This window comes from Sprattus sprattus, assembly GCF_963457725.1.
Source record: "Sprattus sprattus genome assembly, chromosome: 4".
Lineage (NCBI taxonomy): Eukaryota > Metazoa > Chordata > Actinopteri > Clupeiformes > Clupeidae > Sprattus > Sprattus sprattus.
In genome coordinates, this window is record NC_137923.1 from 29,603,345 (window position 1) to 29,878,750 (window position 275,406).

General features: G+C 42.3%; 12 protein-coding genes across 14 annotated transcripts; 6 read left to right on the forward strand and 6 right to left on the reverse strand.

Annotated features, from left to right (window-relative positions):
* Window positions 1–552: 552 nt before the first annotated feature.
* On the reverse strand, window positions 553–19,740 carry dtna (dystrobrevin, alpha; the record flags this gene model as incomplete). Its single annotated transcript, XM_080836259.1, has 19 exons — window positions 553–570; window positions 1,289–1,397; window positions 2,095–2,212; window positions 3,188–3,277; window positions 4,244–4,406; window positions 6,628–6,724; window positions 7,817–7,930; window positions 8,183–8,274; window positions 8,633–8,723; window positions 10,984–11,076; window positions 11,841–11,924; window positions 12,649–12,773; window positions 15,306–15,472; window positions 16,145–16,250; window positions 17,308–17,462; window positions 17,938–18,023; window positions 18,541–18,754; window positions 18,957–19,037; window positions 19,674–19,740. 19 exons carry the CDS (start codon window positions 19,738–19,740, stop codon window positions 553–555), a joined length of 2,070 nt encoding a protein of 689 aa, XP_080692385.1.
* Window positions 19,741–27,090: 7,350 nt separating this feature from the next.
* ccdc178 (coiled-coil domain containing 178) lies at window positions 27,091–61,987 on the forward strand (the record flags this gene model as incomplete). The annotated part of the gene is made up of 19 exons (XM_080837571.1): window positions 27,091–27,148; window positions 27,451–27,587; window positions 27,718–27,770; window positions 30,170–30,264; window positions 30,435–30,644; window positions 30,974–31,194; window positions 33,837–33,979; window positions 36,304–36,457; window positions 36,595–36,690; window positions 37,279–37,415; window positions 37,671–37,854; window positions 43,197–43,259; window positions 43,418–43,579; window positions 43,952–44,065; window positions 44,324–44,469; window positions 45,143–45,302; window positions 51,413–51,562; window positions 55,463–55,597; window positions 61,835–61,987. 19 exons carry the CDS (start codon window positions 27,091–27,093, stop codon window positions 61,985–61,987), a joined length of 2,571 nt encoding a protein of 856 aa, XP_080693697.1.
* Window positions 61,988–81,102: 19,115 nt separating this feature from the next.
* Window positions 81,103–92,653, forward strand: klhl14 (kelch-like family member 14; the record flags this gene model as incomplete). Its single annotated transcript, XM_080837515.1, has 8 exons — window positions 81,103–81,977; window positions 85,249–85,370; window positions 90,512–90,601; window positions 90,919–90,997; window positions 91,191–91,381; window positions 91,614–91,772; window positions 92,002–92,159; window positions 92,513–92,653. The coding sequence occupies 8 exons, from the start codon at window positions 81,103–81,105 to the stop codon at window positions 92,651–92,653; spliced, it is 1,815 nt and encodes a 604-aa protein (XP_080693641.1).
* Window positions 92,654–96,167: 3,514 nt separating this feature from the next.
* Window positions 96,168–104,860, reverse strand: pak1ip1 (PAK1 interacting protein 1). 2 transcript variants are annotated; one of them, XM_080836596.1, is made up of 10 exons: window positions 104,611–104,860; window positions 104,201–104,363; window positions 102,289–102,409; window positions 102,097–102,171; window positions 101,878–101,930; window positions 101,579–101,724; window positions 100,975–101,072; window positions 100,433–100,532; window positions 97,624–97,744; window positions 96,168–97,111 (listed from the first exon to the last, which is right to left on the reverse strand). In XM_080836596.1, the coding sequence occupies exons 1-10, from the start codon at window positions 104,686–104,688 to the stop codon at window positions 96,990–96,992; spliced, it is 1,077 nt and encodes a 358-aa protein (XP_080692722.1). In that variant the 5' UTR covers window positions 104,689–104,860; the 3' UTR covers window positions 96,168–96,989. The 2 variants fall into 2 exon arrangements, with proteins under 2 accessions (XP_080692722.1, XP_080692721.1); XM_080836595.1 differs by having other exon boundaries at window positions 96,168–97,117.
* Window positions 104,861–105,398: 538 nt separating this feature from the next.
* On the forward strand, window positions 105,399–117,085 carry abcd4 (ATP-binding cassette, sub-family D (ALD), member 4; the record flags this gene model as incomplete). Of its 2 annotated transcripts, XM_080836481.1 has the most annotated exons (19): window positions 105,399–105,550; window positions 105,850–105,968; window positions 108,944–109,071; window positions 109,270–109,409; window positions 109,936–110,052; window positions 110,294–110,419; window positions 111,011–111,061; window positions 111,231–111,325; window positions 111,808–111,929; window positions 112,202–112,293; window positions 112,385–112,474; window positions 112,723–112,928; window positions 114,082–114,173; window positions 114,255–114,291; window positions 114,553–114,602; window positions 114,825–114,877; window positions 115,202–115,278; window positions 115,437–115,552; window positions 117,017–117,085. In XM_080836481.1, 19 exons carry the CDS (start codon window positions 105,510–105,512, stop codon window positions 117,083–117,085), a joined length of 1,821 nt encoding a protein of 606 aa, XP_080692607.1. The 2 variants fall into 2 exon arrangements, with proteins under 2 accessions (XP_080692607.1, XP_080692606.1); XM_080836480.1 differs by lacking the exon at window positions 105,399–105,550 and having other exon boundaries at window positions 105,803–105,968; window positions 112,720–112,928.
* Window positions 117,086–128,579: 11,494 nt separating this feature from the next.
* cacna1eb (calcium channel, voltage-dependent, R type, alpha 1E subunit b) lies at window positions 128,580–196,063 on the forward strand (the record flags this gene model as incomplete). Its single annotated transcript, XM_080836260.1, has 48 exons — window positions 128,580–128,875; window positions 143,024–143,278; window positions 146,391–146,496; window positions 146,987–147,126; window positions 156,270–156,373; window positions 157,964–158,122; window positions 159,545–159,735; window positions 160,691–160,794; window positions 161,141–161,256; window positions 163,081–163,134; window positions 164,355–164,423; window positions 165,665–165,874; window positions 166,663–166,775; window positions 167,021–167,133; window positions 168,065–168,196; window positions 168,787–168,856; window positions 169,713–169,830; window positions 170,189–170,256; window positions 170,414–170,478; window positions 173,433–174,152; window positions 174,440–174,678; window positions 176,559–176,676; window positions 177,631–177,760; window positions 177,868–177,927; window positions 178,152–178,258; window positions 178,912–178,923; window positions 179,429–179,525; window positions 181,753–181,913; window positions 182,590–182,727; window positions 183,747–183,948; window positions 184,223–184,387; window positions 184,856–184,966; window positions 185,127–185,207; window positions 185,406–185,525; window positions 185,614–185,679; window positions 185,883–185,974; window positions 187,057–187,231; window positions 187,637–187,764; window positions 188,235–188,331; window positions 188,597–188,702; window positions 189,485–189,592; window positions 189,914–190,014; window positions 190,347–190,396; window positions 190,767–190,860; window positions 192,693–192,794; window positions 193,686–193,818; window positions 194,577–194,761; window positions 195,488–196,063. Exons 1-48 carry the CDS (start codon window positions 128,775–128,777, stop codon window positions 196,061–196,063), a joined length of 6,762 nt encoding a protein of 2,253 aa, XP_080692386.1. The 5' UTR covers window positions 128,580–128,774.
* Window positions 196,064–202,071: 6,008 nt separating this feature from the next.
* Window positions 202,072–207,278, forward strand: pter (phosphotriesterase related). Its single transcript, XM_080837213.1, has 5 exons — window positions 202,072–202,140; window positions 202,731–203,167; window positions 203,381–203,646; window positions 204,313–204,453; window positions 206,381–207,278. The coding sequence occupies exons 2-5, from the start codon at window positions 202,736–202,738 to the stop codon at window positions 206,589–206,591; spliced, it is 1,050 nt and encodes a 349-aa protein (XP_080693339.1). The 5' UTR covers window positions 202,072–202,140; window positions 202,731–202,735; the 3' UTR covers window positions 206,592–207,278.
* A 1,274-nt stretch (window positions 207,279–208,552) lies between these two features.
* On the reverse strand, window positions 208,553–209,562 carry c1ql3b (complement component 1, q subcomponent-like 3b; the record flags this gene model as incomplete). The annotated part of the gene is made up of 2 exons (XM_080837214.1): window positions 208,553–208,732; window positions 208,963–209,562. The coding sequence occupies 2 exons, from the start codon at window positions 209,560–209,562 to the stop codon at window positions 208,553–208,555; spliced, it is 780 nt and encodes a 259-aa protein (XP_080693340.1).
* A 30,162-nt stretch (window positions 209,563–239,724) lies between these two features.
* gpt (glutamic--pyruvic transaminase) lies at window positions 239,725–248,852 on the reverse strand. The gene is made up of 11 exons (XM_080837717.1): window positions 248,282–248,852; window positions 245,029–245,118; window positions 244,488–244,596; window positions 244,154–244,287; window positions 243,106–243,349; window positions 242,768–242,847; window positions 242,500–242,636; window positions 242,154–242,328; window positions 241,155–241,310; window positions 240,708–240,820; window positions 239,725–240,539 (listed from the first exon to the last, which is right to left on the reverse strand). Exons 1-11 carry the CDS (start codon window positions 248,618–248,620, stop codon window positions 240,449–240,451), a joined length of 1,668 nt encoding a protein of 555 aa, XP_080693843.1. The 5' UTR covers window positions 248,621–248,852; the 3' UTR covers window positions 239,725–240,448.
* Window positions 248,853–259,646: 10,794 nt separating this feature from the next.
* On the reverse strand, window positions 259,647–260,918 carry fuz (fuzzy planar cell polarity protein; the record flags this gene model as incomplete). The annotated part of the gene is made up of 1 exon (XM_080836766.1): window positions 259,647–260,918. The coding sequence occupies one exon, from the start codon at window positions 260,916–260,918 to the stop codon at window positions 259,647–259,649; it is 1,272 nt and encodes a 423-aa protein (XP_080692892.1).
* Window positions 260,919–261,979: 1,061 nt separating this feature from the next.
* Window positions 261,980–263,998, forward strand: LOC308363554 (sterile alpha motif domain-containing protein 13-like). The gene is made up of 5 exons (XM_080836358.1): window positions 261,980–262,093; window positions 262,508–262,641; window positions 262,765–262,807; window positions 263,059–263,170; window positions 263,570–263,998. Exons 2-5 carry the CDS (start codon window positions 262,554–262,556, stop codon window positions 263,711–263,713), a joined length of 387 nt encoding a protein of 128 aa, XP_080692484.1. The 5' UTR covers window positions 261,980–262,093; window positions 262,508–262,553; the 3' UTR covers window positions 263,714–263,998.
* A 1,506-nt stretch (window positions 263,999–265,504) lies between these two features.
* On the reverse strand, window positions 265,505–267,000 carry gng5 (guanine nucleotide binding protein (G protein), gamma 5). The gene is made up of 3 exons (XM_080838173.1): window positions 266,839–267,000; window positions 265,976–266,126; window positions 265,505–265,881 (listed from the first exon to the last, which is right to left on the reverse strand). The coding sequence occupies exons 1-2, from the start codon at window positions 266,917–266,919 to the stop codon at window positions 266,001–266,003; spliced, it is 207 nt and encodes a 68-aa protein (XP_080694299.1). The 5' UTR covers window positions 266,920–267,000; the 3' UTR covers window positions 265,505–265,881; window positions 265,976–266,000.
* Between the last annotated feature and the right edge of the window lie 8,406 nt (window positions 267,001–275,406).

Below are 275,406 nucleotides of genomic sequence, written 5' to 3' on the forward strand. Positions count from 1 at the left end.
ACATCTCTTAACAAGTATGTGTGGGGAAAAAACATACCAGGCATACAAAGACATACAGAAACAGTGACAAGAACAACATCAACAACAAGTAATCTCCATGTCATTTGATTGTATGGCACCGGCGGTGTTGTAGACAGCTCCAATGTTAAAATCTCCTGTTCTGTTCACAGTATTTACTTAAATATTTGTCTGTTTTTAAAAAATATATATATTCATCATACATCAGATATATATATATTCATACACAGAGATACTGTATATATTTGTATAACTCTATGGTTGTACTCAGCAGTGTTAGAACTCATTGCTCTGTGTCACTCCTTTGAGGCAGTCCTAGTCAACTTCATGGGTTTGTTTTTGTGCCTACAAGAAGAAACACACATTCTGTTATAAAAAACTAAAAAACATTTGAAACTACTATGAGGCAAATATACATTGAAATGCACTCACAGCATATGCATTTAACTCAACATTGCATTATTGCGTTATAAAACAGATAAATAAAATATTGTACACAGAGTAGAGTAGCTTACTAGTTTCGGTTCAGTGTGCTCACTCTTGTGATGTTACCTAGAATGAGAGAAAAATAATATCCGTGAGAAATGAAAACCACAGGCACTGAGATAGTTGTAAATTACATTAGCCTTTCTTCCACCAGACATTCCTAACGTAGAAGTCCACTTCCTGTTAATATGCAAAATACTGATCAGAAAAAAATGTCCCTCTTTCTGTAAGGTTAGAGCTTCAGATGTATTTTCTTCTCCAAGTGTCTATTTTCTCATTAGATTGTCAGATAAAACAGGCCGCGGAGCAAGAAGGATCTGATGTGGAGCAGACAGGACCAAATGTAGATATGGTATGAAATATCACATGCTACCTTTAAAAAACATCAGCTATTAGTAATACGTAGTTCATTATGTATGTGAAAATATACATATCCAAGGGCTAATTCTGGGTTTAATAAGCATTGACGGGAAAGGTGATGAATGCCTCTCAGTGGTATTGACAGGTTTTTGAACTGAGCTGCTGAATGTTTCCCTCAGTATGCACACCTTCACTAAAAACAACAATTTTTTTTTTTTCATTCCCTTTCTTTCATCAAAGCTGGTGACTGCCATAACGTCTTCTTTCCTTTTTTGTCCAGAAGGGGGTGCAGTCCGGCAACAAGGCGACACAGGCGAGCATTGTGAACTCTCTTGGGCAAGCAATTCAGTACCTGTCATTATGAACTCTCTTGGGCAAGCACTTCAGTCCCTTTCATGCATTTTACAGGCACATTATTGTTTACCATGTATGCCTTCTCCGGATTTGGTCTCTGTTTCAGGAACTCCTCCATCTTCAACTCCGTCTCCAGCTCCTGGACCAGGTCATTCTCATAGGTCTCTTCATCCATGTACCTACACCAAGAGAGGGACTCATGTGACCTTTCACAGCAGTTTACATTGTCACGGACTGCAGACTGAACAATTCTTTCTATCTCCCAATTTCAGCATGACAAAAATATTTGGTAACACTTTATTTGGATAGTCCGCCTACAAATACTTTATAGATGGTTTGTTTCAATTTAAGTTCAGTCTTTCCAATAGTTCCCTGAATAGTTACCTTAACCAAATCCAACCCCTAACCCTAACCTTAACCATCAATGGTAGTTAACTGAGTTTCAACAGATATTCTGTATATAATCTAAGCATCTGTAACTACTAGAGATTGCCATTCAAATAAAGTGTGACCAAATATGTTTACCATTTTAAGTATTTTGAGTGTTTGGCAGAGGACGTATGGAATAGTCAAGGACTCCTGCCAGTAGATTAAATCAAGGTTCTCTTCCTCAGCCTACTGTGGGCTGTTTCAGCAACAATCCAATACATTTTAACAATCAACAAAACAAACAACAAATAGAAACAATCAGCAAAGTGCAAATGGTTAAAGCGTCATTCATTGAGCCGGAATGTACCACTTAGCCTAGTCTGTGGAGGGAAAATGTGTTTAGAGGCTGAATTCATAAAGCCTTTTGCCGTGAAAGTCAGCAGTAAAGATGACCATTTTGAGATACTGGGTGGATAAATACTACAGAATTTCAGTGTAAAAGGTTACCTTGGTTTTCTGGTGTTGAGCTGTGTGAGGTAGACCTCTGACGATGGGGAGGTGACTGGGTCCTCAAACTGTAGGTGCCCCTCTGAGTCTATGGTACTCTCCGTCTCACTCCCAGCCTCTGTGGAATAGGGGGGGGAAAACAAGAAAAAATAAGTTATTTCCCCCTTCAGTGGCAACATTATACATCAAGTACATGACTGACCTATGACCCTACCCTGATTCTGATGACACCTTACATGCCGATCCCTGCCACCAGTACAACGCTTGACTGTCAATACAGTCTTTTTATATTCCCTAACATACTAACATAGCATTCTAGCTCAGGCAGTAGAAATGTGTTTGTTCATTATGTACGACTTCAGGTTCTAATGCAACTTTAACTCAGAGCTGTACGTAGGTCTAAGAGCAGGCCCAAGTGTTTGTTGTTCTTTTTAAAAGAAATGTATTGTGTTTGTTGTTCTAAAGCAACTGTAACTCAGAGCTGTACATAGGTCTGAGATCAGCACCAAGCCTGTTGGTCCATTGACAGGCAGACAGGTGTCTAAAATATAAATATCCCAAATATTCGCTGTAATATTAGATCGATTGACACATATGCCACCTAAATAAAAATGTATTTTCACCCAGAGAGTGTACTTTGCAGACATTCAGGTAAAGGTGGCCAAAGCTTCTAAACTTCTAAATACTGGCAAATACTGCAAGTATGCTTAACTTACTTGCGCATTATTCTAAAACAGAAAATAATCAGGATAAACAATCCTTTCAGACCATGCACTATTATCAGACTGATTCAAACAGGCAGACACAAAATACCAAATACGACACTACCAATCAGTAATAGTAACCTTTCTCATTCAAGGGCACTCACGAGGGCCATGCTCTACTAACAACAATGTAGTGCATCTGACATTTAATCCCCATAGCTGGACCTTGCAGGAAAAGATAACATTTTCTTAGAAAAACACATTGTGAATCCAAAAGCATGTCTCCTGAAACAACCACGGATTTGTATTCTCTATCTATGACTAACTTGAGTTCAGCTCTTCGACCAGCGATGACATGGATTTGCATTCTCTATATATCTATTGCTGACCTGAGTTCAGCTCTTTGACCAGCGATGACATGGTATTGGTGATGGAGTCAGCAGCAATGAGGAGATCATTTCTCAGATTCCTTCTCGAGCCTAGGGACCCAGAACAGTAGTGAGAAACAAAGCAAGTACTTTAATGAGGCATTTCAACTTCAGGCAAGCTTATACAGATTACTCTCATTCTCTGGATTCCTCGTTTGACAAACATAAAGCTGGCACACAGCTCCTAATGAAAAAGAATTACTTTCATACACTGATTATAGACACACCCGTATTGTCACACGTTTAATTTCATACCATCCTTACCGGCCCCTATGCAGCCATCACTGAAGTTAAATGTGTCAACTGAGTTTACAGCACAGACAAACTGATTTGACCCATTTGTTTATGATAAGTACAGTGAAGACTTGCATCGTTCTTTTCTAGGAGTACTTGAAACCACATGATAGCAACTGTATCTGTCATTCACGGTGCCCTTAGCTGCCATAACTCTGCTAAATGTCACATTCTGCATTGGAATAATGGTATCATGGAAAAGCTACAGTGTCTTCTGCCTCAGCCTGGGAACTGCCTCTGTTGTTACTCACAATGGCCTCCTGATGGTTTGAATAAACATCAATTATAATGAAGAATGTGGTTTAATGGATCCAAAATCTCTGAGTGAGTCACCTGTCAACTTTGCACGTCGGAACTCTTTCTCAACCAGTGTCATTATTTCCATATTGATAGCAAACTGCTGTGGATAATTACATGAATCATGTGTGTATTTCACATCCTAACCAGCAAGATCATCCCCCCCCCCCCCCATTTGTTTTTTGTTTTCCAAATCAATTAAATTCCATTCCGCTCCATTCCATTCCACTGAAACGTTGTCTACTGACAACACTTGGTGTGGCATTCTGGGGACATCTGCTCCGTGTGACATGAAAGTGAAAGCTGCCCTTTTGTCTCCGGGCCTTCTCCCTTTCTCTCTCTCTCTCCTCCCTTTCTCTCTCCCTCCGTCCGGAACACTGCTCCGGCCCACACAGATCTAACCACGGGACAAAAGGCGAGGCTTACCCTGAGCAAAGGCCTCCTGCACGTCCCCTCCCACCCCCATGAGCGAGTCCTGAGGGGTCTGGGTGGGTGTGGTGCCTGCCGAGCTGGACTGCGTTGGCATGGGGATGGGCCGGCTGGCTGTGTGACTGGGGGAGGAGCGGGGGGATGGGCCAGGACCCTGCGTCTGAAACAAAGGAGAAAACGGGTGGGAGTAAGAGTGTGTGTGAGAGAGTGTGTGTGTGTGTGTGTGTGTGTGTGTGTTTGTGTGAGAGTGTGTGGGTGTGTGTGTGTGGGGGGGGGGGTTAAAGGGTCCCGCCTGGGCGACTCACAGACCGCCACCACAGCTTCACAGACCAATGAGTGGGAACCGCTTCCATCCGAGGGTACTTTATCCCCTGGGTCCTGGTGCTTGCTCTCTCAATGATTTGCAGACAAACAAAGACGAATCTGTGGTTCAGTCTAGTTTTGTTTGTGTAGAGAACCCCTAACATGTCTCCCAGTAGGGGACACCCCTCCATTATACGTCTTCTACCTGTCCATGTGCCTGAAACGCAATAATATTAAAAGACGTGCGCAGCATTCAGCATCTTTGTCGATGGAAATAGGAGATGCTCATTATGAACTCTGTGTTGATGGTCAACTGATACTGTGGTTCACCAGGCATCAGCTATTGTCTGAATCGACCTGGCAACAAAAGGCTGAGCTGAGTGGTGAGATGGCAATGCAGTCATCCTGGTCAAAGAAAGAAAACAAGAAAAAAGAAACATAACAAAACCTCTCACGCCTGTTGAGTGCGTGTGGTTTGGAGAAGATGGTGTAGCTGTAGACTGACTCTGGTTGTCAGCCAGGTTGAATGTTTAAGCCAGTAAGTCTGTTGTTGTGTAATCAAATGTGGTGCCAAAGACACTATGGGGAGTGCGGTAGTTCACACATTCAGTGCTTCCTTCAGTGCCTGTGTTGTTATTTTATATTTTTACTTTTTGGTCAATTTCCCAACATCATTCACAACATTGTCACTGTATTGGGATTTGTAGAGAATATTGTGAATCAATAATGCCATTTTTAACATTTTTATAATGCATTATAATGAGTGTACCATGACAATATTTTGGAAGGTAGTTTCAGAAATTGTTTATCCAATAGTGTCATGCTTTGGGAAGCTCCGCATTAGCCAAAATGCATTTTTGGCCTCATTACATAAACATTGTTCTCCAGCTATGTTAATACATACAACCATTTTAACAGGCTGATAGTTTTGTGGTTTAATGCATCTCTAATTCTCATGAGACTTTATCAAATATTCTCTTCAATTAAATGAATAAAAAGGCAAAATACAAATGTAGACATCATCAGCTACCAAACCACATGCTCAATCAATATCTTACTAAATGCTGTTGGCTCATGTTGTTGAATACAAACTGGCATAAGGCTAGCGGTGCCATTAGAATCAGCATCAAAAAGGGAAGCTGTTGGGGGAAGCTATAGAACAGCTTTAGCGCTGGTGTTTGGCTAAGGTGATGCCACTCCCCATCCCTCTCATGTCCCATCACATCTTCACTTTCCTGTCCAACAAAGGCTAGCAAAGCCACAAAATAATCTTAAAAAGGTCTGGTGTGCCAAGCAGAGCTATGTGGGGTTGATGGAATGATCTAGGAACAGAACCTCCTCTGAAAAGCCCAGATGTGAAATGGGCTCTGGCACAAACACTAGTGACAGGAAGAACAATCTGACACCTGTATCCAAACATACGCAGGAGCCATTCATATTAAGATAAGTGGATCCAGCAGATGTCTAGTCAGGAGCAGATGCTGCAGGTGCACTGGAGATGGATGGGTACTGCTGGCTCTGATTTTAGTTATTAGATAATAGGATTTTAATGTGCGGAGTGCCGCGGTATGATATGAGATTAGATGAGGCTCAGCTGAACCAAGCTCCCCTCCCATATGGAATTACTCACTGCCCATGTTGAGTTTTCTCCTGCTGATTTTGAACATAGTTTTACTGGCAGAGAGCTCCTGACAGACTGGTTGGCTATGACACGATATGAAATAGTGAGTGAATGAATCACCCTGGGGAAAAGGTCAGGTCAGGTGAATATTCTCACTGATATTCTGCTATGATATATGACATGACAGAGCGTTTTTGTCTGTGTACAAATGTCACCAGTATACTGTCATCCATATATAGTATAGTGAGAGAGTCAGGAAGCCAGCAATCAGCTCAGCCAGCTCAAACAGGCTCACAGCTATTAGCAGCCAATTCTGCAGGTGTGGCACGGTCAGGTGGATAATTATGTGTGTTTCTGTGTGTGTGTGTGTGTTTGTGTGTGTGTGTGTGTGTGTGTGTGTGTGTGTGTGTGTGTGTTTCTGTGTGTGTGTTTGTCAGAAAGAGAGGAGGCTTGTCACCTTCAGCAGCATCATGAGCTGTTCCAGCTGCACCATGAGCTCCCTGCGACTCTCCTGCAGAGCAGACATCCTCTGCTCCAGCTCATCTTTCCGCTGCCTATCACAGGAGATAAGTCAACAGAGAGAGAAGGATAGAGACAGAGGGAGAAAGAGAGGGAGAGAGAGAAAGCGAGATGAGATGAGAGAGGGAAAGAGGGAGAGGGGAGAGAGAGAGAGGGAGTCAGAGAGAGAGAGAGAGGATGAGAGGATGAGAGGAGAGAGGGAGAGAGGAGGAAGAGAGGGAGTCAGAGAGAGAGAGAGAGACAGAGGAAAGGAAGAGAGAGAGGGAGAGAGTGGCAGTCAGAGAGATGGAGGAGAGGGGGGAAGAGAGAGAGTCAGAGAGAAAGTGGAGGGGGGAGGAGTCAGAGAGAGACAGGAGAGAGAGAGGGGAGTAAGATCCAGGCAGGAACCCACATTAATCTATTACTGGAGCCTCAGGCATAGTGAGAGGTCAGACAAGTACAGATGTTACTTCATGATTATCTGAGACGGTGTACAAACAAATATCGATAGTGTTGCAGAGGGATGGAGTCACTAGCCCTGAGTTGGATTCTAGGGGGGAAGTTAGCTACTTATAAACACATAAAGGTTGTTAGTATTTCAGCTCAACAACCAATCACATTAGACCCCTTCCTTCCATGTTTCTGAAGCAACTCATTGACTGGCTTGAATTGTTTATGGCTCTGTGTCTGAGCCAGGCTGTTTGTTTTCCATTTACAGAGCCAATGCTGTGAACGAAAACCAGATTTTCTACGAGCACTGAACTTACAGCTAGGGGACTGTGAGGAGACATTTTATGAATTTGACAAAAACTGAGTCGGATTAGAATCACAGACTCGACCTAATTACATGTTTTGGCAGTTTGACAGTTATTTCACATTTAAATAAAAAAGCACCTTCCATGGGTTCTGCAGGTCTAGTCAGCCATGAACTCCCATGGTCAGTAGACTGTTTCTAAGTCTGTGTGTGTGCGTGTGAGTGTGTTTTGAGATATTACACATGAAGCTATTAGCTATATATTCAGATGAATTAAATGTGGTGGGAGATATCCAGTGTCTGGAATGGCCAGTGTCCATAAAGTAGTGTCTGGAATGGCTAAACACCAACATGCTCGTGTCTCCGCCCAGTGTTTAATATCCAGGACTCGTACCGTAGCAGTCGGAGCTCAGCCAGCAGGGTGGGGTTGTGCTGGGTTCTGTCTGGGGGCAGCATGGACGCCTGTTCATGCTGCTGTCTGAGGCGCTGGATCTCCTGAAGGATCTCTCTGCAGAGGGCAGGACGTACACATCACGTCATGCTGGCCATTACTGTTCACCATACTCATGGAAGCCTTGTACCACCGCACGTGTATGGAACTCACGCAGTATATACATATATATACAGTACGCACAGAGAGGCATGCACACACACTCAACATGCAAAAATACACATGCAAGCATGGCGCTGGCCTTGATTTTAGATGATTTGTGTTAAGTGAGGACAGAGCGCTGATGTTATGAAACGCTCAAATGCTCACCTGTTTTTGTTCTCCAGCTCAGCAATGAGCTGCCTCTGCTGCATAGTGGCATCCAAAGAGAAGGAGATGTCTGAGGGAGTCCTAAACTGTGGCTGATTTTCACATGAAAAAAGGATGCGTTCAGGAGGTGTCTGCACTAAGCTTTCAAGGAATGAGTATTTACTCCCTTCGTGTCCCGTCATAAACAATAACATCTCCAGAGGTGAGAACAAAGGAGTGAAACATGACTCCTCCAAACGTTTGCCTAAATATACAAGACAATGGCACCTTCCTTGAGTTTTGTTTGTGTATTAGCTTGTGATGTACATTCACACATATATATTTGCATCAGCATTGGATTTATCTTATTTGTCCTACATTATATCTCCGATGAGTATTTCCTTCCTTCTTGTCCCTGCAAGATAAACACTTGATTCTTAACTTGTGTGGCTACAGGGTGTGATGTCATACCATTGGCGTTCCATTGGTGGCTAGTCGTGATGCGTAGCGTGCGATGAGATTGTGCTCCTCGTCCTGGTTATTGCTGCTGTTCTCCAGGAGACTGCCAGTCAGCACAGGGCGGTAGAGATAGCGTGTGCACATTACAGAGAGACACAGATAGACAGAGAGAGAGAGAGAGAGAGACAGAGAGACAGAGAGACAGAGAGAGAGAGGAACACCATCAGCACAAACACAATCACATCAGGAAGCTCTGCGACAGGCAGTCTCGTAATGCAATTAGAGGCTTCTAGAAGACAGAGTGGTCTGAGACAGCCCATGCAGGGAGCGGGCTGCCAGCGCTCTAAATACCCTTTCAGTCCACACAGCTCACGAGGAACCTTTCAGTCCACACAGCACACGAGGAACCTTTCAGTCCACACAGCACACGAGGAACCTTTCAGTCCCCACAGCGCACGAGGAACCTTTCAGTCCACACAGTGCACGAGGAACCTTTCAGTCCACACAGCGCACGAGGAAACGTTCTTAGTCTACACAGCGCACGAGGAACCTTTCAGTCCACACAGGGCACGAGGAAGCTTTCTCAGTCCACACAGCGCACAAGGTACCTTTCAGTCCACACAGGGCACGAGGAACCTTTCTCAGTCAACACAGCGCATGTGGAACCTTTCAGTCCACACAGCGGACAAGAAAGCGGATTGCAGTGCTACTTGCTCTGAAAATCCAAAGCCGTCCTCATGGCAGACGCATAAAGAGCCGGGGCAGACAGTGGAATAAATAGGGGTATTTGGAGCCTTGGTTGCTCATATCGGGGATGAGTACGAGTCCTGGATATTAAAGACTGGGTGGAGACATGAGCATGTTAGTGTTTAGCCATTCCAGATATCTCCTACCACATCTAAGCCACATTTCTATACTACCGATAGCTTTATGTGTAATAACTCACAAGACACTCTCTCAGTCACTCACTCTCTCACACTAACACACACACACATATACAAAGAGAAATTGGGAAAACAGTAATTTTGTCATCACTGCAGAGATTTGTTTGAAAACGAGTTTTAGACAATGCGACTAATGGATATGCCATACAATTTCATGAGATTGATTAAATGAAGACCTTATCCATGCAAAGCAGACTCTCATGGTAAAGCCAAATCAGTTCCTGACACCATATTAATAGTCCCAAGTACTCTTCATCTGACAGCTGAGACTAATCTAATAATCCTTGCAGATCGTTCAGATTCTCTAAACAATACTGCAATGACTTAGCCTGACGATGTCATACTCATGATTCTAGTCAGAATATGAGTCTGATACCGAACCTTTGGGCTGTGATTATGGGGCGTGTTTCAACGAACCAGGAAAGAAAATGCCTATTCGCTGAATTGGATACCTAGAACCAATCAGAGCAACGTAGTATTACCATCTAATAGATTAAACTTTTACCTGATCCGTAGGAAGGACGGCAAAAACATCTTTTCAATCGACAAATGCCTTGATCGCGTTTCTCTGTTCCTCTTTCAAAATGAATGCGCTGTCAATGTCTGTTGAGATATGCCTGCTCACGTTAATTAATTAGCATTAAGGCTACAAGCTACAGTTTGTTTCAATGGGTTTTTTGTGTACGCGTTAGCAATAATCTAACAATAATGGTCTAGAGAGCTTTAGTTAAGACAAACAATACTCTGCAACATTCGTGTTGCACATGCACAACTAACCGAGTCAATGTAGACATTAAAAAGTCGTGTAGATAGCTTAATTCACATAAAATATTCCCCACTAAGCACCCGAGACGCGGACATCTTGGTCGGAGTTCGAATCTACCGGTTAATTCAACTCAAGCGTTGGTATCTGTCCATCAACGTATAAAGCCCGCCCTGACAATTTGATTGGTCCGGTTTTATCCGACCGATGAAACTCTCTCCCAATTAGCCCAGAGCCAGACCAAATCTCCCTGACCAAAAATGTTGTGGGCGGGGTTTGGGCTGGTATCCAGGCTAGCAATGACTCATTTCAAATATCAAGATTCCTGGCCTAGCTGAACCATGTGTATTGAATGTTTAAGTACTGGTGGGTTTGGTGCAAAAGCAGGATGCACATATCAATGCAGGCAAACACCCTTAATATCTACATGGTCACAGAATTTTAAAAGTATTTCAGAAACTACTGACCAAGCCTCAGTTACGGCAGAGTGTGGAAAAAGAGAGACGTGAGAGTCCAAATACTGTCTTTATAATTACAACCCTTGCTTTTGCTCCATAAATAAATAATGCAGACCCTTTATGTTTTTTTGCCAAGTTAAAAAGCAGAGTTTAGGAGATAAGCTGAATGAATAACTGCCACTAGTGAACACCACTAACCATGTTGGGTTGTCTTTCAGTAGACTGACAAACAGCCCAATGTGTATGTGCTCATCTGTGAGTTTATCTGCAAAGGGAGGGCTGTAGCTTAACCTGAAACAACGTAGGTTTCCGAGACATATACATCATAAATAAATATAACGTAGGTATTCGAGACATGTACGTCATAAATATAACGTAGGTTTCCGAGACATATACATTGTAAACATAACGTAGGTTTCCGAGACATGTACATTGTTAATATAACTTAGGTTTCCGAGACATATTCCGTACATTGGAAATGTAAGTGAAATCAGGGGTGAAATTTACAGTTTAACAGTATTAACAGGGCCTTACAGTACAACTGCAGGATTCTGACATTTTCCGCTATGGTAGAGTCATCCATGCAATTAAACTACTTCCACCAAATCACCAAATTATTGGTTACATCGCTTCCCCTTTACCTTGTAAAACGATTGGGGTCTTAGCCATAATGTTAATATATTCAACTCCTTTATTCTTGTTATAAGGAGCTTTAGTTATTTCAAACCTAAATGAGAATACAACAAGAAGATGAATACTGGCATAAATTGACATGGACACACACACACACACACACACACACAAGCAGAAAAACACACACACTTTATATTTATAGATTGTTCATCTGCTTCAAGGTCACCTACAGTATATGTAAGATCATCACCTGATAACCCAACAACCCATTTGAGTGTTTTTCATTCCCATGGTGCCCTCACATGTGAGATGGTAGATTTAGATGCAGTGTAGGAACAAAGGAATTTCAGTTAGAGAATTTTAGACTTCAGCTAATTTGACATAGTCTGACAATAAAATCATCCCTACATGTGATTACTCACATTTTATTGGAGAAAGGGACTCCTGTCGGGGGCATCGAATGAGACAACATTAAGTCACTCATGCTGTTCATTGGTCTGGGAGGCCTATGGAGAAGCCATTAAGAACATATAAATCAAAACAACACAGTTATGATTCACATATGATTCAGTCCAACTGTTACTTGAAAGTGACACTGTAAAACACGTCAGGATCATATAATAAATAATTAACTTACCAAGTGTCACTATTGGCAGCATAAAAATAAATATTATGAATATTAAATACACACAGAATAAGTGTCTGTCTCCACCCAAAGAACCTACAGCTGCTAATATGTATTCATTCATTTGACAGTTATGTCTGCTCACGGTTTTGGATTCCTTAATAATCAGCTTGGTTTTAACAGAGCCTTTTGAGGGACTGTTGTTCTGAGACGGCTGGATTCATGTATATGTCCTTAGTATACAGACATGCAAAGAATAGTGAGGTATACTGCTTTAAACAGGACCACTGGAACACAATCTCAGTCACTTCTATCAGATTCAATACCAGTGAAAACATAAAAACAAAGAATACAAATTATACTGCATACAACTGCTTAAGTTCCATATTTCACTGCAAGCTTGGAATTTTCATGAATTTCTAAACATACAAAACCAGACCTCCCAAAGTCATTCAGAAACCATGGACACTGTACACACTCTGAGGGACGGTCTTAACCATAGACATATATAGATGTATATATACAGTACATGTATATGTCTATGGTAAAAACGGTCAGGCGGGCCATTAGAAGAGGGAGACTGGGCCTGGGGGGGCCACACTCACACTATGTGGGCGAGGTTGAGCGTCTTCTCAGGCATGTCCGGGAACAGAGGGTGCAGAGGCTCCCGGGTAGAAGCGCAGCTCAAGGACTTACTGAGGGCACTGGAAAACTTCTTGGCAGGAGATTTCTGAGAGGAAGCACAATCCAAATAGATGGTGATGCAAATGTTTTCACCGTCAGAAATCGTACTAATTTCAACATGCGGAATAATAGGGTGTTACACAGTTACGACAAAATGAGTTACACAAATCTTCCCATTTCCTGTTGTATTGCAGAGACAGCATTTAACTGACAAAGCATGATACTTCAATTTCAGAAATGATTAATAATTCAAACTAATTTGCGTAATTCCAATTGATCATGTCACTACAGGCTAATACAGGCCGATAAAACATTATTATATTATATATTAAATTAGACGTAACGCAAAGCGTTACAAAATATGACCGCCGAACTGTTCAGTATAGGTTTTGGCACAGAATGAGTCATGGTTGTCAGTGTGTTTGTGTGTTTTTATGTGTTTTTTGTGTGTAAATTGGTTTGTGTTTCATTTTTATGTATTAAAGGAATTATTTGTGATAGATTTTGATGATTTGGTTATGTAATGTTTTGTGTACTTCTTTTTTTGTGGATTGTTTTGGTATATTTTTCTTTTGCAATGTAGTTTGTTAAAACAGGTCACATAAAGAGGTGTGGAAACAAAGTGAAGTTTCCAACCACCAACAGGTGGCGCTATAGGTGATATCAGTCAGGCATATGTACGCGTTCGGGCCGGATCCAGCGTCCACCCTAAGACATTTTCTCTGGATCAAACAATGTACGCAAGAGTTATAAGAGACTTTGTGTTTTGTGGCAAGCACTGGCAAGTTGGCAAAGTTTGAGGGTCTGCCACGCCCACAAATTCCGACTAATGAGAAAATCTTATATAACTTTTAGTCACCCATGGCTGAAGAGTAACCTGACCACATTTCAAGGCGTTACCATTAAATTTGTCGGAGGAGTTCGAGCAGATGCAAGGTGTGCAAACGCCGTCAAAACGCATCTTCCACTCAAAATGGCCGACTTCCTGTGGACCTGCCACCATGGCGTCAAGAGACTTTTTAGTGCGTCCAAGCATGATGAAGACGTGTACCAAATTCCGTCAAGCTACGCCAAAATAACCCCAATGCGCAGGGTTTTTTGCAATGTTCTAGGGGGCGCTACAGAGCCATTTTGCTCCATCCATGGACAAAAACTCTACCGAAGATGGACGGTTACAGGCTTGATGTCCCTAGAAAATTTGGTAATATTTCGAGCACTTTGACATACATGCAATTGAGTTATAAGACACTTTGTGTTTTGTGGCAAGCACTTACAAGTTGACAAAGTTTGAGGGTCTGCCACGCCCACACCTTCCGACTAATGTGAAAATCCAATATAACTTTTAGTCGCCCATGGCTGAAGAGTAACCTGACCACATTTCAAGGCGTTACCATTAAATCTGTCGGAGGAGTTCGATCAGATGCGAGGTGTGCAAACGCCGTCAAAACGCATCTTCCACTCAAAATGGCCGACTTCCTGTGGACCTGCCACCATGGCGTCAAGAGACTTTTTGGTGCGTCCATGCATGATGAAGACGTGTACCGAATTCCGTCAAGCTACGCCAAAATAACCCCAACGCGCAGGGGTTTTTGCAATGTTCTAGGGGGCCCTACAGAGCCATTTTGCTCCATCCATGGACCAAAACTCTACTGAAGATGGATGGTTACAGGCTTGATGTCCCTGGCAAATTTGGTAATTTTTCGAGCACTTTGACATATATTCGATTAAAACACCTCTTTTTAATTTTTAACTAGGTGGCGCTATACATTTAATGACTGGTTATGGTATGGGTTGACATGGCCCCTTAACACAAACATACAAGAACAATTTGGCCCTCCAAGGCCGTACGGTTCTCGGGATATTCAAAGGAAACTGTGTTGCGCCACCTATAGGCCAGTTGGATGCATGCCCCCCCGTGAACGGAATTCCACAAAACTTAACGTGCAGTCAGAAGGTGTCATAATGATCCCATACCTCCGATTTCGTGCAGTTCTGACCTTGTCAACTTACAATTAAAATGTTTAACAACACTTTTGCTTTTTCATTTGTAACTAGATGGCGCTATACATGAAATAAGTGGTAGTGGAATGGTTGACGTGGCCTCTTAAGACCAACATATAAAAAAAATGTGGTCCTCCTAAGCCCTACGGTTTTCGACTTATTCACAGAAAACTGAATCGCCCCACCCTCTTTAAAACGGGTGCAGTCCGACGGTGGTGCAACGGATCAAAACGAAAATCAATGGTTCCAAGCTCATCTAGTGGGGCTACATGCCCACGAAATTTCGTGCACCGCAGTGTTTCAGTGTCCCGGGAATCGTTGACAGAAAATCGGCAAACAGAAAAAAAAAAACAGAAAAAAACTCAGACTAAACCTATTTGACCTATCACACGGCGGTCATAATTACACAACATCAAACAAATCAAACTCTCATAGATTTTTTGTCTGTCAATTAAAACAAAGTATTAGGGCATTTCCTAAAATGCGTCATGCATCCATGCACGCATCAATGCACGCACCCACACGCATGCACACTTCACACACAAGTCCACACCCCCTCTACAACAGTCCCTGTTACCCATGACGTGTATTCCTTCATTTGGTGCTGGTTGCTATGGGAACCGCTAGCATGTCCCCTCCAGAAGCAGTCCTGACAGAGCTGATAATTATGACATCGCTGGCAGCGGTAGCGGAAGCCCATCATGCTCTCGCTGTGGCAGTAGGAACACTCGACCGGGTGAAATACTGCAGAGAGGAGAGAAAGAAAGAGAGAGAGAGAGAGGGAGAGGGATAGGGAGAGGGAGAGGGAGAGGGAGCAGGGGTACAGATAACAACACTGCTTTAAAGACCATGGGAGAGAGAAAGAGGAAAACAGGAAATGGGTTCTCCTGCGTTGTTCACCCATTTCCAAGCCAGCTCGAGCGTAGTGCGTGGAGAAGCCCAGCGTCACTGACTGCTACCCTGCTGCTTGCCCCTTGCTGAGGAGATGATTGGGTTTGTCTGCAGGCTATAGTGGTGCACAGCACCTTGGCTTTGTTTGCTCTCTACTATGTTTCACCCAGTCACCAATGAAAGAGTTGTCCAACACAGGGACAGGGATTGTATCTTCCTATGAGCTAGGGCAAATAAAAAATGAGCATGGAAGTTGAGGAGTGGACCCTCAAGACAGTGTTTTCCATTTTCATTTTCCATTAATCTGCTGAATAATTAAATAATAATATAAAATCATTTCAATGGAATATTACTGTAATTTGTCAATTAACACAGCAGATGTGTAAGTTGATAGTGATCTCCGTTTGATGATTATTAGTTACCTATAATGGTAAGCTTTCCCAATAGTGAGTGTTCCATGCAAAAACTGCAGTGCCCAATTAGAGCAAGTGTAGCATGTAGCATGTAGCATCTTAAGTGCCTCACCGTTCTCAACGTTAGCCAGGCGGTGCATGAGAGGCATCCAGACCAGACACTGAGGAGGTGGGTCTGACATAAATGTGTCCAGGAATGTGTTCAGAGACACCTGCTTCTGAAGAATGGGAACAAAAAGAGTCGGAAGTTAAAAAGGCTTTCTAAGCTTAACTGCAGAATAAGCAGCATATTTTTGGTACAGATTACCTCTTAAAGGAAAACTTTTAAGCTGGGCCCTACTTTCCCATCCTTTTAGATCCACATTTTTACAAGGGACAAAACGTTGTAAGAAATCAGTCGAGTGTTGAATTAGAATGCTATAACCGATAACCACAAGACGTCTATACAATGTAATCTCATGGGTCAAGCGTCTTCCTCAGAATAGACCACTCGCTTTCAACACTGACAAGTTCATAATGTTATTATAAGTGTCTGACAAAATGGAAAGTGAAAAGGATTGTTTCCACAGTTTCTGTGGTTAAAGTTTCTATTATTTCCTACAGTTATTAAGGTAGACAGACACAGGTCTATCTCTTTTGCAAAAGCGAAAAAAAACTACGTTTCCCCTTAGAAGTCTTTGCTCCCCCGTGGGGAGTATTGAGGTTTTTGTAAGGGTATGTTTAGATTTGATTTAAATTGACTACATTATTGCTGAGGTCTTTTAGAATATAATCATACATGCCACTTTCGCCTCAATGTTTTTAGTTAGGGGAAATATTCAAAAACATCAAGTCATGCCAGACTACCTAAAAGAGTACAAGACTCCCAAGTGTTAAGTAATAGGGGCTGCTAAGCCACTATTTATTTCTTAGCGTCATCACATCTGTAATGAATCTTGCATTAACACAAGTCATGACAGGCTAGATCATGCCTCCACATCATCTGCATAACTTTATGACTTCATGCGATCCTGTGAATCACTGAATGTTTTCTATCTAATCTGTGCAAACTATTGCTACATACACACATTATTTATCTAATCTGTGCAAACAACTGTTATGTTCACACGTTATTTGAGGCAGAGAAGATTTGCAGCTCCTGTGAGTACTGTGATAATTGTATATTTCCCCCCATGCTGTCAGGCAGTATTTACATGTTCAACGCAGAACCTGCCGTTTTCATATCATAGCAAATAGCGGTGATAATTTGGCTTGCAATCATGCCGCTGACAGCACCTGTTGTGGAAAGCAGGTTCGTGTGGTTTGCTCCGTGTAGCCAAAGGAGGGTCCTTCAAAAACAGTCACAGGCAATTTGAGCACCTCCCTTAAGAACAGGTCAAACTGGGAGTAAATCATGATGCCGGCAGGATCGGACACCTGTGAAAAGATATCTAGACAAAAACGGAGATTTGTTAATGCTTGGGTGGGAATATCTCATGTCCATGTTTCTATTGATTCAACAGTGCACATGCAAATACTAATGTATGGGTTATTATAGGGAGTTAAAGGAGGCCAGTCGGTACTGACTCAAAACAATGCTTTAGGCTGCTATCTCAATGCTTTAGGCTGCTATCTCAATGCTTTAGGATGCTATCTCAATCCTTTAGGCTGCCATCTCAATGCTTTAGGCTGCCATCTCTGCACTGTGGTACATTGTGTAATGATGCAGTGGCTTGGTTGCCAGTCAGTGAATTACTTACTTATTTATGAACACAATTCATTCTTAAGTCTGTAGATACATTTTTGCTACACATAGCAAAGTAGCAAAAGTATTTGCTTAGATAGTTTGTCTTAACAGTTATATTTGGCTAGTTAGCCTCTTTTAAATAGTTTCAATTTCATAGAGGAAATTACTTTGGCACTTACATCTTAATTTGTCCAGAATTTTCCCCCCACATATCGTTGCAACAGCCATCTTCACAACAAAGACAGAGATCTTTCCAAGGCCTTCCCTGAGAGAGAACATTAATTTAGGCCCAGACATTTTCAAAACCTTATCACAATGATTCGTTCACATAACTTAAAAAATGACCGGTATCAAAAATACGTGTTTTTAGCAGGGGTCATATTGAAATAACCTTAATAGGAGACTTCAGGATTTTTCAACCCGGGCCCAATTTTGAGATAGATCCTTTCGGGTCCAAACTTTTACTAAGGACAATTTATGATCGAAACCGGTCCATTATTGAGTGAGAATGCTAAAACTGGCAACGCAATTCGGCTTTACAATGGAATCCTATAAGGCAAGCCAGCAAAACAAATCCAAACGTTTCCTTTTAAGATAACGTATTCTTGAAAAGACTAAATTAGGTGTATAGGAGAAAAAGAAAAGTCCAGCTTCGTTTCAGAGTACATTATGTAAAACTTTGCAGTGAAAATTAAGCTCAGAATACTTTTCTTACAGGGATTTCAAATCTAGATTTCACTGTTAAGCAGTAGCGATAGCAATCATAGTATCTATTGACTTACGGGTCATAAGCAGCCAGTAGGAAGTTCAGCAGCAGGTTAATGGACTGCTCCACATTGATCTGGTGGGTGGAGGGCATTCGCTTGTTAAGCTGGTAGAAGATGGTGGACAGTATTGCTTCTAAACGAGCCACAGTGAATTCTGTGTTGAGGTCCATGGTGTTGAGACTGTTCTCCCTAAATGCCTCGATGACATTCCAGATGTCAACCAAGTGTACTACACAGAGGGAGACAAAACAAGGGCGCAGTGCACCAAATCAACAATTCAATTTGCAAGTCAAATAGGACATTTTTAGAAATATACATCTATCTATGTATTAAGTAGTTCACATTCACAATCTGCTATTTAAGAGTGTATAATTTATCCATACATCGAGTTCATAGGACAGTTTCTCTTTTAAGGGTGGAAAAGTACTTACAATTGCATTTCTTCTGGATAAATCTGAGCTTGCAAGCTGTTCTGTAGGTTGATAACCTAATGGAGTCGAACTCTTGCGCCCCTGAGAAAAAAATAAATAGCATTATACTACCACGTACAGCATATGACTAAGCTCATTCATTCCATTGTGATACTGTATAAGTAAGCATCACAACAAGGAGCGCTTCTGCTCATGAGCACGAGCTGGAGGTGAGATCTGTGATACTGTACAACCTAGTGTTCTGTTGCTTTCATACATTTGCACAATGTAAAACAATAAGCAAAAAGCAAAACAATGTCATTTCCACCACTTGAAGCCTACTGTAACACAAAAAATGACAGCGTCCAAAAAGACACAGAATCTGTAAGCATGTAAGCTATGCAGCTGGTGGAATGAAAAAGACACTTGATTTAAGGAGTCATACAGAATGGCAAGAACTAACTGAAGAACAATAAATTAGCAAAAGTGAGGTACCCACTGATTGTCATCATTTTTATTGAGGTCAAGCATTGCCACACTTTAAGGTGAGGGCAAGGGTTACTTAAATTAGCCACGGCACATGACGCACAATTAAGCACAACCAGAAAGTTGAAATACACTGTATACGCCTGTATGAATTCTTCATTAACTCCCGTCTAATGACCCCACCAGTAATAGCACTTATCCAGTTGTTCAATGTGTGCTCTTTTCAACTACAAATATGGTTTTGTTACTCACGCATCTCTGCAAACAGCTGTCTTCTGTCTGCCATGTTCTCACTCCTCACTCCACGCTCCTCAGTCATTCTGCACAGACAGAAGAACACAATTAAGCTTAAATACAGTTATGGTTATGTGAAATGACATGGCATTCAGCAACTAAATCTCTTGATTAAACCTTCTTTTGGTTATAGGGGTTAATAGTACTAAAAGTGATAACACTGAGGAATAAAAAGCAGACCTGGAAGCCGGAAAAGGTATGCAGAGGATTGGGGCAGGTACAGAGGGAGAGTGACAATGAAGGCTGCCTCAGTGTTCAAACTTTGGGTGTCAAAAAACATCAACAAAGTCGTTTCTGACTACTAGAAACACAAAGGCTAATTGTGCCTAACCACAGCCTCACAGTGCTCCACCGTCACCACTGAACTATTGCTTTCCCCTAGCTGTGCTAATTGGGATTCACATCAATGGGGGCATGGACTCATTGTGCTGTAATTCAAAAATTAACCGTGGTCCTTCAAGGGACCTTCTCCCTAAAACTACACTTGGATGAGTGTAAAACCAAGCAAGGGAAAGCACACAGAGGGAGCTCTCTGACAACATTGTATCAGCTTTTGTTTCTCCCACGTTTACAGTGATGACACATCCTGGCAGCCTGCCTTACCTGACAAAAGCCTGAAAGTGTGGGGCACACAAACAGAAGTCAAAAGGCCTTTCCCTGTGGGTCACTGTGAAGCTGGAGAGTGAGTGGAGCTGAGTTTTCACATGGCAGAATGGCCAACTATGCCTCACTGCATTCTGTCCAAGGCAATCCAATACACCTCATCATGTGGTGTGTTACCATGGCAGCAGAGAACCCAGCCGTTCCATTCCTAACTGGAGGGTGCACGTTTCTCTGGTCTTTCTTTCAAGAAGTTGACAATGGTGTATGTTTTCCTTGACTTACTGCTTTGCTTTGTAAATTGTTAACTAATGACCAATTTATTGTGAGCAGTGGCAATTTGCATTTGGCATTTAGATGACTGATTTTTAAAAGATAAGAAGAAAATGGGATATAGGCTATGTGGTGCAGTATTTATGGTTATGGAATTCAAAAGTTCCTACAGTGAAGATTTTACAGTTTGCCATTAATGTAGAGTGTAACATAGTATGTTAGTTAAAAGACTAGCACTATAATAAATTAACTAATGAACCTATATATTAATCTATTTATGAATTAGTTACTAAGCCAGTTACCACCTAGTCTTTTCTGGCATCAGAGGCTTATTTGACCCAGTAATCTCTGCCAGTTGAAAGTGTTTTACTATACAATATCAAATGCTGTGAAATGTTTTTGTTCAAATGTCACTGACAGCATCTGAACAAACTACTGACACTGTCCCTGTATCATTACACGAGAGAAAGAAGCCCCCCTGTCTCACCCAGTTGAGGGAATAGCCAATGCATACCTAGCTAAACCCATTAATATAGGGGACAGTCCAACTGGGAAGGACATCTACGGTATATACATTACTACAACTATGTGACTTCACGAAATAATGGTGATTTTCACAAGAATGTTATCCCTATTTAGTTTATGGAGCGTTGTGTTTGGTTGATATTGCCAGCCTTAGTAGACCCAGTTTTTTTTTTATTATTATTTATTTATTGAAGGAATTGCACAATACAGGTTATCTCAAGCAGTATCTCAAGCATTTTTCCTCCATGTTTTCATTCATTTTTTTTTAAAACACGAACAAGATTACCCTCACCCTCTGTGACCTTGTGAACTCTTTGCATCCTTTTTGCGATATTTAAAAAGAGGAGTCAAACAGATTTACGAATGCTGTACCCAAACATGTAAGTAGCAAACATATGTCTTTTATCTGTAGGTCATTAAATCAATCATCTCGACAGTTATTGCAAACAATCGTGCTGTTTTGAATGATTACTTAAATCACAAAACAGCATTCGTACCATCAGTAGGGTGTCATCCATCCTAAGTGCACAGAGAACGTCAAATGTAAACAGTCACATGAAATGATTCATAGTTACAAAATCAATGCATGTGATCCCTTTTGAATATTATGGATCAGCTGAGTAAGGAACTATCCCTGTGATCCTTGTTCCACAACATTTAGTTAATGCAAGCGAATATGCTGTGTGTGGTTTTTCATCATGAGTAATACGTGTGCAACTGCAAGATAACTGTAGTGCCAAGCCAAAGCTTGTCACTCTTTGACGATATTACACATTCCACATAATACAATAAAACCTTTAAATCTTAAGTGCACCATGTTATGCACACAGTGAGAGACATATTTTAGTGTGCACTGTTTTTCACACATGCCATAACAAACTCTAAAATGCTGGTGACATAGAGCAACATCTGTAGAGTAAGCAGAGCCCAGAGAGACAACACATTCTAACAAGATGGCGTACATACCAGCACTATGGCCTTGTGTTCCCTTTCAGCTGATGGTACAGTGTAAGTCCCTGCCAAAAGTATCACTCTGCATGTGACAACCGCCAGCTACATTAACACTCTAAGGTCCAAGGCCTTTTAGACTTTTCTAAGTTGTCTGACATGCCTTGATGTTTTTGTAAATTTTGCTTAACTTAAAACATTGATGCACAAATGGAATATATGATTCTATTCTAGACGACCTCAGCAATAATATCATGTAAGTAAAAGGAGTGTAGTAAAAAAAAGTTTAATTTAAATCAAATGTAAACATACCCTTGGAAAAACCTTGTTTCAGAGGTGCTCAGACTTTGTACATAAACACATTGTAAAGATTTATTCACAAGACTTTTTATTTCTGAGCCTTGTAAACATAGGTGTTGGCTAAACACATGTTAGTTTAGCATTCAGAAAGTATGTCTTGTTTCACTACCACATATTTATAATTTCAGAGTGTCCTGTACCATTCCTAAATCTGTGCCCCTACAAATGCATATTGATGAGTTGGTGTGAACAAACCTGTGACACCTCTCGCAAAGACAAAGGCCATATCCTAATGGCCCTAGAATGTCTTTGTGGCCCAAACCCCCCGGAGTGAATCTTGCCCCATCATGACCCAATGGAGATCACTGAATCACCATCTCCTTATCATATGAATAGCTGTCATTTGCTAATGGGTGGGTCCTTAGCAGCAGAAACCCCACTCAGATACTAGAAAGTGCAACACATCAGTTCTATTCCCCTGACAAAGTGCTTATTTATTTTAAAATTTTGAACTGTATATATTATAAAAGAAAAGGGTTCAATGTTTCCGTGGTTGTTCTTTTTATGTCTCTAAGACGAAAACTCGCGGAGCTTTACATTTTTTTTTGACAAAAAAATAAAAATATCCCGTACCAGGGATATAGACCTTAGACAGTTAAGCCCTCTAAACAGTGTGATTAGAGCAACAAATGCCAGTTTTGCAAAGGCTAGTTGCCGTCTAGATATGGCCAGCGTCAAGATGTCACTTGCTCAGCCTTTATCTTTAGCCAGGCTGAGTACACAAGGGGGTGCATTCTTCTGAGTTTTACTGGCACCCCAAGCTCCAGTTGCAGCCCCTCATACCTGTCAGTTGGCGCCTTGCCGCTGCATATCCACAGTTCTTCCTTGAAGCACCCCTCAAGAAGACTTTACTGCCCTGTTTGGGACATTCAGTGGTCCCAGCTGCCTTCACTTCTCCCTTTGTTGTCACAAGCAACACGCCTCATCTCAGGCAATGCCCCAAGTATGTGGAATGATTTCTCTATTTTGACATAAAAAGCCATTTCTGCTGCTATAAATATCCCCTGGGTAACACAATGGCTGACAATGCTGATCCATGACTCCTTTGTCATTTGTTTGCATTATGAATCGTTTCTGTTGACAGCTTTAAAATGATGCTTCTTGATTGATATGGCCTAACTATGTGGAGCAGGTTGTCATGCAATATTTACAGGCAGGAACAGTTGCAAGAGTTATGTATGACATGTCCTGGCAGACTCATGCTGCAAGTATAGCAGCTGCTGGGTGTATTTACAACCGTTAACAGCCTATATCTTGTACTGTGGTTCCTAAAGTGTGAGGCATGACCCCCCAGGGGGGGGGGGGGGGGGGGGGGGGCGTGACGATGGGGGTGTGGGTTGACCCAAAAAAAAAAAACAGATTGAAAACCCTGAACAACTACTAGCCAAGTACAGCAGTGCTCTAACAGTGTAGCCTAAAACTGACATAGCCTATTTGGTGATGAGTTTATAGCCTACTCTGCGCCTTACATGAACCGATCCAAAGAATGGAAAAACACATAGACCTCATAAAAACATATTTGATTAAATGTTTAACTGTTTGAATGTAGAAACAGTGTTCCTTCGCTTTGGATAAAAGCGCCTGCTAAATGACTAAATGTAAATGTGAATGTAAATATAAAAGCTGTACGACAGCTGATGGGATTCAGTTTTTTTATTGAGAACAGGTAATAGGCTGTATAAGCATTTTTTGCACTGCGGTGGGACGTGGAGGGGTGCAATTTTTTCTCATTGTCAAAAAGGCGCCTGTCATGAAAAGTCTGGGAACCGCTGGTCTTGTACAATACAATATTCCAAACAGTGAGAGCCTACAACTGTCTGTTTAAACATCATAGTATTCAAGGCTTTTACAAATTCACTGACATTTTAATATGTGAATCCCAACTGTAATTATACTCAACTCCTATCGTCGTAATGCAACAAACACATTTTGCCTTCTCCAAAAACTGTCAGAGAAACAATGAAGCATGGCTAGAAAAAGGAGGAGAGCAGGTTAAAAGAGAGAGAGAGAGAGAGAGAGAGAGAGAGAGAGAGAGAGAGAGAGAGAGAGAGAGAATGTGTCACCTGACAAAAGTTTTTCCATTTCTTGCAAACTCTGTATCATCCCTTATTTTTTGAACATATTTATCTGACTCAGCCTCCCCTACGTAACCAAGACCTTCACAGGCAAGGGTACAACCATTTCATTTGTGACATGTTTATGGTTGTTTTTCGGGCAAGGCAACTGTTCTTCCCATGCATAGTGGACTACAACTGCCTGACTTGACTGTGCAATAATGCACTGTTTTATTTGTTTGTGCACAGATAGCTTACAGTAGAAATGACAGTCTACATACTAGGCTGATGGCTGCTGACTGGTTTCCCTCTACAGACATATCTGTTCTTTAATCAGGCAAGGTGGAGCCACTAAAACTGGCAATTCACAGAATTACCCCTTCAAAATGGATAGAACAAAGACAAAAAAGTGCACCGAGTAGTGTCCTTACATGATCTGTAAAGTTCTAGTTTGATTTGTTTCATTTACATTATCTGAGCAAGTTGTCCAAAGTGACCAACTCGTACTCGTCGCAGTCTTATTACCAGTTCAAATTGATTATGAATGAGTTAGCACGCTTGAAAACAAATTGATGACGACTTGACACCATCTTCTAAAAGTGACTGTTATGGCCTGATTCGTGGAGCTTATTGCCGATAAATACATACATTGTAATGTTTACATGTAAAGACAAGCTTTGATAATCAAATAATGCAAACGCGAAGCGTAATAACGCCCTAGCCTATATTTCCCCCTTAAGCAGTAGGCTACGCTATAAGACTGTAATCAACAATCACATTTAAGATTAAAACAAATGTTAATATAAGTTGCAGTTTCACATCACTCGTGACACAATTGCTGTTCGAAAACATAAAAACATAAGCATACAATCGCTATTGCATTGCTCGACCGCAAAGTCCATCTTCTGTCACGACAGAATCTTCCAACGATGATAGCTAATAAATGACAATGTAATAGCTTCTGCCACCTACCTAACGAGTTCTTCACGACTTGATTGATCACACAGAATCTTCTTCGCAGTGGACCTCAACTTGATATATCCTTAATCTGTAGGTTACCAGTTTGGACTTGCATTTACAAACTAGAGAAACCTAATGTAATGATTCTAAGGTCGCGCCACCACAAAGGATGCAGTGCACTTGTGCTACTCACCAAGCTTTCGAAGCATGTCAGGGAAATTTGTTTACACCCAGAAATCGTGTTGTCAGCATCCATGTATGCAATTTAGTTCGACAATTCAACTGTTCCAAGGCATGGCCTTTTCCAGAAATAAAATAAGTGATTTGTTGGTGGCTGCCGTTAGACGGTAATTCAGCTTGCGCGAGTCTCTCTCATTTGCCTCGAATGTGTGGCCTCCATCAATGACGTAATGCGGAATCTCTCCTGCGCTAGTTGCCTCAACTCTGCGAAAATGCAAAGGTGTCATTGCCAGACGAAATTCCCCCATAATAACACCACAGCATCGCAAAACAAATAAAATGTCTATCCGCATACAGTAAATGGAGTTAAGTTATTGCAGATACACCACTTAATTGTTCACATATGCACTTTCGTTTATTTTTCATAGATTACTGACTGTATTGATTATTACAGGATATCTAACAACGGTGTGACTGTAAGTTAATTAATTGTTTTTGTAGACTAGACTATCCTAGATAGAGTAGCCTGTACTGTCCACAAAGGAAAGGAAAGTAATAACATTCTGAACAGTTACAAAATGTCTTATCATTGAACACTGCACAGCTTGTTGCTTGGTTACCATGTTAGAGGGACTATAATGTCGCTGCGCCAGCACAATACGTTGTTGGAAAACAACAATTAGCTTGAAAGTCTGCAAGTTAAAACGATGCTTTTTATTTTAAAAAAAAAACTAGTCTAAAAAAAGCTAGTCCTTCACCCATGAACCAGCGAACATTGAAACTTCGACTCAAAAGGAAAAATGCTCTTAGATATGGGACCCTTGTAAGTAATGCCTTCGAAGTCACTAACAATACATTCGCCAGGTTTAAAAAGTTTTGAAAGAATGACGTATTTTACCCAGAGGTTTACCGACTTAGTTAACGTAATCAGTTAACCTAGAGCACTGAGTGAGATTCATCAGTAACGTATCGCTAGCTAACATGCATTGTAGTCAAGTTTAGCCGTTAACGTTAGCTAACGTTAGATATTTGTCAACTTATACACCTGCTCAGGAAAACAGTGCGATAGCTGGCTATTTAGTGAAGCAGTAGGCAGCTGTAACGTTAGCGTTATTGGAAGTCGTATGTAACGCTAATTTGTGAAGTAATGTTAGCTGGCTAAGTAACCACACTTAAGGTAGTTATGTTAAGTTTTTTCATGATTTAATTCTGCCGGGTATTTAGTCGGGCAGAACTGAGACTGAAAACAATCAGCTTGATTTCAGGAACAAACCAGCTTACAGTTACATGAACTATAACCTCAACATAGTCAAAGTCCTTGCTATAATGTTAGTAGGCCAAATTAAGCTTCCATTCAGAAGTGTCTCTGGTGAATTGCCTGACCTGAACCCACTGAATCCGAAAACTGGTCTGATCGATATTCGAATTATTTTTTTCACTAGGTGAATTAATTGATCCGACACATTTGAAACACCATGCCTGACGTGGAACTGCTGAAGTACTCCTCAAGGGAAGGAGCGTCTAATTTACAAGGTCAGGAAATGCAGTTTAAGTTTCATGGACTATATAAAAGTGGGCATCAAAAGTTTTGACTGCTTAAGTAGGCCTAGGCCAAAAGCTTAATATTTATTATGATGCACTTTGGTACCTTTCACCTACGGATATGGCTGAGGGGTAGCTTTGCCGAGTCCCTAATACACCACCCTAAGGCTTAGGCCTATCGCACAGACTTCAACAATAGCAAAAAGTACAATTTGCATTAAGCTCTTTTGTGTAAGAGCGCCGTGTGTGCACTAGTTAGGTTGCGCTTTGATATAACTGATATTTTTCCTTAGATCAGGAGGACCGTCAGACGGTCTGCCCCAGTAGGCGTCGCAGTTGCGCCTTAGTTAACACTCCATCACCATGTGTGAACAAAGCCGTCTGCCATATTCAAGAGCTGAAGAGGAAGCTGGAGAGCTGGTGGCAGCTGGTAAAGCATGTCTTGAATAGCCATTTCACAGCAGTTGTCCTAACTTTAGCTATTTAAACGTCATAGTTGATTATGGATATTTTTAAATAAAATTAAATTGAAAGTTAAGTATATTGTATTCCTTTTGAAGACTGGACAGCATCTTAGGTCAGATGGTAAAAATCTCAACAGCAACATGCTTGGGTAAGTGTCGTCATGATCTATTATGCACTTGAATCATATGAACAATAATTGTACGGCCTTTTCAGTTGTACCACTGCAACTAGATCTTTGGAGAAAGGAACATTGGCACATCTAGATCCATCCTGTTGCCTATGTATTTTCCCACAGATGCTCCCCAACATAGGCTCCTTAAAAGTTTGTAAAAACCTAATTGTAGACTCATAGTTGCAAGGACTGAGTCATCACTACAACATGGGTCACAATTTGTGGATCACTTTGTCAAATAAAAAGAGTTTCCTAATGTCATTAATAATGTTATAGTAATATCACAAACAGAGGTGGTCGTAAGGAGTCTCACTAAGCGTTTTGATTTGTGAGGTGACATCTGATGTCTTATTTCGTTCCATTAGACTATGTCAGTTTTCTCAGAGGTTTGGAAAAACATTCATCACAGTTTCATGTGTTGAAGATGCCTTTAGCATCTAGTGGCTTCTATGTAGAAATGACAGAATGAAATAGTTTTGTATGCTATGGCTCCCAAATATTTGAAACACTTTGTGATAAGGGAAACTTTGATATTTTTTTTATATCTAGGAGTAAAGTGCTTAATGTTAACTTGCAGACTGGGCAATAGCTTATATTACAATTACAATCAATTCCCTTTGCCATTCTATGCACGGATCCCTTATTTTTCTAATGTGAAGCAAGTACAGTCGTATGCAAAAGTTTAGGCACCCCTGATAATCTTTATTACTTTCATTTATAAATTGTTGGGCGTTTGGATCAGGAACTTCTTTGTCACATATATAATACTACATGGACACAGTGATATTTTAGAAGTGAAATAAGGTTAATTAGATAAACAGAGAATATGCCAAATTTATAATAACAGAATTAGACAGGTGCATAAATTTGGGCACCCCAACTGAAAAATCACAATAATATTTACTAGAGCCTCCTTTTGCCAAAATAACAGCCTCTAGACGCTTCTTATAGCCTCTGATGAGTGTCTGGATTCTGGATGAAGGTATTTTGGACCATTCTTCCTTACAATACAGCTCCAGCTCTGTAAGGTTTGATGGGTGCCTAGCGTGGACAGCCTGCTTCAAGACATCCCACGTATTTTCAATTTTATTCAAGTCTGGGGACTGGGATGGCCATTCTAGAACATTGTAGTTGTCCCTCTGCATAAATGGCTTAGTGGATTTGGAGCAATGTTTCGTGTTATTGTCCTGCTGGAACACCCAACTCCGCCGTAACTTCAGCCTTGTTACAGATTCTTGAACATTATTGTCAAGAATTTGCTGGTACTGAGTTGAATCCATGCGACCATCAACTTTAAATAGATTTCCAGTTCCTGTACTAGCCACACAGTCCCACAGCATGATGGACCCCCCACCTAATTTTACTGTGGGCAGCATGTGTTTTTCTAGGAATGCTGCATTAATTTGCCTCCATGCGTAACGCCTCTTGTTGTGACCAAATATCTCTATCTTTGTCTCATCATTCCACAGCACTTTGTTCCAAAATGAGCCTGGCTTGTTCAAATGTAGTTTGGCAAACCTCAAGCGAGCTTGTTTGTGGCGTGTGTCCGGAAAAGGCTTCTTCTGCATCACTCTCCCATACAGCTGTTTTCGGTGCAATGTGCGCTGAATGGTTGAGCAATGCACAGTGACACCATCTGAAGCAAGATGACCTTGCAGATCTTTGGAGGTGGTCTGAGGGTTATTCTTGACCATTCTGACCATAATTCGCCTTCGCCTCTTTGTTATTTTTCTTGGCCTGCCACTTCTAGCCTTAGCAAGAACTGTGCCTGTTGCCTTCCACTTCATAATTAAATTCATTGCAGTAGAAACTGATAGCTGAAACCTCCAGGATAACTTTTTGTAGCCTTCCCCTAAACAAAACTGCTGAACAATCTTTGTTTTCAGATAATTTGATAACTGTTTTGATGCCCCCATGTTGCCACTGTTCAGAGGAGAATCAAAGAGAAGCACAACTTGCAATTGGCTACCTTAAATACCTTTTCTAATGGTTGGATGCACCTTTCTATGGAATTGAAGGCTTGACGAGCTAACCAGACTAATTCTGTGTTGCATTTTATCAGCATTGAGTAGGTACAGGTATTCAAATCAACAAAATTATGAGGGTGCCCAAACTTTTGCACAGCCTATTTTTCACATTTGATTTCATTTCACACCAATAAATACTGCTACACTAAATATCTTTGTCTGGAAAACACCCCAGCACTCAGTGATAACTACAAAATAAATATTTGACCACTGTGATCTTTTTTTGGTGAAGACAGAGTAAATTATCATGCAGCCTTAGAGGGGTGCCTAAACTATTGCATACGACTGTACATAGAAACAACTGGTTGTCCAAAGTAAAATGTGTCATCATTTATTGGTGTGTTTTAGGTTGACATCTGCAGATGGAAAAGATGATGGCCTTCCAAAAGAACTATGTATAGAAGGCATAGGACTTTTTCTTGGAGGTGGCTTCACTTTATTTGGTATAAATTAAATTAATTCAAAGCTGCTTGTGTGCATGCATGGTCTAACACACAGTACCCAATATCTGAAGTTCCCCTTGTTGGATTGTTCACAGTAACCATTATTTTAAAATAGAGGCTTGCTGTGTGTATTTTAAGTAAGAATGTATTTGTAATGCAAATTCTGTCAGCAGATCCTTCAAATGGTATGAACATATTGAGAAAAGAGACCATGGATGTCCTTATGGAGGTGGCATACCTGATCGACAGACTTGAAGCTGATCGCCAAGATGCCAAGGAGTCTCTTCGTAAAGAAAAGCTGACACGTGAAATACTACTGAAGAAGATCAGCAGCCTTGCTCTCTGGAAGCAGCAAGAGTTTCCTGTGGTGGTTCAGAATGGTAAGTGGCCTGTGATAGTCTATACTGACAGTGCCTTTCAATACTGCCACTTCAGACAATATACAGTAATATATACTAATATTTGATTATGATTTAATTGTAAAAGCACTTTGGTCAACGTCAGTTGTTTTTAAATTAGCTTTATAAATACATTTGACTTGACTTGGCTTGACAACAAAACAATTCTGGGCTTCTACATACAGTAGCCCTTAGCCTCCTTTACCCCCCCATTTAACCACTGAGCTCTAAATATGATGCTAACATCTCCATTAGTTGTTGTTGAGTGGCTATGACTGAGCAAAGTTTTTTCTTTATGTGTTCCCACTTAGAGCATGAGGCCTGCATCCGTGACATTAGTGAACTAAAGTGGCACTTAAGGCAAAAGAAGGGAAAACTGGAACAGGTGAAAGACAAGGTTACCCACACCCAGGTGTTGCACCACAGACTAAAAGAAGACATTGATTTTGTGAAGAAGCACGGCCCTCTTGTCAAAGAGAAGCTTGAGTTGGAGGATGACATCATGACCAAGATCAAAGCTGCACAAGTTGAGGTACTGTATTTGATCGTGTCAACAGTGAGATATTATCAAATAAACGTGCCCCATAAGTCAAATATGACCCACTAGAAGAGAGTACCATCTCAAACCTAGTGGTTATGAGTGAGACTGTTGTATGAAGCTAGGAGCTATGGTTGGGTGGAGCCAGGCTATATAAACCCATTGTAACAGTATAGAGTTAGATTGTATAAAATAATTGATCACTAAATATATCGAACTTACCAAAAACCATATTATTATTATGAATGTTCAAAAGACCAAATGCTTTTGGTCCTCTTTTCAGAATTGTGAATGAATGAAACATTTTATCAGTGAATACAAGCAAAGACATGAAAGGAGAGAAAGAGAAGAATGAACATTGGTGGATGGATGGATGGATGAAACATCTGCGAGGCGTGTTGCAATAGTCTAGTTTTTCCATGTTCTAGTTAGTCGTGTTGTGCTAGAGAGAAACAATTTAAATCAAGCTCCTTGGAAGTCAAAAAAGTGGTTCAGTGTGTATTCAGCCTTAGACCCCGATCAGGCAGAGAGCACCACACTGACTCTTTTGCTGAAGCCTACTATATATAAAGAGAGCAGTTTGCTGCTTTTTTGTTTTTTGTTTTGTTATTGTTGCTTGGCAACCACGTGATTGTGCTGTTAAGTAAACTCACAGTCTGTGCCTTTGTTGGCTAAAAACATCTTTATTGATCTGATTAAGGATGGATTTCGATTGGACCATAAGAAATAAACCCAATTGACGGCAGGCGCTTTTCTGCTCCGAGTTAAAGTTTTTTCAACTTGAGGCATTCAGAGTACTCCGTGAGGCGCAGCCTGTGTCTACAACGAGTGGTGGCCTGGGTCTATAAGCAGTACATAAAACACTAACTGCTTATATAAAACAACTGGAAACGCCCCTCACTGCAAAAATCGCCTCCTGTCCAATCAGGGCTGGCGTAACTGAAGTAGTACTTGAAAACGCATGTAGCTTTATGTGTTCTCTGGAGCAGTCGCAGGCGGCTAAGAGCTTCTTCAGCAGGACTTTACAACTAAGAATACATGTATCAATTTTATTGCAATGGTTCATTTCTGTCACATTTTAGCTTTTAAAAAACAAATACAATTAAGATATTTTTTAAGCTCATAGAAATATTATTCAACTATGGACACATAATTGGCAAAGTTCCTGATTCTATTTGTCACTGTTCCCTTTCAACAACAATCTCTTTTATAGCATGACCTTAGCTCGTAAATGCTTATGGCTGTTGAAACATGGTTGTCACCATATCCATTAAGTACATATGTATTGGCAGCCAAACCCTATCCACTCACTTTGTCTCTTTCTTACCCTCCTAGTCTAGACTATCATCGCTGTGGGATGCTGAAGTCTCTCCACCTGATCTACTTGTAGAAACCCTTGGCCTACACCTACCCACCCCCATCACACTGTCATGCACTTATTCTAACCCATACTTTTTGCTAGCATTAACCTTCAATTTGTGGGGCCAACCTGTGAATAAGCCACTCAAAAATTATTTCTTGGCCGATGCTACACCATAAATGGAAATCGAGCCAGTAGTTTTTGCGTAATCCTGCTTACAGACAGACAAACTAACAAACAAACTGCACCGAAAAACTTGGCGGCGGTTATAACGAAAGCAGCGGGAGATTTTCAACCCTATTCTGTGGTTACTGAACAACTCAGACACCTTATCTAGCTCTCTCCACTGATAGTCGGACCTCCAGAGCAAGTGAAAACTACCTCACTGTAGTAGAGAGAGAAAACAGGCTTAGCCAGTCGTGCTGCCAGTTTTTTGAATAGAACGTTTTATAGAGGAAAAATAAATAGTTTATAGGGTGATTCAATTATTTTCTAAAAAATAAAGATACCGAAACCGTGCCGTTATTATCACCCAAAAACCATGATACACCTACTTAACTGTGAGCCCACTGTGCCGTTGCAACCCTAATTTTTTTACTGTCTTCCTCAACTTCTTCCACATCCTTAAACTGCTTCTTCAAGGTTACCCAAAAGTGCTCTTGTACGGTCCCTCACTGTAGGCTTTACTGGCAAACACCAGGCTTATGTTGGACACCTTGAGCAGACCTAATGTGCTGAAACATCACGCGACCAACAAATCAGAATATGGTGTAATAATATGATTTATTAGTCATTACCATTATTTGTGTGTGTGTGTGTGTCACAGGCCTATTCGGAGAGGGTTTATTCTTAAGTTATGCAGATGTTAGAGTTTAGTCTTTAAGTCAATAAGCATGTAGGTCCTTCAAAAGGCAGCTGTGACATCATCCTATATCACCAAATTAAGTGATATTTCAGCACTGTTTACATGGACAGTGTCCATGAAGTACTAATTAAGAGCAGGGCATGCTAAATCCACATTATGTGCTTGTTTGGGAAATGCATGAATGAAAAAATGAACGAATCATGCAGTCACTCATAGAAAACACACGTAACTGCTAAGATTCATTGTTGGGAAACATGGCCAGGCATACTCCTTTAATCAGCAAATAAAACGTCTAGATGATCCAATTGTATCAACTGTTTAAAATGGATTGCCATTATTTATATGTCTTGACCAAACAATAAAAAATGCATTAATTGATGATGTGTTGAAATTGTTTCTCACCATGCCTAGGCTGATGACACATTTGCAAAGAAAACCCAAAACCTGAAGAAGATGGAGTGTGAGTTAAAAGAAGAAGACGAATCCATGCATTGCGAAAAGAAGGAGTTAGCAAGGGACCTTGGCAGATTCCAGCATCGTCTAAAGGAACGAGAGTGAGTCGTGATAGTGATTGGATTCAGACACGGCCTAAATCACCAGCTTTGTAGTGATAGGTGCACCTCTGCTCCATTAAGGAAGGTGGTGGATGTGTTTACTCCAGTCTTAAGATCAAACCCAGCTGTGCCAAATATCAAGTCTGTTTCATCTTAAAGTACTTGAAACATATTAATCAGTCCCGCTGGTTGTGGCAGAAAGTGACTGAATCTACAGCAGGAATTCTCAAAAGCTCAGGTTAGAATTGTGCTGATCATTATCATGGGAGCAAACGGTAAAGTCTAATAATGAACATTAATGACTTTAGTAGTAACATCAGAAGTAACATTAATGACTTTAGTCGTTACATCAGAAGTAACATTAATGACTTCAGAAGTAACATTTATGACTTTAGTAGTAACATCAGAAGTAACATTAATGACTTTAGTCGTTACATCAGAAGTAACATTAATGACTTCAGAAGTAACATTTATGACTTTAGTAGTAACATCAGAAGTAACATTAATGATTTTAGTAGTAACATCAGAAGTAACATTAATGACTTAAGTCATTACATCAGAAGTAACATTAATGACTTTAGAAGTAACATTAATGACTTTAGTAGTAACATCAGAAGTAACATTAATGATTTTAGTAGTAACATCATAAGTAACATTAATGACTTTAGTCGTTACATCAGAAGTAACATTAATGACTTTAGAAGTAACATTAATGACTTTAGAAGTAACATTAATGACTTTAGTAGTAACATCAGAAGTAACATTAATGACTTTAGTTGTTACATCAGAAGTAACATTAATGACTAGTTGTTACATCAGAAGTAACATTAATGACTTTAGAAGTAACATTAATGACTTTAGTAGTAACATCAGAAGTAACATTAATGACTTTAGTTGTTACATCAGAAGTAACATTATTGACTTTAGAAGTAACATTAATGACTTTAGTAGTAACATCAGAAGTAACATTAATGAGTTTAGTTGTTACATCAGAAGTAACATTAATGACTTTAGAAGTAACATTAATGACTTTAGTAGTAACATCAGAAGTAACATTAATGACTTTAGTAGATACATCAGGAGTACCATTAATGACTTTAGTAGTAACATCAGAAGTAACATTAATGACATTAGAAGTAACATTAACAGTCATCTTCTGACATGGCTCCAGTGTGAACAGCGAAGGATTCCTGTTTCCCAATGATGTTTTACTATTTCTCTCGGGATTTTGTAATGTCAAATTTTTGAGCTGTAAATGAAGTTATATAACTGTACTGTGATGAAACATATAAATAGTGGATTTTATATTTACGTAATTAACATTTTGTAACAAACACACTATCTACTGTTTTAAATAATCCTCAACTTTGCAAGGCCAATGCTGACGTAGAGTTGCCCATTTTGGGACTTCTCTACACCCCAGCTCCCGCCCATGAGTGTTAGTCTCATTGTCGAGACTCAGGAGGAGTTTTTCCAGAGCAATTGAAAGATACCTCACTGCCCCCCAATTTCTTCTTATAAAAATTGTGATCCCACCAGGATGTTGCCAGGGCTTGTTGTGATTAGTGCGGCCTAAAGTGGCTACATTTGGTTTGGGACTCTGGGAATCGAGGTTAAAATTGCAGTTTCAAATAATGCAAAAATTACTAGATTGTTTTTGGCAGAAATATTACGTTAATAAGACAAAATTGTGACCCGCAATTGCAGTTGTGGGAAATCCAATGCCGCAAATACGTTTGAGTGAATGATGAGCGCGATACGGCGAAATGAATGATAAAAAGCTTCTGAATAGACAGTTTACCTTTAAAAGTTGTGTTGTGCAAAAAAAGCGAGCTTCACTGTTGTCTGAAAATGTCAACAGGCAGCTGGCTGAAAGCACAGAAGTAGTAGGCTTACCTTTTATAACCTAACTGTTACGGTTCATTGTTTTTGAAATAAGAGGCCTGACTTCTATGTTCACAACAAACTTGAAAAAAAGAAAATATTAAGCCATGGTTTAACTGCACTATAGGCTGAGTCCTTGTTTGTCTGAAATGTGCATTTTATAATTTTATTTTGTACCGCCTAGTTTGGCAATGTTGTTTTTCAATAAAATAAACATTGCATAAAGCAAGCCAATCCACTTTTCCAAGTTGATAAGAGCATTAAAAAAAAAAAAATGATTGAAGGGACATTAAGAATAGATACAAATTTGCGATTAATACAATTACAATGAATCGCGATTCATTTTGAGTTAACTATGACAAAAATGCGATTAATCGCGATAAAATATTTTAATCGTTTGACAGCACTACAATAAATACAAACATTTGGTTTTGTTTCAGGGAGGAGTATGCAGAGCTTCAGTGTTTCTGGGTTGATCTCAGCAACAAAGTCAAACAAAGTGAGGAAGCCGTTTCAGAAATGGTCGACTTGTGCAACAGATTGTATCAGCACATTCCAAAATTGGACGAGCAGGAAGTCAATCTCCAAAACGAAGTACAGTATTTACAGTACACTGCCGTTTAGTGTTTATTTTCATTGTCAATTTGGGGCCTGCCATGAAAAGTTTGGGAACCACTGTCCTAAATTAACACGATCCCTGTTAATGTTATTTCCTATTGGTTTGCTCCTAGGTTGAGGAGCTGAAAATAGAAATAGAGAAGGAACGTGCCAAAATGTATCACATCAAGAAAAACACAGCTGACCTGCAAAACGAAATTAGTGAAACCGTAAGTCATGTGGACTAAGGTTGGTGATTACAATCAGGATTTTGAAAAAGCGATCAGAGGAGATTGGCAGTTTGCGTGGTAACGTGTGGGCACACAATGGGAATGGGCAGTGTGCTTGGTAATATGTGGGCACACAATGGTACTGCATGTGTCCTCTGGAGGGCAGGAAAACCACATTCTTTTGTGTGGCTATTCCCAGCTCCTACGGTCTCAGAGCCATCAATGTATCCTACAGTAAAATACATCAGCCTTCTCCTCTCTATATCCTCTCTATATCCTAGCATTCATGGCAAATCTTTTATGTGCTTATTTTGTATCACATAATGTAAGTTGTTGGTGTGATATGCTGCTATCCAGTTGTTGTGTACTGCTGATTTATGTACTAATGTTTTTTATTCTGTGAGGCCAGGTGGCCTATGTCTGTCCAATCATGACAATCATTAGTTTGTCAGTATTGAAATAATTTAGTATGACTGCAAAGTCCTCTGTTCAGATTTGACACTGTATACCCAACCTCCATTTGGTAGAACCAGTAGCATTGAATAATGTGGTGGTAATGACTGTTCTACTCATCTGGGAATGTTTCAGAGGCAAGCAGGTGATACCAAAGTGGCTGAGTTAGAGGCCCATCTTAGTAAAAGGCTTAGGGAACTGATGGCTCTTCAGGAGGAAACAAAGGAACAAGAGCTAGAGATTGAAGACTACACCAAAAAAATCAACCAAAGGTTTGAAGCCTCTCTAGTTGTTGTATTTTTCTTCAAAAAGGGAATTATTGTGTTTATGACTGTTAGGGCTCAGGGTCCCCAGAGATCAGCATTCATATAATGACATATCCAACATATTAATAACATGAGGAACACTACTTCATAATGCAAGATCACATCACTGTGTGACACGTGTATATGTCTCTCTGTGGTATGCCATTCAAGATCACAGCACTGTGTGACACACGTATACGTCTCTCTATGGTATGCCTACAGTGAAATTGCCATGAAGCAGCTGCAGGTGGACATGAGGCGCATCCTGCTGAAGATCGGCCAGAATGAGGAGGCGAGGGACAAGGCCCAGGAAGACCTGGTCCCAGTCATGGCACTCCACTGCTCCACCAAGGCCCAGCTGAAGGACCTGGAGCAGCAGACCTTCACAGAGGAGCAGAGGAACAGGGTCAGGAGAGAGAGCACGACCTCAGGGGGGGAATTCATGACATAGTGTGTTGGTTTTGTAGTTAGTGACCCTAAGGGTTGGTTAACCCACCCTAGCTACAGCATCAGAGAAGTTACAAAGCCACTCTTGGAATGTAGCATAAGCATGCTATGGGGATACTTACAGCAAATGATACCACTGGCTAAATGAATAACTCATCACGTTTATAAGGCTGTATCCCATTACACCCCTTAGCCCTTCGCCTTTCCCCTTCCCCTCCGTTTTGCGCGTTCACGTGTAGGGGTAGGGCTATCCCAATTCACGTTAAGACAGAAAGGTAGGGCTGGGGGAAGGGCTTTCCACCCCTCCAAACGGAGATTTTCCGAGGGCACACTTCAAATGGAGGGGTGAGAACGATTTCCCCCAATGCATTACGAACCCGTGATCATTAAAGAAGAAACATCGCGTGAGTCCCTTCAAAAATGTCGGAAACAGCAGGAAAAGCATCACACAAATATTTTCTTTGTAATTCATGGTTTTAAAAGTTGTTTGATGAAATGTTGCATTTTCCCCAGTGCGGCCACAACAGCTGCAGGCGCCATGTTTGTTTATGTCTGGTGAGTGACAGCTGTCGCTCTCCGGTTATGTAACAGCTGACGCAGCGTACTGATGACGTACGTAATTGTTGAAGGGATATCCCAATTCGTAGGGCTGGCGTTTCAACCCCTACGCCTACACCTACGTTATTGCTCCGTTTGAAAAGGCGAGGGCCAAGGGGTAGGGGTAAGGGTAGGGGTGGAGATTAGAAATGGGATTGGGCCTAAATATACAATTATTAAGAGCAATAAATATTAATATTAATATATATATTGACCCTTGTGTCAAATCGTGACCACTGCAATGCCACAGATTTGTCCTTCATTTTTGAAACAAGAGTGTCAAGACATACCGTTTTTCAAATTTGGCCGTAAAAACAATCCTCATTCTATAATCTATCTGTCACCAAAATATTATACTGTGAAATTACCTATAAATATGCCTTTGTAGGCCAATAAATGTGTATGGGCCATTCTACCGAATTCGTGTAATATGCAGTCCCTCAACAATAAAAACTATTTACAAAACAATTAGGTATTTAGGCATAGATATTTACTAAGAAAATGTTATGGTCTATATAAACCCAATGCATTAAATGAGATAGTGATAAGCTAAATATATACAAAATCATCATTTATAGGGTACTTTCTATTGGGAAGTAGCTGTCCCAAACCCTGACATCAAAATTTCAATGCCTGTAAATAACACTTTTCAATTTTTTTAGATTTTTTTCAATGATTTAATTTCAAAGATCTTTATGATTGGGTTGAAACAGAACTTGGAATATTTAGATTTATTGTGTGTTTAATTTTTAAATCAATTAACTATACTCAAAAAATCATGTCCCTAGTTTTCATGTCACTACCGAAACACAAGAGTTTTAGTCCATTGGCTGAGCCTGTGTTTTAGCCACGACCCTGCATTTTTGACCATGCAGTGATACTGCATCCCTGTCCTTCATGGTTGAATGGTAAGTAGCTAAATCCCATAGTTTTTGTATAAATGTGTTCCAAAGTCTGAAAATCGACGTGTAACCTTAAGAATTGTCACTACCGAAACGCATGTTTTCTTCAATTAAGTAAACCTTTTGGAGTTTTATGCAAAATCTTATGTTTGTATGTGTGTGTACACCTCTTCAAAGATTTGTTTACAAGCCGTGTGCTTGCTAGAATTCTTTATTTATGCTTAAAGTTAGCTAGAATTGTCACTACCGAAACAGTCACTACCGAAACATATGGTAGTGACCTGATGATTTCGGTAGTGACAAAATGAAATGGTAAGTAGTTCAATCCCATCATTTTTAAATAAATGTGTTGTGTGGACTAAAGGGCGGCCCAGAGCACCTTTTGGAAGATTTTGGGAGAGAAATGAATATCCATCCAACAGTGTGGTCACTACCGAAACACTGGATGTCACTACCGAAACAGTGCAGCACTACCGAAACACAGGATGTTTTGTAAAAAAATTAAGTATATTGAGTAATCAACTAAGATGTTATGATACTGATTGGATTAATGTATGTTCAATTTCATCAATCAACAACTCTGGAATCAATATGATCAGTATTTTGCATTTTACAAAGAAATATTGCGCTTAGATTTTGATGAATTGTATAAATTGAACTTGAAAATTTGGTAAAAATTTAATTTTTACGGATTTCATTGTGAAAACCTACTTTTTTACTATAGTAAATGTGATGTTTCGGTAGTGACAATTTTTGGAAGAGGAAAAACATTCCAACACATTCTGAAAATACAATATAAAAATGGACTGTTCTTTTACTAGATATGTGTACTTTAGATATTTAAGCAATATAGCACGAGTGGGAGTGGGGTAGGTAAGGGATAATCCCACGGGTGGTGTTCGGCCGTAGCCACCGAGGCCGCCAGGCCGAGTGGCGTAGGCAACAACACCCGTGGGATTATCCCTTACCTACCCCACTCCCACGAGTGCTATATTGCTTTTATAAAACAATTCTACAGTCAACAAATTAACATTTCAACACGAAGTTATTGATTCAAAATGGTTTATTTCGCCATTGTTTCTCCGCAACAAAAAATAGTTCCATTGTCAACGTCTTGGTTTGGAATTTTAAAAACTTTGAATTAACGGTTAATGCGAATGTTTCATCGCGGAGTGATTTATTTTTAGCTGTGAAAAGTCCCGTAACTGTAGGTATGTTGACGAATAACCTATAGCATGGAACGTCTCTCGTCCAATCAGAAACAGCTAAATTACACGCTAGAACCCAATTGTTTTATAAGGTACAATATACATACGGACAAAGTTTTGGGAATAAAACATAAAAAAATTCAAAATATTTCTGACCTGACTTTGCACCAATTCGGTAGAATGGCCCGTATACATGTATGTTTTGTCAAGGGAATATGTATATGTATCCGGTTTGGCAGAGGAAAAGTTTCGGTGTTCCTAAAGCCTGATCGCCTAATGTTTGGTAAAGCGATTTACCTCTGCAAGGACTCCTCATGAATGAGTCTGAATTATGAGAGAATACGATTTGGGAAAGCTTTACAAATTACACATCAAGGACCTAAATTATTCCCAGGATTGGAAAAAATGTTGAATCACCGGGTAAAAACGGAGCTTCTTGATTGGCCAAAGATTTTGTTCCTGTTTCAGGAAATCAACACAATGTACAATTTGAAAAGTATCGATAACCAGTCGATCCAGGATCTTGCAAAGGTTTGTTTTGATTGTTTCAGCTAGAAGTGACTGGATTTTCTGCAGGAATCCTCAAAAATTGCGGTTAAAATGGCATTGTTTTCAAGTTAAATAAAATCAGTCACATGTATTACAGAAATTCCATGTATTTTTGTGAAAATATTGTGGGAAATCCTAGCCTGGATACCAGCCCAAACCCCGCCCACAAAAAATTTTGTCAGGGAGATTTGGTCTGGCTCTGGGTTAATTGGGAGAGAGTTTCATCGGTAGGATCAAACCGGACCAATCAAATTGGCAGGGCGGGCTTTATACGTTGATGGACAGATACCAACGCTTGAGTTGAATTAACCGGTAGATTCGAACTCCGACCAAGATGGCCGCGTCTCGGGTGCTTAGTGGGGAATATTTTATGTGAATTAAGCTATCTACACGACTTTTTAATGTCTACATTGACTCGGTTAGTTGTGCATGTGCAACACGAATGTTACAGAGTATTGTTTGTCTTAACTAAAGTTCTCTAGACCATTATTGTTATATCATTGCTAACGTGTACACAAAAAACCCATCGAAATAAACTGTAGCTTGTAGCCTTAATGCTAATTAATTAACGTGAGCAGGCATATCTCAACAGACATTGACAGCGCATTCATTTTGAAAGAGGAACAGAGAAACGCGATTAAGGCATTTGTCATTGAAAAGATGTTTTTGCCGTCCTTCCTAGGGATCAGGTAAAAGTTTAATCTATCAGATGGTAATAGGCTACTACGTTGCTCTGATTGGTTCTAGGTATCCAATTCAGCGAATAGGCATTTTCTTTCCTGGTTCGTTGAAACACGCCCCATAATCACAGCCCAAAGGTCCGGTATCAGACTCATATTCTGACTAGAATCATGAGTATGACATCGTCAGGCTAGGGAAATCCTTGAATTTGCGTGAAAATGTGGAAACAAAACTGCTGACCTTGGGCTAAAAGCTCTGAAGGCAAGATATCTAAAAAAGCTATATCTTTCACAATTACATAGAGGAGGACTCCTGTACGTGTCATATTTCAGTTCATGTCATTCAGTATCCATAAGCACAATTTTAATCTTTTATCTAACAAATGTATTGGTTGCGATGCATTCATTTCAGTCTACATATCAGAAAGTTCATGGTTGATTTTCTGTGAAGTTGATGATGCCTTTTGCTAATTTCTCTGGATTGGCTGGACCAAATTTAACAAATTACAGGAGTTCCAATTAGTATTTGTGTGATTGGGTCAGCATGACCTGTTTGTTTGTATCAAAACATCTGCTTAGGGGTGTAGGTTAGGGCCAACTTTATTATTTGAGTTAGTGGAAAATGTTTCCAGTGGACCGATTAGACTTTCATCACCAGCTGCAGCTCGGTTGACTTAAATGTCCTGCTGTCTGGCATACCTGTCAAATCTCATCAGGTTTTATCCGGGACCCTCACAGATTTTCAACATTTCTTACGTCTCACATACATGATACTAAATCTCACTGATTTTCACACCCAATAGCATTACAAGTCCAGACAAACTGCTGCGCATACATGAGGCATTTTTGCATAGGTGGAAGCGTTCACATCCATGTGGCTTGCATAGAGCAAGAATAATCACAGTCCTCTCGTATTGTGATGAAATCACACTCGCATTTTCTCACTGAAATGCATGTCTAGTTGCCTACGATTTACAACAGCCAAGTTTGTTAACAGCAATTCGGCAGATGTTGTCTGGTCTAATCTAATCTAATCATGTCCTGACTTTGATGCTTAAGCAAAAAAGAGTGAATTTGTATGTATTTTATTTATCATTAATGTTTTTCTAATGACAACAATATTATATTTTTTTATCACATTCTGAAATGCAAAGCAAATTGTTATATCATGCTTTGGGCAGGACTGCTTTAGTTGCCAAATATGAAATGTTTTGTGTGTGTGTGCCCTCTTCTGTGACATATTTTTATATTTTTGAGCACAGTTCTTAACTTTAGCTTTAGCACTGCATGTTGAGCATACACATGTTGACAAATTGTACTGTCTGTTTCAGATTTTTTATGTAATTGTTATTTTTTATACCTTAGAATGTAACTGAGAACCTGAAAAAGAAGATCATGGTTGAAATGAAAGCTGTTGCCATCCTCAAGGTAAACCAAGGACAACAGACTTGCACAGTCTGCAGCTTCAGGCTTGCATTGTAACCCCAGTCGTCTTTTTCTGTTAAGCACTTGTTCTAGTCGTAACACCACTGGAGTGGTGACTAACTAAACCACCGTGATTTCTGCCATTTCAAATTCACTGTCAGAATAGTATGTTCACGGCCAAAGTGGAGTTCAATGAGGAAAAGATGAAGACAGACACGGAAATGGAGGACTTCCAGAGTGAGTTTGAGAAAGTCTCCTCTGCAACAGCTACTCTGGAGATGGAAGTCAAGGAGCTGAGAAAGATTTACAGTGACAAAACAGAGGTGAGGGCTATAGTAATGTACTGGTGAAGGCTATAGCACTGTACTGTTTGAATCAGAGGCACCTCCGCTGTCATTGATGAGCGTGGAACAGATGGTCATAATTTTTGTGCCACCTCAGAGGTGTCATGGCGAGGCAAGGAGGTGCACAGCACAAACAGCTCTGTGAGTGGAATAGAGCACTGACCAATGGCATTACGTGACAGTTTGCTATTCTTGCAATACTACATTTGTATTGATTATATTATTATCAGTGTTGAGTTACTTACAAATGTGAATAGAATGTTAAGTTTGGGGTTTTATGTCGGAAAAGAATTTCAAACCCTCAAATTTGTGTTTGTCATAAACCTGAAAGTCTGTAGCTCTTGATTTTAGCAAACGGAGACCCTGAAGAGTGAAGTGGCAAACATCCAGACGGCACAGCAGAACTGCTCTAATGAACTACTAGAGAAGCGCACTGCTAAACTCCAAAGTCTGAATGAAGTGAAGGTAAAAGGATGTAATGGTCGAAGAGACCTTTTTGGTTTTCCAATAGTACTCACCATGTTCATGATCACAGAGACCAAGGTACTGAAACTCATGGACAGCTTTTCTAATTAAATATGGTGACACATATTGTCTGGCAACCCAAAAGTTTTCTTAGAAGTCAAAATGATGGAATCTTTCTTTCAGTAGTCTACAATGTACTGTAAATGTGATCAGACTCACTCCTGATTGAAATATCACACTGGTGGTGTGTATTGACAGGAATTGCACAATAATGTCTCTGGAAGATATGAGGATGTTAAGTCTAGGATTGGAGAGCTTCGATCAGTATCTGTACAATACAGAGACGAATCAGTCATGATGGAGGAGACCGCCAAAGTTCTGCCCACCATTATTGAGGAGTTACAGTAAGATGCTCTCTTTACTTTTTAAATCAAAATATTTTTCTGCAATATATGAAGCCAAGATGTTTTTACAACAACTTGTGAGTGGCACTATTGCTCCGGGCTTTATTTAAGGTGATATCAATGAATACTCTCTGGTGAAGCCACTCCGCGTTGGATTCCAGTGATACACTCCCAGCATCATCAACAATGCGTTAAGATCTTTTACTGATCAGTGACATAGCTTTAAATTGGAGTTCATTGTGCTGCTGGAAAAAATATTTGGGGTGACCCGATAGTTTTAAGTGGATAAATTGATGTTTAATTGTTGCCATCTGTGCACTCCTATCAGAAGGGTCTCTGTCTGTGTCCCTGCTCACGTAGGGCCTTGGTTATCTGGTGATATTACCTCACCAGACTCTTAATCCAAGAAGTCCAATTATGAGAGCTACTCACATTTGGGAGAGATAGTCATGCATCCTCTCACATCATTTGCCTTGAAAGATTCTGGCACCTTCTTCTTCTTTTCTTTTTTTTTTTTGTCAAGCTTGTCGGCACCATATCTTTGGTTTTGAATCAAGATTAGTTTAGGTTGCAGGAGGCAATGGGAACAGGCAGAGGGGGGGATGAATTCATAGTTTCACTTTTGATCTCCTGTGTTGTGTTCATCTGTGCTCATGACCCCTGACCCCTTTAGGAGTATATGTGAAGGCGTTCAGTACAAGCACGAGAGGGCCCTCACGATCATGACCAGCATACAGCAGGACATCACCAGCTGCGAGGAGAGGACCATAGACAACACTGAGGGACATGAAATCCTGTTTAGGAACAGACATACCGCCATGCTGGAAATTAAGGTCAGTTTGTGTTTTTTATATGACCTGCCAATATACAACTTTTCTCATTGTTATGTGTATATATTTAAGGATTCAGTTGGGGAGTTAATTCATGTTAATGTATTTAAGTATTGAAATTACCTGTTTGAAGCACCTAGTGACCGCTGTGGGCTAGCAACCTGTAGCAACAGCAAATACAGCCAGGTAGATTCACCCAACTTAGCCACAGAAGGCTATGGCTGGTTCGAGGGATATGGGAAAAGCTCTTCAGGTTTGTAAATGTGGATTGAGGAAGGAAACGGAAGGTTTGAGGATCCACGAGGGAAGGGAAAAGGCCTGGATGAAAGGGGCTCTTCTACTGTTAGGAAGTAGCTCAAGTCATTCGGTGGAGGTCGACAGGTTGGATCCGTTGAAGTTTGTGAAGTGTGTGGCATCGGGCAGGTGGTATTTTCATTCCGAAGGAGAAGAACACTGTGACCATGGTCCAATTTTGACTTATCAGTCTTCTTAATGTGGAAGGAAATATCTTGTTTAGTGTGGTAGCAATGAGGTTGGTATCCTGTTTGAAGGCAAATTGCTTGATAGATATTTCTGTGCAGAAAGCAGAAATCCCAGGTTATTCTGGATGTTTAAAACAGAGTAGCATGATTTAGCATCAAATTCAGGCAGCAAGGACAGCAGGCAGAGACCTGCGTGTATTATTTTTGGACCTTGCTACAGCCTTTGGATCGGTTCCACAGTCTGTGGAAGGGTCTTTCAGATCTCTGAAGATTTCACCGTTAGTTAAAGCATATTTTGAGGATATTCCATTGTGCTTCAACACAAGTAACTACACCACATCCAGGCAGCATTTGGAGATTGGCGTCATGGCTGGATGCACCATTTCACTGTTGGCTTTCACTATGGCAATGGGGGTAAATATAAGGGCATCTAAATGGCTGTCACCATGGCAATGGAGGTAATTATAAGGGCATCTAAAAGGGTTGTTGGTGGTGAGTCTGCAGGATGGAACCCGGTTACCTCCCTTTCTGACTTATATGGACGAAATAATGATACTTACAACACTGCTCCATGTACCAAGATGTTAGCCAAATTTAATGACAATCTGAAATGGGCAAGGATGAAAGTGAAACCTAGCATATAGAAGTGCACCTATTAGTAAGTTTAGGCAGCTGGTACAATTGTATGTTGAGTGACAGAGGACAGGTTGAAGAGCTCAGAGAATTCATTGTTAAAGCTATCAATACCTGATAACTGATAAGGCCGTCTTGCCTGGTAAATTGAATTTGTGATGCTTGCAGTTTGTGAGCCTGTGGTTACGACTCAAGGTGCTCGCAGACTACTTAGGGACATGTGAATGAACCTGTATCGTGTGAAGAAGACTATTGTTGCTAGATGTTTGGGTGACCCTTACCCTAATCCCGGTTCGTAACCTTGGGGGGATCTCCCACCCCTAACCCCTTCCCTCACCCTCTGGGTCCGTACTTAATTCCTACCCATACCCTACCCCGGGTTCATACTCCCATGTGGGTTACCCCACTAACCCTACCGCCCCTTACCCTGGATAGCGTGTGGCATCCCATAGTATAATGACAGTGATGTTAAGATAATTAGACAGTCCACTTGACAACCCTAGTGAAATGTTCATGAAGGCATCTTTAGTAGTTGTAGTTGTTGTTGTTAAGTATTGTTAAGTATCAGTACGATGGTTGTAGTGCATACTGTTGTTATAATACTTCAGATAGGTTGTTGGGTATGAGTACTTGCATTTGGCCTTGAGAGGTTTGGCTGCTGTGGGAGGTACCTAATCATAAATTTAATATATTTTTCGGTGTATAACTACAAAAAAGTTTAGACTCATAAGTAAAGAGAGTAATATGCTTTTTAACACTGATATGCTTTTTAAAGCTGGACTCAGGCCAGTTTATTGCCCAATTTGCTGTTGATGATGATAATCTAAACAACTCCATGTCTCAGTACATTTGAACCCACAAACAGATATTTACTCTCACAGTGCCCTTTGCCCATCCCTATATGACAAATAATAATATGTAGTAAATGCATGAAATGCACATTAGAAATTATCGCCGTCCAATTTTAATGGGAAAGGCATTTTATTGTGAGGTTCAGTGGCAGGATTGCCACCCCAGCCTGAGCCCACTGCCTGATGAGAGTCTCACATGGCTTATCTAATGTGAAATCGCCATGTGGTATATAGTTTCATTAAACGGTGATCAAGAATGCATTAGTTCAAAACAAGAAAAGGCAATGGAGCCTAATCCGCCATGCACTCGGGTGCAGCAATTCTAAAAAAGTTGTTGGCGCGAGACAATTTGAGAATTAAAAGTCTTCCTCATAGACTCTGACTGCCATTAGCCAGATAAAAGTCAGCAATGCGGAGAGCCTTTTGGAAGCTTCTCCTGCAGGAAACAACAACCGCAATGACAAAAAGCAGCTTAATCAAGAAAGGAAAACAACAGGACTGGCGGTGTTTGGGAAACCGACTGTGTTGTGTGTGAGCTTCTTGCTGGAAAGTGTGCAGCCACTCTGTATCAACCCACTGTAATGGTTGGTCATTGAATTCTGGAGTCAGTGTGCATGAAGTAGGATATAGCAAGCAGCATAATGTCAAGACATTAGGTGAGACATTGACCTAATTTATTGTGTTGCGACCACCAGGGTAGATCACCTTTTTTCCAAATTGACTTGTGTTGTTGCCAAGTAACACTTCACTTGAAATACCCGCATTCAGGAATATGATTGAACTTGATGAACTTTGTTTTTTTGATGAGATATTAGATCATTTGAACATTCACTGAAATCATGTGAGAAGTTCAGAGGCAGAATTCTCTATTTTGTAAAGCTGTTTACTAATAGACATCTGAAACGTGACCACCGCTACACACTGCTTTTTTACGATGTCAGAAGCCAAAAAGGTTGAATCTTTAACATTGTGTTGTAATTGAAAAGCTTTTTATATTATCCATTGTGTCTTTAGAGTTACTAGTAGCCAAGCTGTCAAATAAATGTAGCAGAGTAGAACAATATTTCCCTCTGAAATGTAACGGAGTGGAAGTACAGTATTTGAGTAGATTAACTTTCCACCACTGGTGCACAGCAGTATATCACTGTCCTGAAACTATTTATTCTGTAACCAGGTTAACCATCTCTTTAACCTCTAAGCTTTAGTAAGCTTCAGTGTTTTCCTTAGGGTGCCTTAGCTCCAGTGTCCCCAGGTATTAGCATTTTAATCGCTAGCAAATGGGCCTCTCCCTCCAGTACTTGTGCATATTCCAACCCCCTGTGAATGTGTAGCCTGTGTAGAGACACACACCTGAGTGGTCTCCTCCTCATAGATCCCGTCACATGAATAGACAAAGCTGTCTCTCTGCTTGGATATATATAGTGAATGAAAACAGATTGTATGTTCAGAGACAAAGACCTTGAAGCAGGGGTGATCATCTAAGAATGGGCACACTCACACTTAGTCTGGGAACCAAACCTGACTCAAATCAACTTCCACTCACATGTTCTACCAATACGTTCTGTCAAGTTCTGTCTGGCCTTTGTTAATTTGATTAATTTAAATTAATTCAGCTTGAAAATAAGGTAAAGACATGGAAGAGCAAAGATTATTTTAAAAGGAATATTATTTAAAAGATAGATAAGGTCTGATAAAGCTTATTAGAAGACGTCCGCCCGCCTTTACTCACTAATTTTTTTACTGTGTATGGTAGATGGAACTAACAGTAGTGCAGGAATTGCACACACTCGAGCAGGCATATTAGATACGTCTGTATTGACAGGTGCTGGCTTTATTATGGTAGTCTGACAGGATTCTTAATGATGGCAAAGCACTGTCAACAGAACTGTCAGAGATACCTCATTATTGCACCTGACGCATCAATGATTCCCCTCTTTTTGTGAATGATTTTTTTTAGGCATCTTATTATTTTCATATCGGTTTGCTCTAGCAGACTGTTTTCGACGTAACAATGTACAGGTACGTTATTTACTGTTACAGGATCACACCCAGGACCATGGTGCTGCTCCCTTCATGTGATTCAGAGCCACTGTCTAACCGTATCTCAGGAGGATAGCAGTATAGCTCAAATGACTCTCTGTAGTCATTGCTCTTCCATGGTAACAACTGATCGCTAATAATTCACCAGGGTCACTTGGTTGACACCATTCACCAAATTCACCATCTCTGGGTGACCACCATCTTGACGCCAGGCGTGTCCCCCAGAGTCTTGATTTAACCTTCATCGCCCGGCATGTCTCCTCACGAATAGTGTCCCCTAATGCGATCAGGGCCAGTGTGTTCGGAGCGAAGAAAGTAAACAATGCAAACTGCCGACACCATCAGTTTCTTATGGGCAATGAAGTGTAATTTGTTCCATTTCCACTTCACAACCACGTCAGATGGGGTTTGTCAGTGCTGCGTGGAGTAATTAAAGCTGAAATCAATAGCAGGCATTTGTCATGTTTACAGCCGTTCTTTCAGCTGGGTTAAACTCATCAGTTTAGTGCTGTTCTGTTTTACTGCAGAGATACACTTCATTATTTCTACAGGTACAGTTCAGATATTCAGTCACAGCGCCGATGGCTTGGAGACGGTCTGCAGATGAGAAGGGGCAGGCAGGAAAACAGACAGTTATTTATTATAATGTATTTGCATGCTCTCCTGAATAATATATTATTATTAATGTCTGGCTGTGTCCTGTGCCCTAGTTCATGCTGAGAGTGTATGAGCGCACACTTACACACATTTGTACTTAACAAACACAGACACACACAAAAACACATAAACAGACACATAAACAGACACAGATACAGACACACAAAAACAGGCACAGCCACAGACACTAAAACAGACACTCAGTTACTTACTTTCTTTGTCAGTCATGCCCATCATGCACACCACCTCCTTCCCTCAGTCGAAGGTTTAAGCTAAAAGGTACACATGCCAGCAGATGTATGAATAACAGTTCTCTATATCCCCTCTCAAAGACGAACCATTTACATAAACCATGCATTCAAATATTTGCTGTTTTTACATCTTGACAATGCTAACAACACACACACACCTACACCAATTTCAATTTGAATCACTCACAGCATGAGGGGATTTTTGTATTTTATTCTTTTTTTAAGATGCATCCCTGCCATCCAGCTGAACACAGACCTTAAGCCAATGTGTTCCAAACATGTCCAAACCTCCCCACTCTTCCAGATACTCCACCAGTGTTTCAGCACTCAATCACATAACCCTCTTACCTCTCACCGGAACACTGGGCCATATCCTGCTCACAGTCTCCAGCTCCCGTACCCCACCCGGGTCTCTCTCAACACATCCCTAATATCTATACACACTCCAGCCTCTCCACCACAGCATATTCTCAATATATGCAGTGCATACAGTTCTATACCTGGACTTCAGTGGGATTTAACCAGAACCCATATACATACATATCACATACTATATACTGGGTTGATTTACACAGGAGTGCATGTAATAAATTGGACATTTAAATAGTTTGGCGTGCAGTGATTAGCTACATTCTACTGGACTGTACATGAATATTCATGAGCCAAATACTGTCATTATGCACACCGCAATTTGTAAAATGGGGGAGACTAATGCTGACTGCACCAGCCTTTGAAGTGGCTCAAGGCAGGGTTCCCTCTTCCACAGGTCGCACTGTCCAGCTCGAATACACTTTATCTCACTAATTAGACCTTCTGATTGGTTCATAAGCCAGATCAGGTAGACAGGTGCAGGACTACAGCACAAATCCATAGGGCGTTGGGGATGAGGAAATCAGCATTAGAAATTTCTCCCATAAGGGGTCATGTATGTGTGAACTACGTTAAGACTACTTTGTCTTTTTGTTTTGACACAGCGACACCCCAATGCAAGGTTACCTTTCGAAAGCAAATTAGTGTCCCACATTGTAGTCTATTGGGCTTTAAGTGTGTGGTTGAGGAAGACTAGCGTTTCATCTGGTCCACAGAGCTAATGGTAGTCTGAAGCACACTAATGCCACAGTCTTGGGGGTTCAGCTTGGTGTCTACAGCTGTGTCTTTGATAAAACTTGTTCTCACAGTCCCTGCTTGTCTGTTTGTAGGCAGATCTAAGGGAGGCCCTACAGGAGAATGTGAGGATAGCGCACGAGTACCGCGACTTGCAGAAAGGCCTGATGATCGCCAAGCGAGAGGCTGTGTGGGTTTTTGACCAGAAGAACCGAGCCGAAGTGTCATTCCAGGAACGTAAACAGGTAAACTCACACCCGTTCATGTGAAACTAAATTAATTTATGACTGCATGATGGAATATGAATGACGATGTTGTGTAGAATTTACATGTAGTATGTAGTTTATACATACATACAGTATATGTATGGTCACACCCACCCTCAGCCGCATATCGGGACAAATGAATAAAATCTGGTGCAATCTGTGGGTCATTCGGGGTGGTTTACAGGGTCAGATCTGAGATTTAAGCATACCACTTTATGCATGCACTTTATTTACCTCTGCTGATGGGGGTCTTTGCACTTAAACTGGTCTGTGTGTGTGTATGTGTGTGTGTTTTTGTGTTTACACACCAACCAATTGTGTAATTATTCACAAATCAGTATTCCGTCTCAGAAGAAAGGGGCTGCTGAGCAGATAGGGAGCAGATGTCACCGGGATGTGACGCCTGAGAGGTAGAGGTATATGCATGATGACACGAACTGCTGCGCTCGGCACGGACTGTAATTTGTGACTGGTTTTAGTTGGGCAGCCAGCATGCAGGGCGCCGCAGTAATCTAATCTTGATGAGATAAGTTTAGTGGAGGAGTGCGAGCGACAGCCACGCTCTAATGTAGGGCTATATAGGGTGGATCTTTATTTTTTTCACCAGGGGGAGTATGAGGGAGAAGAGAGCTGCAGATGGCCGCACAGAGTCAGCATGTCCATCACTTTGGAACACTATAAAATGTGGAAGTTAGGGGATTTTTTATTTATTTTGCGCAAAAGGTGGAAAAAAGATTGATTGCTAAGCTGAGCAAGATTTATGTGGAACATTTTCATGCAGTGGGCGTATCAGAAAATGAATACCAGAACTACACGTTTTTGCTATTAGATGGCAATCTTTTATTTGTACTCGCTGCCTTTGCAAGGAGTAAAACACATTGTTTGCTTCCTCAGAAAAAAGACTAATACTTCTGTGAGTCCTCATCTAACTACATGAATGTTATCAAGTGAGAAATGCATGCAAAACTGAAATCCTGTGGACGGGATTTGCCACGCTCATGATCAAAGCCTGATTTTCTTTTACTCAGTATTCAGCTCCAAGAGTTTGTTGTTTATTTTTCACTGACTTGGTGTTCTTTCTTTTCTTCTTTGGAAAAAAAATGTGCATACTAGGGAATGTTGGTATTATAAAATTTGACAGTCTATACAGATCTATAGCTGTTTTTTTTTTTTCTGGTAGACTCTTGCTGGTGTTTGGTTTGGTTTGGTTGGTTTTCTGTCCATATCCTATATCCTTGGGTTTAGATATCTGTATGGTTATTGTTTTGAAATAACTATGTATATTGTTGGGTTGTTATTGTTTTAAAACCTGGAGTGTTTGTTTTGGAGGCTGTACAGCACCTGGTTCTCCTTGTGAATGCAGAGCTCTGAAGTGACCCTGAGCACAGACTTCAGGCGGACTCTTTAGGGTAAATATAAGGGTGCTCTTCAGGTTGCCTCTTTAGGGTAAATATAAGCGTGCTCTTAAGCGAGGGCAGATTCTCTGGAGGTCAAGAGACCGGTGAGAGGTGTGGATGAATCCATCCATCCATCAAACTACATCAGTGCTCCATTAATGTGGAAACACAAGCGGTGCCTCCTCAGCAAAGGCGTGTTTGTCGCAGATCGTCCCACGCAGCAGTAGGCCACAGCACAAACTGTGTGCAGATGCCAGCAATGGAATTCACAGCCTGTTGTTGTGTATGCGTCTGAGTAGATGCTGTTGTTGTGTGTGTGTCTGAGAAGATGCTGTTGTTGTGTGTGTGTCTGAGGAGATGCTGTTGTAGTGTGTGTCTGAGGAGATGCTGTTGTTGTGTGTGTCTGAGGAGATGCTGTTGCTGTGTGTGTGTCTGAGGAGATGTTGCTGTTGTGTGTGTCTGAGGAGATGCTGTTGCCGTGGGTGTGACTAAGGAGATGCTGTTGTCGTGTGTGTCTGAGGAGATGCTGTTGTCGTGTCTGAGAAGATGCTGTTGTTGTGTGAGTGTCTGAGGAGATGCTGTTGTCGTGTGTGTCTGATGAGATGCTGTTGTTGGGTGTGTGTCTGAGGAGATGCTGTTGTTGTGTGTGTGTCTGAGGAGATGCTGTTGTCGTGTGTGTCTGAGGAGATGCTGTTGTTTTGTGTGTGTCTGAGGAGATGCTGTTGTTGTGTATGTGTCTGAAGAGATGCTGTTGTTGTGTCTGAGGAGATGCTGTTGTTGGGTGTGTGTCTGAGGAGATGCTGTTGTCGTGTCTGAGGAGATGCTGTTGTTGGGTGTGTGTCTGAGGAGATGCTGTTGTCGTGTGTGTGTCTGATGAGATGCTGTTGTTGGGTGTGTGTCTGAGGAGATGCTGTTGTTGTGTATGTGTCTGAAGAGATGCTGTTGTTGTGTCTGAGGAGATGCTATTGTTGGGTGTGTGTCTGAGGAGATGCTGTTGTCGTGTGTGTCTGAGGAGATGCTGCTGTTGTGTGTGTCTGAGTAGATGCGGGTGACTGGTTGTCCATAACAGCCACCGTATCCATAGGAGGCTGAAGGTCACAAAGACACAGTGAAAAATGATCCACCAAAACATGCTTTAAATGAGACCTGTTGCCAAACATAGCTGCTGCATAGATTCCTTTTAAAGCAAAGTAAGTTTTCCTTTATATGATTACATTGTACACATTTCAAGAAATCCACAGGAAGTATCAAGTTAACCTTGGCAGTCTGTTGTGTGGTGAACTTTTCGGCCCTTGCTGGCAGTAATCCTCAGTGTCCTCTCCCCACGGCACCCTACAGCCCGCATCCCGCGGCTGACACCAGTGCATCCAATTTGGGCGCTCAACCAAAGAATATGTCCCCCTAATCAAACATTTTAGGACATCTAATCTATCTGCTGTGGTAAAAGGGCTACACAAGTGGACTGGTTTGGCTGAAAGTTGCACTATCTAGTTTTTTATGCTGTTGTTTAGTGCTAGTATTAATGTAAGATGGGTGTCATGTTGGCTTTCATATTGTTTTTGTATCAGCTATACTACATTATACTCTGTGGCTTTTTTTTGTTGTTGTAATGTTTACAGCAGAATCAATATGGAAAAAAGGCTGTTTTAGGTTCCATATTACCTTACATTTTTTCCAAAATGTTAATCTTTTCAGCATCACAATCAACATCAAATAAAAACAGGAAGCTTTTCAGACACTGGAACACTTTGTTCTATAAGCGAAATTCCTGTCTTTTCTCCTCCCTTCAGCAGATGATGGCTGAGCTAATTCTCTTTAGTTTTCTCATGCTCGGGAGAGCACATTGCTAAGCAATGATAAGCTTAAAAGAAGAGAGAGAGAGAGGGAGAGATGGGGTTGACACAGCAATGGCATCCCTCAGTATAGCAGCTCCCCTTTATTCGCTCAAAAAACTGCTCAAATAATAAAGAAGAGCAGCAGCATGTCTCTCCAATGGACTCGGTATAATTTCTGCGTTCGGTGGGGGGTTCATGACTTCTTTGTGTATGTGTAAAATATGTCTTGAGGGGATTGGTATAAAGTTAAACTGGGTGAAGTAGAAATATTTTACTCATCAGCTTTGCAGTCACAGAGTTTGCCTCGGCTAGAACAAAACCGCTGAAGCATTTAGAGAAAATTAACCCCCCATCCTGGCAGCCAGATGTGACTGGTTTCTGATGAATGCACATGGGTGGGCAGAGAAACCAAGAGACTGTGAAATTCCTGTCAGGCCCGTGTACTGCAGAATGGGCTATTGACTGCTTTCTCTATTTCCCTCCATCATTCTTCTTGAACACTGCCATTAATTTCCTCTCCTGCCTTACCAATTCCTCCTCTCTCTCTCCCCCTCTCTCTCTCTCTCCTCTCTTTCTCTCTCACTCCCTTCCTCCTTTCTCTCTCTCTCTCGCTCTCTCTCACACTCTCTCTCTTACCTCCCCCCCAGCTTTCTTTGTTGCAGAAGAGGATGCACAAAGCCATGGTGAAATACTTCAACCACCGCAGCCTCCACAGTCAAGCTGAACTGGCCTATTTCCAGAGCCTCTCTAATGCCAACAACCAGAAAATAACAACCGTGCAGGTAGTGTATCTGTGGAATAGTGCTGCACTGATACTTTTATTTGTGTGTTTTTTGGTTTCTTGGAGGGAACACTAACAATCACACACAGGTACACCCACACAGGCAATGCAGTGCAGTGTCATGGGTTTGCATGATTTACATTACACCACCACATAAACACTAAACTACTAGATGTAATGGACACGCTTTATAAAGGCCCGATGTTATAGGTATTGGCAAATGACATGGGTTGCTTTGTTGCTACCACCCCGCCGTTATAGACACCTTCCTTAGCTGTTCACAGCGGTGAATGAGGAAATTAATGATGTGTGTGGTGGGAGTTCACTAATAAACTGGTCTCTTCGCCAGCAGACGTATATGAGGGCTGCATATCAGTATGTGAAACCTAACATTTCTTTCCCCAGTGCACGGAGCGAGAGCACCCTTTGTGTGAGGGAGATTTGCAGTGGGGCATGGGAGAGGTACTGGATGGCCTGCTGAATCTTGCATTAGTCTTTACTTTAGATCTCTGTAAGGTCATCTTTGAGTGGTGATCAGATTAGTGGGTAACTCATCATTTATCATCACCCTAGAGTGCACAATGGAGCAGAAATCTCCTAGAATTTGCACATATATCATGTTTAAGACATGACTCTGAGAATGTCCTGTTTCGTGTTTATTGATGGTGACTTTGTTACAAATGCACAGGTATGACCTTACAGCACATGCAGACATATGCCTACACTGACTGCAGCTCCACAAGAGCTGGGAGTCCTCTCCTCCTGAGTTAGGAGCTGGTAGGAACAGAGACTTGAGATAAGGTCGAAGCGGACGCACTGATAGTGATGAATCTTTATGATGAGAGCTGTCCGCCGGAACCGACTCAGCAGGTGGCTAGCGTAGCATATGTAGCCTAGCGTCAGGGGCTACACTCACGCGTTCATGTTCGCACAGCACGTCCTGTGGCACCGCAGCCACTCAACAGGAGAGCACAAAGAACTCCAGCCTGTTGTTATCCACCATGCCAGCTCCATTTCAGAAAGTGGGTAGCACACACTTCATTTTATATTCTTAATATGATATGTGTTACAGTCCAAGAGAGCAGTTTTCACACAGGGTCATTTCACACTGTTTTCTTAATTCTGAACTGAAATGTATTAGAATATGAATTGATATCAGGACACCTCATGCTAATCCTGACACAGGACATTTACCTTATCATAGGAACACAAAGTACAACCACTGTTACCAGTGTAATAGTACCTGGACTTTCAGTGATTAGTGAGCGACTTAGATCCAGTGGTTAACATTGGCCCCATCCACTCTTGCATTTAAACTTGACAGAATGAAGTGTATGGCAGAGGTAGGTCCTTCGTACAGTTCTCTACTCTGGCTACTAAACTATTAAACATGTCATCCACCTCTACTTCAGAAGGGAAGTGTGTGTTTTTTTAGAATTCTGTCTTACTCGTCAGTCAGGATGAGCATCCTAGATTATAATTGTTTTATTATAATATTTTTTTTTTTTTTTGCTTTAATGTCAATCATGTTCTCTCTTTAATTTTAAAGTGAGTACAGCCAAACCAGAACCGTGTTTTAACAGAAGCCATTTTGCTGTGTGGCATTAGACATTAGTGTAGCATTAGAGCAGTGGAGTAATTGGCCGCCGCACCCTGAGCCGTTGCAGAGTGGGCGCTCTTGTTTTGGTGCTGTAGTCAGAGCAAGCTTGTGCCGGAGTCAGGCGGGCGAATGGAGCACGGAGTCAGGCGGGCGAGTGGAGCATGAAGGCGAGGAGTTCTCAGAGATCCGCCGAGTGTGAAGGACATGCAGGCAGCAGTGCCGTCAGAGATCCTCTCAGGGCAGCACACACACACACACTCACACACTCACTTACTGACACACACACACACACTTACTGACACACACACACAAGCACACACACACACACTCACTTACTGACACACACACACACACACACTCACTTACTGACACACACACAGCTACAGTACATACAGTCACACACACACACACACACACACACATACACATGGCAATGGGCATACACACACATACGTACACTCATACTCAGATACTCCACAGACACACACACACAAAGACATTTGGGAATACAGACCAACACACATCTGCACTCATCACACACACACACACACAAACGTGCTTATACACATCAATAGTGTAGAGACATTAGTAGACACATACACACTCAAACACACACTACACACTCACACATAATGCCATTTATGTGAAAAATACTATCAGGGCTGTTGATGGAGAAACAGCCTCACAGCATTGTTGATCCTCCACTATATTTAACACTTGGTGTTAAGGGCTATTCTCTGTAGCCATCTTTATTTCTATGCCAAACCCACACACACACACACAGCCATCTTTATTTTTATGCCAAGCCCACCTGGAGCATTTGGAGTCACAGCACCCTGTCCCAGTTAAACTTCCAATCCAAGCGCCTGTGATGAAAAGATAGGAAAAGCTTCTTTCTGGCCGACCTTCCAGACATTTGTTAGCATGGAGGTGACGTCTCATGGAGGATTTGGAGACACAGTGACCCCATGATGCTACCAAACTCTGAAACTGTGGTCTTTGGAGATTTTTTACTTCTCTGACCATCCTCTTCACTGTGATAGCAGACCAAATAACCTTGCATCCTCTTCCATGCTGTTTTATGATAGCTTTAAAAAAATAAAAATAACTTAGTGGTTAATGGTTGCCCTAACTGTCCATATGGGCATTTAAAGTTGAGCGGATATCTTCTTGTTTTCATTCCCTGACTTGTGCAAGTCAACACACTTTTGCCTAACAGCAGTGCAATGATCTTCTTGCATCTTTACCATGATGGATGACCAAGGGATTTGGGCCCTGTGTCACCTCATTTGTATACCCTAGTCTAACAGAAAATCATTGATTACTGTTTAAAACGTCTTAAACACTTAAAAATGTAACATTAATTAAAAATGCATGAGCTCATACTGAGACGAGATCATATTATTTTTCACTAATGGTTGCTTTATTCTCAGACTAAACTCCTCAAATAAAGTTAAGATTAGTTTTCTATTTTAAATATAATATTAAGATTAATAAGTGATGAAGTGATTTTTTTATAAGCCCTTTCAATCATCTTCAGCAAAGTGGCCAATCATTTTGGAGCAGCACCAGGACAACTTCAAGACTGCTTACAACAGATTCCATATAGAATTAAAAAAAAATTGGGATATATTGTTCCCCATATTGATTACAACAGTACAACAGTCTTTTACTGTGTTACAAAAACAGCTTTTATTTTGTGTCTAATGACACTAATTTTGAGTGCTAGCTTGTCTACAGTAATGTCATAGATGACATCATTATTGACTGAATGTATGAAAGTCTTGCAACATACAGCCGCGGAAAAAATTAAGAGACCACTTCAAAATTATCAGTTTCTCTGGTTTTACTATTTATTGGTATGTGTTAAAGTAAAATGTACATTTTAGTTTTATTCTATAACCTACTGGCAACATTCCTACCAAATTTCAAATAAAAATATTGTCATCTAGATCATTTATTTGCAGAAAAATGACAATTGGTCAAAATAGCAAAAAAGATGCAGTGTCTTCAGATCTCGAATAATGCAAAGAAAACAAGCTCATATTCATTTTTAAACTACACAATACTAATGCTTTAACTTAGGAAGAGTTCAGAAATCAATATTTGGTGGAATAACCTTGATTTAAAATCACAACTTTCATGTGTCTTGGCATGCTCTCCACCAGTCTTTCACATTGCCGTTGGGTGACTTTATGCTACTCCTGGCGCAAGAATTCAAGCAGCTCGGCTTCTTTTCATGGCTTGTGACCATCCATCTTCCTCTTGATCACATTTCAGAGGTTTTTTCCAATTTCACAGTAGGTGCAAGACTCTGTGGCTTGTAGGCCTCTCCAGGTCTCCGTCTAACCATCAGACGACCATGTGTTGGGCAAAGCTGAAAATTGGACTCATCAGAGAAGACGAACTAGGAGACCCTCCAGTCCGCTTTGGTTCAATCCTTATGGTCTTTTACAAACCTCAGCCAGGCAAAGTACAACGTTGTCCCGGAAAAAAAACTTGCTTCCTTTTGCTCTGACAATGTTCCCCAACTCTGAGAAGTGTTTTTTCCAGCAGGGCAATGCTCCATGCCACACAGCCAGGCCAGTAAAGGTGTGGATGGAGTATCACCAGATCAGGACCCTGTCATGGCCAGCCCAATTTCGAGACCTGAATCCCATAAAAAAAACCTCTGAAATGTGATCAAGAGGAAGATGGATGGTCACAAGCCATGAAAAGAAGCCGAGCTGCTTGAATTCTTGCGCCAGGAGTAGCATAAAGTCACCCAACGGCAATGTGAAAGACTGGTGGAGAGCATGCCAAGACACATGAAAGTTGTGATTTTAAATCAAGGTTATTCCACCAAATATTGATTTCTGAACTCTTCCTAAGTTAAAGCATTAGTATTGTGTAGTTTAAAAATGAATATGAGCTTGTTTTCTTTGCATTATTCGAGAACTGAAGACATTTTGACCAATTGTCATTTTTCTGCAAATAAATGATCTAAATGACAATATTTTTATTTGAAATTTGGTAGGAATGTTGCCAGTAGGTTATAGAATAAAACTAAAATTTACATTTTACTTTAACACATACCAATAAATAGTAAAACCAGAGAAACTGATAATTTTGAAGTGATCTCTTAATTTTTTCCGCGGCTGTATATTAATAAGTATGAGATCTGAGATTGACATACAGAATGTTGAAAGTTTCTGAACATATTTCAACCCTGTGCTGTGTTGTATTTGTCACCACTAGATCCCTTTTCTATGTAGTGCCTTTCACCTGCGGTTATAGTGGCAGGTAGCCACACACACAGTGCTATCAGTCACATGGTCAACACATGGCAAGATAAAAATGTAAGAGATTAAAACGCTTTTGTGAGACGTCAATCACTCTTTTCACAGCCTTAAAAGCGAGTCATAATCCACGGTATCAGTTACTGCAGGGAGTGGCATTTAGCCTGCGCCTCCTCCATCAGTAAACGGAGTGTTGAGCCTGCACCTCCTCCATCAGTAAGCGTGTTGAGCCTGCACCTCCTCCATCAGTAAACGTATTGGCGTTGAGCCTGCACCTCCTCCGTCAGTAAACGTATTGGCGTTGAGCCTGCGTCTCCTCCATCAGTAAAGGGAGTGGTGTTGAGCCTGCGCCTCCTCCATCAGTAAACGTGTTGAGTCTGTGCCTCCTCCATCAGTAAACGTGTTGAGCCTGCACCTCCTCGATCAGTAAAGGCATCCTATGAGTTTTGTTTGCCAAAGCGCTGGCGTTCCTTTCTCAAAAGGCCTTCCTAGGAAAGCATGATGAGCACTCAGCCCCTATCAGCATTTCTCCTCCCCCCAGTGAGATGCACCATTATGACACACTCACACACACCACACATTAGAACTCTCCTCCACAGGATCTGCTTCCTGTGCTCCGGAAGAAAATCATGTGTGGGGAGGAGGCTGTTGAGATGAAGTTAACTCTGGAGAACAGCTGAGGGTGTTGAGTTGAGGGTGCCTCGTGCCACGCCACGCCACACCACGGCACGGCTGCCAAATCTGGCACTTCACTTTTTTCCTGCCTGTTATGCAAGTGTACACCAGGGAGACCAATATTTGACACTCACTAACAACAGAGCGCAGAGTGGAGAGTTGTGAATGGCCGGTAATAATTGGAAGAGACGCCCACTGCGCTGGTCCCGTGGGGCCGTAATCCAAGATCTTGTTTCTGATATAATTGTTAGTCAGAGAATTTCTGCATGGCTGAGCTGGTCAGATCCCCAAGCTGGTTGACAGTGCAAGGCAGTTTAATAGAAAAACTGGTTGCTGAGGTTTTTAAAAAACAAGAGTGGGCACTGAACCTGCACACACAGTTCACCAGGAGCGTTTTTGTGTCCTTTCTGTTGTTCATTCTCTTGCTCTTCCTCCCTTTCTCACTCTCTCTCTCTCTTGCTGTCTCCTCACACAATAAAAAAGCTGCAGACTACACCTCACTGCACCATCTGAGTGGGTTTGTCATGAAAGCAGAATATCAGTGTCGCTCTTTGTGTGTCTGTGCCGCAGCTTGCTCTCTCTCTCTCTCTCTCTCTCTCTCTCTCCCTCAACAGCAACACCAGCTCTGCTTTTCTTAATTAGCCTTCTCCCATTGATTCCATTTGCCCCCCTTTTATTTGAACAGGAGGAGTTGTCAAAGGCAATTCAACGCCTCTCGGCTTTCCTGCACTCACTGACAGATGACTCAACTACCACCGGCGACGGCGCAAACAAACAGTCCAACCCGGACGCCAACGGATTGAGCGGCAAGATGCCTGCAGTTCAGATAGCGTTGTAATTGGAACCTCACCTGTGCCAGACAACTCACTCCAGCACGACTCACTCCACACACACACACCCTGCCCCCCCCCACCTCACCCCACCCCCAACCGTACCTTCCCCCTCTTCCCCACCTCTCTAACCAGCAGCAAATCCATAACAATGAAACAGGTGACTTTCATGCTGCTGTCAGGAATGATCTAATTTTAGCTGGGTGAATGATTGCAATTGGCTTTGCCTCATCAGATAATTAATCTATGTCACCATTAATTGGAAAAGAGAATAATTACAGGCCATGTTGACAGAAATTCTACGCTCCTCCACATCTCGAGATCTAATTACACCTGCTAAAGCTTGGTGACCTCAACTAGCAGTTAGTGTACCTCGTAACCCTAAATGTAGTACTAGCTCCCTGTCTGGCCAGCATCCTGGAGTACACCACTCTCCTCTTGCCGCTTTTGTTTATGCCCGGCTCTCTCGTCTCCTCCGAGAGCTGTCTCCCTCAATCACTTTTCAATATTCAATCTTAATTTTGTGGAAGTTTAGCATTTTCAATGAGCTGGAGATGAATGATTAATGAATAAATTTAAATGCTTCATTTTGTCCATGGATCATTAGTCAAGTCCTTTGTGGGAAGGACCTGAGAAAAAGGAGTGAAAATTATTGAGACATTAGCCTGAAGCAATCCAGGGGTAAATAGTGTGCATGGAAGGATGTTGTGTTCACAGTATCCACTGGCTTTCTAAAGAGCCCCCTTAGGAAATACACAAACTTTCAATTTGCAAGGTATCACACAAATATGAAGAAAAAAAAATTAAGGAATGAGTGTCTCGCGTTTGATTTCAATGCAGAGGCAGTTAAGCCCTTTGTGAGTTCAGCTTTGGCAACCTGAGCCAAAGTTTCCAGTCCTATGTTTCCTTGGTAGGAGCCCTGTTGTGACAGTATCCATAACATGAGATGTCAATCATAATAAAGTTTGTATTCCACCCGATATGCCTCTCCCTATGTAATAAGAACATGAGAGAGATGCTGTGTCACATATGCTGATAGACTGAGCACAGGTCTTCTAAAATTGTTACTCATAGCATCTACAGTATACTATTGAAGTGAGTACCTTACAGTAATTGCATCACCTCTAAGTTGGACAGTAAGGCATTTGCTCTTATGTAAAATAAAATAAAACAGTTCAGATTGTATGTATTACAACTAGCGGTCCCTCAGTGGAAACTCAGTGCAACAAAAGATAGCAGATCTTTTACTACTAAGAATGTAGTATTTTATTCAGTACTTAGGATGTCCACCTTTATTTTTGATGACACTCAATCTTCCTAGGCAGGGAGGATACTAGTATTGCAACCATTTCCGGAGACAATTTTTCAGCTGCTCTTTGCCGGAGGGGTTGTGCTGCTCTACCCTTCTCTTCAAAATACCCCAAGATGTTCTGTTGGATTCAAGTCATGCGACATATTTGGCCAGGTCATAGTTTTCACTTTTCTTCTTTTGGCAGTGTGCTTTGGATCATTTTCATGCTGGAATATTCCTCTTTTGACAAGCTTCTGGAGACGGAGCCATCTTGTCAGCCAGTATTTTGGTATACCCACAGGCATTCATGGGGCCATCTATAAATGCACACCAACACCTTTTGCACTCATGCAGCCCCATATCATCACACTCCCACCTCTGTTTCACTGTAAGGACTATACATTCACTGTGGTTGTTCTGGTCAGGTACATGTCAAACATGCTGGACCCCATCTGAGACAAACACAATAATCTTGGTCTCATCTGACCAAAGAATGTGTTCGTAATATTGATCCATGTCCATGGCGTCATTTAAAGGAAGACAGCCACTGCAGCTCTGATTAGTGGTGCTATGGCTTATTCTATACCTCCTGATTACTGCTGCAACTGGGTTTCAACTCATTTTTAGTTTTGGTCACTAATCCAGTATCCTTTTTCATCCATTTCAAAGCTCACAATCAGTTTCTTACAAGTCCTCAGGTATTTCAACGTTTTCTATCTCTTGTGTCAGTGATCACAGGTGTGTTCACTTTTGGTGCACTGAGTTTCGACTTTGAGTCCTTTCTTCTCAATATAGTCTTTCTAAAGTATTTGTTTTTGATTGTTCGAGAGGAAATACTCTACTTGTCAACTCGTTAATATGTGGATTAATGACCCAAAATAGTCTTCCTGCAATCCAGACAGACCATTTAAAGGAGCAATGGTAACCTTCACTCAATCCAGACAGACCATTTAAAGGAGCAATGGTAAGCTTCACTCATGAAGCAGTTAGCACTGAGTGACAACAATCAATTACAGTAATTAAGGAACTCCTCCCTTAAACCAGTGATCTCACCCTGAATCAGACTAGCATGTAGGCGCATGCTGAGATGTAAAGACTCTTAACTTAGTGTTGTTTGGTATGAAGTATATATATGATTACATTTAAGAACACCATTCATATAATATATACTATATATATATAGTATATATATACCCTGTCTCTCCTTCAGACTAAGCCCTCATGGTTCTCTGGCAGGCCTCACCACACTCAGCAGCAGCCTGTGCAATGAGAGCAGTCAGTCAGTCAGTCAGAGAGTAGTACTGCATGGCTGCCACTCAGCCTGTCAGGAGAATCCTTCTGCATCTGCCCCCGCTGGCTTCTTATGGTGGCCAGGGCTGCATCTGACCTCCAGGTGGACCACTAAGGCCCAGAGAACTGGTCAATGAGATTGTTGCTATGCTCTGTTCATTAAGAGAGAGTTTTTACCTCTCTGTTCTCATCATCTCCTTGTGATTGTGGTGTATGTCTGCCAGGTTATGTGTATCCAGATTCACCTGCAGTGTGTAATTAGGAGACTGTGCAAGCCCCTGCCAGACAGGAGAGCTAATAATACTGATAGCACTAATGGCAACTTTGCCATCTGCACTGTGACTGTTAAGGGGGAAAATAGGAAGAAATAATGACATGGGCTTTTAAGGTAAAACACTTGTAATTACTTCTTTGAGTACCGCATATGAAAATATAAGATGTTACAGTATACTGATTAGGAAATGGTATTTTGTGACAAAGTCGATTTGAACAAGCACTTTTGACCAAATACATTGATGTTAATAGATTACCAGCAACATATAATGTTAGGAATGTGTATAGCTTGATCTACGTGTCTACAGTAAAACATTATGTTTTGTTGTTGTTGTTGATGATGTTAAATTAACGGGGAGTGATTCATAGGTTTTACATCATACCTGTAGTCTTTCAAGAATATGCAATCAACTAACCGAATACTACTGGATGCCTAAAATATTTTAGTCATTTAAATCATTATTAATAATTTAAATAAGTATTACAAGGTTCTACTATATGTTACAGTATGCATTAAGTACAATATATTGCATTATCCTATAGTATGCCTAAATGTTTCAGCAATATATTAAGAGATAAAGATAGTGTATACTGCAGTACACCTGAGTGGTACCACAAAATGTCATAATGTTAAATCTATTGTATAGGACAATAGTGGCAGTGGTTTGGGGCTTATTGTCTTGATGGTTGTTTCATGAATGGTGTTCTTGAGTGTAACCATAATGGTGGTATCAGACACCTAGTATTGAATGAATAAACGTTTAAATGATTTTCATAACCCAGAGATTGCTGGCTATAATATTAATAAAACACCTGCTATTGATTAAATCATGTTCTTTTGCCCGATTACTATAAATCTTGTGTTCAATTGGCAACAGGTTGATGAGGTAAAGCCAGTCCTAAATAAATGCTGACCATAGTCCCTCGAGCCTGAACAGACTAAGCTAGGGACCTTTTTCAGCTTCGTCTTTCATCTGGGAGCAAAGGTCAGAATACACACAGATATGTAAATGATGACCTTCTATTTTCAGCTACTTTTTCTTAGGAAAAACTATGACACAGTCATTTTATAAGTGACCAACCAGTTACCACAGCACATCTCTCTAAACATACCTCTTACTGTGAACTCCAACTGGGGCATTACTACAGAGACACTGTTAGAATCAGGGTATAGAGGATCTCCAGACAAGAGTTCCTCGCCTCTGTGTGCTTGTGTAAACGTCTCTAGTGACAACAGAAGACAGACGAGAAATCCCACAGAGGTCCTTGAAGAAGCAACAAAAAAAAGCTACATCTTGAATTTGCAGGGTCCATGAGTTTGAGAAGGACTCTTTGAACATCATAGAGGCACAGCCATAGAGTCCCTGAAAAAATAAGATCCTACAGAAACCTGTCCTGTCTGTTGTTAGTCTGGGTAATTTTACATTGTGTACTCTGAAAATACTACCATGTCAGACCAGGTTTTCAAGGTTAAATTGCATGTTCTTAATTGAGAGTGGACATAGTAGTCCACTTGAAACAAATTGAAATGTTTCATGATGTAAGATGAGAACTCTGTTTGGTGTTAATGTTACAAGATTTAGGATGTCTCACCGAAAAAGAATTTGCATCAAAAGAAGTGAATTACAAGTTGCTACAACGGTTTTCCAATAAAGTGTGGTTATCATCTCCCTTCTGCGTTGCTGCATGCATCATTACTGTGTTATTTTTCAGTGGGGGGATAATGGTGTCTCTCTTCTGCCCTCCCTGTATCTGGCCATAGAAGGCTTTTTGAAGGATGGAATGTCTGACTGCTATCTTTTACAGGTTGTGCAGCAATATTTTAAATTAAAACACTTCCCAATCTCATTCATCTGCCTCTCCTGCCTCCAATCAATCCTCAGAATAAATGATACCAAACCGGTGACTTGGCTGTCATTAAATCTCACAGGAAACATGCATCAAACCCCACACTATGAAAAAGATACAGGGGAAGCTGCTCCAGGTTTGCCGGGTCTACTCTGTGCAGTGGAGCTGGCTAATCATGCTCATGTTTTAGAGAGGATTCATGGTAAGAGTGGATATTTGTTGGAGTTTTTAAAAAGGTACAGTCAAACAAGTTGTGGCTGTGGCTGTGGCAAAACCAGCAGACACTATATGTGGGCATTCCCGTGCGTTCATATCTCGTCCTGTCCTGTCTTTCTGTCTCTCTACCACTCACTGGCTCTGGATAATAATGTCTCTGAAAACAGTTGTCCCTCATGAAATTCAAATATGCTTTTGCTGCAACATGGGTTTTTTTTTCTTGGTCATAAAGCCTAAAATTTATATTGAGATATTAAGAAATTAAATGGTTTTGTTGCTGTGTTAACACTGCAGATTAACTTTAAAGGTGTGAATTATTTGGAATGTAGCCTGAATGCCAGTCTGTCACACAGCTCCTGCCAATTCCATCATCGCAGCTTAATTACTTTGAAGTGACAAGGAGAGTAGCCAAGCAAAATTCAAGGTTTGGTCGCAATTAAACTGTGTATGTGTGTATATATGTATGTGTGTGTGTGTATATATATACAGCCGCGGAAAAAATTAAGAGACCACTTCAAAATTATCAGTTTATCTGGTTTTACTATTTATTGGTATGTGTTAAAGTAAAATGTACATTTCTGTTTTATTCTATAACCTACTGGCAACATTCCTACCAAATTTCAAATAAAAATATTGTCATTTAGATCATTTATTTGCAGAAAAATGACAATTGGTCAAAATAGCAAAAAAGATGCAGTGTCTTCAGATCTCGAATAATGCAAAGAAAACAAGCTCATATTAATTTTTAAACTACACAATACTAATGCTTTAACTTAGGAAGAGTTCAGAAATCAATATTTGGTGGAATAACCTTGATTTAAAATCACAACTTTCATGTGTCTTGGCATGCTCTCCACCAGTCATTCACATTGCCGTCGGGTGACTTTATGCTACTCCTGGCGCAAGAATTCAAGCAGCTCGGCTTCTTTTCATGGCTTGTGACCATCCATCTTCCTCTTGATCACATTTCAGAGTTTTTTTAATGGGATTCAGGTCTCGAAATTGGGCTGGCAATAACAGGGTCCTGATCTGGTGGTACTCCATCCACACCTTTACTGGCCTGGCTGTGTGGCATGGAGTATTGCCCTGCTGGAAAAAACACTTCTCAGAGTTGGGGAACATTGTCAGAGCAAAAGGAAGCAAGTTTTTCTTCCGGGACAACGTTGTACTTTGCCTGGCTGAGGTTTGTAAAAGACCATAAGGATTGAACCAAAGCTGACTGGAGGTCCCTAAGTTCGTCTTCTCTGATGAGTCCAATTTTCAGCTTTGCCCAACACATGGTCGTCTGATGGTAAGACTGAGACCTGGAGAGGCCTACAAGCCACAGAGTCTTGCACCTACTGTGAAATTGGACTCATCAGAGAAGACGAACTTAGGGACCTCCAGTCAGCTTTGGTTCAATCCTTATGGTCTTTTACAAACCTCAGCCAGGCAAAGTACAACGTTGTCCCGGAAGAAAAACTTGCTTCCTTTTGCTCTGACAATGTTCCCCAACTCTGAGAAGTGTTTTTTCCAGCAGGGTAATGCTCCATGCCACACAGCCAGGCCAGTAAAGGTGTGGATGGAGTACCACCAGATCAGGACCCTGTCATTGCCAGCCCAATTTCGAGACCTGAATCCCATTAAAAAAACTCTGAAATGTGATCAAGAGGAAGATGGATGGTCACAAGCCATGAAAAGAAGCCGAGCTGCTTGAATTCTTGCGCCAGGAGTAGCATAAAGTCACCCGACGGCAATGTGAAAGACTGGTGGAGAGCATGCCAAGACACATGAAAGTTGTGATTTTAAATCAAGGTTATTCCACCAAATATTGATTTCTGAACTCTTCCTAAGTTAAAGCATTAGTATTGTGTAGTTTAAAAATTAATATGAGCTTGTTTTCTTTGCATTATTCGAGATCTGAAGACACTGCATCTTTTTTGCTATTTTGACCAATTGTCATTTTTCTGCAAATAAATGATCTAAATGACAATATTTGTATTTGAAATTTGGTAGGAATGTTGCCAGTAGGTTATAGAATAAAACAGAAATGTACATTTTACTTTAACACATACCAATAAATAGTAAAACCAGAGAAACTGATAATTTTGAAGTGGTCTCTTATTTTTTTCCGCGGCTGTATATGGGCCATTCTACCGAATTGGTGCAAAGTCAGGTCGGAAATATTTGGATTTTTTTTATGTTTTATTCCCAAAACTTTGTCCGTACGTATATTGTACCATATCTAAAGGACACTTATCTAGTAAAAGAACAGTCAATTTTTATATTGTATTTTCAGAATGTGTTGGAATGTTTTTCCTCTTCCAAAAATTGTCACTACCGAAACATCACATTTACTATAGTAAAAAAGTATTATTATTGACCTGTTCAGATTGTGTTTCCTTCCCTTCTCTGAAGAGTATTTTTACAAATATTTCTTGAAGGTTTTCACAATGAAATCCATAAAAATGAATTTTTTACCAAATTTTCAAGTTCAATTTATACAATTCATCAAAATCTAAGTGCAATATTTCTTTGTAAAATGCTAAATACTGATCATATTGATTCCAGAGTTGTTCATTGATGAAATTGAACATACATTAATCCAATCAGTATCATAACATTTTAGTTGATTACTCAATATACTTAATTTTTTACAAAACATCCTGTGTTTCGGTAGTGCTGCACTGTTTCGGTAGTGACATCCAGTGTTTCGGTAGTGACTGCACTGTTGGATGGATGTTCATTTCTCTCCCAAAATCTTCCAAAAGGTGCTCTGGGCCGCCCTTTAGTCCACACAACACATTTATTTAAAAATGATGGGATTGAACTACTTACCAATTCATTTTGTCACTACTGAAATCATCAGGTCACTACCATATGTTTCGGTAGTGACTGTTTCGGTAGTGACAATTCTAGCTAACTTTAAGCATAAATAAAGAATTCTAACAAGTACACGGCATGCAAACACATCTTTGAAGAGGTGAACACACATACAAACATAAGATTTTCCATGAAACCCCAAAAGGTTTACTTAATTGAAGAAAACATGCGTTTCGGTAGTGACAATTCTTAAGGTTACACGTCGATTTTCAGACTTTGGAACACATTTATATAAAAACTATGGGATTTAGCTACTTACCATTCAACCATGAGGGTCAGAGATGCAGTGTCACTGCATGGTCAAAAATGCAGAGTCGTGGCTAAAACACAGGCTCAGCCAATGGACTAAAACTCTTGTGTTTCGGTAGTGACATGAAAACTAGGGACATGATTTTTTGAGTATAGAAAATTGATTTAAAAATTAAACCCACAATAAATCTAAATATTCCAAGTTCTGTTTCAACCCAATCATAAAGATCTTTGAAATTAAATCATTGAAAAAAATCTAAAAAAATTGAAAAGTGTTATTTAAAGGCATTGAAATTTAGATGTCAGGGTTGGGGACAGCTACTTCCCAATAGAAAGTATCCTATAAATGATGATTTTGTATATATTTAGCTTATCACTATCTCATGTAATGCATTGGGTTTATATAGACCATAACATTTTCTAATTAAATATCTATGCCTAAATACCTAATTGTTTTGTAAATAGTTTTTATTGTTGAGGGACTGCATATTACACGAATTCGGTAGAATGGCCCATATATCTATATATATATATAGATATATATATATAAACTGCCGGCTTCAGATAGTACTCAGAGTGTGTGAGTACTGAAAATAGTGAAAAAGTGTATAGTGAACTCTTAACTTGAGACAAGGTATTGCAGTCTTTTTTTTTTTCTTCTTTTTTTTTTCTTTTATCAAATGCAGTCGTACAGTATATAACAACCAATATTTTTTAACATGTAATTATGAGCCACGGGTACAGGTCTTAGGGTGGGGTTAACAGTCGAAAGATGTCTTTGGCCCTAGCCATCAGGAGCCAGGCAAATCAGCATTGATCAACGCACAAAACATTGTCCATAAGCACAATATGTCACACATGATATTACATTAAGACAGTATTCTGAAAGAAAAACAAAATGGCTTGCAAATGTTCATTTCTTAAAACGAAAATCAAGGAGAAAAGTAAAAAAATAAATAAATAAAGCATTCTGCATATCATATCAAATGGAAATGTAAAGCGATGGGGGTTCAGATGTTTATGAATACCTCTGTTTACAGTTGTCATAGTGCAGTCAAGTATTCCATTTTGTACAGAACTTGAATTCTATCCCTCCATTGGGTTGTTGTGGGGGGGCTGTGGCTTCAGCCAGGAGGCTGTTATCACTTTATTTGCTATTAGAAGGAAGGCTCTCAGAAATGTAGTTTGGCTATTTTCTGTCAGGCTGTTATCGGACAATATCCCTAAAATATCTATAGATAAACATGTTTTTATTTCCCTTTGTATGTTTTGCCAGTATTCTGATAACTTTGAACAGGCCCTAAATATATGTGGTTTGATGTCTTGCAGTCTTAACATTCATTTCCTTTTTACAGTCCTGTTGAGTTGAGCTATACCGTACTGCTAAACATTGAGGTGAATTCTACCATAGTGCACATGTCAGACAGGCTTTGTTCCTTGTTCACGCTCATGTAAACATATTAAAACAAAGTGTCCAATATGCCACAAAAGGCAGCAGGTAACAAATTCATCATAAAATAATACATGTTCCCCGTGTTTCCACACTCTTTTGATTTCAAAGACATTTATCTTAGCAGGATAATAATTTGTGAAAGTCTTTGACATTTGTGTCTAGCTAGCCTGATAATAAATCCATGGCTTGGAACAATTTTTAGTTAATTAGAGTCAATCAATCCAAACTTTGCTCACTTACCGGTGTGAATCTAGAGTATAATGAGCAGAAATCAACTTGGTGATTGGAAAACACAAATTGCAGCTGTTAAAAAGACACTACGGTATGTGCCACCGTTACATGATATCTGGTGAACGCCGAAGTCTACCAAGCATACTATTCTGTTTAACATGTATATTCTGTTGTCCTTTAGTGGTTTGTGCATTTAAAAAGTATGAAGGACTAAAACAAAGATGAAACTGTCTTTTTTGCTTTAAGTGTCTTTAATGCTTTAGGAATAATTCTATTCATACTTATGGGCAAACAAGTGAGTTTAGGTTCAAATTGGAAAATGCATTCATTCACTTCATCTATCAATAACGAAATGGACAATATTTAGCCTCTATCAAGATACAAGTGGAGTGTGGTGGTGTGTCCTGTGTTTGATTTGACTCTTAAAAGCAAGAAGGAGCACTCACAACATATTTGATGCAACACATTGTGAGGTTTTTCTCATTTTTCTTGTGTAAAATGTAACGACACAGAACATCCATTCCTCTGTACATTCAATAATTGTAAACCTAGTCAAATCTTCATCCATCTGCCTTCATGTTCTAAACGCTTGTGGAGTTTTCTGTCAGTGTCCAGTGTATCGCTCGTCACGCCCTCCCCATATGCCCCATGTGGCTGATTCAACTCATTGTGTGTCTGGAGATGCCATGTCAGAAGCCCTCGATGCGAAGTCAGAAAGGCAGCATCCAGTCTCTAGAGTTGTTAAAATGGAAGGGCAGGGTTGGGTGGGGAGCCCATGCTTGCTGCTGTGTTAATTATTGTCAGAGTATCCAAGGGGGGAAGATAATGCAAAATGCACTGGTTGGTTCCCCATTTGTTTCCCTTGTCACTGGACTGAATAATTGGGAGTGCTGACCATATTAGACACAGAGAAATGTAAAAAATGGGGGGTGCAGGCATCAGAACAAAAGAAGGGAGAGAAATTAAAGGCTTAATGGCTGTGAATTTCAAATTGACATGGGGTCAACATGATTTGCCTATTTCTGCCCAGTGAATGTTCTTGAGCAGTTTAATACCCACACCAAAATGTGTTCCCCGTGTCTCGGAGGCCACTGACTAATACTAATTTCGCTGTGTTTTAATAGTGCAAGGGAGGAACTTGTTAATTGACCATGGTGAGAGTGCGAGTAAATAACTTTTTTTTGCATTGAGGTGGGAACATATTGGGTAGGTTTTTGTCATTACTTTGACTAACACAGTCAGGTGTTTATTTGGCACACATAAAGCGATCCTTTATTTCCAGGCCATATTGAGCTTACCATTTGGGTGGTGGTAGTTTGACTAATAAATTCTCACAATTCTCTCAAGAAATAACCATCAGTCCTGCAACAACAGCTTTACCTTCCCCAGGTGATCGCGCCACTGCGCCTCTGGCCGCTCCACTGCACCACCCGCTCCACGGCTGCTGCCAACCCTGAGGGTAGCTTGTGCTCGCACGGCTTGGGAGTGGTGCACACACACACACACACACACACACACACACACACACACGGGGACACAAGCATGGATAGACACACACCTAAAGGCACACAGACCCACATGGCCATATAGACACACACACACTAGCACACCCATGGACAGGAAAAGGGACACACACTCACTAGTGTAAGGACACACACACACACACACACATACGGACTCCTCCATTCCGCCATCATGCCTCGGTGCTACCCTGCTGCTCCCTCAGGTGTGTGTCACTCCACCATCTCCTTCATCTTCCTCAACCGAACACACATACACACACACAGACATAAACGCACGTGTTCACTCCAGAGGATAGGCCGCCTGTTCCCTTTTCCACTCTCATTTTCTCTCTCTCTCTCTCTCTATGTCTCTCCCTCTCACTCTCTATCTCCATCTCTCTGTTTCCTTTTGTCACGAGTGATAATCTGGTCTCAGAACAGCCGGGCCCACCTGATCTTAGGGACTCAAACTCCAGAAGCACATGAGTGGGAGCTGAGCGCAGAACGTTTAGCAGACTTCCATCCCTCAGTGACCCCCTTGTAGCCCCCTCTTAGAGTCTCCTTCTGCCTCACCCCCTCCTCCAACTTTGCTCCATCCAATGGCGTGAGTCTTCAACATCACATTTGAATGAAATTAGTTGCTTCATGCTAACAGACGACAAGAACCCCAGTGCCAATCTTTAGGGTATCAACAAAGTTATGTTCATTAGTTTGCAAAACATACGTACATTAAAACTGAAATGGTGCATCAGAAAAGTATTGGGTTTGATTCGGCAATTACATCGAAAACCATTTAATATCACTTACCGCTACACAGTGGTACAACATAACTTGCTATTGTCTTGTCACAACTTACAGTATCTGAAAGCCTGATTATCATTAGTGAATGTATTTAACATACTGAGTTAGGAGAATTCTGTGAACATAGAAATAGTTGATTATTAATCCTCAATTCTACTCATTTGTCATTGTCATCTCTTCAACATACTTTGCCATGTAGACTTACTCCTTCGAAACCTAAATTTTTTTTTTTTTAAACTACCAAAGATATTTAAAAAGAAATATCCTGATTAAAATTGAATTGTCTTTAAAGGAACACATTTTAATGCAAACATATCATCAGGAATTTAAACAAGCCATCCTCCTCACTCTAGAACAGACATACTGTAGCTAAGATAAGATCATGACATGTGGCTCTGCTCCTAAAGGGGATTGTGCTCCTATTTCATAATACATTCAGTATTGGCTCTACTTGTATTTTGTTCTCCGATGTCTTTGTGAAGCCTGTATTTATAGGCTGCCTTATCTCACCTTAAGCCTGTACCATACTAAGCACAATACATGCTTGTGCATGTACATCAGCATATGTATACATGGATTAAATATAGTGTCCTTCATATTTATATTGTTATTTTGGAGTAGAATGAATCTTACACCTTCCTGACTGACAAAATTAAAACTTTAACTTTGAAGGCTGCTGTACCACCACACTTAGTTAATATATATATATATATATTATAAACAAGATCATATCACACACTCCATGATATTAATATGATATGTCCTCTGATCTGTAAACAGCTGGTTATCTTGCTTTGCCATGATAAGAGAAAGTGCTGAGGATTTCCAGTTTGTGAGCACATTTGGGCTGAATCTTTCACACGTCACAAATTGCAGATGGGAAGCAGTGATCTTGAACAGCCGATCACACTTCCGTGACCATCTGACACCTTCCATTTAGGAAAATAATACTTTCTATCTTAGCATACTCCCTACTGCAGCCGGCAGGAAAGGAATTATGCTTGGGATTTTGCTGTGCTCAACTTCCAGGCTATCCTTGTTCTTGTTATTTTGTAAAAGATTTGAACAACCTGTCTGTTTCTTTTGCATGGCTTTGAATATATAATATCTGTATTGTATGCATGGCTCTTGGAAGAATGAAGAATTTTATAAACTGCAGGTACCTGAAGATCTCCCAGTGTCATTATATGAGTTTTATTTGATGGTACAACCTTCCCAATACCACATTATGTAGCAGACATATACAGCAAACAGGGCAGATGCCTTCCAGCAGTTATCTCTCTCTGAGAGAGACAGAGCAGAGCACAGAAGCTTACTGGATGGTTTCTTTACCCATTGATTGGTTGGTTGATTAAAATTGATGACGCCAGTGACAAGGCACCTGTCACATGGACATCAAGCCCTGATATCATAAAGGCTCTACATATGCTGGGGTGGATCCAGTCAATCCTCTGGTGTGTATGTGCAGCCAGAAATATGGCTTTTACCGCACAAGGACACAGTATATGTGTAATAAGACAGATAAATATGAGGTGGTAGAATAGTTATAGAGAGAGCTGTAAATCACTGTAGTGTGATTCTCTGTCTCAAAGGGTTTAATTAGTCTGGAGATTCTTCTCTTATCTGATGAACCTTCCTCTGCTCCTCCCCGTACCACAGAACAACCAGAGTGCCCTACAATTTGAAGTCCATTGGCCTCAGGAGACACAGTTGCTACACAGAGCTTAAAGAGTTGGAGACGGCCACTTCAAATAACAAGTCCACTGTATTTCAACAGACTCTTCCATCGTTCCATTAATTTGGAATTGCAGCTTCCCTTTAAAAATGAAATTTGATAATAACATAAAATGAATGGATATAAATGGAAGTGAAATATTACAGATATAATGCTTCCGTTGTTCTTGAAAGACAAATACTAGTGTTGTAATTAGGGAACTGTTTTAGGGGCACCTCGTTATTTAGTGAAACCAAAATTGTTGCATGTAGACTAGCAGTTCAATTAAACTTTACCCTGGTAGGTGAAGTTAAGTATCTTGAATAAAAGCACTGTAGACAAAAACTGGCAAAGATACCTTATTGCTACAAATTGCATGTGTATTGATTAAACTCTGGTGTAATTTGGACCCCTCATTGCACAACTGTCTGTAGTGGATCAAAGCTGAAGACGGCTTAAAGGCACTCTCTGTATAAAGGTTTTTAATCCCTTTATTTTAATGTTATGGTCAGCCTTGGAGTCATCTTCAGTTTGATGTTTCATATCTCTACCAAATAGTATCTCCAAAAACTCAATGTTAGTCCAAGAAGTGCTCCCACACATGCTGTATTCGTCTCTTGTTGATGTTGTGAGTCATGAAATGGGCCTTTATGACCTTGTGACTTTTGTATAACTCAACCACGGAAGACCCCCACATGCTTTAGAAAACGACCTGCATTCACTGGGATATAACAGAAGGATGATAAAACATTCACATTGGTTTCAGAATAACCTAAAAGTAGACCATCTCTTTAAAGCGCCGTCGTTCAGAAGGCTCATGTTTGGCAATACTATCAACATAACAGAAAACTAATGAGAATGAATCTGTGCCTACACCCATCTTGATATGCATTGTAATTGTATTATCTTTGTCCCAATGTTGTCATATGATGTTAGCATATCTGGACCTCTCATAGCAAAGTAACATTTTAGAGTTTATTTGCACAACATATTTCCTTATGACACTTTCAATGTCACAATTTCTTAAAGGACCATTACTCAACAGTGTTTAAAATAAAATGTTACTGTATTTATTTGCCACGCACCTCAGGGGAGTACTTGTACTCTCTATACAACCGCACTTTGTTGAATCTTTTTTTAGCTATTTGTTTTATTGTTGTGTTATATGTTTTCCTCGTGGCACCAACAGGAGCAGCGCTCCACATGTTGTTGTATGCAAGTATGACAATAAAGTATTTTCTATTCTATTATATTCTGTTTCACTATTTAATGCTGCATTGAGTATTATTGAAAGCCTGGAGTGTATGAGCGATTGGAGAACAATGCAACTGCATGAGTTAAATCTGCAATGGATTGGATAAGCATCTTCTAAATTCATCATAAACAGATCACAAGGAATGATCTGATGAGGAATTATCTGATGAGGAATGCTCTGATGAGGAATGCTCTGATGTAAGGGAATGATAGATTTGGTTGAGGAAGATCCGTTCTGTGTGGTGCTGTGGAGTTCTGTGCCACTGCCTAGGGTCATTACTTCTGTATATCAGGCCATCTCAGTGGACAGTGGGCCTTGCAAAGCTGCATGTATGTGAGTTCAATCACAGACAACTCAGCAGAAAGATGCATTGGCCTTTGATGAGATTAGGAGATGGTGGTCTACTCCTTTCTAAGGTTCAGGATGTTCAATTCATCACCCGGGTCTATGCAGCAGAGGCGGTTCTAGCTGGTATGGTGCCCTGGCTGAACCCCTTTCAGCTCCCATTCAAGCACCATTCTGCACTAACTTGTTGATGCGCAGGCTGATTTTGTAGTATTCTTAACGATTTCGCACAATTTCCCCCCAAAAAAATGCAACATTATGTCTGTGAAACTATATATTCACTGTATTATGAATGCATTGTGGTTTATTTGGTACAATTTCATAGTGTGACTGATTTTACTCATTGCATTAGTACTGTACAAAGTAGGAGGTGTGCCAGTGGGGAGACCCCCCACCCCACCACGCGCACGCTCCTCATCTTGTACTTCTGAGTGGGAGACCTTCGCAGGCTGTAGTCTGACATTGTATCACTGAAGTGACGTGCAAATGAGCGATAGATAACCACTAGCCCAACTGTCACCATTCCGGATGTTTTTGTGTGGGCGCCCCATGATGCAACCCACCCCCCCCCCCCACCCCCCCCCCATCCCCCCGCCCTGTGCACTTTCAAATGTCATTTGGATACACATTCATGACCTTTGCCCAGTCGACAATGAAGACAGTGAACGTGTGTTTGACAGAGCTAGGCTACTGTTAGCAAGAGAAAATGGGACCAGTAATGCCCTGCCTCATGTTGGTCAATTCTTACAAATCATTCATTATGTAATATTTTATATGTAATATGTTTATATAACGACATTATTGGACACATATCTTAAAATTGTTCAGAAACAAACTAAACATCTCCTGCTCAATTTATAGTTATCTGTATTAGTTTGACATCATATAATCTCATTTCTAGCGGACTGTATTGCTTAGGTGTTCAACATACAATAATATGACCATGTGGTCACATGTAAGTGGACTTACAGACTAACCCAGTGCAGAAATCAACACTAAATGACAAACAAGACACAGTAGACTGCCAACATACAAAAGTGAAAAATACCATGGAAAAGTTATGTACCTGTGGAAACAGGGAAGGCTCTCGTTATGAATGGTGCACTAAAATACAACCAATCAGTCAATCAATCAATCCACTCAGAGTCCACAGCATTTAATAGATTGTTATCAATACTCTTGGCACAGTGACCCCACTGAATGATTGAATGGAACTTTACTATGCCAGAATACTCAAGTAGTGTGTCATGACCTTTACCAGTAGAGATACAGATGTAACCAGGCTGAATCATTCATACCAGTCACACATGCAGTGCTCACAGAGTTCTACATATTATCCATTATCACATAGCTCATAATGCCATTACATTTTCCATTATAGCAGTATCCAAATGTATGTGTCACAATAAGGTGTTGGTGTCACTGACAAAAGAGGTATATCTTCCTTGCCTTGGTGAAACCTAATCCTCTGGAAAGTATTCAATTGTAAAAGTACTTACTTGAACTAAATGCTGGGTCAGAACCCTGGCACTGCATGCTGGGTCAGAACCCTTGCACCGAATGCTGGGTCAGAACCCTTGCACTGCACGCTGTGTCACAACCCTTGCACTGAAATGCTGGGTCAGAACCCTTGCACTGAAATGCTGGGTCAGAACCCTTGCACTGAATGCTGGGTCAGAACCCTTGCACTGAAATGCTGGGTCAGAACCCTTGCACTGAAATGCTGGGTCAGAACCCTTGCGATGAATGCTGGGTCCGTACCCTTGCACTGCAATGTAACCCAGAGACAAAAAAAAGTTGTGTAGGCTCTGCACCCAGCTGCTCCATGTCTAATTTTGAGAGAATACAATAGAGTTGATGCTTTGAATGGGGCAGCAAGAAGATTCTGTGTAATATCTTATTTCATATCTATCTATCATATCTATCTAAATACTGGAAAACATTGTAGCTTTTTTTTTTATCCCATCACCAAATAAGGATTTTATTTCAGTGTAACTTAAAAAGGTCGTCACCTATATTTATAAACATGCATAAAAATCACAACACTATATAAAATAAACATTGAAGCATACAACATTTTATTTTTGACAAGATATGGTGTGTTGATGCGAGTCGAAAGTTTGCTGGGAGCACCTTTTTTGAAGGACTAGCAAAAGGAGAATGAGATGAGGGGTTATTTTGGCGATGGAGATTAAGGCAGGGGCTTTTTGTCATTTGTGCGAGACAAGCCATTCATCCATCCAGTTCACAGCCAAAAAAAGGCTGGTCCCAGAAATTAGCAGTTTCAGCTCAGCAGCAAAGTCGTCGGGCTGTGAAGGCAGAGAGAAATTGACTAATTAGCAATGCGCACTAAAACTTGACGGTTCTCTCTATAACAGCGAGGGAAAGACTCGCTTTTCTCCCCCTTTCTCTTTTCTTTCTTCCATAGATGTTTGAAATCGCAGTCATTTACGCTCGACAGTTTTTACAATAGCCTTGAGCCATAATTTTGCGAGTCTCTCCAGCATCCATACCCCTGCATGGTCTCTCTCCACCGGCCATGCACGACCGTTTCTCTCCCCAACCGTGGATTTCCTATTACTCTCGTTACGACTCACTGAGCCCCAGGCCCAAGGATAATGATGTGTTGTTTCTTGGTAGCATAATTTGTCACACGTATATTTCTTCTTCTTCTTCTCTTGCAGAAAGCACAGCTCCCTCTCACACTCACACACTTCTTGTTAATTCAGGAGAACAAATGATCAACGTCAACAAATAACGTGAAATAGTGTCTTTAAGAGTTGGAATCGATGTTTATTTTGAGGCATCGACCATAGTCTTTAAACAAAAAAGGAAATATTTTAGAAAGGAGAACAAAGGAAAGTCAAGTGAGAATATTGGAGACCTGAAGCTTACTTTCTTTTTGTCAAGCTCGTAAGTCAGGTAAGTTTGGCTTGTGTTCTGAGGCTAGCAGCTCACATCATTTAGTTGTGACAGGCGCTTTGAGAGAATGTGGCGACAGCGAAACTACATTGTAGCATGCTCGTATCAAGTTTACCATATCAACGATAATACGAACGTATCTGTATCCTTATTTTCTCGTGTCGATATGATGGTAGTTATTTTGCATTTGTTTTATAATAGCACCGAATTGAATTTGTAAGTCGGGCATCCGACAATAGACACGGATGCACATCTAGCCTACTGTATGACGGTACTGAGAGAAACTAATTGCTTTTGTATCACCATGCGTATACGTGCAATATATTTATCTCCACGGACAAAATATCGAGCAAGATTAAAGCAAAGCGTGTCATGAAGCAAAATATTCTCGAATACGGCATATTCAGTATTGCCTACCGTATCCTTCGTTTTCCTCTCGCCAACTTAAGTTGCGTTGTCGTAGCCGCTGCAGTATCTCCTATCATACTTTGTTTTGACAGTAGCCTTTAAACCGCAGCGTCTATTTCGAATAGTCTTGTCTTGACAGAGTGAAATAGCATCTAAAGGTCATACAAAAGAGAATCCCGTTCGTAAATTCACGACAGCGGCATACAAGTTAAATTAACGTGAAACCGTGAAAACATTTACACATTTCGCAAAGCGTTCAGTACCTCTTGGTGGTCCCCTTCTCTAAAAGCCTATGCACATTTATTTTATGGTTTGCGTCGTTGAAACTTTGTAAAGGAAGAGACCGACCTAGAGTAGACTTAATTGTATCAACAATCACGTGTGGTTCTGTGTGTATGACCTACTTATTAGGATAACTGACACACATTGTTTATTTTTAGGTGGCGTAAGCAGTCCGGAAGTCATGTCCAGATCGGGTGATAGAACATCCACCTTTGACCCAACTCACAGTGACACCCTGCTGCACGGGCTCAATCTCCTGTGGAGAAAACAGCTTTTCTGTGATGTGACACTCACTGCCCAGGGACAGCAGTTCCACTGCCACAAAGCAGTGTTGGCGTCCTCTTCACAGTATTTCAGGTCTCTGTTCTCCTCTCATATGATCAACAATGAGGGGCTTGCCAGCAAAGATCAAGGTAGCAGTGGAACCCCCTCCTCTTCCCCTGACGACAAGCCATTGCCGAGTGCTCGACCCATCAACAACTTGGTGCTACAGGGCTGCTCCTCCATTGGACTACGGCTTGTGCTGGAGTACCTTTACACTGCCAACGTTACTCTTTCCCTGGACACCGTGGAAGAGGTGCTCTCCGTCAGCAAGATCCTCAACATCCCACAAATCACCAAGCTCAGCGTGCAGTTCCTCAACGACCAGATATCCGTGCAGAACTACAAGCAGATCTGCAAGATAGCCGCCCTGCACGGGCTGGACGAGACGAAGAAGCTCGCTAACAAGTACCTGGTGGAGGATGTGCTCCTGCTGAACTTTGAGGAGATGTGCGCCATGCTGGACGCCCTGCCTCCCCCGGTGGAGTCCGAGCTGGCTCTCTTCCAGATGTCTGTGCTGTGGCTGGAGCACGAGAGGGAGAGCCGCATGCACTATGCCCCTGACCTCATGAAGAGGCTTCGCTTCGCCCTCATCCCCGCCCCAGAGCTGGTGGAGAGGGTGCAGTCGGTGGACTTCATGAGGACCGACCCCGTGTGCCAGAAGTTGCTGATGGACGCCATGAACTACCACCTGATGCCCTTTCGGCAGCACTGCCGGCAGACGGTGGCAAGCAGGTGAGGCTGTGCTTTCACTGCTGTGGGGTTGTGTCAAAGCAGATGAAATCAATTCTGATCGTGGATCAGTTCTGTGTTGTTGTTTGAAGTTTAATAGTGTCATGGTTTTTGTGGATGCTGTTTTAATTATGCTGATGCGTATGCTGACCTGTTCGGATAACTAAAAAAGGTTCAAGCACATTTCAGTATGTCAGTACCGTGCCAATTTGAACTCTGATGATAAGAGAGTCATCAAAGCTTTCGTAAAGGGCTGTCTGAGCAGGGGCCATCTGTTGCTGGATCAAACTTAATTTGGAGAGAATGTCGATACTATTTTGGGCTAATTATATACAAAACATAAACATTCCATCACTGACCACACATGGGTATAAGGATGAATGGACTCTCAAGGCTACAGTTAAGTACACAGGGTAAAAGCTGTGGAAATACAAAGTAAATGTCATGACTTGAATGAATTACCCTTGTGTCTGAATTCACATTTATCCTCTACTGCTTGATAATTATACTGCTGTCAAATTACTAGTTACTACACTGTCAAGCCTTGGCATTCAAAAAAACATATGGCATTCAACAAAACAAACAATCATTATTGATTAAGAGTGGGGAACAATACTGCAGTTTTTCAACACGGCTGACAGATTATGTATATAGGTGGGCTACACGTGTTCATGCTCAATGCTGGAATTTGACACTCCAACATGTGCATCTTAGGATCTCAGTAGCTGTGCTCATGTTAACTTTTGCTGCTGTAGCTGATGTGGGCTCAGTATGTCTCAACAGAGAGCAGCGCTATATTGACATGTTGATATTATAATCTTTCTCCTGCTCAGTCGTATCTTGCTGCTTCGGACAGGCTTGGCTCACTCCATCACAGCTCAGGTTCCGGGAGCCTATAACTTGTCAGACATGCATTATTCCTATCATTTATTCTTCTGCTTCAGAATTTTGGTTCAGCTTGACCTCAAACCTCTGGAAAACAACTGTGAGAATGTTACGTATGAGTAAAGGCTCTCGCGCACCATTTTTTGGGATGTAACTTGTAAGGCAGTTTTTTTGTCTTGCGAGTTAAGGGGTCAGACAACTTGTTTGAGGCTATGTGGTTGTGCACCCATTCCCTGGCAGTCATGGTGTGTGTGGCGGGGGTTAGGCTTCAGGCAGTCATGGTGTGTGTGTGTGGTGGGGGTTAGGCTTCAGGAAGTCATGGTGTGTGTGTGTGGCGGGGGTTAGGCTTCAGGCAGTCATGGTGTGTGTGTGTGGCGGGGGTTAGGCTTCAGGCAGTCATGGTGTGTGTGGCGGGGTTAGGCTTCAGGCAGTCATGGTGTGTGTGGCGGGGTTAGGCTTCAGGCAGTCATGGTGTGTGTGTGTGTGGCGGGGGTTAGGCTTCAGGCAGTCATGGTGTGTGTGGCGGGGTTAGGCTTCAGGCAGTCATGGTGTGTGTAGCGGGGTTAGGCTTCAGGCTGTCATGGTGTGTGTGTGTGGCGGGGGTTAGGCTTAAGGCAGGCAGGACAGGGGGCAGGATAAGCTCTGCGTGAGTTTAACATGCCCCAGTGGCACCATGAATAAATTAAAATATTTCCCTAATATACGTGGTGTTTTACATCGCATGTTTTTGGGTGCTGTTGTATTGCATCCAATTAGCTACAACGCTAACTGGGTAATATGCATTTTACAGAGCAGACCTTAAGTGTAAGGAGCAGCACTGGTAATGGTTTTAGAGGACCGATTTCTAAAAGACTTTAATTCTCAATATTCAAAATATCCAATTTAAGGCTGAACAGACATGGCGAGCAGTGCTGAGGGTCCCTGTATGCCTGTGTGCAACAGCGTCTAAAGTATTTGCTTTGTTAATGTGGAATTTCACTGTGGAACTACCTAAATCAGCATGGGAGAACATGTTGTAAGGGACAGCATTGGTAGGGGTGGTAGTTTAGTATGCATAAAAGATGTAGACTGATGTAGGGTTGAGCTTGCTTATGACATTCAAATGGAGTATTGACAAGTCTGATGGTGTAAGGGCTTGATAACAAGTAAAGTACGTTTGAGAATTAAAACCAGTTCGTCTCTCATGAGGATCAAAAGCATGTTTCAAACATGGTGTTATTGTCTATGAATAGGTGTTGACTGTCTAACAGATCTGAGGCGCAGAGCTGAGCACACATGGAGTGTCTGTTCATTAAGATGCACCACTTATGATCGTTTCTTAGACTCTTCATGGCTAATTGAATTAATATGTTTCAAGAACAGACCCGCCCTTCCCCCGAAGACTGAGATACTTAGAGGAGGATATGGAAAGTGGATGGAGAGGGGCACATTTAGGAGAATGGGATGGCAGGTTTTTAATCCCAATCAATGAATAAATAGGGTATTGTGGTGGAGAGGCATGGTTTCATGTAATAAGGTTTCGGCTGGAAGACCAAAGGGTTGTCCTCGCTTTCTAAAAGACTTTAATTCTCAATATTCAAAATATCCAATTTAAGGCTGAACAGACATGGCGAGCAGTGCTGAGGGTCCCTGTATGCCTGTGTGCAACAGCGTCCATGCTGAAACACACACTTCACTATAGTGCACAGTGGCCTTAGGGCTGTTTCACGACATTCTTGTGAGAGATGTGTTATGCTAACTTTGTCAAATGTTAACTTTGATCATTGATGGATCCGCGAAGGACCCATATTAAACCTAGAATAGTAGATGCTAATGTTTTACCTAAAATATCTGGAAATCTTATTTTAGATATTTTATTTAAGATATTTCCCTCCTCAATGCCCTGCCTAACCCCCCCCCTAAAATGTTGGTGGTGATGTGTGAATATTTTATCGGTCCCCTGCAGAATTAATAGACCTCTCATCCTACTTGTATTAATATTTAGATGAAAGTACCAAGGCTGTTGATTGAAGTGTTGAAAGGGCATTATAACAATGAAGAAGCACTGCCATCAAAAGGCCTGCTAGGTCACACGAAGAGAAACACGTCTGCATCAGTCTCTGTGCCTGCTAGTCCTGCTTGTCCAGTGACAAATCATACACCTATGTTTAGATCAGCATCATATGATAGCTTATATTCTGTTTGAACATAGCAATATTGTTGTGATGTGCAATGCAACATCCTTGGAAAAGATTATAAAACGAATGAATACTACATGGCGGTACGCTGTGTGAACTCAGTGCAATGAAGAAGTGATGCGTACTTGGCTTTATGATACCCAAGGGAGCCTGAGAAATGAAAGGAAAAAAGAAAGTAAGCATTTCTCTTTTTGTTGTTTGCCTGTCAACAGAATCCGTTCGAACAGGAGGATGCTCCTGCTAGTCGGAGGCCTGCCGCCGGGGCCCGACCGCCTGCCCAGTAATCTGGTCCAGTACTACGACGACGAGAAGAAAACATGGAAGATCCTCACAAGTAAGTGGAGCTGCCCCCTCACATCAGTGACATAAAAAAAAAGCTTTCAGGAGGAAAGTGCTGCTGTTGAAGTTTTGTCTAGACTCATGGTCACCCACAGAATCCATCCACATCCTGGAGGTAATGATGTAGAACTATAACTTTTAATATAAGTTTTTAATCAGAGCGTGACTTTACACCATGGTGGAGCTCTATGCCTGGATTCCCTTGTTTTTGCTGATATCTCCCAGCAAGATCCATTTCAATCTAATGATATGATGTGGGGATATATCATCAGAGGATGACATACATAATCTTGTTGAACTGCTCTATTAAAAAGAATGAACACTTGCTCATGAACATTTGGGGTGGCATCCTTTCCTCAGCCAGAAACTAATTATGGATGCTTGTGTCAAGCCAATTGATTTCCTTCTAAATATTTTGGCTGCATTTAAAAAAAATCTGGCTTTTGGGAAAGTGACTTAAACTGCAGTTATAAATGGACGTGGTTAATTCATTAAGGAGAAACAAGACGTTGTCAAAATAAGGAACAGTATCCCCAACAAATGAAATCACTCAAGCTAAATGCCTCATGTTTGGTGATATATTGACGTGTACCAGTTGTGTAATTCACCATGCTGGAGTCTCAACTAGTATTGACACATATAAGCCAGGTTGCAGTATGGTATTCATACTCGACATCTTGCCGGCTTGTCCTTTGATGCAGAATCATGTTCAACATAATGCATATGTATAGCTCAGGTGTGTAGGTATTAATGACTGGACATCTCATAGATTATTGCATTGGATGAAATACAATCCTTCTCCTGTCTTTCTTGACCTTTCACAGGGCCATTTGTCTGGAAATAGTAAAGGTCAGAAAAATTATGTCTTTTTCCAGCATATTCTCAGCTTGAATCGATCCATTGTCATTTGAACAAAGGGAAAAACATTGTAACAAGTGTTTCACTGTATCAAGCCACGCACTGTTCTTGTGCATACGTGCCTCAGTATCTAAGCACAATTCAGGTGCTCTATTGGCATTCACACAGGACATCCGAAGGAGTGGAGCGCTGGATAGTTAATAGAATATTACGGGCATGTTGAGCAATCATGTGTATCCAGATTAGCCACTCGTATATTCCCTGACAGCATATAATATCATCAGTAAGCATGCCGTATTACTGTATGAGGCAGTATAATATACATGTATTCCTTCCCAAAAGTCAGTCAAGTGTAGCCTGTTATCGGGAGATGAAACACCCAAAAGACAGTTGTCCATCTATGCTATCCCCATGGCCATTAGTGCAGACAGCAGTGTTAGCATTATCTAACCGTTTGTCCATACGTGCATGTGGTGAATAGGGTGCCAAGCTAACTCTACAGACGGGAAGTAAAAAAAAAAGCTGCTTAATGAGACAATAATGATATCTCAAAATGGTGATTGCCATTGACCTTGCCTTATAAGGGGGCCCCTGGATGGGACTGTGCCAGGATACATGCACTCTTGTCTGATTATAGAGCCACCCGGAGTCCTGGTCACTGGAGCCGGGCGTCCAGGCATGCAGGCCTCATTAGGTGTGCGATACATGGGCATCCGTTTGTCTTTTGGGAACATGATGAAAAATGATTCATCTGACCATATCACATTCTTCCTCTCCTCAGTGGTCCATCCCCCCCCCCCCCCCCCCCCCCACTGTGATAGCAAGTGTGTATATTATAGTTTAACAATGGCATCTCTCTTTTAAACGTCCTTGAAGAGAATTTGATTTGTAAATTACACATAAGCTATTAACATCATTTCACTTTCATGACATTATTATTTTTTTCTTTGCCCTTCAACACATACGTATATACAGATTTGTAGAACTACAAACCTCTGATCGCATCTCTCCTTTAGAAGTGGATGCCAGCAACATTGTACAAGGTTCCTCATTAGATGCTGGCAAGCACATTTGGCCTTGCTAAACGTGCCTTAACAATCACCCCTTTTTGAGGTCATGAAGGTCTTGTTCGCTCTCCATGCCAGTTGAAACTGATAGGTGTACCACCTTCCTGTCTCTGGAGTTGCACACATGTACCCGGTTTCTCTCCATTATAAAGCATAAAGATACACACACACACACACACACCTTTGTTAAAGCCCCTGCCTCAAAATTAAGATTCATTTAATTTGAATGGTTGTAACATGAAGGTATTTCTAGAAATTAATAAATAACCAAGATTATTATTAATAAGAGGTCTGATAGGAAGCTTGTATGGTAAATCACCACCAAATATGAATAACAAAATAGCAATATGACTCACTCAATATTAGAGAGGCATTGGACTCAGGATGCCACGTGCTCACACGCCTGTTTGAGTGTTGGACATCATGTTGTATTAATACATAGATGGAATAAGTACCCTACCCACACATCAGAACAACATATGAGTCTGACAAACAAACTGACAGATAATTACATGAACTCTCACTCACAACTGATGCCTGTTGTTTCTGTCACGGTGTAAGGACACCAGGGTATGAGCTGTATGAGACCCTATTGAAGAAATACTTTCATTCAATACGATCGCACTGGATTCATGATTAGAAGGTTGAATATGATCTCTGTTTACCTTAAACCATAAAGGGGATCTTATTTGACCTATTATGTCCCCCGACAGCTAACTAGTGGATACTCCATATGGTTGTTATGGTAGAGCATCACTGCCATTGTGAAATACACAATGGAATAACATTTTAACTGTACCTAAGCAACACATTTGTTAGACTTGGCACACTTTGTCAGAGGAGTCTGTTTATTAGTCCATTTAGTCAACCATAAGATTGTTGTAATGGACTTGAGCAATATTCTTAGGAAGTAGGTCTCACAGTTAGGAGTGTGAGCATTGATACACAGCCATCTGTGGGATTGCAGAAATGGAAAGACAAATCCATTTGCATTCTTTTGAGGACAGTCTGAAGCTCTTCTGTCTGTGTGTGGTTGACACAGCAGCTTATTGTAGCAGCTTCAAGTAACACCTACAAAGCATTTTGTGGAGGACAAAAGTGATTTTTTTTTTTTCATATTAAACTGTGTATGGGTGAAAATGCAAATAATTCACACCCAATCAAGAACACTTCAGTGACCCTTATCCAAAAAAAGGGTCATGATCTTATTAGACTTCATAAGCGCAGTTTAGGATGAATCTCGACATTAACCTCGTTCAGCCATTGCCAGGATTCATGTAATTTATTCTTTTGTGCCTCTACTCTCTATGGATGGAGGCTGCCCCCTAGTGGCACTATGGTGCAGTTTTGCACTGGAATGGAGAGGCACTAAAGAGGTACTAAAAGACTCCCATTAATCGCTACTTGTTCAGTCATAAATGTGATATATATATATATCAGTGAGTGCATACATATTCCCCAGTGCATAATATAATATTTTCTGATATGACTCATATTTTATTCAGTTTTAGATTAATATTGAAGGGGCAGGTCAGTTTTAGTCCCTCTTATTGTCAATGGGAAATAAAACTGGATACAGAATTGGAAGTTTTAAATTCATCATAATGTAATGTGGGTGCTCTGCTTCTCAAAAGCTGATACTGGATAGGGCATGCATATAATATGTGACAGGTGACTGTCAGCTACTTGAAAATCACTGCAGAAGTATACACATTGCTCACAACATTCGTTAGTTAATCAAATGCAATTACATTTCTTAACTGAATTTCTCTCACAGGTGTGAAATCTCCCACTCTTGCACACATACGGACATACAGACGTCTTACTCAGTGCAAAAGTACAAAAGTGGCATGAGCTAGTGTAGATGAGACTCTATCACTGTCAGTATTTGGAAGCAGAAGCATCTATTCAGTGGCATCTCATCCAGGGCTTGAATGGCAGTCCCTGAACACTGGGAGCAAATCTCTGTCAATCACACCTGCCTGTGAAATGTAGCATAATCTCTCTCTCTCTCTTTCTCTCTCTGTCTGTCTGTCTGTCTGTCTCTCGCTCTCTCTCTGTCTGTGTCTCTATTTCGCTCTCTCTGTCACACACACACACACACACAGACACAAACAGAGGGAGATAGAGAAAGAGAGAGACATATACAAACCCCCCCAACCCCCCCCCCCCCACACACACACACACACGTACACAGACAGAAGATAAAGCTGTATTATCCCTCGCACTCAGACCAGTCTCAATAGAGGGGCCTGAGCATGTCAGTCACTGAGTTGAGTTAGATTGTATGGAAGAGGCCAATTGGAAAGGAATGAGATTCAAGGCTGTCTAATTCTACAGCAACTGTGATCCATCAGCTCGCACTGAGGTGACAGGGGAGATGACGGATAGAGACAGACAGGTGGGCTTTGCCATTCCACTGATTTACACTCAAAAGCACAGAGGCCCAGAGATTTATTGAGTGAGCATGAGCATGTTCATTACGGCCATCTCTCTCCATTTCTGCAGGGGAGGGGCGGGAAGTGGGGGTGGGGGGGGAGGTCACCTCAGCAGAGTAAGACAGGATCGGAACAGACTGTAGGAGGAGCATGAATAGGAAAGACAAGCTTATATCACTAGCCATCGCTACTGTGTGTGTGTGTGTGTGTGTGTTTGTGTGTGTGTGTGTGTGTGTGTGTGTGTGTGTGTGTGTGCATGTGAAAAACTAGCCTCATTTTCCAGGTTAATAGCTACACAGGCCTCTTACTGGCAAGCGGATATATAAAAGCTTCCAAAGCCTGGCAAGCCTTTCAGAGGAAGGTAGAGCGACTGGGAGAGTAGAAAATATAATTTATAGAAATCAATAAAAATACTGCATGTGTCAGTGCAGCTTTCAACCTTTCAACCTTTCAACCCTGACAACTATTCATCCAAAAGCAGATCTGTGTCAGAGAACTCAACACATTCAGAAGAGCCAGTGGAGACAGTTGACTTAGATAGCATGTTAACTAAAAAATATCTTTTTCAAAATGTATTCCAATTTTATGAGACTTTTGCTATGTGCTTTAAGTTGATTGTTATATTACAAACATAACCCAACCCAGCCCAATACGTTATACACAGGATAAGATGTTAAATTGTTGATCAATGTTGATTGGGTCTTCCCACAGTGGCCAAACCTCTCACGGTCACATGCTTACACTGTTTTTTTTGTGTGTCTTTGCCATTCTAGTCATGCCTTACAACAGTGCCCATCACTGTGTGGTGGAGGTGGAGAACTTCCTGCTCCTGCTGGGAGGAGAAGACCAGTGGAACCCTAACGGTGAGGACCTCCCAAACCGCAAGTCCACTGATAAATGATTATACTAAATATACAGAACCTTATAGCATACATTAACCTTCACTTGTCTCACTGTTGCTCTGGATAAATGTGTCTGTCAAAACTAATTGTGCATCTCACATGGAGACCAATTAAAGTGTATTTGAACTAGATATATTTGGCACTGTTTTAATCATTTTAAAATCAGAATCATAATAAAAAAAAAAAAAAATCATTTAAAACCATGTATGAGAAGACTACGAATAAGAGGTTTTGTAGAAGTTTTCAATTGTCTAAAGACAGGTCTCTTTTCTCCACAGGGAAACACAGTACCAATTTTGTTAGCCGGTATGATCCAAGATTCAATAGCTGGATTCAACTTCCTCCCATGCAAGAAAGGTAAGTTGGTATCAGTTCACCATACTGCATTCAAGAGACGTGCGTGGTAGCTTTAGGCTAGCTCATACTAAGAGAAAATATTTGAAGATTTGTTTCCACATATTTAACAACTATTAAATGTGCATGGATAGTATTTTGCTTCTCCAAGATGAGGTGATCCAATCAATTTCCGTTGATTTGTTTTGACTTCTAGGAGAGCAAGCTTTTTCGCCTGCTGTCTGGAGAAACACTTGTATGTGATTGGTGGAAGGAATGAATCAGGATATCTGTCAAGTGTGGAATCATACAACATGGAGACCAACGAGTGGAACTATGTGTCTTCCCTCCCCCAGCCTCTAGCTGCCCATGCTGGGGCCATTCACAACGGAAAGATCTACATCTCAGGTCAGTCATCCACGTACCAGACCCTCAGAAGGTGTAGGTGTAGGTGTAGGTGTAGGTGTAGGTGTAGGTGTAGGTGTAGGTGTCTAGACTTGCCACGTTGAGTTTCCGTGAGTTAGTTAGACAAATAGGATTGTGATTTGTTGTCTAAATGAGCCTAGTGCTGAAACATGAACGTGATATCCTGTGTGTTCACATTGGGCCCCTTTCCTGAACCATTGCTGTCACCTTTCAGGAGGAGTGCACAATGGAGAATACGTGTCTTGGCTGTACTGCTACGACCCCATCATGGACGTGTGGGCCAGAAAACAAGATATGAACACAAAGCGAGCGATTCATGTCTTGGCAGGAATGAGCGACCGCCTCTATGCCATCGGAGGCAATCACTTGAAAGGTACATAGTAGGCTTGGTATCATGCAATGCATTGACAGTATGCCATACAGTGCATTTACAGTACGCTATGCAGTCCTGGTGCATTTACAGTACGCCATGCAGTGCATTTACAGTATGCCATGCAGCGCATTTACAGTATGCCATGCAGCGCATTTACAGTACATCATGCAGTGCATTACGGAATATATTTCTCATAATTTCTGTCCTCTGCTCTTCTTTGACATAGCAGGATTTTCCCACCTTGATGTGATGCTGGTTGAGTGCTATGATCCCAAAGCTGACCAGTGGAACATCCTTCAGACCCCTATCCTGGAGGGCCGCAGTGGCCCCGGATGTGCTGTTCTTGACGACAGCATTTTCCTTGTTGGAGGCTACAGCTGGAGTATGGTAGGTGGATATACACATTAAGCACATACATGTAGTCCCCCCCCCCCCCCCCCCCCTATGCTGCTTTGTCTTTCACCTCAGTGTCAAAGGAATCTTGTGTTTAAATATGGTCACGACTGGCAGTGACTTGATCCATCATTAAGATCATGAAGCACCACTTTTCTGCTTGTGCAACTGCGCATAGTATTGCCCAAATCTATTTTTTTTTTCATTTGACAATTACAATTACATTTTTACACAGCAGAATCTAACAGCTACTCACTTTGGACAGAATGACAGCCACCTTTTTGAGAGTGACTAGGAGGCAACCACGATGGTAATGGTCTCTTTTTTGTGTTTTGTTTTTTTCTTAGGGGGCGTACAAGTCCTCCACCATCTGCTACAGCCCAGAGAAGGGCACGTGGACTGAGCTGGAGGGGGAGGTGGCAGAGCCCCTGGCAGGCCCCACCTGTGCCACCGTCGTCTTGCCAGCCTGTCTGCCATTCAACAAGTAAGTTCCACCCCAGGAGTGGAGAGGTGTCAAAACTAATGACGGCAAAAGCGACCCATCGTTAAATCAATTTAAATCAAATAAACAAAACAAAAAATTTGAAGAACGATTGGGGAGCTCTTCAGACAATAGGAAGTGTACAAATTATTTTTTTACTGGTTTGACAAGAGCACTTTCTTTATTGCGAGTTGAATGATGGAAAAACAAACCGAATCACGTATAACATGTACAGCGTATGTGTTTGACTCCATCTGTGTTGAGGATCTGCAACTGTACATGTTCATATTCCTTTTTTTTGTTAAAAAAAAAGAAATCGAAAGGTTTTTTGCCTTACATGTTATAGCACGCTTACTGTTCAGATGAATTGATATAACAAGCTTCATGTCCATTTGTATTTAGTATTTTTGTGGGGAAACATCCCTCTTAAAAATAGTCTTTGATCAGAATATACCATCACTGTGGAAACAGCCATTTGATCAATTTATTGGTTTAAAGATCATATTCATTTGATCCAAAGTCATGATGCTTGGTATGTTGTAGACTAGGATACGGCTTTTTAAAATCCATGTGCTTGTATTATTGCTCTATGATGTTTTTTAAGCTAAATCTAAGATAAAATGTTCAATTCAGAACACTATGGCACGAAAGTATTCAATTTGATCATAACTGGGTTGTACAATCAAAAAAAAAGTTTACCTCTTGCCATGTATATAAATGGCCTCAAGTAAACAGGAAATGATGATGTATATCTTTATTATGTATTCTGTGTTAACTGTTAATGTTTAACAGATTTTCAATTTCTACAGTCTAAATAAATTCAGCAAAATACTGTAGATTTTTTCCCCAGTCAATCAATCAAAACATGCAAAATATGGTGTTTCGTGACATAATCAGAAGAATGAGACTGACTGTTTGTTGGACAAAATTCAGATTTATTGATATTTTACTCTGTTACTGTTTCATATATGTACAATAATGTAATGTTATTTGATGCCTAACTGACGTAGGAGAGTTGAAATGACTTTCATGATTGTAAATATTTCATTTGGTGAAACATTTTTGTGCACTCAACATTGGATTTATTCTCAAATCCTGTTCTGTCCTTTGCATTTTAGATTATGAAAATAAAACAAAGCACTTCTGGACCAAAGTTGTCTCGTGTATGGGTGTTTTACTGTGTGTTCACTTTACATTTGTTGACATTTATTCATCTGGCAGACATTTTAACCTATGGCCACCCATGGCACAGTATGTGCTAACCGCAGATGTAGAAGCCATGATCCGAAGGGTGTAATTTGAGCTACAGAAACAGCCCATGTAAGAAAGGCTTGCTGTATTCAGTTTACAGTTTAGAGTATAGCTCACACATCCAAACAGTTCTCATCGCTCCTAAAACATCTGGCAAAGTTTCAAATATCTCCTCCCATTTTTGTGTTTTAGCACTAGATGTGGATTTGTTGAGGTATCTGTTGTGTTTAATAATGCTGTGACTGATTCTGTGTTAAAGATTTGTAGATGGTTAGATCCCCTTAAATGTGCCAAGGGAGTTTTAAATCATTTGATGACCGTCTGTAAACCTTTTACAGATGTTATAATGAAAGTGAACCCTTTCCAATACACATCAAATGTGAGAGTATTTCCAGGAATAATCATTCACTAAATAATCCAAACTGGTCCAAGGACATTTCCAGTATTGCCACCAAAGGACTGCTAAAACCAAAGCCCATCATGTCCATTACATTGATTTAGGCAGTAGTCATGTCGGGACAATGGATTTATGGATGAAGTCCAGTAGCTTAGGCGAGAAACCATCAGAGGCCTGTGGAGGCTTGAATGGATCCTTTAGGCCGATGCAGCTGAAGCACTGATGAAGTCTGTTTTACACACTGGGCGATCTGTAGCTGAAGCACTGATGAAGTCTGTTTTACACACTGGGCGATCGGTTATTGTCTTGCCATTAGACTCTTACAGTTGTCTTCCCACTCTCGAGTTGCCAAAATTCATTTTCAAACCAGTGAATCAGTCAAGACCAGTAATGTGTGTATTCTGTAGAGCAAGGCAAACTCATTTGAATCAACTGTAAGATAAGACTAGCTGAAGGAAAAGAAACAGGGAGACACAGCCAAGTTTTCAGGTGCATTTCGGAGAGAAATCGGTCCCACACCACCATGTCCATCAAATAAGGTGCAAAACAAACCGAAAATATTGCCAATAAAATGTGATATGTATGTGTTAAGTGTGTAATGTGAACAGAGGAATCTGTAACAAGGAATATTATATATATATATAAACTTGGCCATTATCAAGGCAAGATTGAGAGCTGCTCCCTGTGCATCCAAAATTATACGAACAAACTATAGCGGCTCAAACAGGTGCAGATGACTCAATTATTTCATTATTTCTCCAAGAATGTCCCACAAACTGGGGAATTAAATCATTCAAGACCTTTTGTACATGGTGTGTGTGTGTGTGTGTGTGTGTGTGTGTGTCTGTCTCTGTGTGTCTGTGTCTGATTCCAGACCCCTTAATCTCAATCTGTTTGTAGCCTTAGATACGGATGCTTTTAGAAGCTTTTTTGGCGGTCAGGAATGAAAAGCAGTTGGCATTAAAGTAGAGATGAATTAAAAAGCAGAACACCACCAGGAGAAGAAAATGTTCGAACAGGCTAGTTTTCATGGGTGTTAAAAGACACATTCACAAAAGCTAAAATGTCCTGTTGCAGGTTCTGAAATGTTGTTTAATTTTTAGAAGTGTCTAGGCAGCCTTACTGTGCCAGTGGGCAATGTATTCTTAAATGTACCTGAAGCTGATGTAAAGAGACTCCTGCATAACAACAACGAACATGCAGATCCTCAGCAGAGACATGCAACTGTCCCCATTCATTTTCAATGGAAAAATAATCGAATAGAAATGGCAAATAATTTAATGGCTGGGTCTATCGTTTTAGACAGGGTGTTGGGCCAGGTTATGTGGTATAATCCTGCGATCTAATACAAGCTGGCTTGTAAAGATTGGCAAATTTCTCATGAACACATCCGTTCTTTCCTGTTATATGAAATATTAAATTCATTCTTAAATATTATTATTTTCAATATTATTTATATGCATCATCATCCTATTGCAAAAGAATATGTCGCGATAAAACTATTAGTAGATTAAAAACTGCACTCTCAAGCTTTTCTCCTTAATAAAAAGACCGGTTTATTTTGCACAGACGCGTTTCGGCCTTAAGTGACACACTGACGATGGCTTAAGGCCTAAACGCGTCTGTGCAAAATAAACCGGTCTTTTTATTAAGGAGAAAAGCTTGAGAGTGCGGTTTTTATTCTACTAATAGTTAACATTCTTTTACTCGCACCCGAAAACGCTTTTATACTTTTTTGAAGTAGAGCGCGCATATCCCTGCTAATAGCGATACAACTATGCCATAAACATTAAGAAATGTGTAGCGATAATACTATGCCAGAAACATTAAGAAAGCCAGACTGTTGAGACTCAAAGGATGAAAATGTTTATGGTATATTTAATGGATGCTTTTGTCCAGTCATCAAAAAAACATATTTGAAAAAAAATTAACCAAATACATTACAAAAATGTTGTGCTGTTTGAATGTGCCATGGCTGTCACTTGATCAAAATTTAGCATTAGGTCGGTGATTTGTGATTATTCTCCCTCTATAGCGCACCCTAGTGGTTTTTACAAAGGATAACCTGAAATAGGTCTACTGGTCAGAACAACTTTATACTGCAAAGTTTATAGATAACATTAACCAATACTCCATCTCCAATACATCTCAAATCTCTTAGGTACAGTACAGAAAAGTGGCAGAACACCATTGCTCATGGCTCAATTGGTCATAAACTCTGGTGTTCATATAGTCCTGCTTCTGTAAACGGGGGACACAAAGAGGCTCAGACTGAGCCAGAATGCTGCTTCAGAAACACGGATGGGACGGTGTAATTTGATCGGTTAATGACCTCAAATATCAGCAACCTTTCAGCACAGTTGTGGACTGGACCTTCAACACCAGGTTTCAAATCATTCAGGTAGACTTTCAAAAGCTGTTTTTTATTGGACTATATAGGGAACTGTTGCGAGATTGAGCATTACTAGTAGAACTCATTCCTTCTCCGAACATGACACGTGAACTTAAATATTGCTCATTGTAACAAAAACATTTTTAAAAAGACTGATGCTTTCTTTGTTTCTTGAAGAATATACCATAATGTTGCCTCCAACTGTACAGTGATCTGTTAGAATATCTTGGAGCAGGAGAGAACACACTTGGATACTTGACAACAGAGGACACTCTCCTTCATGGCCTTGTGTAAATCAGGAGTTTATTGGCTCTTATGCTTCTTTCCACCCCTCTTTGTTTTTTTGGGCTTAGTGACTCCTTCAAGAATAACCTCCTCTGCAGCAATCCTGACTCTCTTATTCTTGGAGGGTAACGGCAGATCTTCTGTGGCTGCAAGAAAAAATGCCTTTTAGGTTTTTCCCCAAGTTCAGTACACCAAGACTAGAACACATTTTAACACAATCATAATCACATATCATATCCCAATCAGCAATGGACTTTCTCTTTGATTTTGAATCTGGCCTGTGCAACTGCTGCCAACGCAGCTCTACTCCAAGAATGGCATTGCTCAAAGCAAGCAAGGCAGAGGGACTTCAGATTAAAACATAGGCTTGCTAGATTAGTCCTTCCAGTATATCAGATACCTGTGCCTCACATCTGCAGTGACTACAGCACCTGTGCCTTCCATCTGCAGTGCCTACAGTACCTGTGCCTTCCATCTGCAGTGACTACAGTGCCTGTGCCTTCCAGCTGCAGTGCCTACAGTACCTGTGTGCCTTACATCTGCATGGACTACAGTACCTGTGCCTTTTATCTGCAGTGGCTACAGTACCTGTGTGCCTTACATCTGCATGGACTACAGTACCTGTGCCTTTTATCTGCAGTGGCTACAGTACCTGTGGAAGAGGTTGGCTGTTCCTCCGTGGGTTTGTCCTCTGCAGTTGGCTTGAACACGGTCAGACAGGTGAGCCTTGCGGTGGTGTTCACCTCCAGCAGAAGTGTGGGAGGCTTGGGGTCCTAGAAGAGCACAGGGACACGACTATCAGCAGGCAGTGTGCCACGGGTTAGGGTTAGTGTGCGACGGGTTAGGGTTAGTGTGCAACGGATAAGTGTTAGGCCCAATCTCAATACTTCCCCTTACCCCTTATCTTACCCCTTACCCTTGAAATTGCGCATTCATGTGAGAGCTAGTGGTGTCTCGATACCCAACTTGATCAAGATTAAGGGGTAAGCTTAAGTGGTGTATGGCCCTCGTTTTTAAGCTGATCGGAGAGCTACCTTGCTCCTCCAAGGGCTATCCCAGAGCACACAGCGAAACCAGTTCGGGAATTTTCAAAAAAAAATGGCTGCTTGAAGCGAGGAACATTTTACATGAATAAAGCTATCTACACAACTTTTTATATGTTTATAATGACTCGGTTTGATCTGAAATGTACTACACGAGCGATGCATAGAATTGTCGGTCTTAACTGAAGCTTTCAAACGGTAGTATTAGGATACAATTAGCGCGTATACCACCACTCCATTGGCTTATATGGTAGCTTGCCAGCTATCATGCTACATACACTACATGTAAGTATTTTTGGCTTATAATTAATTTAAAAATGACGACAGTCTTGTTTCGTGCTCTACACAGTTGTATACATATATATTTGCAACCATGTTCTTCATTAGACTTTTTTTTAAATCGCTAGTTTCATAGCTCATACAGTCACGCATGACGTACCCGAAACCTAGTGGCGTCTCATTTCATAGGGGAAAGATCTCAGCCCTTGGCCCTTACACTTGCAAGTGCTAGGGTTAAGACTAAGACAAGATTAAGCAAAAGGGGCAAGGAGAAGAATCGAGATTCGGCCTTAGTGTGCAACGGGTTAGGGTTAGTGTGCAACGTGTTAGGGTTAGTGTGCATCGTGTTAGTGTGCAACGGGTTAGGGTAAGTGTGCAACGTGTTAGGGTTAGTGTGCATCGTGTTAGTGTGCAACGGGTTAGGGTAAGTGTGCAACGTGTTAGGGTTAGTGTGCATCGTGTTAGTGTGCATCGTGTTAGTGTGCAACGGGTTAGGGTAAGTGTGCGACGGGTTAGGGTTAGTGTGTGACGGGTTAGGGTAAGTGTGCAACGGGTAAGGGTAAGTGTGCAACGGGTAAGTGTTAGTGTGCAACGTATAAGTGTTAGTGTGCAACGTATAAGTGTTAGTGTGCAACGGGTTAGGGTAAGTGTGCAACGTGTTAGGGTTAGTGTGCATCGTGTTAGTGTGCAACGGGTTAGGGTAAGTGTGCAACGTGTTAGGGTTAGTGTGCATCGTGTTAGTGTGCATCGTGTTAGTGTGCAACGGGTTAGGGTAAGTGTGCAACGGGTTAGGGTTAGTGTGTGACGGGTTAGGGTAAGTGTGCAACGGGTTAGGGTAAGTGTGCAACGGGTAAGTGTTAGTGTGCAACGTATAAGTGTTAGTGTGCAACGTATAAGTGTTAGTGTGCAACGGGTTAGTGTGCAACAGGTTCGTGTGCATCGTGTTAGTGTGCATCGTGTTAGTGTGCAACGGGTTAGGGTAAGTGTGCAACGGGTTAGGGTTAGTGTTAGTGTGTGACGGGTTAGGGTAAGTGTGCAACGGGTTAGGGTAAGTGTGCAACGGGTTAGGGTTGGTGTGCAACAGGTACGTGTTAGTGTGCAACGTATAAGTGTTAGTGTGCAACGTATAAGTGTTAGTGTGCAACGGGTAAGTGTTAGTGTGCAACCGCAACGTATAAGTGTTAGTGTGCAACGGGTTAGTGTAAGTGTGCAACAGGTTCGTGTGTAACGGGTTAGTGTGCAACAGGTTAGTGTTAGTGTGCAACGGGTTAGGGTTAGTGTGCAACGGGTTAGTGTGCAACGGGTTAGTGTGCAACAGGTTCGTGTGTAACGGGTTAGTGTGCAACAGGTTAGTGTTAGTGTGCAACGGGTTAGGGTTAGTGTGCAACGGGTTAGTGTGCAACAGGTTAGTGTAAGTGTGCAACGGGTTAGTGTGCAACAGGTTAGTGTAAGTGTGCAACGGGTTAGTGTGCAATGGGTTAGTGTGCAACAGGTTAGTGTAAGTGTGCAACGGGTTAGTGTGCAACAGGTTAGTGTGTAACGGGTTAGTGTAAGTGTGCAACGGGTTAGTGTGCAACAGGTTAGTGTAAGTGTGCAACGGGTTAGGTTAGCGTGCAACGGGTTAGTGTTAGTGTGCAACGGGTTAGTGTAAGAGTGCAACGGGTTAGTGTAAGAGTGCAACGGGTTAGTGTTAGTGTGCAACGGGTTAGTGTGCAACGGGTTAGTGTGCAACGGGTTAGTGTGCAACGGGTTAGTGTAAGTGTGCAACGGGTTAGTGTTAGTGTGCAACGTGTTAGTGTGCAACGGGTTAGTGTAAGTGTGCAACGGGTTAGTGTAAGTGTGCAACGGGTTAGTGTAAGTGTGCAATGGGTTAGTGTTAGTGTGCAACGGGTTAGTGTTAGTGTGCAACGGGTTAGTGTTAGTGTGCAACGGGTTAGTGTAAGTGTGCAACGGGTTAGTGTTAGTGTGAAACGGGTTAGTGTTAGTGTGCAACGGGTTAGTGTAAATGTGCAACAGGTTAGGGAGAGGAGAGAGGATAAGGACTTGGCAGCTACACTGTGTTGAGGTTCAGAGTCAAACTAATTCAGACCAAAAAAACTAAATAACAACAACAACAAAAAACTCACACAAACATATTACCTCGTCAATATGCAGTTTCCACAATTTGATTAATCCATCATTTGACGCCGTCACAACAACACAGAAGTCATCCACCATGAAGCTATCCACAGCTTTTATTCTGCAAAATAAAAAAGTAATTTCCATATGATTTAAACGTTTCCTTCAACTATTTAAAGCAGCAGTAAGGAGTTTTGGTCAATTTAAAAAGGATGCAAAACTCTTGCGTACACCACCAAAAGCCTATTTGGCACTGATAAAAGCTTGCAAAGACAGGTGTCTTTTGGCAATACAGTTGGCATTGTTTTCCTGTGAAAGCTTCTCTTCCATTTTTGCAGGGTGTTCAAGCCCTGAACACAGAACTACATAGTGCATATCCTTGATGGCTACCAGGAATGACAGGTTATATCATGATCAAATACCATCAAAATGTATTTGTACATGATACCAAGAACTACAAAAGAATCCCCTAAAAAGTGGCAGGTTGTTGCACAGTGTTGCTTTTAAAGTAACAATATGCTGTTTCTCAGATTTTTACAAAGACTTGTTAAGACTTTTCCTACCTGTTTTCGTGGGCTTTGAACTCACACATACACTTCTCTGTGGTGAGGTCAAAGAGCCGAACCGACTCATCATCGCCAGCTACAGCCAGACAGGTATTCTAGGAAACAAACAAATCCAGCCAACAAACGTATTAGGGAAAAAGCACAACATCAAAACAGAACACAACTACTTCCATGATACATGATCTTGCTACAAAAAGAGAACTCAGAACTCAGAACTGTTTATTTGACAGCAAACAATGTTAGCACAATTGTAAGGATGGAATAACATACAATAAATTAGATACATGAAATAAACAATAAAATTAGATGAGTGAGTGTATAGAAAAGTATATGATGCTGTCGGGAGAATCCTATAAGGCTACATATTGTGCCGCTGTCATAGGATCCACCCAGAGTAGTTAATTGCTAGATTTAATGCAAAGTTAGGTTAACATAATGGGAGTTAGGTAGGGTTTACAACAACAGAAGTGATCAAGTAAGTACGTAACTAACGTGATGAGACTGCTCTATGAACAAAGGCAGATACTAATCAAAATTAAATTAAAAATGAAATTAAAAACATTATCCAGGTCAACTGCAAAAACTAAAGTTTGTTGTGTACCTGTAGAAATTTGACAGATGATATTCTTTTTGGGTTGGTGATGGTCGCAGTCACTGTGGCGGTCTCCAGGTTGTAAACATCTATGGTATTGTTGGTCACCACCACATATGTATCTCCCTCCAGTGACCACTTAACTAGATCAGCATCTAGGAAATGACATTGGACGCTACATCACAACACTGCAGGCAATTTTAATTTCTGTGAGTGAATATAATTACATTTATTGATGAAACTAAGGAACAATCAATCAGAATCATTAAAAGGATGTATTGTGAGCAAGCTCATGATATCTCCCTTACTTTGTTTGAGGGTTTTGATAAATGCTGATCTTCCATCGGTTAGATTCCATGTTCTACAATTTCAAGCATGTTAGATTTACTTATAAAACAGTATGACCATAGCATTCCCATTGCAAAGCCAAACATTACATGACATTTGATACATGTACATTTTCACACAGAGCATACAATTGACAGCAGATCAAAGCAGATTAGAAGTTAATTTCAAATCAAACGTACCTGAGTGTTCTGTCTGTACCGACTGACAGAGCCAGTTTTCCAGATGGGTGGACAGAGAGTGATGATAGTTGGCCCCTAAACACATTATTGAGAGGTCAGTTGAATGAATGAATGAATGCAGAGGGCAATAATGCATAGATCCAGGCTCAACGCCATAGACATATATTGAGGTCTAGGCTCAACGCCACCTACTTGTGCGCTCTGATGGTTTTCAGACACTCCCACTTCTTTGTCCTCCACACGCACATCAGTCCGTCCTCTCCCCCGCTGAGTAAGTGGGATGTGCCATAGAACTCCAGGCATGAGATCGTACCTGGTCAAATCAAATATTCAATCAGAGTTTTCTAGCAGCACTGTAACGGTGCAAACCCATGACACCGTTATGAACGACGCGATTTCTAAACCCAATGCATTTCATCAGGAGCCAATCCATTGTGACGTAGACCAGCGATTTGGGCGATGCGACCGATGAAAATTCGAACATGTTGAAACTTATGCAAATGAGGAGCGATTTTTGAGTTTGTATGCAAATGAGGAGCGGCCAATGAGATTGTTTGGTGTCGTCTTTGACGGTTTGAAAATTGTAGGACTGTGGCATCGGTTGGTTGTTTATGTTATTTCCACACGCTACACCACGCCCACTCAAAGCGATTGAACTTGGTTGCGTCGCTGTCATGGGTTTGCACTGTAAGCTTCAGCGTGACCTCTATCCAGTAAGTCTTGCGTCGCTGCACACACAGGCTGGGCTGTAGTGGAGGGTAAACGCACGTAAACGTCGTTTATGCACCTCTGGAATTTTAGAAATAGCGTTTACGCATCTCAAAAGTGGCGTTTACGCATCTCAAAGTTCTCTGCGCCTAGTATTCTGCCGTTGTTATTCTCCGAAATAAATTTGGTTTCATTTTAAATCACCTTAGACTAAATTTCATATTGTTGAACATATGAACGCTGTATTCTGAATAATTTATATCTGCACTGTATTGTGGTCTGTGACCCTCCAATCAGTGCCTTGCGGGCTGCGGCAACACCAATAAAGATCCAGGAAGTATGATAACACATACACGTTGAGGATAAGCCTGTTCGAAATGGATTCATTAGCCATGGATATCAGGCGATTTTTGAAGAGACCATTGAGTGCTTCATTCACACAGATGCCCACAAAAGGCCTCAAGATCAAAGTAAGACTTTTAAAGATCAATTAAAATAGTTTTTACGTTGCTTTGGTTCGCACAACATCGCATTAAGACAAGGTCACACGCTTTTAATAACGTGCTTTCAAATACAATGATGCAGGTTACAAGGCAGCCTTCCTGGTTCAATCTAAATACGCCTAATAAAACATAAATTCTTAAAGCAATTGAAGATGCATGAGTAATTATCCTCACGCATAGCACGCTAATTCATTGAAAATTGTAGACAGATTCTTTGCAAGCCAGTTAGACATAGCTAAGTGAAATGTTTTAGCTTAGCTATAGAATCTTCCATTTTCGCAGTCATGGTCAAATATAAGTGTTGAAGAAGAGCCTACATGAGTGTTCAATCCAACACAGTATATGAAGTCCTGGCTGGTGACGCACAGGAGAGGCATGAACCCCAGAACACGCCCATACAAGACAGGTTTCTTCAATGGTTAAAGAACAGGGGAAGTGTTTAATTGCAGCATGGTTTCTTTTTATATTATACTTTTCAGCTGTAACACCCTGGGCCTGTTTCCAGAGGCCTTCATTTTTTATTTAGGTCCTATAGAGGTTCTTTCTTTTGTCTCCCCCACCACCCCCTTCATTTTTATGAGGCCTACACCTTCTTTTCTTAACTGTTTTCTTGACATTTTATCACCTACAAACACATCTATTCACTGTCATTGATTTAATATGACTTTAACTGACAACATAATGGAATATAGCCAGGTCAGCCTAACAGAGTTGCGACGCTTTGTGTTGCGTTGCTTCGCGCCGTGTTTCATCTGGTCGAGGACTGTCTGATCTCCAAATTCATAGTTTACCCACCTCTAATTTTACCACTACAGCACTGCACACAGGTAGAACTAGAGGCTCACTTAGTGCCTGCCTCCTCGAACTGATGTATTACGTATTGTGAATCTTACCGTCATGGTGCAGTAAGGCCCCCTGGTCAATCTTCTTCTTCATGTCATATAGCTGAATGGTCTCGTCTTTACTGCCTGTGGCGATATACCTGTTGGTGGATGCCACAGCTGATAAGCAGGCTGTGTGTGCGTGATGAGTGAAGTCGGCCGTTGCTGTCCAGTCCTACAACAAAACGACAAAACTGCTCAAAAAACATACACATTTTAACAAAAACACACATCAACTTTGTCAACAACTGTCAACATTCCGATAGCGTTAAGCTAGTTAATAGCTCTATTGACTTGAGCCAGATAGGTCAAACCAGTGCATGTCTGTATTGAGCAGAATGTTTGCTATCGTTGAAAGTGGCTGTTCTTTAATACAAATAATTAAATAAACATAAACAACAAACACACTGGATACATTGTACCTCTCCATTTCGGCAGACACGATAGCCAAATGAAATCTGCTCATAACTTCCAGCGACTATCTCAACTTCGAAGCCCATGTTTTAATGTCCTGGGCAGCGTGGCTCGCAAACTGTATGATCAGTAAGGGCGTGCAGCTATGTCCAAGCTAAATAATTTCGTCTACTGTTAATAAAGGAAAATAACAGACGTTTCGGAAAAAAGGTTTGTTATGGCACACATGTAGCAGCACTGCAACATGTGAATTTTCTGTCTCTGCGACCCAGATGGAGTTTCACTTCCAGGTGAGGTTTTCAAAACTTGATGTATTAAGAGTCCGTTTCCGGTGGATATTAACTGGCTTTAAAGACCTTAAAAAAATAGGAGGAATTTAAGACTTTGCGACCTCAAAAGGTTCTTTAGTAAGGTGCGTCATTTGTATGCAAAATCCTGGGAAGACAACATTTTGCTGAAAAGTATTGCTACACATTTAGCGAACATCCAGTAGGAGGCGCGATATTCTTTCCGTCAGGTGGGATTTTGATTAAAGAAGAAGAAATCTTCGAACAGTGTTACCCATACAGTTGGTAGTGTGTAACTATTTATGCGAAGAGACCAAAATGAAAGCTGGCTTATCTGAATTCTTGTTGCATGCCAACTGGTCTAACAACAGCAAAATAGTTTGGCTTCATTATGTCCCAGAAGTGACATCCGTTGCTTCGACTCACTACTCCATAAGCAAGTAATGACTGTTAAGTTCATTTTTTATGGATGTCACTGAACTGTCACATGAATATACAAACTTTAGACCCAAGACATTTCCACACCGCACCTACTGGTTATTGTCAACACACGGGTCACGTTTCAGCGTCGTAGACATTTTTATTTTGTCTGGCATTCTTACTTTGTTGGTTACACTAACATGTCTCCAGGTGGGCACGGCCGTTCCAAAAGCCAGAGGAGGTAAGGCAGAAAATGTGGTCTCGTTGAACCTGTTTAATAGTACCACTGTATTCAATTAGACTACAGGTAGTTTCTTTATCAACGTTAATATATTACACATCTCTGGAGAATGTCGTTGTATCGCAATCGTGTACCTAACTACAGCCATCATGATTCTGCTGTTTAGGCTTCAACTTGTTAAAGTGATGTGCACTCATAGCCTTGGCCTATTTCCAAGTGTTTTCTAGCGTTACTACATAAACTGTTTTGTGTATGAAACATTGTCTTGAATTCTCATGTAGTCTTTTCTTCGTTGTTAGACCTAAGTTGGACCTGACGTTTCTTAAGAGATTTTGCAGCATCCAAAGGATCCTTTTCCCATGTTGGTCCAGTCAGAATGTGCTCATGTTTGCCACGCTGCTTGGTGTGACTCTATTAGGTAGGTGAGTCTCAGACTTAAACACAGACACACATGCAATCTGCCTTTTTTGTAGTGATTGTTCAATCATTTTGTTATCTAGATCTGCGACTGGCGTGCTCCATGTCACTAAATCTCTTCCTCTAAAATCTCTTCCTTGTTATCCACTATACAAATCAGCCTTGTTACAAGACAACTGAAGAGTTCACTATCTCTGAAACTGAAAGTAGACTAAACAGCGTGATTAAACAAAATGTCAATTTCATCCAAGATATGAACACATTCTGAATTTCCCACAGAATACATAAATCATTATCATTGATGGAACGCAGTAGGATATTTTGATTAAAACAAATGTTTCTTCAAGTAGACTGTATCTGATAGGCTTGTGACTGTGACTCACATTGGTTGTCATGATTGACACCCTCTGGACTCAGACCTATGACTCTGAGGATCGTGGGTAGTAGTAAGCTACGGTCATCAAGTCTCAGTGACAGTCCTCCTAAGGATAAAAGGAGTGCTTTGCTCTTCACAGCTTGGGCATTTATCATACCCACCTCCTAGCTCAGTGTTTGCTTGCAGTAAACAATGGAGATGAGTTAGAAGGTGTCACATTTTGGTTAGATTTGATCAGACGTTTTGTTTTATGACCTTTTACACAAGGGTCGCTAGCTATACTAGGAGACTTTATCAGTCAGAGAGTCTTTGCCGTGTTTGTTTGAGAGCAACGGTTAAAGCTGCTGCTTAATGACACAAACAGCTCCAGATCTTTTGGATGGGAGGATCAGAGAATGGCTGGAAACTCCCACAGTCCCATAGCGGATTGCGGTGACCAGTATGAGACCAGACATGGTGTTGTACTCTTAGGGTGAAAAAATAGTTTACTTTATTAGTTGACTTAAGGGTGACTAGCTTACTGCTACCCACGATCCTCAGATTGTCTCTCCCGAAGCCCTGAAGTGCGTTTGGCGGAAGAAGATGAGGAGGCCTCTGAAGGAAGGGTATAGAAGGAAGAGTGGCCTTTAGGCGGGGAAACATACAGTGGGGAAAACAAGTATTTGAACCCCTACCGATTTCGCAAGTTTGGCCACTTGCAAAGAAATGTGTGATCTAGAATTGTATTGGTAGGTGTATTTTAACAGTGAGAAACAGAATATCAACAAAAAAATGCAGAAAACTCACCACCATGGGCACAACCAAAGAGTTGTCCAAGGACGTCAGAGATAATATTGTAGACCTGCACAAGGCTGGAATGGGCTACAAAACCATTGGCAAGCAGCTTGGCGAGAAGCAGACAACTATTGGTGCGATTATTCGTAAATGGAAGCAACACCAAGCAAATGTTAATCGCTCTAGGTCTGGGGCTCCATGCAAGATATACCCTTGTGCGGTATCAGTGATCATTCGAAAGGTGCAGAATAACCCCAGAACTACACAGGGGGAGCTTGTGAATGATCTCAAGGCAGCTGGGACCACAGTCACCAAGAAAACTATTGGCAACACACCACGCCGTCATTTTTTGAAGTACTGCAGCACTCGCAAGGTCCCCCAGCTCAAGGAAGCGCATGTACAGGGCCATCTGAAGTTTGCCATTGCACACTTGAATGATTCTAAGGAGGATTGGGAGACAGAATGTGGTCAGATGATACCAAAATCAAGCTCTTTGGCATCAACTCGACTTGCCGTGTTTGACAGGGGGGGAATGCTGAATATGACCCCAAGAGTACATCATACCCACCATCAAGCATGGAGGTGGAAACATTATGCTTTGGGGCTGTTTCTCTGCCAAGGGTACAGGACGACTCCACCGCATCAAGGGGACTATGGATGGGGCCAAGTAACGTGGAATATTGAGCTTGAACCTCATTCCCTCATTCCCTCCCATTGAAAATGCAACCTTAAAGATTTGAAGAGGATCTGCAAAGAGGAGTGGACCAAAATCACTCCCAAGATGTGTGTAAACCTGGTGACCAACTACAAGAAACGTCTGACGTCTGTGCTTGTCAACAAGGGTTATTCCACCAAGTACTAAGTCATTTTTGTCAGTCAGTTTTGCTAGGGGTTCAAATACTTATTTTTTTGCATCAAATGCAAATAAAGTCACAAATGTTACAAAATGCATTTTTCTGGATTTTTTAGTTGAAATTCTGTTTCTCACTGTTAATATACACCTACCATTACAATTATAGATCACACATTTCTTTGCAAGTGGCCAAACTTGTGAAATTGCCAGGGGTTCAAACAAATACTTATTTTCCCCACTGTAGCTACGGAAAATATTTAACAGGGTAGGGCGGAATCTATGAAGCAGCACTATGGTTTCGACTGAGCTACATACCAGGCAGAAGGGTTTTATTACTTTTATTATGATTTTAATATTTCAAGAAGCCTATCGGAACATCAGGTTCTGATACGATGTTGACCATTATTTTATTGCTCCTGCTGCTTGCTTTTATTGATTTTATGTAAAGCACTCTGAATGGCAACTCTTGTACGAAATGTGCTATATAAATAAAGTCTTACTTACTTACTCAGAGCCATATGTCTGAGTCCAAAGGGTGTCAGTCATGACAACCAATACAAGTCACAGCCACAAGCCCTATATACAGTCTACTCAAAGGAACAAGGGTTAGGATTGAGCATTCTGGGGATGTCCTGGTCCGACAACGGACAACCACATGACAACACAGACAACGGAAGTTGCCCACATGACAACCACTGTGAAGTGCTCACCAGGGTTGGTTCATTGAGCCAGTTAAGGTTTCAATATGATTTAGATCGATGTTCATTACTTGCATCCTCATCTGAACTGAAATCTAAAGAATGTTTCCTGAAATAAATGTAGCTTGAAGGGTGAAGCTACCAGAATATTCTCTTAAAACCAAATGCTGAGAATGACCTTTATTTTTTTGGCAATCGTGATGTTCTATAAGTTGACAGTGTACACTGTCTGTCATCTTGAAAGTATAACACTATGAACTCTTTCTGTGTTTCAGAACAGCTAGTCATTTACCAAGTGGGCGTCATCCCCAGTCAGTTCTACAATGTTCTATCCAAAAAGAACTTTGAGACATTTAAATCCCTGGCTGGGTTCGCAGTTGTGCTTATCCTGATTAACTCATCAGTACGTTCATTCTTTTACTGTTGGCAAAATAGTAATTTAACTATTTTAATGAGTATCTATTGTTTGCTTGAAGTGAAATGTGTTTTATAGGTCTCCTCATTGGACAACAACAATTAATAACAACCCTTTTCTGTGTGTGTGGATGACCTCCACAGTTCGAAGGTCGTGTTAATGGATATGTTTGCTTTCTGTCTGCAGTTGAAGAGTCTGGACCAGTACATCTGTAGTCTGTTGTATGTAAACTGGAGAAGGTCGTTGACTGAGTGCCTTCACAAGGAATATTTCCATGGACGGGTCTACTACTCTCTCAATGTGCTGAGAGAGGACATTGATAACCCGTAAATATATGAATGAAAATACACACTCACACTCACACATACACACTGTCTCTCACACACACACACACACACATACACACACACACACACACACCCACACACTTTTTAATTTAGTTCTGAATCTGACATGTTTCAGTTACTATTGAATGATAATTCACTCTGAAAGCCAGACATTGTAGGTTCTGCAGCCCCAGGCTGATATTGTACTTTTTATGTAATTGCTGTTTTTGGATTGCCTGCCAAATTGAAACTAAAATGGATTGGAATGGGAAATGTATAGTCATGAAATTTGCCCTTAAAGATCGTTCATTGAAACAAAATACATTGTCACCTGAAGAAATGCTGGCCAGCTCCGTCAGTGTATACTTGCACTAAATGCCCTCTCTGTCAGTGTATACTTGCACTAAATGCCCTCTCTGTCAGTGTATACTTGCACTAAAAGCCAGCTCCGTCAGTGTATACTTGCACTAAAAGCCAGCTCGTCAGTGTATACTTGCACAAATTGCCCCGTGTATAAACTGTGCAGGGACCAGCGGATCAGCCAGGATGCTGAACGTCTGTGCAAGCAGATGAGCACCATGGCAAGCCGAGTGCTCATATCCCCCTTCACCCTGGCGTACTACACATACCAGTGCTACATCAGGTGAGAGACCTGACCGCATTGAGCGACCACCTTGATTACTAAGAGAGACCGTGTCTCTCTATCGCTTAATAATGGTATTCTCTCTGTCATTTAACAATGGTAGTCCAGGCCACTGGCTCTGTAAAGCGCCTTGAGACAATTTTATTGTTTTGGCGCTATGTAAATAAATTGGAATTGAATTGAATTGGATCTGCTGCTGCTCCTTGACCAGTGCTTCCTGCCCTCTTCCTTCTTGTCACAGCACGGGCTGGATTGGTCTGGGCAGCATCTTCGGCTACTTTGTCATTGGGACCATAGTCAACAAGGTCCTGATGGGGCCCATCGTCTCTACGCTGGTCGAACAGGAGAAGTTAGAGGGGGACTTCAGGTAAGATGAACAAACAGCTTCATGAGTCTTGAGATCTCAACACACATTTCAACATATGCATTCAGAGCCCGCTCATTGAAGTTGCCCTTGCATCAAATGAAATTGTTATCAAAAACCCTTTGCATCAGAATCAAATTAATTTGCAAGAGCCCTGCTATCCCTGATGTAAAAGGATGGTTTTCTATCTGTTGCACATTATGTGGGCTGGAAAGTGGAATTTAATTATGTATTATTATTATTTAATTATTCAAACCTATCATTAAATAAAATCAATCGTCAGCTGGGTTGGCATACAACTCATTTGTGTATTTTAAGCGCATTCAGGAAAATGTGGCTAAAAGAAGTGCAAGTCTGTGGGCGTTGACATCCACTGTCTAATGTAAATTAAACATGGACACTCTCTTACAGTTTTTGTCAGTTGTTAACACACAAAAACCAAAAAAAAGTGGCAAAGGACTGGAACAACATACCAAGGGATGTGTAAAGTGCATGTGTTTATGTGTTTTTAATGCCCTATACCTGAACCATTTACTGTCCATATTGAACAGAAAAAGAGATAAAAACTAAATATCGGTGTATATCTCTTCCTAGGTTCAAACACATGCAGATTCGGGTAAACGCTGAGTCTGTAGCCTTCTACAGGTGAGTATACGGTGCAGTCAGTTCACATGGGGAGATGATTATTGTACACCTCTATAGTCTGTAGCCTTCTACAGGACAGTATACGGTGAAGTGAGTTCACATGGGGAGATGATTATTGTACATCTCTATATTTAGTTGGTTTTGAGTAACATGTATTTTGTGACTTCAGGGCAGGGAAGGTGGAGCACATGAGAACTGCCAGCAGACTTCAGGCCCTTTTGCAGACCCAGACGAGTCTCATGAACAAGGAACTTTGGCTCTACAGTAAGGCTATTAACCTTTTGTCATGGAATAGAACTGTCCTCTCAATTAGTGTAGTCTGTGATTGTAGGTATAATTTTCCAGTCACTTTTTTGGGCTGCATCTGCTCAATAAGAGAGCCAAAGAAGCTTTCATAGTGAAGTCAACAGCGAGGGTTCACGATCAATACCATTTTAAGACCCGCTGATAGCAGGATAATCTATTCTTGTGTGGTTTGCGAAAGAAAGTTGTGATTCCCTGGAGCCATTTGTGGATCTTGTTCAACAGTCACAGCGTTTCTGCAGAATATGGATTTACTTGTGCCTTTCTTGCGGGTTTGATGTGAATGATGTTAATCCAGGTTTGTGGGTTTGATATGAAGCATTAGGGTCTGTAAATCCAGGCCTCATATGAAGCGTTGGGGCCGTTAATCCAGGCCTCATAGGCGCACCTAAACCAGAGCCCCATATCCACACCTGTGCCTCCGCTCTCTCCACCTCTCACAGTCGGAGTGAACACCTTTGACTACCTGGGCAGCATACTCAGCTACATAGTCATCGCAATCCCCATCTTTGCCGGAGTGTACGATGGACTCACTCCTGGTGACCTCAGTGCTCTCGTCAGCAGGGTAGGTATGAATCACATTCACACACTCACTCTTGAGAGCATGGTACATATGGTCACGCGAATCACACTCACACACTTTCTCTTGCTCTCTTGAGCAGGGTAGGTATGAATCACACTCACACACTCACTAGTCCTAATTCAATTCCTCACTAGGAAGTCTTCTCAATTGTACAGATAATTATGTTTTTGATGAAAGAAAATGAGTCACATGTGTTCTCTCCCTCTCTCTCTCTTTCTCTCAATTTATCTCGCTCTCTCAAACTTTTTCCCCAGAATGCCTTTGTCTGTATCTATTTGATAAATTGCTTCACACAGCTAATAGACCTGTCTACCACACTCTCTGACGTAGCTGGCTACACTCACAGGTAATAGTCCTCATGCTATTTCACAGTGCAAAGAAGGCTTTCTTGTGAGCCTCCAGCATGAAGCTCAGTGTACTCCTATGTGTGACCACAGAATTGGAGAGCTGAGAGAGGAGATGGATGAGATCGGCAGGAAGCAATGCGATTACGACCCTGTGTCGGGGGAGACGTACGACTTTGACGGGTACGCAATGACACGTATATCAAAGCCAACTACTGCACTACTCAGGCTAAGAAATCCATCTTTCGCCCTCCACATAAATATAACCTGTTTTTCTGATATGTTTGTCTTGTCTTTAGCACATGATGAAAGTCTGAAAAGCAAACACTCGTTCAGTCATGTGGACTTTTTTTTACACTCATTCTTGAAACAATAAAACTGTGTCAATACCGTGACCTAAACCTACACACCATCCTCCTCTTCAACAGCAGTGAGCGTGTGCCCCGAGATATACCCACAGACACGGCCTTCATCCTGGACAAGCTGAGCTACAAGTCTCCCTTCTCAGAGGAGCTGCTGGTGGAGGACCTCAGCCTGCGGCTCTGCCAAGGCTCCCACCTGCTGGTGGTGGGCAACACGGGCACTGGGAAGAGCTCCTTGCTCCGTGTGCTCAACAGACTCTGGGAGCCAACTAGCGGTGAGCGCTGCCGATAGCAGGAGAAGGAGGAGTGAACTAGAAAGAAAAGGATGAATAAAAAGTTGAGTAGAAAGTGCTGCAAGACGAGTGAACAGTGCACATCGACAGGCATCAAAGCACATCAGAGAAAACTGAATATCAATTCAATTGTATTTATATAGCGCCATAACAATATAATTGTCTCAAGCCGCTTTACAGAGCCCAGAGCCTGAACCCCCTTAGTGCAAGCACAATGGCAACAGGGGCAAGAAAAAACTCCCTGTTAGTCAGGAAGGAACCTTAAGCAGAACCACGGCACATAAGGGGGGACCCAACTGCTTGAGGTCGGCCGGGATATCAGCAACATACATCATCTCAACTTGTTCAAGCTCCTCAAAACAGCGCATTTCAATATACAAAGAACAAAACAGAACAGAACAGAACAAAAGTGAAGGTTAGCTATATAAATTGGGTACAGTTTATGGGAATGAGGTTGGGGTTAACAGAAGCCCTTCCCATGCCCAAGCCTAGCAACACAGATGCGGAGAGTGCGATGGTCAGGAATTGGTATGCATCATCAGAGGTGGATCACCTCTGGCGCTAAATAGCAAATAGCTTTTGCTTCATCTGCTAGAGGCCTACCGTTCTTTCTAGGAATAGATTCTGTTGGTATAAGTGAAATGGTATGTTGAAATCAGGCTAGAAATAGAATGTTCTGATTGCTGAGGGTTCGTTTCTATTTATCTTAAAGTAACACTGTGCAACAATTTAACATTTTTGAGGTATGGTTTTATAGGCAACTAGTTTTGGTACCATCCTCAAACTCATTTTGGTAGCATATGGTCATGTGAAGGACAGATAAACACCTGTGTCTTCCCCACTAGCCAACCAAAATATGCCCTATGTGGTTCTGTGTACCGGGCTAGAACACTCTGCAAAAATTGAAGAAAAGCTTTCACCCACATGACATTGCCAGCTATACTGCCAAAAGACACCAGTTAGTGTTTCAAGCTTCTATCAGTGTCAGCTGGGCTGTTGGTGGTGTTTGCAGGGCTTTTAGGTAGTTAGCTTACTAATTTTGGAACAAATATGTATTGCTGCTTTAAATATGTTCTGTTTTGGGTATGTGGGGAATTTCTCCTGCTGTTTGTCTCTCTGGGCTGAATTCTTTCAGGCTCTGTGGAGATGAGGACGTGTTTTGGGCCGAGGGGACTCCTTTTCCTCCCCCAGAAGCCCTATCTGACAGACGGGACACTGAGAGAGCAGGTGGGCACAGGCGCCGATGTTTAGCGCTCAAGGATTACTGATTATTCTCTAACGCTCTCACTCTTATGTTGCCCCTCACAGGTCATTTACCCCCTGAAGGACATTTATCCAGTGAAAGGTACTGCTGGGTTTGATTTATTAAGGCTCAGTAACAATACAAATAAAGTAAATTATACTGAGGAAACCAAAATGTTCATGTTTTTTTTTTTTGTGTTTATTTGTTAAAAGCACCGTCACAGTAGTGCCATTAATACAACTCAATTTACTGAATCCACAAGATATTTTTTGGCTAAATACGTTATGTTTTTATTAATTTAAAATTGTATTATTTACATTGTATTAATTTAGTTCTTTTGGTGCCTCCCATTTTGTTTTACAGAAGCCATAGATGATGAAAGAATCACACAATACCTTGAGCTGGCTGGAGTAGTAAGGAATCAGTAACCTTAATTATATTAATGGAGTCCGTTGGTCTCTCTTTAAGACTGAGTAATGAACTTCTAAATGGAGTTCTTGCCATGATGAGCTCCCTTAATTGCACTTGGCTAACATTTCTAGAAGGTGCAGTTTCATTAAATTAAATACCCCTATTCTCATCTGCGAGGGACAAGGGAGATTACTTCATTGTGAGCCTCTCCACTTCTTTTTCAGTCCAGTCTTCTTAAGCGAACGGGTGGGCTGGATGAAAGAGTGGAGTGGAACTGGTAAGAAAACCCCTTTTTTTAAGATGTTTAAAAGGTCAGCTTTTGGAGGGAGAATATCAAGAAAGATGAAAAGACAGACTGAGAGGAAAGAAAATAATTAGTTTAATTAGAATCATTTAAAGTGTACATAACATGTAAAGCATCTTTGAAAAGCACTATACAAGTGTCAGTATAATTATTATTATTATTGTGGACCAGTCATTACGGTAGCATTAAAGTACCGGTAATTGCCACCCCTTGCCACGGCTTCCAGCACATACCCAGTTCTTTCAGGAGGGTACAGCCTCTGGATAGTGTTGTTCCTCTCCTTTAATCTCCACACAGGTATGATGCTCTGTCGCCGGGGGAGATGCAGAGGCTGTGCTTTGCGCGGCTCTTCTATCTGCAGCCCAAGTATGCAGGTTCGTGCTGATTTGCTTGTCACCCCTTACTCAACACACAAAATGCACAATACAGAATACCGATGTAAATAGCTTGTTACATGAAGTCAGTGTCGTGTCAACAGGGCAGTGTGTGTTCAGTTGTATCGTCACGTGTGAAACTGTTGTGTTCTTGTCAGTGTTGGACGAGGCGACCAGCGCTTTGACAGAGGAGGCCGAGGACCAGTTGTACCGCATCTGTAAACAGCTGGGCATGACTCTGATAAGCCTCGGTCATCGGAGGAGTCTAGAAAAGGTACCAGGTCTCATACACTCACCGGTGCACCTATCATTCACTCTCTGATTTAACGCTCACATTCATTTGTCCAACTCTTCTTCTTCATCTGTCCCCCTCTTCCTCTTCATTTGTCCACTTCTTCTTCTTTATCTGTCCACCTCTTCTTCTTCTTCTGTCCACTTCTTCTTCTTCTTCTGTCCACTTCTTCTTCTTTATCTGTCCACCTCTTCTTCTTCTTCTGTCTCACATTCTTCTGTCGACCTCTTCTTCTTCATCTGTCCTCCTCTTCATCTTCTTCTTCTGTCCACCTCTTCTTCTTCTTTATCTGTCCACCTCTTCTTCTTCTTCTTCATCTGTCCACCTCTTTTCTTTATCTGTCCACCTCTTCTTTTTCTTCTGTCTCACTTTCTTATGTCCACCTCTTCTTCTTCTTCTTCATGTGTCCACCTCTTCTTCTTCCTCACCTGTCCACCTCTTCTTCTTCTTCATCTGTCCACCTCTTCTTCTTCTTCTTCATGTGTCCACCTCTTCTTCTTCCTCACCTGTCCACCTCTTCTTCTTCTTCATCTGTCCACCTCTTCTTCTTTATCTGTCCACCTCTTCTTCTTTTCTGTCTCACATTCTTTTGTCCACCTCTTCTTCTTCTTCTTCATGTGTCCACCTCTTCTTCTTCTTCTTCTTCTTCTTCATCTGTCCACCTCTTCTTCTTCTTCTTCTTCTTCTTCATCTGTCCACCTCTTCTTCTTCTTCTGTCTCACATTCTTTTGTCCACCTCTTCTTCTTCTTCTTCATGTGTCCACCTCTTCTTCTTCTTCTTCTTCTTCATGTGTCCACATCTTCTTCTTCTTCTTCTTCTGTCCACCTCTTCTTCTTTTTCTGTCCACCTCTTCTTCTTCTGTCCACCTCTTCATCTTCTTCTGTCCACCTCTTCTCCGTCTTCTTCTTCTGTCCACCTCTTCTTCTTCTGTCCACCTCTTCATCTTCTTCTTCTTCTGTCTCACTTTGCCATACTCTTTGTAGTTGTAGCACAAATCCCCTAACCCTAACCCACCCTCTACCCCCACCAAAAACTACCATAAGCATGGTTCTTTTCTGCTGGGGGATTTTTGCAGTACAATAAGCGTGTATTTGTGGCAATTTACTTTTATATTCTGCAGCAATTTCTAAAAACCGTAGTTTCTGTACAAAGCCCTTGAAGCCTACCTGCTTCTCACACACAATGTCGCTGTCGATGCAATGTGGGGCTTTCAGTCTGGAGTGACCTTATCAGATGGGTCCTCACATGATGGAAACAGGGTTTGGCCCAGTTTGACCCAGCCATCTGAGGAACTTGACATAAAAGGATATATTTGTAGCACTGTTAGCCCCCAACCAGCCCCCCCCCCCCCCCCCGCCATCCGCCCACCCCTCTTTCTCTGAATTCATCCTGATTGAAAGTTTGACCCACTCTTTTCTTCTTTTTATTCCTCTTTTCGGCGGCAGTACCATGACCTGATGCTGCGCCTCTGTGGGGGCGGCCGCTGGGAGCTGGCCAAACTGAAAGAGGACTGACCGCGTGTACATGGTCAGACTGCATACTGCATACTGCATTCAGTAACAAAATGGCTTTTTGTAACTAGGAAACATGAAGTGGAAATAGTTTGTGGTTTGATTACCGGCATGTTAAGTTGTCTTAAGAATAAAGATTATCACTAATTTTTGTAATCCATTGAGAGTTTGTTCTTTTCATTCCTGTAGGGAACAAAGCAGTGATAATGACAATGAGTGGCATGAACTGTAGTGTTTGTCAGAACAATGGCATTAAACATACATGTCTTATGTATCACAATTTGGATGGACTTAGACCTTTTCCTGTGGGCTCAGATTGTAAAGACTGTTTTAAAAGGGAATTGTCCAAATTTGTTAAAAATGTCCAAAACAAAATTTAAGCCATATGATTGAAAGGAAATTAGGATTTTTGCATAGATTAAACAATACTCTTTTTAATAAGTATTAACAGTGTGCAGAAGTATATCTGAAAGAGGCATGACATTTCTACCTGAAACTAGCAAGCTAACTAGCCAACAGACTTACCTCGTAAACGGCGACACAGCTGGCTCTAGTAAAACCTTTCTGGTTTGCTAAATGCTGTATTTTAACGATATATTTGGCAACATATACAGTGGGGAAAATAAGTATTTGAACCCCTGCCGACTTCGCAAGTTTGGCCACTTGCAAAGAAATGTGTGATCTAGAATTGTAATGGTAGGTGTATTTTAACAGTGAGAAACAGAATATCAACAAAAAAATCCAGAAAACTGCATTTTATAAGATTTATGACTTTATTTGCATTTGATGCAAAAAATAAGTATTTGAACCCCCAAGCAAACAGCAATAATCCTGGCTCCCATTGGCCAGTTATGTGCCCAAAAAGCACACAGATTAGTCCTCATTAGGTCTAACAAGGTATACCTGATCTCAACTGATGACCTGTATAAAAGAAACCTGTCCAAAGAATCATACTTCACACCTTCAACCTCACCACCATGGGCAAGACCAAAGAGCTGTCCAAGGACGTCAGAGATAAGATTGTAGACCTGCACAAGGCTGGAATGGGCTAAAAAACCACCGGCAAGCAGCTTGGTGAGAAGCAGATAACTATTGGTGCGATTATTCATAAATGGAAGCAACACCAAACAACTGTCACCCGCTCTAGGTCTGGGGCTCCATGCAAGATATCCCCTCGTGCGGAATCAGTGATCATTCGGAAGGTGCAGAATAACCCCAGAACTACACAGGGGGAGCTTGTGAATGATCTCAAGGCAGCTGGGACCAGAGTCACCAAGAAAACCATTGGCAACACACCACGCCGTCATTTTTTGAAGTACTGCAGCACTCGCAAGGTCCCCCTGCTCAAGGAAGCGCATGTACAGGGCCATCTGAAGTTTACCATTGCACACTTGAATGATTCTAGGGAGGATTGGGAGACAGAATGTGGTCAGATGATACCAAAATCAAGCTCTTTGGCATCAACTCGACTTGCCGTGTTTGACAGGGGGGGGAATGCTGAATATGACCCCAAGAGTACATCATACCCACCATCAAGCATGGCGGTGGAAACATTATGCTTTGGGGCTGTTTCTCTGCCAAGGGTACAGGACGACTCCACCGCATCAAGGGGACTATGGATGGGGCCATGTAACGTGGAATATTGGGCTTGAAACTCATTCCCTCATTCCCTCCCATTGAAAACACAACCTTAAAGATTTGGAGAGGATCTGGAAAGAGGAGTGGACCAAAATCCCTCCTGAGATGTTTGTAAACCTGGTGACCAACTACAAGAAACGTCTGACGTCTGTGCTTGCCAATAAGGGTTATTCCACCAAGTACTAAGTCATTTTTGTCAGTCAGTTTTGGGGGTTCAAATACTTATTTTTTGCATCAAATGCAAATAAAGTCATAAATGTTATAAAATGCATTTTTCTGGATTTTTTTGTTGATATTCTGTTTCTCACTGTTAATATACACCTACCATTACAATTATAGATCACACATTTCTTTGCAAGTGGCCAAACTTGTGAAATCGCAAGGGATTCAAATACTTATTTTCCCCACTGTATATTGGTGCTATAAAAGCTAAATATATTTGTCAGCCAGGTGCTTTGAAAGGTTTTCCCCACAGTGAATAGCTGGCTAGCTGGTGTGAACAACAGGTGTGTTAATCTTCCCTTTGCATTCATGTTCCATCGGAATGAATTTGAGAACGTTGTAAACTAGCTATTTACAAAAACACACTTAAAAAATGGAAAAATCTACATAATGTCACTTTAATCTGATCATGTCAGATCCAAAGTTAACAGACAATCAAAGATGCTATTGAAAGATGGAGGGCGATGATTGAGGTGATGAGACAGAGGAGTGTAAAAAGGAATGACTCATGTTTCTCATGATACTAATGCTGGGGTGGCTGGATAAGTCTAGCATATTTTAACGGTATAGTGAGAAAATGGGAATATTGCCAGTTGACTGGCAGGGCACTAAATGAGTTACATTGAGGGATAAAAGCATCAGGGGAGAAAAACATAGCTTGAGCGAAACCATTTTTAGTGCAATTCAACCTGACTGACATCCACTCTCTCCACATAGTGAATGCAATTAGCTTCCTTTCCTGCTCTTTCTGATGTACCTGGTCAGACATGGGGAAAGACCACTATATACAGTATAATCAAATAAGCCTTGTCCCGCCTCCTTAACCAAAGCCAAAAACGTGCCTTCTCTGCTTCCTCAGACAACTCTCTGGTGGCGTTGTGTAGCTCCTTGCCCCTCAGCCCTAGCTCTTTAAGTAAGCGAGTCATTGAGCTTCCCACAAACCCCCTCGTGCCAACCTCCAATGGAAAGAGTTGTGTACTCCAACCGCTCTCCCTGCATTCCACAACCAGGTCAGAGTACTTTGCCCTCTTCCTTTGGTGGGCTCCCTCCATCCCCTCCTCCCATGGCACCATCAGCTCCACAAGCAGCGCAGATCTCTCTGTCTTGGCCCACAGCACCACATCTGGCCTCAGTGTGGTGCCGCAGATCTCCCCTGGGAAGTGGAGCTGCCTTCCCAAGTCCACCTCCATTCTCCATTCCACTCCTAGCAGGGTGGATGCTGGTCTCCTTCTGACAGTGTCCCGCTTTTCCCCTTCCCTAAGGAAATGGGTCCACTGCTGGCTTCCCGGCTGCCTCCCAATGCTTGCCTCTTGCCATCTCTCCACCACCTCTGCCAGTTTCTTCAGCACCTGATCGTGCCACTGTATATACAGTATATTCATTAATATGATCAGACATGGGGGAAGACCATTATATATATACTTGGGTACAATTGGGTTCTATCGCGTTATTTAGCTGTTTCTGATTGGACGAGAGACGTTCCATGAGTTGGATTATCCGTCAACATACCAACTGTTTGGGACTTTTCACAGCTAATAATAAATCACTCCGCGATGAAATGGAAACTTGTGGATAGCGCGTTGATGATAACCGTTAATTCAAATTTCTTAAAATTCCAAACCAAGACGTTGAGAATGGAACTATTTTTTTGTTGCGGAGAAACAATGGCTAAATAAACCATTTTAATCAATACATTTGTGTTGAAATGTTAATTTGTTGACGGTGGAATTGTTTTATAAAAGTAATATAGCACTCATGGGAGTGGGGTAGGTTAGGGATAATCCCACGGGTGTTGTTGCCTACGCCACTCGGCCTCCGGCCTCGGTGGCTACGGCCGAACACCACCCGTGGGATTATCCCTTACCTACCCCACTCCCACGAGTGCTATATTGCTTAATTATATGATCAGACATGGGGAAAGACCAGTATATTCACTATTTCAGTTAGGTCTGAGGGATCTATTTCTTCGCTAGCGGCCAATCACACACCTGTATGTACTGACAAGTGTTATTGAATTATTATTATTTTTTTATTTTTTTTCATGGTCCCTTTTTGTAGTGTATAACATGATTGTGTTCCAGAAGAATTCAAGATGTTCTTGAGACCTCCAACTGACTGCCGATTACACTCCCTTTATTCTCACTCTTATTTTCCTCTTTAAAGGTTTTAGTCATAATTAGCACTGCACTAGAATTGGTAGGTTGAGAAGCTTTACTCTGCCTAAAACCCACAGCTACACTGCTGAGTGTGATGCACATAAAGTGTCAATGGAAAAGATGGCAGCTGCGCGCAGAGACAGACTGTTTGGGCTTGCTAACCATCTTTTTGGTGACAGCCCAACTTTGTGATTCTGTGACAAATGCTTTTGTTAACAGAGCAATATGTTTCAACCAAACATATGGAGAAATTATACAGTCTGAACCTCAAATGCTTAAGAGATACAGATAGTCCATTTGTAATGCAGTGAGGATAAGAGCAGACATACACGCACAACCACACACTATTAGGATGGGAGCGGAAGCATTTTTTCAGTGAGGCTGAGTTGAACCAAAATTGCAACATGCTGTACACATCTTCGTGAAACCATAGTAATTGAGTAGAGATTGACCTTGAGTAACCTGAACCAGTACCTTTAATTTTATTGCAACTAACTTTGATATATCTGGTCAGTTTATAAAACATATAAATACAAGTGTTTAATACTGTTCCTGTGGTTATGCTCCAATGAAGTACTGTTTTATACATCCTCCAATGAAGTACTGTTTTATACATCCTCCAATGAAGTACTGTTTTACACATCCTCCAATGAAATATATGTAAAATGTGTATACATCCTTGTAAGTCGCTTTGGATAAAAGCGTCTGCTAAATGACGAAATGTAAATGTAAATGTAAATTACTGTTTTATACATCCTACGATGAAGTACTGTTTATATCCTACAATGAAGTACTGTTTTATTGTTGTTTATATACATGTTATATTTAATATTTTTGTTAATCAAATGATATTGATGGGGGCGATATTGGTTCAGGAGTTGTTTAGCAATCGAAAGGTTGCTAGTTAGATCCCGACTCCTCCTCACCAAGTGTCAAAGTGTCCTTGAGCAAGACAATGAACCCCCAACCGCTCTCGATGTGCAGGTTGGCAACTTAGATAGTAGCCTCCGCCTCATCAGTGTCTGAATGGGTAGATGTCTGAGGCATTCATCTGTAAATCTCGTTGAGTGCTCTATAAATAGAAAAGCGCTATAGAAATGCAGTCCATTTCCATTCAAACATGTGATTGATGAGGATTTTGTTTGTCCAAAGGCAAAAGAGAGTGTAAAACAAGGTGGAAATCTACAGACTTCTGACACTTCCAACCCTTCACTACTGTGATCACTTCTGTAATTGTATTTCTTAAAGTGCATGTAAATAAAAAGATAGAGATGTAAATTAGTTATTTTGGAAGTGAGAACACTTAATTTTCGAGTTGTATAAGAAGGAGTTTCGAGTTGTATTCGAGGATGACCAAGCTTGAAGACATTGAGGCTCTCATTCACCAGCTTCAGCAGGAGGGGGCATGGCTGAAGAGCCATACCCCAAGAGCCCTAACAGACCCGACCTGGCTGTGTCCCCCAAGAGCCCAGACCTGTATGTATACCCCAAGAGCCCTACAGACCAGACCTGGCTTCAGGTAGCTCCCTGGGGACAGACGGAAGAGAACAGCAGGAGGGGGCAACTTTACTGCTCCAGGGACCAGGGAGTCCAGGGCAGCCACAACGGATGGTGGGAAGCTGCCATGCAAGGCGGTCCAAGACAGGCCCCCACCCTGACCGCAGACCAGCTGAGGACCACCACTGCAACAATGCCATGCCAAGGCAAACCCTTTTTCTCTTAGAAAAACTAAATATCTTAATCATCATTTTGCAATCCCCTCTCTGCATGCTAAAAAGAGGCATGGTTTACATACTATCAAGGGCTTGACAGTTTAATTAAGATTTGTCCAGTGAGAATAAACTGTCGTGTATAAATACTGTAGTATTTCACAGGCCCTAAATAAAAATAAGATGTTTTTAAGAAGGTACGTAAAGTAAACCAAATGTCCTCTCAGACACAGTAGGCTACATTAGTGCAAAAGTGCAAAATTATATTAAATATCTCCGCTGTCTGGTGGGATGAGTGTCGCAGTACAATCTCATAATATCCCAAGCGTTGGCATCACACGTTTAGTGAAAGAGATTGGACGCGTTTTCATGAATCATTTCCGAGCCTGCGTTATTTACAATAGCGTGTGGCTGCTTGTCACCATCCTCGTGCGATAGACTATACCTGGCAACTGGCTTGGCATCTCTCACCCGTAGTCTCCACGGGGTTATCTCGACTCATACAGGGACACCGAAGGAACATTTCAAGCCCTCGAGGTGTTACAACGGAAGATGGACACACTGCATTTACTTTTAGGTAATTCATTTACAAATGTACATATTCAATGCTACGTGATTGTTTTGGCCACAGCGATGTTGTCTAGTAGGATGCTTTAGACTGGGCTGATTAACCACTTGAATCGCTGTGTATATGCGTTAGACACAAGGCGAAACAGGTATACAGGCAACAACAAAATAGACGGAGACTAAGGGCGCCAAGTTTTCCAGCGGTCTCACAAAGGTGGTCTTTCAGTCAATCGCGGTTAAAAAGTAACAACGGCTAAAAGAATGAATGGCTTGCTCCTCAAATTGATTTACTATGTAGGGTAAAAATCGACGCCAGAAGTCATTCAATAATTACTCTTTTTATGGAATTCGAGAGGTGGGACTGTGGAATGCGACGTTACTGATTAAATGTATTAGCCTATTCATATTATTTTAAGGTGAAATTAGTTTGATTTGCTTTTTGCACTGGCACTTTGAACTGTACGAGTTACCCATCTAATGCAATTAACCATTCTTCATGTTTCTACTTATGCAGTGGTTAATTGTGAACAAGACTGATAAACTTACTTATGTACATGTTTAAAAGGCTTCAGAATAATGTCTGCAACATAAACCAATGATGACACATAATCACAAACAGCCTGACGTTTGAATCAGTTCGGCTCTGTGGGGGTGTAACTGAACACAAAAAGCTCAGCTTCTCTCCCGAAGGCAATGCAAGGCACATATTTCCACAGTGCCGATCTGTGGACAGGGTGGCGTTTGTAATGATAATGATAGTCCTCCTCCATGGAATTCGTTTTGTCTTTATTTGGTGTTGCACATACAATTCAGTCTGAGTGTTACTATTGAATCTATCACTTTAGAAATAATGGCAGTGACATGCCTGCATATGCTGATAAACGTTATTGTATTTGCCACGGCCCCTTGTAGGGCATAACATGATTGGGTTCTGACATGCTAATTCAAATGACACCTGTTGTTCTGAATTTCCCTGTACCTCACCTAGTGTAAAGGGAAAATCCAGTGTTTTATTCCACCTATATGAAGTAATTTGCCAAATACACTGACAGCTGCCGCAGAGCATGCGTGCACTTGACAATGTGCTGAAGTCCTTAAACCTTGGGCTTGATTGCCCTATGTAGCCTACGACAGCGGCTGGTAACGGCAGAAGTAGACCGGCAATTTCTCTGTCATTCCTCCAGCATACACTCTGAGGCCCGCAGAGCCCCGCTGATGATGAGTGAGTCACTTTCCCTCTCACCCACTCCTGATAATGCTCCTTTCAACCGCAGGTGAATAGAAATGGCCTCGTTGTCTCTGTCTACCCATCTTCGACATGCTGAAAGCAAGACCCTCAGCCGTACAGCCACGTCGGCTCGCTGCAGCCACAGCAAATGCCACATTAGAACAGATCACTCCTTGAAAATAGTTGATTTCGGTTCCCCTCCCTTCTGCCTAACCTTAACTAAAAATGCAAAAACATGACCTTTTTTTTCATTTACGTTTTCACGTGCTAGTATTTCAATGGCATTTTCAAGTTACGTGTCTCCTTGATAAATGGAACATCAACTCCTGTTGTTCAAAAATAAGTTTTTAAATAAGAATTAAGACATTTTATGTTATATGTATAATTATATATATAATGTTTTTTTTGGTCTTGCTTCAGAGACAGCATGACCATTATGTTGTGTCTCGTCAGCCCCTTTTTAAATGATTCACTTTTCTTTAAAGGCTTTTTATATAAAAGAAAAGTTCAGAAAAATAAAAGATTACTGTGTTTTAACCAAATGGGCATCCATTACTACAGTTGGTAATTCAAAGTACTTTACAACTGAACAGATAAAATAACACAAAGTGCATTATAAAAGAACATAGACAAATAAAATAATAAGATTAATAAGATAATAAGATTAAAAATGAAGCTAAAAAAACATGGAAAAGATAAATTAATAAAAGAGTAAATTAATAAAAAGTAGAGTGTATTGGACAGTTTACAAAAAGCATCTGAAAACAGCTGGGTGTTAACTATTTGGAACTGGCTACAGTTGGAGCACCTATGATGTCATCGGGAAGTTGGTTCCAAGCTGAGCAGCCTAGCAGCAAAATGCTGCTTCACTATGTTTAGTTCTGACAGTAGGTATTGCCAACAGGTGTATGCTGCTAGACACTTATCTGAGAGGTATATTTGGTCCTGTCCCATTTTAATGCTTTAAAGTCAATTATGTGTCTTGCTGGAAGCCAGTGTAAGGACCCCAGCATTTTGTACAAGATGAAGCTGTTTGACAGGCTTTTTTAAGGAAGGCCTGTGAAAATACTATTGCAGTAGTCAACCCTGCTGGAGAAAAAGGCATGGATGAGTTTTTCTAAGTCATGTTTCCATCCAAAGACCAGAGAGTTCAGCATCAAGGAGCCAGACACAAGCATAAGAAAGGGAAAACAGAAATGTCTTTGAAGCAGTCATTGTACAAGTCTGATAGAAAGCAAATGGCTTGTGTCATTTGTATTGACCTTTTTTTTTATCTGCACTCGTATTATATTCGTCATCTGTGTTAGGCTTTGATGTCTTAGGGTTAGGATCAGGTGTTTGTCAGTGATCAAGAGCTAAATAAGGTTGATGGTTTATTGAGAGGTAGGGATAAACGGCATATCTTTGATAGTCTGCACAATGCACAGTTAACTTAGAATCCTTAAACAGCTACTTACTCTGTTATGCATGGCAATATGTTTTGGTTATCCTCTTCAAATGTATTTTGATGGTCTAATGCCGTGTGAGGTTTCCCACTAGCCACCCAGGCAGTGCACTATCTTCCTAACTGGTCCTTTGAAAAATGTAACTTTCACAGCATGATATTGCCAATTATATCACCAGAAGACCCCAGTTAGCATGTTAGTAACTTTGATGCCAATACCAGAGAAAGAAGGCCCACGTGCCCCTTGCACTCTCTCTCTCTCACACTCACATAAACACACGTGTTCAATCCAGATGATAGGCTGCCTGTTCCCTTTTCAACTTTTTCTCTCTCTTTCTCTCTCTCTCTCTGTTTGTGCAAGAACAAATCGATAAAGATGTGATTCAACTTAAATTAAATGTTGTTGTGTAAATGTTCTATGTTCTGAGATGTACACGTTTGTCCGTTATACTCTGCTTTTCTGGTGCACCATTTTGCATTAAATGCTGATGTGGAGAAGTCTGGCATGAAACACAACCTGACTACTAACTTTCTGATTACTGCGTACACTTCTTCACTTCTTAGCGGACAAACTACTTGTGACCAACAAGTCATTGATTCGGTGGGCAAAGTTTTTCCTAGAAGTCCAAACAGCAGAAAAGGCAAATAAAAGAAGGACATTTTAATTCACAAATCAGTTGTTTCTGACTGGACCCATCGGACAGGGTGTTGTTGTATTTTGGGAGCTCAACAGGAAAACATGATTGTCTAAAGATGTTGGGCTAGTAGTGTTGCGAGAAATTGCAAAACACATAAGATGACCAAGCCAGCGTCTTGGGCTGCTGACAGCTTTGAAGCCAACCCCCACCACGAACCTCTTCTGCTAAGCTTTGCCAAATTAATGTCTGGAGACTTTTCCAGATCCACCCAGATCCAGTAAGCTGTATGCTTTTATGTAGCTTGCCTACTGAGTGATGGTCTGTGAGTCCTATCGTATATGTTAGAGGAGTAATGTGGTAAAAGGTTCTCAAGCTCGTTTGCGATATATTTTTAAGACAAATACTTATTTGATGAATTCAGTGTGACTAAATGCATAGCTACAAAGAATACAGAGGACTGACTTTGGCAAACAAATGATTGGACTACTTTATTTAAAGGAGCACTTGGTCCTTGGCACTTTAGCATTGAAATGCAATGAACACATTGAGCTGTAAGTGCATCCTATCAGAGTCATCACAAGTTCCCAGTAGGGTTAAGGTTAGCATCTCCCTATGCCTAAAGCATGTTCTTAGCTTGAGTTAGCATCTAACTATGCCAAAAGCATGTTCTTAGCTTACAAAACCTTGTGTCACACATGCCCTGTCACTGCAGTTTATATGCAAGCATTGTTTATATTCAAGTTAGATCAATGAGTCATGCGGCTGTTAATTGTTCTTTAAAGAGAACATACATCAGTCATACATCAGTGCAACGTTTCCTATACACAGTGCTCTGGCATTTGTCTTCAGAGTGTTCAAATGAAGCTGTATATAATTGCACTACAATCAAAGCATGCATATAATCAACAAGCTTGGTGTCCTTTCTAAGTGGTTGGCTCTTGCTGATAGCCAATAAATGTAGCTTCCACACATGCACACACACACATACACACAAACACACACACACACACCATTAAACACCAGTTGACCCAGAACAATAGCTCACTCCTATTTTCATTTCTTTTGAGTATATCACCTGTGTGAGAGGTCTGGCTGTGAGCTCTAGCACTTTTTAGAAGGATGTCTGGTAGGCATTTTGTATGGCGAGTGGAATTGCAAGGTCCCTCGTGTAAAGATGTATTCCCAACCATGTTTTTCAACTGGAGTCTGAGGTTGAGGTGGATTATCTTTATTCATGTCTTCTATACCTTCTATATAATTGCACTATAATCAACTAGCTTGGTCTACTTTCTAAGTTGTTGGCTACTTAAGAAAATAAGTGATATATACAGCCTATACATCGCTATACAGAAAGTTTAAGGGTTCTTTGTCTTGTTCTCATTGGAAATACCATAGATGTTTAACCTTTAAAGAGCTGATGAACTGTATGGCATGTGTTTGCAAGTGGCCATTATACGCTGATTGAATGAGTCAGACAGTTGGCCTATCTTTGACTGAAATGATGTGTGTCTTTTGAGCCAAAAGCTGCAGGCATGTGTGTTGATGCGTTAATTCTTTCAGGAATTTTGTATAATTATTCTATCAACATACATCAGTAGCATTTGTCCATTAAGTGTTTTTTTTAAGTGTAGATGTCTCAATACAACCTTAAGTTGTTCTATGCTAAAGGATTAAGGAATCTCCTATGGACTAGGCAAATAAACAATCTAAAACCCATCCTCTTCTTCTCCCTCTGCTTTTCCTTCTCTCAGCCCCATGGTGAGATGAGCCAGTCTGGGAAGATGCACGCTGTGTCAGACGGGGCCCTCTCGCCCAGGCCGGACCCCAGTGGTCCGCAGCAGACTGGAGCCTCCGGTGGCGAGGGAACCTTCCATCGCTCCTTCCTCCCCCTGCCTGAGCCCGAGGCCTGGCGAGGGGCTGGTCGGCAGGGCCTGACCCCAGGGTCGCGCTCCTGCTCCCTCCAGGTGCCGCCCACCGTCTCCGGGAGTGTGTTGCTGCTGCTCCCACGTGCCGCCACCTTTGACGCCTCGTACACGCGGGACGGGGCGCTGGCGGGGCTAAGCACGCCTCCCCTCAGCCCCGGGGGCAACATGCTGCGCCGCGGGGGCATCATAGACCAGCGAGATGTGGTACGGGCTCACCAGGCGCACAAGATCCAGAGCACGCCGCAGGCACGCAGGAAAGAATGGGAGTGAGTACACGTGTCACGCACTAACAGCCACAAGGGCAGCGCTTTACAAATACATGCAGCATAAATCTGTTGTTTAAAACGGAATTTGAGTTTATGTGTGTAAACTCTTTCCTCATGATTGACAATTACCTAAGCCTGTTTGTCCATGTCATTGAATATACCCGGGATCAGCTAAGGCTGAAATTATCTTATCTTTCAGCAGATGTGGGGTGATCTAAATCTCATAAAGCAATGCCTAGGCATGAGCAGTGGTATGACATATGTGGAACTGTAACTATACCATCTTATAGAGCTGGTTGTTAAGGGGAATAGACAAAATATATTTTTTTGTGCCAATTTCCCAATTAGGTTGTTGTGACATTTATCGTCTATAGGTAGATATGTTCTATTATAGTGTTATATATATAGTGTCATAGCTAGCTATACTGTCACTCTCCTTGATTGCGTGTCTCATTTTACCACACTCAGCTTTTCGGCAACCAGCTGGAGATCACTGAGACATGCTATTCATAGATGGTGTAGTGAATATCTTCTTTCATTCATCTTTTGCTAATACACTAGAACCTGCAACACTGAAATGGGTTGTACATTTTTATTGTTTTATTGTCCAGCTTTATTGTCAATATAAGATATAGTCACTGCCATACGTGTGTCATTTGTCCATGCCAACTTCAACACCATCATGTGTAGGGGAGAAATATTTCAGTTGATTTTGGCATACAGCAGGGCCAAAAATCTGTCTAAATTGAGTTTTTGGACTCACACCACCTTGCCTCCCACATATATGCATTAGACCGCATGCTGTGAGCACGCCACTCCGTCATTGAAAAGACTTAACGTGCAGCCTTTTTACTGACCAGGAAGTGAGAGTGAATCACTGGGACTGCGGTCTGGTAGACTTGGTACATGAACCTTGATTATGGCAACGCTGCCATAGTAGCTCCATCCTCCCCCACACCTTTCACCTGATTAGGAGCATACAAAGCCGCTCTCTCTCTCCCTCTTTCTCTCTCTCTCTTTGGTTCTCTATTTCTCTCTATGCATCTCTTTCATATAAACGTAGGAACACTCAAACAGGAAGGAATTACCATTGTTGACTGAGGGGATAAGAGTGCTCACAGATAATTACCACTGAAGGATGAGGGCTATGTGGGTGGATGAGGGAGTGGGATCTGAAGAGAAAATTGATTTATGGCTTTTGTGGTTTTTGTCATGACGTGTAACGATAGTGAATGATGTTTTCTTGACAGGATTTGTTTGGATGAGTGAAAAGCATTGATACACTCCCATTACTAATATAATTCTTGCAGCAAACACATAAATCAGATGTGTCACTCATTCGCCACCACACGCAAAATTAGAATGCAGTGTTTTCTTTTACCACTAGAGGGCACCATGGCACAAACAAAGCCAAAACATTGTTGCTTCATTGTACAGAGTTTTTGAGGGTAACAGAGCGTATGTAAAAATCTATATCACATATCGTCGACGTGCTGTTTGATTATTTTTACTTAGTAAGTATTGGTCCTCATAATAGCTGATTTGAATTTTGAATTTGCCAGTTTTGGCACATAATAACTATGCCAAACTCAGTCTCACTCAGTAATTAATTTCAGGGCCATTATGAAGGCACTGCTGGTATAAAACATGTATTGAAATGTATTTGATAACTAGATGAATGGATTCCACTCCCAAATACCAAATAACTAGACAGTGAATGGAGTGGCATTCACATTGCACTGCCATTTCAGGGAAGTAAAACCACATTATTGTCCATGTTATTCCATTTATTCTAAACTGATATCCAGGGATTCCAAGGACGCCTGAAAAAGCCTGAGTTCTGCTTCAAAAGCATAACAGTGGGCAGCATAAAAATGCTGGAATGGTTTTTGGTATGAAGGGGAAGAGAGGAGCACCTCCTAGACACACACCTCATATCATAATGTCTCTCACGACTTTGTCAATGAATTAAAGGCATTCTTAACACCCTGAGGCTAACAGATATATTTCAGATTCCCAAGTTTGCAAGAATTTAATAGTTTTAAAGCAAAGGAATGTGCTGCAGGTTATTGTTAACATGTGCATTTATATAAGCTTCTGTTACGATTCTGACAGTGCTGGCAAAACTCAGGGATAGAGAGTCTGTTGCCAGGTAACAAAGTGGAAGAAAACATTGAAGCCACTCTAATCAGAGCTAAGGTGAAAACCTGTTGGACAATTACATAAACACTCTTCAGAGTTATTTGGAGATTAGTGCACTGATAAATGTTCAACTAACTGGAGTCTCTTCTAGGATATACTTCTGTGGCAGTTCTCCCAGGAACATCCAGGAGTCAATATTTAGGTGGGAGTATAAGGGTGTGGGAGTCTTCTCAGGAAGTGTGGTCCCCTTGTGATTTTTCTCTGTTCTTTCCAAGGAAATTGATAATTTCACCCGATGCAAGTTTCGCGTCCTTTTCTAAGAGTGATCTTGGTTATTTGAAGATGCGTCATGCTATTCATCGATCAGTGTTTCAACACCACAGGGGTATATGCAAACACAGGTATGCATATATGGCTGTTCAGCTTTCCTCAGTTCATCTGTTTAACATCCACACACAGATGCACTGCATTAGCAAGAAAATCTGATCAAACATCACACCGAGATACTATTTTCATATAATTCCTTCCTTTTCACAAGGCTAAACGGAGAACTCTGTGATTTATATTGAAGTTACGTGCTATAGCAGGACGAGATGAAAATACTCCATGAAAACCTCTTAGGATTTCTGTCGATACAGAAGAATGGAAACCTTGACATTCCGTTCAAGAACCACCGCTGCCCCCAGGAAAGAGCAGGCTTTCAGGAGGAAGACCCGGCTCTATTCTACACTTGTGTTGGAAAATAGAAAAGAACATAGCAGAAATTCAACTGAGCCCTGTCACCATGGAAACCACTGTTAAGAGGAGAGAAAAAGGAATGTTGTCTATCTACAAATATGTTAGGCTGTCACCATAGTGGAGTGGGCTCCTTATGTAAAAATGTTTATTGGTTATGTTCTTGGGGGTGTTTGGGAGGATGGCTACGGGACGCCAAGGGTGACAGACCTTATTTTGCATGCACAATGCATCCTGTGCTACAAAACGCACTCAGGTATTATGAAACCATGTAACATGAAACACGTTAACATTGTGGCACAGAAAACCAAAGGATGATTCATGTTGTGCACTGATTTGACTGTTGCTTTCTTCATTTTGTGAACAAAATCAAAACAAACTTTCTAATTTGCATTCTAATTCTAATTTGGAACATTTGCACAGATGGGACACTGCATACCACGCTGGGAGCTCCTCACAGTTCACTTATGGAATGTGGAAGCTTCACTGACCCCTTGCACGTTACACAGCCCCCACCTAGCAGGTTACACAGCCCCCACCTAGCGGGTTACACAGCCCCCACCTAACGGGTTACACAGCCCCCACTTAACGGGTTACACAGCTCCCACCTAACGGGTTACACAGCCCCCACCAAGCGTGTTACACAGCCCCCACCTAACGGGTTACACAGCCCCCACTTAACGGGTTACACAGCCCCCACCTAACGGGTTACACAACCCCCACCAAGCGTGTTACACAGCCCCCACCAAGCAGTTACACAGCCCCCACCTAGGGGACCCCTGGGCCAGCGGCAGGGACGGACTGGCCGTCGGGCATACCGGGCGTTTGCCCGGTGGGCCGACGTGCAATATGGGCCGACAGTCCCGATTTAAAAAAAAAAAAAATTTTTTTTTTTTTTTTTTCATATAATGGTCTAACCGGCTGGCCCACGAAAGTAGTTCATCAGCGGCCCTATTGACACTGGGCTGGCCCAATCACATCCCCTGGGCTGACCCAACACCAACCCCTTTCGATTTGGACCTGCCTACATAATGCATTAGGACGGTAAACAAACTCAAATTTTTTTTTTTTTTCCCCATATAATGGTCTAACCGGCTGGCCCACGAAAGTAGTTCATCAGCGGCCCTATTGACACTGGGCTGGCCCAATCACATCCCCTGGGCTGACCCAACACCAACCCCTTTCGATTTGGACCTGCCTACATAATGCATTAGGACGATAAACAAACTCAAATTTTTTTTTTTTTCCCCATATAATGGTCTAACCGGCTGGCCCACAAAAGTAGTTCATCAGCGGCCCTATTGACACTGGGCTGGCCCAATCACATCCCCTGGGCTGACCCAACACCAACCCCTTTCGATTTGGACCTGCCTACATAATGCATTAGGACGGTAAACAAACTCAGCCTGGCCCATGGCTTGACAGGTGCACGCTAGTCTGCGGCCCATTGGCTGTCTTCTTCAGTGACTAGGGGCTCGTCCAATCATATCACCAAACACCTTCTACCTTTAGCTTGGTCGGTGCACAGAAACGCACGTTTCGTTAGAATCCTCCAGTCCAAAATGGAGAGAAAGCGAAAAGGGGGTGCAGAGAAACCGCGAGATAAGAAGAGGCTTGCTTTTCAAGCCAACGCTGCCAAATGTGCCAAAATATCAGAAATGTTTGCCACGGCAGGGCCATCATCAGCTCCCGTGGATGACAGCCAGGGAGATACGATACAACGACCTACGGTAAGCTTACTGATCATGAATTAAAACGTCTCTAAAATATGTTTGACTTAGGACCTATGTTCTATGGCCAAGTTCGTTTGCATTGTAAATACAAGACAAGTCTGGAGCAATTACACTGATTTATTTATATGTTTAGTAATTTAATACATAATAACTAGGGTGACCAGACGTCCGGATTTATGCCGGCCAGTCCGGATTTCCAATGTCCTGTCCGGCGTCCGGCGCAGCATCAAACCGGACGCATATTTGTCCTCCTTTTTGGAGTTGCACTGGGCCTAAAGAGCTGCGCTCTAGAATATTTGCCTGGATCGCAGTCTAACACATGATTGGCTTAAAGCTGTGTCTGATTAATATCTGATTGGCTTAAATTCAATTCTAACCCTATATCATTGGTTAAAAATGTAAAAAGGCTCCATGTGCTGGCTACGTCATACATATGATGCTGGCTACATTGACAGAAACTGTTATTGACATAAGGACAGTTAAAGGCACCCAGTGCAACTTTTGAGGCTTAAAAATAAACATTCAATTTCTAGTCTTTTTTACACGTAGTAAGTTTCAATAACTCCATACCATTACATACCGACATTCAAGCAGCAAAGATGAGACGTCGTTGTGTTGTGATAACAACAACAATCGTCGCCATTTTCTTTATTTTTTTTAACCTACAATAAATAAAGCAGGCTTCCAGTCAATGGAAAAATGGCTTCTCCCCACCTGCGATTGTTGTTGTTTACGATTTTCTATCAGTTCTCACCACACAACGACGTCTCATCTTTGCTCCTTGAATGTCGATATGTAATGGTATGGAGTTATTGAAACTTACTACGTGTAAAAAAGACTAGAAATTGAATGTTTATTTTTCATTGAATGTTTACATAAAGTTGCACTGGGTGCCTTTAACACACATAGAAGAAATTTGCCTAAACGCCAGACGTCTTTCAATCCAGAGTGGGCAAAAGAACACGACTTTATATCAAAAAGCAGTCGAGACTCCTTGCATGGCTTCTGCATTTTCTGTTGCTGTGACATTGACATAAGTAGTCAAGGTAAACGCGCACAAACTTTCCTCTTCTTTCTCGTGCCAGCTGCTAATACGAGTGGACATGCTTTCACTGTATCATGCTAGCATACAATTAACGTTGTGTTGCCGTGTGCGTTACCGACAATGTAAGTGTAATTCATGTATCTGCTAGCTTTACTTTCTTTATATTAATGTTTACAAGCACTAGCTGCTATAACTAGTAATTTATCGCAGACTTGTTCTAGCCTGTATACGACGCTAATACGGAGATCCATTTGTTTTGATATTGCTGGTAGCTTAGAGTTCAGACTGCCAGGCCATTTGTGGTCTTAGAGTGCCACCTTGTGGTATAGTAATGTGACAGCATTGCAATTACAGTGTTGCTGATACACTGATGTGCATAATAGTGAATTATATATTATACATTATTCATAACTGATAGGTTATTGTGTATTTTGTTCAGATATTTATATATTTACGTAAATTAGTACAGATTGCGAGTTATGTATATTTATGTTATATTCTGTATTTCTTTATTCTATAGAAACCACACAAACACTTACAAATACTTCTTTTAATGTATGATTATTCCACTGCAAACACTTAATGCACTTGATCAACCCGCTGGAGGTTAAACACAAATAAACCTGTTTCTACTACACAAAGTTGTATTGTAGAGGGGAGCACGCCAGAGTCCTATGTAATTATTCACAGCACCACGAAATTCCGTGATTCCGGAATTCCGTATTCCGAAATTCCGCATAGTGTCCTCCTTTTTGGTGTTATTTGGTGTTATGGATATGGTCACCCTAATAATAACAGTGAGTGTAACTGAAACTAGGTAACAAGGTACAAAATTCAAGTAACAACTTTAACAAAAAGTAACAACTTTCTACACAACTTTAAAGTGTATGATGTATATTGTATTGTATTGAATTTAGATTAATTAAGACCACCACCTTAACACACAAACTCTTGTTGAACTCATAAAGTAGTAGGTTCAGTGACGTGCGGTGAGACACCTGTATTCTGTAGCATCTGCGAGCCCGTGAATCAATGTTTCGTTGGAATCATGATGTAACGTTGTTGTAGCGGGAATACAGCAATGCTATTTTCTAATTGGCAGGGCATATGTATGATTCTAGACTTCGCTAAGCACTGAAGCGACTGAAACTGTGAATTTTGTCACATTCAGAGAAGTTAACAGGTAAAACGGGAGAAAAATAGGGCGTCTTTAGGCCGTCCTGCCCAAAAGTAGGGCGTCCCATTTCTTCTTAATTTTTAGAAGACTATAGGGCAGATGCCCTGCTAGCTAAAAGCCTGGTTGGTGTAGACATTCGAGAGACCAAAAAGACTGAAAAGGTGTGTTATCGAATTTAGTGGGCCGGTCTGGTTAAAAATGCCCGGGCCGATTTTTTGTCCCAGTCCGCCCCTGGCCAGCGGCATGGAGGACCCCTAGGCCAGCGGCTTGGAGGACCCCTGGGCTGGTAGCAGGGGCGGACTGGGACAAAAAATCGGCCCAGGCATTTTGAACCAGACCGGCCCACTAAATTCGATAACACACCTTTTTAATCTCGAATGTCTACACCAACCAGGCTTATAGCTAGCAGGGCGTCTGCCCTATAGTCTACTAAAAAATAAGAAGAAACGGGACGCCCTACTTTTAGGCAGGACGGCCTAAAGACGCCCTATTTTTCTCCCGTTTTACCTGTTAACTTCGCTGAATGTGATCAAAATTCACCGTTTCAGTCGCTTCAGTGCTTAGCGAAGTCTAGAATCATACATATGACCTGCCAATTAGAAAATACAAATAGCATTGCTGTATTCCCGCTACAACAACGTTACATCATGATTCCAACGAAACATTGATTCACGGGCTCGCAGAAGCTCCAGAAGACAGCTGTCTCACCGCACGTCACTGAACCTACTACTGTATGAGTTCAACAAGAGTTTGTGTGTTAAGGTGGTGGTCTTAATTAATCTAAATGCAATACACATCATACACTTTAAAGCTTTGTTCAGAATACGGAGGTATAAGATCAGTCGGTATTTTCCATGAAAATAGCGACTGAAGAACCCCCTGTTCTCGTCTCCGAGAGGACAGGCTGTATTGCTCCCTTTTCTAGAAGGGAGTCTATTTCCTCCTGTAGGAAACGCGCTTGATGAGGTGGCATTAACGTTTGAACTACGCCCCTGAACTTCGGGGGGGACGGGAAAACTGGAGCGTATAACGGGCTATCATAATTCGGTATCTGGACAAATTGGCATATTTTCGGAATACCAGGGTTTGGGAATACTGGGCTTTCGGAACAATTGACATGGCACCGCGCACCACTCAAACACACAACATAGAGTGTAGGCTAACGGCTGGCTGTTTCAGAGTACAGTAGGCTGAGGGCTAGCAACAGCTACAGACTTGTCTTGTATTTAGCTATGCAAACGAACTTGGCCATAGAACATAGGTTCTAAGTCAAACATATTTTAGAGACGTTTTAATTCATGATCAGTAAGCTTACCGTAGGTCGTTGTATCGTATCTCCCTGGCTGTAGCCACCAGCACTGTCATCCACGGGAGCTGATGGCAAAGTTTAGCTAAAGGTAGAAGGTGTTTGCTGATATGATTGGACGAGACCCTAGTCACTCAAGAAGACGGCCAATGGGCCGCAGACTAGCGTGCGCGTGTCAAGCATGTCAAGGCCATGGGCCACGCTGTTTACCGTTCTAATGCATTATATAGGCAGGTCCAAATCGAAAGGGGTTTGTGTTGGGTCAGCCCAGGGGATGTGATTGGGCCAGCCCAGTGTCAGTAGGGCCGCTGATGAACTAATTTCGTGGGCCAGCCGGTCAGACCATTATATGGGGAAAAAAATTAAAAATAAAAATTCGGGACCATCGGCCCATATTGCACCCCGGCCCAGCGGGCAAACGCCCGGTATGCCCGATGGCCAGTCCGTCCCTGGCTGGTAGCATTGAGGCCCCCTGGGCTGGTAGCATGGTGGACCCCTGGGCCAGCGGCATGGAGGACCCCTGGGCTGGTAGCATGGAGGACCCCTGGGCTGGTAGCATGGAGGACCCCTGGGCTGGTAGCATGGAGGACCCCTGGGCTGGTAGCATGGAGGACCCCTGGGCCAGCGGCATGGAGGACCCCTAGGCCAGCGGCATGGAGGACCCCTGGGCTGGTAGTATGGAGGACCCCTGGGCTGGTAGCATGGAGGACCCCTAGGCCAGCGGCATGGAGGACCCCTGGGCTGGTAGCATGGAGGACCCCTAGGCCAGCGGCATGGAGGACCCCTGGGCTGGTAGCATGGAGGACCCCTGGGCCAGGGGCATGGAGGACCCCTAGGCCAGCGGCATGGAGGACCCCTGGGCTGGTAGCATGGAGGACCCCTGGGCTGGTAGCATGGAGGACCCCTAGGCCAGTGGCATGGAGGACCCCTGGGCTGGTAGCATGGAGGACCCCTGGGCTGGTAGCATGGAGGACCCCTGGGCCAGGGGCATGGAGGACCCCTAGGCCAGCGGCATGGAGGACCCCTGGGCTGGTAGCATGGTGGACCCCGGGCCAGCGGCATGGAGGACCCCTGGGCCAGCGGCATGGAGGACCCCTGGGCTGGTAGCATTGAGGCCCCCTGGGCTGGTAGCATGGTGGACCCCTGGGCCAGCGGCATGGAGGACCCCTAGGCCAGCGGCATGGAGGACCCCTGGGCTGGTAGCATGGAGGACCCCTGGGCTGGTAGCATGGTGGACCCCTGGGCCGGTAGCATGGAGGACCCCTGGGCCAGCGGCATGGAGGACCCCTGGGCCAGCGGCATGGAGGACCCCTGGGCTGGTAGCATGAAGGACCTATGGGCTGGTAGCATGGAGGACCCCTGGGCTGGTAGCATGGTGGACCCCTGGGCTGGTAGCATGGAGGACCCCTGGGCTGGTAGCATGGAGGACCCCTGGGCTGGTAGTGGGGCAGCAGCTCCTCTCAGCTAGCATGGGTCCTGGAGGTTGGCTAGTCAAGGGTACCAGCTTGTATTTAATGTCGTCTGCGAAGATCTGTGGGCTAAAGTCTGTTAAACAGCAGTACCCCCTCAATAGTGTGTGTGGCAGTAGCGTGGGGATGGGTACATGTGGGCCTGGGGTTTCTACAATAAGATTGGGTGGAGGGACTTCAGCAGCATCCCACCACAGCGAAGATAGTCTAGACTTGGAGGGGAAGAAAGAAACAGATTGAGCAGGTAGAGTTTGGCTGCCAATACGCATAGATGTACTTGATGGCTGTAGTGAGGAGGAACAATGTTCCACAGCCATAAGCTTTTGTTAGCAAAGGTCACGCTATAGGAGAGAGACTATTTTGTCGTAAACATCAATTTGATAAACAGATAAAGAGATACATTTAGGTAACCAATTAACTGTAGGTAATGTGACCACTTTATCAGTATCAATACAGGCTTTAGTAATAGGATATAAAAGGAGAGGGAGAGAGAGAGGCTGCCTGGATCGGTGTACGGGAATTTTATTTGCATTTAGTTTTTAATGAGTTATGTTTAGTTATGATCGGATTTTTAGTTAGGATAGCAAGGGTGGCAGGGTACACATTAGTGCCCAACTGGCTGGCGACAGCCGCAACACCCGTCATATTATTTGTATTGTCCATGTGGAGTTTGCATGTTCTCCCCGTATTCACAAAGGGGTTTCCTCCACTAAGAACCCTAACAGTAAAACATGCAGAAGAACAGAACACTGACCAAGACGGACAGATCACTTAACTTGGTCCCCGGGCGCGTAAAGGCGCAGTCCAGGATGGGAAAATGCAGAGGAAAAATTCACTGCGACCTCACCTGCGTGTGTGTGTGTATGTGTGTCCTGTGTCGCCACCTAAATGCACCTGTGTGTTGCTGTGTGTCGTTTGTGTCAAAAGAACCTGACTTTGAATTTGATATTAAAATCTCCCACTATGAGGATTTGATCCGAGTTTATAACCAAGATGGATAGGAAGTCGGAAAACTCAGATGAAAATTTAGTGTAGGGGTCAGGTGATCTATATAGTGTCACACGAGTGACTGAATAGGTGGTTTTCCAGTATGGGTGTTTAAGATTAAGTACAAGAACTTCAAATTATTTTAATTTAAATTCAGGTTTTAGGGAAATACCTAAGTTGGCATGGGAAATTGTTGCTACTTCACCTCCACGTCCTGTAATGCAGGGCATGTGGCAGTTAACATGACTTGGATGGGTAGACTCATTTTAGGCTAGGAATTTATGTGGTTTTAGCCAGGTAAGAAAATTATTTAAATGTGATTCTCCGTTATCAACTAATTTACAAGTGCAGCTTTTGATGTTAAGCACCGTATGTTAAAAAGGCCCAGCTTAAGGTTTGTACTAGTGCCGTGAGAACTGCATTTGTTTTTTGTCCACAAAATGAAAAGCAAAACGATCAATTCAGTGCACGACACGAATCATCCATTTTGTTTTCTGTGCATGTCAGAGTGTGTGCTCTCTTCAACACGAAAGAGTGTGCTCTCTTTAATATTTCATGGACACAATCTTTTTCATGGACAAATCCATTACAGTGTTACGTGGTTTCGTCATAAATGAATGTGTTTTGTAGCACAGAAGGTGTTTTGAATAAGAAATAAAGTGTGTTACACATGGCTCCCCATAGATGGCATCATCTCAAATTCCTAAGAATTAAACATTACCGATTTTCAGTGTTTCTGAAAGCCTTTTGAGCTTCCTTATTGTGTGTGCCTCCTCTATGACTACTGCTATTACTGTGCTTGTGTCAAGGTGCAGCTGTAGTTGAGGTCTGATCTGTTGAAATAGGCCTAATTTAGGTGTCCCGCAAAGGTCAATAGTTGGGCTCCCTGTGTTTAAGATGCATGGCCACAGACAAATAGAGACAGGAAGAAATCAGTTGCTTAATACCAACCATGCCATCATGAGTCTTTGCGTAACAGGGCTGCTGAGAAACCCGTCCCACACGAAAGGAGTATATGTAACCAGCATTGTCCAAGAGGACATTCTGACAATTAATCTGTCCTTGGGGTGAAATGCCATCATGACAAAGTACATGTTGTCAATGCTACATCATTGTGCTCCACATTCATAAATTCCCTTTATTTCACATCAAATCCCTTTCTTTCACATAGGATCCCTATCTTTCACATAAAATTCCTTTCTTTTACATCACATCCCTTTCTTTCACAAAGGATCCCTATCTTTCACGTAGAATTCTTTTCTTTTACGTCATATCCCTTTCTTTCACAAAGGATCCCTATCTTTCACATAAAATCCCTATCTCACATAGGATCCCTATCTTTCACATAAAATCCCTTTCTTTCACATCAAATCCCTTTCTTTCACATAGGATCCCTTTCTTTCACATAAAATCCCTATCTTTCACATAGGATCCCTTTCACATAGGATCCCTATCTTTCACATAAAATCCCTATCTTTCACATAAAATCCCTATCTTTCACAGCTCTTTCTCGCCTTCATCTACGGCTGCGTGTAAGAGAGAATAGAAGAGCCTGATTCAGATATGAAACATTCTGTCTGTCAGATGTAGCGCCTCTTTCTTTGGTACTTTGGTAAACATACATTCAACGCTGTAATGGGAGGGTAAACTGCGCTGCATTGCAGTATTATCAGACTGAATACTGTGCTTGCTGACTGCTTGTCACTTTAAATTCTGGTTTGCTACCTTGAAAACCCCCCTGATCGCTACAAATGTGGAGACACCCACGCAAAATGATTTAATGCAGGCATGGTTGTACAGTACAGTACATGCCAGGATACAACCCACATGTTAGCAGTGGGTGATATTGCCATGGTGATATTAACATATTAGCATATAACTTAAATGTTAAAGTAGGGGAAATCATTATTGCTCTTCACTGAGTAGAGTCATTATTCAGAACTGGTGGTAGTATTGTGAGTAGTAGTAGTAAGTACTAATGACAGTCCTGCTAATTGCTTCTTTAGTTTTAGAATGAGTGGGGCAAGTCTGGATTGCCTTTAGTCTATATGGGGATTCATGCAATAGCTCTATAAATTGGAGCAACTTAAGAACTATTTCATGATCTATTTTTAACATGTCTTATCGGCACAATGACCTGGTTTGCAATATTCTTCACAGATGTAGCTTTCTCTATCAGCAGGAACATGTTCAAATGTGTATTACTGCTTGCTGCTACTGTCAATGGTTGAAGATAAGACCAATACACGTTCATGACAATTGTCTGTCAATACAGTAGGCCTATGCTATTTCTGTAAAACCTCTGTTAGTAAATCTCTGTACATTGCGTTAGTCGTAGAACATATATTGTTTGCACCGGTTTGGCTTCAACCATGTATTGTCAGGACAACACGTGCTAATCATTACACGGTTTGTTGACTGGGTATGTAATTTCTGTAGTGTTGCGTGTACTGAAGGCATCAGTGGAGTTGTGGTCTCCACATTACCTCCCTCCATTCGTAGTATCGTTAGGGTTCGGAGGGTTCGGGACTTTTTAGTAACTGCTATTCCAAGAAAAAAAAAATTGCAGCGAGGTTTTTACTATCTGTGGGTTTTACCGGTACAAACACATTAATGCAATGCAGTGGAGAAAATGTCAGCATGAATTTGTACTTCACTGGTCCAAATCTATTGCCATGGTTACGGTTTTTTTTTTTTTCAACACTCATCCTCCGGGAAAATGCTCTGTCGAAATACGTGGGAGAAAGCAGAGGATAGGAGCAGGAGGTGACCGTGGCAACGCGCGAGTGTTCGAAGCCTCGTAGTAATGTATTCGTCTACCGCTAGATCACTAACGCAGGGAAGCTCGCTATCTTACTGCTCTGTACTTTTTTCATCTAAGTTTTAGAATTTTTACAAAGTTTCTTTATTATAAGTTCTATTTTACTCGCACGGCATTTTTGTTACATTTTTATAGTTTCTTTTGACTGAAAAGTTTTGAAGAGGAGCCGTGTCACTGTTCGACCCATCAACAACAAGTGAAACTTCTTATGTAAATCAACTGTGTTAGATTCCGAAAAAAAGATCTAATATTTACTGTATTATGTAAATGGAGTACCAAGGCTTCGTGTAGTTGGGCGCTTTCAAAATAATCCAGTTTGCACCGTACACGGGACGTTGGAAAATACAGTTTTGTGGGGGATTGTCTTTTAATCTTATGCAAGTGCACTGGTCCCGTGTTCCCCTCGGACAGTTTCACTCGTACGAAAATGCAGCGGTCCGTTCAGCGTTGTTTTGCTTTCGCACTAAAGGAGCAATAGTTGGTATTTTTGTCAGTAGCCTATCTGGTTTTCACGACCGTTTTGCAATGAAGGACCTAATAACGGAGTACAATTATGAGGACATCATCGCGTCTGGACACATTTAGTTTCCCTAAGAATTGGTCTGTTGTCAGAATAGGAAGCACTGACTATGGATTTAAGCTAGGATTCGTCTTTTGTGTTACCTGACGATTATCACTTTAAAATCTTGAAGACTTTTTCCCCCCTGATTTTTGTCCCCGTTCCTTGTGGCAGAATGGCCCGTTTTGGGGAGGACATACCCAATGTGATGGAGTCCGGAGAGGGTGCCACGGAGCCTGCAGCGGACGATCAGGGAGACGCGGAATCGACGGGCGAGATGAAACAAGCCAAAGCACAGCGGGCTCTCACGATGGCCTTTTACAACCCCACTCCAGCCACACAGAACTGCTTCACTGTCAACAGGTCCCTTTTCATTTTTGCCGAGAACAACCTTATCCGTAGATGTGCAAGGCGGTTCATAGAATGGCCATATCCTTTCATTATCAGGCTATCGGGCTTATTGTGCTTTGCTGCCAGTTGCCTAATATAAAACCAGGTAATGTGGCGTTTGGGGGGCTTGTGATATATTTGTGCGACAAAAAGTGAGAGATTACAGGTGCGGCTTTCAGAACCCTGGACAGCAACTCAGGATTGGTAGTATGCATTTCAGATATAACTCTGTCACCATCTCCAAAGGGCAGAAATCATTTCATAGTTCATTACATGTAATATTCTTGAAAAGTTCAACCCCAAACCCCAAACTTTTATGACTTTGACAGTGTGTGAGCTATAGCAGCAGGATAATGCTTATAATTACCCAAAGGCTTTTTAGGCAGAGAGAAACAGAGTCATGAAATGCTCACGAGGCTAAACTAATGCTTATTCCTGCTCAGTTGTAGCACATTAAGGGTGTTACTCTGAATGCTTCACTTTATACTGGTCTCACTGACTGTTGATTTAGGTTTGTGTTTGTTTGCTGGTTGATTAGCATGTTTGCTAGATTAGATTTTTGTTTATTTTTTGTTTTTTTTGTTTCGTATGCGTGTTTGTGTGTGGTTGGGAGAGGGCAAAAGGTAAAACAGCTCTTGAATCATATAGTTGTTAAACATAAAAATATACTGAAACATTTATTAATGTTTTGTTTTCATTATAAAAAGTCACAAAACAAATCACGTGTCATCACAAGACAGTATGGCTTTACTGGCACTCGTTTCAATCACATGTATGATTATATTTTTCTTAACAATTATTTCACCAGGCAGCTCTGAATAGAATAAGTCATTCCACAATTGATCAAAGCCACTCTAAATGGTAGGCCTGTCAGTGTACAGACTGAAACAGCACTGATCAGTGGTGTCAGTGCTTCAGTGGTGGCAGTGTTTCAGTGCTTCAGTGTTGTCAGTGTTTCAGTGCATCTGTGCTGTCAGTGCTTCAGTGGTCTCAGTGGCTCAGTGTTCAGTTCTTCAGTGGTGTCAGTGTTCAGTGCTTCAGTGCTTCTCTGGTGTCAGTGTTTAGTGCTTCAGTGGTGTCAGTGCTTCAGTGCTGCCAGTTCTTCAGTGGTGTCAGTGTTCAGTGCTTCAGTGCCTCTGTGCTGTCAGTGCTTCAGTGGTCTCAGTGCCTCAGTGTTCAGTGCTTCAGTGGTGTCAGTGCTTCAGTGCTGTCAGTTCTTCAGTGGTGTCAGTGTTCAGTGCTTCAGTGCCTCTGTGCTGTCAGTGCTTCAGTGGTCTCAGTGCCTCAGTGTTCAGTTCTTCAGTGGTGTCAGTGTTCAGTGCTTCTGTGGTGTCAGTGCTTCTCTGGTGTCAGTGCTTCAGTGGTCAGTGCTTCAGTGGTGTCAGTGCTTCTGTGCTGTCAGTGCTTCAGTGGTCTCAGTGCCTCAGTGTTCAGTTCTTCAGTGGTGTCAGTGTTCAGTGCTTCTGTGGTGTCAGTGCTTCTCTGGTGTCAGTGCTTCAGTGGTCAGTGCTTCAGTGGTGTCAGTGCTTCTGTGGTATCAGTGCTTCAGTGTTCAGTGCTTCAATGGTGTCAGTGCTTCAGTGGTGTCAGTGTTCAGTGCGTCAGTGGTGTCAGTGCTTCAGTGGTGTCAGTGTTCAGTGCTTCAGTGGTGTCAGTGCGTTAGTGGTGTCAGTGCTTCAGTGGTGTCAGTGTTCTGTGCTTCAGTGGTGTCAGTGTTCAGTGCTTCAGTGTTCAGTGCTTCAGTGGTGTCAGTGTTCAGTGCTTCGGTGGTGTCAGTGTTCAGTGCTTCAGTGGTGTCAGTGTTCTGTGCTTCAGTGGTGTCAGTGTTCCATGATTCAGTGCGTCAGTGGTGTCAGTGTTCAGTGCTTCAGTGGTGTCAGTGTTCTGTGCTTCAGTGGTGTCAGTGTTCAGTGCTTTAGTGCGTCAGTGGTGTCAGTGGTGTCAGTGGTGTCAGTGCTTCAGTGCTTCAGTGGTGTCAGTGTTCATCATTGCAACGCCACACCAGAATGACCCTCAAGGAACATGTACTGCATTGTAAAGCACATGTGATCATTATTACGAGATGGTTAGGTGAACATGTTTGGTCCCCTCTAGAGGATATAGGCCTTTTTTTCATCATCTCAGAAGTATGAAATTGTTCGTACCCATGACACAATTTGTTGGTAAACATTAGATTAGATAAACATGAGATTAGGACTTGTTCTAAGGTAAACGTTAGATTAGGTATACATGAGACTAGGATTTGTTCCAAGGTAAACGGTAGATTAGGTAAACATGAGACTAGGAGTTGTTCTAAGGTAAACGTTAGATAAGGTAAACCTTAGACTAAGATTTGTTATAAGGTAAACATTAGATTAGGATTAGGACCTTTAAAGCTTGGCACTTGCCAGTCAAAGTCACTCAAAGGCTTTAACTAAGTGTGCTGCTCTCGCTACCGGAGGCTCTCAGGCATGTTGGTGGTCAGGGTTGCTAGTGGGCTTGCTGGTCAGGATGAAGTGGATTGGATGGGAGTCCTCCTCAGCTCTGGCTATTTTTAAACCGCTCAAAGCCTTGCCGATGTGGGCATCTCAATATGAATCACTCAGAATCCCAGCAGCCCCCTTGAAGCCCCCCTTAGTGAGTCAATGACACAATTTTCAGCCAAAAGACAAGGAATTAATAATAGAAGCCAGAACAGTTTAGCTTCCAAAGAAACACATATTTACACACAATCTATTGAGATTGATTGGTGTGTGAAGTGTGTGGGGTACAGTTTCCAATGTGTTGAACTGTTGCGACTTTAAGTACGGAAAAGGATTTCATTGTTAATAAGACACGCTTATGCTTTTTTTGAGGATGTTCCCGGAGTTGAAACATAACTGACTCTTAAGTGTTATACATGTGGGAAACTGTGGTTTGGGGTGTGTATGTGTGTGTGTGTGGGTTTGTGTGTGTGGGTGTACACGTGAATAGGTGTGTGTGTTTATGTGTGTGTGTGTGTGTGTGTACATGTGAATAGATGTGTGTGTTTATGTGTGTGTGTGTGTGTGTTTGAGAGAGAGACAGATCCTCTGACCTCAGTGACATTGTTCCCATGGTAATTGATGTTATGCATTAGAGATAAACAAAACAAATGGCTGTGTTTTACTTTCCTTAACTGCCTTGCCCTAACTCCGTTTGAGTACATGATCCTAGCCACCATCATAGCCAACTGCATCGTGCTGGCCCTGGAGCAGCACCTGCCTGGGGAGGACAAAACGCCAATGGCCAAACGACTGGTGAGAACAACACGTTTACTAAAATACAAAATGCACTCTATACTGTATAACCGCATAACCTATGGCAATTGGCTTATTGACTCTTCCATGAACATTTTAATATTGTGTCTCAGCATTACAATTACATTAGTACTGCACAGCTGTGAGCTTGTGGTAATCTACAGCCAATTCCAGGAGTAGACGCCATGTCCATCATCGGTATGTGAATAGAGTATAGATGCCTGTAAGGTGTTCTGGACATATCAGCTGTATAGTGTACGTATCTCTGCTTGGCTAGAGGGGGGCGAAATCTCACACGTAATCGCTTCTTAAAGCATCAACTGGACTTGCCTTGAGTGCTTCCTCCGTGCTGTATTGTATCTTATGACGGGAAAGTCTATGTGTATTACCTGTGCTTTGTCACAAACACAGCACACACAAGCATCCAACCTCCGATACAATCTTGAAACTAACTACGTGTCTCTTCCCCACATGTCACTTCCCTCTGCAGGAGAAAACGGAGCCCTATTTCATCGGCATCTTCTGCTTCGAGTTTGGGATCAAGCTGGTGGCTCTGGGCTTCGTGTTCCACAAGGGCTCCTACCTGCGGAACGCCTGGAACGTCATGGACTTCATTGTGGTGCTCAGCGGGTGAGTAACACACACAATATACACACACAAATCACACACACACACACGCACACACACACACACACACACACACACACACACACACATACACACACACATCCAGGCTTTTTACCCAGCCTGAATGTGTGTTGGCGAGGAAGTCGTGTGATCCCACGGTCCACCATTCAAGAGTGCTAAAGGCCGTTCTGTAAGGCTATAGTTAGAAAGTGTGAGGGAGGCTCAAAAGCTGTCATAAAGGATCCTAAAAGGGCATTGGAGGCTTTTTGTAATTGGAACCCAAAGCGGCCATTTTCTATTGTTGTATACTAATGTTTTACGAGTTTAGGTGGTAAATAAGTCCTGTGAGTAAAAATGTCAGTTCCGCTCACGAGTAAGAGTTGAGATTAGTGGACATTTCCAGTGTGTTTGTGTGTGTGTGAGAGAGGTAGATGTGTGAGAGATGCCCACCTCCTGCATTCCAAAGGAAATGTATTCTTCCATCATGCGCTGTAGATAGGTGGGTGGATTGGCAGTCGTGTCTAAAACCTGTTACCCCTCAGCCTCCATGGTCCCTCTGTGCGTAAAAATGTACATGTAACTCTGCTAATCTCATGATGGGAGGAAGAGAAATGTACATGTAACTCTGCTAATCTCATGATGGGAGGAAGAGAAATGTACATGTAACTTTGCTAGTCTCATGATGGGAGGAAGAGAAATGTAACTCTGCTAATCTCATCCTGAGAGGAAGAGCGACTGTGAGCACAGAACCAGGCATTTACTATGGCTTCTCATTTGGATTGAAATGAAATGCAATGGAGTTGGATTAGAGGCCCTAACTTAGTGCACATTGCATATCCGAGAGCAAATATGTTGTTTTGTATGTGATGAATCACAGTGCCTTCAACACCCACAGATATCCATCTTATGTAAATGGCACTGTGCAGGAAAGGCAACCATAAGAGATTTTCATTCTGTTTTACATACTGCTGTTTGAGTAGCTTTGCTTGCCTTTTGGTCTGAGGGGGCAGTATATAAACTCAGAACAGGTGAGTAGGAAAAATGTGCAGTTCAGTTTTTTTCCATAACTCAAACAGAGTGAGGATAAATGAGGAGCTAGTCACTGTTCAAGGGGCCCGCTGCAGTATTCTGGGGCAGGACTCTTATCATAATACTGGTTATACTTGGCAGGAGCATCATTTTGAATCATTAATGTTTTGAAGAGAGGTCAAGGATTTATCTGAACTTAATACCCATGTGCTGCTCAAAAGCAGATCTAGTAAATATAAAAACATTCAAATCTGAGAGAGGCACCATCCTTTTGATACAGAGATGTCAGTCTGCCATAGCTGTGTGGTCTATCAAACCATCAACTTTAAAACATGACAATACCAACAACTTTTCCTTCTTTCTCATGCTGAAACATTGGGCCTTGAAATAATGTGTAAATGAAGCAGTATGAAAATGTGGGACTACATGAAGTGTAATCGTTGGCAGCTGTTAATGTAGTAACCATTTGGACACTGCATTTGCTGTGGACTTTTACAGACCTGTCGATGATTAATTTACTGTGGAAATGAATGGCGCTCTCCAGTGTGGTTATGTCAAGGGACTTCTCTGTACAGAGCGGAGTCCGCAGTGCCTGCCAAAGATATTTTTATCTGGTCTCTGTCATACATCATCTGTGTTTTAGGGTCAGGGATGGCAGCGTACATGTAATCACTCTTCCTAATAGGATTGATGTCCCTCTTCACTTTCAAGTATCCTTGTGAGCCTGTACATAGAGGCTCTGCTGTGAAACAGAATGTGGAACATGTTATAGAATGGACAAACATTTAGCTTAGAGGAAGGCTGATATCTGATGCTATCATCAATGCAGTAAAATAATCATAATATATACTTTAGATATACTGTAACATTCAAATATTTGCTGGCCAGATTGTGAAGGGCCTTCGAGTTCCATCTGCGTCAGAGTGCATAAAGGAGGTTGTCATGACTCTCTGGTCATCTATGGGGAGGTTTGTTCTGGTCATCGTCATGTTTCTCTGGTCATCCTCATGTTGCTCTGGTCATCTATGGGGAGGTTTGCTAGAGGAGGTTGTCATGACGCTCTGGTCATCTATGGGGAGGTTTGAGAGGAGGTTGTCATGTTGCTCTGGTCATCTATGGACAGGTTTGAGAGGAGGTTGTCATGTTGCTCTGGTCATCTATGGGGAGGTTTGCTAAAGGAGGTTGTCATGTTGCTCTGGTCATCTATGGGGAGGTTGGCTAGAGGAGGTTGTCATGACGCTCTGGTCATCTATGGGGAGGTTTGCTAGAGGAGGTTGTCATGACGCTCTGGTCATCTATGGGGAGGTTTGAGAGGAGGTTGTCATGTTGCTCTGGTCATCTATGGGGAGGTTTGCTAGAGGAGGTTGTCATGACGCTCTGGTCATCTATGGGGGTCCTCTTTGCTAGAGGAGGTTGTCATGTTGCTCTGGTCATCTATGGGGAGGTTTGCTAGAGGAGGTTGTCATGACGCTCTGGTCATCTATGGGGAGGTTTGAGAGGAGGTTGTCATGTTGCTCTGGTCATCTTTGGGGAGGTTTGCTAGAGGAGGTTGTCATGTTGCTCTGGTCATCTATGGGGAGGTTTGCTAGAGAAGGTTGTCATGACGCTTTGGTCATCTATGGGGAGGTTTGCTAGAGAAGGTTGTCATGACGCTCTGGTCATCTATGGGGAGGTTTGAGAGGAGGTTGTCATGTTGCTCTGGTCATCTTTGGGGAGGTTTGCTAGAGGAGGTTGTCATGTTGCTCTGGTCATCTATGGGGAGGTTTGCTAGAGGAGGTTGTCATGTTGCTCTGGTCATCTATGGGGAGGTTTGCTAGAGAAGGTTGTCATGACGCTTTGGTCATCTATGGGGAGGTTTGCTAGAGGAGGTTGTCATGACGCTCTGGTCATCTATGGGGAGGTTTGCTAGAGGAGGTTGTCATGACGCTCTGGTCATCTATGGGGAGGTTTGAGATGAGGTTGTCATGACGCTCTGGTCATCTATGGGGAGGTTTGAGAGGAGGTTGTCATGTTGCTCTGGTCATCTATGGGGAGGTTTGAGAGGAGGTTGTCATGTTGCTCTGGTCATCTATGGGATGGTTTGCTAGAGGAGGTTGTCATGTTGCTCTGGTCATCTATGGGGAGGTTTGGTAGAGGAGGTTGTCATGACGCTTTGGTCATCTATCGGGAAGTTTGCAAGAGGAGGTTGTCATGACGCTTTGGTCATCTATGGGGAGGTTTGAGAGGAGGTTGTCATGTTGCTCTGGTCATCTATGGGGAGGTTTGAGAGGAGGTTGTCATGTTGCTCTGGTCATCTATGGGGAGGTTTGCTAGAGGAGGTTGTCATGTTGCTCTGGTCATCTATGGGGAGGTTTGGTAGAGGAGGTGGTCATGACGCTTTGGTCATCTATGGGGAGGTTGGCTAGAGGAGGTTGTCATGACGCTCTGGTCATCTATGGGGAGGTTTGCTGGCTCATCTCGCCTGATGAGCAGCCTGACGGATGTGTTTATGGGTCAGTGTGGAAAGGGTCAATCTGTGAAACATTTACTCAAAGTTAGGAGACATTTTCATCACAAGTTATTAACTTCAGTTTACGAGGGCAATTTTTCAGTGCAGGACTGAGCAATGGCAAGGCTATTGATATCACTATGTTAAGAAACACATCCAATAGATGTGAGGCTAATTTATCATATCACTCCTGATGAAGAGTGCATAAACATGTCCAGAGAGCGAAAGCAAACATTTCAAGGTATCTGGACGAAATGTGATACACGGAGATATCTGGAACTTTCTATACTTAACCCATTTTTCCCCCCTTGCATGTCTGACACACTTTCACTTTGCACACACATGTCCGACCTGTTCCAACAGAGAGAAAGTAAGTCAGACTTAAAAGAAAACTACACATGTGTCACGGCGCACCGCAGGGAACCCAAACAAGGCCACTGGGCCAGAGCTTGCGGCTTTCATTTTATCTGAAATTAATGAATTGCTGGAACATGGTCCTTGGAGACAGAATGTTCAATTTAAATCTTTTTTCCCCTCTAATCTGGGGAGTGTGTGTGTCTGTGTGTGTCTGGGTGTGTGTGGGTGTGTGTGGGTGTGTGTAGGAGAGTGGCACACAACACCTTGAAATGCAATTCAACACGTAGTTCTCTCAGTTCTTCATTTTTGACTGGGTGGTGGTTGTCATCGACCTTGCCAGGGACTTACTGTAGAGACTCTCCCACATACATGCCTTCAGCCCCCTCCTCCAGAGGTTATGAAACAGAAAGTGCCAGGTGTGACAATACTGTATTGTTGCATGCTACTGTAGGAAGTCTATAGGCTGCTGTGGTATGGAACACTGTCCTGACCCAGTCAGTCTACTGTTCTTTGTTAGAGATTAGCTTAATGGCTGAATAGCTGCTCTTTAGCTGTGGTGAATAATTGATACAGTGGGTAGAAAAGTGATTCATTAACCATCTGGCATCAAGACAGCAGCTTCAGAGTGGAATAATTCTCGGTTAAATCCATATTGTGTGTTTGTGTGTGTGTGTGTGTGTGTGTGTGTGTGTGTGTGTGTGTGTGTGTGTGTGTGTGTGTGCGTGTGTCTGTCTGCTTGCCTTCATGCTGTGTTTTTGAGGCTTTTGAGACTTTCTGGTTATCTCACACATAGTGCTCTCTACCAGTCCTGTTCTCTTTTGGGAGATTTTGACCTCATTTTCAACATTAGCAACCCTGCCGGGCAGGTCCATTTATCATTAAATGCATTTCATTTTTGCATTCAAAATTTGAATCTTGAAGATAAACTGGTTAACTGTGGAAGTGTTGGTGAGATTTTTCCATCTGGCCACCTAGAAACAGGTGGGATTTTGGAACACAATATGAAAGAGGTACTTTGCACTGTCATTGCCACATGTTCTTTGCATAAATATACACACATACCAGAAATAACTGTAGTGCTAATGTCACTACAAAAACGCAAGAGCCTGTTGATGCATGATTGACAGGTAGCATTGATTTCACCACGAGATGCCTGTGTGTGTGGTGAAACTAGAACAGTTTGGTCTTTGATATAGTGGATAACTGTACATCTCTCGAAGAATGATGTATTTGTGCAGTGACTATAATAACTGATGTTGCTTTATTGATTTGTTATTCAAGCCAGCACTAGGCTGAAGCCATGGTCTTCTTTTAGGCCAGCATGTTAAATTGAAGCGCTAGATATTAGAAAGGACAATCAGCTGAGTTTCTCCTCGTTAGTTTGAGTGTTGATGTGATGTCAAATGTGGACATAGTAGTGTTGCATTCAACAAAGAGACGATTTTTCGATCAGGCCACCTAGAAACAGGCTGTAGTGCTAATGTTACTACAAAAATGCAAAAGCCTGTTGCCACATCACTTGTGTAAGAGGCTGATGCTACAGAACACACACACATTGATGTGTAGAGCACACCTGCGGCAGGAGTTCATATCTCACCTCAAGAGTTTAGCTTGTCTTGTGCATATGAAGTGATTTGAATGTGATTTCATTTGGCAGTGTGAAATTAAACAAGATATTGTCCAAATAATAATGTTATTGAAGCTTTGAATCAGAATGAAATGATCCTGATTGGTGTGCGATTAATTTGGACTAGTGTGATTGATTTGGGATTATATTCCAATGTGAATACCCTACTAGCATGTCGCTACAAACACAGAGAGGTCCTATCTCCCCATCTCTCACCTAAATCTCTTAAATGAGGGGGGGGGGGGGGGGGGGGGCGAGCTTTGTTTCTTGTCCCCTGTGAGTAATCTGCACGCAAATATGGATGCAGCTATTTATTCAGTGACTAATAATGGAATGGGTGCCTCCCAGGTTTCCAGTCCCGGAGCGTCCGTGCTGTCAGCGCAAAAAAAAAAATGAATGAGACACAAGCTCCCCTTCTCTTCAAGGAGGATGTAATTGCCCTACAAAAAGTTTGATGCATGATTAACAGGTAGCATTGATTTCACCACGAGATGCGTGTGTGGTAAAACTAGAACAGTTTGGTCTTTGATAAAGTGGATAACTGTACATCTCTCGAAGAATGATGTATTTGTGCAGTAGCTATAATAACTGATGTTGCGTTATTGATTTGTTATTCAAGCCAGCACTAGGCTGAAGCCATGGTCTTCTTTTAGGCCAGCATGTTAAATTGAAGCGCTAGATATTAGAAAGGACAATCAGCTGAGTTTCTCCTCGTTAGTTTCAGTGTTGATGTGATGTCAAATGTGGACATAATAGTGTTGCACAAGCATCCAACAAAGAGACGACAGGCACATCTCTCTAAAGCTGGCATTCCTCCTGCCCTTCTCTCTGTCTGCACCACAGCATCTCTCGCTCTCTCTCCTCTCTCTCCTCTCTCTCCTCTCTCTCCTCCTCCCTCCCCCTCTCTGCCTGTCTGTCTGTCTGTCTCTCTCTCTCTCTCTCTCTTTCTAGTGCTTGCATTGCTTGCTGGTTGTGTGTGGGAGTATGTGTGTGGGAGAGGGTGAGTTTTTGTTCATGCCATGATTCCAGCCACTTAAAAGTCAGGCCCATGGAACACGGTGTTACAGTTTGCTTTACGAGAATGGAGTTCTGTCGTGGAAGAGTAAATCAGTCAGTCTGGACACCTCTTTCTCTTCTTATCCTTTCTCTATCTCTTTCCTTATTTCGTTCTTTCTTTATTGTTACTCTTAGCACCTTTTTCTCTCTGCTCTGTTTCACTGTTCCCATCTCTTGCAAAATACACACACAAGCACACACACACACACACACACACACACACACACACACACACACACACACACACACACACACACACACACAACAGTCATTCAAACCTGCATATACACACTTACCACCTTTCTCACCCCCCCACCCCCAATCCCCCATCCCCACCCCCACCCCCCAATGGCCTTCCCTCTTTTGTTGGCTACTGTCTCTCTTTCTCTCTCTCTCCTTCTCCCTCTCCCTCTCTCTCTCTGTCTCGCTCTCTCTCCCTCTCTCTCTCTCCCTCTCTCTCCCTCTCCCTCTCTGGTCTTTGCTCCTGTGATGGTGTGTGCGTCTTGCGTGGGCTGGCCCTCGAGCTCCTGCCGTTTGCTTTCTGCCTGCACACCCACCAGTCCTCCCACCCCAAGGGCACATTCACGAGGCAGCGAGGCAGCGAGGCAGCGAGGCCACTCCATTCCAACAGCCTTAGTCACGTGGCATCACCTCCATGCAAAACAAACACATGATTAAATGCCTATGAAATCTGTTACCTCTGCAGTCATTATAAGCTCTGATGGGTATATTGCTTTCTCATAGTTTGTGTGGGTTTGTTTGCGTATAACACGAAATTCACAAGTGAGGCAGGTTAAAGTTTTGAGCGTCAGGGAGGATGTTTACAGCTGAAATCCATGATTTACTGGACTCCATATTTGTATTTGTTTTGGTTGACAGAAATTACTAAATATGTACAGTACTGTGCAAAAGTTTTAGGCAGGTGTGAAAAAATGCTGTAAACTAAGAATGCTTTCAAAAATGGAAGTGTTAACAGTTTATTTTCATCAATTCTTCATAAATTAACAAAATGCAGTGAAGGAACAGAAGAAAATTCTAAATTAAATCAATATTTGGTGTGACCACCCTTTGCCTTCAAAATAGCATCAATTCTTCCAGATACACTTGCGCAGTTTTTGAAGGAACACGGCTGGTAAATTGTTCCAAACATCTTAGAGAACTAACCAGAGATCTTCTGTGGATGTAGGCTTCCTAAAATTCTTCTGTCTCTTCATGTAAACCCAGACAGACTCGATGATGTAGAGATTAGGGCTCTGTGGGGGTCATACCATCACTTGCAGGACTTTCTGTTCTTCTTTAAGCTGAAGATAGTTGTTAATGACATTGGCTGTATGTTTGGGCTTATGTTCCTGCTGCAGAATACATTTGGTGCCAATCATACGCCTCCCTGATGGTATTGCATGATGGATTAGTATCTGCCTGTATTTCTCAGCATTGAGGACACCATTCATCCTGACCAAATCTCCAACTCCACTTGCAGAAATGCAGCCCCAAACTGGAAAGGAACCTCTACCATGCTTCACTGTTGCCTGCAGACTCTCATTATTGTACCTCTCTCCAGCCTCCAGCGAACAAACTGCCTTCTTCTACAGCCAAATATTTCTAATTTTGACTCATCAGTCCAGAGCACCTTCTGCCATGTTTCTGCACCCTAGTTTCTATGTTTACGTGCTTAGTTCAGTCACTTGGCCTTGTTTCCTTGTCGGGGTAGAGCTTTTTGGCTGCAACTCTTCCATGAAGACCACTTCTGGCCAGACTTCCCCGGACAGTAAATGTCTGTACCTGGGTACCACTGGTTTCTGCCAGTTCTGAGCTGATGCCACTGCTTGAAATCTTCCGATTTCGAAGGTAAATAAGCTTGATGTGTTTTTCATCAGCTGCATTAAGTTTCCTTGGCTGAACACTGCGTCTACGATCCTCAACGTCTTCTTCAAAAGAGCTGGAACTGCACATTTTGAAACCCCTGTCTGCTTTGAAATCTTTGTCTGGGAGAGACCCTGCTGATGCAGTATAACTACGTTGTGTCTTGTTGCTGTGCTCAGTCTTACCATGTAAATGGATAAAAAATAAACATTTATTGTTTACATTTTTCAAAGCATTCTTAGTTCATAGCATTTTTTCACACCTGCCTAAAACTTTTGCACAGTACTGTATATAAAATATATAAACGTTCAGGAGGCATAGTCATTAGTAACGAAACTGCTATTGATATTTATCATGGTTTCTTCTTTTCAATGAAGCGCTGTACAGAACATATGAAGGACATCATGACTTCATACTTAAACGCCCACAACATGTCAGCTGATAATGTGGCACACAGTAAAACAAAAAATGTATGTGTGTGTGTGTGTGTGTGTGTGTGTGTATGAGTGTGTGTGTGTGTGTGCGTGTATGTGTGTGTGTGTGTGCATGGGTGTGTGCGTGTGTGTGTGTGTGTGTGTGTGTGTGTGTGTGTGTGTGTGTGTGTGTGTGTGTGTGTGCGTGTGTGTGTGTGTGTGTGTGTGTGTGTGTGTGTGTGTGTGCGTGTGTACGCGTGTGTGCGCGTGAGTGTGTGTGTGTATGTGTGTGTGTGTGTGTGTGTGTCTGCAGGATCTTGGCCACGGCGGGGGCTCACATGAACATCCCAGTGGACCTGCGGACGTTGAGGGCGTGTCGGGTGCTGAGACCCCTCAAGCTGGTGTCTGGGATCCCCAGTGAGTGAGCAAGAGCTCATCCTCATCTACATCATCACTTATAGTCAGAATTAGCCATGACAAGGGGGGGGGGGGCTACTTTTTTGGTGTATACAGAACCTAGACAGTACAACACAGTTAAAAAAGCACACAGCGAGTAAATGTTTTGAAAACTACGCCCCCCAGACTATTACTTTTTCTTTGGGAGGTTTGTAGTCTTAAATGGGGTGTCAAGCTCCTCAAACCCACCCCTTAAATTCACACCATGTGTACAATTGATGTCATACACTTGTAAGAAGCTGAGCGAGGCAATGCAACTCTTATCCTACATGAGTGATTAGAAGAGTGCACTTTAAGGCTCTGACTGATATATTGGTAATTACGTATTATGAGTTGATATATTAGTATTTACGTTTATATTTGTAATCCAGCTGAGACTGATTAGTCATTCATTTGGGTCTCAGTGGATTGTGGGCTTCATTCGAGGCTAGTTCTGGGTGTAATGTGGCATGTCAGTCATGCACCTCACTGCCCTACCCCTCAAGCACCTCACTGCTCACTGCCCTATCCCATAAGCACCTCATTGCCCTATCCCTTAAGCACCTCACTGCCCTACCCCTCAAGCACCTCATTGCCCTATCCCTCAAGCACCTCACTGCCCTATCCCTCAAGCACCTCACTGCTCACTGCTCTACCCCTCAAGCACCTCACTGCCCTACCCCTCAAGCACCTCACTGCTCACTGCCCTATCCCTCAAGCACCTCACTGCCCTACCCCTAAAGCACCTCACTGCCCTACCCCTTAAGCACCTCACTGCCCTATCTCTCAAGCACCTCACTGCCCTACCCCTCAAGCACCTCACTGCCCTACCCCTTAAGCACCTCACTGCCCTATCTCTCAAGCACCTCACTGCCCTATCCCTCAAGCACCTCACTGCTCACTGCCCTATCCCTTAAGCACCTCATTGCCCTATCCCTTAAGCACCTCACTGCCCTACCCCTCAAGCACCTCACTGCCCTACCCCTCAAGCACCTCACTGTCCTATCCCTTAAGCACCTCACTGCTCACTGCTCTACCCCTCAAGCACCTCACTGCTCACTGCCCTACCCCTCAAGCACCTCACTGCTCACTGCCCTATCCCTCAAGCACCTCACTGCTCACTGCCCTATCCCATAAGCACTTCACTGCCCTACCTCTCAAGCACCTCACTGCCCTATCCCTCAAGCACCTCACTGCTCACTGCCCTATCCCTCAAGCACCTCACTGCTCACTGCCCTACCCCTCAAGCACCTCACTGCTCACTGCCCTATCCCATAAGCACCTCACTGCCCTACCCCTCAAGCACCTCACTGCCCACTGCTCTATCCCTCAAGCACCTCACTGCCCTACCCCTCAAGCACCTCACTGCTCACTGCCCTATCCCTCAAGCACCTCACTGCCCTATCCCTCAAGCACCTCACTGCCCTATCCCTCAAGCACCTCACTGCCCTATCTCTCAAGCACCTCACTGCTCACTGCCCTACCCCTCAAGCACCTCACTGCTCACTGCCCTATCCCTCAAGCACCTCACTGCTCACTTGCCCTATCCCTCAAGTCTCTGCCTCGCTCCAGGCCTGCAGATCGTGCTGAAGTCCATCATCAAGGCCATGGTGCCGCTGCTGCAGATCGGCCTGCTGCTGTTCTTCGCCATCCTCATGTTCGCCATCATCGGCCTGGAGTTCTACAGCGGCAAGCTCCACCACACCTGCCTGCCAGTGCCAGACATCCTCGGTGAGCCAGACTCCTTTGTTCCCTCGCTGCACCTCCGAGTAAACAAAAACAAAGGGCTGTGAAGACGCTGTGGATGCACTTGACAGATCGGTCCAAACATCCTCCTACACTGGCCTCACCACTGTGATTTAGTCTCAGACGAACGGCATCAGCAGCAATGAAAGCAACAATTATAACAATTAGCTGCTTTACGTGTGAGTTTAAACACACTGCTGTTTGCTGACTTTATCAATAAGCAAAGACAGCAATGAGGTGCAATTGACTGGGCTTCATAAATATCCTGTGGATGCTCTCAGGGACAACATATCTGCTGTATGTGGCTGTTATGAATAGGAACAGCTCTCTAACTGAGCTTAGGACTGGGTGCTACAAGCTTGGTTCTCTAGGACAGCCAGCTAAAACATATCACAACAACCCCATGGACCCCATATTAAGGCCAGTCATAGAACTTTGCCATAACCCAATGTTCTTAAAGGGTTTTTAATAAACAGCTTGAAGGATGTGAGTGAAGTATGCTCTTTTGGGCTCATATAAACACATGTGAGTGAAGTATGCTCTTTTGGGCTCATATTAACACATGTGAGGGAAGTATGCACTTTGAGGCTCATATTAACACATGTGAGTGAAGTATGCTCTTTTGGGCTCATGTTAACACATTTGAGTGAAGTATGCTCTTTTGGGCTCATGTAAACACATGTGAGTGAAGTATGCTCTTTTGGGCTCATGTTAACACATTTGAGTGAAGTATGCTCTTTTGGGCTCGTATAAACACATGTGAGTGAAGTATGCTCTTTTGGGCTCGTATAAACACATGTGAGTGAAGTATGCTCTTTTGGGCTCATATAAACACATGTGAGTGAAGTATGCTCTTTTTGGCTCATATTAACACATGTGAGGGTCCCTATGGATCTGCTCCTGCAGGAAACCCTAAAAGGCAATGCAGCATCAAAGGACATTCACTGTATTCACAATAAGCTCTAGCAATGTGTTAGAGGAAATGGGCTGTTGGTAGGTAGCTTGTTTAACCTCAGGGGGGAGGATAGCCAATGAGAACCAATGAAAGCCTCTGTGCCCACATGGATTGTAAAGGTTTCCTTCATCAATGCTGTGTGTAAATCAGCAGCAGACGTTAACATTGATTGCAGGCAGTCTGTGTGATCCAAAAGAGCGTGAGCTCATTTCAGGCCATAGCGAGAATAATGCTCCACTTTGGATTCCCAATCCCAACGTGTGCCACCTCTCTTTCGCTCTCTCCCCCCCCCTCTCTCTCCCCCTCTCTCTCTCCCTCTCTTTCTCTCTTTCTCTCCCCCCCTTCTCTCTCTCTCACTCTCACTCTTCCTCTCTCTCCCTCTCCCCCCACTCTCTCTGCCTCTCTCTCTCTCTCTCTCTCTCTCTCTCTCTCTCGCTCTCTTGTCCTGTCAGAAAATGAGACGGTGGACTCGGCAGAGGTGGAGTTCGCTTGCGGGGTGAGGAAGTGTCCCGATAAGTACGACTGCAACGGCACGTGGATCGGCCCCAACGACGGCATCACGCAGTTCGACAACATCCTGTTTGCCGTGCTCACCGTGTTTCAGTGCATCACCATGGAGGGCTGGACAGCCGTCCTCTACAACGTGAGTCAGTATCCCTGCAGCCCCGCATGTTTCCTGCCCCCCCGCCCCCTCAGTGCCGGGGAGGGTGTTGTGTAAATGAAACAACTGGTGGAGAAAGAGAAGAAATGCGCATATCCAAAGCAGACAGGGAACAGGTGCAGGACAGAGAGTGAGCGAGTGAAAGTTGCAGTATATTTTAAAATGTGTATCTGCATTGCTTGGAAAAAACAAAGATTCTTTCTGATGTAAGCACAGAACAATGACAAATATAGAAATCTGAAAGAGAGCAAAAAGGAAAGATGTCTACGCACTTAACTGCACTGCTGCAGTGTTTTGGCCTCCCGTTTGTCAGCCTGTATTTTGGGAGCTCTGAAGCATAGAGTCAGTGCGTGCCCATTTGACCCCCCCTCTTGTGTATGTTCCAGATAGGGTGGTTTCAGTGGGGGGAAGTATTTTTGGCCTGCTTTCTCCAGGCATGCTTTGTGTGTCCTCCTGCCTCTCCTTGTAACACACAAACCTGAATTAAAAGGATTGCTCTGTAGCAGAGCGGAAACAGGCAACTCAGCATGAACATGTTAGTGAGTGGATATCTAGGGCTTCCCTTAGTGTCCCAGATCTAATCTGGGCTTAGTTTGATGCATAAAATAGTTGAGATGATGATCTGTATGCTAATCATGGCGCTATAAGAAACACTGGTTTAGATGAGAAAGTATAGTACTTAAAGAAAATATACATATATAGTATAGAAAGTATATTACTAACAGAAAATATACATATTATAGAAAGTATAGATATCTGTGCTGTATATGTTTTGCTTAGCCCCCAAGCTACAAGAGGGAGAGAGAGTCTAGAGAGTCTTCTTCATGCATTTTCACACAAGAATACACATGTTTACTGTAGTTTAGATGTACAATGTGACTCCTGAAACACATGTGTCCATAAGTGCTTTATCTGGGAGTCTTTTCCCCCCTCCTAGACTAATGATGCACTGGGCTCCTCCTTCAACTGGATGTACTTCATTCCGCTCATCATCATTGGGTCGTTCTTTGTGCTGAACCTGGTGCTGGGAGTCCTGTCTGGGTGAGTGAAACTGCCACGGGTGTGGAGGACCTCAGCCTGGCCCTTGGCCCTGGTGGCCTCGTCCACACATCCATACATGGTTTGGGGCTGGTTTGGGAAGGGCAGTGGGTGGATGGGGGCATTTTATCCCCCCTCAGATTCTGACCACTCAGGAAGGTTTGACTAAGCCAAACTGAGCCTCCACATCCTGCTTGTTACATAAAATAATGTCCCTCGCCATATTAACATCGGTGTTATGGCTTTAACCCACATGGGAATCACATATAGATCATTCATGTCCTTGTGGGTTTCTACCCTGTGGGTCGTGATGTTTGTCACCATTCTAAGACTTGCTCTGTGTCTTTAGAGAGTTTGCTAAAGAGAGGGAGCGTGTGGAGAATCGGCGGGCCTTCATGAAGCTGCGGCGTCAGCAGCAGGTGGAGAGAGAGCTCAATGGCTACCGCGCCTGGATAGACCGAGCAGGTATGGCAAAGCATAGCAGTTGAGCACAGCTAAGACCTCATTACAACCAAAACATTGAATGAAAACATAGTGAAGATGCCTATAAATCTGAGAAAGGAACTATCTAACATAGATTTGTCACAAAATACTGGCTGTTACAAAGATGTTTGTTGGCGAGATATAGTACCTTTGAACTGAGGCTCTGGATCATTTCACAACCTTTTTGGTATTGGCAGCCAGGTGCTGTAAACATAAAGCTTAATGTGAAAAAACTGTGAAGGAATTCATTGTTACCTCCAGCAAAGAGGTTATGCGATCGGGTCCGTTAATTTATTTATTTGTCCGTCTGTTTGTCTGTCTGTCTGTCTGTGGACAAGATTTCTCAGAAACTACTGGGCGGATCTTTCTGAAATTTTCACAAGAGGTGGATCTTGGTCCTGGGACATCCCCATTAAAATTTCAGGATGATCCGGATTCTGGATCCGGATCTTTGTTTTCACACCTAAAGTGACATTTCTCGAAAACCAATGACCGGATTTTAATGAAATTTACAATGAATGTAGACTTTGGGCTATTGTACAAATGAACGTTTTAGATCTTGCTTTACTATCAACGTCAACCCTTGCTGGAGGTCAGAAATCTCTGATGAGGGAGATTTCCTCTGCAGTGCCTTTGAAGATACCGATGATACTGTTTAGCATTACAACAGTCTGTCAGTGTTCAAGTTTAAAATTCACAGGTTGGCGTACTGTACAGATTGGCAACATTTCCCCTTTCTGCTTCAGGACCTGCCAAGTCTCCAGTGAATGCCACCCCCTAATACACAAACACACGCACACACACACATTCATACACACTCACACACACATACACACACACTTAGAACATTCAGGTGAACATTTGGATGTAGAGCAGCTGTGTGAAGTTGCAACCCCACATGGCAAGATCTCTCTCTCTCTCAGACTCCCACACAGCTCAGGGTCAAGAGGAAGGTGAGCTGACTCACCGACGGAAATGTATGTGTTTGCAAAAAGAGTGGAAAGAGAGAGAGAGGGGGAGGGAACTTGCAATTGTGAGTGTTTGTGCAATACGATCATACCTTCATGGGTACAATCAGTAGAGTTTCATTTGAAAGCAGGCTGCTCAAGCACCTAACTCCAGAGGGAAATACACTCGTCATTGGCCATAATTAGGAAACTGGGTTTATGGTTACGCTTTTACAATTTAAACCTAATGGCTCAAAATTTTGTAACAGAAACATTGGTGAAAAAGTGATGATTTTTGCTATCCCATAAATGTGCTTACATAATTGTGCCATAATGGCAGACCTATTTTTAGCAGGTCGCTAATGAGTATACTACTGCCTTGAAGCATTGATGCTGTGGAGTTGCTCCTGTGTTTTATCCCATGTCATTGATTGAATGAGACTTGATTGATTTGACCACTGAGCTTTTATGTGTAGTCTTTTAAAATGTTAACATGGTGCTTTCCTTTTTGTCACTGTTCCCTATGCTGTCCATAGTAAAATATGAGTTAATTTTTCTAAAATGAAATAAAGTGTTTGAACAGCTTGCCTGACCTGGCCGCAGTAACAAGATTTGGCACCTATGAAGATTTAAATGTAGTTTGGGGGTAGATGGTTTTAAAGACAATAAACAGAGAGCTTCTCATACTTCTGGTTAACCAAAAACATTATTTCAAAATGATCTCATACAGGAACTGTTATCAAGTAATATAATATATATCTGCTTGTGTACTGGTCAGATCACAGGGCAACCTTTTTGCACCTTATCTTTCTGCGGCTCCGATGCATTTAATGATGCAGTTCTCCTCCTTTGTGTTCAGAGGAAGTTATGCTCGCCGAGGAGAATAAGAACTCTGGAAGATCGGCTTTAGACGGTATGTTTTCCTCCTCCTCGCAGTGGCCTAACACAAGCAGGCCACACTCCATCTCTCCATTCTTCTCTCTTCATTCTGATGTTGTTGTGCCTGTTCTTTCCCCCTCTCTGCTCTGCCAGTACTGTACAAACACAATGAGAGGGAACTATGCCATTCTAACTGACCTCCATTAAGGGAGCTGGCAGGGAATTCAAAATGGCAGCCAGGGGCCATCATGTGCTTCAGAGGATGAGGGGATGACAAGCATGTTCATCATCCATCACCATTGCCATGGTAACTGTGAAGTGAACAGTTTTTTTTATTTGTTCTGTACATGACCACTGCTGTGTCGTCTTCTAGCTTCTAGTCAACATCTTTTTGATTTGGTCTGTTTGATTTCTTCTCCTCTCCTTTTGTGTGTGTTTTTCGTTTGTTTGGCAGAGAATCAGCACTCTACCATCATACAGGGAACAAATGTCTCCCTTCCAGCTTTTAAGCATTGAAAAGCATTTCTGATGTACTCCATTAATGACAATATACTGCATTGTACTCCAATGTTCTCCATTAATGACATGTTACTTGCAACCTTGTCATAGATTGTCACAGTAATGCCAGACACAGCAATCTCAGTGTGTGACTTCAAAGATCACTCTACTGTTTGATCAGTACATGCTCAAGGCAGCCTAGCCATCAGGCGACTGCTTTGAGTGAAATGGGATTTAGTCAGCATGTACAGTACATGTTGCGGTAATAACTGAACCCTCCCAGCAGAGCGGTGTCACTTTTAATGGGATTGGAAGCGCTCCAGATTGTTCTGTCTGACTCTGGCACTCAGGGGTATGAAACTCAGTGGTTTAATCCACATTCATGTAGACTCTAGACCAGAGGTAATGAACTCAGTGGTTTAATCCACATTCATGTAGACTCTAGACCAGAGGGAATGAACTCAGTGGTTTAATCCACATTCATGTAGACTCTGGACCAGAGGTAATGAACTCAGTGGTTTAATCCACATTCATGTAGACTCTAGACCAGAGGTAATGAACTCAGTGGTTTAATCCACATTCATGTAGACTCTGGACCCTTTCACTCAGTTCAGGGAAGCTAACAGATTTACAGGGGAACAACACTTTCTAAAATTGTGGTTTCATTCCATTTCAATTTTCATCACCTGCTCAACAGGTGTCATGGTATCTGTGTCTTAAACTAACGCTCTGACCCTGCTTTGTGTTTGCGTTTAGTTCTTAAACGAGCCACTAGTAAGAAAACAGGAAGGCGTCGAGGACCTGGAGAGGATATGTCCACTGCGGGTGAGGAGTGCCAGTGTTTACCTCAATTCAACGCCTCATTAACACAAACACTTTTGTTTACAGTACATTTAGACCTTTATCAGATCAAGTTTTCATCCCAAGGTAATTGCCCCGCAATAAGCAGGTTATTTGAAGACATTAATATAGATTAAAGGACATAGACATAGCCTTCAGATCTTTGCCACGGAAGCACATGAAATTCAAATGAAGAGAAGATAAGGAGTTATTTCCCATAGTCATAGTCCCAACAGCCTCCATGACTAATTAGCTTGTGAAGGAAAAACACACACATCAGAGAAACTGAGAAGTGTGTTATGACTACAGCGAGCAACAAAACTACTTTTTCTTTTTTTTTTATCCCAGACTAATGGGCAGTTTTGTAGGTATGGTTCCCATTTACATTTGACAGTTTAAGTGTTTCTTTATGCAGTTTATTCAGCAGGAGGTTCTGTTCATAGCGACTCTGGACATTTGTCACGACCACAGAGGAGTCTGAAGCTTGGGACTAAAGCTGCTGCTGCTGCTGCTGCCTGCCTTACTGTTATGTGCACTACTCAAGTTCCTCTGGACATGCACACGCCATATCAGCTTGCAGAGCAGTTTTATACACACAATGCCAATCTCTAGTGTAGGGCATAGGCACAGTCATCGGTCCTTCCTGCACATGAAATTGCCGAAGCAGGATAAGAATGGGGTAACTCTTCATCAGTTAATCAACAGGACCATCTCCTCCACTGTTATGTCCCATTCATATTTAAAGGTGCATTAAGGATTAATAGCTATTCGCTAAAGGTATGCTAGCAGCTAAAACTAACAAAATCTCTTGAAATGTGCTGACTTTGACATTATGACAAACTAATTACTCAACGACTGTCCTTACACAGTCAAACATCAATCATGTGCAACACAAGACTAAGCAAGACGGCAAATAAGCTACTTACTAGATCGGCAGAAGGTAATCAAAGTCAGGTCGGCGGGCATCGGCAGGCAAAACTACAGAAGGCAGTTATATGCCTATCGACCCTGCTATGCCATTGGCACGGACGCAATTCTCCATATTAAAAGTCATTGCAGCGCCCCAATTTTTTTAAGCTGTTATTTTAAGGTTAAACTGCTTATCCTAACCCTAATCCTGAAGCATAATTGTTGCATATTGTGCCTTTAACAACACCACGCATTCATTACCTTGTCACCCGCTCTTTCCCCTGTCTCTTCCCCCCCCTGCCTAATCTGTCCCTCAGGTGGGTCTCGTCCACGGGTTGGCATCCGTACGGCGCGCCGTGGCCCGGCGGCATACATGAGGCGCAAGGAGCGCATGCTGCGCATCTCCATCCGGCGCATGGTGAAGACCGACTCCTTCTACTGGGTGGTGCTCAGCCTGGTGGCCCTCAACACCATCTGCGTCGCCATCGTCCACCACAACCAGCCCGACTGGCTCACCATATTCCTGTGTGAGTCTGATGCTCCTATGCGTATGGAGCAGGGGGGCAGGATTTGGAGCGTTGGCCAGTTAACACTAGCTAATTTGGTCCCATTAGCTGTTCAGGAAGTTTGTTTCCCATAGGCTGGTTTCAGTCATGGTCATGTGTGGCCAATCGGTGTCGATCTTTGCCTACTGCTGCCTATGGTCTTTGTGTGCTGTGTGCAGGTGGCTGAGCACTGTGACCCAAGATAACGGCAGGCAATATCGTGCTAACTAGGCTGAAGTTGCTAGCATAGCATTGGCCATTGAAATGAATGGGGTGGTAATCCCTCACTCTGGTGCGGACAGACTAGTGTCTTTATATGCTGCATGTTCCTCACTGACTGTCCAGGCATCACGACACTTGAGAGCTGAAGATGGTTCTGAATGTTGTAGCTCAGGAGCACCAAAGACCCTTCTGAATGTTGTAGCTCAGGAGCACCAAAGACGCCTCTGAATGTTGTTGAATGGTACACTGAAGAAAGTTCCTTATGTTGTAGTGTTTGAGCACAACATGGTTTTATTTTTTTGTAGTTTATGAGCCTTCAAGATGGTTGTATTTGTTTTAGGTTGTTTGTTGTAGTTTGGAAACATTAAACACTTGGAAAGAGAGAGTGGCCAGAGGGGTATTCAGTTGATCCTAGGTGCCACTAAATCCTACACAGTGCACCTTTAAAGAAACAGGAATATATTTGTTATAGTTTATGAGTCTTCAGGATGGTTGTTTGTTGTAGGTCTTGTGCACTGAAGACGGTTCTGTGCTTGCTGTGCTTCCAGACTATGCTGAGTTTGTGTTTCTGGGACTGTTCCTTGCTGAGATGTTCCTGAAGATGTATGGCCTGGGGTTCCGACTCTATTTCCACTCATCTTTCAACTGTTTTGACTGTGGGGTAAGTAACTAGACTAGCATTAAAGTTGACCGAAATAACAAAGACAACATTTTACCCAGGAATTGTGTCATGTTATGAGTAGAAATAGAGGTCAATGAGGGTGGTGGAATGATCTGTTATTAGCGCGTGCTAGTGATTAGCTCCTTGTTATTAGTGTGTGCTAGTGGTTAGCTCCTTATTATTAGCGCATGCTAGTGATTAGCTCCATTTTATAAGCGCATGCTAGTGATTAGCTCCTTGTGCAGGTGATCGTTGGCAGCATCTTTGAAGTGGTGTGGGGATTCTTCCGCCCGGGCGTGTCCTTCGGGATCAGCGTTCTCAGGGCACTTCGACTCCTGAGGATCTTCAAAATAACCAAGTGAGTGCACCTGACACGGCTTCATCACTTCAGTGTCACCTTGTAGTCATTGAAAGTCCAGTTAAAGCACTCCAGTTTTGTCCTGACAGATGTAGGTATGTACTATAGGTACCAGCCACACACAGGCAACAGAATAACCATCCCCGCAGCGGGCCACCAGAATAATGCAGGCACCTTAGCTTGAATGGCCGCCCATCAAATGTGGGTGCAATTGTGCAGAAATAGTAATACTCTCTTTACGAGGGCCACCCAGATCCTTTTGGTACTATCCTGACAACAGCACCAATAGCATGTTGGTGAACTCACCCGATTGGTACTATCCTGACAACAGTACCAATAGCATGTTGGTGATCTCACCCGATCGACATTTGCCATTCAACACAACAGTAGATCAATTAAGTTGAACACATGGGGGTGCCTCACAAAGTACCATAGTGGTCAAAATAAAGATCAGCCACAAATCAGTCTCATAAAATATGTTGAACTATCAATTAGGAAATCTGATTACTAATTAAGTTAGTAACTACAACCAAAGCCAGGAACCAGTCGCTCTTTTTGTTCGGCTTGCAGAGTTCGAGGGTCAGAGTTAGAGGGTTGGCTTCTGCCTAAGACTTGTGAGCAAGGGGATCGCTCCCTTTTCTGTATGTGATTTGGGGTCAGGTCCACCATGTCAGAGGGCATAGTTCAGGTGACATCAGGCTATAGTTACAGTCATTGATTTGCTGGAGAGGCGTTGACTATTTACGGAAGTTCCTGATTAAACCACATATAAGTTCCTGATTAAATCACACAATAAACTAAAACTCCAAGTGTACCAACACAGATAACGTTTTAAAATCTTCTCACAGACATCTTAAGGAACTTTTGGTTGGTTGGGTGCCATGGAGTTATCCACTAATATTGCTTTTGTTGTGTGTTTGTTCTTGAACAGGTACTGGGCGTCCCTCAGGAACCTGGTGGTGTCTCTCATGAGCTCCATGAAGTCCATCATCAGCCTGCTCTTCCTCCTCTTCCTCTTCATCGTGGTGTTTGCTCTTCTGGGCATGCAGCTCTTCGGTGGAAGGTGTGCCCCTGATTTATCGTCTGTTTTCATGAGACTATCCTGTATGAAATAGATATTGCATTTTACTGTTATACAGTAGAATATATTATACTATACGTCAAGAGGGATTTAAGCGTACTCTTGCTTACAGCGGAGCATGTACAGAAGATTATAAATGGCATTTCAGTGTACTGGTATGCATTCTGCCAAATGCATTTCATGCTGTGTAATTGCTAGTGTGTGCTGTCTCAAGAACAAACTAGCAAACAAACATATGTTCTTCAACCCAGCGTGCTTTTAGCTAACACCACATCTAGTGGCTAGTGTCAGACCAGAGAGAGCCTAGAAGTCCTGAGAAACTGGACTGAACACGACACACACACACACACACATAAACACATAAACACATAAACACACACACACACACACACACACACACACACACACACACACACACACACACATAAACACACACACACACACATAAACACACACACGCACACACACACACACACACACACACACACACACACACACACACACACACACACACACACACATACACATTTCCTTTAGTGGTATCTCTTTCAACCTTCTCTTTTCCCCTGCAGGTTCATCTTTGAAGATTACACCCCCGCCAACTTTGACACATTTCCGGCTGCCATCATGACTGTCTTTCAGGTCTGGCACCCATAATCCTCTTCAAACCCTCTTGTCTCTAACACGATGCACTCTGGGGTGGGAAGCACACCGCCCCTGGCGAGGATCAAGTAAAAACAGCTCTACCCACCCGTTCCCTCTCCCCACACTCAAATACAAATTATGCTAAATATTCATGACCATGATAAATGACTCAACCTCCTCAGTATATTATCTTTACTGAATGTTTCCCTGGCAGGGTAGTTGTGTGTAATTATACACATTGATTTATCATAGCTTTTTAGTCTGTTTAACCAGTTAGATATCTCTGCATTAAGAAATAATAAACAGAGAAATAAATTAACAGAGCCTGTTAAAGGCTGCATAATTAAGGCATCAGCACATCACATTACATGAACGAGGTCACAAAGTCAAATGTAATTGGTCAGGCCTACATAGATTGAGCCTTAACTCTTATGTGTCTAAGTGACCATCTCTGTTGTGTACCAGTGTGTGTGTGTGTGTTTATGTGGCTGTATGTTTGTCTGTGTGTGTTTGTGCGTGCGCGTGTGGGTTTGTCTGTCTGTCTGTGGTCTGTGTAGTGGCGTAATTTCAAAGTTGTGTTTACAGTAAGCACCCTATCAACTATATCAACTAAGACCCAATTTAAAAATGGCTTCTACAGGCTGTGTGTGTGTGTGTGTGTGTGTGTGTGTGTGTGTGTGTGAGTGTGTGTGTGTGTGTGTGTGGGTGTGTGCGTGTGTGTGAGTGTGTGCGTGTGTGTGAGTGTGTTTGTGTGGGTGTGTGTGTGAGTGTGTGTGTGTGTGTGTGTGTGTGTGTGTGTGTGTGTGTGAGTATGTGTTTACCTCATGGCCGTCCACCTTCTCTGCTGTCCCAGATTCTGACCGGGGAGGACTGGAATGAGGTGATGTACAACGGCATCCGCTCCCAGGGAGGCGTGAAGTCAGGCATGTGGTCCTCCATCTACTTCATCGTGCTCACGCTGTTTGGGAACTGTATCCTTCTGCCCTCTCCACCCCTCCTCTTCTGCACTCGCTGGAGTATCTAATTACTTTCAGAGCACAGGACCATTAGGTCAATGGGAAACCCGCTTTAATTAAGTGGAAGGTGTCGATTGAGTTGCACCTTTAAATCTGCTGCTCTCCCGTGTGGCATGAAGGTTGTTTTTCATTAGCAGCGCAGAGGATACTAGCCAGAAAGAGGGATGTGTAACCAACTTCAGCAGAATGTAGTCCTGGGTTTCTATGAAGCTTCTGTGCTACATGACAGCTAATGCTAATGACCATTTTTGAAAGACAATGGATTATTTGCTAGCGCCAGATATTTTATATGCCTTGACTACACTTTACACAGACACTCTGCTAAATGTCTTCTTGGCTATCGCAGTCGACAATCTGGCCAATGCACAGGAACTGACAAAGGTATGAAAGAATGAGACCAATATATGTTCATGCTTTTTATCGTCGTGTGATGCCCTCAGCACTCTTTCATTAGTTTCTTTATTACTTCACATTTTTTTGTTTTGTTCTGTAAAATGTGTCTGGCAATCCTCCATATCCTGTTTTCTGCATGCGACAGGATGAAGAGGAGGAAGAGGAGTTCTTCAACCAGAGGTTCAAAGGCCGGGAACTTGGCTTGTCTGAGTAAGTGATTCGTGTCTATGCCCATCCGTGCTCCCTTGGTAACACCCTCTGTCAGGGCCAGACATTAGCATACAAGTTTCTTAAATACTACATCAGTCGCTCACATCATGTAATGTTTTCACACATGAGGACATTTCCTGAAATGAGTGGAATATTACAAATAAAACTAATTGGGTTTGACTGCCCAACAATCATGCGGTCAGGCACTCGTATGGTGTTCCACCCAAGGGTAACTTTAGAGAGCTCTTGGCTTTTCGCCGGCTCCAGCTCCTGCCCCTGACAGAGACGTGTTGGGGAGTTCCGCTCTGGCTGAGGCCCCTGTGAATGCTGTCACGAGCACGTCCGGACGCTTGGCCTGGCATGACCTAGCAGCTTTGTCTTCACTCTGCCAGTGTGTTGGACTGCCACTTCCAGATGGAAATAGATCAGTCCGTGCAAACCTGGAGCGCGGTTCACAGAGAGTTGCGAAAAGCTTGCATTCAGAGAGCGCAGAAGTCCTGCTACGCTCTGGTAGCACTTGCTCTGAGCCAGACGTCTTTCGCACAGTAGTGGCACCTCCTGGCTCAAGATTCATGCTAATCAACGCTAGCAGGACCCGAAAGCTGACTCAGAATGCTGCAGAGCTCCTCTATGAATCTTGCCTTTACATGGCTGTCAATAATAAGAACGCTAATGGCCTTCCTAAACAAAAGAGTATGTTCATAGAGTTCATTGGTTCCTGTTCTTGACCTGCAGTATGCAGCTGTCAGTTCTGTATAGGCAGCCCAGTTGAGCCCAGCATTGGACAGTGTTTTGTGGCATTGTATGATGTGCTGTAGTTTGGTATGAATAGGTATGATGCATTTTGGTGTAGAAAACCTGCTCTTGTGGTTAATGTTCTTAAGTGTGCAACGATCGTGCATGAGTGCACTTTGGATTCGATCAGTGTGAATCTCTTGTAAGGTTGCTTTAAAGGTTCTATATAGTTGTAGCAGCACTTCACTGCTGATTACCAGGACATGATTAACATAATATTAGCTTTTTGAAAGCGCACGATGTTGCATGATTATCCTGAGAAGTGGGAGATCAGGCATGAGGCACAATGTGACTGTATGTGAGGCTTCAGCAGTCCTCATTCTGATGCATGGCATGGAAGTGTCCTGTCTGTATGGGGGAAGAGGCATGGAAGTGTCCCGTCTGTATGGGGGAAGAGGCATGGAAGTGTCCTGTCTGTATGGGGGAAGAGGCATGGAAGTGTCCTGTCTGTATGGGGGAAGAGGGGTCTGCCTGCTTGGGACTGTGGCATAAATGACATGGCTTGCTGTTTGTTTAAAATATACCAGTGTTATATCTCTCTGCAAGTAGATTTTCTTCATAAGGTTCAGAGTAGCTTCAAGATGTAGTCCCTGCCTCACAGTGGGAGATGAATTTAGATGTTCTAATTTGACTGAATTAAGATGTTTAATTTAAAACCTACACTGACATTTAGGCTTTTAATAAATCTCTTCACTGTTTTATCAGTCAGTGCAGTGAAGGGCTGTAATTCTCACCTGTTCACCTCATGTGAGACCTACTGTCCTTCACATTTGGTTGCTGCACCTTTGGTTGCTTTGCTTCACAAAGTTGCATGATAGCCCTTAGCATGATAGCCCTTAGGCCTAGCCATGCTCGTGTTTACTGTTGTCAGGCATCTGTGAATGAGTCCTGCATAGCAACTCTGAAGAGACACTTAACATTATGTCTTGATAGACCTTTTACCAACTCTTTAGACATGTATTTATATCATAAACATATGCAGAGGTTTGTTTTTGCATTATTGCAGTAATTAATACAGGGGGGCTTTATCAGAGTAAAGAATGGCTTTGAGGATGATTGTATGCATAAAATCATATATACGTGTTTCATATGTCACTTGTGCTTTTGACTGTGTGTCTGATATATGTGTCTGTTTGACATTTAGGACCCCTGATGGACTGTCAAGATCAGACACAAGGCTCACGCCAATGTTTCTCTAATGTGTCCATCATGCTGTGGTGTTGGTATTTACCTCTGGTGCGACACAGACCAAACAACACAGTGTCTCTGTGGCCAACAAATTAACTAATAATTAGTGGATAATCAGTTCATTTTGAGAGGATTTTCATGATTTCTCTGGGTGAATGGCACGTGTTGTTTACGATAGTGCTTGAGCTTTATAGAGGAGACATTCGAATCTCCAAATCTGCATGTTTATTGATTTTGGACTGTGTAACACCAGCTGTTTTGTCTGTCTGTTGTGAGTTGAATACACTAATGTCTTGTTTTCACTCATCTGTCACATGGACTTCACAAGAATGTGCCTCTGTGTAAGTAAAGCAGCCTCTCTCTCTCCTCGTCCTCACACTCTCCCATGACCTCTCTCTACTTCTCCTAACACTCTCCCGTGACTTACGCCTGCCTCCTCTGACTCATCTCGCTCTCTGATGGAAATGTGCATTTCTTGATATTTTGACATATATTTGCCTTTTACCCCCCCACCCCCCCTCCCTTATTTTCCTTTGGTTCTCATGGCCTTTGTTATGTGACATTTCTTCCCAGGTACGTTTATTTATTTGGGTTTTGACTGCACGTCATTTTCTCTTCTCTTCTGATCTAATTTGTTTGAGAACCAGTTGACCCAGTTATGTTTTCTGTTTCGGTGTCAGTGGCATCTTTGATGCCTTAATCTTGTTATTAGTTCAGTTCCTGGTGTGGCGTCTGGGCGCCTGTAACAGTGCATTTGTTAGGTCTCTCCTTGTTTATAAATATTCCATTGAGCTCAGGCAGTGCTCACGTGCTGCTGAGAAACTCTAGGGTGAGACCTAAAAACAAAAATCAGGACTAGGCAATACCACTGTAGTGCATCCTATATATGACAGCCTCCAACTGATCCTGCTTTGTGAAAATAGTAAGCTCTCTGCTGCCCTCTGTTGACTACCCCTTGTCATCTCCTACAGAAGAAGACGAAGGCCATACCTGTACAGGAAGCGAGCCATCCACCGTGGCCGGCTGCCCCCTGGCGAGGAGGAAGAGGAGAGCGCACCACCCATCAGGGGGAGGGGCCATGCGGCTGAAGAGCAGCCCCCCAATGCCCCCTTCGGCAACCGGCGTGGTGGGCGCCAGAAGAAGTCCGTGTGGGAGCAGCGCACGAACCAGCTACGCAAGCGGCGTCAGGTGGCCAGCCGCGAGGAGCTGTTCGGGGGCAGCCCCACGGAGGACCACCTGGACACCCCCACGGGGGACCACGCGCCCTCCCTCTCCCCAGAGACCAGCCCGGGACACCTGCCCGAGTCGCCCATGTCCGTGGTCATGGACATGCCGGAGCCACCCATGTCCATCCCGATGCCCGAGCCGCCCGAGTCGGAGCCTCTGCCTCTGCCTCTGCCAATGCTGACCTGCGTGACTGAGGAAAGGTCGGGTGCGGGCGGCCACCGTTCCAACGCCGAGCGGAGGCACCGGGTGGCGAGGAAATTCCGGGCTGCGGCCGTGGTGGCGGGGATGGAAGGGGGAGGGGAGGGGCGGCACAGGAGACACCGGCACAGAGAGGCTCGCAACAGAGATTCGCCCACCCAGGCGGACGGCGGGGACAGGAAGACCCCGGAGTCTGGGGGAGCTGAAGGAGTGGAGCAGCCAGAGGAGGGTGCCAGCCAGGCGCAGAGGGCAGGAGATGGCCAGAGGTGACCGCAGGACTCTACAGTTCACTACTATACTCTATGGTTTTAGTTGTTTATGGAGTTGAATTGTCTGGACGGTTACAATGTTTGATGTGTTTAAATTGCTAAAATGCTTAAACGCACAATATTTAGACTTATAATACAGGATTTTCTGGAGACTACCCTTCACTGATATTTGTGTTAATATGTCTACCTGAAAAGGTATGAACACTGCCAGGAATGCTGCTCATGTGTCCTTTTAATCCACATGTGACCCCCTGGATCTGTATGTCTTCTCTATGTCACTCCAGCGAGCCCATGCCTGACGTGCTGGGCCTTCAGGCAGCTCCTGAGGATGCAGAGGCCCAGCCTCTGATGGAGTCTGTCCATGCAGGGCAGGAGGACGACGGGGAGGTGGTGCAGGAGGGAGGGCTGGAGCTGACGGAGAATGCCAGCAGCTATCTGAACCAGGAGGAGCCCCCCGCAGACAGCAGCGTGGTCATCGAGATGTCCGGGGCACAACCTCTGTTGGAGCTAGTCCCCATGACTGGTAATGTTTCACAGCTGTGTGTGTGTGTGTGTGTGTGTGTGTATGTGCGTGCGTGCGTGCGTGCGTGCGTGCGTGCGTGCGTGCGTGCGTGCGTGCGTGTGTGCCTGCGTGCCTGCGTGTGTGTGTGCGGGAGGGCGGTTGTGTGTGTGTGTGTGTGTGTGTGTGTGTGTGTGTGGGTGTGTGTGGCAGGCAGGGGCAGGTGAGTTGAGTGAATAAAATTGAAGCTCAATCAGATGCCTTTCAGTTCTGCCAATTCAAAGAGCTAATTGAGATTGGGATGATGGCTTCAGATGAGTGAATGAGTGCTTGTTTATAGATGCAATTTTTGTTATTTTACTGAGGGGAACTCACTAAAGCTTCCAATGGAGAGAAAAAATCTCGCTGCAGTAGATTCATTTAAAAAAAGATGTTTATCTTTTTGTTTTGTACTAATGTGATTACTCTATGCACAGTGGGTCATCCCAGAAAGACCTTAGGCCAAAGACACCAGAGAGGTAGACACCTACAGCCACTTCCGAATGCATGATATAACATCTGTGCCTGAAAGACAACCTGTGTCTCATAAACCGCATGGGCTAGACACTACAATCAACAATTAGTCTGTGAAAATCTCTTGGAATTACAACTAATTATGTTAATGAGTTCATATAACAAAGGGGTTGAATGTAGATTTAATCCAATCATATTTAAGTTAAGATATGAATGCTGTTTTCACACCAATGTGAAACATGTCTACCTTGGATATGATACATACGATTTGGATGTTTTCATGTGAAATGGAAATCAGTTGTCATTACAAGGGTTTTCTTTGAATGCATTCTATTCTTCTCTGTGGTAACTCTTTAATTGTGGTCTAATTGTAGAGTAAGAGATACATGGGAGGGAAATATGTATTTGTGTTGGAACTTCATTCAAATCTGAGGCTGGGTGCATATTCTACTGTTGATGGATCAAGCTATATTGTATTGAATATAGCGCTATTCCAAAAGGCACTGAAGACTCAGAGTTTGTTGTGGAGCATGTCATCATTCAATATAACGAGCTCTTCCAATCCTTTATCAACCTATTCCATCCCAAACCTCTGTTTGAATGAAGCAGGACACAGTCGATTGTCTGGCATGCATTTGAATGTGATTACTCTATGCACAGTGGGTCATCCCAGAAAGACCTTAGGCCAAAGACACCAGAGAGGTAGACACCTACAGCCACTTCCGAATGCATGATATAACATCTGTGCCTGAAAGACAACCTGTGTCTCATAAACCGCATGGGCTAGACACTACAATCAACAATTAGTCTGTGAAAATCTCTTGGAATTACAACTAATTATGTTAATGAGTTCATATAACAAAGGGGTTGAATGTAGATTTAATCCAATCATATTTAAGTTAAGATATGAATGCTGTTTTCACACCAATGTGAAACATGTCTACCTTGGATATGATACATACGATTTGGATGTTTTCATGTGAAATGGAAATCAGTTGTCATTACAAGGGTTTTCTTTGAATGCATTCTATTCTTCTCTGTGGTAACTCTTTAATTGTGGTCTAATTGTAGAGTAAGAGATACATGGGAGGGAAATATGTATTTGTGTTGGAACTTCATTCAAATCTGAGGCTGGGTGCATATTCTACTGTTGATGGATCAAGCTATATTGTATTGAATATAGCGCTATTCCAAAAGGCACTGAAGACTCAGAGTTTGTTGTGGAGCATGTCATCATTCAATATAACGAGCTCTTCCAATCCTTTATCAACCTATTCCATCCCAAACCTCTGTTTGAATGAAGCAGGACACAGTCGATTGTCTGGCATGCATTTGAAGCGTGTGTACCTCCGAGTCTCAGTGTCTTGTGCTCTGTGTTACGTTGAACACAGTGAACTTTAAAGACTCGGACCGCAGTGAGAGAGATGAAGAGGAAGGCGAGGAAGAGGAACCCAACCCACCCAAACCCGTGGCGCCAGGAAGCATGTTCATCTTCAAGGCCTCCAATCCGTAAGAGAGCTCACGTAACTTGAGTGCAAGTTAGACTCCCATTTTGTGCTACAGTCCCCAGGAGAGTAGAGGCTATCATTTTGTGATACAGACACACAGCTTAGTTTGTTTCCTGAACCAGTATAGCTAAACGTGTCTTACCTGTGTTGGGTGATAGAGAGGGTAGGTGTGTGTTGTTGGGTGAGTGAGAGGGTAGGTGTGTGTTGTTGTGTGAGTGAGAAGGTAGGTGTGTGTTGTTGGGTGAGTGAGAGGGTAGGTGTGTGTTGTTAGGTGATAGAGAGGGTAGGTGTGTGTTGTTGGGTGAGTGAGAGGGTAGGTGTGTGTTGTTGGGTGATAGAGAGGGTAGGTGTGTGTTGTTGGGTGAGTGACAGGGAAGGTGTGTGTTGTTGGGTGAGTGAGAGGGTAGGTGTGTGTTGTTGGGTGAGTGAGAGGGTAGGTGTGTGTTGTTGGGTGATAGAGAGGGTAGGTGCTGCAGTAGATCCGGGGGCGTCCCCCCTGCCTCAGTAGATCCAGAGGCGTCCCCTCTGCCTCAGTAGATCCGGGGGCGTCCCCTCTGCCTCAGTAGATCCGGAGGCGTCCCCTCTGCCTCAGTAGATCCGGAGGCGTCCCCTCGGCCTCAGTAGATCCGGGGGCGTCCCCTCTGCCTCAGTAGATCCGGGGGCGTCCCCTCTGCCTCAGTAGATCCGGGGGCGTTCCCTCGGCCTCAGGCTGACTGTGTGGGCTACTGGTGCTGCTGCCAACCCAGGGGGTGATCCCGCATCGTTGAGGTCTGGGCTGGACCTCATTTATTTCCAGAGTCCAGATCTGTAAAACGCTGACTAAAAGGGGCAATAAAGGCCAGCTGTCACTCCTAATGAGACAGGGATCTTTTCTACAGCAGTAAACATTTGGTAGAGGCCAGCAGGATGTGTCACAAATCTCTATTTGTATGTGTTCATGTACTTCTTCCTGTAGGCTGAGAAGGATATGTCACTACACAGTGACCATCCGCTACTTTGAGCTAACCATCCTCCTGGTGATCGTGGCGAGCAGCATCGCCTTGGCTGCAGAAGATCCGGTCTCAACAAACTCGGAGAGGAACAAAGTGAGATCTTCACGTGTGACTTGACTGACGTTTGGCCCGTTCTGATAGTTTGCATGTGTTTTTTGCGTATTCACTTTTTAATTAGTCTCTGTTTTTGTGTTTTTCAGGTCCTGAGATACTTTGACTATGTCTTTACTGGTGTCTTCACATTTGAGATGATAATAAAGGTGTGTGTATGTGTGTGTGTGTGTGTGTGTGTGTGTGTGTCTGTCTGTCTGTCTGTCTGTCTGTCTGTCTGTCTGTCTGTCTGTCTGTCTGTCTGTCTGTGTCTGTCTGTCTGTAAGGGAGAGTAGAGGCTATAATCCACAGACGCACACAGATACACATTATTTGTATTTATTTATTTAAGATAGTTTGTTAAGATAGTTAGTCTTGTTTTTGTGTTTTCAAGATGATCGACCAAGGCCTGATTCTGCATGATGGCTCATACTTCCGGGACCCGTGGAACTTTCTGGACTTCATTGTGGTGGTGGGAGCACTGATAGCCTTTGCTCTGACGTAAGTAACTATAGCAACTATAGGCACTTTGTGTATAACTGCTCTGACGTAAGTAACTATAGCAACTATAGGCACTTTGTGTATAACTGCTCTGACGTAAGTTACTATAGTAACTATAGGCATTTTGTGTATAGCTGCTCTTACGCAAGTAACTATAGCAACTATAGGCACTTTGTTTATAACCGTTCTGACGTAAGTAACTATAGCAACTATAGGCACTTTGTGTATAACTGCTCTGACGTAAGTAACTATAGGAGCTTTGTGTATAACTGCTCTGACGTAAGTAACTATCGGCACTTTGTGTATAACTAACAGTGACTCATTATCATTATCTATTTACTGTGTGCTCAAGGCTGCTCACTCACTGAGCTTTCTCTGTCACTGAGTACATGTTTCTTCCCGCTATAAAGAAAGTATTCTATCCTCATTTCTATCTGTAGGTTTAGTTATACAATCGTCAAGGATGTGGCAAAGGGCAAAGATGTATGAATGTAGCAATGAAGTTTTCCTTTTGAATGTTACTGTCACTGTGAATGTTATTTCTCTCTCTGACTCTCCTCCATGTTGCTTCTCTTTGGAATATAAATGTCCCTTCTCTTACACGCTTCTTTCTCTGTTGTTCCTGTGGATTGTGTCACTGTTGGGGATGACAGCAATGTGATGGGGTAAAATGTCCCTTTTGATAAGTCATACCTCATCCATCTCTATCAATGTTTAACTTCATAACTTTATTTTGGTAAAGTTTTTTTGCTGTTGAACGTGTCTATACACTATAGAATGCCCATTCACACCTTAATTGCAAGAGTAGTAGGTATCAAAAGCTGTTGCAATGATACCTCACATACATGTTGTCCTATTCCCTTGTTTACTTATAGTATATGTTATGCAATGTTCATGTGTGTGTGGTATGACTGAGTGTGTGTGTGTGTGTGTGCGTGTGTACGTGCATGTGTGATTCATATGTACATACGTACATGCGTGCGTGCCTGTGTGTGCGTGCGTGCGTGCCTGTGTGTGCGTGCGTGCGTGCCTGTGTGTGTGTGTGCACGAGTATGACTGTGCCCACACTCACTTCCGTCGGCATGTGGGCATGTGCATCGTGTCTATAGAATGGTGTGTTTCTTCTTCTTCTGAGGGGTAGCAGAGTAAAACATGCATCTCTGCCAACAGGAACACCAAAGGACGAGACATCAAGACCATCAAGTCCCTGCGCGTCCTCAGAGTCCTCCGTCCTCTCAAGACCATCAAGAGACTCCCTAAACTGAAGGTGACTAAAGACACTCCCTAAACTGAAGGTGCCTAAAGAGACTCCCTAAACTGAAGGTGCCTAAAGAGACTCCCTAAACTGAAGGTGACTAAAGAGATTCCGTAAACTGAAGGTGCCTAAAGAGACTCACTAAACTGAAGGTGCCTAAAGAGACTCCCTAAACTGAAGGTGCCTAAAGAGACTCCCTAAACTGAAGGTGACTAAAGAGACTCCATAAACTGAAGGTGACTAAGGAGACTCCCTAAACTGAAGGTGCCTAAAGAGACTCCCTAAACTTAAGGTGCCAAAAGAGACTCCCTAAACTGAAGGTGCCCAAAGAGACTCCCTAAACTGAAGGTGCCTAAAGAGACTCCCTAAACTGAAGGTGCCTGTGTTGCTGCTAAATGTCGACCAATGAGCAGTTTGACGTGATGTTCAGGAGCAATTTGGTCCCTACTGCAATCTATGTTGTTTAATCTACTCAAGAGCAGTACTTGAGACATGAGTCTCTTCTCAGGGTATCGTTACATCATTTCAGCTTCAGCAGCAGTCTGTCTTCATGCAGGTTGTCCATGGATAATGTTACAGACCCAAGGGTTTTCAGATGCGCACACATAGAAGCGGTAATTGCTACATTGCTGACATATTGCACAATGTTATTGTAAATGGAAGCTGAGAATGGACCTGTTTTGCTGGCTACTGCATTGTGTTGTGTTTTGCTGTAGTCCAAGGGCCGTATTCACAAAGCCTTTTATCTTACCACTAGGAGTGCCCCTAACTCGCGCTTAAACCTTTTACGTAGGAGTAATTTCTTAAAAGTGATTCACAACGGCTCTGAGACCTACTCATACTAAGGATAATACCAACTCCTAAGCTTAAGATAAAAACTCCGTTGCTATGGATGACGTCGATTCTCATGCACGAGTTTAGAAGAGGTGAGGACGTTGATTGGTTGTTGACAGGCTCTCTCATTAAAAACTCATTCGTGACGTCCCTCTAACAATCTCACTATATCAACTGAAAATAAGAGAATAACCTAGGCTTCAAATTAAGTCATATTAAATAGTTATGGACAGTGCAGTTAGCAGAATGCACACGCATGATGACAAGTTTGTGCATCCAACGGGAATGACACTTTGCACGATAAGATAATTAGAAAGCGATCAATATATAATATGGCAATTGCATGTAATCAAGGCAGTAATAATTAAAGCACCCAGCAAACTGTTAGGCTATTATATTTCCAGCCCTTGACCACTTCAAATATCAGCACATACGGCCCTTCAAGCCCTCCAATCTTAATTGATCAAAGCGAAACGAACGTGAACCGTAGCCTAGGCGAAAGCCTACTGGTCCCAGGACCAATAGCCACTGTCACCCCAGCGGCATCCAGCTGGTAAGTTCTCAAAAACCTGCGACCGCTCTCCGTTGAAATGCACGAGTCATCGGTACATCCAGGCCACGGTGGACGAATTATTGTAATGTGTGTCCCGTCACTGGACTTTCCTGCGATCGCCATGGAATTTACTTTGATATTGTGTAATAGGCGATTGTCCAAAAGCAACTGGATAAACTGTTGGATGATGTGGGGTCTACAGTGCGTTGATAGTTTGATGAATTAAACGGCTGACTGATGATTCCCAGTGTCGTCATTTGCGTTTTCCGCGAAGCCAAATAGGCTATCTTTATGTTTCCAAACATTTCACTTCGGGACACATCGTTGTTTAAAGGCGTCATTGCATCCCGCGCTAATTCTACGACAATATTAATACCTTCACGATTTAAGCAATGTCTTTTATCAATTCCAAGTCGGCTGCAGCCATCTTACGATTTTTTGTGAATAGGTCTTAGTGATTTAGGAGTCCTCATGAGGAGTTTTAAGCTGTCCTAGACTTAGGTGCTACTTTTAGGGATAAAATATTTTGTGAATTGCTCTTAGTAAAAAAAATTAGGAGTCCTACATTTAAGACTGACACGCCCATTATTTTTAGGAGTTTCTCCTAAATTCGCCACTTATGAGCTACTTTTAGCCCTAAGATTCTTTGTGAATACGGCCCCAAGTCTGTAATGTATATACAAAACTTCCCCTCAGACGATGACACAAACTTTTCCTCACAACTACTTACCTTTCTGTGCCATCTACTGTAGCAGGTCTTCTAACTTCCTTTGTGGAAATGTGAGCTGCAGTGCCCCTTTGCTTGTGAGGGTTGAGTGACTGACCTCATGGGGTGTGTTTTTGCCCATCCAGGCGGTGTTTGACTGTGTAGTCACCTCCCTGAAGAATGTCTTCAACATCCTCATCGTCTACAAGCTCTTCATGTTTATCTTTGCGGTCATCGCTGTGCAACTCTTCAAGGGGAAGTTCTTCTACTGTAATGATGCCTCTATGAACACGGAAAAAGAATGCCAGTAAGCCAAGATATGCAAGCATACACACTCGCACACACACACAGTCACACACACAGTCACACACACACACACACACACACACACACACACACACACACACACACACACACACACACACACACACACACACAAATACAAACACAAACACACACACACACAAACACTCACACACACACGCACACACACTCATGCACATATTAACATACACACAGGCACATACACCACCACACATTCATACACACACCTACACACACACACACTCTCTCTCCCTCTCTATCTCTCACACAAAAACAGAGAGGGAGAGGCCTCTGATGCTTTGAGTTTGCCATCATCTCCATTGGTGTTGATTTCCTCTGCTCTGCTGAAATATCATTGCGGTCTGTATATAGATTAGATTAGATTCAACTTTATTATCATTGCACAGAGTTCAAGTACTGAGACAACGAAATGCAGTTAAGCATCCATCCAGAAGTGCAAAATAGCAGTAAAAATGTAGAGTATGTGCATATTTAAAGCGGAATAAGGAATAAGTGAATAATTAAGATATGAACAGTATGAAATAGATATGTAATATGAACAGAATCGGGACTAGCAGCAATTGACTGTATGATTTGGGGTCCTGCTCTAACGCTCTCCGTGCCCCTGTGCCCCCCCCCCCCCCCCCCCCCCGTCAAAGAGGCTACTACATCGACTACACCCGAGACAGGAAGGAGGTGAAGAAGCGGGAGTGGAGGAGACACGAGTTCCACTACGACAACGTGGCCTGGGCCCTGCTCACCCTCTTCACGGTGTCCACCGGAGAGGGCTGGCCTCAGTGAGTCTGCCACCTCGGTCCTGACGTCTCGTCCTGATGTGCTGACTGATCGCACTGACTAGAGGGTGCACTCATCGTCAGATTGTATTTTCTCTAATAACCGCAAACTATAGATCAAAATGTGGACAAATCCTTTAAACATCCTCTTAAAAGCCCTTAAAAACTTGTCAAATCAGTCTAGCATCATCGTAGTTTTACAAATGCTGTTCTTCAGTTCTCTAGGAGAGCTGGTTTGAATCAATCATAAGAGTCGATCCATGAAGTATAATGCTCACTTGGCTCAAAGCACTCATTCACATGAGTCACAGTAAAGTATCAAGAAGACTGTTTTCACCATTGAGTCAGGACACAGCACCACCACAGTAGCCTTTGTCTATCTATCTCTCTCTCTCCTCTCTATCTCTCCTCTCTCTCTTCTCTCTCTCTCTCTCTCTTCTCTCTCTCTCCGCCAACATTGGGCAAGGACACAGCACCACCACAGTAGCCTTGTCTTTCTTCATAGACACAAATGGGTTGTCCTCATAGTAACTCCTGTCATTTCATTCTGCACTAATGACGACATTCAATTGATTCAGTGTGCTGTTTAGTGTTAAAACAGCACTGGACGAGAGTTGATATCACACTCAAGCCATAAAACATGCTGCTAGGCAGTTAGCATATGAGTGATTGATAGAGAGAGAGAGAGAGGTGAGAGAGAGAGAGGTGAGAGAGAGAGAGAGAGAGAGAGAGAGGTGAGAGAGAAAGCGGTCATAACTCTATAGTACCAGATGGACTGTTTTATCTGTGTGTCTGGTTGTGTTTGTCACACTCTCCTCTTAGTGTTAACCGACTGCTGATTACCTACCAAATGTGACTTGAGTGTGTGTGTGTGTGTGTGTGTGTATGTGTGTCTGTCTGCATGTGTGTGTGTGTGTGTGTGTGTGTGTGTGTGTGTGTGTGTGTGTGTGTGTGTGTGTGTGTGTGTGTGTGTGTGTGTGTGTGTGTGTATGTCTGTATGTGGGACGTACGTCACCTCTTAGGGTCCTGCAGCACTCAGTCGATGTGACGGACGAGGATCACGGGCCCAGCCGTGGCAACCGCATGGAGATGTCCGTCTTCTACGTGGTGTACTTCGTGGTCTTCCCCTTCTTCTTCGTCAACATCTTCGTGGCCCTAATCATCATCACCTTCCAGGAGCAGGGGGACAAGATGATGGAGGAGTGCAGCCTGGAGAAGAACGAGGTGTCAGCTGTCTCACGGCGTCGCCGCCGCCTCATCCGTCTCTTTTATGCTTACGCTCAACACTTCTCCACTGCTTGTGTTGGCAATAGATCATCTTCTGCCCCCTCTGATTTTTTTTCTCCTGTCACTATAATCTATCGACTAACTTGTCGCCTGTCTACTTCTTCTCTCTTAATCCCCCCTCATTCTGTTCATCTCTGTAACAGTTTTCCTATCTGCCTGTGTTTATACAACTCCTCCTCTCTCTGCTTGTTGTCCGGTACTTCGCACACAGAGGGCCTGCATTGACTTTGCCATCAGCGCCAAGCCCCTGACGCGCTACATGCCCCAGAACCACAAGACCTTCCAGTACCGCATCTGGCACTTCGTGGTGTCGCCCTCCTTTGAGAATACTGTTCTGGTCATGATCGCCCTCAACACAGTGGTGCTCATGTTGAAGGTAACCGCATCTTAATCACTTCAAAACAGATATTATACTGAAAATGTCAAAGTCTTATCACATAGCTGTTTGTCATCGTTAGACCTGGATTGGTCCAGAAATAAACACTATCCCACAAATCTAAAAAAATATGTCATTCCACCATGAATACTCCAATACTGTACTAGATGAACAAACTGAATGGAACAATGTTACTCAATGTTTGTCACAGGCCTAGGATATCTGAACCAAAATCTCTCTATCAATAAATGAATGTCCTACTGACTTCCAAATAATTTTTCAGGAACAGTTGGCACATTTCATTTAAAGTTGACGTTGAATGTTTTTCTCTCTTCACTTCTGGCCATCAGCAAAGATGCCTGTGACTGGGTGGCATGAGGAGGGTGGGGTACATACCACACCATATAATCATAGTTCAAACGCTTTCATCTCACCTCCATTTTACTGTTCTTCTTGTCTCCTATGCAGTACTACTCTGCTCCCCCTGCATACGACACCGTCCTGAAGCACCTCAACACAGCGTTCACAGTGCTCTTCTCCCTGGAGTGCATCATGAAGATTATGGCCTTTGGTTTAGTGGTGAGCTGAACGGCTGAAGTACAGTTCACGAGAGGCACCTATGCCAAAGCTAAATTGAATGCTAATTGAGCTAAATTGAATTATCCAGGACTAATGTGTGATCAAGTTCATGGAAAAAAAAACAAAGGCAGACTATTGATAACTTGTTGTCCCCTCACAGAACTACTTTCGGGACACATGGAACATCTTTGACTTCATCACCGTGTTGGGCAGCATAACGGAGATTGTGGTGGATTTGCAGGTAATGCTGAAGTGATGGTGACATGGAAGTTATAAAGAGGGGTCATTGTTCCCTTAGAAATGATTCAGGATTATAGATTCAGTGAGAAGTGAATCAGTCTGTCTGTGCCCAGATGAGGCTGTTGTTGCTGTCCTCGGCTCCCTTACTCTCTCTGTGATTGAACCACTCTCTCCTCCTTCTGCCTTCTCCTCACCTCAGTCAATCAACACCTTCAACATGAGCTTCCTGAAGCTGTTCCGTACGGCCCGGCTCATTAAGCTGCTGAGGCAGGGCTACACCATCCGCATCCTTCTCTGGACCTTTGTGCAGTCATTCAAGGTGAGCGCTGCTGGCTGCTTCTGCTCAGTACAGTGAAACAGCCCAGTTAAAGTGGCGTCTGTAGTTAACAAGCACTCTCTCTTTTTAGGCACTTCCGTATGTGTGTCTCCTCATTGCCATGTTGTTCTTCATCTATGCCATCATCGGCATGCAGGTAAGGGCTTATTGAATTGAGAATTGTATTCAGTGTCATGATATAAGAGATCTTTTGGTGAGATTTTTCAGCTCCTAGATAAAGTTACCTTAACCTCCAGTTACAGACAGTTACAGACACCATTTTTTTTAAGTCCTCTGGCTGAAGAAAGTCAAGTGTCATCAGGCTAGGGCCATTAACGTTGTGAAGAATGCTGTCCATAGGTGTTTGGGAACATCAAGCTGAATGACGAGAGCCACATCAACCAGCACAACAACTTCAAGTACTTCTCCAGCGCACTGATGCTGCTCTTCAGGTGTGTGTTGCCCCTCAGGTCACCCAGGCTTAGAACATTCTCTCTGTTATCACACTATAGCTGTGATATTTTCCAGCTGACCTCCTCCATCTCTTCAAACAGCGTGTGTGTGTGTCTGTGTGTGTGAGTGGGTGGGTGTTTTTGGAATGGGAGTGTATTACATTGTATTACATATGCATGTGTAATGTGTTACATGTGTGTTACATTTACTTTCATCATAAATAATATTTTTGTAAATAGGAATTATGATGGTGTCTTCATTGGTTGACCCAGTCCCTGGGTTATGATGGTGTCTTCATTGGGAGACCCAGTCCCTGTGTTATGATGGTGTCTTCATTGGGTGACCCAGTACCTGTGTTATGAAGGTGTCTTCATTGGTAGACCCAGTCCCTGTGTTATGAAGGTGTCTTCATTGGGTGACCCAGTCTCTGTGTTATGGTGGTGACTTCATTGGGTGACCCAGTCTCTGTGTTATGATGGTGTCTTCATTGGTAGACCCAGTCTCTGTGTTATGATGGTGACTTCATTGGTTGACCCAGTCCCTGTGTGTGCAGCTTCATTGGTTGACCCAGTCCCTGTGTGTGCAGCTTCATTGGTTGACCCAGTCCCTGTGTGTGCAGCTTCATTGGTTGACCCAGTCCCTGTGTGTGCAGCTTCATTGGTTGACCCAGTCCCTGTGTGTGCAGCTTCATTGGTTGACCCAGTCCCTGTGTGTGCAGCTTCATTGGTTGACCCAGTCCCTGTGTGTGCAGCTTCATTGGTTGACCCAGTCCCTGTGTGTGCAGCTTCATTGGTTGACCCAGTCCCTGTGTGTGCAGCTTCATTGGTTGACCCAGTCCCTGTGTGTGCAGCTTCATTGGTTGACCCAGTCCCTGTGTGTGCAGCTTCATTGGTAGACCCAGTCCCTGTGTGTGCAGCTTCATTGGTTGACCCAGTCCCTGTGTGTGCAGCTTCATTGGTTGACCCAGTCCCTGTGTGTGCAGCTTCATTGGTTGACCCAGTCCCTGTGTGTGCAGCTTCATTGGTTGACCCAGTCCCTTTGTGTGCAGCTTCATTGGTTGACCCAGTCCCTTTGTGTGCAGGAGTGCGACAGGCGAGTCGTGGCAGGAGATCATGCTGTCGTGTCTGGCGGGGCGGGAGTGTGAGCCGGACCTCTCCATCGCTCCCCCCTTCACTTCCCCCGACCACGAGGGGGGATGTGGCACCGACTTCGCCTACTTTTACTTTGTGTCTTTCATCTTCTTCAGCTCATTCCTGGTAATAACAATCAGTAGTGCTACTACAACTACTACAACTGTACTACATAAGTAGTAGTAACAGTAGTAATAGTAACAACAGTAATAGTAGTTGTAGTAGTATGATGAAATGTTGGGTTTAGTAGTAGCAGTAGTAGTAGCAGTAGTAGTAGTAGTAGTAGTAGTAGTATGATGAAGTGTTGGGTTTAGTGTGGCCTTAGCCATAGGTGCACTGGCCGATCCAATTGACAGATGTGTGGGGGGGGGGGGATTGTTTGATTGCAAAGGAGATGGTGGCCAACGGATAGAAAAAAAGGTCAGTAAATTGGGGATGGAAAAGGTGGGTTGCAGTAGTCGTGCTGTGCTATATTAGCTCTTTGTCACTTTCACTTCTCTGTCAACCTCTTATTTGTGTGATCTAATGCAGATGCTGAATCTCTTTGTGGCTGTGATCATGGATAACTTTGAGTATCTGACCCGAGACTCCTCCATCTTGGGGCCCCACCACCTGGATGAGTTTGTGCGCGTCTGGGGGGAGTTCGACCGCGCAGCCTGGTGAGTGACAGGCCAGAGTGACACGCCTCCCTCTGCGCTGTGAGGCAAAGGAGCTCCACAACACACTGCTGTTTAGGGTGGCAAATTTGAATCTCAGAGTCTCAGCAGCACAATAGACTATATTATTCAGGAATGTCTGAATATATCATTCAGTATTTTTGAAGCTGTTAATCTGGGATCAATGGCAGTATTTCAAAGGGATGTTGGTGTGAGAAACAGGACTGATGTTATGCCCAAATCCTCCAGGAGAGAGCAGAGTTCGATCTCTTGTGTATTCTCCGTATGGCCCACACAACCCATGCAAGGCAGTGAGGTCATAGCCTCTCTAATAAAGTCAAATCCAGTGAAATCAAGCGGTCGTTTTAGTTGTCTTGGGACTAGTCTCACCCCAGCACTGAACTACATCTTCATTTCCCTCCTCTACTAATGCCCCCTCCTCTGATCCTCCTCTTCTGCCTCCATGTCTCCAGCGGCCGTATTACCTACAATGCCATGTACGAGATGCTGACTCACATGCCCCCCCCACTCGGCTTAGGGAAGAAGTGCCCAGCCAAAGTGGCCTACAGGGTAAGACACGTAGATTCACTTCACACTTAAGCAGAAGGAAGACACCTGTAGGCTAATGTGTATACTGAACTGCAGAGAGCTGAGGCTAGACCGTGGTAGCACTCACTGAGAAAGACTATTTCCTGCTGCAAGTGTTGAGTGCAGCCATGACTGATTTCCTCTCCCAGGTGTTGTCTGATATGTGTGTGGAAAAGGTTGGCAGATGGACCAAAGCTGTGTGAATGATGTGTCTTCTCATGGCTTTGGTTTGTGTGTTTGAGCACAGAGGCTTGTCCTGATGAACATGCCCGTGGACGAAGACATGAGCGTCCACTTCTCCTCCACTCTCATGTCTCTCATACGGACGGCCCTGGAAGTCAAAATAGCTCGAGGTGTGTGTGTGTGTGTGTGTGTGTGTGTGTGTGTGTGTGTGTGTGTGTGTGTATGTGTGTGTGTGTGTATGTGTGTGTGTGTGTGTGTGTGTGTGTGTGTGTGTGTGTGTGTGTGTGTGTGTGTGTGTGTGTGTGGTATAAGGTGTGGTGTAATGTGTGGTGTGGTATAAGGTGTGGTGTGGTATAAGGTGTGGTGTGGTATAAGGTGTGGTGTAATGTGTGGTGTGGTATAAGGTGTGGTGTGGTATAAGGTGTCGTGTAATGTGTGGTGCGGTGTGGTGTGGTGTAATGTGCAGTGTGGTGTGGTGTAATGTGCGGTGTGATGTAATGTGTGGTGTGGTTTGGTGTAAGGTGTGGTGTGGTGTAATGTGTGGTGTGGTGTAATGTGTGGTGTCGTGTGTGATGTAAGGTGTGGTGTGGTGTGGTGTAAGGTGTGGTGTGGTATAAGGTGTGGTGTGGTGTAAGGTGAGGTGTAAGGTGTGGTGTATTATGTGGTGTGGTGTGGTGTGGTCTTGGTGTGGTGTGGTGTGGTGTCATGTGTGGTGTGGTGTAAGGTGTGGTCTGGTGTATTATGTGGTGTGGTGTGGTGTGGTGTCATGTGTGGTGTGGTGTAAGGTGTGGTGTGGTGTAATGTGTGGTGTGCTGTATGGTTTGGTGTAAGGTGTGATTTGGTTAGGTGTAATGTGCTTTGTGGTGTGGTGTTGCATGTTACTCTGCGGTGTGGTTTTATGTGATGTTGCGTGGTGTGATGATGTGTGGTGTGGTTCTCTTGGGTGATTCAGGTGGAGAGGACCGGTTGCAGCTAGACACAGAGCTGCAGAAGGAGATCAGCATCATCTGGCCGCACCTCTCGCAGAAGACCTTGGACCTGCTGGTGCCTATCAACAAAGGTATGAGACAAGCAGGAATGTGTAAACTCACTCACGAGTGCAATAACACAGGCACTCACCTGCCACTCCTTCACACACACACAACTGTGCTCTTTATTTCTCTTTCCTTACTCTGACTCATAGTGACTGAAACACACTCTCAACGTGCCTGAATAACCCATCTGGAAAAACTCCATTAACCTTTTTGTAATCCATTAGGAATTAAAAGCCTGTTTAGTCGCTTAAGCCACCTTTTGTTGTTTGTTATTGTTGTTGTTTGCTAAACGCCATCCCGCATTGTGTGCTTGGCTGCCTGTGTTGGGCGGTTGGATGCACATACAGACACGGACATGACAGTTGGAAAGATCTACGCCTCCATGATGATCATGGACTACTTCAAGCAAAACAAAGCCAAGAAGCTGAGACGCCTAGCAGAAGAGAAGGTACAGACACCATAGCCGGGGAAGAGTGTCCGTGTGACACCATAGCCCTAAGACCTAACCCTAGCAAAAGAGCAGGTACAGACACCATAGCTGGGGAAGAGTGTCCGTGTGACACCATAGCTGGGAAAGAGTGTCCGTGTGACACCATAACTGGGGAAGAGTGTCCGTGTGACACCATAGCTGGGTAAGAGTGTCCTTGTGACACCATAACTGGGGAAGAGTGTCCGTGTGACACCATCGCTGAGAAAGAGTGTCCGTGTGTGCAGCAGTAATCAGGTGAATTCACATGAGTAATCCACATGTTCCCATCTCTCTCCCTCTCTCTGCCGCAGAAGAACAGTCCTACTCTCCCTCTCATCACACATAGTGCCGGCTCAGCCTTGTGAGTTATGTCTTCTGAAGAGCGAATAAGTTAGTGTTGGTATGTTGGTATTTGTGTGTGTGTGTGTGTGTGTGTGTGTGTGTGTGTGTGTGTGTGTGTGTGTGTGCGCGAATGTGTGTGTGTGTGTGTATATATGTGTGTGTGTGTGTGTGTGTGTGTGTGTGTGTGTGTGTGTGTGTGTGTGTGTGTGTGTGTGTATGCCCATTACTTGAGTAAAAGTACCAGTGTGTCCTTAGTCTACCTTGTAGTTATTGTGTGTTTGGCTACAGTGTGATACTTGTGTGTACTGAGCTAAACGTTTTTGTCCGTATACACCATTCATCCTGTGCCTGGTGTGGTGTGTATATCACATGTGGCATGTGCCCCTCAGGATCAGAGAAGGTTTCCTGGCACTGAGTCCCATCTCACCACAGGAGCTGTTCATTCAGCCCATGACTCAAAACATGGAGGACAGCCACTCTCTGGTAAGAGACAGCATCTTCTCTTCTTATCTCCCTCCGTTACTGAATAATGATTATTAAAACTAAATTATTGGAAAATAAATATATGTCATATATTTGATTACATATAAACCTGTTCCTGTTTTTAAAAACCCTTACTCCCCTGTTCACTGTAAATACAAGTATGCATGTTGACATGCTGAGTGGGTTATTTGGAGACTGTGTGCGTAGTACATTGGCTTTGCTTAACTTCTGTCCCTCTGTATACACTCATTTGGCTCAGTACACCTCTCAGAACATGCTCATGACAATAATGTCAAAAATAAAGCCTAGTAATGATGGAGAATATGTCACCACAGTAACATTGATTTTATATATCAATTACAGTCTAAGGCTAGTTTAGCTGACTTTTCTGTTATTCCTAACTGTTTTCCCACTTACACCACACCAAGTTATATTTCTCCACTCTTATCTCTATGCTGTAATATATATATCATATATACACACACTTATGTGAGGGATATACTGTATGTCCATATGTTCAACCAATCCTACCTGGCTGCAAAAGAATGACTGAGTGTGCAGAACTGTCTGCTTATGTTCGTTCGACTTTTCCTTCTCAGCCTTGATCGCTTGTCTGGTATCACGTTTGTATCATGGGTGATGTCTGTTTAAAGAAATCCATTAAAAGCAGATACTAGGCTGCCATTTGTTCTGGTTTTATGGCGTCCTCAAGTCCAGCCTTGCCAATGGGTGTCAGATCTCTGTGTCTGTTTCCCTTTGTGTTGTTGAGCACTCTGTTGTTGAAAGGCACCTTGACACTCTGGCTTGCAGGCAGGTGACCTTGGCTTGCACGGCGTGTCTGATGTGTGCAGTGGGGTTTGAACGTGCATGACTCCATTTTGTGGAATGTTTTGGCCACGGATGAGTCCACTATGATGGGTATCCTCCGAGCTCCCTGGGACGCTGACCGCGCTTGTCTGGTGCGGCGTCCTGGTTCCCTCTGGAGCCGGAGGGCAGGGTTCTCATAAGTGGGCCTTTGACGTCGGGGGGGAGGGGGGGGGCAGGGAGTTGAGGGCTGGAAGGGGTGGTGGTCAGAAGTGGAAATGTATGCTATGGCCTCTCATTCCTCATCAGTGGTCACCTACCAGACTTTTTTATAACCCTTTATCTTTTGCGCTTCAATTTTTGAATTTCTTCATAAATTGAACATTACACCTTATGAAGAAATGGTAACATACATTGTGTCACATGTATGCTTTATGCTCCTTACAGTATTTGACTCAGTAGTTTTATTGGCTCAGTTTTTATCATTTCAGTTTTTGGCCTCAATGATTTAGTTTTTTATGTCTGATTCTGATCCTTCCTCCTTATTTGAGTCTCATTTCAGTAGAATTATTTTGCAGTTATATTCTGTTATGCATTTCCCTAGAACCACCATTCTTTCTTTGTCTTTGGCTCCTTAGTGCATGCTCTCTCTCTCTCTCTGTCTGTCTCCCTCTCTCTCTCTCTCTGTCTGTCTCCCTCTCTCCCTCTCTGTTTGTCTCCCTCTCTCCCTCTCTCTCTGTCTCTCTCTCTCTCTCTCTCCGTCTCTGTCCTCTGCTGGAATGGCTTGTATCCTGCCTGGACTGGAATGGCTCAGGTTGCTGCTTAGAGATGCCCTGCCCCGCCCCTGTCACAGCGCGACCACGCCCCCGTCACAGCACTGGAACTGGTGTCAGATTCCAGGACTCCTCATCAGCCCTCGACTGCTTGGTCGCTCCACTCTCTTACGGTCTCATGATTTAGGTCTTGCTCTCTGGTGTCCCTTCCCTCTCTCTGCCCTCCAATCCCTCTCTCTCTGTCTGAACATTCAGGTTGGGGAGTACAAAGGGTTTGTGGGTGCGGCCCTGGCACTCTCTGGACGGGCTCTGTTTGTGCGGGCGTCCTCCATGCCCCGCCTGGCTGTAGACGCACAGGTACAGCCTCTGACACCCCACACTCCTCCCTCCTGGACCTCAGTTAGGTGCCTGGGCTGGCAGGGTGGGGCTGTGGTGTGGTGTGGTGTTTAGGGCGATTTCCAGGATGCTGGAAGTGGCGATGGCATATGAGAGGAGGTTCACTTGTTGGAGTTGATGCCCTGTCCTCTCGAAGGGATGATTTCAGGTGGTAACCGCTGTCTGTTGCATGGGTCATGACTCTGTCTAATAGCACTTTAAGTAACAATATGTAACTTTTGTACCTTAATGCCGCTACAATTCCTTTAATATGGAGAATGGCCTCTCCGCCATTGCCATCAGGGGTCAGTAGGGAAAATACCGGGTATGCAAGATTCCTGGAGCCACCCGGTCCTTTGTGTCTGAGCATGCGCAACTAGGATCGGGTAGTGACAGTCACTATCGGAACAGCTTTTACTCGTTGGCGAGAGCTGAAAGACACATTTAGATACAAGTTCGATTCAGAAAAAACTATTTTCTTGACTGTGTTAGCAAAGTTGTTGTCCCGCTAGTTTGTTATAAACAAGGAAAGCAAATTTCAACAGGTTTCGCTGCTAGGGGGAGCTACAAGCCAAAAACGACTTATTGCTGCTTTAAGTGAATAGGTTGTCAGGAATGTATACCAAGCTGGGGGTTTTCTTCAAATCACATGCATGTCAAAGAGGCAATGTGAAAGTCGACCAGGTATTTATCTACATATGACTGACCTAGCTGTACGCTGTTTGAGTGAAAAAGTTCTCCAGCTTGTCTGGGGGTCTCTGCTTGTGTCTACTTTTGTGTTACTGTTTCGTCTCTACTGTTCCCTTTTTCCTCTCTCTCTCTCTTTCTTTCTCTGCCTCTCTGCCACTCGCTCTCCCTCTTTCTGTGGCTCAGGTGGACGTGGACACCAGCGTGATGAAGCGCTCCTCGTCCACTGTGGGGGAGCAGGGTGTGAATGGGTTATTGCAGGAGGGCTCTTCCCCAGAGCGAGTTTACCGACCGCGACACAAAAGCTACAAGGCTGCAGGTGGGGCTGTTGTCTGTGAGCTCACAGAAGACTTGTGCGGCATAGTGGTAGAAAAATGTTGATTCATACTGCACCAATACCAAATCTCAGTTTTCTGCCGAGACTGACCATTTATGTTTGCACAGAGTCTTTACGTGATCTGAAATCATTCAAATAAACCCATTTTAGCTATACTGTTTTGTAAAATGCAGATGGTTCCCAAAAGATCTAGTCATTTCCATTAGTTAAAGCAACACTATGTAATAATTTGGCATGTTTTCTGGATAGTTTAGCTATCATCTTGAAATTAATTTTGATGGTATGTGCTCCTGTGAAGGACAAATGAACACACATTTCGTGTCTAATAGCTATTCAACTGTACCTCTATGATTAGGGCCTGAAGCACCCTGCAGAAATGTTAGAAAAGCTTTCACAGTGTGACATGGCCAACTATATTGCCAAAAGGTTTTTGCATACCTTTTAGGTAGTCAGCTCTCTAGTGTTAGAGCAATAGGTGTTTGTATACACACAGAGACTCCAGGCCTTGGCCCGAAGGGTGTTTTCTGTCTTCAGCTGACATAAAGGAGTTTTGGTCTAAAATGAGTGAGCTAACTACCTAAAAGACATCCTGTAATGTTTCCTTCAGACAAACATGCTGAGAGTTTGGGTGAATCACTACTGTGATGAAGGCACCTCATGAGGTGTAGATGTCCTTTCATGTCTAATGCTGTTGTTTGCTGTTGTCTCCTTGCGGCCTGTGGCGCTCCTGCGTCCTGCAGTGTCGCGCGCCGACCCGTGGAAGCAGGGCGAGCGGGAGAAGGAGCGCGGCCGTTCCAAGGAGCGTCGCCATCTGCTCTCCCCAGACACCTCCCGCTGCACCTCCCGCTGCACCTCCGAGGAGAGGAGCCCCCAGCCCCGCACCCGCTCCCCCAGCCCGGAGAGGCCGCGGCCCGGCATCAGACAGGTGGGCACCCGCCGCATGCTACTGGCACACACAAACACACACACACCCCCCACACACACAAACACAAACACACAACCCCCACACACACACAAACACACACACAAACAAACACACACACACCCCACGCACACACAAACACACACACACACACACCCCCACACACACAAACACACACACACACACTTTTTCTCCTTTTTTCTTCCACTCTCATTCTATCATATGTGCAAAGTTAGTCATGATGCCTAGCATACATATATCCATTCAAACACAGATAGGACCTGTAGTTTAGTTTCTGAAATACACTCTTTAACCTACTATTACACTTATTTGTGTGACTTTCTTACATCATATTGGGCAGTTCAGTCGTATACCCTCAGCCTCTTTTATTCACAGAACAGCATATCTGTGTGGTCAGAAGGTGACTGGTCAAATTCACTTTGGGTCGATTCTGAGAAGCTTGGCGTACACAGGTCCAGATGTGTGCTTTTAGGCTGATGGTTTCCTATATGTCCAACAGACTATGCTGTGTCTGATGTATCAGGGTTTTTTCTGAAGAAATTAAGTTCACCTATGAGAATTTTCACCTATGAGAACCCTCTGCAGGCTATAGCTGAGCCTTTACAGTTGAGGCTCTCCTGATGATCCTATTGGCTGTTTAGCTGAGCCTATTACAGCTGAGGCTCTCCTGATGATCCTATTGGCTGTTTTGTCTGTTGTTGTCCACAGGGCAACAGCTCTGACAGCCCGGTCCCCTCCACATCTGAGTCCAGCACCCCTAGTGTTCGGAGGCCCTCTTCCCAGACCCCGACACGCTCACGGCCCCACATCTCCTACTCGCCCCTGGTGTGCCGCACACAGGCTTCCTCGCTAGCCGACGGCGACGGCGACGATGAAGACGAGGGGGCCACCCAACAGACCGAGGTTCGGGTCAGGGAGGCCTCATGGGACGCCGGAGGAGAAGAGGAAGAGGAGGAGACGGTGAAGGGAGAGGGGGCGGATACAGACAGGGATAGCGACGACTATGTGTGCTCTGCCCCGCGGCGCTACCCCTCAGAGCCCTACCTGGCACTGCAAGACGACGAGCATAGCCCCGACCCCTCGGCCCCCATGGAGACGCTCACCTTCGAGGCAGCCGTGGCCACCAGCCTGGGCCGTGCCAACACGGTCAGCGCCTCGGTGCGCACGCGTTCCCGCCTCGGCTGGCAGATCCCCAACGGACACTTCCGGAAGCGGCTGGCCCAGAGCGCCTCCACGGCCGGCTGCCCGGTCCTCAGTGACACGGAGGAGGATGACAAGTGCTAGAGGGGGACGAAAGGAGGAACAAAGGGGAAAGGAGCAGAGAGAGAGAGAGCGAGAAAGAGAGAGAGAACGAAATGTGCAATTAGACTACAAACAGAGAAGATGTATACATAGGACATTAACACATAAACCAACTGAAACTGCAAAACTGATGTTAAGTTTGGACGGAGATTGGAGAAGACAGGCAATAGTTACTGTTAGCATGAGATGAGGCAATAGTAACTGTTGGCATGAGATGTGTAAGTGCACGAGTAATGTTCTGTGCAATGTTACTGTTGTTTGTGTTGAAAGGCTGCTGCCTAGGGCCTTAGACTCCAGTGTTTGAAGTGGTCAGAGAGATGGGTTACCAAGGTTACCAAACACTAGGACTAGGACTGGCATCGCACAAAATGAATGCCCTTTAAATGAATAGTATCAAAAGGTAATGTCTTAGATGTAGATGTTGGATAGATTGAAGTACAATATTGCATTACATCAAGTGTATTTATTATTATTACAATTGAATTCTGAAGGTATTCATGTAATATACTGCTTCAGGGTAAATGTGCAGAAATTGTGAGAGAATGTGTGTATGTGAGCGTGTGTATGTGAGTGAGTGTGTGTATGTGAGTGTGTGTATGTGTATTTCAGGGAGAGACAGAGTGATGTAAGTGTATCTTGTGTTTTACATCACATAAAGGGAACAAAAGTCTAAAAGCCATGATTATGAATAATTCATTTATATAGCCTATAATTTGCAAGCCATCTACCTGACTCGATCGGCTGTCTCCACACACAGTGCAAACTTTCCACTATGATTAGATATTAAGAAAGGATAACAAAAAAATAATCCAAGCAATGCCACAGAGAATACTTTGTTTTAATCTGTAACAAAAATGAATTTTGTTTTTGTAGGTCGCAGGTGTAATTCCTAATGAATGGTTCTTGATTTAACTTTGGTTAGGTGTCAAGTCAGACCAAACTTGCAATAGCCTTGTCCAGCATGTGTGTGAGCGGCAACGTGTAAATACATGCTTTAACTCCATGATGTGCAAATTTCCTTATTGTTTAATAATACAGAGGTATTGCTGTCCATGGGCCTCCAATTGATCCACTTGTACAGTATCCTTACTTTTTCGTAACTTTACGTGTGATCAATTTTATCAACAACGCCATACATATGTATAAAAGCTAAGTGAAAGATTTTTTTGCCTGTTGTTTATTAAGACATTTTGGATCTCTGCTGCACAGTCTTGCACCATCAGCAGCATCCTGTATCCTGGTTCCACAGTTCAGAGTTCTGTTGTTCATCTGAAACACAGGGATTAAAGGGATACCTTCAGCTGCTCGCCTCATCCTATAGAGATGTTCCCTGCTTGTTTTTAATCTGTGACACGCCGGGAGAGCTGCCGCACAAGCTCCTGCTGCTGAAAGAACGCGGTGCCCTGCTTACTTGTCTGCTGGTCGCTCTGTCAGTCAAAGGAAGCATGTGAAGAATAATCCAGCTCTGTTATCTGACTGACTGACTGCTGATGCTGTTGCTGGGACGGTCCACCAAGTGCGCTGGCACATACAAAAAAGCTAGAAGACACTGTGACCTTGAAAGGAAAGGATTGTGCACTGCAAATTTAGAATATGTTTCTGTGGTGATTCTATGTTTCAGTTTTCAATGTAAAGGACCAACTTAGTGAATTGATGCCCAGTAATAAAGGAAAAGCCCAGTCTGATATAGAGCCTGTGGTTTATTGACTGTGGAGGCACTATTATACTGTACATGTATATGATATATATATTATTATGAGTAACTATTATACATGTATATATATATATAATATATATATATATATTATTATAAGTCACTATAATACATGTATATATATAATATAATTATGTATATACATGTATAATAGTGACTCATAATAATATAGTATAATACATTTATACGTATCTGTATATACAGTATATGATGAGGCACTATTGCACTGATTTACCCCCCATCGTTTATTGTATGCTCCTTTACTGTTATACAGAAGGCTTAAGTGGAACAACCAAAAACAATATATGATAACCCACACTAGTACACAGCCCATAGATAACCCACAATAGTACACAGCCAATAGGATAACCCACAATAGTACACAGCCCATAGGATAACCCACACTAGTACACAGGCCATAGGATAATCCACAATAGTACCCAGCCCATAGGATTACCCACTGTAGCAGAGCATACATCTTCTCGAAATCGGTGAACTTCTTGGTTTTCATCCCAAGGTAGTGATGACATTGGTTAATTCTGGCAGATTTACGGCCTTGAGAAATAGCCCACTGCCCGGGTGTCTCAGCAAGACCTATTACTGTCCCACTGCACCTCATTGGTCCCTGCCTTCCCCTTCTGAACCAGGGAGGTCCTGAGCACCAGCTGCAGCTGGTCGTAGAGCGCCTGAGGCAGATGACAGGGACACCCAGGAGCCTCTGAGATGGACGTCTGTCAGTCAACAGAAGAACTTATGGTTGTGACACGGTTTTTAAAATAATCTCCATCTAAATAGATCTGTTCTAACCTGGGGGTATTGGGGACTTATTGAGCTCACATGTCACCTACTTTAGCAACTGAGAAACCTCTGCTGATCCTGTCTGATGCCATGTAGACTGATGCCTGTCTGCCACTGTCATTTTGCTCTTGACTGTTTTTGTGGCCTATTTCCAGCTTGCATCAGTTTATTTTCAGGAGCAGTATCACACCCACTCCTGAACTAAGTTCTGAACAAACAAGCAGAATGTAGGATATATATCTCTTAATTTTTACCCCCTTGATTTATTCACCTGAACTCTTGGTTGCTGGAAATTGGGAATAACCAGTCTAGATCAAACTGTAGTAAGATGAGAAAAGACTAGGACAGAAGAACCAGGGTTTGTTCCAAGACTGAAAAAAGCTGCAAACATTACTATATATCGAAAAAAAATAACAACACAGCAAAAAAGAGCAGAGAATGGTATCATGTGGGAATGCCAAAAGTGTGGGACTTGTATTAGCGACACTGTAGTTCAGGAGAAACATTCAAACATGTCAGATGCCGCAGCATAGTACGGGAAGCTGTACATGATGAGGAAATATCAAGATGTCTAAAGAAATAGTAAGCGTATTAGTTATGCAGTCCCTTGCAGACTGGTGAAAATGTCAGTGCATCATTTCAGTGAGCGAATATTAGTCCTGACCGAGAACAAATCCTGCCCCACACACCTAAGACGCACACTTTCATTACTGATGACTGATTAGACATCACAATGGAGAGAGTTGGACATTATTTATAGTTCCTTCATGTCGACAGAGACTAGACTGTGGGGACTGCAGCATGGAAAAGTCGTCCTTTTGTTTTAGAGTCTCGCTGTGGTTCTCTTTAGTCTTGTTCAAAACATTTCACAGTGACTGATGAACACGTAGGCCAAATGAGACCCCAAGGGCAGAGTCCAGCTGGGCCCAAAAGTATTAATGTATAACCGCCGGGATCAGAACGTACCAGAGCATAACACAAATTAACCCAGAGAACCCTGAGGGGATTTCATATCTGTTAGAAAATTTTAAGTTGTGGCGTGTTGAGAGGATTTTGTGAAAACTAAATTAGCCGGGTTACCAAGATCATAAAGCCGAGTCACAATAATGTTTAAAGATTCAAAGTAAAATGAAAATTAGGCCCCCCAGGGAAACAATTATACATCTGTTGCTTTCATACTAAACCACTGACTTACATTATTATAACCAAGAGCCAATGAAATGTAACAACCAATCAAGAATTATAAATCTATTATTAAAATTCATAGGCACTACAGGATAAACTACTACTGGAGAAATACATGACTAAGTACATAAACACATCCACAACATCACACAGCAACACAATGGCAGCCCAATCAGACACCATTAGTAACTGTAATTCCACACTCTGTAGGCTACCTGCCTCTCCCATACTATTTAAAGCAGAAAAAAGTCACACTGCATTAAACACAAATGATATTGACACGATGGAATGAATATAAGAATCCCCTGTCTCAAGTTGGCTAAACCCATTCCAGGCCTGTGGGGTCCCAGCTAAACCACTATGTGTGTGTGCTTGAAAGGGTTTAGATAATCCAGTGGCTCCTACAGCACATATCAGGTTAGATTACTGTGAGCTGAGTGACGGCAGTTATCATTTGGTCCCTTAACAAATCTCTTCTAAGCCTATACACACTCCGTCTAACTAACTACGCTATCTGACTTTTCCTCCAGAGGGGCTAGTGCCTTCGAGTGACAGGTTAACAACCCCCCTTTTCTTATCCCAGCATCGCACATTTTCCATTAAATGGGAACACCAGTACCTGCCCTCTCCCCTTTCCCCTCTCCCCAGCTCAGTCTCCTCTTGCCCATTGAAGTCTGTTCCGGGCTCCTCACAGGTGAGGATAGTCAGTAATCAGTCAGTCAGTCAGTCAGTTACTCAGAAAGTCAGTTACTCAGAAAGTCAGTCAGTTACTCATTCAGTCAGTCAGTCAGTCAGTTACTCAGAAAGTCAGTCGATCAGTCAGTCAGTCAGTTACTCATTCAGTCAGTCAGTTACTCAGAAAGTCAGTCAGTCAGTTACACAGTCAGTCAGTCAGTCAGTTACTCAGAAAGTCAGTCAGTCAGTCAGTCAGTCAGTCAGTCAGTCAGTCAACCAGTCAAATGAAATGATGTGATAGAACAGTCCCTCTTCACAGCAGTGATGGCGGACGGAGGAAGCACAGAAGGGACGGGGGTAAAGATCAACTCAGTGTCACTCCCTTTGCACTGTGGCAGCCATCTTAGGTTCATTTGCATCCATCTGTGACACCAAATGTGTCAAGGACAGTTAGCTCAGCATTAGCCAGAGATCCATCATCACAAACAGAAAACAAAACTTGTCTTTCCCAGTTTAGAATGGCCCTTACAGTGCTGTGCATAAGAATTCATCCCCCTTTGACTTTTCCACATTTTGTCATGTTACAACCACAAATTAAATGGATTTTATTGGGGTTGTATATAATGGAACAAAACAAAATAGTGCATCATTTTGAGGTGGGGGGAAGTATACATGGTTTTCTAAATTATTTACAAAAAATAATTTTTTGAGTGTATTCTCACCCTTTGCTGTGAACCCCAAACTAAGATCAGGAGCAACCAATTGCCTTCAGAAGTCACATCATTACTTAGATAGAGTCCACCTCAATTATTTGCAAATTAATCGCAATATAAATACACCAGTTCCGTGAAGGCCTTAGAGTTTGTTAGAGAACATTACTAAACAAACAGCATCATGTAGACCAAGGAGCTCACCTAAAAGGTCGGGGATAAAGCTGTGGCAAAGTACAAAGCAGGGTTAGGTTATAAAAAAATATCTCAATCCTTGAAATCCTCACGCAGCACCATTAAATCCATCATTAAAAAATTGAAAGAATATGACACAACAGCAAATCTACCAAGAGAAGGCAGACGGACCTGGTAAGATCCACAGCTCAGGTGGGAGAATCTGTCAACAGGACATCTATTAGACGTGCACTCCACAAATCTGGCCTTTATGGAAGAGTGGTGAGAAGAAAGCTGTTGCTGAAAGAAAGCCATGAGAAATCCCGTTTGAAGTGTGCCACAAGCTATGTGTGAGATACAGCAATCATGTGGAAGAAGGCACTCTGGCCAGATGAGTCCAAAATGTTGGCCCTGGTGCAAAAAATGTGTGGCGGAACCCCAACACTGCACATCCCCTGCCCTGAGCACACCGTCCATCCCTACAGTGAAACACGGTGGTGGCAGGATCATGCTGTGGGGATGCTTTTCATCAGCAGGTACTGGGAAACTGGTCAGGATTGAAGTCAAGATTTCTTGAAGAAAACCTGTTTCAGTCTGCAAGAGACTTGAGACCAGGGCCGAAGGTTCACCTTCCAGCAGGACGTGTTACCCTCAGTGGCCGCTTGGGGAAGTGTTGTGAAAACAAATCGACATTGACCTTACTCTCGCGGTATTTCAGGTTGCGAATCGTGACCTGCACAAAACTTGTTGCTCCTGCAAGATATTTGTGCAACTCCAGTGCTGGCCAAAGGGATACCTTACAGGTTGGCTCTAATGTCGTCTTTGGTCCAGGTTTGAATGGCTTTGGGCAGTCTAATGGGTTTGATTCAGTTCGTAGAGTTAGCAATGGCATGCCTTACGCTATCACATGTAGCCCACTATTGCTTCTGTACGGCATTTCCACATATGGCTCGCGTCATTGAATTAGTGTGAGACAGGCATCAAAACCATTATGTCGATAACGCTGATTATGCTGCGTATTACAGCTAAGTTGCGGAATGTTTGTTGAAGGCAGAGACCATCGACGCTGCCTGGTAGCAGAAGCGTAGAGTCAAAGCGCTTATCGAACCATTGCACTAATCATTTTTGCATTTTGCACGTTACCGTTTCCATTCCAAAAACATTATGCATAGTAGGAATTCGGGTTAGAATAGCTAGTTGCAACAGCACTCTTTTAATTTAGATAGAGTATGTCTCTATGTAGTCTAAACTAACCTTTGCCCTCAGTATGTGGCTTCTTCTTCTGCATGCTTCATAAATGTTAACCATTATACTTTGTGCGTAGGCTATTGCCAATAAAGTCATACACATTTTGGGCAAATTTAGATTGCAGTCATCTCTTCTGATCCACTAGACAAGATGACAGCTTTAAGTGGGAAGGTGCAGACGGTGCTGGGGCTGTTGGATCCAGCACAGCTGGGCCGCACCATGACCCACGAACACCTGACCATGACCTTCGAGTGCTGCTACGTCCCACCGCCGACTGGAGACGGGGCGGTGTCGGAGGCGCCCTTTCAGATGCGGAATATGCACTGGCTTCGACAGAACCCGTACTCCAGCCAGGAGAACCTCTTGCTCTGCCAGGAGATCGAGGCGGTCCGAGATGAGCTGCAGTACTACCGGCAGGCAGGAGGGGGCACCATCGTGGAGAACACGACCACAGGCATCACACGGAACCTTCCCTCACTGAAGCAGCTGGCGAAGGACACTGGTGTTAACATCATAGCGGGGGCTGGGTTCTACGTTGATGTAACCCATTCGGACGAGACCAGGAAAATGACCGTGGAGAAGGTGTGTGACATAAATATATCTTATTGTCAGGCTTGTTTAGTGAGTGGCACCATGAACACCGGCCTTATCTGAATATGAGTCACTTTAATTTCACTAGAGAGAACTTTTTTCAGCCAGTGTTCATGCCTTGGGTTTAGTCATGCTCACTGTTTTCATGAGGTATGGTAAATCAACACAAACTAACATTCATATTCAAACACCCCCCTTTCAAAGCTGACTGACATTATTGTGAGCGAAATACTCCATGGCGCGGATGGTACAGACATTCGCTGCGGAGTCATTGGCGAGATCGGTACCAGCTGGCCAATCACAGAGAGCGAGAAAAGGGTGCTCCGGGCCACTGCACATGCTCAGTCCCAGCTGGGCTGCCCCGTCATCATCCACCCGGGCCGGCACACCACAGCTCCCACAGAGGTGGTGCGCATCCTGCAGGAGGCCGGGGGGGACATCTCCAAAACGGTCATGTCACACCTGGACAGGTGAGCCCTTGCCGGAAGTCAGCGTGGGTACGGGGAGTCAGCGTGGGAACGGAAAGTCAGCGTGGGTATGGGAAGTCAGCGTGGGAACGGGAAGTCAGTGTGGGTACGGGAAGTCAGTGTGGGTATGGGAAGTCAGCGTGGGAACGGGAAGTCAGCGTGGGAATGGGAAGTCAGCATGGGTACGGGAAGTCAGCGTGGGTATGGGAAGTCAGCGTGGGAACGGGAAGTCAGTGTGGGAACGGGAAGTCAGTGTGGGTATAGGAGAGGAAGATGATATGGGGGTGATGAAGCTCGTCCTAAATACTTTAAGCACATAAAACTACTGAAGTCCTGTCTCTTTTCAGGCCACTTAAGTTTATTTATAAATAGACCTTTGTAGTTTGTAGCAATGGTTTTGAACTGAAGACCTCTGTGAGTATGGAACGACAATGGATCAGGAAAGACTGGGGATATGATCAAAAAAAGGATTTAGTAAAAAATACTGACAGCTGTGCCCTTAAAAAGTCATTTTCACTCCAAAAGGCAAATCAGTGGAAGCATTGAGGTAATTCTAAAGTGTTAATTGGAGCCACTCCTTGCTGTGGGCTACGACTCCATTGTGTTATTACATCAAAGGCTGTGTAGCATCCACCTGAGGTGATCTTAAACTGTGCTGCTGTTCCCCAGGACCATCTTTGACTATGGCGAGCTGCTTGAGTTTGCCAAGCTGGGCAGCTATCTGGAGTATGACCTGTTCGGAACGGAGATGCTGGACTACCCCTTTGACCTGGAGATTGACATGCCCAGTGACAGTCAGAGGGTGCAGGCGTGAGTAGGCCCTGGTGTCATGCATGGGGATGGGTAGGCAGCACCTCTGGTGGGTTTTCTACTGGTGTTGGTGCGTGGGTGTTGTGGAGTCCCAACCCCTAGTGCGTCACCTTAGACAGCTGTGGCTGGAGATGTAAAGTAATTGCCCTGGTCTTTGGGTAGTTTGGGACATATTATCAACTTTACATTTAAAGATATGCATTATCAACTGGCTCCTGGCTGATGAACCCTTTTTGAAACAATATTTGGATTTTGTCATAATATGTATCTGAATACATACAGTGCCACTTTAAAGTATGTGAACCCCTTGACCACTTAGGAGTTTTCTGTTGTTTTACCATGAATTTTCATTTTTTTCATCACCAATTTTCCATAGAAGGAATGTCAGGTTTATGTTTATCATTTGCATGTACTTTTTTTAGAGGGAATTGTTTGAGTAGCCAAAAGACTACATGAAACATGGAATTAGTCCATTTCAAAAGTAAGTGAACCCCCAGCTGAATTGGTAAAGTCAAGCAGGTAACAGATTCAGTGAAACTTATTTGGGTGCTTAATTAGTCAATTAAGCAAACCGATCATCTGAGACATCCTTAGGGAAAGGTTTGGGCAACACAGATTAAAAGAGGGAGGAAACCAACCAAACTACTGTAGTGCCAAGGTGTACCCACACAGATCAACAATGCCGAAAGGAAACGAGATACCCGAGAACATCAGGAAGAAGGTTCTGACAGCCCATCAGTCTTGGGAAAGCTATAAGACCATCTCCAAAAGATTCCAGCTCCATCCATCCATCCAAGACAAATAATTTAGAAATGGAGGGCATTCAACATGACCGCATCTTTGCCTAGAAGTGGACGCCCATCAAGACCATCACCAAGAAGCACCAGAAGAAGAATAAATCAGGTAAAAGTCAACCCACACATCACCTCTAAAGAGTTTCAGACCTCTCTGGCAGCATCTGGGGTAAATGTACATGGGTCTACAATCAGACGAAAATTGAATAGACATGACATTCATGATCGGGTTGCTAGAAGGAAGCCTCTGCTCTCAAGAAAGAACAAAACTGCCCGTTTCAACTTTGCCCGAGAGCACTTGGATAAACCAAAGGCCTTCTGGAAGTCCCTTCTTTAAACAGATGAGTCCGAGATAGAATTATTTTGTCACGATCAAAACCAACAATTTTCGTCTGATTGTAGACCCATGTACATTTACCCCAGATGCTGCCAGAGAGGTCCGAAACTCTTTAGAGGTGATGTGTGGGTTGACTTTTACCTGATTTATTCTTCTTCTGGTGCTTCTTGGTGATGGTCTTGATGGGCGTCCACTTCTAGGCAGAGATGCGGTCATGTTGAATGCCCTCCATTTCAAAATGATTTGTCTTGGATGGATGGATGGAGCTGGAATCTTTTGGAGATGGTCTTATAGCTTTCCCAAGACTGATGGGCTGTCAGTACCTTCTTCCTGATGTTCTCGGATATCTCGTTTCCTCTCGGCATTGTTGATCTGTGTGGGTACACCTTGGCACTACAGTAGTTTGGTTGGTTTCCTCTCTCTTTTAATCTGTGTTGCCCAAACCTTTCCCTAAGGATGTCTCAGATGATCGGTTTGCTCAATTGACTAATTATTCACCCAAATAAGTTTCACTGAATCTGTTACCTGCTTGACTTTATCAATTCAGCTGGGGGTTCACTTACTTTTGAAATGGACTAATTCCATGTTTCATGTAGTTTTTCAGCTTCTCAAACAATTTCCTCTAAACAAGTACATGCAAATGATAAACATAAACCTGACATTTCATCTATGGAAAATTGGTGATGAAAAAAATGAAAAATCATGGTAAAACAACAGAAAACGCTTAAGTGCTCAAGGGGTTCACATACTTTCAAGTGGCACTGTAGATAATAATAAAGTACTTCTGTTATTCCAGGTTATCCTTCCTTGTGAAGGAGGGCTATGAGGACAGGATAGTAATCGCGCACGACATTCACACTAAGAACCGCTTGACCAAATACGGGGGCCACGGCTACTCGCACATTCTGAAGAACATCGCACCCAAGATGCTGACCAGAGGTATATCCCAGAGCCAGGTGGACAAGATCCTGATCGATAACCCCAAGCACTGGCTCACGTTCAAGTGAATCTATTTTTATACACATTAGATCTGTAGTAAACAGAAATGAATGGATGAAATTGTATCACTTATGATTAAATAAAAGCATTTTTATTTTCATTGCCATCACAGAGAGTAATGAATGCCTAATAAAGTCGTTCTTGCACAGGGCCTTAAATTAATGGGACTATATGATCCAGCCATGCATTGGGTTTCGCACTGTATTGTGTCTGTAGAGAATAGTGTGCTCAGTTAGGGGTCCTGTAGGATTGACCCTTGAAGAAAGTATTGTTGAGTTTAAGGTGCACAGTGGAGAGTAGGCTGTTTTATTTATCTCAGCTAAAATTGAAAAACAGCACCGACAGCCTTTTATATTCTAATAAAGGGCTGAATATTAAAGTAATTAAAGATAAACGCTTTTACAATAGGAAAAATATTAGTAACCTTTCAGTGTTCACAAATCCTGTTTGGCTGTGAATGCCATACAATGGTGATGCTATGCATGCCTCCCAAATTCAATTTCCAAGTATACAAAGCAATAATTAATCTGTCCGTAATTGCATATTTCAAATGGTGCTACAAAAATGTGTTGCTGACTTTATAAGCTTTTTTCTGCTTTTTTTTATTGTTTTATAATATGATTTATTGTGCAATGCTGCATCCCTCTCCCTCACAAACAAATGGACATCGTAGAAGAGTGTCATGCTATAAAAAAAAATATTTCTGTTATTAATCACCTTTTTTTGTCTGTGTGTGTTTTTTTGTGGATTCATTCTAACTTGACAATATTTGTCATCCTCCATTCATTGACAGTCATTTAATCAGTGAGTGCTCAAATGGGAACGCATTTAAGAGCTCAGTCATCAGTTTGGCAGCAAAGTCCACAGCAGCTCGTGATGAAGGCAACAAATAGCGTCTCTGCCAGGAATGCACTTGTGCTCCTGCTTATACTGGGAGCAGGAGAGATACATGGGAGGCAGATACTTTCAAACCATTGGATGAATTTGATTTATTGTATACATCATATTGGAATCATATTTATCCCATAGGCAGAGGTAAAGACTTGCTACACTTTCAGTGCAGGTTTATGTCAGTGTATTAGTTCAAACCTAAACTATATAACACGCCACGCCACCTGTTGTACCACATGGGTTCTTTTAATGGTCACGCCATGGCATTAGGCGCAGAAAAAGAAACTTCATCATGAACCAGCCATATGTGTACACACAGTATATTCTGCCTGAATGAACCAGTCATATGTGTACACACCGTATATTAACTTCATCATTAACCAGCCATATGTGTACACACAATATATTCTGCTTTAATTAACCTATCCTTTTACCGGTGCACACTCAGTTTGCAATTCAATGCTTTCAGCTACATGTCATGACGGATACAATACAAAACAATGGATTGTCAATGCAGATGGTATTTACATATACATTGTCAACATTATTCATGGCAGAACACTGAAATGTAGGGTCGAAACTACAGACATACTTCCTAGAAAGGTTTTTATTGCAAATTCTTCTGCACCACTAATTATCCACGCACTCTATGTGCCAAACAAGGAGGTGATATCATTAGAGGTCAGTCAAATATGGTCTTAATCCTTGTGGCTCAAGTACTTGGTTTGGCAGCCTCCAGGGACTAGCTGTAAATGGTATATACCTGGATTTTTCATAGAATGCGGGATTGCTGGATTTTGTACCACAGGAATCATTCCCTATACAGAGTGCAATAATCAAAAACTTTATTCGGTATTTCTTAAGTGAGACTATCCACATTTAATTGAAAATGTTCAACAATATGGAATTCATTCGTGCGTTTTAGGATACCAAAACGTTTCAGATGTTTCGACCAAGAACATTTGCAATTGAGTAGGGCAGGGTACCTGCTAGTACAGCTTATAGTCAGTATATATTTCCAGTTGTTGCTTTGTAATTACAAGGGGAGACAATTTTAAGAAATGGGAACGAATGTGCTTTAATCGGCATATATCATGAAGCCAGAGAAGGTGCTGTACTTGTTGTTGTTGCCACCGTGAGCTTTGCCGCCATCCAGCTTGATGTAGATCTCGTCACCAGGTTCGAGATGGAGAATGACACTATTGCTGGCATAATCGTAATTCTGGTCAGCATCTTGAGCTATGGCGCTTGCCCGAACCTGAAAGAACACCAAACAAAGTCCAATGTTGTTGTTACAAGTCCATCAAAATCATTTGAGTTCAAATTAATTATTTCACTCTCTATACCCACACCATCTATATCGGTGTTCGTTTGAATATTGTTTTAAACAGTCTCTGATTCTGGATATAGTTTAAAACACTCTGATTCTGTTTTACTGTCAACTTTGCGGCTATACTATCCTAAAATCCTAAAATCCTGCATTCCTACCTGATGGTTTTTGCAAAGATCAGCCCACATGCTGGTCCCGTCACCTCCGCGCATCAGTACGTGGTATACGAAGAAATAGATTCCCGGAATTGAACAGGTGAATTTGCCCGTTGTGGGATCATAGTGGTTTCCGAGATTGGTGACCACATCGTCGAATTTTAACACTTCGTAGCCCTCGTGTTGTTTTTTGAGCCCCGCGTAAAAGGCAATTTTGGGCATGGTGTTATATGTCGCTGCGCTAATGCCATTGGTTTCTGCGCTTTCTCCCGGTGGTCCCGGTAATCCAGGTGGTCCCGGTTCTCCCATTTCTCCCGGGGGCCCTGGTGGACCCGGTTGACCTCTGGGGCCAATCCTTCCTATGCGCCCTGGCTCACCCTTGGGGCCCCGGGCATAAGGCGGTGGAGATTGGATCAAATGATTGTCGCGAGCAGTGTTGGCTGAGGCAGATGCTGGAGACTTCGTTCCATACGGATCACACACCATCCGACAGGCGCCGAGCATCTCATAACTCGCTGAGGTCCCGGCTGAGTTTACCAGGAAGGGTATTAAAATCACCAGCACCAGTACCATGACAACACCCAAAACACCGGTCGTGATCATTCGCGCCCTGCTGGCCAGTCTTGTTAGGGCTGGGCGCTCCCCCTGAATGTTTTTACGCGAAATCTTGCTTTATTAGTGATACTCCGGTTATAATAAAAACGCTATTCCTTTTTAAATCAACCACTTAAACATGTGTTAGGTAACTTTAGTTTGATAAGAACTCAAAGTTGAAATCTTTGTCCTCTGTGCATCAGTAGCCACCCAAGCCGATTTGCAGAAATTGAAGACCGTATGTAAGAGAGGAGGTGAGAGCGTGTGGATTCAGTATTTTGAGAAAACAAGTTGATCACATTGCCTCTGATTCAGAGTGAGAGACAGACAGAGAAAGAGAGGGAGAGAGAGAGAGAGAGAAAGAGAGAGGGAGGGGCAGTAGAAAAAGACACGAGGTTCTGGCAATTAAGACTCTATTGTCCACAGTTATCTGAATCAGACTAAATATGTTCACATTACATTTACATTTAGTCATTTAGCATACACTTTTAAAGATGCCTGATAATCCCATACACTGTGCATTAGTATTTATTCACTCACTCACACACACATACACACACAGACACACACACAGACACACACACGCACACTCAAGTATTTTAACATAAAGAAACAAAGCTGGAATTAGCATGTAGGACGCCTCAGGTAATTCTGTGCCAGGTGTGGAGAACAGAGGGTCCCTGAACAGTATCATTCCAGGGCTCCCCTGTCTCATTCAAGGCCACCTCAACAGTTGTTTATTCTGTATGATGCTGTGATATAGGGAGTGTGTGGAGTTGTTTATTCTGTATGATGCTGTGATATAGGGAGTGTGTGGAGTTGTTTGTTCTGTATGATGCTGTGATTGGGAGTGTGTGGAGTTGTTTATTCTGTATGATGCTGTGATATAGGGAGTGTGTGGAGTTGTTTGTTCTGTATGATGCTGTGATTGGGAGTGTGTGGAGTTGTTTATTCTGTATGATGCTGTGATATAGGGAGTGTGTGGAGTTGTTTGTTCTGTATGATGCTGTGATTGGGAGTGTGTGGAGTTGTTTATTCTGTATGATGCTGTGATACAAGGAGTGTGTGGAGTTGTTTATTCTGTATGATGCTGTGATATAGGGAGTGTGTGGAGTTGTTTGTTCTGTATGATGCTGTGATTGGGAGTGTGTGGAGTTGTTTATTCTGTATGATGCTGTGATATAGGGAGTGTGTGGAGTTGTTTATTCTGTATGATGCTGTGATATAGGGAGTGTGTGGAGTTGTTAATTCTGTATGATGCTGTGATATAGGGAGTGTGTGGAGTTGTTAATTCTGTATGATGCTGTGATACAAGGAGTGTGTACAGAGGGCACAACCCTGCAGCTGTCAGCCTGTCCCTACATCCTGCTCTGTCTTTGGACAGTGTTGGGGGTCACTCAACAGGGAGAGAGACACAAAACCAGTGACAGCAGAAAGATGATCAATTTATTGTTTATCTACATATGTGTCAGAAAAAGTGCATCGGAGTTGCTATTTACATTTTACTCCTGATCAGAACCTCTGAACACCCCCAACCCCCCGACACACACACACACACACAAACACACACTCACGTTTGCATGGCCAATCTGAGTGAGTCAGTGTGCACAGACTGGACCCGTTGGGTTGGCACAGGCCACTCCTGAGTCAGCACTATTGGCGATTGTCCTGATAATGAGTCACGTGGCCACGGCTGCATAACAGAGCTCTGGCTGATGGTGCCCGTGCCAGCTGACGGCGCCCGTGCCATTTCAAACTTTCTCTCGCAGTCAGTTTTCGGGGCAACTGTACTGACAACTTTAAGTGCACAACAGAGTGTGGAAAGCCTCTCTGCTTTATTGTTTTATGCACATCATAAAGTCCTTTATTGTTTTATGCACATCATCATAAAGTCCTTTTCAAGGGGCCGCTGACACAGACTTCACATCACAGAATGGGGTGGCAGGCTTCGACATCTGATAGACGTGTTATTTTTGATTGGTATTTGATTGACACTTGATCTGCCACATCACATTTGGATGTCTTCATGTCATCCCAGCTCGTAGCTGGCATAGAGCTTGGCATCAAATAGCACCCAAAACACTTGGCATCACATAGCACCCCAAACGCTTGCACAAGACTCACCTCAGGGGGCCCAGAGCCTGTATCAGTTGTCTACTCCATTCTGTCAGGTCCATTTCTTTCAAAGAGTCGTTGGTATATTTATTTAATTAAATCAAGCCAAGAGGGGTTGAGCTTGAAGGAAATGATTCAAGTTCTATTGTCTCTTCATTTTAAATTGTCCACGAGGATGACTGAAAGCTCTGACTCCTGTTTTGACAAGTGGACGAGCAAACCAGAGAAAAAAAGATGAATTATACATACCAGGGAAACCATTGACTGGAGTCCTCTTGCCACAGATGTTAATATGCTAAACAGTCCTCCATTAATCAGCTCTCGATCCCGCTGTCAGCTTTAAGGGTCCGCCTATGAAATATGTATGACAGAACCTCAAACTGAACACTGAACACTGCCCTGCCCTACAACATCTAACTGAAAGCTAGGCTTTTTGGAGAACAGTGGAGAAACAGCCAATTTATCTCTTTCATTAATTGTGTTCTGTCAATACATTTCAGTCCTGTCATTTTGGATTGTGCTGTTTTGCAATTCATTCTGTTAGGTGCTGGTTTTAGAGAAACATTCTAGTTTTGTATAACATATAGGCCTAATATGTTTCCCATTAATTCCCATTATATATATTACATAATACTGACATTACGCAGAGCTGACTTGACACTTATCGAAAGTGTAACTCATTCCTCCTATTTTTAATCTGCAGACTCTACTGCGCCTGAGTAAACTACTTCCAATAAAACAGAATGTTGATGTTATCAAGAAAAAAACTCACCATTAATCATGACAAACAATAGCTTCTTTGCTTCTGAATGGGCACGCATTGTCAAATGAGAGGGTTTTTTAGCGCCTTCTGCTCCCGTTATAAATGCGTTTTTCTAAGTTTTCTCACCCTTCAGGGTAGTGGCAGAGGGCCGCGCCTGAATAGAGCTCTCACAAGATGAACCCACCAGTAAGGAAGAGAAGGTGCCACCACACCTCCCCCTCAAAGTGTGTTCTGCGGAGACATGACTTACAGACACTTAGCCAACCCTCCTGAGCCAAGAAAAGAGCCTCGCTTCACAGATGAAGGTATTTGTCACATTGATTGCTTCAAAGAGGCCAAATCCATCCCACTTGTGTGAACGGACTGCAGGATGAATGATCAATGACCAAATGAATGACTGAAAGATCAAGCTACGGTACAGGATCCTTGGAATACGCCGATATACAGATTTGTTACCTCAGAAGGACGGCATTTTTGTACTCTAATTCATCAAAAGTGATACGACATGATTGCTATGGTCTTATTCTGTCATTAAAAACTCAATGTGTTAAGCTATGATCGATGCTTACGAAACTTTCAGCAAAAGATACTATATTGTGCATCCACTGTTAAATCTGGGTCTAGGTCTTGCCTAGAGTAGTGATTTAAGGACCTCACTAAGGTGTGCTGACTACCCTCAGTGCTGTTACTTAACTGTTCCTGTTTTTCGCCTTCAGACGCTCACTCTTCTAACATATTAGCCCAACTCTGGGCGTATGTCAATGACAGGCTGATGAGGGAACAGGAGAAGCTTTAACCTTCCAGCTTTAATTACCTCTCCACAGTGGTACCTCAACACCTCCTTAAACACCTGGGTAGGCAGGGCATCGCTGGGCGCCTCGCTGTGCCGTTCTGTCCCGGGTGTTATGTAATGTATGAAGAGGATCCGGAGCCCCACCGAGTGAGAACGCTTCAGGGTTGGCAGGCCCTCGCTCACCATGTCTCTCTCCTTCTGGAGAGCCACCAGTCACTGACAGAGGGGTGGCATTACTAATCTACCACTAGCGGTGAGCTGCAGAGTGTGTGTGTGTGTGTGTGTTTCTGTGTGCATGTGTGTGTGTGTGTGTGTGTGTGTGTGTGAGAGAGAGAGAGAGAGAGTGAGAGAGAGAGAGATAGAGAGAGTGAAAGAAGTGGAGGAGCACTGCTGGAGGATGTGCATTTATTAGTGATGCACAGCTCAGTGGGTGGAGTGCTGGAGAATACAGTGCTGGGGCATCAGGACAGCTTTGTTAAAAGAAGCTGACACGTTGCCCTCTACATCTGGGAACATTTTCTCAGGAAAAAAAGCCTGGAATTTTGCAAGATTTTATATTTTCCAACCTGATGTCATATTTAGACACATATTTTGACACTCATTTTGTCAGTGAAACAAGGGCCATTTAGTGCCAGCGTTTAACTTTTAGCACAACAGAATCCTCTCACAAGCACCTTACAGAGTTTTCTGTCAGGTGCATGAGGCTATATTTCTCCCAGTCCAAGCAGAGGAAAGAAATGTTGAGGAACCTTCTGGAAATTACATAGAGTGTCACAGCAAAATGGCTGTTGTGAGCAAAGCAATCAGGGAGAAACTGGGTTGGATGGCATCATTGCTTTACATCCCCGAGTGATCAGCACGTGTTTAAATTGCTGCTCTGAACTTGATTGAAAACACTTATTTGACACCGTGTCAGAAACATGAAAAACACTGAGAACAATGGGCATGCTGATTGTTCTCAAGGATGTGATGCTGAAAGCAGAGGTTTTCAGATGGCTTGGCTTAATTGTGGGGCGATCATAGTGAGTTCGTCTGAGTGTGTGTGTGTGTGTGTGTGTGTGTGTGTGTGTGTGTGTGTGTGTATGTGTTTGTGAGAGAGTGAGAGAGTGAGAGATATTCAAAGAAGCAGAACAGACAACATCACTTAACCGATCATTTTGGATAAAGTGTGTAAAACTTTCAAAACTTCCACTTAACGTCTGGGAGAATGAACTAGGAAGTTAAAATCGCAGTCCTCGCTTCTGGTGAAAGGTTGTTGATATATGAGCTCAACAGCTAATTAAATTACAGTCCTAGCTTCCATGAAACCACTTTGTTTGTTTCCCATTTACAGAGCCAGGACTGCACAAATACCAGAGGTTTTTTTTTGCAGTATTTTTGTACACACACTTGACAGACAGCTAAGGGAATGCGTGGAAACTTAAAAAACGTACCCTTTAAAGACACGATAATTTCTGTATGTTCTCAATCATTCTTGCTGATTGTGATTGGCAAATAGATTCATATTGACCATTTTTTCTCTTTTAATTGGGAGAGAATCAAGTAACACTCAAGGTGAGAAATGCGAGCAAGACTGCCACAGCCTACCCACGCCAACCCTCATGAGTAAAACCTTTAGGAGGTTAAGGCCCTTGTCTACTGTTTGCCACAGCACACACAATCAGTTTAAGAGGTTTTTAAAGAAGAAAGAACATGTCACTTCTAATGCAGAGCACAAAGGTGTGTGCAGCGGGTGGCAAGAACACACTGCTGGCTAATTAAAGTGAGGGTTTCTGCACCAGCAACACTAATCAGAGCTTGCAGAGGTCGGGCAAGTCCTTCTGGTAAAATATCCCCTCATAGACGTGACGCCTATGTTGAATAATATTCATCGTCAATGATGTTCTTTCTCAGAAATAAACTATTTGTTTCTTCTTTTATATACAGTGGTGGCCAAAATTATTAGAACACCTGACAGATCTGAGAATAATTACCTTTTTTTGCCTCCAAAACATGATTTAATTTCATAATGTTCATGAAACATGCAGATGGTTGTTCTGAGCACAACATATATCAGATGAAGTGAGTCCTACTGTTTTTATCCACTTTTAACTTTAATATGTGGTACGTCCACCTTTTGCATCAATTACAGCAGCACATCTCTCTGGCATAGAGTCAATGTATTTCTTGAGAACTTCAACAGTTATGTTATCCCATGCCTTCTGCAGGTCAAGCCAAAGGCTTTCCTTGGCATGTACAATAGATCTGTCAAGTTTATTTTCCAACTTGCCCCAAATTTGCTTGATGGGTTTGAAGTCCGGACTTTTCCATCATTTTCAATGTTTTAGCAGATTCCTTGTCGCCGGTAGTTTCGGCAATAGTTAAAATAATGTTTAGGGTCATTGTCCTCTTGAAAAATAAATCCAGGCCCAATAACACGTCTCCAAGAAGGAACATTGAGCCTCACCAGAATGTTGTGATATACTTTTGTATCCATGATGCCGTCAATTTAGCCAAAGTCACCTGTTCCTGAGGCTTAAATTGCACCCCACACTATAATACTACCCCCTCCTTGTGTAACTGTTGGCAAGAGAGACACATTTTTATATCTCTCCCCCTAACTTCGTGGAACATACACGCTTTGCTTGTTGCTATTCAACTATTCAAACCTGGATTCATCAGTACACAACACTTAAACCAATCTTTCTTTGTCCATTTCTTGTGTTCTTTTGCAAATTTCAGGCGTTACACTCAATTGTTCTCTTTCAGTAATGTTTCTTTGCTGCTATTCTGCCAAAAAGTCCTTCTCCCAGTTTTCGACGAACAGTTCTTGACGACACTGTTGCACCATTAGTCATTGTGATGTTGATCTCGTCACACAGTTCTTTTAAATGCTTCACTTGTGTGTCTGAGAGTTGAAAAAAGAAACCTCTCCCCTTTCGGTTCTGGTGCCATGGCGGTCTTAAGTGTACTTTACAGTGCTTGGACTGCATCTCAAGTCCTTGGCTATGCGGCAGTAACTCCAGCAAGTATCAAAAAAGCCTTTATTCGAACCCGTTGCTCACTCATTAGCTCCTTCACCTAAGCCATGTTCAAAGAGCAACATGTGCTTCGAGACTGCTTCTAGAGGCTTTGAATCTAAAGCGTTTGGTGGTGTGGCCTCAGTGACAAAACCCTGATGTTACCAACCACTTAATGAGCAGGATAGGCCTTGTACATTCAAAATAATCACCGAGCTGTGTCCTAAGACTCTTGCATCACCAACAATTTAACCACAATAACACCTGTAAATGATGACACAAGTCATTTGGCTTCTTCTGTGCAGGAACATCATTGTGTGACATTGACAGTGAAATAGGCCTATCTTGTTTTTGTACGGAAAATGGCCTAAATCTCATTATGATGGTTCTATTCTATTGTTTATAGAGCATAATGATGACTTTGTAGATATTTCATTAGTTTTAGGGTATTTTAATGGCCAATTCAATAAAAACAACTGAAAACTCTTAAATATGTCTAGTGTTCTAATAATTTTGGCCACCACTGTATGTGTATACAAACCTCATAAATTCACACTACTGGCAACTGTGTCTCGAGGAAAATATTGTGAAAGCAATACATGTCTACTTGGCTACTAATTCTGTTGTGGAATCTTCCCTACGGCTGTCACATTACAACTCAGTGCTTGCCAAATCACTTCAGCACCTGAAGAAAAACAAGAAATATTGGTTACTGTTACGATCACAGCTCCATGACCGAAACATAAAGAGGAGACCATGCAGAATTTAAATAAAAATATATATATATATATAAGTTATTTATTAAAGGTTACAGTTATACAGTTATCTTATAATTATAGCAAATGTGTGGCGTAGGTCAGTGTGGTGAAGAGAAACAAAAGATGTGATGTAAATTCAGTTAAATGGTAATATAAACAAACAACGACGATACACCAAAACCAACGATACTCCAAAACCAACGACAACCCCAAATCCAATCACTATCAAAATCCAACGCTCTCCAACGACCAACGACCAATTCACAACTCCAATTCACAACTCCAATTCACAACTCCAATTCACAACTCCACTCCAACACTCCACTCCAACGCTCTCCCGACTTCAGTCTGCTCAGGGCTTTTGTAGCCCAGCCAATCATGGGGTCCACCTGTTCCCAATCACCTGCCGTACACCTGCTGTAGAGACAGAGATACAACAGGCATGCAATCTCACGAGGCGGGGCCTAGACCCGCCAGGGTCGTAACATCTTCCCCCTTAAGACAGAAGCCCACCTCAGTGGGATTCTGCACACTCCAAAATCTTCATTTACCTGAACAATCCAATGAAGCTATTCATCCAGTCACCTATTCACCCATTCCCCTATTCACGCACACGCTCACCATTCATCCAGCTCACCAGTCACGCAACATATTGTCCCTCAGCAATTCCATGCCCTGGAAAAGCATTTTAAGAGAGACAGGGGAGGAGACAGGTAAACATGCAAGCACAATCACAACACAACCACTCCCCGCATCTGCAGTGTGGGACAATGCAATAGTCCATGCAACAGTTCTCTTTTCCTGTGAGGTGTAAATCCACTGTGGAACAGTTTAGTCCGGCCCTTCTCCACCCGAAACTGGGCCTCGCCCTCCAGAACTTTCTTTTTCTGGGTCCGTAGCTGCATTTTCAAATCCTCAATCTGAGGGTCTTTCTCTGATCTCTTGATGTTGAGCTCTTTTTCAAGACACTCAGGGCCTGATTACTAAGATTGCGACCGCAGCTTAATCTGCGGTCGCACATTAACGCACGGTGTTTTTGTGCATTTTCCGTGGTATTTATCAAACCAGATCTGCGCTGGGCAATCTGTGTTTACTCCGCCCTATAGGGCCTGATTTACTAAGATTGCGACCGCACATTAACGCACAGTGTTTTTGCGCATTTTCCGTGGTATTTATTTAGGAAGAGAAAATGAAGTTTCAGCTAAGAGGAGGTAAATATATTGGATCACGTTCGCTCAATCACTGAACCTTATTCAATGTCTCCTCCTCTGTCTCTCTTAAAGTGCGCACACACACGTGAATCGGGTGGAGGCAGCAAACGGAACTTGGACAGCAAACGGAATCCGACTTAAACCTACATAATCCTCGCCAGGGCTTTTATTAACAGTCAATTATTGAATTTATATGTCCTCGATCTGCAAGTTTCTTAATTATTGTGGACTATAATTTATCCGTTTTCAAGTTTTGTTGCTGTTTTTCACTTGGATATTCCTTGGGCCTATCTGGCCTACTGTGACAGGCCTGTTGAGCCTGACTGGAGTTTGACAATTTTCTACAGGGATAATCTGGGTACATCCTGGTAAGACAGATCTTTTTACAGGGTAAACTCGCAATCACTGCAGTAACATTCAAGCTTTGTGGCCAAAATTAAAGTGGAAAGTGCAACCTTGGTTTATTCTGGTAAAAAAATCATGCCACCGAAAAATAAAGCTCCACCCTGTGAAGAGGACTCAGTGGTTACAATGAGTATTCTTTCCCAGCTGCTGGAGCAGCAGAAAGAGTTTTACAAAGAAATGCTACTTCAGCAACAGGACAACTTTAAGTGCTTCATTCAGATAATCATGGAGGGTACAAACAAAAGACTGGATGGTGTCATTAAAGATGTGCAAGAGTTGAAAACAAGCCAAAATAAACTGGAGGAAACAAATACGGAATGCAAAGAGTTGGGGCCCAAGATCAAGCTAATCGATCAATATATAGGAAACTTTAAGCAAGAAATGGATGGTTTGTTTACCAAGTTGGATTACATTGAGAACCAATGCAGGAGGACTAACATTTTAATCGACAGGGTAGTGGATGAAAAAGGAGAGAACTGGAACTTATCAGAGGCTAAAGTTTGTGAGTTAGTATCAAGTAAGCTGGGCCTTGATGGCATCAACATGGAGATTGAACGGGCTCAGCGAATTGGCCAGTACCAGGAAGGTGGAAGACCTCGGAAGATCATGGTTAAGCTTCAACGATTCAAAGACAAGCAGTGCATTCTTTTCTCTGCAAAGAAGCTGAAAGGCACAAACATATACATTAATGAGGACTATTCTGAAGCAGATCAACAACGGAGGAAGGAGCTACTGACCAAGTTGAAAGCTGCCCGAGATAGAGGTGAAAGAGCGAATCTGAAGTTTGACAAGTTGGTAATCTATCCGAGGAACGAGTTGATGAATGAAGAACAACCTCAGTCTCAGCGTGCACAATGTATTTAAACATTTGTTATTGTACGTACATTCTTATAGTGTCTTGTGCTCCTATAGGGGGACTACTTCACAATGATGACTCTTAATTTACCAAAGAAAGTGTAGGCCTGAAATTATCAAGTTTAAGTGAACCCAAGCAGCTCCTCTTTCTTTATTAATAAGTGTGGCTCTTGGGTGCTCCAGTGTACCTTAAATGGTAAAGCGGAGGTCAGAGTTCACTGTATTTTAGGCCTAACGGCTAGAGAGAGAGTTTTTTACTTACTGTAACTTAAGTGTAAATTTAGCAGAATGACAGCTGTATCCTACCTAGTCAGACACTCAGACTCTGGCTAAAAGGGGTTGTTTCCCTACTTGGGTAGTGTTAGAGACAATTCATATGTGAGGGTACAATTACATACTATTCTAGGATGCCTGGAGGGTATAAGAACAACTCGTAGTCTGTATTTGTTAGAACGATGACCGGTATCCTTCTCTTGTTGCCTTGGCAATAATAAACCCAGCTTTCCAGTGTTCTTCAAGCTTTGACTCTTGATTCCTGATTCGAAGATTAAGTAACAAGTATAGTTTAATTCTCTACATCATAGTTGTCGACCGCGAAAGGTACTGAATAAGGACAAAGAAAGCGTCAGGAGATGTGGTTTTCGCCGCCTGGCTCTCGTTCAGCTGCAAGCGCGCATTAATTGGTAAGAATGGCATACTTTTGCTAAAATATATGCAGCTGAGTGAAGTCAGAAGCGATTACGGCTATCCTGACGTAGTCCTCAGTTAAAGAATTCTAAATTAAAGAGTCTTAAGGTTGAGGAACATTGGAATACCTGGTAATAATATGTCTTATGTTTGTAGAACGTGTATGTTTGTATACTAATGTCTTGGTGAAGTTTGTAGAAGTGTATATTTGTATACCAATGTATTGGTGTGTACGTATTGTGTATATCGTGTCTAAAGTGAAAGTTTACGGATGAGAGTTCACCGTGCTTTCGGTTAAATGGTATGATGTTATGCGCTGATAGTGTGTAGGACTCCACTTCCCAGCATGCTCAATAGACTTACGCATGCGCAGTAGGAGTACAAACGCTACAGGCATATACGGTAGTAAAAACGTTGGTATATTTCTTTAGAATAAAGGTTCAGTATGTGCAGATTGGAGAAGAGCTCTCTGCGAGAAAGAATGATTGCAGGTTGAAGATGAGCTCCTTACATTGTGAGAATGGTTGTGGGCCTGAGTTACGAGTGGATGGTAGCCTATAGTAACAAGTCCGAGCGGACAACAAGATGCGTCAACTCAACTCGGCCACCTTGTGGACACAGGAGGGAATTACAATTGAAAGAATGCGTTTCAGACAGACCGACCGACCGACAGGCGGACGGACATACCCTCTTATAGAGATGCCGGACGCATCTAAAAACGGATAGGAGAGGATCTCTGTTGATTAACGTGATAATTAAAGAAAGGTGTTTAATGTACAAAGAAAGGTGCTAATGTTAAAGAAAGGATTGTGAGATCTCTGCGTTGAAAAAGTGTGTTAAATTGTGAAAGTGTTAAATGTTAGGCCTATGTGTTGTTTATGTCATTGGAATAAAACATAAAGATAAAAGAATATATGTTTTTTGTTTAGCGTCTATGTTTTCGGTGTTTACGGAATGAATGGAACTCTCTGTTTTTAGGTATAGCCTAATGAATAGATTTAGAGGACTAACCGTGTGTAATGTATAGATATATGGAACTCTCCGTATATTAAGATATGTACGGATTTGGAGGAATGTATCGCGTCTAGTGAAGGTTACGGATGAGAAAATTGCGGTGAGCGGCCATCACATTTTTTGTAAAGGTTACGGATGAAAGATTTCATTCCGGGTGGAGGCAAGAGGATCTTGCATTTGTTTTTAATTACGGATGAGATGATTTCATGCCGTGTCACCGCAAGAGGATCTTGCATTTTTTAATTACGGATGAGATGATTTCATGCCGTGTGACTACAAGAGGATCTTGCATTTTTTAATTACGGATGAGATGATTTCAGGCCGTGTGATTATTGAGAGGATCTCAACATTGATAAGGCTTGGGTGTGCAGAGTGAAGGTAACAGGACTTCTCTGCGAGTGAGAAAGTGTGCAAATTAGGAGAGGAACTCCTTGCAAACGTATGACTGTGTGTGGGCCTGGGAAAGTGAATGTACAGCCAGTGGAAATATATGCAGATTATATAAAGTGTAGCGCTATGAGTAATGCTCTCTTCGGTGAATAGTGTGGTATTTATGTTATGTGTAGTTTCAAAGAATGACGATTCTGTGAAATATTGTAAGTTGAAGTATTAAGCATTTAAACTGAAATTAAGTTAAATACATCCAACACATAAGGTACAACACACAAGGGTGCTGGGAGAACAAGATTGACACATTTCCTTAAGCAACAGACATACCGGTATAAACACCACACGCAGTTGTTCAGTTATGAATTGTCAATGAATCATAAATGAGAAATTGTCATTGAAATGAGAAATTGTCATTGAATATTCCGTTAAAGGTAATTTCGTGACTAGTGGAGAAAGCAGATAAGAGACTGCATTGTGAGTATAGTGAATTCTAGAGAATTTGAGATTGTTGTTGTTATAAAGTTTAAAATATAAGTTTTAGAGGTGTTTTTAAGTCATTGGAATGAAACATAAGCTAAAACGAATACATTAAGCAATTGAATTTAGGGTTTAAATTGGAAGACTTGTATGATGATAAGCAGTAGGCTACATTATAGGTTATTGTGAGTATTTTTAAATTGGCAAAAAGATTAGGTGATCGTAAGAAATTTAAATGTGGGGCAGCGAGATAACTAATTTGTTTGTTGAGAAAATTATATGTGGAAAAGACATTGTAATTAATGTTATTTGACAGAATTGTGAGTAGGGGGAAAAAAGTAAGGGCCATATCATCCTGCCATACGAGTTATTTTCTGTCATCAAGGGAGAGAGACAGAGGGACAGCGCGTAGGAGAAGCAGAGAAAGGAGGGGTTAGCCCCTCCCGTACTGCTCCTTGTCACACAGAGGAAGAGGAAAAATCCTTGAGTAAGCTTTAAGCAAAGAATTATTTTTCAAAGTACAGTAATATAGTTTAAAGTATACGGCTGTGGTCAGAAAAGAGAGAGAGGAATAATTATAATACATAGAGCTGTGGTAAAAATTTGAATTCAAAGGATGGCGTTGGAAGAAATAAGTAAATTGAATTCGTTGGAAGCAATTATAAATGAGAAACTAGGCATTAGCGCTGCATTTTGGTCTCTGGCTGATGACACAATAATAGCGGGGGAAGATTATAGTCATACTACAAAGGAAGATTTGACAAAATTGAGACAAAAGATCAGCGCACCACCAGATAAGATTAGAGATAAATTTGGAAAATGGACAGAATCTGATTGTCCTGTAAGGTAGTTTATGTGCTACGCCTCTAGGTAGGCTGGCAGCTGTGTTTATATTTTGTTCGCGCTGGGGTGTTTGTACCTCGGGGTGACCCGTACAGTTTGAGGAGCTCTGATGTCAGAGATGCGTTGAATGAATCGGTGAGTGTGTGTGTTAGATGAAGGAGATAGATGCTGTGTGGAATACAATAAATCTTGCCACCATTGCGAAACCTCCTTTTCATCTCCTGTGTTAAATACTTTGAGCGCCCAACCACCCGTTAACATAGATTACTAGAAAACAACGTAGAGTTTCAGTGGGCCGTTGACTAACTGGAGAGAGAGGGTTACATATAAGAATATGGCGTCATTAACAAATACTATGAGAAGTTTTGGGGTAAGATAGATGATATAATTGTTCTCATTAATGGATTTGTGACGGAAACAATAAAACAGGATTGCTCAAAGGCAGACATGGAGCACTTGATAAAGAAAATTGTGAAAGAAGAAACATTGATTTTTAATGCTTTCAGTCCAGGAAAATAGGATTAGGACAAAAGTTATTTGATAAAATGATAAGGCAATTAAGAAGTGTATGGAGAATGCAGGCTGGGGTGTGGGGATGTCTGAGTGTTGGAGACAGTCCAGAAAAGGGAACAAGATAAAAAGCATTATAACTTAAAGTAAACAGTAATTGATGGGGATCTGTAAATATAACTTTTGGATAACTTTAGTAGTGAGGTGGAAGAGGACAAATTTCCACAGCCAGATTTGTTAACACTAGTGCTCCCATTAAGGTTTAAACAGGAGTAAAAGAGACAGCACATAGTCCATTAGGGAAAGTGTGAGATAATTCAAGAATAGAGTAGAAAACAGAGAAGGCAGTAATTAAGAATCAGAAATAGCAGGAAAATGCTTTATAACAGAGCTGAGTAGAAATACATTCTGAGGGGAGTGTAGATAGAAAGGAAAAAGAAAGGCCAACACATATAACCTATTGACTGTGGGGACATCAGGTTGTGGCTGGGCTGACCTCTACTACCCATATGTGCAAGAAAGTGCTCCAATACAACTCGTCTGGAAAGAGAGATGGAAAGAAAACATCTTGCTTGGATCTATGCCTAAGATCTGAATGCAAAACTAACTGGACTATGTGAGAAGGACAAAGATAGCTCAGGCCCTTGCATCTGGCCTGACTTCAACTCATGTCTGCTTGGCATCTCACAGCAATCCCCTCCCAAAGAGTTTCATGGCACATCACGCTCAGCCAATGAACAATCCAACTGGACACAGCCATCTTGACAGTGGCAGCAGCCCTCAGAGGAAAGAGGGAGAAGGGGGTGAAGGGAGGTGGCAGGTGAATAGGCCTCCGACATGACCACCCACACAGCAAGGACTTCTCTCAAGTATATGCGCTATATGGTGGGACGAGGGTATGCTCAGCCATGAATTGGTGAAACCAGGGGGTCTAGTTTCCCTGTACTGGGGTGTGTAGTATTAATAAAAGGCCTAGTGAATTCTACAATTCCAGCATCAATTAAAATGAGTGAAAAGGAAGTAAGGATGCCCATATTAATTTGAAATCATACTCCTATTCATTTGTTAGAAAATTATGTGTTTTGCCGTATGAGAATTCAATTGAGTGTGCCCTAGGCTGGACTTTCTTTGACTAATCAGACACCATGCCTCACAATGGTTCTCCATGCAATTCTTACGCCGCAAATGTAATCAAACCAAGCTGATAGAGAACTTCACTGCAGGTAACATGATGGTCCTTCAGACTTTTGTTACACCTACAAAAACACAGGTTTAGAGTAAATGATCCTTATTGATAGTGAGTATAGCCATTATACAGTGCCACTTTAAAGTATGTGAACCCCTTGACCACTTAGGAGTTTTCTGTTGTTTTACCATGATTTTTTATTTTTTTCATCACCAATTTTCCATAGAAGGAATGTCAGGTTTATGTTTATCATTTGCATGTACTTTTTTTTAGAGGAAATTGTTTGAGTAGCCGAAAAACTACATGAAACATGGAATTAGTCCATTTCAAAAGTAAGTGAACCCCCAGCTGAATTGATAAAGTCAAGCAGGTAACAGATTCAGTGAAACTTATTTGGGTGATTAATTAGTCAATTGAGCAAACCAATCATCTGAGACATCCTTAGGGAAAGGTTTGGGCAACACAGATTAAAAGAGAGAGGAAACCAACCAAACTACTGTAGTGCCAAGGTGTACCCACACAGATCAACAATGCCGAGAGGAAACGAGATATCCAAGAACATCAGGAAGAAGGTTCTGACAGCCCATCAGTCTTGGGAAAGCTATAAGACCATCTCCAAAAGATTCCAGCTCCATCCATCCATCCAAGACAAATAATTTTGAAATGGAGGGCATTCAACATGACCGCATCTCTGCCTAGAAGTGGACGCCCATCAAGACCATCACCAAGAAGCACCAGAAGAAGAATAAATCAGGTAAAAGTCAAACCACACATCACCTCTAAAGAGTTTCAGACCTCTCTGGCAGCATCTGGGGTAAATGTACATGGGTCTACAATCAGACGAAAATTGAATAGACATGACATTCATGATCGGGTTGCTAGAAGGAAGCCTCTGCTCTCAAGAAAGAACAAAACTGCCCATTTCAACTTTGCCCGAGAGCACTTGGATAAACCAAAGGCCTTCTGGAAGTCCCTTCTTTGGACAGATGAGTCCGAGATAGAATTATTTTGTCACGATCAAAACCAACAATTTTCGTCTGATTGTAGACCCATGTACATTTACCCCAGATGCTGCCAGAGAGGTCTGAAACTCTTTAGAGGTAATGTGTGGGTTGACTTTTACCTGATTTATTCTTCTTCTGGTGCTTCTTGGTGATGGTCTTGATGGGCGTCCACTTCTAAGCAGAGATGCGGCCATGTTGAATGCCCTCCATTTCAAAATGATTTGTCTTGGATGGATGGATGGAGCTGGAATCTTTTGGAGATGGTCTTATAGCTTTCCCAAGACTGATGGGCTGTCAGTACCTTCTTCCTGATGTTCTTGGATATCTCGTTTCCTCTCGGCATTGTTGATCTGTGTGGGTACACCTTGGCACTACAGTAGTTTGGTTGGTTTCCTCTCTCTTTTAATCTGTGTTGCCCAAACCTTTCCCTAAGGATGTCTCAGATGATTGGTTTGCTCAATTGACTAATTAATCACCCAAACAAGTTTCACTGAATCTGTTACCTGCTTGACTTTATCAATTCAGCTGGGGGTTCACTTACTTTTGAAATGGACTAATTCCATGTTTCATGTAGTTTTTCGGCTACTCAAACAATTTCCTCTAATAAAAAGTACATGCAAATGATAAACATAAACCTGACATTTCATCTATGGAAAATTGGTGATAAAAAAATGAAAAATCATGGTAAAACAACAGAAAACGCTTAAGTGCTCAAGGGGTTCACATACTTTCAAGTGGCACTGTATGTCATATAAAGATAGGGTTAAAAAGGGGTTTAAAAGATGAGATGATGCTCAACACAAACACTTAAAATAGATTTAACTAGATATACAGTTAGAATTTGAAAAATTAGACATGGTAAACAGGAGAGAAATACGGAGAAAATAGAGACATGGAGAAAAGAGGAGTAGAGTATTGAAAGTTTCTCTTATCAGTATTCTTATTTATACAATGTACAGGAGTCAGTGAAACTTAGAACTAGGCCATTAGGGGTATGGTGTTTTTGGCTTATGTAAATGACAGGGAGGTTTGAAGGAGTTTTGGAATGGTTGGCTTGAGATTAAGGGGGTGTCGGGTGAGAACACATATTCCAATAAGGAATCACAGTTTAGGGTATATATGGGGAGTTTTAATAATATGAGTGGGTCTGTATGGATGTGTGTAATTCAAAGATTTGTGGGTATGTTTGTGCGTGTTTGTAAGAAAGGCTTGTGTGTTTGTGTGATGAAGATAGGTATGTGTGGTTTTTGTTCAGCTATCGAACACTGGATAAGACATGCAGCAGTAGTCAAGTTGCTGTTCTTCTGAGTGACAGGAAGGGGCGTGTCTGTGAGTCCGTGAGGAAAAATGAGAATCTTCCAAACAGTGAAGATGTGAGTGAGGAATTGTGTTAGTTTTATGTTAACACATGAAGGTATAGTTGAATATATGGGGGTTTAAGTGTCTCTTACAGGCTTGGCTGTAATATCTACACTAAGTGGTTTTTGTTGAGGAACAGAAATGGCATCAAGGGAAGGTATGCCACGGGTAATTGTACTTTCAGTGGGTGAGGGGCATGAGGTAGGAATGCCATGCCTGTGAAGTATTAGTTTACTAGTGATATATCTCAGTATTGAGTAGGGTTGATGTAGTATGCAGATTGTGAACATCAATGTAAGCCTTTTGGTTATTATTATGTTACCAAGGGGGGTTAGCCATTATGTATTTGATAAGCCGTGTGGGCTTTGGTTGTTTGCCACATAGGATTCAACAATTACTTTGCAGTAAACTTAGTACTAGAAAATATACTGAGAAATATGTGATGAAGCTTGATGGAATAAGACCATTGGATAAAAAAGGGGATTAACTGCGGGCATGATAAAATATGATTGTACTATGATGGCCACATGGTAACTTCATACATGTTATTAGCCCTGTTGTTTTGTACGCACTTTGATTATAAGTGCGTAAGGGGGGGTATATGAGAATAATTTTGAATTTGGGTTTATGGTCACCCTAATTATGGGAGGTTTGGGATTACAATTTGTATAATGCTATGTTTGTAGCATCTCTAATCAGAGAAAAGGAGTGCGGATAAAACTTTTGCATAATACTTTACACTAAAAGGTGTAATCGTATAGGTAGTTACGTACTACATAGATATGAAAAGGTATTGGAGATATGGAGTGATTTATATTGAGGAATGTCTAAGGACAGAACCAAAATTAAGAGAGGGTAAGTATACTTCTTAAATATGTGATATTATTTTTGTTTTTAGCATTACAGCAATGCTTTTAGTATAACAATAAGAATGTATGGGAAGCATGGAATACAAGTACTGCAAATCATCGATCATATTACACTTTTAGAGCATGTCTAGAGGGCATGTGGAAATTATGTGTACCTGTCATTTCTAATTTTTGGAGATTATATATACACAGGTGGATGCGGATGGACTGATCCAGTCAGGAGACTGGGTATAGGTGAAGCTTTTAAACAAAAAGAGCTTCCAGCCTATGGTGATATCAAGGTTCTAGTGTCTAATATTGTACTAACTTTTTGTACAATTTCAGGACCACAAGGTGATGGGACTACTACAATTTATTGTATCAGGGTTAGAATGGGAAGCATTCTGTTGCAGCAGCTCGACCTGGATGAGAGGCTGTGAAGGTCATGGAAATGCTGCAGTGAATGAATGTTTCTTGTCATTGCAGGAAAGAACTGTTGGATGATATACATGGGAAGTCATTCACATAGAAATAGGACATTTCATGTGGAAAAGGGTGTTGCATACACATTATGAGACCATTGTAAATTAGATGTACACAATTGGCCAGAAACTGATTTAGCGGAAATCCGTGAGTACACTGTAGAAGATTATTTCAATTACGAATGTTTTGACATGACTGATAAAGTGCATGGTGGGGAGCATGTGGGTATTTTTGAAGGAAATTGTAATAGAACTTGGACACTGGTTACCAGTGGTCCTTTTAACACTTCAAATAAGAAATCCAAGTTATACAGGCAAGCATGGGAGCTACGAGGACTTGTTCCTATCAGATGTAAACCAGGCATGACTAACTGTACTAAAATGGATAGATTCCTAGACGGTCAAAGAACATTTATGTATGCATATCATTTCCCCCATTTTCCGCAGGATGCTCCATTAGCTGATATATGGTGGGCTTGTGGAAAAGAATATGGATTAAGAAACACTCTACCTCATGATTGGACAGGGAAATGTGCTAGAGTAGCCATAATGCAACGCACAAAAGTTATCGATGTGGACAGTAGCATAGACGGGGGCAGATTTGAGGAGAATCATCTTAGAAACAAAAGGGAAGTAGAGGAGAGTGATGTTGAGGATGAGGAAGGGGCCACCAGACCATTCGCATACGGGGGATACTTAAATGCTATTGGGCAACCCAGGGGTATCCCACCTGAGTTTAAAGCTAGGGATGAAGTTGGTGCTGGCTTTGAGTCAATTCTCCCTTGGATAAGTATAAACAAAAACACAGAATGGATTAATTACATCTATTACAATCAGCAAAGATGTATCAACTACACCTCAGATGCACTAGGTGCATTGGGTCAGCAGCTTGATGCTACCTCTAGAATGGCTATGCAGAATCGCATGGTTTTGGATTGGATGCTAGCAAAAGAAGGTGGAGTGTGTGCTAAAATACTTTTATCCCCAACAACACAGCACCTGGTGGGAATTTCACAATAGCAATGAGTAAACTGTTTAATTTACGGACAGAGCTGAAGCAGAATGCAGGCCCCCCTGAGATGGGTTCTGTATTAGCAGACTGGTTCAAGAGCATCTTTGGGGGATGGGGGACCTGGTTTGCTTCAGTACTTGGTATCATTGCACTAATCGTATTGGTGTTCAGTCTAATTGTATGTTGTGTTATTCCTTGTTGCAGGTCACTTGCAGTCAGAGCAATAGCTTCTCAATTCACCCAGATGACAGTGTTGGTTGATAAAAGTGAAAGCCGAGTGGGGTTAACAATGTCTTATGGTAACGATTGAAGGGACTGGTTAGTTGCATTAATTCCAACTTATTTATACCTAGTATAAATATATTACTTTTATTGGCATTTAAACATTTCTTGGTGAGGGCTCTTTGTTCAGACCTGGGGAAGGAGGTGAGAACTCCCTTCCCCCCAGGTTTGGGCAAAAGTGTCTGCAGCCATGGCCTATTTTGAATAGCTGGTAACACCCCTTAACCATTATGTATATAAGAGCCTGTTCTCTAAGGAGTAGGTTAGATAAGCTAAGGTGAAACACTGTGAGTGAGTGTGTGACTTCAAGCCTCTGTCTCAACAATGTGTGGCCGCCATTGTTAAGAATAAACCTGGATCATCACTGACAAATCCATGACTGAGTCTTCCAATATATGGTAGTAAACTAATTACCATCAGATGGAGGTTCTGGACCGAGAGATAAATTCTTGGATTTCGCTGAGATTTCAGCTCTGCTGTAAGAGTCCTACAACTGCCTGGTTTTGACACAACACATGGTAAGTACTTAGATTAAATTGCTTACCTAACCTTAGGAATAATAGGATAGCAAGTGCCTGTGCAGTATCACAGAAGATTTTTGGGTGCGGTAACGCTCAAGGGTAGCCACTGTCAACCGCTGTCTGAGTTGATGGGTTGACATGCTACAATGTATTGCTGTCTGTCTCAGATGTTAGGTCCAAAGGGATTATATGTGTTGTGAACAAAAACGGGTGTTGTGAAAACAGGACACAGCATTATTTTAAATTTAAGTTAATTTGTACATTGTTACATTATATTGTGGAAACTCAGTGCTTGGATTTGACCAGTCATGTTTCAAGACATAGGATTCTCTAAATCCAGATTTCAAAATGCGTTTGAGAAGGTCAGATTTTAAGACTGCTAGATTTTAGACTGTAACTTCTCACAGAAAGTTACAGACAACTTTCACACATTTCACTTAATTCACACGTCAGGTCCAGCCTTGACTGAGACCCTCAATAGCCCATCAGGCTTAAGTGACCACACCCAAGCCACATAGCAAGACTAATTATTTTTATGCAAGACATTATTTTCTTAACCCATTGTATGAAGTGTAAAACATTTTTACCAACAATTGTAAGAAAATTTTTGGTAATTTTTTTTTTGGGGACAGTCTTCATCCTGCATATACAGTAGGTGTTTAAGATAACTACACATTCCATGAGTAATGATCTTACAGCAACAAAAGTGCTGTAACATCAAAAGGGGGAGGGGCTGAGGCTTAGCTTCAGAGCGATTTAGATCCTACAAGTCATACATATCATAAATAAGATGATAACTGCAGAATTTATTTTATCTAAACAGGTTTAAGCTGCTGAATGTCTGACCTCATCAAAAGGATGCCAGGGACATTGATTTAATTGAATGCCTTGGATGGTTTGGCATTTCACTGGTCCCTGAAGTCTGGATGAAAAACTGAATCTTATGAGACCATCTTTGAAACTAACTTGTAAACTGTAACTTACTTCTTTCCTTTCTCTAGGCGTGAACATAAGTCCCTGCAATAAGCAAATGAATGTGTGTGTGTGTCTGTCTGCCGACCGGCTGTATGAGTGAATTACCATGACTTCTCACTAACTCTTTTCAGGGTCAGCTTTCATATGCAAACCGGAATATTTGGCCTCCTGTCCTTAGGAAAGCTGGGCACATCTAACCCAAGTTAAAATCATTATATGAAGTGTTACAATTATGAACAATTGCAAGCATATCCCTGAGTAATGATCTTTTTGTTTTTTTTTGTGTCTTTTAAGCAGGTCTTAGTTGCTGAATTCTGACCTAACAAAATGACGCCAGGGGCGCTGAATTAATGAAATGCCTTATATGGTTTGGCATTTCACTGGCCCCTGAAATCTGGATGAAATAAGGGTTTTTATGACATAATGCTTTAACTAAACTTGTAAACTGTAACTGGAACTTTAAATAACTTATTTTCTTTTAGGAATGGAAACATTGTCTCCTGAGCAAGCGAATTAATCTGTGTATGTGTGAATGGGCTGGCCAGCCATAGAATGAATGAAGTTACAGAACTGTTAACAACAAATGTGACCACTGCTTTTGTTTTCAGGTGAAATTGTTTGATTAACTTTCAAATATTCAACGTCTTGCTCTAAAGGATATCTGTGAATTTTTTAATGACATTTGCTAACACTGTTTCTTCCTGAAAACCTGCTTCTTAAACCGCAAGGGCGCCACATACATTAACATCCAATGGCGAATCTGGGCGCAGACATACCATCAACAGCTTTTCACACCCAATACCAAATGTCTATTGTCTAATGTGTGGAGTATGCTAAGAGGCTTCCTGCCTCATGTAAGTGTTGTCCAGTATTATCTCCCCCAAAATCTCGTTACAGGATATGGAGATTAGCGGATGAAGGACAACTGCACCATTCAACCCAGATCAACCCCTCTGGAAGAAACCATCAGACGGGACAGCCAACACCTTATTCAGCCTCGTCACGATGACAACAAGGAAAGGAGATGTCAAAAGGGGGACATTTGAACCCAAATCAACCCATCTGGAGGAACAAAACCATTGGACCATCAGACGGGACAGCCATCACCTTCAACCATCAAAGAAGATCCACATCTCTTGACCAAAAGGAACCACTCAAAGACGATCAACACCTCTCACCCTGAAGGAATCACTCAAGAGCCATCTCCTGATATGCTAAGGAGTGAATAGGCTGGACGACCCCATATGGAGCAAAGAATGGAGACACTCACACAAGACACACACACACACAAGGACACTCGCACACACACACGGAAAAACACAAGGACACTCGCACACACACACGGAAAATCACAAGACACCACACACGCACACACACATACACACACACACACACACACACAGACTCACACACACACGGACACTTGATTACAAGGACACTAAAGCGTAATACCCTTCAACCGACATTATAATAAAGAAATTTTACATGGCATGGACCACTTAGTAACCAGAAAGGAAATGTTTTAAAATGTTCTGTCTTTTGTTTAATCCTAAACATTTTTGATTTGTTTGTTTTGTTAGTTTATTTTAGTTTAGGATTCATGTGATTTGATTTTTAAGCTTTTGGTTCACTTTTTAATTTTATTTCCCTGCTGGCTACAATGTACTGTACATGTATTTATTACTGCTGAGAATACTATGCCCCATTTGTGAGACAGAGATTGAACAAAGCCACTCACACAAGGAAAAGAAGAAAATATAGTTAATATCTAATGTTATGTTTAAGACATTCTGTCTTAAAAAGGGGGAATGAAGGGACTGGTTAGTTGCATTAATTCCAACTTATTTATACCTAGTATAAATATATTACTTTTATTGGCATTTAAACATTTCTTGGTGAGGGCTCTTTGTTCAGACCTGGGGAAGGAGGTGAGAACTCCCTTCCCCCCAGGTTTGGGCAAAAGTGTCTGCAGCCATGGCCTATTTTGAATAGCTGGTAACACCCCTTAACCATTATGTATATAAGAGCCTGTTCTCTAAGGAGTAGGTTAGATAAGCTAAGGTGAAACACTGTGAGTGAGTGTGTGACTTCAAGCCTCTGTCTCAACAATGTGTGGCCGCCATTGTTAAGAATAAACCTGGATCATCACTGACAAATCCATGACTGAGTCTTCCAATATATGGTAGTAAACTAATTACCATCACGATGAAGCGCTTGAAATGTTACAGGTTATGAGCAACTAAGACATTATGGGTCAGGGAGGCAGTCCTGACTCCAACGGTGGCATATGGGAACTAGGTGACTAGACCATATTAGCCCTGGAAAAAAAGAAACAAACAAAGTAGCAGGCCAAAATCAAGTGCTAGTCTGCCCTCGCCAGGCAGAGCAATAAGTGGTTTACCACCATCGCAACCTCTGATTCTACGGCAGACTCAAAGGAAGTTGAAGAATCACAACACCAGCAGTCATGTGTTATGTATTGAAAGTATAATGCAGTAGTTGATTTACTTATGAGTATAATGTAATAACTCAGGGAAAATGTAATAATGTATGATGTGAACAAAGGGGCGTATTATTATTCTTTAAAGGATTTTCCATCACATACAGAAAGGCCTCTCAAGGAACTATACTTCCTAGAGATGAATGTAAGCGTAATGGTAAAGTGTAATGGGTAAAAAGAAATTGAGTATCCATAGTGAAGTTAACGTCTATAGTAAAATTGTGTGTGTAATAGTTTATATAAACAGAGAGTGCCTTAGTAAAATAGACAAATGTGCTTGTAGCTTTTTAGACGAAGCTATATTTCCATACTTGTGTATTTTTTATTTTTCATATGACAGGCCATATGGGAATGTTCCATGGTCTGTGTGTGTGTAAAACTCTCCTAGGCGTACCCTAGGGAGGCATTATTGTTCTGTGATGTAAACTACTGGAAGTTGGTGACATAGCTGTATTGGATGTTTGGAGTAATGTGATGTTTAGCATAAGGTTAGTTGTAGGCTTTACTGTATAAGTAAAACTGTGCTTGTTTGCTGTATAGTATAGTGATAAATGTTTGGGTTATAACATGTGCTAGGATAAGGTGTGGATTAATCCACAAAGGGGCGAATGTAGGCCTGAAATTATCAAGTTTAAGTGAACCCAAGCAGCTCCTCTTTCTTTATTAATAAGTGTGGCTCTTGGGTGCTCCAGTGTACCTTAAATGGTAAAGCGGAGGTCAGAGTTCACTGTATTTTAGGCCTAACGGCTAGAGAGAGAGTTTTTTACTTACTGTAACTTAAGTGTAAATTTAGCAGAATGACAGCTGTATCCTACCTAGTCAGACACTCAGACTCTGGCTAAAAGGGGTTGTTTCCCTACTTGGGTAGTGTTAGAGACAATTCATATGTGAGGGTACAATTACATACTATTCTAGGATGCCTGGAGGGTATAAGAACAACTCGTAGTCTGTATTTGTTAGAACGATGACCGGTATCCTTCTCTTGTTGCCTTGGCAATAATAAACCCAGCTTTCCAGTGTTCTTCAAGCTTTGACTCTTGATTCCTGATTCGAAGATTAAGTAACAAGTATAGTTTAATTCTCTACATCAAAAGGATTAATTTTAGCTCACTTGAATGTATGTAGCCTTAGAAACAAGGTCCATGAAATTGCCATAATTTGTGCTTCAAATAACATTCATGTTTTAGCACTGTCTGAAACACACCTGGACACGTCTTTTGAAGACTCTGAGTTGGCAATAGTAGGATACAATCTATTTAGGAATGACCGTGACCTATATGGAGGAGGAGTTGCACTGTATGTTAATGAACACTTTCCTGTAACACTCAGGTTAGATTTGATGAACACTCATGTCGAACTCATGTGGCTTCAGATTCATCTTCCACATTCCTAGCCGTTTTTAGTGGGGTGTTGCTATAGACCACCAAGTTCCAATGTTGCCTACTTGGATGGGATATGCGATAATCTAGACTCAGTAACAGATGAAAACAAGGACATCTTTCTTTTTGGGGACCTGAACATAGACTGGTTTTCAATGAATTGCCCATTACGTAAAAAGCTCAGTTCAGTGGCTGATGCTTGCAATCTATGCCAAGTCGTTAGGCTGCCCACTAGAATCAGATAGAAGACATCAACCTGTATTGATCACATTTTCACTAACATTCATAAACTGTGCTCAAAGGCTGTATCAGTGTCTGTGGGATGCATGCTCCACTCAGGAAGAGGTCAGTCAAGAACAGCAGTGCCTTGCGAGCACTGATGATGCAAAGAGACAAAGCCAAAGCGGTTGCCCAAAAATCTGGGAATACGACGATAAAAGTTGCTATTGTAAGTTGAGAAACCAGGCTTCAAAACTAAACAACATCAAGAAAAATTATTATTTTATAGAAAGAATTCACACCTCTACAAATGACAGTAAAAAACTATGGAGGACATTGAATGAAATCATGTGTCGAAAGTCAAAGCATTCTCCAAAATATGTTGAATGCCAGGGCCATTTCATCACCAAGCCTTATGAGATCACTAATCACTTAAATGGCTTTTAAATGGCTGTTAATGCATAAACTGTCTATTATAACAGTATAGATGTGTACATGGCGAGATTAATAATTTCTACAAGGGACATGGGTTCACTACAATATATATGGACGTGGGTGCAATCAATGGTTCCAATTACGTTCCGAAAGTTTGCGATTTCAAAAAAAGTCCTGTTTGATGTCTCTAATTTCAGCTATGGCAGAGGGGAAATGTATTGACCAGTGCGCCGTAGCAATGCGTAGAGTACCTGGGTGAATATTTGGCTGAGTGAAGGCTGAGATATACCAACTGCTGATGCTATAACTGTTTGAAATGATCCGATGCCAATATTTGCAATGTTGTCCGGAGTTTAACAAGTGATGGAATGGAATGTGATCTCCGGTTGGAGGGTTCGATGTCATCTCTGATCTGGTTCAGTAATTGAAGTATTGCGTGGCTGGTTAACCTGTACTGTCTAATGATTTGTGGTTCGCTTAACTGAAAAATTGTGATACGAGTTGAAAAAAAAAATATTTCTGTGCGCTGTCTCTGTCTATGTCTTCGCCTTGCTCTTAAAACTGCTGCCATATCAACGTTTTCAGACTCAGTGGAAATGTGCTTCCTGGTTAAGACGTGCTTTTATGAGGCGGAGAATTATCCCGCAAATTAGAGACGTGCGCTCGCTAGACAGTTTTAGTAAATACCACGCAATACATCATTAGGCGCACTTACCTTCTCTCCTCCTATTAAATTCCGCTATATGCCCACGTTCCACCCACGTTTCCGTGCCCTCCCACATTCACACCCCCAAAGCGTTAATATGCGACTCTTCTCAAATACGCCCCCTTAGTAAATACCGTTGTATGTTTACGACCGCTATTTTACGCCAGAAATGGGCGCAATCCTGTTAGTAAATCAGGCCCTCAGTCTGCCAACTCTTTGTTCATGAGAGAGCTCTGCTGAGCATCCTTGTGAAGCTGCTCAAGCTCCTGTGGAGTCTGCTGGAGATGCTGCTCCTGTTTGTGCAGCTGACCATGGCGCTCCTCCATCTGCCCGACGTTATTCTGCAGTGTGTCCGGTCCAACCATCAGGTCCTCTCCCTCTGAAGCACTCTGCTCAGGCTGCTGGGTGTCAGTCTGTAGACGTTTAGTCAACACTTTGATTTGTCTCTCCGCCACCTTCTCTCTTTTCTTATCCAATTGCTCAGTCTGCCCATCATAATCAAACCTGAGGTTCTCATAGTCTGCAGTCCTGTGGATAATGTACTTAATCGAACTTGAAAGTTTGTCTCGTCAGCTTTTAAAGCCCCCACCTCTTCAGTCAAACCAACAACGTCCCTTCTGCTACTATCCAGCTTTCTTTTGAACTTCACCACAACAGCTTTCATTTTGTTCATCTTTTCCACTCTGGCTTTGCTTTCTTTTTTCAGCGTTGCAATTTCCTCCATGTACTCCTTCCTGTTATGTTCACTGGGAGCAGCATCCCTCTTAGTCAACTTCTGTAGCATATCCATATCCTCTCTTAACTTTGTCAAAAGGAATTCTTTCTCTCGAAAGACAGTCAGTGGCACAAACGTACTCTTTATATGGGCTTGTATTGTATCCAACTCTCTTCTCTGCACCTCAACTTCTTTGTGCAGCTTATCAGTGACCTCTTGCTCTGACTTATACTGGTAGAGGGCTTCCTTTGCCTTCTCAGCTTCAGCTAAGGCACTGTTCTGCTTGCCTGTGATAGTCTTTAACCAACATCGTTTGAACGTTCTGAAGCTCACCTTTCAACATTTCATTCACAATCTTCATTTCAGAAAGATCGCTCTGTAAGGCTTCTACTTCAGACACATCATCATAAGGATTTCCGTTAACCAATCTCTTCTCACGATTTCTATCGTCTTCCCGCAACATGCCTTGGGCAATTCATCTATACAGCTCTCTTTGGGTTTCATTCTCCCGTTTCCGTTGTTTCAGTTTTTCAAATTCTACCTCATGAACTCTATCCCTCTCAGCTGCATCTCTTAGTAACTCTACTCGCCTCTGTTCATTTTTTCGCTTTAGTCTCCTTTAGCTGCTCAAAATCTGATGCACTCATATACTCCATTCTAAACCTGCCCAGCTTTACGATCGTCGGAATTTTAAAAAACAGCCCACAATCGTGCACAACCAGCAATCCAGCACAGGTGTATATCCACCCTTTTACATAAACCCACTATATTAGAGCTTCCCTGATCTATCTCCAAAACACAGTCCTTCCTATTTCCAGTGCCTACTTCTTCAGTGTGTCCACCTGCAATTTGGTTGTCTAAACCAAACCCCAGCGCGTACGACACACCCCATGAAAAATAACAAACTCTTATAATAAGCATGGCCCAAAACAATAAACAGCGGTAAGCACTCTTAACCTGCTCAGGGTTTTTTTTTCTGCTCAGTAGGTACTCACCTACTATCACCACCCCGTTACCAACACCTGCGCCCAATTTCAAAAATTCTCCCAAATTTAGATTGACTTGCTTGCTGCACCAGCAGTTTTACGCCAGTCTGCAACAAAAGTCAAACGCACGATCAAATCAATTCATTAAAGTTTTTTAACCACTATTTCCAAATGAGTGGATAAAAGTTACCTTACCCCGAAAACAATCTCGGTCGAGCCCCCATTATGTTACGATCACAGCTCCATGACCGAAACATAAAGAGGAGACCACGCAGAATTTATATAAAAATATATATATATGTTATTTATTAAAGGTTACAGTTATACAGTTATCTAATAATTATAGCAAACGTGTGGTGTAGGTCAGTGTGGTGAAGAGAAACAAAAGATGTGATGTAAATTCAGTCAAATGGTAATATAAACAAACAACGACGATACACCAAAACCAACGATACTCCAAAACCAACGACCCCAAACCCCAAATCCATTCACTATCAAAATCCAACGCTCTCCAACGACCAATGACCAATCCACAACTCCAATCCAGAACTCCACAACTCCACTCCAACGCTCTCCCGACTTCAGTCTGCTCAGGGCTTTTGTAGCCCAGCCAATCATGGGGTCCACCTGTTCCCAATCACCTGTCGTACAACTGCTGTAGAGACACAAGATACAACAGGCATGCAATCTCACGAGGCGGGGCCTAGACCCGCCAGGGTCGTAACATTACTCAAAACCATCAGCCTTTTCAGATGAGCTTATCATTTGGTCAAAACACTTTTTGTCTCCATTCTTCAAAGTTCAGCAAGTATTTTGGGTACACAAAAAAAAGGTCCACCAAAGCAGGAGCCTTTGCCTCGTATGCATGCCTTTGAGTAATAGTGAACAGATCACAAAGAATGAGGGGCTTTGCAATAATTCTGATAGAACAAAACCCAACCCCTCAGGAACAACGGTGCACCAGGACCAACCCCAACACCTCAGGACCAACCCCAACACCTCAGGACCATTACTCAAAACCAACACCTTAGTACCAACCCCAACACCTCAGTACCAAACAAAACACCTCGAGACAACGGTGCACCAGTACCAACCCCAACACCTCAGTACCAACCCCAACACCTCAGTACCAACGGTGAACCAGGACTCCATGTCGCCCAGTCTCCACTCCATCTGCACCCTCGTAAAGGCTAGTTGTGGATGTGCGTTATACTCATTATTTATCCAATTCAATGATGCGCCATACACAGAGTTACTTCTTTTCACTTTCAATTTCTCTAAAGAGAGTTTATCTCTTTTACACACTACTACAGAACAGAGAACACAGCTGCTAGTTTAGGATGTGATGAGTTTAGAACTCATTATTCATCCAATTATCCTATGCTGCGCTTCCCTGTTTGTGTCTGCTAGTTTATGGTTTGTGGTGCAACTATGACAAGAGAAAAGGTAAGAAAAGACTTTCTGTTTTGATCTATTAAAAGGTAGGGGAGTGCAGTCTGTCTACTGAGAGGGTAAGTAGAAATGTCCATACATAATATTTAGAACAGGGAGTATTGGTATCATGGTGGATGCACATGAGAACGGCACTTTGACTATCGCACTACTGGGCAGAGAGACTGTGACAAGTCTGACTCCCAGTGGCAAAAAGACATAACAACCTCTCACCACAGATGACTACTTCTGCCAGAAACAGGTTTAGAGTCCACTTAAAGACACACAAAAAAGAATGAATACATTTTTAATCACAAAAATGTATAAAACAGCTGGTTTACACAAAGAAGGCACGATCGCACAACAACGTAATGCCACATTTTCGTTTCTTTTAGACATGTCAATATCCTTCAAATCCTTCATGTGCATATTTTCGTTTCTTTTAGACATGTCAATATCCTTCATATCCATTATGTGCATATTTTGAATCTCGTCCTGGAATATGTCCCTGATGTATTCTGCCACATTACAGTACCAAAACTGAGTGACGTTGAAAATTATACACAAATAGTGTTGTCACAGTTATCTCTCACTTTATCTTTCTCCTTCTATTACACACACACAAACACACACACACATACTGTACATACAGTACATAAACATACACACATCACACTTTTCAGGTCCGTTGGTGCCATTCCCTCTATGCGAAGACGTAGTGTAATATATCATCTTAGTCTAATCGATATGTTAAATTGAATCTCATTTTTAACAACAAATAAAAATACAACCTCATATCCATGTTAATCAGAAGGTCAAAGGATAGCTAGAGCTACGCAAACTTGATTCCTTTCTGGCATAACCATAGCCCCAACATGCCTGTTTTTGGCAGTAAAATGGCCCTGAGCAAGGCACTTGGTGAGTTAATAATTGTGGCACTTTTGGCTGGTCAAGTCAAGTCAGTTTAAATGGGTGCCTCTGATTGGTCAAATGAGTTAAGAAGGATCTCACTAATTGGTCAAAGAGACCTCAATATTAGGAGTACTGCTTGGTGAATCGCTGGTGAAACTCCTTCAATTTGCTGAGCAGAATCTGCAGCTTGTCGACTGGAGGTAAAATGGTCATTCTGAGAGAGAGAGACAGAGAGAGAGAGAAGGAATAAAGCTGTTAGGATGATTACACATCAAGCTATAAGCAACAAGCTTCTTAGTATGCCACGTATAATGATCCACTTGGAGCGTGTATGCTGCTGGGCCTGATCCTCCATGGAGGGGGGCGCAGCCTGGAGGCTCACCTGAAGTGGTAGGTGCCATCTCTCTGGCCAAAGCCACTCCCTGGGACCAGGCAAATCCCCGTCTCCTCCAGCAGCTTCATGCAGTACAGCATGTCTGGAGCCTGCCCTTTCTCCTGCACACAGACACAGACACACACACACACACACACACACAGACACACACACACACACACAGACACACACACACACAGACACACAGACAGACACAGACACAGACACAGACACAGACACAGACACAGACACAGACACAGACACAGACACACACACAGACACACACACACACACACAATCAATCAATCAATCAATCAATCAAATCAAAATATGTAAAACAGCACAATTGGAGCAGGCGCCACAGCAGTCCAAAACTCCCAGTCGATCCCTGAGAGGGGGACCAGGGACGAAGGAGAGCATAAGGACTCGTGCCCAGTGCGTAGTGCCAACCCTGACCTTTGCCTCCTTGACTGCGCGCTCTGGCAGCGTGATGCGGGGGAAGGAGTACATGGCGCCCTGCACCGGGTTACAGGCGATGCCTGGCACTGTGTTCAGGATCTGCTCCGTCAGCTTGGCCTTCTCCGCCAGGGCGCTCAGCACGGCCGTGCGCTCCTAGACACGGGAAACAGGAGGATGAGGGGACGAGAGAAGATTGGTGCCTTGGCAACTGAGCTGGATCCACTCAGGAGTCTCTCTGTCTTAAATCTAATTCCAACTCAAATGTGGATGAAAACCCATTCTGTCAGATGTAAAAATATTAAAAGATGCAATATACCATTTCCCACCATTACAGGTCAACTTCTTGTATTGTGATGTAATATCTTGTAATTTTGTGGCATTAAGAATGTCAAAAATTCAAAGAAAAAAACAAAGTCACAATCAAAATGAATCGAATTGCAGTGCTACATTTAAATTGCCTCTCATTGCATAAATTGTGCACACATCTATCTTTCCTCACATGTGGCATGAGTTGGATTATCACCTCTCCAGGTGTCAAGCCCTATCAAAACAAGGAGCTGATAATTGCACACATTCACACAGCAATTAACCACATAGGGGTGTGAGGGATAAACAGAGAAAGAAAACAGGAAAGGAAAAAAAGGACACCTGATAAAAAGGAGGAAAAGAGAGGGGCAGACAGACAGACAGAGCAGATAGACGGGAGGGAAAGAGAGGTGGCAGACAGACAGATAGAGCAGCAGCAGACAGACAGATAAAGCAGATAGACGGGAGGGGAAGAGCAGTGGCAGACAGACAAATAGAGCAGATAGACGGAAAGGAAAGAGCGGTGGCAGACAGACAGATAGAGCAGATAGACGGAAAGGAAAGAGCAGTGGCAGACAGACAGATAGAGCAGATAGACGGGAGGGGAAGAGCAGTGGCAGACAGACAGACAGAGCAGATAGACGGGAAGGAAAGAGAGGTGGCAGACAGACAGGTAGAGTTGGGACTGACCTTCATGAAAGTGGTGTAGGAGGGCTCCCCAGGCTGAGGCGGGTTCACCACTAGGCCCATGAGGGCCTGGCCTGGGACGGGGGGACACAGGCGCACGGACACCAGCTTGGAGAGCTGCTCCTTCACCTCAGGGTCCAAGTTGATCACCTCCATGTAGCCCCCTCGGAAACCACACCTGCAGGCATTAAACAAGACCAGGATAAGACAACATAGATGACTTTACATGTAATGGCATTTTTTGTATGCATGTCTCTATCTGTCTGAGTGTGTGTGTGTGTGTGTGTGTGTGTGTGTGTGTGTGTGTGTGTGTGTTTGTGTGTGTGTGTGTAGTGAACTGTCTGCTTACTCTCCCATGTAGCACTTGGAGGTGGAGTGGAAGGATGCCAGCTCCACAGTGTTGGAATACTCTGGTCCCATTTCAAACAAGACCTTCTTAAAGGAATGGAACTGGCAACCATCTGCATACACATTATCCTGATACACCTGAGAGAGCGAGGGGGGGGGGGGGGGGGGGGGAGATATTGTCAAAATGACCTTACACAAACGGAGAAAACGTTCCAAAAATCCCATGAAGGTCTCAGTGGGGCATGTGTGTGAGAGGGGCCGTGTCCTACCTCATCGGCCATAAGGAAGAGATTCTCTTTGGCAGCGAATCGGATCACATCCTCAATGCACTGCCTGCTTTGAACCTGGCCTGGAAAGATACAGAGGGGTTTAGGTCTTCCTTTACAATTATAAGCTTAACATGGAAGCCAGTGAGATCTTCAAATCATCAGTCACAAACGATGGCTCAGTGCTATTACTGTTTTGCTCCATCTGAGCCAGCTTAGTTAACCCAAAGTGCTTCTTACGGTAGAGGAACTGTGTCTGTAAGAAATATGAGGCGGTAGGAAGGCCATGCTGAAGCTCCCTTCCTTCTGTGGGATGTGATATCAGCACAGTGGGTGCATACCTGTGGGGTTGCCCGGGTTGATGATGCAGAGCGCACGGGGGTTGCAATGCTGCCTGGCGGCCTCTAGAGAGCGCTGCAGCTCACTGATGTCAAGGCCCCAGCACTTCTCCTCATCCAGGTAGTAGTTGACCTGCACGGCTCCCAGCTCGGCCAGGGCTGCCGAGTAGAGCGGGTACTGGGGGATGGAGATCATAATGCCTGTGCGGTTCCGGCCCTCGCCCGCCACCAGAAGCTTCAGCATGGTCTGACCGGGGGAGGGGAGGCAAGAGAGTGGGGGTAAGACTGACAGACGAGGCTTCCTTACAGCCCACAGGCTCAATGATTCGGGTCGCTAATGCTGCACACATATACCTGAATTGAACATACAGGAAGTGGATTAAAGGGTTAGAAGTGTACAGCAGGAGGCTGGGGTTAGAGGCCATGACGAGTGTGAGTAAAAACACTGGAAATGTGTTCATATTGACTGCACCACATGCCATGTTATAAAATACAGCATGGGGTTGTTGAATTCTCCATTAAATATATATAATAACATAAGGCCATGGTCTAAGTGTAAAAATATGTTAGATTGTGTTCTTGAGTTAATTAGGACTCTCATTGCTTAGTTCCTTTAATGTCTTTCTTGTCCATTCTGAGCCCCCACTGAACTATGACTGAGACATTTCCCAATAACGGACACTCCACAGAGGAAATGTCCTCATTCAGGGGACGGAGGGCAGACAAGCACCTGACACAAGGCGTAACAACACATTTGAAATGACGGAGCAGACAGACCACGTCTTTACCTGTCGAGTCATGGCCTAAAAAAAGAATAGTATGGCATCTAGAAGCTATTCCAAGCAATGCTATTATTGCCCGTCATCTGTTCTGTCACTCTGTGCTGCTGCGGCTCCTGACTAAGAGGATGTGGATCTGAACTTCTGTCCACTCATCTTGTTTCATTATGCTGCGTTATAGCCTCTAAACAGCTTTTCGCTAACTCTGCCCTTTTTAATATCCTGAAAACAGGACAGGGAGCACGTAGAAGGGGTGGAGGTTGGGTTCGTACCACAATGCCGTCACTGGCCCCCGTTGAGAGAAAGACGTTGTCCGGGTCACAGGGCACCCCGCCATCCCGACGCTCGATGTAGCGGGCCACATCCTGCCGTATGCAGTCGATGCCTTGGCTGGCACTGTACGCTCCTGTGTGTGTGTGTGTGTGTGTGTGTGTGTGTGTGTGTGTGTGTGTGTGTGAGAGAGAGACAGGACAGCAGAAAATGAGAAGGACAGAAAAAGAAAACAATTCAGACAGCTCAGAGTGCCCTTGAAGTGAAAGAAAATAGTTAAAATCTCTTATTTGGGCAGATTTTAAGACCAAGCGTTATCAGTTTCACAAAACATACCAATACTTTCCCCTCCACATCCCTGCAAAATGCGACGGGCTCTGTGTTTAGCGTCCTCTGGGAAGTTGCTATCCTTCAGCAGCTCTGGATAAGAACACAGGGCCAGGACCTTGGAAAACACACGTGACACTCAAGACAACACAATAGCTCACCCTATATCAGCATCAAGGTCATAAACTACACTAATAGAATTGTTTTAGCATTGTCTATGTTGCTGGACTTTGACACATTAAAGTGAATCATTAAATAAAATGATAATAATTCAAGTCAGGAGGTGTGTCAGTCAGAATGAAGCCTGAGACTTGAGTCTGAGATTGTGGCACAAGGCTGGTTAGTTGCAAGTCTTCCAAAAATTGGATTAACTCTCTTAACTCTAACTCAGAAGTTTCTGTTTAGCTCACCACATAAACACATGGAAATGATGAAGAGAGAAAAGACAAGTGTGAGAGGATATCTGATAACTGGGCGCTAGCTATGTGTGATATGGTATGGCAGTCAGCTGTCTGAAGGGTAACTATGTGTGATATAGTAAGGCAGTCACCTGTCTGAAGAAGGTGATTGGCTGTTGACCCATGGCATGGGCATCCCCAATGTTGGCTTTGATGACCTCAGTAAACGGCTTTTTTGCACCCTAAAAATTAAAACAACATGTGAATAAAAAGAGACCTGAGACATCATGTTTATTTTCTTCAGGGAGTTAAAGAGAGGTGTTAGTATGAGACATGTCTCCCTGTGAATGACGTGTGCATGACATCATCTGCAGGTCACTGGCCCCACACAGTCGGCCTTTAAACTGTACACAGGGGCTGCTACCGCCATCACTTATCAGGTAGAGCAAACAGGCCAAGAGCAACTGTAACGGGGTAACAGTTTGACTCAAGTCTCCCTTTCTACGGCTTTCTTTCTTTCTCGACTTTTCCTCTCTGCGGTCTGCCATTCTGTTCCTATTGGTCTGTCATATTTCCCCTCCTCTACACCTGCAGAGCATTTCAGAGGGTTATCAGCCACCAGAGCATGAACAGCTTCTCAGTGCTCACTGCCTTTTTTGCTCTTTTAGCTGGGCACTTGACAAGTTTTCTGAAAAGTTTTTTCTCAGTGAGGGCACTGGAAAAGTATTCAGTGCTACAAGATCCTTGGTGAAACAATCTTTGCATTTTCACATTTTGGCAAAATGTTTTAATTGATCTGAAATGCACTTCTAGTCTGGCCTTCTTGACTAGAGACCAGAGGGTTCTACACCACTCAGATTTGCCCTGTGTGTCAAACTTTCCCATGGTCATTATACCGGCACCCTGGGCGCACCACTAGCCACGTCTGTTAAGCCACGTCTGTGGCAGCTGGAACTGATTGATGTTGTTGGAGAAGCAGAGAGGTGGTCAGGTCTTCTCCACAGGGCTCACACGCACACTGACCAATCCAGGCAGCTGCAAAAGCAGGGCCAGAACGGCCTACTCCAAAAAAAAAATAATAATAAATTCCCAGCTCCCCCTGCCACAGCTCTGTTCTTCTCCTAGTGGATGAAAGGCAGGGGCGCCTCTTGCTCCTGGCCAATCAAACATCGCAGAGTGTGTGACGCCCCCTCTGATCGGTTCTTCTCCTGCTGCTCAAGCCGACAGAGGATGATTTGATTTGAGGCTGATTTAGCCTCAAACATATGTGCAAATAGGCTTATAAGAAGCAGTGTTACACAACAAACTAAAAGGGAAGTGTCTTTCAGAATTCACCAAGCCAATGGTGGAGGTTCTACTGCTTCTTAGAATATGTTTAACTACTGGGAACTGAGAGAGAGCTTGCAGTCATTTCTGATGCAACTACTACACTAAAGCACACTGCCTTAGACACACCCTTGGCATGTCATCTCTGACATCCTCTCTGAGAAGACAGTACCTCTCAGTGTTTCATGCTTGAGGGATGGGGAGCTCATTATCCAGGGGGAGAGAGCGAGGAAGTAAACACCGCTAAAAGCAGTGTCATTGACCAAACAGTCACTAAGGAGATGTATAGGGCTAAGGCATACATCCTCCTCATAAAGAAAAATCATCCATCAGTGTTAAAAACAAAGGTTTAGTTATATTGGGGTCCATCGTAAGGTCCATTTGTAGTTTTGTTACTCTTCAATAGACATTCTCAAGTGTCAGGTTTGCATCTGGGAGCTTACAGCATTGAGTAAGATCCAAAAGCTGGGTATTTTCTTACATCCTTTCAGTCTTTATAATAGTTTGAGATAAAGAGAAGAGGGAATAGAGAAGAGAGAGAAAGTGAGTGAGTGAGTTAGAGAGAGAGAGAGAGAGAGAGAGAGAGAGAGAGGGTGTTTTGTACAGTAGTATGCGTTTAAAAACAGCTTTGCTCTTGCCTTACTTAGCAGAAACCAAACACCAACCACATTTCACATCAAAAGCCCCAGATATTCATAGAACATCTCTGAGAATGAGAGCAGAGCCAAACAAGTAATTCTGCTATTATTTCCCTCTACTATTGCCCTGATTGCCCAAGCTATTGCTGCCAGTCATTGGCTGGGGTCAAATATCTCAATGAATAGGGCGAGATGATGCTGCTCGGTCATTAACAAATGACAGAACTCTGCAAACAATGACACTCTCTGTTCCCATGGCGATCTCAGCCCTCTCTAAAATTTGAGCACTCCGATCCTTTTTACTTCCCAGGTTTTCTAAACATCATAGCTTGAGAGGTCGGGCCATCAGGAAAAAGATCCACATGTAGTGACCACACAACACTCTGTCATTTTACAGACACAAAACAAATATGAAAAATGTAATATAAAAATACTGTAAAACAACATCTCTACTCCAAGGGAAGATCAACTTCAAACTATTTGAGGAATTAAACTTCAGCCATAGCTGTTTAGGGGGGGGGGGAACTAAGATATTTAGTCCTTAAATAGCTGTGGACAACATGAGAAATTAGCAGGCTGGGAGGTAAGTCTTTATGACTGCATGGACTCTATGCCGCCCACACTCCACAGAGTGTGTTTGTGCACACATGTGTGTGTGTGTGTGTGTGTGTGTGTGTGTTTGAGTGTGAGTGTGTGTGTGTGTGTGTGTGAGAGTGTGTGTGTGTGTGTGTGTGTGTGTGTGTGTGTGTGTGTGTGTGTGTGTGTGTGTAAGTGTATGTGTGTTTGTGACAGTGCGCCTGTGTGTGTCTGAGAAGGAGACAAAGTGCAGCTCCAAATTAGGTATTCATATCAGAAAATAGTCAAACAAACAATAGAATAGAATGACTTTGCCTTAGACACGGGCTATCTGTGCAGAAGTCAGCCGTCCATGAATGGACAGAAGTCTGTCAACACTGTCAGATGCCCAGTTAAACAATGATCGACCATAGACTTTGAAACGTGGGCGGATATGTGAGTAGCTGCACAGATAGCCAGTCTACCCGTGTGCCGGTATCAGCAAGCATGTTAAATTGTCCTAGTGATGACCTGGCACGGGTGACCTTAACTGCTGTGTAACTTCCCCTCCCCAATTTAATTCAAATGAGCTCCCCGTGGAGAGCTCAGTGACTTAATTAGTTTCTCTTAACTTGATTTTGTAAATTTAAGCCATGGCACAGACTGACAAGATGTCTTCAAACATTGGACAAACATTATTCCAGTGGCTTTCTGAACTCTGGAAAGTTACCTACTTACAACATCTCTACAATTGGTTTCGATCATGTTAGACAAAGTAGTCAAGTTTCAGTCAGAATAGTAGCCTATGCCTATGAACAATCTTTAAATGCCTGCATATCATTGCCATTCAGCAAAGATGTGACTTTCAGAATGGAGAATTCCATACCTCTTTAAGCTCTTTCTCTATTTGCACAGCGCGTTGCACAATCGGTCCCCTGACTGCATACTCGACTTTCTTCACAGTTGCATTCATGGTATCAATGGTCAACACCTTGCTCCTCCGCGCCGTCACCCCGTTCTCGGACATTTTCCGCTGTATGAGTCCCCGGCGAGCTGCCGAGAGTCCGGACAGAGATTTGCTGAAGGAAAATGAGGAAAGCGGAGATGGGGTGATTACAGGAGAGCCACTAGACTTCAGAAGTCCCGTAACATGTTGGCTGCTGCGATGGCATATGTGCTTCTTTTCCCTCTGGATACAAATCCAAACGCTTCTGGATGGCAACATTGTAACGTCGACTGTGAGTTTTTTTGTAATGAATCAAAATGCCACCGAGAGGCACTTCAGCCTGAAGTGAAATTAGCCTCGCGAGTCAACAGGCTACCTGTCACTGATGAAGACTCCAAAATGACAAAACAGACTGAACCTTTGTACTTTACAGCCCAGCCTGTAGTTTCACAACCTGAGACTGTTTTACTCTCTGGGCGAGCAGACAGATAACCTATACAAGTGGCCCCCGACCTAATCAAGATTGATATGCTTCCCAGAACACCCCGTACCAAATACAAACTTTATTTATCACCTTCACCCAATTTTATTCGGGGTCTCATACCTCGCGCTTATCCCCCACCCATTTGTCTTACGCACCACAGTGATTGGTGAGGCTTCTCCGGTTACCGCGACGACAGACAGAACTGCAGAGGCTATGCAAACGTTAGCAGTACTTGAAACTTTAGCTTCAGTCGGTCGTTGTTATGCTCTTATCCCGGCGTAAAACTCTCTTTCATACGTTTTTGGGAGGAGACTTGAGACTCAATAACCGTATAAAATGAATAGCGACAGCTCCTCCCATATTTGCAAGGCCTTGGCTGACATCGTAGAGCACACATTAACCGGTGTAAACTTGTAGGCTACTGCTGATATGATGACTTTGAAGTTAAGATAGATAAATACGGTATCTACTAAAATAAAATAAAAATATATGATATTGTACTATAAACACGCAGACTATTATAGTTCTTAATTTTGTATTTGTGTATGTATGGATACATACATTAACACTAGAGAACCGCTTCGCTACAATAACAGCCTTAAGTCTTTTGAAGTGAAACAGTGCCAGCCTTGCACACTGTTTTTCTGATTTTCAGCATTGTTTTTAGTAGAATGTATGTCACAGGTCAAACAAGATCATTGATAAGCTTTTAGAGGTTCTTCAATTTCAAAACTGTGGTGAAACCTCTTAATAGGCCTATTGTCTTCATCAACTTTATTTCAGCCCAATTTCAGCGAAATTTAAAAGATTAGTATTTTTGTGGACTACAGATTTATCTGGAAGATTAACTTATTAAAAGTGAAACTTTGGAACATTAACTTCATGCGGGTTTTGAACTCACAATGCTGGGAGCTCCTGAATAATGTCACTGGTAGAGGCTTTGAATTAAGCGGACCCTCTCAGCGAATGTCCTCTTCATTTTCTCCTTCAGGATGTCCATGTTTGGATGGGCCTTTTGGCACCTCTCTTTCATTCTTGCGACATGCATCTGTACACTACACTGCAAAAAATGAGCTTTCAAAAACAAGAAAAAATAGTAATAAAATGATGCAAATATTGCTTAAAATAAGCTAAATTATCTGCCAACAGAACAGGAAGATTTGGCTTACTAAGAGTTTTAAAAACAAGTTAAAATAGCTAGCCTCAAAGATCCCAAATATATCTTAAAACTAGTGTGGCCAGACTAAGAATTATTTTCTCAAAATGTAGGAAATTGTGCTGAAATTTGCCAAATGTTAGCACCATACTCTTGAAATGAGGCTATATAAGCCAATTTATCTCGAAATCAGTACAACTACACCTAAAACAAGTATATATGCCTACATTTAAAAAAAAAATAAGAATTAGGCTATTTCCTCGAAATGTAGAAAAATGTGCTTGTATTCAGCAAATGACAGCAACATCATCTTGAATTGAGGCTATATGCTAGGCAATTTAACTTGAAATAAGTTCAGCTTCTCTAAAAACAAGTGCATTTGCCTAAAAACAAAAAAAATTAAGAATTCTTTTCTCGAAATGTAGAAGAATTTGTCTGTATTCAGCAAATTATAGGAACATCATCTTGAAATAAGTTCAGCTTCTCTAAAATCAAGTGCATTTGCCTAAAAACAAAAAAATATAAGAATTATTTTCTCGAAATGTAGAAAAATGTGTCTGTATTCAGCAAATGATATCAACATCATCTTGAATTGAGGCTATATGCTAGGCAATTTAACTTGAAATAAGTTCAGCTTCTCTAAAAACAAGTGCATTTGCCTAAAAACTAAAAAAAATTAAGAATTATTTTCTCGAAATGTAGAAAAATGTGTCTGTATTCAGCAAATGATATCAACATCATCTTGAATTGAGGCTATATGCTAGGCAATTTAACTTGAAATAAGTTCAGCTTCTCTAAAAACAAGTGCATTTGCCTAAAAACTAAAAAAAATTAAGAATTATTTTCTCGAAATGTAGAAAAATGTGTCTGTATTCAGCAAATGATAGCAACATCATCTTGAAATAAGTTCAGCTTCTCTAAAAACAAGTGCATTTGCCTAAAAACTAAAAAAATTAAGAATTTTTTTCTCGAAATGTAGAAAAATGTGTCTGTATTCAGCAAATGATAGCAACATCATCTTGAATTGAGGCTATATGCTGGGCAGTTTATCTTGAAATAAGTTCAGCTTCTCTAAGAACAAGTGCATTTGCCTTAAAACTAAAAAAATTAAGAATTATTTTCTCGAAAAGTAGAAAAATGTGCCTATATTCAGCAAATAATAGCACCATCATCTTGGAATAAGGCTGTATGTTAGACAATATATCTTGAAATCAGTAAAGCTATACTTAAAACAAGTACATTTTCCTAGATACCAAAATAATTATTTTCTCAATATCTAGGACAATTTGCTTAAATTCAGCTATTTTGTTATTTCATTTATTAGCTTCATTTTTGGGCTTTTGTGCATGTAATCAGATAGGACAGTAGTGCGATACAGGATGCTAGCTGGAGGGAGGGATTGAGAAATTACCGCAAGTTGGACTCGAACCTTAACTCTTACCTGTAGCCCCATCAGACCCATTCGTGGTGCAGGGTTGCTACTGCGTGTGCCACAGCTCCTTCCCTAAAACATTAATCTGTTGAGGATATTGGCATTTTTTTTGAGAGATTTGAAGTCAATGCAAATGTGCAATTGATCATTGAAATAATATAGATTTTGCAGATAGCACAAAGAATGCTTCAAATATTTTTTTATTAGTAACTTCAACCTAGACACGGTTGCTATGGTATAAACAGCTGCAAATGCTATCTGCACAATCTCTATTATCTCAATGATCAATTGCACATATGCATTGACTTAAAAACTCTCCAAAACAAATAACAATATCCTCAAGAGATGACTGCTTTAAGGTTGGAGCTGTGGTGCAAGCGGCAGCAACCCTGCACCATGAATGGGTCTGATGGGGACACAGGGAAGAGATCAGGTTCGAGGCCGACTTGCAGTCGTTTCTCAATCTCTCCCCCCAGCTAGCTTCCTGTCTCTCTCTACTGTCCTATCCGATTAAAGGCAAAAAGCCCCAAAATTAAGCTTAAAAAAATATTTGTCCTAGATATTGAGAAAATATTTCTTACAGTATCCAGGCAAATGTACTTGTTTTTAGTGTAGCTTTACTGATTTCAAGATAAATTGCCTAGCATGCAGACTCATTTCAAAAGGATGTTGCTAGCATTTTCTGAATATAAGCACCTTTCCCTCAATATTGAGATAATAATTCTTAAATATTTTTGGCATCTAGGCCAATGTTCTTGTTTTTAGTGTAGCTTGACTGATTTCAAGATGAATTGCCTAGCATGCACACTCATTTCAAAAGCATGTTGCTAGCATTTGCTGAATATAAGCACCTTCCCCTCTATATTGAGATAATAATTCTTAAATATTTTTGGCATCTAGGCCAATGCTCTTGATTTTAGTGTAGCTTGACTGATTTCAAGATGAATTGCCTAGCATGCACACTCATTTCAAAAGCATGTTGCTAGCATTTGCTGAATATAAGCACCTTCCCCTCTATATTGAGATAATAATTCTGAAATATTTTTGGTATCTAGGCAAATGTACTTGTTTTAAGTGTAGCTGTACTGATTTCAAGATAAATTGCCTAGCATGTAGACTCATTTCAAGATGATAGTACCTGCATTTGCAGAATATAAGCAACTTTTTCTTCATTTTGAGAAAATCATTCTTATATTTGTTTTGGTATCTAGGCAAATATACTTGTTTTGAGTGTAGTTTGACTTATTTCAAGAAAAATGTTCTAGCATGCAGACTCATTTCAAGATGATGCTACTAGCATTTGCTGAATACAGGCACATTTTTCTCCATTTTGAGACAAAAATTCTTATATTTTTTGGTATCTAGGCAAATATACTTGTTTTGAGTGTAGTTTGACTTATTTCAAGAAAAATGTTCTAGCATGTAGACTCATTTCAAGATGATGCTACTAGCATTTGCTGAATACAGGCACATTTTTCTCCATTTTGAGACAAAAATTCTTATATTTTTTTGGTATCTAGGCAAATATACTTGTTTTGAGTGTAGTTTGGCTTATTTTAAGAAAAATTGCCTAGCATCTAGACTCATTTCAAGATGATAGTACCTGCATTTACAGAATATAAGCAACTTTTTCTACATTTTGAGAAAATAATTCTTATATTTTTTTTGGTATCGAGGCAAATTTACTTTTTTTTAGTGTAGTTTGACTTATTTCAAGAAAAATTTCCTAGCATGTAGACTCATTTCAAGATGACGCTGCAAGCATTTGCTCAATATAAGCACATTTTCCTTCATTTTGAGAAAATAATTCTTATATTTTTTTTGGTATCTAGGCAAATATACTTGTTTTGAGTGTAGTTTGGCTTATTTTAAGAAAAATTGCCTATCATGTACACTCATTTCAAGATGATGTTACTAGCATTTGCTGAATATAAGAACATTTTTCTACATATTGAGAAAATAATTCTTAATCATTTTTTATTTTTAAACATTTGTTGTTGATCGTAGGGTGTTTTGTTTTCAATATCCACCATTTCAAGATGATATATTTTGGTCGAAACATCATGGCTAATCAAGTCATGGTCCCACACTTTGCACAGGCCACTGAGTTGGTTGCTGAGAAGCTGGTTGATTATACCTCTTATTACACAATCAGCAGCAAGAGCCAAACTTGGGTCCAAGTAAAATAACACCTTGGGGATGTAAAAGAATTGCACAACAGTTCAAATGACTCGTAGTGTGTTCCCCAGATATCACATGGCATTTGTATGGCCAGTTAATGTAATGGCAACCCAGTGGCGGCTCGCCCATAGGGTGCGCTGGGGCTCCGCCCCCCCCGCTGACCTGACTGACTGTTTTTCTTTTCTTTTCTTTTTTAAATAATCTCTCATTTTGAAAAAATAACCTGTGTTAATACAATGATATTGATGATTTTGCTTTAGAATGGGTTTAGAACTCTCCAAAATTATATTTACATTACATTCACTTTCAAGTTCCACGTTTAAAACGTGAACGTTTATCATGTTTGGTGTAGTAGCCAATAGGATGTCTTGCCGGGGCTCCTGGTCGATCAGCCCGTGTGTGCTGTATTTAAGCCAATGGCTCCCCTGTTGCTAGGCAAAAAAGAATACACATCCGCCAATCATCGTCGAGGAATTTTATGGGTTACGGGCGCTGAAGGCTAGAGCCCCTACCAAGATGCACCACTGCTTGTTAACAGCTATTTTCAATTCTAGCAGAGAAGTGTTAAGCATGGCGACGTCGGATGTAGTTGTGGGAGCTCAGCTAGCCCCAAATTCAGTCAAATCCTTACATCTGCATCCCTTTGGAAGAAGAACTTTTGCGGAAAAGCTAATTGTTTGGCTAAACAACTCGGACCAGACAAGCCAGAAGTGAAAATAACCCAACAGACGCGAGAAAAGGGGAAAACATACACCAGAAGCTTTTCCCGAGATTGGTTCGATCGAAAGGCATGGCTAGCTGTGGGTATGTCAATGCCATCTTTTGTTTTCTTTGCCTGCTGTTTAAAACAAGTGCGTGTGATAGACAGTTCGTGGACACAGACAGGAATGACAGAACTGAAGCATTGGTCAGAACGCGTTTAAAAACATGTGCGGTCAAGAGTGCAATTTGTTGTTTCTAAGTTGTGAGCTGTTACTGTTTCATACCAGTTAAAATAATCTTTCTTCTCATACTCATACAGCTGCAGTATACATGTCTTTAAAAAAACTAAATTGTTGTAGTAGTTGTAGTAACAAAAAACTGTTGTTCCCTAGTATAATGCATCGTTATGTGTTGGCACTTTCTATCTGGATATGGACCATAATAAACATGTAACTTGTTCATTATCATTACCTGTGAAACAGTTGATTTCTACATGGCAGATATATTAATATTGTCTTTAGACCATTGGTATTGACTGGTTTGAGTTATTTTATTGGTATAGGCAAGGGGCTGTTTTAAAACTGAGCAGCACTTCTCTGCATCAACAGCTCACGTCTCGTTTTTAATTTATTGGCCTACATGAAATAGCGAACAACAAATTTATCATTGTGAATGATTTGGGATCTCCGGCTGGCCACCCGAAAATGCACCAGAATGCAGGAAATCACATCTACGAAATTCAAAAATGTCTGGGGGAGAACCCCCAGACCCCCTGCTCAAATAGCCCCACCAAAAAAAAAAATCACCAGCCGCCACTGCGTAGAACCTATTCAGTCCTGCTGATCTGACAAAAAAAAATGTTTTGACCATGACTGCGAAAATGGAAGATTCTATAGCTAAGCTAAAACATTTCACTTAGCTATGTCTAACTGGCTTGCAAATAATTTGTCTACAATTTTCAAATAATTAGCCTAATCTGCAGCGATATGCGTGAGGATAAGAACTCATGCATCTTCAATTGCTGAAAGAATTTACGTTTTATTAGGCCTATTTAAGATGGAACCGGGAGGCCTGGCTTGTTACCTGCATATTTGAAAGCACGTTATTAAAAGCGTTTATCCCTGTTTAATGCCATGTGCGAACCAAAGCAAAGTTTAGAAATGTGAATTTATCTTCTTCAGTCTTACTTTGCACTTGAGGCCTTTTGCGAGCATCTGTGTGAGTGAAAGCACTCGATGGTCTCTTCAAAAATTGCCATGGCTTTCTTTGACCAGACATTTTTTTTTTCACTCCGAATGTTTCTAATGTTATGCGCGGTGCCGTTGACTCACTCGACATCGGGTAACCTTAGGCCCCCTGGTGGCGAGGCCCAGGGCTGCTGCAGCCCCTAAAGCCCATTGTCTTAAATCCGGCCCTGGTTGTGTCAAACAGGACATACATTCTATGTAACACGTTGATGGGATGGTAGTCCTGGACTGTGGGGTCACAAATTCCCAGTAGGATCTTGATCAGGGCTTTGACTGAGCCATTCTAGCCATTTGATATTCATTTTACTGTCTTCGAGACACTGTTGCTTCAGCCTTGTGCCTTGGGTTACTGTCCTAGGTAAACCCTCTCCCAAGACCTAGTTTCACATCAGACTGCAACAGGTTGCAGGTTGCAAAGCATCTGGGTGGTGTGATGCAACCTTCACTTTTTTTTTTACATGGATCCAAAAGTGCTCAGTTGGACATCAAAACACTAATACACTTTCTTTGAGTCTTTTCCTCAATTAAGCATTTGAATCAACTTCTCTGTTTAGTCCTCATTCCCTCAGTTCATTTCACAACCTGGCTGATGACCCTTAGATAGATGGATTTTTGTTTCTGGAAGGAGAGTACATCATTAGGATCAGTTATGGTGAAATAAGTGGCAACTATGTATCATTTGTGAATAATTTGTAGAACATTTCTTTTTTAAGTAAACAGACAAATCATTTATTTTGCCTTAAAAAATATACAAGGTCCTGAATGTTAACAGTAAAATTACTGATCAGAAATGTATGTGTAAGTATCTTTAATTGTGAAAATGGTGATGATTTTCAGGGGGGTTGAATACTTTTTCAAAACAATGTATGTGTGCAACAGAACAACTGTCATAAAGTTAATACATTTTATAAATATATATATTTGGCTACGCTTAAACATCCAAGCGGACCCACAAATGATTTAGCAGCCATTTTTTCCATGTCTGTAAGCCAATAACAGTGTCAACCCCTATTCCTTGAGGGTGGTCATTAGATTCCCCAATTACACAGTACCCAGAATTCACCTAGCTCTTGAACTCACCTAGATCTAGACTGCAGCTGCATCACAAGGCCCCACCACTCTAGAGTCTAGACTAGACAGGCCCTTGCACTGTTGGGTAGAATTCAGACACAAGAAGGTCAAACCTCTGTGGAATTGGTCACATTGCAGCTGTCAAATGATTAGTTGAGAGGAGAGGCCACTTGTTCCCTTTGACCAACACATGTGAGTGCAGTTGAGGGTTATATTTGTATGCTACTGAATACACAAGCAGTAACTTCAGTCATTTATGCCAAACATGAGCGTAAAGATAAGTATGCTTTACATGGCTGAAACCTTTTTACAAGCTGAAAATGAATAACCTATTGTTGTTCAAAATGATTAACCTGCATTGCTGTTAATATTAATAGTTAACATTTCCCTTGATAGTACATCAGAGTGGCTGAGACAGCAAGTGTCTTATCATTTGGAAACTAGCCTCCATGAGTACACCAAAGATCTACTACCTGATTAGCTTTTTATCACGTCACTGGCCCCCTTACTTATTACATTATCAGTCTTTTTCTGGCCAAATTGTTTATGTAAATGGTAAGACATAAAGTTTGCCAATCTGCCTTCTCCAGCACTGATTAACTGAATTAGTGACTTAATGAAGGAACAATGAATCAACATTTTCACTAGTTTGTAGAGCAAGTCAGAACACATTCACTTGATGTTGGGCATCTGGGAACTAACTTATGTTTGAAATTGCAGTTCCTCTCAAACTAAAAATAATAAAGGACAAATTAGGAACCTTTTTATTGTCAGATTAGATTGAATTAGCCCATAGCAAGTGATTCATGCAATACACCTTAATTAAGCATGCAAAAGTGTCTCGCTTCTCAGATAAACCCAAATAAAAACCAAATGTCAACCATTTCATCACTGCAAGTTATAACACACTTATAATGCCCTTCACAAATATTGCCTCTCTCAGCCAATAAGCAAAAGATTGAAACCATTCTCTGCCTCCTGATCACTCACACAAAAAAGCAAACCTTAATTGTATGCAAATGAAGACAAAAAGGTTTTTGTGTGACAATTCAGAATTGGGTTTATTGTGAATCTGAAAAATTCTAACCAATTTTAACAGGAGAATATGTCCATTCATATTTGAATATCGGTTCTATCCAACATATCCATTCGGCATCATGAGGAATGGACAACTTAGCCTACAAGAAGTCATCTATGAATTCCTTTATCACCATGCCATTCACAGGCATTGTCCATATATTTGCTTCAAGAATTAGAAGGCGTGTTAGGGGCCGATCACACAGGACGCGACTTTTAAAAGCGCGTCGCTAGCAAAACCATTGTTTTCCTATGGTACGGCGCGCCTTTCATGTGCGCCTTTTAAACGCCGCGCCTCGCGCCTTTCAGGCGGTTTATAGGCGCGCCTAAAAGTTAAAATATTCTCAACTTTAAGCGCAAGGCGCGAGGCGCACATTTTAGCAGTTTATAACTATGAGGAATTGTACAACTCCAGTTGTAAGAATTATTCGAATTCTATACGGTGGACACATGCGTGGACCTGCGTGAGCAACCAATTGGCCGTCTCTACACTATGCCTTTTATAAATGCCTTTCAAACAAATAGGCTAGCTGGCTAGCTAACTGTAGGCACTGTCCACTCCACAGGCGCAGAGGCGCTTTTCCCCAGGCGCATCTTGCGCTTTCGATGCGACTGCGCTTATAAAAGTCGCGTCCTGTGTGATCGGCCCCTTAGGTGTGTGTTAGGGTATCACTAGGCATTTGTTATTGGTTATGCTGTAGGCTGCAGCAATGCTGATCATGTCACGTGTTCAACTGGAAGGTGTTGAAGATGCATTAAATGTCAAAATGTGTTCTGCCGTCTTTAGCTATAAATATGGAGTGTGACGTGCCAAAAATATTTGAATTAAGTAGATTGTGTTTCATTTTTTTTTTTTTGGCATTCTTTCTTACAGCAAACCAACTTTTCACTCATATGTTCCACTGGTTTTAATATTAGTGTTTATTGGATTCAATTACACATGTCCCATTACAGTTTGCGCAAAAAAAAACATGGGGTGCATTGTATGTTTTTATTTATGAATTGACTTATTACCTTCTTTGAGGTAACCATAAAAACACCATCACCAATAACTCATACTGCTGTTTGTGATTATTAAGGCATTTTGAGTGCTCAAGAGCCAATAAACTGTTTATACTTTTGGTATTGAAAGTGCAGCAGGTAGTCTACTACAAAACATGGCTTGTTACAGTAGTTTCATGAAGTACCAACAGTGTCTTTGCAAATGACAGTTTCTAGAGGGAACAGGGGGGGGAAAACAAGTAAAAAAAAAAAAAAAAAAAAAATATGCAAAGGCTTCCAAGTACTTGAAAGAAGACTCGTGCACTAGATTTCACAAAAGTTTCATCCATTTACCTGTAATAGATTATTCTTTCCATTCCCCCGCAAATGAAGTGCCTCTGACCAAGGGCATCAGCTGGCATTACTAGTTGAGCACTTTATATTATTACTGTCGAGTGAAGTTTGTGTTCCCCACTGACTGACAGAGAGATGACACACAGCTTCGCCCCATAGATCACCAGCGTGCACGACACTATGTCTTCAGTTCTAGTGACAGATAAAGTAGCATGCTTGATTGATTGAAAGAAAACTTCTAAATGGAAAGTCCTGATTTAAATGCTAAAAACTAAATTTGATGACCACTTTAAACACAAAAGATGTAAGTCACAAAAGATCATGATTTAAACATGACGATAGCAGCAAAGCCATGACCTTTTAGGCCTGTTTCTTGCCCAGTGTTCTAAATAAATATTAGTGATAATATCGCATGGTGCTTTACTTCCGTCATTTTGATTCTGGCTTGAGACTGCATCTTGGCACTGCAGTGTTTAGCTGAACAGATAATGCTACATCTTATTAACAAAATCATGAGTGTGGGGGCAGTGCAGGGCCCACAGCACATATGTGTCACGGACACTGAACAACACCTCAGTCATATCCAAAAATAAAGGTCCTTCCAGACCATAACGAGTTCCTCAGAAGCCTGTGGCTGCTGTGATTGAGGTGAGAGTCTGCGTGGCGATGGAGCGTAGGGCAAAGGTGGGCATGGTGAGTGCAGCCATCAGGAAGAGCTGATGCTGGGGCGTCTGGAGACCATAGCACTTGCACTCCTCGGTCACCAGGTAGCAGTGCAGGGGCGTGTGGCAGAAGCCTTGGGAGAAGTCTTCCTGTAGAGGTTCTGCGGGCGGTGCGGCTGCCTCCCCGGAGGTGAAGTAGCGTGTGATGGCAAACGTGTAGAAGAGCCGGAGCAGCTCCCATCGCCGTGAAGAGGAGGGCAGAGGGACGCCATCCTGAGGGGTGACAGTGGGGGGACGGCCAGGGAGAGACAAAGAGCGGCTGGTTTCGCGGTTGATAAGCAGCAGGGCCAGGATGTCTGGATGCAGAGCGATGGACGGGACAGGACTGTGCTGTGTTTGTGCCAGGAGACCATGTAGCGTCTCCATCAGGGGAGACCAGAAGCGGCCCACAAGCTCGGCCTGGGCGTGGTGAAGCGAGGGCGCCGGACCGCACAGGGTGCAGACGTCCACCCCCTGAAGAAGCTGGAAGCGCAGAAGCCGGTGAGCCACCGTGGGGCTGCCCACCGGGAGGAACACTGGGTAGTCGCATGAGGTGGTGCCCGACATGCAGCATACCAAAAGTGACAAGAGCACCACCTCCTGAGAGACAAGACGCCACCACTTCTCAGTGGCCACAGCAACACGACCACGAATTAGCAGGCAGCCGAACTCACTGTCTGCCGCTTGGGTGAAGGCATCAAGAGCCTCCTGAAGTAGGCTGGGGTTTGGGGGCAGCAGGCAGTCAGCACAGTGAGTCAGGTACCCCATGACACTTTCATCATCACCTGGGTCCAGCAGTTGGTCAATGAGGCGATGGCATGAACGCAAGTCCCTTTTGAGGCGCTCCACATTGCGAACATTGGACAGTTCCTCTTGGCCTAGCACCAACACCATACAGTTCCAAGTGTTCTCCAGTAGGCGGCACAACTGGCGTTCTGTGACGGTGCTGTCTCCGCCGCTACTGACTGCAATGAGCATCACGCTGTCTCGAAACACTCTCCAAACTACTTGGGCGCCGCGGTCTGTCTCACAGCTTGAAAGCAACGCACCCTGTCCATCACCAAACATGTGCACCCCGTTCAGTGATCCAATGACGGAGAAGGGGAGCTGTTTGGTCGAGCCGCGGGAGAAGAGCGGCACCCCACTGGAGGCTGTCAAGCACAGCAGCTGAACTCCCTCTGCCTGCAACATGGTACTTCAGACAACCGCTGCCCTACGGTTCTCTTCCATTTGGCGGAGGATGTACAGATACTGATCACCAGCTTACCCTCCACAAACTGGAAAAAAGGAAACTGCAAAGAGATAGTACACCTGTTTTGTTAAGTGTAATTACTGAACCTTCATTAGACTTATCGGTAGATGATACAACCACATGTCACCACCAAACCCATGGCTAGCTGACTTAAGTTATCCTAGGTCGCAAACCAAGTGTCTGCTATAAGAAGTCCCGTATCTGACCTGTCACTAGGTAGCTAAATAACAATGTTTGACTGCAGACCTATGACTTGTAACGTTATCGAGAATACAACCAGGATTATATTTCTAGCTACCAGCTAGCGATACCGCGCTATCTGACCTGCATGTGTGAGGAACATTAACGCAGGCGTAAATCATTCTGAGAAAATATGGATGTTTAGGAAATGACACAACTATACTTATTGAACGAAATGAATCAGGAGATCGGTGCTCGAAATAACGTCGTGGATTTAACTCACCTAACATAATTTGTTTGAAAAGTGGGTTAGATACTTCTTTCAGCGTATCCACAGCAACAAGTCACATGATTTAGCCTTTCTGGTTTTGTTGGTGTCAAGATAAAAGCACCTACTGACGTACAAAGCTGAAATTGTAGAGCGCGTTTTGGAACCTTTGGTACAAAGGTAAAAAAAAAAAAAAAAAAAAAGCCAACACAGATACTTCATATCAAGTTGTAGGATATTTTTTGTTCATGTTCATTAGTCTCAAATAAAATGCACTCTTATTGTAGGATCTTCATGTAGAGAGAAACGAGTTTTATGTAGAACTTCAATTTTGATGTTTTAAAGACAATCCTTTCGGAAGTAAATATGTCTAAATTTTGACACTGCTTATTTTAAGCATTTGACGTAGCTTATGCAGCAGTAGAAAATATATATAACGTACTGATATAGTTTTTATTGTCTATTGTACGCCTACTGCATAAATGTAGAACAACGTCAACTCTTTTTATGCCAACTGTCAGATCAAGAAGACCACGATTCCAAAACGTCAGGGCTCAGCAGCGAAAACCGAACTACTAACCCAACGCCTGGTAGAAAGATACGCCGTCATAGCTCGTTTAAGTCCTTTATCATCATACTTCGATATCTTCTACTTTAAACCGAATGGTAAAGATTCTAATTATGTTTGCAATGTATTGTTAATAGCTAAGACATTATGCTGAATTAAGTTGCAAGTACCTTAGAATGGAGTCTTGTACTTGCAATAGCTAATGTTAACGTTAACTGGGTTAGCTTTTTACTTCAGATTGTTATGCCCCTTTCTAAATGTAACATGAATCGAGTTTTGCTGCAAACACTGATCTGCTTGTGTATGTAATTCTGTGGTCATTGTTTTGGGCTAGAGACATATTTGCAAAATAGGTAGTCAACGTACAGTCATATTGTAACAACGAGATTATTTAAACTTGACCTAATTTAACCTCTCCAATTTGACCAAGTCATGTTTTAGCATAACTCATATAATGCAGATTAACCACAAGTATTATGGAAATATGTGTCCTTGTTGTTGATCTGTTTTAGGGCCTGATGAATATGACCTGTTCAGAAGACAAGTATTAAAGAAACAATGCTCCTTATGGACGAGCCTTCCAGCCAAAAGCAGTTCAGTGTGAAGATGCCCACTGACATGCCTGCTGCCGACAGCAAGGAGTCTGGTTTGTTACACCATGTCTTCTCATAAATTAGGAGCTTAATAGTGATCAGCTTATTTGATTTCTTTTTTTTTATTGATTTAAAATAACTTTAGTAAATCATTAACAGTTATTATTCTTCCATAGCTGATATGGAGAACAAGACTAATGGATCAGTAGAAACCAAAAGGTAAACAAGCTTTATTATTTTGCAAGAACACATGAACAACATGTAATACAAAAATACTCTGGGTTGATTTATTTAACTATATATTTTTTGAAAGGATGATTTATTTATCCTAAAGAATTGAAAGACCTCTTAATGTTTTTGACACAGAAATGTTAGGGTTTATGGTCAAAACATCAAACAATGTCTAACATTTTCTCAGCACATATGCTTCACAGCTCCAGAGCAGTGAATGGTTTAATGTTTCTTTGCAGCACAGTGGAAAATGGGCAGTTCCCTGACCCCTCAGAATGGGCTGTGACTGATGTTGTTGACTACTTCAAAGCAGCCGGATTTGAGGAACAGGCCACTGCCTTCAAGGACCAGGTAAAATAGTGTGTCTTTTTGTTCTTGGTAAGCTACTAAAAGTAATGTACATCCGTGCCAAGTAAGTATGAACTGCAAATTCACATTCTACTAACTCTAAGCAACCATCTTAAGTATATAAAACATAAATGACTTTCTGCTTCTCCAAACTGCCATGTTTCTTTGGTTTCATGTGAATATCCCCTAACATTAATTGCATGAAAATACAGTAGCCTAACAGTTGCATCTTTATGACGAGGACAAAGTATTGTTCTGCCATGGTGACAATGGTGGTGGTTTACAGTGTGGTAAATGCTGTAAGCGGCGAGTTTAAATGTAATTGAGGCCAGACAATCTAAAATTTTCAGTAGTTTACAGGCTCTTTAGGTAATATAAGTTGTTTGCAATTACGTCTTCCAGGAAATTGATGGCAAGTCCCTGCTTCTGATGACGCGCAACGACGTGTTGACCGGCCTATCCATCAAACTGGGACCTGCGCTGAAGATCTATGAGTACCACGTCAAGCCACTGCAGACCCAGCACCTGAAGAGCAATGCGGCATAGAAGCGCTGCTTGCGTCCACAGTCAGTCAGTCATCCCAGGGAGGCGCGAGGACAGATGTTCCAGTCTGCATCCATAATGTTGGCACTGTTGATCTGTCTGGTCAGGCAATATTACGGTGTGATTTTTTTAAACTTGATGTTCATACACTGAACGAATGAAAACGGTGCTAGGTTTGAAACATAACATTCTGTCCTGCTTTTGCCTTAAGCTGAGGATACACTGGACAGTGGTTTGGCTTTTTGTTTATGTGTTTGGTCCTGCAGGGTTTAATACTACATGGTTTCTCCTAAGATGGAGTTGCCTCTTTGCAAATGGGCTTTTACTTGAACCTCGTTGCTTGCGCGGAGAGCCCTTACACTTTATCTCCAAATCATGAAACTAAAACTATTTGAGAGAAGAACCACTGAGATGGTAACTACCCTACAGGGCTTTCGATCATCCCCTCCAACATTTCCAGGAGTGGCTCCTTTTTGTTTTAGAAAGGGAGGATCTCTTAAAAATCAATGCTGGGTGATATTAAAAAAGAAAAGCACAAGTGATGTTAAATGTTCTCTCTCAGCTTTATTCTGTTTTAATTAATTATTGTGCTGTTTTTTAAATGGATCATTTACGTGCATGGCAGTCAGTAAGCAGAGCATACATGTTTACCAATGCAACCTTTGCAGTCATTCCCAAGTTACCTGTACAGTTCAAGTCCCCCATCACAACTCAAGTTTTATTTTTTGGGGTTTGGTATAGTAACCATGTGAGCTTTCAGGGATAGTTGCGCTAAAGTATAATAAAGATGATATGAAACAATTCAATTTTAGCAGTTTAGATGAACAAATTGGATGTTGACATCCATTTATATTATGTGAATATTACACATTGCAGTTACTGAATTCCATTTATCAACTGACTCATTATTGGAATTAATGGAATTCAATACATTTGCAAAATTATATGAAATAATTTATGGTTAACAAATAGTGTTTTTAGACCCATCATCTTGAATCTGACAAGAAAGTGTGTATCAGCCACAGATGTTTCAGAGTTGTGAAAAATTCAGTTAAAGCTTTGTTTTCAAGGCTTTAAGACTTTTTTTAAATTACTTATATTAAACTTTAAAATACCAATGTGCAAAACAGTGCCAAGCTCAATTTAAGATTACTAATTATTCAGTGTTTTTTTTTTTTTGACATTTGTGCTCATCCCAGTATATGAGATACTGTTTTGAGGTGGTGTGCTTAATAAAAAAACTATTTGGATGTGGTCAAAAGAATTCTTAAGCTTGACCCTGCAGGAAATTGTGTTCACATTACTATACATTTTGTTTTCCAAATAAATACAAGCATGATAATTACCCATGTTTTTGAGGTCAGTGCAGCATCATTTTAGGGGTTTTGTTTGGGATCATTTTTTATGAGACATCACTGTGCTGGCTCAACGAATAATCCCATATTGATGTGTTTTTGCATTTTAAGGCTAGTTTTGAATTTTACGCACCAGGCGAAACATCCATATATACACAGACTGGAGTATAAGGCGCAGACGCAACAAACTGATGCAATTGATAGAGGAACTATTTACAAAGTCTTCAGAATATCATCAGATTTCTTGATACAGCTTTCGGCACGAAAGATCTGTAAATCCCCTAAGCCTCCCTTACATCAATTCACATCTAGTAAACAGTAAAAAGGGGACATATTTTGCTCTACGAATTAATGTCATTCAAGTTTAAGACATTAATATTTGCCATGTCAGTGTAGAATTAGAAGAATATACGTTCACTCACTGATAACATGAATAACAAGAAAGATTTATTAGTTAAAAAAAAAGATGAGAAGTACAAAAAAGGCACAATAAGTTAAGACGCTGCTTGTGCCACTAAAATTTAACAAGTTTGCTCCCTTGTTCTGGCATATTGCTCACTTTAAGGCAGTATCTAACAGTATCCTGGTGCTTATTTCAAGTTATGTTATGAATCATGACATGTAAAACTGGTTATCGATTCAGACAGAAATGAAGGCCATTAAGTCATAGTTCTGCGTAATTGTTTTGCGACTTTCAGGCAATCAGATTTGTTTTCCTCTTTATCACATATGTGCAGTCTCTTTACTGTGTTGTTGGCATTTCATCTGGGGACAACAGTTATCCACTAACAGTTCTGTCCGTGATGGAAGGAAAGCCTGAAATAGGAAACATTTTTATTTTTTTATTTTAACACACTGCCACGAAGACATGCCCAGTAAATCTTTCGTCTGTGTAATTTGTTAAGCTCACCTTTGGCAAATTCTCTAGTGTGGTCTCACAAGAAGGAGCACACCTTCTGTGGTCTGAAGGGGTTGGTGCTGGAGGAGACACCGGTGAGCAGAGGGTCCTGTAGGGCGTTCTGCATGCAGAACTGTTGGAGGTCTGCTGCCGCCTGCGATACCTAGAGCAGCAGCATTGAAATATAGAGGGTGTATTTAATTACTGGGTTGTACGTGTACAATACGTTTTGTACTCCTTATAGAACACCAAATGTAATCCACACTGGGTTCCTCACATACTGTACTCCAGAGATTATTTGATCACTTCACACCCCACTGTCCTGCTCAGTGTATCTTATGATCGTACACAAAGAATCAAGCGACCTCATAGCCGTAGATGGCCCAGTTCAAGAGACCACTTCAACAGATACACAGCTAGCGATCAAAAATACTTAGCCATCAGTACATTAACCAAAGATTGTTGCAAGGCAAACCAGTTCAAAGGAACGGTCTTTGCCTTTACTTCTAACCTGATAAAGTATCCTATCTGAAATTAGCTGGCTAGCGAGATCATTTGTCTAACATCAGTTTGATGTTTAAAATTCTCTTAACTTAAAATAGGTTACTGAATTAAACTATAAAGCACTTTAGTTGTAGCAATCTACTCTCGACCTGTTAAAACAAAACTGGCTTTGTAGGGATAGATATCTTACACTTTTGAGGATTAACAAGCCATCGTATTGTTCAATCTCAAACATTAGCAAACGTTACAACCCACGCCCTGTTCGGTCAAGTGATTAGCATGCATAGCGTTCGGGGGCTAGCTGACTAGCTAACTTCTCTAGCTCACAGCTAAAAGTTTACCGTTGTTCAAGGAGACGTAACGTTGCATACCTTCACCCTGTTGATGCTCGCTTCAAATCGCAGTTGTTGAACAATCTTCTTCATCGCAACAAGGTTTGATGCCCCCGACATTTTTCACAAAAACAGACAAAAAACGACTTTTTAGAACAACTGAGGATTGACTCAGACAGCGCTGACACAAAGCGATTCTGGGTTAATTTCCTGTTGCCGAAGCTAAGTAGGGAGGAGCCTTTCCATAGCTCAGACGAGGCCCACCCACCACCTGTGGATACACCCAGAAGGGCACAGGGTCGTGGCATGTTTCGAGCACATTTTAGTGTCGAGCCAACATTATATATTTAGTACCATGAAAGACTATTAAATAAGGCTGTTAAAACTTAACTGTAGACTGCTGTTATGTATTGATTGTATGTTATCCACCAGTGAAAAGAAAATGGGTCACATTTTAATAAAACAAGTCTATTTTTTATTTTGAGTAGCCAGAAGGTAAACACAAGTGATTCTAAGTGATCAATCTTACTCCCTCCTTATTTTGAAAAAGGAAACCTTTTGAACATGAACATGTCAAGTTCAAGTTTCTTTTGCCTATTTAACTTTGTCTTTTGAGATTTAAGTGCTCGATTAACATTAAAGCCATTCCTGTGACACATGTAGGTTAGGCCTACTCTAATAAAAAAAAAATTGTGAAAAAAATAGTCCTGTAGTCCAAACGATGATGCAAAGAGTCACTGACACGGATTGGCTGAGTTCGTATCCAAAGCATATTTTATCAAATCTATTGGTTAGGAAACAATAACTATTATGTCTTCGGGCAGGCTCTAATAAACTGTTCACGTTTCACACCTCACCATAGACTGCAACCGTCAAGCAGAGCACAGCTGAGTTTAAGGGGAAAATCTTGTTCATTTCAGAAATGTTTTACTACCCCACAGTTTTACACTACCGAACTGGATGCTTTGCTACAATATGGTAAGTTATTGAAGGCCTTTTTATAAGGCTACATGGTTTAATGTATCGAACCTTTTAATTTATGCCCATGGCACACAGATTAGAAAGAGACTATGGGGAAAGTCATCGTATTTTGTATTGTCTTATTCTTCTCAGGAGGCTATAAACTGCGTCATCCATTATCTTGTTTCAATATTAAACGTTAGCGCCTTTTGTTGCTTACAGGAGCCTACGCATTTAGCCTATGGTGAGGTAGTCTACTGCGTATACGCTCTGTCTCTCTCATCACCATTCTGTCTCTGTCTGAAATGTTTGAAGGTTGGCAGCCACAAAGGGCAGATCAATTACTCGACGGGACTACCTTAAGGTTAACGTCCAGCAAACATGGTAAATAAATATCACTTTTCACCATATCACCATGTTAGTGAGGTAACTCATGTTGTAACAACTCCCCTGTCTGTCTAAATATATTCTTTATCAGTTATGGTTGGCTATTGCGTTGGAGTATTTTAAATGTAACCCGTTAACTTTTAACCAATTGTGTTAAAATGCACCATTTGTCACATTTGCATGAGGCTCTCTGTCACTAGTGCGCACGGCGACTGCTTTTCCATCATAGTACTGGCCTCACTGCATTTCACTTAAGTTCAGTTTTGACACAGGGCCTACTTAGGCCTATCTGGGTACGGCTGGGTTCGTCATTACAAACTGTCTTACATTTTCTTGACATATGGTATGGTATCTGTCAACAGTGATGAAATCATGGAGTACATATTGCTGCAAGCCCCACCTCCTCGGCCAGGATTGCCTCGCCCTCGTTTCTCCCTTCTCCTATCATCTCACCTGCAGTATGGAGTGGTGCTGGTTTATCACAGGCAATGTGGCATTTTCATAGGTACAGGATGTGACACTGGTGTTAGAGGAGTAACGTGAAAGATTGCAAAGATGCTGAAGCCTTTACAGAGTCAGGAGTTACTGCAGCTTGCTGCCTACTTTTAAGACTATTCTTTCTGTTTAAATTCAACCTGTTTTGCTTTTGAAATGGCCGTGGCTTAGAAGAGATCCAGCAGACCATAGAGAGACTGTTGAGGCACCATCAGTCCAAGATCGACCTGGTGGCAGACAGCAGGTTAATATCCATCGCAGGGTCACAGAAAGAATGATGCCATCTTGAGCATTGTTTTTACATATTCCAGACAGCACCTTTTAAATCCTAGCAGAACATTTACATTTAGTCATTTAGTAGATGCTTTTATCCAAAGCGTCTTAAAAGGAATTTTGCATTTATACATCAGGAGCAGTTAGTGTTTAGAGTCTTGCTTAAGGACACTTACAAACTTGGTAAGGAGGAGTGGGGAATCAAACTAGCAACCTTCCAACCTTCCGATTACTAAACAACTGTCCACCTCATGAACCACTGATCTGCCTGTTAACCCAATATGGTTATAAGCTGTAGACACCTTAAGCGACCTTTTTACAGTGAAGATTAGAGCAGAAAGACAGATGAAGACTGACTGTGGGAGTGGGGGTATGAGCAGACATAGAGTGAATCCCAGAGATTAGGGAACAGTCCACCATATGGGCAGCGGGAGGAAGCTCACATGATTACTGCGTAGGCACAGCCATTCAAACAGATGAATCATCCCTTCTGTCCTTCTCTTTTATGTAGGACTGCACATACTCTGTCCAGTGACGTTGATCTACAGACAGACCCATTCTTTGGAGTGGTGGATTATGATCTGCCTAGCCCCAGTTCATATTTTCAGGTAAACATGTAGCCATTGCAGTTCAAGTACATCCTGTGTGTTTTCCAGAGATGGGAAAACATACATTCAAATGGATCACGATACAAACTGCAAATACTCCATTAACAAATATATCAGAATTAATTGCATACAGTAGTTCTGCTTCAAATAATCTGTTAACCTAAAATGTAATTTACATTTGATTTTTAACGACACATGATTTAGCTGCAAATGGACTCAACATGCAGGTCTTGAACCACATTTGAGAACCAAAATCTAAGGCTAGAAGCACAAAAATTCAGATTCCTGATCCAATACTGAAAGTCTAAGATTTTAGCAGTCAGATTCACTTGGAATTTGTACATGTTCCCTAGAAATACTAGTACAGAGGCCCATGTGGTAGGTCACTAACTGGAGGGGTCAGTTGGTCATGCAGGACAGTTTAAGCCAAGCAATTTTTTGCTACATGAACATCAAAACTTGTCCATGGACATTATCCGTTATCTCTTCAGACACTAGTGGGAATTAACACTTAAATGCAGAGATTACTAGACGTGTTCATTGCAACAAACGCATTGTTATATTATTGTAACAAGACGACACTGGTTAGTACTCTCTACTTACCTTTTGTTTTAAACAAAACTAGTGTCCTGGTTAGCTTTCTGAACACAAAAATGTGTCCTGACTGTATAATCTATTAAATTCATTCTTTACTGATGTGGTGTGGTGGCAAGATTTGGACTAGGTGATCTCAGAGATAGGTCAGGAAATGTATGTGATATTAGTGTGAATTGGCCTGGCCAATAGAGTCACAACCTTTGATTACATTTGTTCCTGTGTTTGTCCTATAGTTGTCTCAGGTGTTCTCCGCAGAGTCTCCAGAACCGGCTAGAATTTTACTCAGCGACGGTAGGTGTGAGAGGATGGGGGAGACTTGTCCACCGAGTTCCGGGTCCCTAAAATCCTTGGAAGTTTGTGAATTTGAGAAAGAAAATTAAGGCCTTGAAAGTTTTTTAAGAAAAAAGTCCTAAATTAATATGTATAATATATACAAGCCTCTCTCACTGTTGAGTAGTGTTCACACATGCAAAGCCTCTCTCTCTCTTTACCTGTTGTCTGTGAGATTTTTGGAACCCTGTTCTCATTATGAACACATTATTAGTGTTGTAACAGTAATTAACCCTGATCCATGTCTCAAACTATACCATGTTGTAACAGTAATGAACCCTGATCCTTGTCTCAAACTATACCATGTTGTAACAGTAATGAACCCTGATCCATGTCTTAAACTATACCATGTTGGGTCCTTGTGGGAACCCTGTGTCCTGCTCATCCTCTCGTCCGGACATGATTACAAAACATCCCATTGTTTCAAAATGGAAGACACAGAATTTGAAAGTTTTTGTGACAAATGTAGGGTTGAGGGAATGGAGATGGAGGAATCTGCCTCTTCATGTCCTGTGTTTCACATGTCCTGCCTCTACATGTCCTGTGTGTGTTTCATATGTCCTGCCTCTACATGTCCTGTGTGTGTTTCACATGTCCTGCCTCTACATGTCCTGTGTGTGTTTCACATGTCCTGCCTCTACATGTCCTGTGTGTGTTTCACATGTCCTGTGTTTCACATGTCCCGCCTCTACATATTCTGTGTGTGTTTCACATGTCCTGCCTCTACATGTCCTGTGTGTGTTTCACATGTCCTGTGTTTCACATGTCCCGCCTCTACATATCCTGTGTGTGTGTTTCTCTTCACCAGGCTTTACTGCGCCTCCAGAATCCATCACTCTGAGAGAGCAAGAGCCACTCATAATCTCTCAAGATGAGGTGCAGTTGGTTATCATTTATGGTTATGGTTATAGTATTTAGCAGCTTTCATATCATTTCATACAACAATTTAATGTATTACTGTGCATAAGATGAATGATGCTTGGTGTACAGTTCCTCTCTGCTTGTTCTAATGCCACTTAGTGCTTAGTGTTACTACATCTGTGTAGCATCTATGTGTTTAAATTATTTTATTCATGAAGATAAATCACAAACTACAGTGGGCTGTAAACATTAGACTATGAAGCCTGTTAGGCTATCTTTTGCAGCAGCTTAAGGAGCTAGCATAAAGGACAGGTGTGCACTGCAAGCACTAGCCAGCTCTTTGTTTGTGTGAGATTTTTATCTGCTCTAGAATTGTCTGAACCGACTAAAAAGGGTGCTTTCTTTCCGCCCTCCGTAAATTGTTAACCAGATAACTCGCTAGACAGCAACTTCAATAAATCACACTTACCAATTTAGTGACAGCACTTACAGGTTAAACACTTAGTGTTGCAAAACAGAAATCTGCCCCATTCTTTACATTAATGTGTTAAAATGCATCTTTTATCGTTTCACTAGTCCTCTGTTAGCGCCAACAAGTTCATCATATTCTACCAGGGATACAAATACAATAATTCAGCAGAGGAAAGGATGTATAAACCAGGAGGGGTGAAATACCCCCACACACACACACACACACACACACACACACATCACCACCACAATCACAAACACATTCAGGTTCCCATTCTTCTCTCGTCATCTCTGTTTGCCTCTCAGTTTGAAGGGGTGGAACTCCAGATGGGTGGTATCGTTGATATGCTACTGGAGCAGACAGATCATTTTGTTGAAGGTAAGGTAAAGGTCAAGCCATCTTTGAACCTAAGTTCTGAGACTGAGGCTAGGCCCATTTTGTGGACCTGCTATTGTTACCAGCAACTTGCATTCTTCTTTTGGTTAGAAAGTTACACAAAACTATTTATTGATCAAGGTCACACAAGGCCATTCACTGAGTGCAATTATGTATTGGAAAATGGACATGCATGTTTTCCTTTATTTATTATTTATCCTCGAAGTCTACAACTGCCCATAGAACTTCTCACTTGTTTGTTTTTTTCACACTTGGCACACTTGCTCCAAGCATCTTTCCATTGATATTTGCCCTCTCCTCAAGTGTTTCCATATCACAAACAGTCAAAATTGGACTTAAATTTAGAAGGCAAATTCACATGCAATATGTTGCATGGTCCCCGCTGCTGTCAACATCAACAAAGGGCATTTCTATCTGTATGCTCTCCAGTGTGTCTGCAGAGTGGAAAGACAAGAGTGGCCCAATGTCTAGGTTCCCTTTAATACAGACAGCAGTTGATTGCATAAACTCTGTGTCAAAAGAAATGACTAGGGATCAGCAAATGGAAAGCGAAAGGTTATTACAACAGCGAGAACAGGAACCAGAGACAGAGAGAGAGCAGGAGAGAGCAGCAGGGATGGAGGGGACAGGAGACCTGGCAGGTTCCGTCACGTCCGCAGACCAGTGAGTCAGACTTGAATAAGAATCTACTGTCCACATACAGTTTCGGGGTGTAGGAGGGAAATCCTTTTTAAGGTGCTTTTGCACACTGTTGCAACATCGGATGCTTATGAGAGTACATATATGTGTTGCACACAATTTATGATAAAAAAATAATAACATAATAATAAATAAATAAAATTGTTTTGCAACATTTTCAGCATGAAAGTTTTTTTAAACTAAGGATCATTTCTCCAGCTATGAGTATTCCAGTGTTACATTCTACTTCTTACCAGACTCCAGGTTACCATGATTACCTCTAGAAACGAGCCTGTGCTTTGGCCAGAGGACTTTGCAGCCGTGGAGCCGTATGAGATGTCCGGAGAAAGGACCCCGGTGTCTGTGCCTCCATCTTCTCCACCACCACTGGGCCCAAGGCCAGGGCAGGAGCGAGTCAGGCGGAGGACTGAGAGCCCTAGCCTAGAGGTGTGTGTGCGTGTGTCTGTGTCTGTGCGTGTGTGTGTGTATCTGTGTGTGTGTGTGTGTGTGTGTGTGTGTGTGTGCGTGTGTGTGTGTGTGTGTGCATGTGTCTGTGTCTGTGTTTTTGCGTGTGTGTGTGTGTGTGTGTGTTTGAGCGTGTGTGTTTGTGCGTGTGTGTGTGTGTGTCTGTGTGTGTGCGTGCGTGAGTGTGTCTGTGTGTGTTCGCATGTGTGTGTGTGTGTGCGTGCGTGCCTGCATGCTTTTGTGCCTGCGTGCGTGCGTGCGTCTGTGTGTGTGTGTGTGCGTGTGTGCCTGTCTGTGTGTGTGTGTGTGTGTGTGTGCGTGTGTGTGTGTGTGTGTGTTTGCGTGTGTGTGTGTGCGTGCGTGTCTGTGTGTCTGTGTGTGTGTGTGCATTCAGAGGGAATGTTGAAGTGTTTAAGAGATTCATGACAGATAAATGTGACGTAAACTTATGAGCACACTGTATGACCACTAGGCTGTGCTACAACCATGTGTGTGTGTGTGTGTGTGTGTGCGTGTGTGTGTGTGTGTGTGTGTGTTTGCGTGTTTGCGTGCATCTGTGTGTGTGACAGAATACTTCCCAGTCCTGCCTCTGATAAACCGGAAGCATGTTTTGGGTTTCTTCTAGCTCTGGGTGACCTGCCCATACTCAGAGCAGGCATCAGTCTGAGGGCTGTGGATTCCCGTGGTCGCAGTAAGAGTTTGTCATTCTTCCTGTTGGCTATGTGTACCAATGGTATACTCTCCCTCAGGTCCTGGAGGTGGCCCCTGTTCAGACAAGGAGGAGAAGGAGACAGCTCATGTTTATCGACGAGAACACCCAGATCTCTCACGAGGAACAGCGGGCACAGGTCGACGAAGTGCATTTTGAGACCAGACCTGTAGTAAGAAACATATTATTTTATTATTATTGTAATATTGTCATGGCACTAAACAGAGCTTTTGAACAGCAACTTACTCTGTGCCATAAAAGGCCCGGTAAGCATAAGTCCATGAAGTATGTGTTTATATCATGACATGCTGACATTATATCAGACATAGGATTGTATTAATTATTTTTACATACGGGTAAAAAGGCTCGTGTGAGGTCCATCACAACTTCAAAAGATAGACACACAGGTGGAATACACCAGGCTTTTAATGCAGCACTCTCCTTCGCATGGCTGTCTGCTGTTCTCTCACACTACTTCAGGCAGAGGTACTCGTGGACCTGCAGACTCTGGGGTCGGCATCTCCTAATGCACTGCTAAGCAATCCCTGTTGCGGTGAGTAAAGGCACATAGTATTCATCACCATGTAAATAATGTGTGGTGAGTAAAGGCACATATTCACCGTGTAAATAATGTGTGGTGAGTAAAGGCACATATTCACCGTGTAAATAATGTGTGGTGAGTAAAGGCACATATTCACCGTGTACATAATGTGTGGTGAGTAAAGGCACATATTCACCGTGAAAATAATGGCACATATTCACAGTGTAAATAATATCTGGTGAGTAAAGGCACATATTCACCGTGTAAATAATGGCACATATTCACCGTGTAAATAATGGCACATATTCATCGTGTAAATAATGGCACATATTCACCGTGTAAATAATGTGTGGTGAGTAAAGGCACATATTCACTGTGTAAATAATGTGTGGTGAGTAATGGCACATATTCACCATGTAAATAATGTGTGGTGAGTAAAGGCACATATTCACAGTGAAAATAATGGCAAATGTAATGGGCTGCACAGCAGTGAATAATGAGTGATTTGGCTGAAGTGATATTCACCAAAACACTTCACATGTGTCTTCATAGGTTACATATGCACAAAACAATCAACTCAGGTTTGCAATGTGCGTGCCTTTGCAGTTTTGGTCTCATATATTAACATATTCATCTGATGACAAAAAACAAACAATTGTACATTGAAATGGTCGTGAGACCTTCCGTTACAAAGTCACAGTATGAAAGAGAATGCTTTACATTTTCAGGAATACACTCCCCATGTCTCCATAAAGCCCATAAAAACAGAAAAAACACTGTTTTCCTCTGACACCCAGAAGATGACACTCAGCTGTTGTCAATAACAACTGTTCTA

Coding starts and splice junctions, on each gene's coding strand:
- pak1ip1 (XM_080836595.1), bottom strand. CDS start 104,688: ATGGGCTTCGAAGTTGAGATAGTCGCTGGAAGTTATGAGCAGATTTCA. Junction 102,172..102,288: donor AAAACCATCAGAGCGCACAA/GTAGGTGGCGTT, acceptor TAATGTGTTTAG/GGGCCAACTATCATCACTCT. Junction 97,745..100,432: donor GGAAACTGCATATTGACGAG/GTAATATGTTTG, acceptor GTGCTCTTCTAG/GACCCCAAGCCTCCCACACT.
- pter (XM_080837213.1), top strand. CDS start 202,736: ATGACAGCTTTAAGTGGGAAGGTGCAGACGGTGCTGGGGCTGTTGGAT. Junction 203,647..204,312: donor GTCATGTCACACCTGGACAG/GTGAGCCCTTGC, acceptor GCTGTTCCCCAG/GACCATCTTTGACTATGGCG. Junction 204,454..206,380: donor GACAGTCAGAGGGTGCAGGC/GTGAGTAGGCCC, acceptor CTGTTATTCCAG/GTTATCCTTCCTTGTGAAGG.
- gpt (XM_080837717.1), bottom strand. CDS start 248,620: ATGTTGCCATCCAGAAGCGTTTGGATTTGTATCCAGAGGGAAAAGAAG. Junction 244,288..244,487: donor ATGTGGAGGGGAAAGTATTG/GTATGTTTTGTG, acceptor ACACACACACAG/GAGCGTACAGTGCCAGCCAA. Junction 240,821..241,154: donor GCGCAGTCAAGGAGGCAAAG/GTCAGGGTTGGC, acceptor GTCTGTGTGCAG/GAGAAAGGGCAGGCTCCAGA.
- LOC308363554 (XM_080836358.1), top strand. CDS start 262,554: ATGCTCCTTATGGACGAGCCTTCCAGCCAAAAGCAGTTCAGTGTGAAG. Junction 262,642..262,764: donor TGCCGACAGCAAGGAGTCTG/GTTTGTTACACC, acceptor ATTCTTCCATAG/CTGATATGGAGAACAAGACT. Junction 263,171..263,569: donor CCACTGCCTTCAAGGACCAG/GTAAAATAGTGT, acceptor TACGTCTTCCAG/GAAATTGATGGCAAGTCCCT.
- gng5 (XM_080838173.1), bottom strand. CDS start 266,919: ATGTCGGGGGCATCAAACCTTGTTGCGATGAAGAAGATTGTTCAACAA. Junction 266,127..266,838: donor CGAGCATCAACAGGGTGAAG/GTATGCAACGTT, acceptor CTGCTGCTCTAG/GTATCGCAGGCGGCAGCAGA.